This window comes from Calonectris borealis, chromosome 7 (genome assembly GCF_964195595.1).
Source record: "Calonectris borealis chromosome 7, bCalBor7.hap1.2, whole genome shotgun sequence".
Taxonomy (NCBI): domain Eukaryota; kingdom Metazoa; phylum Chordata; class Aves; order Procellariiformes; family Procellariidae; genus Calonectris; species Calonectris borealis.
In genome coordinates, this window is record NC_134318.1 from 2,578,589 (window position 1) to 2,853,562 (window position 274,974).

At 50.2% G+C, this 274,974-nt stretch overlaps 17 protein-coding genes and 1 non-coding gene across 54 annotated transcripts in view; 9 read left to right on the forward strand and 9 right to left on the reverse strand.

Moving 5' to 3' along the window:
* The first annotated feature begins 5,368 nt into the window (after positions 1–5,368).
* CWF19L1 (CWF19 like cell cycle control factor 1) lies at positions 5,369–21,231 on the forward strand. 5 transcript variants are annotated; one of them, XM_075154014.1, is made up of 14 exons: positions 5,369–5,482; positions 5,634–5,718; positions 6,324–6,402; positions 8,247–8,348; positions 9,137–9,351; positions 11,329–11,447; positions 12,144–12,228; positions 13,110–13,250; positions 15,556–15,667; positions 17,141–17,220; positions 18,135–18,344; positions 19,757–19,876; positions 20,810–20,907; positions 20,994–21,231. In XM_075154014.1, the coding sequence occupies exons 1-14, from the start codon at positions 5,460–5,462 to the stop codon at positions 21,136–21,138; spliced, it is 1,614 nt and encodes a 537-aa protein (XP_075010115.1). In that variant the 5' UTR covers positions 5,369–5,459; the 3' UTR covers positions 21,139–21,231. The 5 variants fall into 5 exon arrangements, with proteins under 5 accessions (XP_075010115.1, XP_075010118.1, XP_075010117.1 ...); XM_075154017.1 differs by lacking the exon at positions 18,135–18,344 and having other exon boundaries at positions 20,994–21,229; XM_075154015.1 differs by lacking the exon at positions 5,634–5,718 and having other exon boundaries at positions 5,464–5,482; positions 20,994–21,229.
* On the forward strand, positions 19,447–19,588 carry LOC142084655 (small nucleolar RNA SNORA12). Its single transcript, XR_012674407.1, has one exon. It is a non-coding gene; the product is annotated as a small nucleolar RNA SNORA12 (small nucleolar RNA).
* A 38-nt stretch (positions 21,232–21,269) lies between the features above and the next one.
* CHUK (component of inhibitor of nuclear factor kappa B kinase complex) lies at positions 21,270–52,694 on the forward strand. Of its 5 annotated transcripts, none has more exons than XM_075154008.1 (22): positions 21,270–21,408; positions 21,491–21,585; positions 23,804–24,052; positions 24,233–24,347; positions 27,291–27,360; positions 30,854–30,942; positions 31,638–31,727; positions 32,337–32,461; positions 34,037–34,144; positions 35,682–35,817; positions 36,866–37,060; positions 37,446–37,548; positions 38,348–38,471; positions 39,696–39,847; positions 40,837–40,898; positions 43,496–43,605; positions 45,734–45,783; positions 46,519–46,615; positions 47,444–47,591; positions 48,451–48,587; positions 50,109–50,208; positions 52,183–52,694. In XM_075154008.1, the coding sequence occupies exons 1-22, from the start codon at positions 21,352–21,354 to the stop codon at positions 52,207–52,209; spliced, it is 2,439 nt and encodes an 812-aa protein (XP_075010109.1). In that variant the 5' UTR covers positions 21,270–21,351; the 3' UTR covers positions 52,210–52,694. The 5 variants fall into 5 exon arrangements, with proteins under 5 accessions (XP_075010109.1, XP_075010112.1, XP_075010111.1 ...); XM_075154010.1 differs by having other exon boundaries at positions 21,368–21,382; XM_075154011.1 differs by lacking the exon at positions 23,804–24,052.
* Positions 52,695–52,742: 48 nt separating this feature from the next.
* Positions 52,743–74,456, forward strand: ERLIN1 (ER lipid raft associated 1). 7 transcript variants are annotated; one of them, XM_075154021.1, is made up of 12 exons: positions 52,743–52,807; positions 53,465–53,588; positions 54,865–54,946; positions 55,488–55,534; positions 61,371–61,432; positions 62,330–62,455; positions 63,636–63,709; positions 68,267–68,325; positions 69,325–69,416; positions 69,973–70,062; positions 70,380–70,459; positions 70,658–74,456. In XM_075154021.1, exons 2-12 carry the CDS (start codon positions 53,476–53,478, stop codon positions 70,874–70,876), a joined length of 1,044 nt encoding a protein of 347 aa, XP_075010122.1. In that variant the 5' UTR covers positions 52,743–52,807; positions 53,465–53,475; the 3' UTR covers positions 70,877–74,456. The 7 variants fall into 7 exon arrangements, 4 of the variants coding, with proteins under 4 accessions (XP_075010122.1, XP_075010121.1, XP_075010124.1 ...); XM_075154020.1 differs by lacking the exon at positions 52,743–52,807 and adding an exon at positions 52,881–52,931; XM_075154022.1 differs by lacking the exon at positions 52,743–52,807 and having other exon boundaries at positions 53,050–54,729.
* A 721-nt stretch (positions 74,457–75,177) lies between these two features.
* On the reverse strand, positions 75,178–89,393 carry ADAM8 (ADAM metallopeptidase domain 8). The gene is given in 23 exon segments (XM_075154024.1): positions 75,178–76,060; positions 76,302–76,358; positions 76,451–76,628; positions 76,734–76,848; positions 77,005–77,089; positions 77,195–77,272; positions 77,371–77,554; positions 77,669–77,768; positions 77,981–78,176; positions 78,935–79,024; positions 79,802–79,979; positions 80,208–80,356; positions 81,023–81,104; positions 81,194–81,363; positions 82,007–82,075; positions 82,179–82,244; positions 82,715–82,901; positions 84,647–84,723; positions 84,831–84,909; positions 85,182–85,258; positions 89,087–89,196; positions 89,314–89,363; positions 89,365–89,393. Coding segments are annotated over 23 exon segments (2,580 nt in total). The 3' UTR covers positions 75,178–75,886.
* A 4,561-nt stretch (positions 89,394–93,954) lies between these two features.
* TUBGCP2 (tubulin gamma complex component 2) lies at positions 93,955–128,272 on the reverse strand. 7 transcript variants are annotated; one of them, XM_075154025.1, is made up of 18 exons: positions 128,238–128,272; positions 126,976–127,146; positions 125,316–125,444; positions 124,830–125,006; positions 118,329–118,488; positions 116,806–117,013; positions 115,540–115,739; positions 113,556–113,745; positions 112,488–112,633; positions 111,637–111,817; positions 108,904–109,084; positions 108,054–108,226; positions 106,568–106,696; positions 105,032–105,152; positions 102,893–103,036; positions 102,175–102,303; positions 101,129–101,292; positions 93,955–94,465 (listed from the first exon to the last, which is right to left on the reverse strand). In XM_075154025.1, exons 2-18 carry the CDS (start codon positions 127,123–127,125, stop codon positions 94,360–94,362), a joined length of 2,688 nt encoding a protein of 895 aa, XP_075010126.1. In that variant the 5' UTR covers positions 127,126–127,146; positions 128,238–128,272; the 3' UTR covers positions 93,955–94,359. The 7 variants fall into 7 exon arrangements, with proteins under 7 accessions (XP_075010126.1, XP_075010130.1, XP_075010127.1 ...); XM_075154029.1 differs by lacking the exon at positions 128,238–128,272 and adding an exon at positions 127,885–128,229; XM_075154026.1 differs by lacking the exon at positions 128,238–128,272 and adding an exon at positions 127,747–128,229.
* A 119-nt stretch (positions 128,273–128,391) lies between these two features.
* ZNF511 (zinc finger protein 511) lies at positions 128,392–134,148 on the forward strand. The gene is made up of 7 exons (XM_075154033.1): positions 128,392–128,580; positions 128,807–128,880; positions 129,827–130,028; positions 130,181–130,305; positions 131,231–131,416; positions 132,884–132,971; positions 133,682–134,148. The coding sequence occupies exons 1-6, from the start codon at positions 128,392–128,394 to the stop codon at positions 132,951–132,953; spliced, it is 846 nt and encodes a 281-aa protein (XP_075010134.1). The 3' UTR covers positions 132,954–132,971; positions 133,682–134,148.
* A 5,250-nt stretch (positions 134,149–139,398) lies between these two features.
* PRAP1 (proline rich acidic protein 1) lies at positions 139,399–141,251 on the forward strand. The gene is made up of 4 exons (XM_075154035.1): positions 139,399–139,882; positions 140,165–140,237; positions 140,348–140,406; positions 140,866–141,251. The coding sequence occupies exons 1-4, from the start codon at positions 139,701–139,703 to the stop codon at positions 141,128–141,130; spliced, it is 579 nt and encodes a 192-aa protein (XP_075010136.1). The 5' UTR covers positions 139,399–139,700; the 3' UTR covers positions 141,131–141,251.
* A 402-nt stretch (positions 141,252–141,653) lies between these two features.
* On the reverse strand, positions 141,654–143,837 carry ECHS1 (enoyl-CoA hydratase, short chain 1). Its single transcript, XM_075154034.1, has 8 exons — positions 143,694–143,837; positions 142,925–143,122; positions 142,723–142,850; positions 142,535–142,634; positions 142,323–142,427; positions 142,118–142,237; positions 141,962–142,029; positions 141,654–141,869 (listed from the first exon to the last, which is right to left on the reverse strand). The coding sequence occupies exons 1-8, from the start codon at positions 143,812–143,814 to the stop codon at positions 141,804–141,806; spliced, it is 906 nt and encodes a 301-aa protein (XP_075010135.1). The 5' UTR covers positions 143,815–143,837; the 3' UTR covers positions 141,654–141,803.
* Positions 143,838–144,227: 390 nt separating this feature from the next.
* On the forward strand, positions 144,228–145,429 carry SPRN (shadow of prion protein). The gene is made up of 2 exons (XM_075154045.1): positions 144,228–144,264; positions 144,734–145,429. The coding sequence occupies exon 2, from the start codon at positions 144,752–144,754 to the stop codon at positions 145,160–145,162; it is 411 nt and encodes a 136-aa protein (XP_075010146.1). The 5' UTR covers positions 144,228–144,264; positions 144,734–144,751; the 3' UTR covers positions 145,163–145,429.
* A 2-nt stretch (positions 145,430–145,431) lies between these two features.
* Positions 145,432–148,657, reverse strand: MTG1 (mitochondrial ribosome associated GTPase 1). Of its 11 annotated transcripts, XM_075154043.1 has the most exons (11): positions 148,334–148,649; positions 148,185–148,249; positions 147,863–147,967; positions 147,700–147,780; positions 147,355–147,411; positions 147,060–147,150; positions 146,886–146,947; positions 146,550–146,646; positions 146,279–146,360; positions 146,024–146,136; positions 145,432–145,904 (listed from the first exon to the last, which is right to left on the reverse strand). In XM_075154043.1, the coding sequence occupies exons 1-11, from the start codon at positions 148,461–148,463 to the stop codon at positions 145,807–145,809; spliced, it is 981 nt and encodes a 326-aa protein (XP_075010144.1). In that variant the 5' UTR covers positions 148,464–148,649; the 3' UTR covers positions 145,432–145,806. The 11 variants fall into 11 exon arrangements, 8 of the variants coding, with proteins under 8 accessions (XP_075010144.1, XP_075010140.1, XP_075010141.1 ...); XM_075154039.1 differs by having other exon boundaries at positions 147,355–147,780; positions 147,863–147,965; positions 148,183–148,249; positions 148,334–148,651; XM_075154040.1 differs by having other exon boundaries at positions 147,863–148,249; positions 148,334–148,650.
* Positions 148,658–149,026: 369 nt separating this feature from the next.
* On the reverse strand, positions 149,027–152,004 carry PAOX (polyamine oxidase). The gene is made up of 7 exons (XM_075154047.1): positions 151,902–152,004; positions 151,004–151,496; positions 150,725–150,924; positions 150,236–150,491; positions 149,908–150,020; positions 149,667–149,824; positions 149,027–149,199 (listed from the first exon to the last, which is right to left on the reverse strand). Exons 2-7 carry the CDS (start codon positions 151,477–151,479, stop codon positions 149,059–149,061), a joined length of 1,344 nt encoding a protein of 447 aa, XP_075010148.1. The 5' UTR covers positions 151,480–151,496; positions 151,902–152,004; the 3' UTR covers positions 149,027–149,058.
* A 1,700-nt stretch (positions 152,005–153,704) lies between these two features.
* LOC142084560 (lysosomal acid lipase/cholesteryl ester hydrolase-like) lies at positions 153,705–160,647 on the reverse strand. Of its 4 annotated transcripts, XM_075155407.1 has the most exons (10): positions 160,543–160,572; positions 159,382–159,499; positions 158,563–158,761; positions 157,532–157,641; positions 156,686–156,824; positions 156,404–156,421; positions 155,922–156,018; positions 155,210–155,281; positions 154,068–154,133; positions 153,705–153,938 (listed from the first exon to the last, which is right to left on the reverse strand). In XM_075155407.1, the coding sequence occupies exons 1-10, from the start codon at positions 160,549–160,551 to the stop codon at positions 153,705–153,707; spliced, it is 1,062 nt and encodes a 353-aa protein (XP_075011508.1). In that variant the 5' UTR covers positions 160,552–160,572. The 4 variants fall into 4 exon arrangements, with proteins under 4 accessions (XP_075011508.1, XP_075011507.1, XP_075011510.1 ...); XM_075155406.1 differs by lacking the exon at positions 156,404–156,421 and having other exon boundaries at positions 155,922–156,068; positions 156,679–156,824; positions 160,543–160,647; XM_075155409.1 differs by lacking the exon at positions 156,404–156,421.
* Positions 160,648–167,853: 7,206 nt separating this feature from the next.
* Positions 167,854–174,903, reverse strand: LOC142084020 (lipase member M-like). The gene is made up of 9 exons (XM_075154048.1): positions 174,820–174,903; positions 174,112–174,277; positions 172,552–172,750; positions 172,184–172,293; positions 171,614–171,750; positions 171,028–171,171; positions 169,759–169,830; positions 168,827–168,892; positions 167,854–168,465 (listed from the first exon to the last, which is right to left on the reverse strand). The coding sequence occupies exons 1-9, from the start codon at positions 174,901–174,903 to the stop codon at positions 168,232–168,234; spliced, it is 1,212 nt and encodes a 403-aa protein (XP_075010149.1). The 3' UTR covers positions 167,854–168,231.
* Positions 174,904–193,748: 18,845 nt separating this feature from the next.
* On the forward strand, positions 193,749–198,053 carry LOC142084021 (lipase member M-like). Its single transcript, XM_075154049.1, has 9 exons — positions 193,749–193,772; positions 194,137–194,254; positions 194,701–194,899; positions 195,015–195,124; positions 195,445–195,581; positions 196,280–196,423; positions 196,903–196,974; positions 197,405–197,470; positions 197,652–198,053. Exons 1-9 carry the CDS (start codon positions 193,764–193,766, stop codon positions 197,883–197,885), a joined length of 1,089 nt encoding a protein of 362 aa, XP_075010150.1. The 5' UTR covers positions 193,749–193,763; the 3' UTR covers positions 197,886–198,053.
* Positions 198,054–201,396: 3,343 nt separating this feature from the next.
* Positions 201,397–207,330, reverse strand: LOC142084022 (lipase member M-like). The gene is made up of 9 exons (XM_075154050.1): positions 207,229–207,330; positions 206,375–206,492; positions 205,594–205,792; positions 205,369–205,478; positions 204,898–205,034; positions 204,439–204,585; positions 203,570–203,641; positions 202,221–202,286; positions 201,397–201,835 (listed from the first exon to the last, which is right to left on the reverse strand). The coding sequence occupies exons 1-9, from the start codon at positions 207,328–207,330 to the stop codon at positions 201,602–201,604; spliced, it is 1,185 nt and encodes a 394-aa protein (XP_075010151.1). The 3' UTR covers positions 201,397–201,601.
* Positions 207,331–216,424: 9,094 nt separating this feature from the next.
* LOC142084023 (lipase member K-like) lies at positions 216,425–223,323 on the reverse strand. Its single transcript, XM_075154051.1, has 9 exons — positions 223,219–223,323; positions 222,949–223,066; positions 221,502–221,700; positions 221,114–221,223; positions 220,826–220,962; positions 220,173–220,310; positions 219,983–220,054; positions 218,564–218,632; positions 216,425–217,431 (listed from the first exon to the last, which is right to left on the reverse strand). The coding sequence occupies exons 1-9, from the start codon at positions 223,321–223,323 to the stop codon at positions 217,198–217,200; spliced, it is 1,182 nt and encodes a 393-aa protein (XP_075010152.1). The 3' UTR covers positions 216,425–217,197.
* Positions 223,324–233,068: 9,745 nt separating this feature from the next.
* RNLS (renalase, FAD dependent amine oxidase) overlaps positions 233,069–274,974 on the forward strand; it is a 76,596-nt gene continuing 34,690 nt past the window's right edge. For 2 of the 4 annotated variants that reach the window (XR_012674209.1, XM_075154052.1), the window contains exons 1-4: positions 233,069–233,189; positions 233,283–233,388; positions 234,408–234,550; positions 235,770–235,928. Coding sequence is in view for 2 of the 4 variants with exons in the window: in XM_075154052.1 (XP_075010153.1) it covers positions 233,078–233,189; positions 233,283–233,388; positions 234,408–234,550; positions 235,770–235,928 (520 nt within the window). In the remaining 2 variants the exon portion in view is untranslated. Of the gene's footprint in view, positions 233,190–233,282; positions 233,389–234,407; positions 234,551–235,766; positions 235,929–274,974 lie in introns of those variants that run through there. The other 2 variants (XR_012674208.1, XM_075154053.1) reach the window with 2 other exon arrangements.

Here is a 274,974-nt window from a genome sequence, read left to right on the forward strand (position 1 = left end):
CTATGGGGTGGTCCACACTTTTGGAAAAATTTGGGAAGAAAGAGGTTTAATTAATACTCAAGGGAGGAATCTAATACATCAAGAATTAATAGTAAAAATTTTAAAGGCATTAAGAGAACCAAAGGAGATAGCAGTGGTACATGTGAGGGGATGCCAAAAGGGATTAGATTACCGAACCAGAGGAAATAACTTAGCAGATAAAGAGGCCCAGGAAGCAGCCCTGAGGACTAAAGTTGCTAAAATTAATGCAGTACAAACAAAGGAGGACACCAGCGAAGAAGGACAAGAGGAAAAAGAGAAGTAGTTTACTCCTGAAGAACAAAGAAAATTGGAGAAAATAGGAGCTAAATTAGAACAAGGAAAATGGACACTGCCCGATGGGCGAGAAATGTTGCCAAAGGCCTACGCCAGGCAAATATTGGAACGTTTGCATGCGCAAACACATTGGGGTACAAAGGCGTTCAGTGATCATTTCCTTAAACAATTTGGTTGTATTGGAATTTTTGAAATAGCAAAGCAAATTACACAAGGTTGCTTAACTTGCCAAAAGGTAAATAAGAAAGTGTTTTGACAAGCAGCCACGGGAGGGAGAAAAACAGCTTACAGACCTTTCGAGAAAGTACAAGTGGATTTCACTGAATTGCCTAAAGTAGGGAGAATAAAATACTTATTGGTAATAGTAGAGCATTTAACACAATGGGTAGAAGCTTACCCTGTAGCACGAGCTACGGCACAGATGGTGGTAAAAATTTTATTAGAACATTTGATACCTAGATATGGGATAATCCAGTACATTGATTCTGACCAGGGCACACATTTTACTTTTAAAATAATAAAACTATTATGTCAATCATTAGGTATTCAGTGGGAATACCACACTCCGTGGCACCCACAAAGCTCGGGGAAGGTAGAAAGAATGAATCAAACAATAAAACAATTAGCTAAATTGATGATTGAGACACAAATGCCCTGGACGAAATGCTTACCATTGGCACTTTTAAATATAAGAACTAAACGACATAGTGAGACTGGATTATCACCATATGAAATGTTATATGGCATGCCTTATTTTCAAGGAATGCCTCTGGGGAACAATGTAATTGAGGATCATAGTATCCAACAATATATAATTATCATTGGAAAAAGATTAAAAGAATTAAGAGAGATTGGGATGGTGGCCCAAACACCACCTTTGGGATTTGCAATTCATCAGTTAGAACCAGGAGATAAAGTTCTAATAAAAACATGGAAAGAAGGAAATCTATCTCCCCTCTGGGAAGGACCTTTTCTTGTTTTATTAACTACAGAAACAGCTGTGAGAACTGCCGAAAAAGGATGGACACGTGTCGCGAGTGAAAGGTCCAGCGAAGGAGTGGAGAGTCACATCTGAACCCGGAGAAACTAAGCTAACCGTCAGACGAACTTGAAGAGGCCTTAATCAAAGAGTATAAGCTAAGTTGCTGTGGGAATTTTATTGTGACTACTCCTGTAGAATTGGTGAACGGAGAGACTCCTGAATGGATACCCATTAGGGGAGACAATTTATTAATAACAGGGATCAGTTAAGCATTACCCCTTAGGGATAACAATAGGCTATCCACAGTATACACCAGATTTTTGGGACATAGCATACAAATTGGAAGAGGCCACCCCTTAAGATTAAAGAAGAGGGCAAGACCGGAGAGGGAACCGGTGTTGCGGCTTGAAAAGGTCTGCCAAGGGCTGCAACCCCTTCGGGCTGTGACCGCCGATCACTATGGCCCTTACCGGACCTCTTCTAGCTCTGCTACTTGGGGTGAGTTCTTTGACCCTGACTACGGCAAACAACTGCAGTCAGTGCGTGGTGACTACTAGAAGGGGACGGGTAAGTTCCCAGACCTTGGTGTATCACACTTTCTATGACTGCAAGGGCCAGAAAACAGGAATCTGCATTTATAACCAAACCCAGTATGCTCTATGCAGAGAAGGTAACAGGACCGTATGCTATGATCCAAAAGAACTCCCTTATCAATATTGGGTGGAAATGAAGACAAATTCGGGAAGACTAATGGGAACAAGTAAGGTTATAGCCAATTTGAGTACATCGGTGTCGGTAATTTTTGATGCATGCGATAGTATAGATGATGATTCATATACTAATTGTGGGAGCTTAGAGTGGAGACGATATTATAGTAATCAACCAAAATATTTATGTCCCAGAACTAAGGAGGCACCCTATTGCTATAACTGTGATACAGAATATCTTGCTAGAAGTTACGATTTTTGTGGAAAAACCGGGTGGGGTTGTGTCTGTTGGAGCACAGAATCTAGTTGGGGTTTACCCCAGAAGTGTAAAGGATCCAAATTGGAGGCAAAAATTGAAAAACAGACAGCCTTTTCTAATTGTACAGCCAGTTCCTGTAACTCCGTAAATATAACTCTTATAAATTTAGAAATGTGGAAACAGAAAAAAGTAACCAAAATTGGACTTATGATATATGGAACCGGAGAAGACCCAGGTACAGTTATTAATATTGAAATAAAAGAAAGGGCAAAGGAATCGGTGCAACATAGACTGTTATTTAACTCATTTTATCATGAAATGGAAACAGGAGTGAAATATGAAATTCCCACGGTTGCTAAAAATCTGTTTGTAAATCTTGCTGAAAACATTGCTACTTCATTGAATATAACTAATTGTTATGTTTGTGGTGGAACAAATCAAGGTGAACGATGGCCATGGGAAGCTATGGAGAGCAACATATGTGATCCCCAAGTTTGGAAAACAATGGGAAAGGGTAATAGGAAACAACAATGGGTACTCCAAACGAGCATAATTGGAAGGAGTTGTTGGCAAAATCTAAAAGAAAATGGAAGACAAGTGGGTAACCTGGAGTGTGAAGGAGGTTATTTAAGGAATGAAACCCAGAATAGCTGGGATAAGTGGGGAAGCCCACTGGAAATGAATAATCAATTTAAGAATTGGACCAATGGAACAAATATATCAAATGGTTGGCCAACTCCTGAAGGACATTATTGGATTTGTGGCAGACTAGCATATGCATATTTGCCAAAGAATTGGACAGGATCTTGTGTATTAGGGACTATAAGACCTAGTTTTTTCCTGTTACCCATAAATCGGGGAGAGCGATTATAGGAGTCCAAGTGTATACTGAAGCTAATGAGTTAAGGAAAAGACGCCATAAACGGAGCCTGCAAATTGGAGATTGGAAAAATAACGAATGGCCTCCTGAGAGAATCATTGCCTATTATGATCCAGCTACATGGGCAGAAGACGGATCCTGGGGCTACAGGACCCCAATATATATGCTTAATAGAATAATTAGGTTACAAGCTGTAGTAGAAATAATTGTAAATAAAACTGGAGATGCACTTGGATTAATTGCAAAACAAAACACCAAGATGAGAACTGCTTTGTATCAGAATCGTTTAGCTTTGGATTATTTGCTAGCACAAGACGGGGGTGTTTGTGGAAAATTTAATCTTAGTAATTGTTGTTTAGAAATTGATGATGAGGGAAAAGCTGTAAATGAGCTTGTAAAAGAAATGAAGAAAATTGCACGTCCCAGTTCAAACTTGGAATGGAATCAATCTAGAAGGATTATGGGGGGATTTTAGGGGTGGTGATTGGCTTACTAAAATTGGGATAGTTGTATTGGGGATATGTGGAGGATTGTTAATAATTCCATGTTTAATACCTTGTTTCACTAGACTAATACACTCAGTTATACAAGGAATGCAGATATCTGCAGTACCTATTAATCCAGAACCAGGGAAAGAGAAAACCCATTCCCTGATGATAATAAAAACAAAAGAAGATCTGAAATTGATACCAATTCGGCAAGTATTGACTCGACTGGAAACACCACCACGAATCGATACCATAAAAAAAGAAGATGAGGGATTGTGAAATGTGTTCACTTGATTCGTGTCAATATGGAACAATGCTAGGGCTGCATGGTGAAAGTGTGACCCTCTCTGTATATGTAATCTTTAACCATTCTGATTGTTCTTGTATAACCGCAGGCTAATGGTTGCCTTAAAAAGAAGATAGTTCAAGTCATCGGGTCTGTTCCAGAGGGACTGTCCTGATGGTGCCTTGGCGGGTGTGTCTGCGGGGCCTCTGCGTCCTGGTTGTGTGGGTGGAGGAGCCCAATCTTTGAAATTAAGTTTCAACTTTTGTTCTTGCCTCTTGCAAAAGCCACCTAAGGAACATTCTGGAATACCAGCTTAAACTGGTTTTGTTGCTAACTGCATAGTGATAAGCAAGAGGGCATGCACCGAAGAAGATACGCCATTCGTGGAATAGTTATGAATATGTATTAGCGGGGGGATATAAACTCAAGGCGGGAACTGTACAGTGTGCGTCTTGGTAGAGCAGAGACCCGGCGCACCCAGCGCTGTTTGCTTGCCTCTATTCATTTAATAAACTGTAAACTTAAATTGGAATCCTGTTTGGGACTAAGTCATTTATCACACACCACATCTCTGGGGAGGTTGTTCCAGTGAATGGTTGTTCTCACTGTAAAAAAGTTCTGCCAAGATGAAACCTCTCGTTTCTCATATCATCTTATATCATGTCCAATTCGTTGTCAGTCAGGACCCCCAGGTCCTTTTCTACAGAGCTACTTTCCAACCTGTCATCCCCCAGCATGTCCTGGTGCATGGGGGTAATTTTCCCCAGGACTTTGCACTTCCCTTGGTTGAACTTCATGAGGTTCCTCTCAGCCCAATTCTCCAGCCTGTCGAGGTCTCTCAGGATGGCAGCATGACCCTCTGGTGTCTCAGCCACTCCTCCCAGCTTTGCACCACCTGCCAGCTGGCTGATGGTGCACATGGTCACCTCACTGTAGAAGACAATCAGACTGGGGAAGTGTGATTTCCCCTTGGCAAACCCACGCAGACTCCTCCTGATCACCCTCCTGGCCTTCACGTGCCTGGAGATGGTTTCCAGGGTTGGTTGCTCCATCCCCTCCCCAGGGATGGCAGCGAGGCCCGTCTGGCCGGCAGCTCCCCGGATCCTCCTTCTGGCCTCCCTCTGGAAGAGAGGGGGGACATTTGCTTTTCTCCAGCCCTCGGGAGCCTCTCCCGTAGCTGGCAGGCAAGGGAGAGGGGCCCCGCACGGACGCCAGGCAACTCCGTCAGCCCTCCTGGGCGCCGGCTGCCGACAGGCACAGCCCTGACGCGCCCTCTCGCTCGCTCCCGCCCAGACACCGCCGCTCTCCCCGGAAGGGTCGGCGGGGCGCTTTGGGTGGCGCACCCGGAAGCCTCGGCGGAGCGCTTTGGGCGGCGCACCCGGAAGCGTCGGCGGAGCGCTTTGGGCGGCGCACCCGGAAGCGTCGGCGGAGCGCTTTGGGCGGCGCACCCGGAAGCGTCGGGGGAGCGCTTTGGGTGGCGCACCCGGAAGCGGCGAGGGGTTCGGGGCTCGGCGGCGCCCCTCCGGATCTAGCACCTCCGCGATGGCGGCTGCGCCGCTGCGCGTGTGAGTGCGGCGGGGCGGGACGGGACGGGACGGGACGGGGCGGGACGGGGCGGGCGGCGCGAGGCGGCCGCGGGGCAGGAGGCCGCTGAGGCGCGGCGGGCGGCGGGGCCTTGCTGTGCCGTGCCCGCCGCTGACGCGCCGTGTCCCGCAGGCTGGCGTGTGGCGACGTGGAGGGGCGGCTGGAGACGCTCTTCGGGCGGGTCCGGGCCATCCAGGGCAAGAGCGGCCGCTTCGACGTAAGGCTCCGGGGGGCTGGGGGGGACCGGGCGCGGGGTGTCCCGCTCCGCTCCCTGCGGGGCACCGGGAGAGGGTGAGCGGGGCTGTTCCGCGTGGGGGGCTCGTACCCGCCCTGTGGGTGAGCAGGGGCGTTGGGATGGCTCAGGTCAGGAGCCTGCCCGGGGTGACGCGGGAGAAGTTCCTGGGCGGGTTTCGTGTGGAAGGGATGCGCTGGGGGTGCTGGGGCAGGTGTTGCTGTCCGGAGCCGCCCGCGTCCCTCTGGGGCCGTGACCCTGCTCTTCCTGCTCGGTGTACAAAGGGGCCGGTGGAGGGGGCTTTGCACCCCCTCAGTCCTCCTCGTCCAGCACCAAAGTGTTGGGAGGAGCCATAATCTGTGGGCAGACAGCGCGGGAGAGCAACTGTCTCTTTGTCACGTTCAAACCCGTTAACGTTGCTATTACGTGTTTAATACTAGATGCAGATAAACATAGAGGAACCTCTTTACCATACCAAACAAAATGCTGTTGAAGTGATGCACGTCGCCGTGTTGTGACAATACAGCGTATCGGTGAAAAAGTTGTGTCTATGGTCAAATGGCAACTCTCGCTTTATCTGATGTTTTTAGATGCTTTTGTGTGTTGGGAATTTTTTTGGCTCTACTTCAGAGACAGAATGGGCAGAGTATCGCACAGGGGCCAAGAAAGGTAAGGAAGGCGTTGTCACTCTGGATGCTGGTGATTGCACTATTTTGCGACCCACTTCACTGTCTCATCGCAGTGTGCTTTTGAATTCAGAAGTCGCAGTTAAACGGTGTAATATTAAAACAGTTAAACTCAAGTAGGAAAACTCCACAGAGGAGGCAAAGATGGGTTTGTTTTAAAACAAAACTCATTTCTGTCACGCTCTCGGACTCGGGAGCACAAAGATGCACGTGTCCAAGTGGCCTGCCCACTCTGCGTTCAGGCCCGAGGAGAAGGGGGAAAGCAGAGGTGCTGGGGGGCTGAGCATCTCTGTTCTTCAGCCATGGAGATCAGAAGGCTTTCCGAAGGAGCAGGATTTGCCCGCTGCTCCTTGGTCCCCGCAGCCCTTGTGCTGAAGACTTTTTGCCAGCCATGGATATGACAAGTCCTATGTGGGCTTCTCTGCCTCTTTCCACACCCCTCTTGTAAAGGAGATGCTACCTCATGAGCACTTGTAGTGTTCCTCTTTCCTCTTCAGCTTGCCCCCTGGCGTGAGGCAAGCCAGAAAGGAGCTGGGACTCTTGCTTTCCAGTTCCTCTCTGCTGCTGCATCACTCCCCTGTTATCCCCCTCTTGTTTGTGCATCTGTGTGAGCCGTCTGGACAAAGACTGTCCTGTTTGCTGCTCGTAGCTGAGGACTTGCCGTGGCGAGGCATGCTGCCTTGTGTTCCTGTTGCTCTGAGACTGTAAGAATTGTTACTGGTTTAAACTTCGCTCCCCAAGGAAGCTCTCCTGGGCGCGCAGGGAGAAGATTGGGTGTTAACAGCAAAGTCTTCCCTGGACTGATGCATTTTTGCTCATCCTCACTTGAATTGTGTTTACCTTTTGAACTGTTGAAAAAATCTGTAGCTTATAACCTCACCTATACGCACATAGATACAAACAAGATTTGTGTTTCATTTTGGTTTTAAGCCATTCATAAGATTTTCAAACTCTGCTCTGCAATTGAGAGCGGTCTCCTGTATCTTCTGACTGTGGGAGCTGGGACTTCAAGCAACACTTAACAACAGCTGTAGCAGAGCTGCTGTATTGCTACTGCTCTCCCTTCTTAAACAGGAAACTATTGCTGTTTTTTGTTCAGTGAAAAACTTAGCACCTGCTGACCAGGTGAACTGTTGACCAGCTTACTGGTGTACTGGTCTGCCTGGAAATCTACAGGAGGTGTCTCTGACATGGGTCGTTGCTTTTTCTAACTTTTAATAGCTTGAAAAGACTTGACTTACGCTGTTTGGAGAAATAAATTTTTATTGATCACCTCGCCATAGAGAAATTAAAACTGGTACTTCCCATTGCTTTTTTTTAATTATATCCACCAGTTCTAGGCGAAGTCATGCAGCAAGTGCCTCTACCAAGTGAATCAAAGAGCTGATGAACTTGAGCTTTTCCCCTAAAACATCAATGGTTTGCAGTTTTTTGATACCATATGAATTTAGATCAGCTTAAACAATCACAAGTGTTCCTGTACTCTAGTATTTACTTAGCATTGCCCTAGGGAAGACCCATGTTTTTAGGGCTATGGATCATTTTGGACCTGATCTTCCTACGTAGGCAGTGGAGCGAGTTGTAGTTAAACCAGAGGTTATTCTCTGCTGGTGCTATATGCATCTGTGGAAACAGCAGGCTTGGGGACTTGTTTTGAGGGAAGGTTTTTTGTTCTGCGCTTATTGCTCCTCAGCACACTGCAAAGGAGTGGTGTTGGGGTCTGTAGGAATGGATGGGACCTGCTGCGACTCCTACTAAATGTGGATTGAACTTGTGCTAATGTATTTGAATTCAAGCAGACTGAATGCATGTGGTTTTCTTCCTCAGCTCCAATTCCAACCTACGTGCTTGGCGCTAATGACCAAGAGACCGTGAGCTTTTTTCCAGATGTCAGCGGCTGCGAATTAGCTGAGAACATCACTTATTTAGGTAAGGCTGCAGGTGGTTTTTGATAAGGGATGTGTGTTTGCCTGGTGGTGCCTTCATGAATGTTTTCTGATCATCCCACTTCAAAGCCATTCCTTTTTCTGGAAATTTTAAGGTGGCATTTCTTATTCTGGGGTTCAGACTGGAGTTGAACTCTATGTTGAAAGGCTGATACAGCTGCTGTGTAAAATGTGAAAGAGAACCCTGCTTTTTTTGTTGTTTTCTAACACTGACCTTGCTAACCAAAAGTAGTTGAAAGAGCCTCTTCTTTGAGAATATCTTATTCCCATAGAGTGCCCATCTGTGTATGGTGAAGGTTTCCTACCTGCAGTATGATTTTGCTATGCTCTGAGGCTGTACTGGAGTAGCAGAGGTAAGAAGTGTCGTCTTTAGAGGTAATGAAGCTGTAGCAAAGGTAAAAGGAAAAACCTGTTTCTTTCTAGAATGCCACCTGACAAAAAACGTAACAAGTAAAGGCACTTGCAATTGGCTTTTTTTACTCAGCCTTCATACCAAGCTTTTGATACGGCGTGATTTTTGGGAAGCAAGATAGCAGTGAGGAGAGAAGAATGGGGGTTATCTGAACAGCGTCTTCACTGTTGGCAGGGTTCAAGCCATTGTGCTAAAACACGTCTTTACCGCAGTTTATGGGCACAGAAAATGAGCTGTCTGTAAGGACAGTTTCGGTAGAAGTAAGGGAGGACTGCTGAATTTGGTCCTCTGTCTGTGATGCGACTAAGAGATTACTTGCAATGTCTACATCTCAAGTGCGTGCCGGTGTATTAATGCAGGCCGTCGAGGTCTTTACAGTGGTACTTCCGGACTGCAGATCGCGTACCTGAGTGGTACCGAGTCCCAGGATGAGCCAGCTCCTGCCTACAGTTTTAGCGCAAAGGATGTGGCAGAGTTAAAAACATCTTTGTTATCAACCCCAAGCTTCAAAGGTGTGGATATATTGCTGACGTCCCCCTGGCCCAGAGATGTGGGGACTTTTGCCAACAGTGCGGTAAGTGTTCTGTTTTCTGGTGGAACGGGTTTCCAGATGGATTTAACAAAGGATTGCCTTTCTGCTTGCTGTGGCAATTTGGGCTATTGGCTATTGGGCCATCTCCGAGTGCTTGAGAAAGCCAAGAGTAAAAAACTAACAGCGGATGTTCTGGCTCTTCAGAGAAGGACCAATGGGGAGGGGGATTTGTGAAACTTCAGGGTGTTTTATCTGTCCCTTCCTGAAAAATCAGACAATTCATCTGATCACAAATGTTGCTCTGAATTCAGTTGGTTGCAGTTGCTGTGGAACGATGCTGCTAAGTCTCTGATGTGGAATGCTGTGCTCTAAGCATCTTCAATACCACTTGACATTAAGTCATTCTTTCTCCCCCCTTCAAAACTTTTTAAGCGTTTTGGTGTTTATTTCCTTAAGTATCAGTCAGCTGTACTAAATGATCTGATTCTTCCTCTGTCTGGATTTTGAGGATGTTGTTTCGTTTGTGTCCAATTTTCTGTTGTTAATGGTCCTCAGCAGAAGTGACTTTCCAGTTGTAAGTTCAGGCGATCTGAAACCTTCCTGGAGAGCAAGGCCGCATACCGTGCAAAAGTACACTTTTTGCTTCCTCTCAGTATCTTCCGACATCCAAAAGGAGATATGATCCTCAGTCTGAAAGCATAAAGAACCCTCCCTCATCTCCCCCCTCAAACAAACCCAACCCCACTAGCCTAGGGAGTTGGAGAGAAACAAGTTGTAGGGATGTTCTGGCTTAAAAAGAAAACTCGGGTCTTGAAATTCTAATGGGGATTCTCTGTAGTGGTTCAGTGTATCATTCCGCACTTGTCTTCCCTCGGCATTAATTTTCTGAGAATGTACTGACTTGGATTAACAGACGAGTACATTAATAGTGATTATATTCAAATTGCATCTTGTTGGAGTGTGTACTTTATCACCTGAGGATTTCAGTAATAAGTCTTGGAGATTCCCTTGTGCGCTGAGACCCTGAAATCCCATCACTCAAATAATGCAGGAAGTTTGAGGAACGAACAATTAGGTCTCTTGCTCTTTGTCACCTGAAGTTTCTCTTTCAGCAAAAGTGGTGTGAGGTGCATGGATGAGAATTGACTCCCTGGAGAAGTCTGTGGGCTTCCTTTTCCCGAGATGCTTCGTAGCTCTGGGTATTTTCAGAGGGGCTGGAAGCAGCCAGCCCTCAGTGCAGACACTGCTGGGTTCCCCTCTCCCATGCCTCCTGCGAAGGCAGCAGGAGGGAGCACTGAAGGGAAAACTGCTTTTCTGAAGGTGGGTTAGTGCCTGTCCTGCTGCCGCAATGAAGGGCTGTGACAGATGCCTGCCAGGTCAGTCTCATTCCCCGTGCTCTTACGAAAGATAACAAGTTATGCGTAACAGACAGAGGCTGTTTCTGAACTTCTCTCTTCCTTTGTTGTTTTCCTTCCCTACTTCACTTCTCAGTCTAAGGCTAATGGAGAAAAGACAGCACAAAGAAGAGCCAAGGAAATGGTTTGAAGTCTGGTCTTTGGTTGTGTTTTGTTTTGCGCTGACTTCTCAGTGTTGGGAGTGGGATAAATTTTGCTTCCTAAGGAAACCTCAGAGCTTTCCTATTCGCTTGACTCATGCACTAAAGCTTTGGCACTCTGGGCATGTGGTCAAAACTTGTCTTAATGATTTTGACATCTGTTGGTGTTTGCCAAACTCACTCTGTGCTGCCCTGGCTTCACCAGACCAAGAGAAGGAAAGTATGACAAACTTGGATTGATGAAATGAGTGGATGCAAACCCTGAGTACACAGAATGGAATAAATGAGTTGGCTCTGGTTGGTGATAAGAGATCAAGCTCTTTTGACTTTTTTTTCCACTTCCAGGGAATGGCAACCACTACAGTCAGTCTCTACATTTCCAGCTTGCAGTTCTGTATAAAACTGTTTCTTTTCACTGCAATCTGACAGGGTTTTTTAAATAAAACCTGGTTTCTATTTTGTAGGGAGAAATAGATACCAAGAAATGTGGCTCCAAGTTAGTATCTGATCTAGCTGCAAGTCTCAAACCAAGGTACCACTTTGCTGCCCTGGAGAAGGCCTATTATGAAAGACTTCCTTACAGGTTTGTAAGACCATGTGAAATCTCATTTGTTTTCTAATAAGAGTTCAATTTTTAAAGAACTCAGGAGGACACCTTTAAAATAATTTTATGAAGTTGTCCAGTCCTAACACAGGGTCAAGATTGTTTCTCAGATACATCTTATTACCATAATGCCTTGAAAACTGTGCCATTGCTGACAACACTTGTCCGAGTACATTGCAGTGAATCTGATGCCAAGTTAGTTGCCATTAGTCGCATTTAAACAGTGTTCAGGCTAATTCAGGAGTGTATCTCTGAAAATGTATCGTGGAAAAGCTCTTGTGTGGTGACGAGACTGGTGTCTTCAGTCATAACTTTGTATAGAAAATGTGACTAGGTAGGGGTCAGAACAACCTACAAATAAAACTAAGGCTGTTGTGTTAATGTTGGGTAAGATTATTATCCTTTCCACAGGAAACACTTTAAAGGTTTAGCTGTTTTCAGACTAGTGAATTGTCCTCTCATCTCTGTATTTGGACTGCAATGAGATGTCATTTTGGTCTGTGCAGCTGTTTGCTGTTAGATCTCATGAGTGAGTCTTCCTCAAGCCTCCTTGTTCTCGGCCAAAGACTGTATGTGGCTGACATGCTGTCTGAGTAGCTTCATGGACACGTGGTTTTCCCACTGTCCTTTTCTACATTGTATATGCCAGTATAGTCATGTTTTGCTTCCTTACAGAAATCACACAGTGCTACAGGAGACCCCACAGCATGTGAGCAGGTTTATTGCACTTGCTGATGTTGGCAATACAAGCAAGAAAAAGGTACTGACACTCTTGAATCTTTCTTCTTTTCTCAAGTACAAGTAATAGGGCAGTAAGCCCAGCTCTGGCTAGCTAGAGGACAGTGTCGATCACTTAAAAGCTTGACTGAAGTGGAGGGATCTGTCTCACTTGAGCAATAGATACCATTTGCTCATTATGTCAGAAGAGTAAGGGCTGCAAGATGTGTTCTGAGGCACCGTTGTTCTTCTCTACCTGATCAAATGGCATGTAGCTGTGCAAACAGCTGCAGGCGGAAGTGATTAGAAAGCTGCCATTCCTTCCTCTTCCCTAGCTGCTTTACGTATTTTCTGTTCGCATGGCCTGCTTTAAGAAGGAAGCGAAATTCCAAAGGAGCCCTTACAGATCACTTGAAAATAACTAACTTCTGGGATGGGAAGGGGCTGTTTGGGTTTTTTTTGGTTTTTTTTTAACCTGTTTCTCTTCTCCCCTTAAGAAAGTTACAGAATATTGGTATAGAAGGACAGGTTGCTAGTGGTTAAGAAGGCATAGGAACCAAGCCTGGTAAGAAAAAAAAGGTCCAGGAGTTCTGGACAGATAGAAGGCCTGGAAAGAGACGAGGACCAAGGTCGTTTCTTTTTCGAGTAGGATACACTGCTGCTTTTCAAAAAGACCCTTCCTTAAAGTGAAAGGAGTGAGCCACTTGGAAGCACTCCATAAACTCTTGGTTGCACTGGGTGGGAGATTGGCACAGGGAGTGTGTTTTTTACGTCCTGCCTTAGCTTAAACACTGATTTGCTGAGTTTCTTGCAGTGCTAAGTTGTGTGTTACCATTTCAGGGTGGCGTAGTTCACAGCTGACCTCTTCAGAGTTGCAGTCATGGCAAAAACGTCTTGTATTTGAGCCGTCTGTTTTTGTTCTAGTATCTCTACGCCTTCAGCATTGTTCCGATGAGCTTGATGGACCCTGCGGAGCTGGTGAAACAGCCACAGGATGTCACTGAAAATCCATACCGAAAATCGCGGAAGGAGGCACAGAAGACAAAAGCACCCCTGTGTGCAGAGGTACCGCTGCCTTCTCCTTCATGTGTGCACTCTGGTTTCACTCTCTGTGTTCAGGGAGCTTAGAACAGTGTTTGGCTTTAGCCTTGGAGTATTTCTGTCCAAAACACTTCAGGGTTCTGTGTAAACTATTTCCATCAACCAAATTGTATAGATACAATGCATGGGAGTTTGTTACAGTTTGCCCCTTCTTAAGCCAACGGTATCCTGGGCTGCATCACCAGCAGCGTGGCCAGCAGGTCGAGGGAGGTGGTTCTGCCCCTCTGCTCCGCTCTGGTGAGACCCCCCCTGCAGTGCTGCGTCCAGCTCTGGGGTCCTCAGCACAGGACAGACATGGACCTGTTGGAGTGGGTCCAGAGGAGGGCCACGAAAATGATCAGGGGGATGGAACACCTCTTCTATGAGGAAAGGCCATGAGAGAGTTGGGGTTGTTCAGACTGGAAAAGAGAAGGCTCTGGGGAGACCTTATTGCGGCCTTTCAACACTGAAAGGGGGCTTATAAGAAAGATGGGGACAGACTTTATTAGCAGGGCCTGTTGTGATAGGGCAACGGGGAATGGTTTTAAACTAAAAAAGGGGAGATTCAGACTAGATATAAGGAAGAATTTTTTTACGATGAGGGTGGTGAAACACTGGCACAGGTTGCCCAGAGAGGTGGTGGATGCCCCATTCCTGGAAACATTCAAGGTCAGGTTGGACGGGGCTTTGAGCAACTTGATTTAGTTGAAGATGTCCCTGCTCATTGCGGTGGGGATTGGACAAGATAACCTTTAAAGTCTCTCCCAACCCATTCTGTGATTCTTCCTGCAGGTCTGCATGGTGATGCAGTAGTTAAATCTGCTTGCTTCTCAGGACTGTCCCCTATAGGCACCTCAGCATGCATGGTCTCATTCTTTCTAAGCTTGTAGACTACAAATTAGTCCACTGCAATTGGCTCCCAATTTTCTCCCTTAGCCTGCTGTTTACTCAGGTGCTACTTTTTTTGATGTTGCATTTCCGCTGTATCCCTTAATGCTGGTGAGCTAGGTGTTGGGTACTGGTTTTTTTTTCTCAAGTATCCTAAGTTACCAACTCCATGCTCTTTTAAATATTGATTGCTTGCCACCTGAGGGCAGAAGGGCTCCTTCCTGGGGCCCGAACACTGAGCTGTTGGTGTCAGAAGCTTTGAAATCCCCAACTTCGTAATTTGATCATCAGACAAGTGGATTGTCTTCATCGGCGCAGAGACTCAGATTTCTTCCTCTGCAGAGCACGTTTTGCCCTCTAAGCATCGTGGGATACTCCGCTAATGCGGGCATGTGAATAGCTATGCCTTATATCTTAATGTAATGTAGAGAAACCAAGTTGGGAAATCATTGGCCGGGGGGAAGAATACTCAGCCTGAAGTTAGGCTTGACTTGGGCCTTGCTGGAACAGTGTGTCAGGCAGGCAGTGCAAGCCCCGCTCTCCAGCCTCTCTCCTGGAGGACGCACACAGAGCGAAGGGCTGGCTCCTTCCAGCTGGCAGCGTGGGTGGGCACGAGGGTGGCAGACACCGCCTGATCCCTTTAGCTGTGACAACCTCTCCGCCCCCAGCTGAGATTTGCTGCTGCATTCAACCCCTGGCAGCAAGGCTTTAAATAGACCGAACAGTCAGTAATTTGATGGAAGCGAAAATTCTTGTACCTTTGAGCTTCGGTATCCAATTGAAGACAGGCATGAAAACTTGCCGATTTTACTGGGAAAAACGCTTCCACTGTACATGCCAGTTCTTCCAGCGTGGGTTGGATTTTAGACTGCAGTTGTGCTCCTGTGTGGGAGCCAAGCTAAGTTGGCATAAGCAGGCCTGCTCTTTGCCGTCCTCTTCCCAAGTGCTTTGCTCTGCAGCATTAAAGCCTCCTAATGGCATTTTGCCATACATGACAACTTAGTCAAATGGTTTCAGCCTCTCTGTGAGTCTGTTGAGAGGTTAACTCTCTAAGAAATAAAGACAGTCTTTTGGCACTGGCTGTCAAGTGAAAAAGAGATTTGAATAATCCATAAAATCAAGCAATTCTGAATGTTCAGCAGGAGGCTAAATAGGAGAACATAGCAATTTGGGGCAGTTCTCCCAGAATTTTTTCCCTGGCTGAGGCTGCGTATCTAGGCAGGCAAAGTCTGCTGCATTACTGGGAGAGCTCAGTTCATTCTGTTCCAGGATATTGACGCTTTTGCTGTCGATGCTTTTCGAAGGTGGTTACACACCTCTTCAGGAAAAAGCAAATTCTTGTACATACAGTCACTCTCTGTGACGCAGTTATAATGGGCTTTGGTTTTCATTTTTTAAACAGGAAGAACCAGCTTGTCAGTTTTTCTTTGATTTGGACAAGCATCAGGGAAAGAAACGTCCCTCAGATGGGAAAGAGAGAGGGAACTCCCAACCTAAGCAAGCCAAAAAACCCCGTAAGTATGCTTTTTTCCTGAGCTCTTCCCTTGAGGCATCGGACCATCCCACTCTTCATTTTTCTCAAGCTGTTGAGCTGTATATGTCAGCTTGCCAACGTGCTCTGTCTCTGTACTGGATGCTGTGGGAATACAGAGGAATGAAGTGTCCTCTATTTCCTACAAACCTGACAATGAATAGGTAAAAGAAAAGTCAAAAGTATAGTTTAAAAGTTAGTTGGATCTGTGGTGGTTGGGGTTGGGCTGATGCCATTTACACTCTGAACCAGACTGGCCTCCGAACGTGACAACAGGCAGTTTCACAAAAGCAGCGTGTTTCCATTCAGAGGGACTGCAAGAGACTGGATCACGGTGCTGATGAGTTCTTGAAACACCACTTCAATTGTTCTGTGCTGTGAGTTCACGAAGTATTAATGAACTGGGAAGGGAGGAAGCCCTTCTGTTACCTCTATTTCTGTGCTGTAAATCTCATTAGAGTTTGCCTGACTTGAAGACATTGAAATGAAATCTTTAAGGATCTGACTTCTCAGTGACTGTTATTGCAAGCATGTATCTTTAGAAATGTTGGTCTGGGTTACAAAGAAATGCAGTCTTAAAACGCAAATGTAGGTGTTGGCCTCCCCTTTGTTTCTGTGAAAGCTATTCCCACTGCTTTCAGTGGGTAAGAAGACATTCTTCAAAAATGCCTCTGGTAGATAAGTCTGGTTGCCTTTGTTAGGTGAGACTAAGTTGTTCAGTTTTTATGTATTAGATTTCCAAACCCTTTGCATAGTCCTTGCACATAACAGTTCTAAGGGCTAAATTACTTTATGCTAAGACGAGCGCAGTGTCAGTGCTCTACACATGCTTGCAGAGGCACAACTGGCTGTAATGCCAGTCAGTTTTGATGAAAGAATGTGTGTGGGTTTTCTTGTTTTCCCCCATCACTGCTGTAGGACATAACGTGCCATTGTGCATATTCACATAACTTCCAAAGTCTTCTGGAGTTTGATGTCATGAGAAGAGAGCCTTGTTACACTGTTTCGCTCAGAAATGAACCCCAGAATTGGACGTTCGGTTTCCTGCAGTTCTTGGGAGAGCCTAGTCATGTTTATTGCATTTGCAAAGCTCCTATGCAGTAATTTTACTTCATTTTGATTTGTTTCTGTAAATTTGCTGATGCTTTCTTATTAGTGAGCTGTAACCACTGAATTCCTGGAATTAGTGCTCTTCCATTAAATCAGAGCACTCGACGAGAATGGCAGTCAGCAAGGGTGAGGCTGCTGCCACCTCATCTCTTGCTGGAATTTACCAGAGGCACCAGTTCTCTGACCAGATCTGCTTCCAGGAGCTGTGTCCTTCTGACATCTTCAGCTCTTTATCAACTGGGAAGGATGGCTGGAAAACAACAGCTCTTCCAGATCTTGTTCCATTCCTTGTTAGAACAAATAAGCCTTGTGCTAACATGTGTTTCTCTTTCTTCTCCCAATAAAGCACAGCCCACGGGGCCCTGCTGGTTCTGCCTTGCCAGCCCAGAAGTTGAGAAGCACTTGGTTGTTAGTATTGGCACACATGTAAGTACCCATAGCACGTTCTTTGCTACGTGACGGCAGAATCGTGTTAAGACACGACAATATAAAATATCAATCTCCACTTCTAAATCTTAAAAAAAACAAACAAACTTTATTTGAAGCTGACTCTTGGTTTTGTTTTCAGTTTCTTTGCACTTCCCCTCAAAAGACATAAGTATATAGATAAAGTCTTTTAAAAAATGAAGCATGCCAGCTTGAATGTGAAGCATGAAGTGTGTGCCAGCACACTTTTTGCTATGCCAGCCCTCATGGTTTGCTTATGTTACCATCTGGCAGAACTTTTCCAGCGTGAACTCAGTGTAAACTGGGACCTGCTTTGGCAGCAGGATGCACTGTCTGGAGTTATGCCAGATCTCCTGGGATGATTTGTTCCAGTTTTGTTATATATAGATTAAACAGAAGATAAGATAGATTTAAAGTTGACATCTCGAAGTACATCTTGGAGATTAATTCAAACATTGGTATATTCACTTTGCTTAAAGTTATTGCTCCTGTATAGCATAATCCACTTCAAACTGCTACAGGGATATGTTTGTCCATGGGCTTATTTTAAAAGGTGTTAAAAATTTTCAAGTGGATTTTCTTGTCATAGTAAGAAATTCTAGCCACAGTGGTGAAGTTCACTCAGCTGCCTTCCAGCAGACAAGGCATTCTCTGGCATTCAAAAGATTTTTTTATTTTGTCCTTTAGCAGTCCCTCTCTCTTTCTCATTCCTCTAGTAATTAATAAATTGCTAATAAACAATCCCTAATAAGTAGAGGAGAAGACTTTCCTGTTCCTAAGGCAGAATCGCTAGGCTGGGGGATACTCAGAACACAGTCAGAGAGTAAATTTCCACAGCATGGTAAGTAAGTGTTGCTTGCACTGAGTAACTGGTGTGTGTTGTTTCACTCTAGTGCTATCTTGCCCTGGCCAAAGGTGGTTTATTACCTGATCACGTCTTGATTTTGCCTATTGGGCACTATCAGTCAGTGGTTGACTTATCTTCAGAGGTGGTGGAAGAAGTGACCAAGTACAAGTCTGCCCTGAAGGAATTTTTCAGAAGCAAGGGAAAGAGATATGTCCTATTTGAAAGAAACTATAGGAGTCAGCATCTGCAGTTACAGGTATGGTTTTAGTGTCACCCTGGGAGAACATGAGCCGGCAGTGTGCCCAGGTGGCCAAGAAGGCCAACGGCATCCTGGCCTGTATCAGAAATAGCGTGGCCAGCAGGAGCAGGGAGGTGATCGTGCCCCTGTACTCGGCACTGGTGAGGCCGCGCCTCGAATCCTGTGTTCAGTGTTGGGCCCCTCACTACAAGAAGGACATGGAGGTGCTGGAGCGTGTCCAGAGAAGGACAACGAAGCTGGTGAAGGGTCTGGAGCACAAGTCTGATGGGGAGCGGCTGAGGGAACTGGGGGTGTTTAGCCTGGAGAAGAGGAGGCTGAGGGGAGACCTCATCGCCCTCTACAACTACCTGAAAGGGGGTTGTAGCGAGGTGGGTGTTGGTCTCTTCTCCCAAGTAACAAGCGATAGGACGAGAGGAAATGGCCTCAAGTTGTGCCAGGGGAGGTTTAGGCTGGACATTAGGAGAAATTTCTTTACTGAAAGAGTGGTCAGGCCTTGGAACAGGCTGCCTGGGGAAGTGGTTGAGTCACCATCCCTAGACGTATTTAAAAGATGTGTAGATGAGGCCCTTAGGGACACGGTGCTGTTGGGTTGACGGTTGGACTCGATGATCTTAGAGGTCTTTTCCAACTTTAATGATTCTATGATTCTATGAATATAAATTTGCACTTATCTGCAAATGAATTGGAAGAGAAAGCTCACCCTCAAATTTCCCTCTTTATTCTGTGCCTTCCCAGAGTATGGACAGAAGTCATCCTACCCACAGATAGAGCCAGAGCAAAAATAAAACCAGTGTGCTGGTTCTGCCACATTTAATTCTTCCTGTTACAGCAGCACAGCGTTGGTTGTGTTGAGTGGGTGAGGAAAACTTTTCTCTGCATGGAACTGATTAAAAAGCCCACAAGGTTTTCAGATAAGTTGCAAGACCTTGCTCTGACTCTGATCGGCTCACACTGGCACACGAACTGTGGTGCTTGCATTTGTAACTGAAGTAGGCTGAAAATCTAAAGATACATGCAGAACTCTGGTCATTGCCTACCAGTACCAGCCCTTTGATTTGACTTTTTTTTTTTGTCCTTGTGTGTCAATCATTTAATGGTTTATTGTGGTGGTTTCTGTATTTGGCAGATCTGTAACTGTATCAGAGCGGCCTTGAACTACCACAGAGATCAGAAAGGAGAAGGCTGTGCTGAGAACTTTTTCAAGCTTTTAGTTTTCAGCTTTTTGTTCAGCTCCTACAGAAGAAAATCTCATAAGTTTAAGCCTGTACGGATAGGTGCTCACCTGTCTTGTTTGATGACGCTGAGCGTACTGAGGAGCATACCAGCTCCAGTGATGGATTGATTGCTTTCTGCAAGTGGTTTGTTTTGTCTTTTCTTCTTTTTATGGAAATGTTGTTCTCCCTCTCCAGGTGATTCCTGTCCCATTGGACCACTGTACTTCCGAAGACATTAAAGAGTCCTTTATTGTACAGGCACAGGAACAACAGATCGAATTATTAGAAATCCCAGAGCACTCAGATATCACGCAAGTATGAGACAAGGTTTCACCTTTAACTTTCCCTCTGTCCTGTCTAGGCTGCCGTTTCCCACTGAGGTCCCTTTGTGTGGTAGGGTTAAGCTGTTGGAGGCAGGCTGTTGTAGACTTGATTTGGAGATGTGCCGGGTGTATTCTGCTCCGGGTGAAGTTCCCGTGAAGAGCAGATGCGTTGCTTATCTGAAAATTATTCCAGCGATATGTAGGGCTCGCTGAATTCATTCCTTCTGATACCAAACACCAACCCTCTTTCAGTGCTGCTGCACATTAGGTAGTTTTAGGTTCCCTTGGATAAGAATTGGAAAGAAATCTTCCTGTTATATCAGAGAAACGAGTCAGTGGTGACATAGGGTTTTTCTTCCTTTGCGCTCAGTGGTCACGGGGAGACCTGATCTGCAGCAGGAGCCAGAAATAGCACGTCTGCATGCTTGTCTCCTTCTGAGGCACTGCAGCTATTGACACCCACGTTGGCAAGCTTAGAGGCTGATTTCTCCGCCGAGAAATGTGAATGTAGTCCCTTCACATGCTTTTCTCCCTCTAAAAATGCGCCCTATTAGTAGGGGATGACTTAGCTCAGGTTAAGAATGATCGGAACTGCCTGGCTCTGTCATTTAACAACTCTGCAGTGGTAACTGCAGAATTAAACCACAAAAAATATTGTAGTAGTGCCCCGAATGCATCGTCAACCGATGATCCCAGCGGAAAGCGATCCCTCGCTTCCTTGTCCCTTGGAAGTTGCGGTTTGACGTCAGCCGCTGATGCAGTTTGGCGTCTCCGGGTCGGTTGTTTTGCTGAGTTTCCTCTCTGAAGAAACGCCTCTCTGCTCTTTCCCAAAAACCGCGCTCCTCGCTGGTGGGCAGAGCTGGCGGGAGGCTGCGGGGGGCGGGGGTCCGCAGCAGGCCCCCCTCCCCGCCTCTCCGCCCCGCAGGTGGCGCAGCCGGGGACGCCCTACTTCTACGTGGAGCTGGACACGGGGGAGAAGCTCTTCCACCGCATCCGGGGCCGCTTCCCGCTGCACTTCGGCAGGTCGGTGCCTTCCCCCCTCCCTCCTCCGCGGCGCTGACGGCACGCCCGGCGCGTGACGTCGGCCGTGACGCCGGCTGTGCTTGCAGGGAGGTGCTGGCGAGCGAGGCGCTGCTGGCGCTGCCGCAGCGGGCCGACTGGCGGCGGTGCGCGGCGGAGCGGGCGGAGGAGGCGGCGCAGGCCCGCGCCTTCCGCCGCGACTTCCAGCCCTTCGACTTCGCCCTCCGGGCCTGACGGCGGCGCTGACGGCGGCGGCGGACGCGCGGCTATTGGCGGGCGGGCGGGCGCGCGCGGTGACGCGGCAATAAAGGCGGAGTGCCGGTGGCGCCGAGTGGCTGCGGCGCGATGGAGCGGGGCGGCCCCCCCGGGCCCGGCGGCGGCGCGGAGCGGGCCCCCGGCGGGGTGGCGCTGCGGGGGCAGCCGGCGGGCGGCTGCGGGCCCTGGGAGATGCGCGACCGCCTGGGCACCGGCGGCTTCGGTAACGTCTGCCTCTACCAGCACCAGGTGGGGCGGCGCGGGGCCGGGCGGCGGCGGGGAGGGCCGGGCCGGGCCGGGCCGGGGCGGCTGACGGCGCTGTGTCCCGCAGGACTCGGGCGCCCGGGTGGCGATCAAGTCCTGCCGGCTGGAGCTCAGCGTCAAGAACAAGGACCGCTGGTGCCACGAGATCGACATCATGAAGAAGTGAGTGCGGACGGGCCGGCACGGCGCAGCCCGGGCGGGGCCCAGCGGCCCTGAGCCGGCCGGGGTGAGGGACCGGGGCGTGGGGACAGCCAGCCCCTGAACCAGCCGGGGTGAGGGACCGGGGCGTGGGGACAGATGGCCTGAGCCGGCCGGGGTGAGGGACCGGGGCGTGGGGACAGCCAGCCCCTGAACCAGCCGGGGTGAGGGACCGGGGTGTGGGGGCAGATGGCCTGAGCCGGCCGGGGTGAGGGACCGGGGTGTGGGGACAGCCAGCCCCTGAACCAGCCGGGGTGAGGGACCGGGGTGTGGGGGCAGATGGCCTGAGCCGGCCGGGGTGAGGGACCGGGGTGTGGGGACAGCCAGCCCCTGAACCAGCCGGGGTGAGGGACTGGGGTGTGGGGGCAGATGGCCTGAGCCGGCTGGGGTGAGGGTCCGGGGTGTGGGGACAGCCAGGGCCTGAGCCGGCTGGGGTGAGGGACCGGGGCGTGGGGACAGCCAGGGCCTGAGCCGGCTGGGGTGAGGGACCGGGGTGTGGGGACAGCCAGGGCCTGAGCCGGCTGGGGTGAGGGACCGGGGCGTGGGGACAAACAAGGCCTGAACCAGCCGGGGTGAGGGACCGGGATGTGGGGACAGCCAGGGCCTGAGCCGGCTGCGGTGAGGGTCCGGGGTGTGAGGACAGACAAGGTCTGAACCAGCCAGGGTGAGGGACCGGGGTGTGGGGACAGCCAGGGCCTGAGCCGGCCGGGGTGAGGGTCCGGGGTGTGGGGACAGCCAGGGCCTGAGCCAGCCGGGGTGAGGGACTGGGGCATGGGGACAGACGGCCTGAGCCGGCTGGGGTGAGGCCCCGGGGCGTGGGGACAGACAAGGCCTGAACCAGCCGGGGTGAGGGACCGGGGCATGAGGACAGACGGCCTGAGCTGGCTGGGGTGAGGCACGGGGGCATGGGGACAGCCAACCCCTGAACCAGCCGGGGTGAGGGACCAGGGTGTGGGGACAGCCAGGGCCTGAGCCGGCCGGCGTGAGGCACCAGGGCATGGGGACAGCCAGCCCCTGAACCAGCCGGGGTGAGGGACCGGGGCCGGGGGAGAGACAGGGCCTGAGCCGGCTGGGGTGAGGGACGAGGGTGTGGGGACAGCTAGGCCTGAGCCGGCCGGCGTGAGGAACCAGGGCATGGGGACAGTCAGGGCCTCAGCCCCTGAGCCGGCTGGGGTGAGGGACTGGGGTGTGGGGATAGACATGGCCTCAGCCCCTGAACCAGCTGGGGTGAGGGTCTACCTGTCACCTGGCGGCTCTGCACTGGTTTGTCTGTCATCCCAAGATGTCCAAGAACTTCTGCTCTGGTGTACTAGCTGATGCCTTGGCTTGGGACTTAGTGACATCCAAACCCTCTGCACACTTGTGCTGCCTGGGCTGTTTGTCCATCCTCTAGCGATACCTAAATTCCTCCAGAGTCACACCACGCGGTGCGTTGAGTTTTAATGTGGTGACATGAGAACACCCGAATGTTCTCATATAGTGGTGCTTTCATCTTCGATTTAGGAACTGGGAGCTAGGAATTGCTTTTCTGTCACATTCCTGCATGTGCAGAATAATGTCTTCTAACACTTTCTCGTGAGAAACTACGTACTCTATGCAGCCCACCACCCCTCTCTCCAGCATGCCACTCTGAGGTACCTGTGAACCAGAGCTGGCCAGGTTGGTCCTCAGGGACATGAGCAGTAGTTCTGAGTGTCGGGGTCTCATACAGTTGTCCCCTCATCCTGAGAATTCCTCTTCCCTTTTGAGAGAGGTCCCGTAGCCTGAAATGCTCCATCCCACTGGTGGGAGCAGGGACGCCACTCAGTTTTGTTCTGAGTTGTCCTCACCGAGGCCTGCAGTGCCCCTGCTGCATAGAGCTTTACTGAACTCCTACTCTGCCCTCTTGTCACTCTCGCCTGCTCACTGTGTGCACTAACATTGGAGGAAACCATCTGCAGGCAACCTGAGTTTGTAAGTCAGGGCTTGATGATCGCTGTTCTTAATGTTTTCACCATACTCGTTTTTTGAATAGAAGCACTGAGCCACACAGCTACAGCTGCTTTTTGTGGTGACTTCCAAAGGCTTTGGAAGGTGTTCACAGAAGTAATTTGTCTTCACTTCCTTCTGGATGTGTCTTTCATTCCCAAGAGTAACATATATTAGAGACAGTCAGGAAGCAGCTGTTTGAATTCGGTTGCAGAAGTGAATCCTTCCCCGTGTATGTGGATTTCACCTGCCTGGTTCTACCTCTACAAGTGTTCAGAGATTCCTATGAAACCCTTGGGCCAGGGGAAACTGTCCTCACGTGCAGAAACAGAGACACATATATAACGACTTTGCCAGGAATGTGCAGGAATCCAGAACTTGAGCTCGGATCCCCATCATCAAAGTCCTGTTCCTTGACTTTGAGACGTCATTTCTGGTCATCGCTGGTTTGTGTATTTCCAAGGTATGGATTTATGCATTTGGATACTGGTAGGTACCAGTTGAAGAGTGTACTTCTCAGGAAGGATACATTTAGGGAACAGAAGTTGTGCCTGAAACGTAAAACATGGTTGGTTGACAATCTGTTGTCTCAATCTTCCAAAAAAGGAGTCAAGAGTTTTTATCCAGCTTTCTGTGTGCTTAGGTTGAACCATCCCAATGTAGTAAGAGCCTGTGAAGTTCCTGAGGAGATGAACTTTCTGGTTAATGACGTTCCTCTTCTGGCAATGGAATATTGTTCAGGGGGTGACCTCCGGAAGGTAATGTCTGCTTTTCTTTGCAATATGTAGCAAAATAAGTGGAATTAATGCAACTTCTGTAACTGTGGTTGTCTGTGAAACCATGCATGTTCTGTGGCGCTTTTCTTTTTAGGTACAGGTGTGGGGAAGTAAATGCAAAATGGAAAAAACCCACGCGTGGGAAATGAGGCTTGTGTTTTTTTGAAACCAGAGGACAGAGCAATCCAAGGGCAGATACTCTCTTATCCTGAAGCAGCGTGTCCTTTCATGGAACTGCTTTAGCATTAAATACAACTTCCTGTAGCCTAGATACTCGCACCCATCGTTTTTGGCTTTGCTGCAGTGTGTCTCTATCCGTTTGGAGTTGATCTGGTTTTGATTCACATGTATCCAGTGTTGCATGGCTCTCAGCACAGGGAAGGATCCTTTTGGTACTGACTTGGGCCTCCAGGGCTTCAGAGACTTTCCTGTGTCCTGCTGAACTGGGAACTGCCCTTCTGCAAAGCAGCGACACCCAAGAGTAGAGGAACCTTTCAGTAGTTCCCCAGGCAGTGGCTGCATGGCCTGATAGAGTTTATGCTCCCTTTCCATTGCAGCTGGATTCAGGAAGCAGGCATTTGTACAAGGGTGAAGAAGGAAATCCTTGTTGATTAAGGTTTGCTTAGAAATCACCTCATCTAAGTGATCAAGAAGCTAATTTTTCTGTTGTTTTTTTTTACTGGTGTTAAATAGCACTGGAGGAACGTGAGCAGATGTTGAATGCAGTAACCGCGTATCTGTGATAGCAGCTAGTGTAACGGTAACTTACTGAGCCTCATTTTATGTTTTCGAGTTGTTTAAAACAGTAGGGACAATTTTAAGAGACAAGGTTGGCAGTGAAAGGAAGTGGGTATATATGAAAATAGCATTTGGATTTTGCAAACACATGTAGCCAATCACATTTTTGGTAACGTTTGGGTGTTGTATTTTTGCAGTAAAAGTTTTGAGACTAATTGAAGGTAAATTGGAGACTCTGGCAAAGAAATTTGGGGTTACATTAGCTCTACTTGCAATGCAGTATTTGATCATTTAATTTCTAATGAATGCTTAGATGTTGCATAGATGCTGGGACAATTTAGGAAGTAACATGCTTCATTTCATTTGATCGCATGTAATACTTTGTTCCTTAAAGAAAAAAAAAAAAGATGCATGTTTTTTTATTTCTGATCCTGCTCTTCCTTAAATCTTTCTCTTACACTCGCTTGGCATCATTTGTGTTTTGCACAGCTATTAATTTCTCATTACACATCTGCAATCTTCCATGAAGCCTGGAAAAGCATCTGCTGCTGTCTACGAGCCATGCATATTTTTATGCTTATGCTCTTTCAGGATAGTGTTCTGGGCTCTGAGCTTGATTTCTAACTTTGCCCCTCTCCTCCTTTGTTGTTCAGCACATCTCCCCAGAACTTAAGGAGTGAGATGTTGAAGTTTGGCTTCTCCCCCATAGAGCTTTGACTACTGGTTGTGCCTGAAGTGTGGGAGGCGGGCAAAAACATGAGGATACATCATGGGAGGGGTGGCTGCAGTGCAGAGGTGTTCCTCAGTCATGTATAAAAGCCTTCAGTGTAGTGATCAAAAAATCAGATCACATGTTGATTGACTCAGGGCGTATGCGGGAAGTTGCTGCATCTACTTATTGACAGATCATTAAGACAGCGATTAGGAGTGCTTCTACCATACCTTTCACTAGAGGAGAAGAATTCAGGGCAAGGAAGAAGAGAGATGAAGCAGCACTTTAGAGCGGAGGCAGCGTTGAGAATTGAGGTCATGGTCCGTGCTGCGGCCGCTCCAGTGATCCACAGGCCAATGGTCTGCTTTTTAGCTCAAGATTAATGAGGTGGGCAACCTAGAAACCAGCGTGCTGAAGTGTCGAGCAGCTTCTTCTCATCATGGGAGGGCAGCCAGGAAGGAGACGGTGTCCCAGGGCAGAGCTAGCCAGCGATCGAGTGCTCTGAGCTGAAGAAGGAGACTTGGGTGGGGTGGGGCAGCCTGCGGCAATAGCACCGTTATTGGAGAACATGCCCTTTGCTGGTTTTAAGGTGCCTGACTGTGAGGTGGGTGGCTGGTACTGTGCCTGGGACCCTGCAAGGCTCAGGCAGCGTTATGGGAGTGGGGACTGACTACGGGTGACTGCGGAGGTGGCTGCACGGTGTTTGGCAGCCTCTTGCAGCGGGGGCTGATACCTGGGTGGCTTTTCCATAGCGCGGGGTATCACTTGGGTACAGCACACTGAGAAAACCAGGCTCTGTTAGAGTCCGTGGCCAGCTTGTTCAGATTGAAACAGCGATTGCTTTGGGCCTGCTGGGCTGTTTGGGAGCTGTAACTGACTGCAGTGATATTCTCTTCTGTGGCCTAACACTGAATTTAGGAGTTAACCTGTTTCACTTCTCATCCTTTTATCGGTGACCTGTCTTTGAATGCCAAGGGCTTAGATGCATCTCCATTCAGTTTGGTTTTTGTCACTCAGTTTATTTTCCTCACTGGAGAGTTGTTCTTCCAAGCAGCAGTCCTGCTTCAGGTATTTGGGGTGTTCCCAAATCCCATCAAGCCAAACTTCAGCAGATGAGGAACGAGTAGATTCCAGGAGCCTCAGGATCCCCGTTGCCTGCAGCCGTATGACCCTGCCTGCGTCTCTTGCCCGTTTTGGCTTTCATGCTTTTCTGATGGCTTTCATGCTTTTGTGGTATTATTCTAGCAGTCCAAATCTTCTTTTCAACCCCATCTCTGTGCAATGAATTTTCATTTTGTCTGAGTTGTTTTCTTTTTTTCCCCATACTTTTATTTCACAAAGCCGACCACCTTATTCAGCTAGAGTTATATTTGAGATGTGCTGTTTTCTGTGTCGTATCAGCAGGGGATGGAAAATATTGTTCTTGACTGTTAACTGTTGCATTGTGGGTTTAAACATCTTTTTCTTTACTGTAGTTGCTAAACAAACCGGAAAACTGCTGCGGACTTAAGGAAAGTCAAATACTTTCTCTGCTCAGCGACATTGGTACGTAGTCTAATGCCTTTCTCGTATTTTGTTTTTGGAGGTTTTTCTTATTATGTGTAATGGCATTTTGCTTTTTCAGCTGACCCTGAAACGGGGACTCTAACAAGAACAGCATGTTAAAACAAATCAGGTTTCTATCCCAGAGGAAGGACTTGGTGTCCTTGCGGATCAGAGAGACAAGAAGCTTGCAGTAATGACGTGTCTGTGGAATTGGATTGGAAAAACTGTCTAGTGGTCAGTTGTAGGTAACTACGACCTTAACGTTTTGTTTTGTTAAGGTCACGGTTTTCCATTCAAATCCGGTTTCTGTTCATGGCTCTGGAGATGCCAAACTGCATGTCACTTGAAGGAATGTAATTTTTACAAGCCAAAAAGCAAGAGCTAACGTGAGAAGTGCCAAAACTGCCTTGTGGCTTCTCTGTGTAGCATTTGCTTAGTAGGAGGGAAATTTTGTTTGTTCAGGGTGACAGTACAGAGGAGATGATAAACTAGAGTGGAGCTGAGAGCAAGGTAGGTAAGAGCATAGCAGAAGAGGAAGCCAACCATGCCGTGGCTAGGCCAGCAATCTTCTGGCTAATGATTTACTCCCAACTGAGGGCTAATTAGGTAGGCGATCCCAAAATAAGTGCGCCTAAATTGGTTGAGAAGCTTCTCATTTTGGAAGAACAATTCTGTTGGCCTGCATTAGAGTTGTGGCTAGCACAGGGATGGAGATCATTGTCTCCTTTACTCAGCACTGGGGAGGCCACATCTGAATACAGTTGTCCACATCTGACCCCAAGTTCCAGAAGGGTGTGGAGATCCTGGCAAGGCCCTGCAAAGGCTGCCCAGGGCCTGGAGCACCTGACCCACCAGGACATGGGTGTGTTGGGTCTGGCCGCAGGGAGGCTGAGGAGGGTCTGAGAGCAGCCTGTGACTACAGAAAGGTGATAGATGGGACCAAACTGTACTTGGTGAGCAGCGTGACGAGGGGCACCAGCCCTGTGTTGCACCATGGGAGGTTGAAGCGCGAGGTTGGAGAAGAAACCTTTCCAACCAGCGCTGCTGTTGTGCTGTGCATGGCCCTAGGGAGGGTCCCAAGGCAGCCTACGGGGAGGCAGAGTGATGACAAGATGAGAATTAGCCAGACATCAACTTGATCTGCGTTACAGAAGGTGTCTGATATCATATGGATTCTGCAGTTTGGAAAGGGAGCAGGCAAATCCACACAGGATGGGAGCAGCCCAAGGTGACAGCACTGCTCATAGAGAACAGTTTAATTTGATACCTTTGGGTGCCTGCTTTAAAGCCATTTCCCAAGGCTGTAGTAACCCATGGAAATCATTCTGTGACACAAATTTGATGGTCTCCAGAAGTGTTTCATCAGTTTTTCAAACTGTTGAGCCTTAGCTTGCTTGATACCACATTCTTGACCGCCGAGAGCACTGTAAGAAAATAAAAGATGAGACTTCAGACTGGCCTTCCTGTCCATCAGGAAGTGCCTGGCTTTTTGGACATGGGGAAGACAAGTCATCTGATTGAGGGTGGTGCCTACAGATGGTTTCTCTAGCAAGTAGGCTTTCCAGGAGAGCTCCTCAGTAGAGCTCCTTGGTTTTTTAGTTCTCTTACAGATAACCCATCTCTACTTGTAGGAATGGAGCTGGTTTTGGCATGAGAAAGCATTTTGGATGTATTGGCCTGGGCTTCTGTCCTTTCAGTGCTCAAAGGGCTTGCAGCTGAGTTCCCGAAACCAAGTGCAACTCTCCTTTCCTTCATCCTTGTTCCCCTTCCACCTGCAGAATGGGGTCTGTTGTCTTCATAAGTTGAATGTCTTTGCCATGTCTTTGACAAAGATTTGAAAATGCAGTGGAGAAGAAATGCAAGTTAGAAGCTGTTAAATGTGTAAATGAGTGGTAAATTAGTGAAGGTTGGGGACTTTCTCCCTGATGGGAGAAAGTGTTTGATCTGTGGACCAGGCATGTTGGTTGAATATTTCTCTTAAAATAATCCCGTAATGAATTTACAGTCACGGCTGGTTAGAAGTAGGCTTTACACGATGTGCAGTCGGAATATCTTCTGCATAGGAAAATTTGAAGTACCCCATGATGGAGATGAGAAAATACAATACCTGCCTTGGGCCTTTCACGGGGCCTTTTCTTTTATTTCCACTTGCACATCTCCAAGATTGAAAAATCATGACTTAATTAAAAAAGTAATCTTTTGCTGTTTTGTCTGTGGCTGTGTCCTGCGGCAGACACTTGCTTGATAACCTTTTATTTAGCAGCCAGTGTTGTTATTTGGGTGGACCAATAGTGAATTTTCCCCTTCTGGCAGGCAAAATTTCTCTTCTTTTTTGTTAGTGGCTCCACAGTCCCCTCAAGGCAGTTCAAGTGTGGACTGTTGCCACAAGGCAGAATCCTGCTCTTTGCCTTTTCTTGGGCGCGTGGTCCCATTCCCTCCCCTATTGCAGCCACTCCTGCACCCAGGTGAGAAGCAGATTCTGGAAACCAGCCTGGCTAAAACCTGATTATTTTTTTTCTTAGTAGTTTCCAGCTGGATCAGTCCCAGGATCAAGCTGATCACATAATGCCATAAATGCTTGTGCTGCCATGGAAATTGCATCTGGGAAAGGAAAGTTTGGGAACCTGTGTTCCTTCTGGGGACAGCCCCCGCGTCGATTAGCTTAAAGCAATCACAGAATTTCACGTTTAGCAGTGGGAGTGACAGAAGTGGTGCTACTTTGAGCACACCAGTCCCCCACCAGCAGAGGGGAAGCCTTGAGCCCCTAAGTTCAGTGTTGCTAATGCTGACCGGGGCATTTCTGGTGGCACCTCGGTCAGATGCTCCGCGCAGCCTTAACCGGAGGCTGCCCAGGAATTGGTTTTTACCTTCATCGCAGCTGGACAATCCCTTCCCTGATGGGGTGGTTTGCCTTGTGGTGTTTTGGCAGTGGTGGAAGTTTACTAGAAGCTCTATAAGCCACTATTTGGCAGTAGTTTTAGGTGGAAAGGAAACTCGACTTGTTTCATTTGCTTAATTAATTTCAGTGCTTTCTTTCATCAGCATCTTGCATAATGTGCTCATGTATATAAATAGGTCTTTCTGTTATCCTGTGTTAATTTACCAAGATCTTAGGCTAGAGGACATGCAGAGCTGTTTCAAGCTGCCTGCACATTTTGGAGACTTGTTTTGCCTGTCTGCGTGCTGTGGTTCATTTTGTAACTCTACAGTTTGAGAAGAATTCAGCTGCATCTTATAGGCGAGAGATGCGAACTGCGGTTACGGCATGAGGTCTGAACTCTGTAGCGACCTCCATTTCTGCAGAGCAGAGGAACAGAGCTAGTTCAGTCCTAGCATAAATGTGACGAATCTTTTAAGTCTATAGTTCTTAATGGTGCTTTAAAACGAAAGTTTATTGATGTCAACTCCCAAGTCAGGGATATTAGATTTTTATCAGATATATCTTTAATCAATGTGAGTTTATTTTCTATTAAATCAAACACGTGTCTTTCAGGGTCTGGTATCCAGTATTTGCATGAAAACAGAATTATACACAGAGATTTAAAGCCTGAAAATATTGTTCTTCAGGATGAAGGTGGGAAGGTAAATCAGGTGGCCTCTATCAGTGGTGTTCCCACTGTCATTTCTGGAAGTTGTCAGCAGCTTTGTCTCGCCTGAGAGAAGCAAAAGAGCAAGTAGTTTGTGGCATTGAACTGGGCTGAAAACTGCACTATGAATTTACTAAAAGTTCACATCTTCTCAAAGCCACAAATGCTATTTTGCTTATTCTTAAATCCTTGTCATTAAAAACAAACAACTTTTACTTCCATTCAAGAGCCCTGCCTGCAACAGAATATGAATGATGTGAGATTGTCGCATTTCCCTGTGTTTGTGGCTTTGAGGGCTGCAAGTAAAATCAAGTTAGTTCAGAGAGTCAGCTTAATGGATTTCTTAGTGAAAATTGTTTTCTCTGTTGTTACTCTTTAAACAAATAACTTTAAATTCCCAGATAAAAAGCTAGATACTCTGTTCGGCCAAGCTGTAACTGGCAAGCTGCCTTAAATAAAGTCGAGTCTGAGTTCAGATAGGTGGACGACGCCAGCTTACATGGTGGAACAGCAAACCTTAACACTGTGTCAGATGTCGAAGCTTTGCCATTGATTTTCTCCAAAATTTCCATTCTGGCTTTCCTCTTCTTGAGTGTATGCTGTGGATGTCACTGCACAGATTTAGGGTTGTTTGGTGGGGTTTTTTTCTCTGAATTTGCTCTTCTCATGAACTATTTAAACTGTCTACAGATTGTTCACAAAATAATAGATCTGGGATATGCAAAGGATCTGGATCAAGGAAGTTTATGCACTTCATTTGTTGGAACATTACAATACTTGGTAAGATTTTTTTTTTTCATGTATACAAGCAATGAGGTATGGCCACATGTTATAGAATCACAGAAGTGTGTCTCAGAAGGAACCTACAGAGGTCCCTTGTCCAGCCTCCTGCTCACAGCAGGACTGTCACCAGCACTAGGTCAGGGCAGTCGTGGCATGGCCCAGCCAAGCCCTGAAACCTCCAAAAATCGAGATCCCGCACCTTCCTGGGGACCTGTCCCAAGGGTGTTCCCTCTCCCGGGGAAGCAGTGTTTCCTCACGTCCAACCTGAACCCCCCAGATGGTGATCTGGGGCTGTTGCCCCTCATTGTATCACCTGTCGCTTCCAAGATGAGTTTGGTCCCGTCCATCCCTTCCTGTGCCACGGTCGGGGCTGCTCTCAGCCTCCCCACAGCCAGACCCAGCCAGCCCAGCTCCCTCCCATCTCCTTGTGGCTTGGGTGCTCCAGGCCCCGACCCACCGGTCGGCCTATGCAGGGCCGCATCAGGGTCCCCATGCCGCTCTGGAACAGGGGGCCACGCCTAGACGCAGCTTTGTCTCTGCAGAAATGCAAGAAAATAGATGACCTGAAATACGGCTTTCAAAGTGTCTTTTTATGATCCTTTTTAGGCTCCAGAACTCTTTGAGAATAAATCCTACTCAGTTACTGTTGATTACTGGAGCTTTGGAACGATGGTGTTTGAATGCATTGCAGGATTTAGACCTTTCTTGCATAACCTGCAGCCCTTTACCTGGTAAGACACTTATTCTGCAAGTGGTGATGCCAGGCAATAGGAATGACAGCTACTGCATGTGGTGAGGTGACAGCATGAACCAGAATGATAAATTTATTGTTCGTTAGGTGCTGAGGCTGGTGGTCTGCTAAGCTTTGCAGAAGCCATTGATACTTCAGTAGTATCGATGGCAGTTGGATTGGCTATTTATACATGTTTTAGTACGTGCTTATTACATTGTGTGGTAGCCTCTGGTTATAATAATTCCTTCACAAGTGAAATTTGAATCAAAAAATATAATTATGAACCGGTCTGTGTATCAGTGTCAGAAAAACGTCATGGAAAGGAGTGATACAGTCCTTTGTTCACCTAGGCTGTGAGGTTACTTATTTTTAGCAATAAATAACACACAGCAAGACAGAGCATGTTTTGTGTAGTAAACATATAGTTACGTGTTTGTAAGTAACTTTACAAAAGTGGTGACTGAAAGACTTTAACCTGCATATGGAGGTTTCTGCTTGCTCTTTGAGGGCTAGAAGAAGGGGCAGAAATATATATTTTTGGATTTCCACTTTTTACCTTGCAATACCAGGAGTGTATGTAAGCTTGGTTTTTAAAAGGGTGATTGTGCAACAGGAAAAAATACGAAACTTGCTTTTCTATTAGTGTTGAAATAGTAACAGAAGAAAAGATAAATTATGCAAGCGTTAACTTAAAAAATTATTACGTGTTAACAAAAAATAATTTTAACCAATATGTTGCAATGGTTTCCCTTTTAACTGCTAATTCTTGGGATTTTATTATTTTAATAGTTCAAGATCTGTTGCATTTTTTCCAACATGGAAAACTTGATTTCCTAATGTAAGTAGTAGAAAACTAATGAATGAACAAGATTAGAAACAGCTCTTCCCTATCCGTAAAAGAAGGAGGAGAACAGCGCAGGCCACGCGCATGTAGCTTCAGTTCCAGTTGGGGCTGACGGGGACAGAGAGCAGGCTGGCAGCCTCCAGGAGCAAGAAGCGTTCAGCTGCCTCACAGCTGACCGACTGTCGACTTGCCCTGGGAAATCCTGCTGCGCCGGGAGCAGCTGAGCTCTAGGCGAGGTTCAGGCCACTGCTGAAGTGAGCCGGGGTGAGGAAACTGAGGCAGAGTTGCTGCTGATGCTTTCCCTGGTACTGGATCCAAAAGCATGCTGCGTTTCTAACGCTTATCAGATGCTTCATTCGGATCAAGGTAAGAGCAGTGATTTTGCCAGATGACTCTTGCAAATCTTATCTGTCTCATTAAAGTGTGGAGGCTGATTTTGTTGTGCAAATCAGTGAATTGTTACCTGTTGGCCCTCTTGTTTGACACTGTCCAGACCTCCTTGCAAGCAGGTGCAAAAATGTTTCCAGAGACAGAGTTAATTGCAAGGGCTCCCCGCTTCCACTTGGAGATGTTCTGGGTGGATTGTTTGGAAATGTTGTCTTTGTCCTGAAAGAAGAGTTTGTTTTCTAAAGCTACTAGAGTGTGGCACTTTTTGCTGCTGCCATATTAAATTGGGCCCTTTACAAAAATAACATTGTCAGTATATCCACAAAGGATTTTATTTTCTAGGCATGAAAAAATCAAGAAGAAGGATCCAAAGCACATCTTTGCTTCTGAAGAGATGAATGGGGAGGTTCGCTTTAGCACCCATTTGCCACAGCCTCACAGCCTCTGTGGGTAAGTGTGTCCTTGTGGCTACACATGATAATTTTTGGCTTGCCTTCTAAACTAAGGGCTCCTCCTCCTTTATCCTAAGCACTGAGGGGTCCTCCTTCTTTCTCCTAAGGAGTGTTTCTAGCTCCTGACAAGCTACCATTTGCTGTTAAGGAATAGCCCGTGGCCACATGGCTCGTCTTTGATGCTTCGGGCTCTCCAGTGACAGTTCACCCTGCAGTGTGAACTCTGTGACTGCTTTCTACCCATTATCACAAGGCCACTGAGTTGCATCTACCTGATAACTTGGTGGTATTGAATCTCATAAACCAAGTACTCGAGTTAGCTGCTCCACGACAGCAGAAGCTTCTAGTGCTTGTGTTGGGAAAACTTCAGCAAGTCCAGCAGAGGCCACAAAGATGGTCGAAGCCTGTTGAATAGAGCATACAAGGAGAGGCCCATGAAGCTGGGCTTCTTCAGCCTGGCAAAGAGAAGGCAAAGGGAGATCTAATTTTGTCTTCTACTATCTTTTGGGGTATTACAAAGTAAATGGATCTAGGCTCTTCTCAGAGGGGCAAAGCAAAAGGACAAAAGGCAACAGCACAAGTTACAACAAGGGAAACGAAGTTTGGGCACAGGAAAAAGGTTTCCCCGTGCTAGTGATGCGTCCCTGGGACAGGGCCTCGAGCGGTGGGGGATCTCCATCGGTGGGGACTGCCCAGACTCACTTGGACACAGTCCCGAGCAGCCTGCTGTAGCTGCGACATTGGCCCTGCTGTGGGCTAGGGCTCAGACCGAAGACCTCCAGGAGGGCCTTCGACCTGAATTAATTGGTCTGTACCAAGTCAGAAATCAGACTCTGATCATTTGTCACTTACTTAGCACTTGTGTCTTTAGTTGTGCCCAGCAGTGCAATGCAACTCATTGGCACTGGCAGATTTCTAGGAAAAGTACTGGAGTTGAGAATGAAGTAAGTGGCAAGCCCCAGTGCTTTGGGCTTTTTGCATTATGTACTGTCTTTAAAGATGTTCTTGATAATAAACTTACCGGCTTCTTATGTGGATAAACATGGAGGAGAACCTTCCAGGCGGCTCTGCAGCTTGGGGATGGTTATTCTGCAGACAAGGCTTTGAAAACTATTCCATTTCATGTGTATCACAGTTAGGTTTTGGAGGAAAAAAAAGATAATTCTCCCCCTTATCCATTTTGACACAGCTTACTGATGTGTCAAGATACTTTTTAAGTCAATGAATAGGAGTCAGGAAGAGGGAGAAGTGTAATGCAAGTTATATTGGATGGGCGTGTGCTCCTGCTGAAGTCGGTGGAGACTTGTTACAGTGGGGATGCTCACTCTGTACGTGCTTTCCTCCCCTTCCAGGCTTTTCCTGCTGTCAGGATGAGCGACTGCAGCGAAATCGCTGTTCTTCACACATCTTCAACACACATATGGTCTCTAACCAAATAGCTGTAACCTTATTGCTGTTGTGAGACCCTAGTTTCCTAAGTGGATTGAATATTGTAGAATATTTACCTTCTCTTTCTTATGGCCCTTCTGTTTTAGTTTAATTGTAGAACTGATGGAAAATTGGTTGCAACTGATGCTGAATTGGGATCCACAACAGAGGGGTGGAGGTTTGGATCCTGAGACCAGTCGTCCAAAGTGTTTCCTGATAATGGATCACATACTGAATTTGAAGGTGAGTAAGGATTGTTACTGGGTTTAAAGGCCTACTGAAAGCATCTCAGAGGACAGAAAGTGTGTTCAGTGGAGCAAAGCTATAATCCTGGCATCGTCCAGCTGCAGGACCATGAGGAATGTTTTTGTTGGTGTCAGGAAGTGAGTGGATATACAGCCTGTCCAGTACATATCTGAAGGCAAAATACCACCAGCAATATTAATCTCTAGCTTTACACCTGGAGTAGAAGAATGACCCTATTTTACTGTCTTTATCTCAGAAAGGACTCACCAAGATCAAATAATGGTTTAGTATTTGCTAATAACAGCTTTCCTGAAATCCACTACTGATGCTGTGACCTCCAGGTCCGTATACTGTAGTAGTACCTGTAATAGAACAGAGATTACATTTGCCTGACTCTTCCCCTTGAAGTAATTATTGGAGCTTTGCTGGAGTAGGACTAGCTGAGGCAAGCATGTGTAGAAGCCAGAGGATAATTTTGTCTAATCCGGAAGGATTCCAAAGGAATTAAAGCCCGAAACATAAAATATTGTGCCCATAATTGGGACTTGCCAAAGTCTGTATATTATGGTGTGGTTTGGGTCCTACAGTCCCTGCCCAGATATAGGTATAAAACTATAGAGAGGGCCATGAGAGCGGTGAGAAGACAAGCACTGGTATGTAACAGCTTTTTTGTATGGAGGGATTAAAGGAAATGGGACTCCCTTTCTTGGGAGCAGTACTGGCCAGCTTCAGAAACAACAAGGCTCAGGATGGTCTTCATGCTAGCTTGTCACCATTCTTCTGATGTAATTAAGCTGCAGCATGGCTTGTAAAGGCTATTAGTGGGTTTGATTTTAATTTTCTCTGGCATTAAGTTAAAGTTACAGGTCCAGGCTTTGAGTTTCATTATGTGGGGCTTTACTGCTGAACTTGATTATTGTAGTCATTAAAACTCAAATGATGTTCTCAGTCTAACGTGTTAATTGCTACATACACCCTCCCGGGCCTTTGTGTCCTTTGTCTTTGATAGCCAGTGACTTGTAATCAACTCGTACTCTTTTTACAGATAGTACACATCCTAAATATGACCTCTGCCAAGATTGTTTCATTTCTCTTGCATCCTGAGGAAAGCCTTCATTCCCTTCAGATTCGAATTGAATTTGAAACTGGAATAAGTACTGGAAATCAGGAACTGCTGTTGGAAACAGGGATTTGCCTGGACCCTCGGAAACCTGCTTCCCAGTGTGTTATTGATGGCGTAGTAAGAATGATTTTGTTTGTTTAATGTCTTTTGCCTTCTCAGGGAATTTAAAATCTTAGGGAAGATAAGTTGCCTTAATCTTCTCCCACTGGAGACAGTTTGGTCTGTAAGTGTAGTAACTTTTAAGGTCTAGTATTATTTCCTTTATCAGGTAATGTAAGCAGATTCCTATAGTTATACTGCGTCTAAATGTTTAAATAAAGTAACTTGCTAGCAAAGGGTCCTGTGTTTCTGTGGGATCTATCAAAATCAGTTTTTTAAGGCACCTGATAAGGAGATTGTCTGCCTACAATAATTAGTTCATGATGTAACCAGGACCCTCTGGGTTAGTAGGAGCTATGTTTGGGATTTCTCTTGTTTATGTTCTCTTCTCTTTTCTCGCCAGAGAGGCTGGGATAGCTACATGGTCTATTTGTTTGATAAAAGCAAAACTGTCTATGATGGACCCTTTGCTTCTCGGAGTCTGTCTGACTGTGTAAATTACATTGGTAAGTATGCTGGAGGACAGCTGGGAACTGAAAGCACTGCTTCTCATGTAATGTGAAAGTAGATTTGCCTTACAAATCTTTGTGTGTTATCTTGAAAGGCATTCTCTAATTCAAAGAGGACCATTTAGGAACCTGGAGCAGCCTAGCAAAGTTTCATCTACAATGCTGTATCTCCACATTTTGTAGATGTAACAGTTCAGAGAATTTATTGCCCGGTCTTTGGGAACTCTTTTATAGAGCAACTTAAGAATTCATTTAAGGTTTTTGCCCTTGTATTAAATCCTGTGCACTGAAGAGCATCTACCCCACCTGTGGGAGAAAATGTACAAAAGATTTGAAGACATTTTCAGGTGAAACACACGTCAGGACAATGACCGGTATCAACTGATTAAATGGAGCAATTACATTTGCTTTGCTCGCTTGGGCAAGTGCTTTAGATAGAGTTTTTGGATAAAACCACCCACGGGTCCTGCCTTGTGCCAGTGTTTCATGCAGTGTGCCCCATGTCTGCTAGTGCCAATAGGCCAAGGTGCTCGAAGGAGTTGGTACTCTTATTAGCTGTGAGTTCAAACGTGAGCTGCTGCCTGGCCAGCTGCCTCCTTGTCAAATACCTGGGGAGCGGTAACGTGAAAAGCTTATACACGCTTAGGCAGCATCACGTAAAAATTGAGCAGATCTTATGTGGCTTGATTGCTTAGTTTAGGCACCTGAAGCAGGAATTAGGAATGTTGTAAGCACTGAAGTCCTTTTCTAGAGTTATCCTTCCATTTGTGTACAATTGTGTTTTTCTTGCATTCAGTACAGGATAGTAAAATCCAACTGCCAATTCCTCAGCTGCGCAAGGTATGGGCAGAAGCAGTTCACTACGTGATTGGACTAAAAGAAGATTATAGCAGGCTCTTCCAGGGTCAGAGAGCTGCCATGTAAGTTGTTACTCCTCATTCGGAAGATTCATTATTATGCAATACAGAGACTGTTTGCATGGAAATGTACATCTCGGGGAGTTTTGGTTACTCAAAAGTTTTACAGCCCTCTGCTGTTCTATACTTTTACATTATAAAACGTATTTGGGCTGGGAGCTTATTCCACTCCAGGATTCTACTGTGTAGTGCCTGACATTGATAATAACTGAAAAAACTTGAACCTTGAATGTAGTCACAGACTCACAGAATGGCAGAGGTTGGCAGGGACCTCTGGAGGTCATCCAGTCCAGCTCCCCTGCTAAAGCAGGGTACCTAGAGCTGGTTGCCCAGGACCATGTCCAGATGGCTTTTAAGTATCTCCACAACTTCTCTGGGCAGCCTGTGCCAATGCTCGGTCACCCTCACAGTAAAAAAGTATTTCCGGATATTCAGAGGGAACTTCCTGTGTTTCAGTTTTTTGCCCATTACCCCTGGTCCTGGTCACTGGGCACCACTGAAAAGAGCCTGGCTCTGGTCTCTGTGCACCCTCCCCTCAGGTATTTGTACATTTTGGTCCCCACTCAGCCTTCTTTTCTCCAGGCTGAACAGTCCCAGCTCTCTCAGCCTTTCCTCGTGGGAGAGACCCTTAATAATCTTCGTGGCTCTTCATTGGCCTCTCTCCAGTACATCCATGTCTCTGTTTTACTGGGGAGCCCAGAACTGGACCCAGGTGTGGCCCCACCAGCGCTGAATAGAGGGGAAGGATCACCTCCCTCGGCCTGCTGGCAACATTCTTCCTAATGCAGCCCAGGATAATCGTTTCACAAGTGGCAGAATGAGTGGAACTGTTTGTTATATTTGTAGGGTTTTGTCCTGTAATTGAATCACAGAATGGGCAGTGTCATGTATCTCAAGTGATAAAAAAGATGCCAGCATTCGCCTGGGGCAACATGCACTACAGGACCCTGTAAATGCTAAGAAATACTCCACACTGCAAAGACTCTTTAACTGAGCTTGACAAAAAACCTGGGAAATGAGGAAGGACTTTCTCTTTTGCTTGCTGAGGACCTGCAGCTTCTGAGGACGTGAGATGGAGTCTGTGACCCCACTGAGACTCCTTGTTCCAAGGATCTTGCAAAGCTTTTTGCTAGCTATGTATTTCTTTCAGGTAATGTGACAACACTGGCCACGTAAGTCCAGATACGCTTTTCAGCTAACATGTGCTGTTCTTCTTTAATTTGTTAGGCTCAGTCTTCTTCGATATAATGCCAACCTAATCAAAATGAAAAACAATATGGTGTCAGCATCTCAGCAACTGAAAGCAAAGCTGGAATTCTTTCATCAAAGCATTCGCCTCGACCTGGAGAGATACAGTGACCAGATGGCTTATGGCATATGTATGTATTGTGTAATACTTGCCTGGGTGTCTTGTCTGATCCTATAAAGGACTGTGGGTAAGAACTAGCTTAAAAGAAAATGAATGCAGGAGCTGCCATTGTGTTCCCCAGCATCCTTATGGGTATGTTTTAGCTGGCGCAGATGCAGGAGAAGAGTTTGGCAGGAGGTTAAAAAATAAAATGTTTCTGGAGACCTTCAGTGACAGTGAAACAGGTGGTCAGCTGTTCCCCACTGAGAACACCAAGCTAAGAAAATTGGAGTATTAATAGTACTGGTGATGTAAATGTTTGCTATTTATTCATTCAGAGTCTGATTCATTTGGAGTTGTCACTGGGCATAACATGGAGGATAGAGTCGCCGTGGAAGGTCCACTAACCATCCATGGCAGAACAAACAGGCATGGCGACTGTAGAAACACCGTTTTGAGCAGCGCTAAGGGAGTGATCTTGCTGTGCTTGATATCAGGAGGCAGCATGAGGCAGGATGAAAGATGAGGTGAAAAAGCACCAGCTACAGTTTTAATGTCACAGAAACATCTGGATCTTACAAATACTATTCAGGGGAGAATAGTAAGATTTATGCATAGTTTGGATATATGGCTAGAAACCGAAACTTGAGTCAAAAATTATGTCTGGACCGAAGGATGATGATGGAAAATGGAAAGACTCGGTGAACTGGTTTTGGACAGTCTGTGTTTAATCAAAAGTGGCAGTTGTTGAGCTTAATGGTGGAGTTTAAAGACTCAAACTCATTTTAGGCCAGTGATTGCAAACAGTGAAATCCTACCAAACAGTTTGTATGCGAGTTAAGGTCGAGCATGGAGTTAAGTTGCCACTTTGCTGTCTCTCTGTGATCTCTGGGGCATGACTCCTGCTTGGAGATTCAGCGTCATGCTCTCTGTGTTCAAATGCCACTGTTGTATGTAAAGTTCAGGTCATGCTTTATTTTTGTGTCTATATTTTTTTTATAAATTAACAACTCTCTTAAGCTTCAGAAAAGATGCTCAAAGCCTGGAAGGAGATGGAAGAGAAGGCCTCTCAGTGTGCACAGGTAGGGGATTAAAGAAGCTTCATTATCTCTCTGTGAAGGAGATCATGACAGGAACTTAAAGTTCATATGTGCCACTGCCCTGTCCCTTCAGTGTGTTTCATATCCTGCCTGCTGTGGGAGTGAGAATATCATTGCAGATGCATTAAAAAAGAAACAGTCCCCAGTCAACAGTTTGTTTTAATCTAGTGATTTGAACAAAACCAGCACAAATGTCCCTAGACTCAGTTGTCTGTATAGGAAAGTAGACTTTAGAGACACGTTATTTATTACCCAAAAGAAATTATGTTGCTATAGACAAGAGTCTTCCTGGATGCATTTATTGCACACAAAAATTTCCATTGCTGAAGCTGAAAATAATACCAATCACTTACTATGCAGTGATTTCAAAATTGCAGTACTTCATTTAGGAGTACAGACATAAATTTCTGGTATTCCGCAAGTAATATGCAAATTACTTTTTAATGAGAGTCATCCTTAAGAAATTTAGAGCAGAGCTAGAGCCACTTCTGACTCTGAATAGTCCTAATAGTTAACAGATGTTTTCACTTGTGGTTTATGGACAGTTGAGCTGACATAATGGCTTTCTGTTTCTCAGAGAGTTAGTTCTGCGAGAAAGGCTAGTTGAAATTTATCTACTGCTTAGAATTCTGATCTCTATCTTCTGGGAATGAGTGTTTTAATTTTACCTCCACTGAAAAAGATGAGGAGACAGAGGCTTTTTTGACAGAGAATAATTCTGCCTACAGTTCTGTCCAGACCTTTATAGGAAGGAATAAGCTTTTAGCTGTGAAAACTAGGGAAAGGGTTAGGATGATTATAGTTTATTATCAAAAGCTGTTTCTTTTTCTCTTCTACTGGATGTACTGAATAAAGCTTGGGAGCGGGGAGGCATTCAGAGGAGAGCATTCAGAAGTGGGGGTATTCAGAAGGAATGCAAGGAAAAATCAGCACATTTGTAATGTATTTCTCAGAGTAGAGGTCTTTAAAATATCTCAAAAAGTACTCTCTTTTTTGTGCTCCGTGACAGTAGCTAGCTGCAGGAGTGCCAAGAACGTTGCATGTTCTGCTGACCAGGACTGTCACGTGGTTTGCTGGACTGATGTCTCACATTTCTGCTCTCCCCTGCGGGGAGTTCTTGTATTGGCTCTCATGGTAATGCAGAGCACAGTGATTAATACATAAAAATCCCAGACACCATTAGAAACACAAACAATAAATTACATTGCCTATTTTTTTCTCTTATGAAGGAATAGACTGGGTAGTTCAGGATCTGGGATCCATTACCGATCCTCATTTGCGTCAAAAGGTTCTTGGAGTCTTGACTCTGCTTGCTTATATGATGGAGATCAGGGGAATTGGGGTTCCCACCTGAATTCACTCTGTTTAGCGCTCTAAATTTTGGGATCTTGTTGCTCCCTGTTAGGAAGATAAAAAGGAGGCTGTTTCTAGCAGAATAACTCAAAGTTGTCAGTGGCTGTTTCCAGAAAACCAGGAATCTCAAGAAATATTTACTTTGCAGACCATCAGAATTATGTTCTGTCTTCAAGCTGTGCAGTCCACATGCATAGTCACACCGTGTCCGTTTATCAGGAATGGAAAATGTTTTACTCTGTAATACACAGTGGTATCTCAGTCTATCTAGCGGGCAGCTTAAGTTCTGTGAATTCAGGAGAGACAGTTGTGCTGTGTGGTGAGTCATGGTGCTCCAGATAAAGACATTTCTTTTGATAACAGGGTTTACTTCACATTTTTCTCACAATCTGATTCTCCTTTGATTATGTGGCTTCTCACTACTTCTTGGTTTATTCTTTACCTGCAAGACCTACAGACATCCCTTTCGGGTCAAGGGGTCACATCCCACTTACATATAGCCTCATACCAGGTACTTCTGCAGCTTCAGCAAGGGGTGTGTTCTGGAAAGCACTCAATTTGAAGCTCCTGCAGCCCCAGGTCAGAAAGGAAAAGCTGAAATACCTCAAAATACTTTCTCAGGAAGGCAGATCAGTGCCCACAGCCCATGGCCCTAAGACCCATTACGGTGACCAGTGCTTTCTTAACCATGCTGGGGATCTCCAGTGCATGTCTGGCACCACATACCTCCTCCTCATGCTCAGAAGTTTTGTTGTTGGCTGCCTCACCTAACTTAACTGCGGGACTTGGCATAAGATTGGTATCTTTTATATTGCTTTGAGGAAGATGTGAAATACCGGAGAAATGTCAGACCAAAATGCATATGGGAGGGTAAAATGTGAGAGCACCTTCTGTCCATACTGTAGGAGTAGGAGAAAATATCTTCACTGCTGGAACGTGCGTAGAGCCAAAGAGTGTATGTGTGTGCATGGTGCATCTCAAAGAGATATGATTTATGAAGAAACTGATTTTTCTCATCCAGTGTGGTTGTCAGGGATTTGGATCTAGGTGGTATCATCCACTGAGAAGATAATAACGGTAACCTCAATTACTGTAGCAGCAGTCATGTCAAAGAGCTTTTTTCTCCTAAACTCTGCATGGAGTCAGCCCAAATAAGCATCCTGAGGATCTTTATATTTTATTGCTCTCCTCCTTCAGTTTGATTTGTAACTACATTTCCCCATTAGGCTGAAGATATTGGATATCTGGATGAGCAGATCATGGCTCTGCACACAGAGATTGTAGAGCTTCAGAAGAGTCCGTACGCAAGGCGCCAAGGAGAGGTCATGGAGAGCTTGTGAGTCCTTTGTTTATTATTTTTATTGCACATAAATGGATTTTGTGTATTTCAGTGTCTGAGGGTTTTTTTTTTTCCTCTGTTGGTGGTTCCATCAGGGCTTTTGAAACGCACTCCTTGCTTTTTGCAAACTGCGAGTACGGAGTAGTTTGCAATCGGTTTAAGATCATTTTGCTGCTAAAGGGGAAGATCCCACCACTTGTGGCTGTACATTCCTCATTCCTCTTGAAGTTCTAATGATCACTTGGCAGCATCATAAGGCAGAATAGGACACTGCTCTGTCTGAAAGCTAGCTGTGCAAGAAAGATTAGCATTCAGTCGCAGGAGTAAACTCATCTAACTTACCTAACTTACCCTGCAGCCGCACAATTACTAGACGTGGAGAAATATGGAAAACACGGCTGGGGAGGACAGGACACTTCTCTGTCACTGACTATGAAACTTCATCTTAGAAGAGGATGGGCCTAAGATATATCTTGGTCTCAACTGAAAAATGCAGAGGATTTATTTTTGCATTAAAGAACGGTGAATTTTATAGTGTTGAGTGAGAAAATTATGAAATTGTAAAATCCTGTTAAATATCTTAAATGTGTTTTCAAAGCAAGGATAATTAACAACTCGTGGATACTTGAACGTTTGAAAACTTTTTTAAAAGTATTAAAATATGAAAGAGCTAAGTGGTATTACTGATCTGAAGAAGATGTAGGAAGCAATTACTGTAGTTTGGGCTGTTGCTGGGAGCACAAGTGACAATTATAAAAGAGAAGGATGAAATAGCCACCAAGATTAAATAGCCACTAAATCTGTTGTTGGTAAGAGCTCTTCTGAATGACTCTGAGTATTCTGGGAAGAAACGTGCCTGTTCCTGGCATGTTCTCCCCCCTCCCTCTTTGCAGAGCTGGATCAATTAAGTTGCTTTTCATCCATGTGTACTTGCAGGAGCAGCAGAACTGATGCACAGGGAAGGAAGTGGTGGAAGGGAGAAACCACCTCTTGCAGCAGTAGCCCGCATTCAGAGCAGCTTAAACTGATCATGAATGTGCCCCATAAAACACTGTTTTTAAGCACTTTCACCACTGCAAACCCAAGGCTGTATCAGCTATTTGCAAGGTGCTTAAAGTGTGCCCTAAGCTGTCTATTCTAGTCTAAAGCTACTCCTCTTAATGAGGAGTGAAGTGGAGAACAGATTGGGGCTCCTGCTCTTTAGTTTTTGGGGCTGTAGCAAAGCATGCTGCAGAGCACTAGCTTAAGGTTTGATGTCCACAGCGACGAGACACACATTGATCCTGGGTGGTGTCTCAAATTTACCTGACAGTGCTGGATGCTAATGTTCTCTTTTTCCCAGTGCAGCAAGAGTAAAGAGCCCCTCTCCCCCATCCTTGGCTGATGCAGGAGTTTCAAGAAGGATAACTATCCAGCACACTAGAAATGCTGACTTACATAAGCAGAAGCAGCTTGCATGATCTCTTGAAACAGTATTGGGGTGATCTAAGGGCAGTTAAGGGGAAGAAGAGGCCTGCTGAGGGCCCAAAAACAGAGTTAGAACTGGCTAAACTGCTACTTGTTTTTGACAGACTTTTGATTTAGAACAGTGAAGATTTGTTCAAGGGTGGCTGCTTTTGAAATATTTGAAAGAAGTAACATTTATGTAATGGGAAGAAGAGAAACACTGTCCTCTTGTTTGTGATGCAGCTGTCTCTTTCCATTTGCAGAATATCACTGTAAAATTCAGACAAAAAATACAGAACAGGAACAAGAATTTCTCAGGCAGTTGTGCAGAAGTACCTATAGTTACAAAATGAAGTTTCATAATTAAGGATACCACGGAAGGAAAACACAGCTGAGCCATGTGAAAATTTGAAACTGAAAATAACCTCCAGTTGGTATGGTTGTCTGAGAAGAAAATGCGTAATCAGAGGAAAAGAGAGATAGCTTTTAGGGAGGAGTTGGTGTCCATCACAGAAAGACCATCCCTGTGTTTCAAATGTCATACTGGTATACTAGCTATAGAAGAAGGTGGCAGCTCCAATGTATCAGGTTCAGCAAGGCCTAACTTAATTGTAATTGCTTTTTTTCTTGAGTCACCTGCTTGTTGATACATGTATGAATCATTTTCTTCTTTTTAAAGGGAACAGAGAGCCATAGACCTATACAAGCAATTAAAAACAAGACCTCCAGGTATGGAAGGAGATGGTTCAAAGACTGTGTCACACTCATACCGCATGACTAATTTTTCTGAACTCAAACCCAGAAAATACTCTTTAGTAGGAGAAGGCAAATGGTTGTATTAAAGTTAACCAGACTCAAGGGCATGCCTTAAGCTGATTTCTTCTTTTTGCTGAGCCTAGAGCTCTCCCAAATTCCTGTGGCCCTGTTCCTCAGCCCTGAGTTTGTCTTTTGGTTTTCAGACTTGGAGCATCTGCCCTGAACACGTGTCTGCCTTCTGGCATTCTCTACCTTTTATCCTGCCCCATGCTTTACTCCCCCCATACATGGGAAGAACTGCTGTTCCTCTATCGTCGCTCCAACCCAAGGGCAGTCTCTTTTCTCCCTCTCCTCTTCTCTCTTAATTATGCTGGATGGAACCCCATGTTTGGGGATTATTATGTTCTGAACGTGGTAACTGCTGAGCGGAAAGATTTAGTTACTTGTGCACTTGGCAACTACCTGCAGTCCTTATTGAAGCCAGTATCTAGACAGCAAGAGTGGCTGGAATTGTATACGTTACTGCGGAGAGAAGATACCTTAAGGAAAAGCTGTGCCTAATGACAGATTTTAAGATGTTTCATTGTGTTTCAGTTTGTTTGGCTGCACTCCTTAAGTCAAATCTTTCCTTGACTCTGGGCGTTTGCGTCCGGAGTGGCTCCTCGCTGAAGAGCATTTTACTAATGTGGTGATTGATGGCCCTTCCAGATCATGCCTACAGTGACAGCACGGACATGGTGAAGATCATTGTGCAGACAGTACAGAGCCAAGACCGAGTTCTCAAGGAGCTCTTTGGCCATCTCAGGTACTTTATGCAGAAAAAAACCCAAATAAATGCAAATTGCAGCATTTGTAGCTTTGTAGCAGGAAAACCATGCAGATCAGAGCCCAAAAGCTCTATCCACAGGTATACATTTCTCATAGCAATATTAATTCTGCTCCTTTGTGTCTGTGTTGAATTTCCACTTACTTTTTTTAAAATGTATAGTTAATAGAGAAGGGGAGGAGAATGCAATGGCTTGTACTGTTAGCATTCAAGAGTTCACTTTAAAATCAAAAAATTCTGCCAGTGTTTAGGTTGGGATTAAAATCTTACGGAAAAAAAAAAAAAGAAATAGTGTAACAACTGAGAAGATACCACAGTTTATTAATTCTTCAACCAGATCAGAAAAAACGTCATTTCACAGATCTCAGTAGTCAGCGAAGTGTGATTTAGTTTTATTTTCATGTGTGGCTTATGCTTAGTAATCCCATAAAGAAAATTGTTAGCTATGGTATGGTCAGCCCACAGAGACCAACACAGACCAGAGAAGATTAATAAAATACCACGGTTAAGTTGCTGTGCTGTCCATTGTCATCAGGATCAATTTTTGCATTTCAGATAGGAAGAGCTTATATTGTGGGTATTAATAGTAGTGTCTGCCTGCTTTCTTGAGTCTTAACTGGACTTGGAAAAGTCCAGGGGTCCCTCCAGTCTCGCAGGTTTTGCACCTGCAGCTATCACAGTGCTGTGCTAAGAGAAAAGGGTGTTCTGACAGAATTTTTCTTGAATCCCAAGGTGAGGCTTTTGGTTTTGCCAAAACGTATTGCCACATAAGCTGGGAAGTAACTTTGTATTTGTTTTTTATTATAGCAAGCTCTTGGGCTGTAAGCAGAAGATCATTGACTTGCTTCCAAAGATTGAAGTGGCTCTAAACAACATCAAGGAAGCTGACAACTCAGTGATGCAGATGCAGGGTAAAAGACAAAGGGAGATATGGCATTTGCTGAAAATTGCTTGCGTAAGTAGCTTTTGGACTATTTGTTTGCTCTTCCTTTCCAGTGCAGGAGCCACAGGACATCAAATGAAACTCTGAAGAGACGAAAAAGGGATAACTTCCACACAATGATTGATTTTACTGTAGAGAAGGGACGTTTAAGATGCTAAAAGTTGACACAGGTTTAGAAAGGGAGTAGACAAATTCATGGAAGAGAAACCCAGTAGAGGAGTCCTTGGTCCCAGTAAGTCATCAAACTGCAAATTGCTGGTGGCTGGAGTACGGTAGATGTGGCACGCCGTGCCATGCGCCTTGTTTTTATGTTCCCTGAACATCTAGTGTTGGCCGCTCTTGGAGGGCATACACTGCGATTGGTGAACTTCAGCCTGATGTATTAAACCTATCATGATTTTAGTGCTGTAAAAGCGAAGTAGGTGCTTTCCTGGTTAGTTTAAGGTGTTTTAAGACTACACAACTTTTTCTGCATCAATTATAGTGACTGTACAGCTGAAGCGATCTCCTCATTTCCACATGCCTGCATTCAAGGTCAGCACAGGGAACATGTATGTCTTTCCCCTGTCAGGAGAGTTGCTGCTGTGCATGACTCGCGGTTTGGGACATGGCACCGCCTCCTAATTCTTCAGTGTAGAAGACAAGCCACGTACAACAGGGGTGACTTACGTGCAGAGGCTTTTGGTACCAGCTATTTGCAGAACTGCGGAGAGTTGTATCGGCTGACTTGCCAGCCACGGGCATGGCCTAGATTGTGTGTATATGTTACAAACAGTACTTAGGTTTAATCACAAGTCTTGCATACAAAGTAATTAAGCCTGTCTAAATTGTTCCTTTGTCCGCCACAGCAGATATATTTCTTTTTTTCTAGACTCAGAGCTCTTCTCGATCGCTGGTAAGCTCCAGCCTGGAAGGGACAGCCTCAACTCCAGCAGCCACGTGGCTCCCACAGAGCTCCTCAGGGAACGTAGCTCACCCTCTGTCATCTATGGCAACTCCCGAAGATGGGTAAGAGCTGTTGGGAAAGGAGGCCACTGCAGAAAAGTCAGCGTAGCCATTCTGTATGCAGACACTCTGAAACCCTGTCGTCTGCCACTGGAGTCTCCAGTGCTGAGGGGGCCTGAGGGGCATGACTTCACCGCATCCCATGTGGTGGTTTTTGGAAACGCTCGGCAGGGAGAGTTTTGGCATATTAGACTGTCTCTGAAGGCAACGTTGCTCAACTCCTGACTGGAATTCTAGTAACTGGCCATACCACAGCAAAATGCAGCAATGAGGTTTTGAGCCAAAATGCAGTTTCTTTTCATGCCCTGGTGCAAGTTTTCAAGTTCTGGTGCAAGTCTCAGATAAATCAGGCCATATTTAGTGCTTCTTACAGCTTCAGTGATTTTAAAAAGTCTTAATTCAAATGGAGGTCTGAAGTTGGGGTCAGTACTAAGCAAACCATCTGGTTCAGTATCTGGGGGCCTTTTATCCTTCCTAAAAATGTTTCATTAGCTCATATGTTACTAATGCTCTAAAAAATCAGGAATTAAGTTGAACTCTTTATTCAGAAACCTCCACTCTCTCGTCCTGAGCAAGTTCCACATACAACTCTCAGCTAAAGCTTGTGATCTCTAGCTAGCGCGATGCTATTCATTTCTTGCATGTCATGTTATTCTGTCTTGGCGTTGGATTTGGTTATTAAGGCCCCTCTCTCTCAGCCAGTGCTAGCTGAGTAAGAGAGTTGTCAGGAGCTGAGGGGGGGTTTCTCTTTGCTTCATTAGCAATTTTACTTCCAGTCAGCATAACAGAAGGGAAGACGCCCTTCAAAGACTGCTTAGCCCTCGATCCGCAGCAGTGCTGGTTTTGTGGGGGCTGGGGCAGGGGTTGCGAACATCGGCATCAAACCATTTGGCCGTCTCTTTCTTGTTGGGTGGTCAGGGAAATACCTGGGTTCTGAAGATACACATCTTCTAAGCAGGCTTTTGCTGGAAGTCAGTTGATTTTTCTGAAACCCTGAGCAACGTTTTCCGCTTCCTCTTTTCTGTCTGCTGCTGTGGGGAAATTTTCGCCTCTGAGTAATGTGGTGTGATCACCTTTTAATAGGTGCTTTCCTGAGCAAGGTGCCTTTTGGATCGCCTCAGAGCTCCTCTTTGAACCATGACTTCACTGTAGAAGGCACTGTACAAAGAATCAAGAGGTGTAAACCTCATGGGGAGCGGGCAGTGATTTCAGGCCCCTTGTACTCGGCTCTCTTTCTAGGTTCTGTTAAGGCTGAGTTTGAGTGTGGTTTGTGCAGTTCCTCTGTAGGGAAGGAGAGCAAATTCACGCTTCCAGGGTGGGGATCTGCAGGATGCCACCTCAAGGCATGTTTTTGTGCCCTACAAGGTAGCTCCTGCAATTGCAGAGAATTCCTATAAATCGGTTTTTTGGGTGGTTTGGTTTTTGGTTGGGTTCCCCCCCCGCCCCCCCACCAGTGCAGAGCCTTTTGATGTTGGTGTTACTTTGTGTTTTAAATCTGTCATCTTATGCCTTCCCTCCCTGCAGGGAAAATTTTGTCCATGTGATAGAAGAGAATCTGAATTACCTTGAACTCTTCAGCAGTATTTTGCAGGAGGCGAGGCAGGAGCAGAACAACAGCATGATGGTAAGTCTGTTGATGTATCTCTGAGAACCTGATTTTTAAGAGCCACAGCAGGGTCCTCTAGGGGTGTGGAGATCTCCTTAAATAGGGTCACTTGTGATGATGTGAATTGCTGTGGCTGGCATGTGGTGTCTGTCGTCCCTCCTGGACCCCGCTAACATGCCGGTCCCTAGGGAGGGTAGCACTTGGTGCTAGTGTCAGCCAAGTGGTCTGCGTGGCGGAGTGGGCTGCTCTGTGGGACCCCCTGGCTGGTAGCGCTTGCTCTGAATGCTGGTTGAATTCTCAACTGGAGAGTCCTGATTTGTGTCCCTGCACTGGAGTGGGCAGGGTTCTCCATTTCCAGAGCCCTTTCCTGATTGTTAACTGAAGCTCTCCTTATGGCAGAAGTGGGGCTTTAGAGTCCTAAGAAGGTTCTTTGCTCAAATTGGTATTTGAAATAGCAAGAAATGACAAAAGTAAATAACGATCATCCAGACATTTTGACGCAATCTGAAACGCTGTTCCTACTAATTGAGGCCAGTAAGTTACTGCTCAGAAGAGCCTGGTTACCAGAAGAATGAAGAGCACCACAGGATACCGGTCTTTTAGAAGAGGCTCTCAGCTGATTTTAGAGGCTGTATCATAGAAGCACCTGTATAAATATAATGAGAAAAGGGTAGTTAGGCATGTAGATTGACTGGTTTATAATGGAGAAGAGTCAATACGGCTTCTGTTAGCATGAGATTGTCTCACAAATTTATTGCAGTCCTGTAAAGAAGTCAAAGATCCACCGATATCCTGTAACCGGGATTTTCAGAAAGCTTCTTAAAGATCTCCTTAGGGTTAACTTCCATTCTCATGGGATAAAAAAGTTGAAGCTGTTTACCAATTGTAATTGCTGAAATAACAAGGAACAGAGGGGTTGGGGAAATGGAGGTTGTTGGGGAAACGGAGTTCTTATAATTCATAAATAATTTAATTCATAAACATTTTAATGTTCTAATGTTTATGAATAATAGTAAACAGTGAACTGAGAGTTTACTGGAGTTACCAAGTTATTTGGGATGGTGAAATGAAAACTTACTAGTGGGTGTTGTAGATGACACTGTAATAGCGAGGGATTGAGCAATATGAATGGGGAAATGAAATTAGCTACTGATTAAGGCATAAAGTCAGTGGGGAAAACAGCCTTAATTATGCATACCCTGGTCTTCATCCATTGGTTGATGAATGCTTTGTTTGTCTTTGTTCAGTTCTGGCAGGGTTAGTATCAGTTGTGTAAAACAATCTTCTCTCCTGTCTTGTCTCCTTGCTGTGGCTGGAGATGAGCGAGAAGCCGTATGACTGGCTTCTTACCTGTTTAATCGTCCGCGTCTCTGTCATCTCCTCTATCTCATTCCAAGCTGCAGCATCTGTCTCTGGCATGTTTTAGCCCAGAAAGATTATTCATTGTTGTGGAATCACTCTCGGCAGATCAGCACCTGTTTTGTTATGTTTGGTTTCTTTCCCCTTTTCCTTGCATCAGGGGACAGAAGTTAGGCAACGGGAAAGCAGCAGAAAATGGGATTTGTCCTTTTCAATTCACTTGGGAAAAAACAGAGGAAAAAAGAATGAATACCTATAAGAACCTTTTCTCTATTCTTGCATACATTTGACTTGAAGCCTTTCTTTCCCGTTCATTTGTGTTCTTGCACTACCAGTACATCCCGTGGTGCACCAGGAACCCCGTAGGTTTTGTGCAGGCACAAAACGTAATTTCCAAAGCAAGTACAGTCTGTGATGTGCCTGAGCACTGCAATAAGTATGGGGGATTTTGTATCGGGGGCAAACGGAGTTGTGAAATCGTGAGCTTACTTTCCAGCTGTTAGATCAACATGACTCTTTGAGAAGAGAGAGGTGCTGGATACTGAGCGTCCTTTGCTCACCTTTGCGTCGTTGGAAGTGTACGTTCAATAGCCGTTTCCTGCACTTCAGTTGTTTCCTTGCTTCTTCTTTCAGAGTTTTGATTGGAGCTGGCTGAAATAGCCGAAGGAGCCGACGTGCTGCTATCTGTAAAGTGCCTGCATGCTGAGAGGTGGCTTGGCAGCCTTCGATGTGACGAGCTGAGGGGACTGGTTGATCCATCACCTTGTGTTTTGCAAACGGCAGTGGAGTTGATTACAAAGGGGGTGGTCAGTAGCAGATACACCATTGGCAGTAACAAACAGCGCTTTACAGGCTGCTGCCTAGTTGGGCTTTCAACTAAACAAGTAACCTGCTGGTTGGAGACGCACCTGCAGCGCCCGCTGCCTTCACCTGTGGTGGCCACGCGTGGGGGCCGCCAGCCGTTCGTGTCTGGGGGAGCCGGCGCTGGGGGCCTGGCAAGAAAGGACGGAGAGCGAAGGGCAGCACCTGCCTCGGGGCCGGGCCCTGCTGCTGCCCCGGCCCTCCCGCCGCTTGTCACGTCTCCTCACGTGTGTAATATGAATGTATAGACTATATATATATATATATATATATTTTAAATAGAATTAACTGCAATAAATGCTGTGGAGAGGCTCGGTGCTCCCTCGCTGCGGGCCGGTGGGCCCCCGCGCCGTTGCCGGGTAACAAGGCGCCGGCCACGCGCGCCGTGACGCCATCGGTAAGCGCCGCGCGGCGCGCGCTCCCTCCCCGCCCCCTCCAGCCGGCCCCGCGCGGGTGGGGGCGGCGCGCGTGCGCGGCGGCGCGGGGGCGGTACCTCGGCCGCACGTGGGCTCGCGGCGGCGGTAGGTACGGGGCGCGCGGGGGGGGCGGGCCCTCAGCGCGGGGGGGCGGCGGGGCCCGGTGCAGGCCCCGGCCCGGCTGTGCGCGGCTCCCGGGGCGGGGCGGGGGCTCCCCACCGGCGGCCGTCACCGCCCATGAGGCGGCCTGAGGTGCGGGGGGGGGGGCGGCGGGCCCACCCGGGCCGGGGAGCAGCCTGCGGGCCACCGGCCCCGGTGCAGCGGGCGTGCCCGCGCCCTTCTCCTGGCGGCGGGGGTCTCGTCAGCCGAAGGTCGGCGTGCGCCTTTGGCGGCGGCGTTCCGCCCGCTGCGATTAGCATGAGGGGGTAACGGGGCGACGGCAGCCGCTGCAGAGCGAGGCCCGCTGGGCGCTTTGAGGATGTTCCCTGGCTTTTTGGTTCAAAAGCTGAGAAGGTTTTGTGGTCTCTGACGCCGTCGGCGAGGAGAGAGCGCGAAGATCTTCACGCAGACCGCGGATAAACGGTGCCTCATCGTCCAGGCGACTCGCTGCTCCGGTGGTAACGGTCTCTGTCCCGCAGGTGGTGCGAGGATGACCATGGCCCAGGCTGGAGCCGTAGCTGCAGCTGCCACGGGGCTCCTCGTCTTCTTCCTGTACTCCTCCATCCACAAGGTTGAGGAGGGGCACCTGGCTGTGTATTACAGGTACTGTTCCCTGCCAGCGCCCTGAGGGCTTCTGTAGCCTTCCCTAAGTTTCTCTTTCTCAGCTGGGATTCGTCCCTAGCCCCAGATCGCCTCGGGAGGTGATTGCTCTCTCCGGTGTTTCCCTCCAGGTTTTGCCCCGAAGTGGGCAGACCGCGTTGTTTCTGCTCTCTTGCACCAGAAACGATGTGGGCCTGGATAGCCTGGCTCTGTGCAGAACCGATCTGGTCTTTCTGAATCCTCGGCTGCTTTTCCTCCCTCTCCTTCCTCTCCTTTTGTGGGTCGCAATTTGGATTTCAAAGCTTAGAGGACCAAAGCTCTTGGTCCATCCAGTCTTTTCATGTCTGTTGATCTCCCTCTTACATCAAGGGCTGTCACCTCTGTCCAAGACTGTCGGCCAGCCAGAGTACCCCCTTCGTTGTTGCTTTGAAATGGGTCTTCTCCCTGGCTCTGGGCTGTTTCACCTGGGGCTCGTAGCTGCCCTGAGTAGCATCTGTGGAGCAACTCATTGTCAGTCCGTGGCAGTGAGTGGTCACAGTCACTAAATGTCACCTCTTGACTAGATTTTGCTTCAAATTTGAATAAAGGAACACAGAAACTCAGCACCAGCCTTTCTGCATTTTCTGCTATATCTCCTATATTTCTGTCCTGTGTTTTCTACCCCTTGCGCTCACCACCATGGGCCAGTTTCCTTTGCACTGCTCCTTCCTTCAATTACGAGTGTTTTGAACAGCATGGGCCCTTGCGGGATGCTGCAGGAGACCTTACTGCACTATGAGGATCGATCGCTTAGAGCTCTCCTCTGTCTCCTGTCTTTTAACCACCTGCCAGTCCCCACAAGAGGCTGCGGGTTTTCTTTATGATTTGGGTAAGGGACTGTGCCGAATGCCTTGTGGAAATCCAAACTGGCGGTATCGCATCAACTGCTGGATTTTTCCATGGTTACCAGTGAACTATTTAGAGAGAAAAATCTGTGTTCTTGAAGCTCTCTGCAATGTTGCAATGATGAAAGAATCTAGCAATATCTGCCTTCTCTAAAAGTTAATTGCTTACAGGACTGAAGCAAATGATTGTCAAGTTGCAGGAGGCAAGTATCATATGCAGTCAGCTCTTTTGAGGGGAATTGGTGGCAAATTTGGTGCAGGTGAGTAGTGTAATTTGCACTATCACAGCTGTGACCCCCGGCAGTCTGAATGTACTTGCTCGCTCTCAAAGCCAGCACTTACTATTTTCCAGTTGCTTGAGCCTTTTCCCCATTTTTGTCTCTCTCTCTCTGTAGGGGTGGTGCGTTGTTAACTAGTCCGAGTGGACCGGGCTACCACATCATGCTCCCATTCGTTACCACGTTCAAATCCGTGCAGGTTAGTATCTTCTCATCTTGGAAGAGGGTGAGTGGGAGCAGATGTCGGTAGGGATATTGCTGGATGGGGGCGACTTGGGCAACTGGTGTTTGCAGAGGGGCTCAGTAGTGTGGTAGTCAGAGCAGCAGCTCCTAGGAAGCCCCTGGTTCCTTCTGCCTTAGGTGCCAGACCCAGCTGTGCACTGGGACTTGTGCTTTTGGTGGAATCTCCACAACACGCGTGTGTGTTGCTTGGGACAGGAGATGTCTTGCTCTGGGAGGACAGCCTGTGTTTGTGGCCCTAATTGTTTCCCAGGAGAGCTGCAGGCCTTAGTGCTGCAGAAGGTGAGATTAGGGAAACGAGCACAGCTGCCTTTCTATCTCCCAAAAGGCAAGTGGAAAAGAAGTCTGTCTTCTGCCCACACCTGCAAAAGTCAAGAGGGAGGCAGGGGACACGTTTTTGGCTCCATGTTCCTGTGTAGTGGTTGTGAGAGTCTGTGCACAGCATGATCCTCCTGAAAAATGGAGAGATTTTGTGAGCACTGGTTGTCTTTTTATTTCAGACCACGTTGCAGACTGATGAAGTGAAAAATGTGCCTTGTGGGACAAGGTATGTTTTTCCTTTGTATTTCTTCTGGTGATGAGTAGATGCACTCTATCGTGTAGTTTGCAGCTAGTCTTTTACAGTGCTGTGACACAGAGGCTGAAAAGTAAAGGCACATACCCTAAAATTAGTCCCAAACATACATCACACTTGGAAATAATAGAGCAGGAGGTGTGGGAGGGAGTGCTCTTGCTTTCACTGGGATTGATGTTCTGAGGGTATTTGCATTTATAGTGATATTCTCTTGATTTTTCTTGGTTTCTTCCCTCCATTACTCTCATAGCCCGTTGCTTGTGCTTTGGTCTGCCCTCTGCTTTGTGGTATTTCTAGTCTGAATCTTGTGGCTAATACAAGCGTTGATCCCAGCAGTGGGCAAAAGTAAATGGTGAATGGGGATCCTCCTGATGGGAGATGGTTCATTTCCAAAACAGCTCAAGAAAATTAGTCTCCTGGAATTGTTTGGGCATTTTTGGAATTGATGTTTCATCTGGTGTAAAGAGAGAGTGAGAAAGAACAAAGAAGAATCCTATGCATGGGTGGCACCTGCCTGCTTCATAATTAAGCTGATCCTTTTGTCAGCACAGATCTGTATAGTTTAACAAGCAGAGCAGTAACAGAAGGAGAGAGCTAGTTGAGCTGGGTTGCAGGTCCTGTTGTGTTGGTTAATTCACAAGTTAAAGCGATGACTGAATTCTTCAGGATAAAAACAAAACTGGTGATTCTTCTTGTCTTTTAGCTTTAGGGTACTCAACAGTATTTCTGTTTGGGGAAAAAAAATGTCAGTAAGGCTTGAATGATGACACATAAAGACCATGTTGAAATTAAAAGTTAAACATTAGTGGCAACATTAAAGAGGCAGAGTCAATTTTGATCTGGTTTAGCCCTTATTGAAATGAGTTCTTGGAATTATTCCTATAGCAACTCATCAGACATCACTTGGGCGTAAATATTAACATAAAGTTCTCGTGGGCCCTAGCTGGTTTTGCTTTTAGATCTCAAACCTCTTTCAGGAGTGTTCAGTGCTGCAGCCAGGGCTTTGTCGTCAGGTGAAGAGTCTTTAGGTCAAGCGAAAAGTAATTGCAGGAAGGAGGAGTAAGACTCATTATGTTCTATATCCGTATCTTTTAAATGGCACAGTTAAAAATAAGTTATCAGAGCAGAGTTCCAGCGATGTGTTTAATGGCAACTTCTAGCTCATAACTAGCATAAATAGGAGTAATACTTCATCTGCAGAATGTAAAACAGCATCACATCTCTGGGCCAGGGGTAGTGTCCTGCAGGCCTTCTCAACAGACCAAGCAAAGCTTTCTGCTGAAGCTTAACCACATTAGACATGCTAACACAGTCAAAATTGAACTGTGCTGCTTTGACCCTGCTTTAGCAGGGAGGTTGGACAAGGTGACCTCCAGAGGTCCCTGCTAGCCTTGACCATTCTGTGCGTCTGTGATTTAGGAGCTAAATATTCTGTTTCATTCTGTATAGTTAGTTCATTAAGTGCCTGTTACGTTTCAGCATCACGGGATTCAGTTGTGCAATACAGGTGGTTGTGAAGTTACAGGTAATAAACGTGCTTTAAAACACTCAACAGCTGGTAAAGCAGTTCTTAGTTAATAATTGAATACACTTCAGACCAAAGGTCCCAGTAGCCCTGTCCATTTTTAAGGTGTTACTGCAGGAGCCTTTAAATTTGCTATATTTGGAATCAAAGTCTGCAGCTGCTCTGTGCCAAAGCTTTGAATCCACATTTCCGTAATAAAACGTTAGCTTATAAATAACAAATGGATCAAATCTGAAATTTCACTATCCCATTTCAAAGTTCTTTACAGGAGTAAATCCTAAACAGTTTAAATTTCTGTAATTGTATATTAAACCATCAGATTTTACAGGCTGGGTTTCTCTTCCACCATATTCATATTCCTGTTCCCTGTATCCTCATCTACATTAGGAAGCTTCTGAATGGCTGTGTGGGTGTCCCACCCCCAATTTCTGCCTTACCTGCCCCATTTATACTAGACAGCATTAAGTGAACACATTAAATACAGATTTTAAAATACTTTGGCACTAGATGACTCTTTTTCATAAAACAGCTGTTGCCCCAGAGACGAAAACCATTTCATTACAGCAGGTGGAATACGTACCTGCTCTAAGCTGGGAATTTCCTCTGGTGTTTGAGATTTCTGGCTTTCCTCAACAAGAAAATGTGTGCACAGTTCCTTGGGAAGTGCAGCAGGTTCCTCATGGCAGCTCTGCTGATCTCCAAAAACTGATGGAAAATCAGTTCAATAAACTAGTTTTAGGAAAGCAAAGTATTCCAAATGACTGACTTGAAAAATGAATCGAGAATTAATATACTCACAAGTATATTAATTGTGGAATACAATAAATGGGTTGAAAATGGTGTTGTGCAGATATTGCATGAGAGAATTAGGTAAGTAGCATTTTTCTTATAAACTTAACTGGAAAGAATCATGCTAAATATTCTACAGGTTTTTGCAATGCCAAGAAACAGTAAATAGTCAGGACGCTAAGCAGTAATATTGCTCAAACATGAGATGTTTATGTGCAAAGGTGTGAGAGTCGTCTTGTGCTCATGCTGCAGATCGTTGGCAGGAACACAAAGGAGCACTGGAGGAATGCTGTTCTGGGACAGATCCTTGTTTGTTAGCCAGTCATGTGGAAAAACGTGTCAGGAATATTGCAAGTGGATGTATTGCATTAATCCCTGTATCTCTAGACAGACCAGATCTGACCTTTAAGACCAATTTTTACATGCTCTGATTGCCTAACCTGGTCTGGTCTTGTTTGTGGTCAGCTCTAGCAATAAGCATTAAACCTTCGCCTTTTTTTACGGCCCCTTTTTTATGGCAATGTCCTTCAGTTTTACCCTTGTCTTCTAGCCTGGCATAAGCTAAAATCCTGAAGTGTATGAGGCTTTCTAAAGTCTACTGAAATGCCTGCTAGTGTGTGGTAGTCCCCTGTACATGTCACCTTGTCCTGTAAAGTTAGGCACTATTGCTGCCTAATTATGCTTAAACTTCTCCCAGGGGCACATAGTCTATGTGTTGCTCCTCTTCTCCAGACTTTCTATGGATTTCTTCTTGTTCCTCTGTCCCCGACCAAAGAGCCTGCTCAACTCCGTGCTGCTCTGCCTGACCAGCCGCATGAGCAGCTCTGCGGTGAGGACCTTGGGGGGTGCGAGTAGCCCTCGGGAGGGGCTGCAAATGCTGGCGTTAGAAAGGCTGCGGACACTGCAGTGGAGAGTTGCAAGTACTGGAGTCTCCCCGTGGGAGTCACCCTTGCCTCGCATCTGGCAAGAAGCAGGCTTTGGTCAAACGACGATGTTTTGAGAGTGGTAGTGGCATGTCAAAATGGAAAGGGCGCTGTCTGAGCCAGCGTTTAAGCCATAGGTGTCAAAGGGCAAGTAAAGCAGTTGTGGATGATGAGTGTTTGTACAGTTCGAGGTCAACAAGGTGTGTGAATCGCCCCAAACCAGTGCGTGATGCTCTGCCAGAGCAACTGTCCCAAAACTGCCCAGGGCAGTGTCTCCTGCACCCCAGGAGTGCACTAACATCTTCTGGACCAGGCTGTTTGAGAAGAGGTCTTATCTGAGATGCTCACTTTAAGATCAGAGTGTTACAGTTCAGTTTGGCTCCTGGGTTTACAGCAGCAAGGTCCAGAGGGCCATCCCCACTGCACGATGATGATGATGATGGCTCCAGCAGATGGGTGGATGTGTGGAAAATGCAGTGTAAGTGCTTTGTAGGCTTGGTTTAACCTTAAACCCTCAGTGGGGAAATAGGTAGTCAGCACATTTGCTCTCTGAGTGGCACCTGTTTCCTCAAAGCCATTGCCTGATATAATTCACTTATGCCCCACCCTGTTGACCCATGCTGGTTGAGATCCTTGGCAGGGTTGCTGTGGGTAGCGTTGGTTGAGTCAGAGGGGCAGCAGGCAGTCCTCTCTGATCTGAGGTTCCAGCCTTTCTTGCTTGTGAGGTGATGAGGGGCTGTGGACGAGTCCTGCGCAGGAGGCAGATTGTCTGAGGTGCTCTCTTTTTCCTTCAAACATCCCCATAAAATTGAAATGCCGAAAGGACCCCAACATAAGGATGTGCAGTGGAGGAGATTCTGGTGGAAGAAGCCCACACGCTCTGCTTCGGTTCCTCACCAGGATATCTAGAAGATACCCCAAGATGGTAGCTGGGTTTCCCTGTCCTGGTGGAGATGTCATAAGGTGACTGGAACAAATCAGGAGGATGAAAGCAGGTTCACAAGGTCATGAGGAATGCTGTTGGATGTCACTTGCAATGATAAATAGTCATTTTTTTGGATATGGTGGGACAGTTAGAGTGCAGAACAGATAAGATGGAGGAAAAACACATATACCATGCCATTATAACTGCTTGTGCAGCCTGACGTACCTATAAAGGATCCATAAGCCTATCTTGTTTAAAAATAATAGTAATGGATCTTAGAGAGCCAGCAAGAATGACCATGGCCTAAAGAGAAAGCTTGAGTGAAAAAGAGATTAATACTCTTAGTAGTAGTATCTCACTAGGAAATAAAGTCTCTCTTTAGCCACGAATATCTTTTCTGCTGGCTTGTCCCTTCCAGCAGGCAAGTTCAGTCCATCACCAATATTTTTAGCTCATAGCTTGCCGTGAAGCAGGCAGGCGCGCAGAGTGAACGCAGGCTGTGCCTGGGAGACCTTTTCTAAAAGAGCACAGACACGGGCAAGTTGAGGTGACTTTTCTGCAAATTTAGTTTTCAACTGCCAGAGATTGGGATCTGCAAAATAAGACACCGAGTTTGTCGTGGGGGATATGTTTGAGTTAAAACACCACAGAGACTAAGTTTGGAAATGTGTGAGGTCTGCTGCTGGGGATCAGCTGTCTCTAAACAGTTTCTGCTAAAGCTCGTTTGTGATTTGCCTTTGCCCTCAGGACAAAATTGCAAGAGTGCTTTAAAAATACTCTCTCTCGAGACTTACGAGCTGTTGAAAATTAAGGCTTTTTTCTTCACTGTGGAGTTTGTGCTTTTCCCTGGTGCCACAGGTACCCAGGGGTGGGCGTGACCTGCTGAAAGCCGCATCAGTAAGAGCAGAGGCTGGGATCAAGCCCTACCTCTGATTCCCTGTTTTCTCTGCTGGCCGGGCAGCACGTGATCCTTTGGGGAGAGGACTGCCTGCAGGCTTCTTCCGATGAGGTGTCTGGAGCTTCTTGACAGTGCACGTGCCTGGGCGCACGTGCGCGGTTGCGGTGTTACTGGAGAGCTGTTTGCAACATGACATTGATGCAGGGAACGTGAATTGAAGTCTGTTATGTGCTTTGTTTCTTCCTTTCTAACAGGGGCCTTGTCAGGTTCCTGCTGGAGTTAGTAAATGCATGAACTTAAACTAAGGGCTTTTCTATTTAAAATGTATTTGCTGCCTAGAAGAGCTGTGGTGCATCTGCAATTTGTGTCTGCTCTGCTGCTTGCAGGTGTCGTCTGCTGTCCTTGTTGCATTTCCTTTGTTGTGCTGGACTCCCCCTTTCTGATAATTGCGGCTACATTCCTGTTCAAAAACGTTTTCCTTTTGCTGGCTAAGTAGGAGATAACAAAGAGAAGCGAAAGTGCTTTGCAGACTTGCTGGAGCACGCTTTTGATTTATGCAGAGGGAGGGACCAGTGTGTACAAAGCTGGGGTTTGCTGCCATCTAATTGCAAAATGCTCAAGAAGTCAGAACTGTTCTGGGTAAGTTTAGTAGAATTTAGTAAAAGAGGGAAAAAGATGACTTTGCTTTAAATATGGACCACTGTTAACAGTTGCAGTAATAATTCATGAATTCTCTTTTTCACTGACAGTGGTGGTGTTATGATCTACATTGACCGAATAGAAGTTGTGAATAAATTGGCACCGTATGCAGGTATTTCCCGTCCTGTTTCAACAAGCAGCGCTGTGACTGTCTTCACTCCTCCTGTAGCTGCTCTATTTTGGTTTGCAAGACTTTCATTTTCTGTGTCTTGTTATCCTTATGGTTCCCAGTGCCGTAGCACTTAGTTTCATCCATGTGTCTGCAAGCTTTTCGAAGAGCCACAGATTTGCAAAGATGAAAATAAATTCTAGGATTGCTTCTCCCCTGTACGTTTAGAAATGTGACGGGTGCTCAAGCAGCCCTATTTCTTGCTGCTGAAGGGGAGACCACCTGTGAAACTAAATACATGGGACAAAGTCCCCAGGTGCTTGCCAGCTCAGCTTCTGGGAAAATTACAAAGGCAAAGCCTTCTTATTTCACCAGCTGCCGAACCAAAGACCCACACAGCTTTATTTTTCAGCAGCATAGCTTAATGCAAAATGCTGGTGTTACTGAGGCATTGAAGGGTGAATTCATGTTATAATTGTAGGAATGATAGCTGTTTTCACTTTATAGTAGTACCTGTTCCTACACATGTAGGTCCTGGACAGGCTTTACTGTTTCATTTGTTTATGCAGATCATAAAACAGGACCGTGCAGTATATCTTGCTGTAATTACTCTGCTCTTTGAAGTCGTGTAATCCCAGCAGCACTGGTGGAGGGGACCTCTGCAGGTCTCTCCTCTGACCTCCCTCCCACTCACAGCAGGCTTCTCACTCCCAGCTGGGCAGGGCAGCTGTGGCTTTGTCCAGCCAAGTCATGAAAACTCCCAAGGACGGAGATCCCCCACCCGCCTGTCCCAGGGCTGCACTGCTTTCCTAATACCCTGAGCTGTTGTTTTGCGATTGTGGCATTGCGGAAGGCAGTACGTGTCAGTGGTGACCTGTGATAATTCTCTTACTTCCTCAGTGTACGACATTGTGAGAAACTACACTGCAGACTACGATAAGACCCTGATCTTCAATAAAATTCATCATGAGCTGAATCAGTTCTGCAGTGCCCATACCCTGCAGGAGGTATACATTGAGCTGTTTGGTAAGTGGATGGCAGCTGGATGCACCCGCCAAGGGCTGTGCGATCTCCCTGTTCTGCTGTAGGATATGTTACAGCAGGCTTCTTTGAGCAAACAGCCTCTGTGCTGGAGTTGCAGTCTAGAATCCAGCTCCTTTTATATCCATATGTCACTTCCCATGTAAATTTACTCCTTAATGATTCAGACCTCTTTGTCTTTCCACATCTGCACGTGGGAATTTGATTTCAGTCCTTTTCCACATAGGACTGAATTCTGGACACACAAAGTAGCCACTCTGCTCCTGTGTGTGCAGGCATGCCCATTGCATTCACTATGGCGATGGTTTTGTCTTGTCTACTTCTACTTTTAGGCCCCTGTTCTGTTGCTGAATTGACTTTTTTACTTTAAAAGCTTCCTCCTGGCTGTTTTTAGCAAGTGAGAGCCGGAAGGGCTCTCAGTTCATTGCAATGCTCTGCTTTTTTCACAAGGGGGTAGCAGCGGTTCAGGAATTAGCAAATTTAATGTTCTGCTTCTTGGTACCTACCTGTGCCCCCAAAGACGTAACAACATCATGTTCCTTACTGAGTGGCAGAGCAGGGGAAAATGGGTTTATGGAAGATAAAAGGTTGTCAGACTTTCAATATTAAGAGACTGTCAGTCTTTGAATGCTGTACCCAGACTTGCCAAATATCCATAGTCAGAGAGGAGTTTCCTGGTAGTACGTGCAGCTTAATCCCTTCATAACTGGCCATTTCTGTGGAATGACCTTCCTGGAGCTCGGAAGTGACAAAATGCATTTTTTCACTAGCAAGTACTGGATCCTGCAGGTCCCTAGAGACTTAGGGCAGAGCTTGCTGCTGACAGCAGGGTTGGTGTGGCTCCGGCTAGGAAGGGGTAGACTTCTACCGCAGGCTCTGGGTGCTTTTTCTTGCTGAAATGCTGAAAGCCATTTGCTCTCAGCTCAGATACCGTGAGTTCATCAATAGCTGAACCTTTCTAGAGACACTAATGTGTGGCTCTCCTCCTGGGGACATTTTCCAGGAGGTATAGGAAGGGAAACAATGTACTGACTAATCTCAGAAAGCATCTCTATCTTACACCATAGAGATACCTGCTCTTCAAGGCCAGCTGACTCTCTGCCACACAAGCTGTAGGAGAAATGATAATAAGCTAAGTGGTCTCTCTCTTGTCCTCCAAACGCAGATCAGATAGATGAGAATCTGAAGTTGGCCCTGCAGAAAGATCTCAATGTCATGGCACCAGGTCTCACCATCCAGGTAGGTTCATTCCCTAACAAAGATTATTCTTTTTTCCACGTCTAATTTGCTCACTTTTCACTAGATTGATGAGGTTTCTTGCTTCGGTTTTCCGCATAACATGAGATAGTTGAGCTTTGAGTTGAGGTTTGTCGTTTGAAGACTGTCCATATGACAGTGACCGCTTCTAAATGCTAGTTTTATGTTAGGGGAAGACCTGCAGAATAGAGAAAACGACCTTTTAGGCCACAGACCTGCAGGTGTTGGATTTAATTTGCAAAGAGCAAGAAAATGTGTTTTTGGCACCCCCGCAGAGCTGGGCACTCCAGTGTGCCGGCACAGTTCCTACAGGTAATTGCGAAAGAAAAGAGATCTTCATCTTTTCTGCGCTTGTGCCAGAGATAAGGGAAAGATGTTGTATCTTAAGTGATTTTCTGCTTACACTTAATGTTAGAAAATCATGTTTAATCTTAGCTGGGCTATGGGACATAGTGGCTTTTTGGCACGTTGAAGCTCAGGGCAGCCAACTGGGAAAAATATACCTTAGGCTCGCAAGGGCTAAGATAGAAATCTCTGGAGATTTCCACTGTAGGGAAGAGTGAGACCAAATCTGTTTTGCCTTTCTTGTTGCCACGTTTACCTAGGCTGGCTGGCTGTGTGCAGGGAGGGAAAGCCTCCTGTTGACAGCACGTGAAATGGTATGATAAATGCTGTTCTGCTTTGCGAGTCATTTGTGCACAGGCTTGCCCTGTTTTGGTGAGGGTGAATCACAGGCAGTGTCTTATCACAAAGAAGTTGAGATGGCACCGCTCTTCCAAATATCCAAGTTAACTTGCACGGTAGATCGCAGAGAGATTTCCTACAAAAGTTCATCATCGATCAAAATTATCATCATAACGTAAAGGCCCTTTTTGATCTCAGGGTATGGAAGGGTGTAAGCAAAGCTCACAGCTCTTTGCTGGCAGATGTTAACTACAGAGCTACGTACGCTATCCCATCTCAATTTGGCATGCCCAATCTTCACTGTTGGTCAAAAGTTGAAGGATATCCTGCCTGCGTCAGCCCAGATTGAGCTCACCGGACCAGCAGTTTGAAGAGGTTCCATAGCTAGTGAGGAAAGTGGTTCATCTCTAATACTTAAGAGACAGTATGATACTGCCCTTGTATTCCTATTGTTCCCTTTCAAAACAGAGTTGCATCCTTGTCTCCAGTAAAATTGTGCCTCAGCTTACGACTGCCATGTTGCTGTGTCTCATGTCAGGAAATACCCTGCTCCTTCGGTGAAGAATTGAGCTTTCTTTAAACTCTCCACAGGCAGCTGTGTAGCCCAGATTAACCTAACTGTACCGAGAATTGAATTGTTTTGTGAGCTCTAAGGGAAAGAGTTCTGTATTTGGGCATAACGCTTTCCTCTTGAAGAGCATGTTTGCGCGCGTGAGTACTTCAGAGATCACTGACAATTCATTTTTGGAAGAAGTGACAGAGAAAACAACTCATTATTGAAAACATGCTGTTAGAGAGAATTAACAGCATTTATTTCTAGGTTTAAAACTAGTGTGTATGAAACCTTCACGAGTCCTCCAGGTTGCCTGATGCAAAACATTCTTTCCTAACTGGAATGGTGGCCACAGCCTGAAGAGGAGGCCAGTGGATGGTAATCAAAGCTGACTGCAGGAGATGCTCTGCTCCTTCTAGAAACAAGGAAGAATTGGTTGAGAGGTGAAGTCTGGTAGCAGTGTGAGCTGTAGCAGCTGTAAGGTGGCGAGTTCAAGGTCCTCAGAGGAGCGAGGTGAACAGGGGAATTACGGGCCTGGGCTTAAGGAAACAGAACTCAGTTTGTGCGAGATGTGCTTGGCAGGGTCTTGTGGGAGACTGCCATGGTCAGCAAAGGAGGCCAGGAGGCCCCACGTCATTGCCAAGGATGCCCCAAAGTGGGGAAAGTCAAGCAGGTGAGACAGGCCCGCATGGATGAGCAAGGAGCTCCTGACTGAGCTGAAAAGCAGAAAGGAAACTCACAAAAGGTGGAGTAGGATAGATGAGGAATAAAGTTCGTTGAACTGAGAGCACAGGGACAGAATTAGGAAAACCAAGGCTCGGCTAGACTTGGACCTAATGATGGCTGTGTAGGGCAACACAGGGGGCTTCTGAGGTGCATCCACAACAAAAGGAAGACCAAGGAAGCCATGGAGCAGGGGACATTGTGACCAAGGACGTGGAAACGGCTGAAGTACTCAACTCCTTGTTTGACTTCTTTCTGGCAAGGTCTGCCCTTGGGCCTCCCTGTTGCTTACCCTAGCAGCAGAGTCAGCAGAGGTGAAGCATTACCCACAGTAGAGGACAGCTGAGCAGATGGACACACAAAAGTCTGTGGAACCTGGTGGGATGGATCCCAGGGTGCTGAGCTGCTGGCTCGCACCATCGTGAAGCCACTCTCTTAGCTTTGAAAGATCGCAGTCATCAAGGGAAGTCCCTAATAACTGGAAACAGGCAAATGTCACACCCATATTTAAGGAGGAGGATCAACAGGAGAGAAGTACCATACCGTCAGCCTATTGCCGTTCTCTGCAACGTTTACATTGCCATCTCAGTGGCTTTCAACTCTTCAGTTTGTTGGTATCCCTTCTACTGGGTTCCCCACACTGGAATAAAAATTGCCTTTAGCCTGCTGCTGAGCTTTTGCCAGTGCAGCTCAGCATGTGGCTGGATGTCGTGGCCACTGGGAAAAGATGCTGTCATGTAGTCAGCTTGTCTTTTGATTCCTGCATGCTGTTTTTTGCAAAGCTGTTGCTCAGCCAGTTAGTCCCAGCATCTCCCAATGCCTTAACATTTGATTATTAACAATATTGACAGCGCGCAGCAGTGTTTCCATCAAGTAGATTTAAATAGCTTTCACCATTAAATAGATTGAGCCATTGGCTTGAAAAAGAAGCAGCTAGTGGAGATTTTCAAAGACCTGGCATCTTTCCTGATTACCGAGGAATCTTTGCCTGTGTTGGAAAAGCCATGCTTCTGGAAACAGATCTTAGTTTTGGTGCAGGGGGTATTATGGAGGTAGAAAGAATATCCCCCTGCGTACCCTGCAGTGGCTGGTGAGGTGAGCTTTCTGCATGTGGTGCTTTTCTAGGGACTTGGTAGGAGCTTAGAAAAATCCTTTCAGCGAAGGATGTTCTGGTCTGATGTCCCATAAATCTGCTGTCTTTGCTTGTTCAGAGAAGCAGCAGAGTTGGGGTTGTTCAGCCTGGAAAAGAAAAGGTTCCAGGGAGCTCTTATTGTGGCCTTTCAATAAAGAGGGCTTTTTAGCAAGGCCTGTAGTGACAGGACAAAGGACAATGGTTTTAAACGGAAAGAGGGTAGGTTTAGATTGGATATAAAGAAGAAAAGTTTTACGATAAGGGTGGCGAGACACTGGAACAAGTTGCCCAGAGAAATTCTGGATGCCCCATCACTGGAAGTGTTCAAGGTCAGGTTGGACAGGGCTGTGAGCTACCTGATCCAGTGGGAGATGTCCCTGCCCATGGCGAGAGGGGGTTGGACTGGATGATCTTTAACTTCCCTTCCAACCCAAACCATTCTGTGATTCCTGAGTGTCCTGCTTTGATGACAGGCTGGCTCCTTCTCTCCAGGCAGGGTGTGTTTGCCAGAACCTGTTACATCGAAACGGTTCCCTTTTCGCGCTGCATAAAAAGACTTGCCCGGATGTGTCCGTATCCCATTCCCTTCTGTGGAAGCCCCTCGGTTCTTTGCAAACTTACTGACCCCAGAGAGAAGCAGCCGGTTCAGCACTAAATCTACAGTGGAGATGGAGCAGAGGGTTGTGAAGCAATTGTACAGCCGTGGACTGTCAATCTGCATCTCCCAAAACTCAGTAATGAGCCACACAACATGCCAGCTGAGCAGCAGAAGCTCCTGGTCCTGCCTCTGGAGGTGTTTCCCTCGTATTTCAGAGAGAGTCCTCCGCAGAGCAGCTTAGCGGCTGTCTCTGGCAGGTACCTGAGTTGTGGTGTCGGCATCGCCATGCACATCACTGATGATCCGCAGTTGCAAACAAGAGCGGTTCCCAGCTGCCACCCATGCCCTGCTGCTCTCCCCTGTCTTCACCGCTATGTCTCTCATTGTGTTGTCGCTTTTGCAAGCTTTTCTCCTGGAAAACCCATTCCTGAGCTCATAGCCCTGCCTCTGTTTTGCCAGACTTTCTCCTGCTCCAAGGGTTTGTGAGCCCCTTTCTTGAGCAGTACTTCAGAAAGTGTTGTCCGGTGACGTTTGAAGAGTCTTTGGGGTGGAGAACTATGCTGTTTCTAACGATGGTGGTGGACCTCTTAGCAGTCTATTCTGCAGGCCTTACTTGATCACTTAGGTGCCATAAAAGGTGCAAAGAAATACAAATGTGAGGCACCTCTGTGAGAGTGGCTGTGCTCAGCTGTATGGTACAAGAGGATTGGGAACTATTATGTGTGGTCTTGGGTCAGTGTGGAGATGTCCAGAGCACTACAGCTGGTTTTGGAAAGACATTTCTTAGTTATGCAGCTCACATCAAAATGTTTAATTTAAAATGCACTTGCTTTTTTTTTTTTTTCATAGGCTGTGCGTGTCACAAAACCCAAAATCCCAGAAGCCATCCGAAGAAATTTTGAGCTAATGTGAGTAGCTGTACGTAAAATTGTATGCATTGGTTTTAAGGGTCCAGCAAAGGCATAATGCTATTAGAAAGCTCTTACTGGTGATGAGAAGGTGAGGGGTGGGCTCTAGTCAGTGTGTGCTTGGCTAGCTGCGCTTGTGCATTCTGTTTCTCCATTTCCATAGCTCTTTCACGTTGGAGCCTTTCAGCCCTTCGCAAAGATGGTTGTTAGCGTGTACTGAGAGCATATCAAGGCTGTGTTCCTACTCCTTTATGTAAGGGGACACTGATGTGCTATAGAGAACCTGTAGAAGAATTCAGGGCTCGGGGGTCTTGATGTCTCACCCATAAGCTACCCTCCAGCAAACTCACAGAATTGCAGACAGATTTTAGTCTGACGTACGCGTGGAGATCTCCTGTCCAAGCCCTTTCCCAAAGCAGGGCCAATGCCACAGCTGCAGCAGGTGACTGGGGGCTGTGTTCGGAGGAGTCGGGGCACCCCTGGGGATACCCCACCGCTCGGGCCCCTGTCCCAGCTCACACGGGGACGGGCTGTGTCCTTGGGGCCGGCCGGGGTTTCCCGTGCGGCAGCTTGTGCCGGTGCCTCTGGGGCTCTGGCTGTGCCCCTCCCAGCAGAGTCCGGCCCTGTCGCCTCCGGGACCCTTTGGGCAGGGGGAGATGCTGTTGGGTCCCCCTTCGCCTCCTCATCTCCGGCTGAGCAAGCCCAGCTCCCACAGCCTCTCCTCGTATGCCCTGGCCTGGACTCGCTCCTCGAGGCCTCAAACTGTATATAGCACCTAGATGTGGCCTCACCAGTGCCAGAGAGAGGGGGAATAACCCCTTCCTTTGGCCTCCTGGCTACACATGTGCTCGTATAGCTGAAGACAGAGCTAGTCCTCATGGCTGTGAGGACATGATGCCGGCAACTGGTCAGCTTCTTGTCTCCCTGGCCGCTCATGCCCTGGTTTGCAGAGCTGCTCCCCGTCTCTGCTTCCCTGTGATAACGTTTCTCACCCTGCAGGGAGGCTGAGAAGACCAAGCTGCTGATTGCAGCCCAGAAGCAGAAGGTAGTAGAGAAGGAGGCAGAGACAGACCGGAAGAAAGCGCTCATTGGTATGTCACCAGTTGGGAGTACTAGTGGACAGGGGCCAGGCTGAATTTCCATTCCTACGTCCCCCAGCAAGCAGGGGTAGGACGTTGTCTTGCATTGCTGACAGCTCCCTGAAGGAAGCAGAGCCAGGCTGCAACCAACAGTCGTTTAGAAAATATGAGTGTTCATGCTGCTGCATCCACGTCCCACCTCCCTCCCCGTAGCAGCAGAACAGCGAATACCTCTGTCCCACAGCGGGGCTCCTGCTACAGCAGGCCAAGAGGTAACAGCTCTGCCAGGAAAACTGCTTGGGCTTGAAGCTAAATGTCCCTGTGCTAGGGGGAATCGCGCTTGTAAAAGGGATGCCAGCCAGTGCGGCTCTAGAAACATCAGCACTGTGTTTTCTTTCTGTAACCATTGCTTGGAGTACAAACTGGCACAGTAGGATCCAAGCAGAAAGGGAGGCAGCAGAGAGCAAACTGCTTGTGTGGCAGATTCTCCGACCAGGTGCTGGGGTCAGGGTACTGATGCTCAAGCCCTGAGAAGCAAATGTCTGAGCTGAGCCTGTTGTGATTGCAGAGGCAGAGAAGGCTGCTCAGGTGGCCAGGATTCACTATCAACAGAAGATTATGGAGAAGGAAACAGAGAAGCGAATTTCTGAGATTGAAGGTAACTGTGGTGCTAGCATGCTGCTGGGGTCATCTTCCAGCTAAGGGTGGTGGCAGATAGAGGACCCTCAGAACTGAGCTGGTAGGCATCGCCATCCTGCGAAAGTAATAAAAGGTGCAAGGTTATGCGCGGGGGTCGTTCCTCCCCTTTGCGGGTACGTCTCCAAGAAGCCAGCAGTGCAGGTACACAGCCGGCCAGGCTGTGTCGCGGGCACGCCTGGCTCAGCTTGTCCCTATGGGACAAAGGCTCGGGTGCTCCGTGTGATGGGGCTGTTCACTTGCTAACCACTTCTTTTCCTGTCCGTCCTCTGTTGTTAGATGCTGCGTTCCTAGCAAGAGAGAAAGCAAAAGCTGATGCGGAGTACTACACTGCTCGGAAGCTGGCTGATTCCAACAAGGTGAGCACTTGAAAGCTGGTCAGAAGAGGACTTGCTTACTCTTTTCCTCTGCACAGGAGATTAGGTTCAGGTGGGCAGCACTGGAAAAAAAACTTGATTTAACAGGCCACATCCCAGGAAGCAGCTGCCTGAGATGAAATCTAATGACGCGGGGCCCAGAAGGTTGTCTCTTACAGTCTTTGGTTTCTCTCTTTGTAGCTGAAACTCACCCCCGAGTATCTGGAACTAATGAAATACCAAGCGATAGCTGCGAACAGCAAGCTGTATTTTGGTGACCGCATCCCCAACGTGTTTCTGGATTCCTGTGCCTTCCAGCCAGCCAATCTGAGGACTGTCCAGGAAACGAGCCTTCCTTCACAGGAGGCCCCGGAGACCTCTGGAGAAAGCCACCTCAGAACAAAGGAAAGCACTGGCTGACAGAGGTAGAAAGACACCTGGTATAGCTCAACAGCCAGCCCAGCTGTGAATGGGGATGTTGCCCTGTGCTGGTGGGGCGGATGCAGCGCATGCGTGGACATCTTGTGTATAGGTGGCAGTTGGGTTGATTTTCTTCTAGCAACACATTGCAAGTGCTCTGCCTCTTCCGTTTCTTCCCCTATTAAATTGGTGCTTCCAAATGAGGGATAATCCTGTACTAACATACCTATACTGGAATATTAAAAGACAGACACCAGGAAAGCCTTCCGCAGTAGGTGCAATTATTTAGCAAGCATTATTCTGGAGGTAGGAGACGTGGCTTTGAGTGCAATGTTGCTGCACACTGGTCATTCCCCAGTGCTCCTCACTGAGGGCGAGCGAAGAGGTTTCCTTCGTCCTGCCAATGAAGCTTCGCTTTGTGGACTCTGAGGCAGGTTTCTACTGGCACTACAACTCCTCAAGGACTCCAGTGGAGTGGGCTTCCTCGGCCAGCGGAGGCTGCGTGTTCCTGCTCAGGGCAAGGCCTGGCGAGGAGTGGTTTGGTGCGGAATAGGTTATTTGAATAGGAGCTGCATAGCCATAATCATCATCTTTCCTGTAGGCAGTGGCACTAGATAATGACTCGGAGCAAGCAATCTCTAATGGGCTTCTGTAACTCCCCCTCTCCAAGCAAGAGCCTCACACTGGCTGCCTGTGACTGACTGGAGTATGTTTCAGCTGGGTGGCTGGGTCTCACTTTGCACCCTAAACCAGATTTCAGAGTGCATGGAGCACCACCGAGCAGCTGGTTGGGAACAGAGCTCAGAAATCTTTGCTCAGACCCCAGCCTGCTGTAGGAGGGAGAATTTTCACCAGGGAAAGGGGGCTGAATTTCCACTGCTCTGCCTTGCTGGCGAAGTGAAGGGGAAGAGAAGAGTTGAAGGGACCCCCGCTCTGCAGCAGATCAGATGTTTGACACCTCCGCTGCAAAGCAGGTGAGGCATCACTGCTCCAAGAAGAAGTGGGACCTGCCTCGTATGTCCTTGAACAGCCGCGGTGGGGAGTCTGTTGCTGGTCCTCTCATCGCTGGCCAGGCTTCGCTGCGTTGCAGGGCTTTTGACTCACGAGCAGTGCTGGCAGGATGATCTTTTCTCCTGGTGTGCGTTGTAATATATCCAACCTCTGCTCCTCATGTGCCACTGCAGGGTGAGAGAAAGAGACGTGCTCGGGGGGGGAAATCTGCTCGTACGATCTGCTTTCCTCTTCTCCTTTGTCGTCCCCTTCGCCTGTGAAGATGTGCTTGTTTCTGGGACCTGTTTCTCATCATCTTCTGCGATGATCCCAGAAGACGATGGCTGGGGAAGCAGCTGGCAAGAGCTTGAGCTGGAATGCCGTTCCCCAGCTGGCAGCGCCGCAGCATTGCCTGCCTGTGAACCCACTACATGTTCAGAGACCGCCTCTCCTCTGCCAGCCTGGGATATCGGCACGTTCATCCTGCTTTCCTGACCCCTCGGGTGCAGCACTTGGACCTGGGGTGGTTCACCAGACGGGTCGGTTGGTGGTGACGCTCCGGGCACTCGGCCGGTTGGTGCCGATGAGCCGGTTGGTGCTGGCGTTGAGATCTCCTGTCCCTGGCACCATCTGCAGCCTCATGGCAAGGGGAGGAACATGCTTAGCTTTTGCCTTGGTGAAACATTCAACCCAAAAGAAAGGGCTTGAACTTCACCTCTGCTAATGATTTCCTCGAACGAGTTGCGTGGGCTTCAGGCTTTCCAGTGCTGCTTTCCTGTTCTGTGTGGCTTGACTCCGAGGATGGCAGTGTCTCTCCTCAAGGAAGTTCGGTAACATACGGTGCCTTACGCTGTCTCAGCTCCTGCCCTGGCTGCCTCTCCTCCATCTCTGGGGGGAGCCGGGATGCATTGAACCTGCCTCTCCTGCTGCCACTGCTGGCCAGCTTGGGTAGTACATGACTGTGGGACTTGGCAGCAGTTTCAGGTGGTCTTTCTTTCCTTCCTCTGTCTGCAAACTCCCAAGGCCCGGTTGGTGCTCTGTTCCAGGAAACCAGCTCCTCTTCAAACCCAGCCGTGGCAGGAGCCAGGGACCAGGACCCTGCCCCGGTGAGAGGCCAGCTGAAGGTGCTGAGCACCAGTCCCAGCTTCCAGCGAGGTCGTAGGTGAGCATGCTTCCTCCTGCTCTGAGGATGAGAGGAAGGGTACTGCTGTTGCCAGGAGAGGTTTCTCCAGTTTTCGCTCTACGCGCCCGGTGCACAGGGGTTGTGGCACGGCCATGTGCCTTGCAGATCCCAGCCTGGGGAGCACTAAGCTGAGCTTTTGCATGAGGGGGCTCATGTCTTCACCTGAAGGCTTGGGCAAACAGTGCCCTCCAGGCGAAGGGCAGCCTTTGAAGGGCACTGGTGGGCACAGAAGCAGGAGGGATGTCTGTATGTCATGCTGGAAGGCAGCTCAGCCAGCAGGCAGGGCAGAGCTGAAACCCCTGGCTTTTGGCAGGAGAGGAGCGGGCAGGCACAGCGTTAGCCCCGTTAGATGCTGCAGTGCCCTCCCCAGGGGAAGGGTGCCAGGGCAGAGAGGAGATGGCAGCGTATTTCATAGCTGTGATGCTTGAAATGCCTCCTGGAAGTACTGTTTGACTTGCAAGGTCCCATTTCTCCTGCGAGAAGGGCTTTGAGGAGCCAGTGGAGTCGCATTTCTTTGACCCTCTACCTCCTCAGTGTTGCTGGCTTGCAGCAGCCACTTTGGTTGAATTTTGAGACAAAGGCAGGCTTTTTGGAACAGAAGCACTCCTGGGGGAGATGAAGACTTGTCTCCATGTGGTACTCACTGGAGTTGGGCGCTACCCAGTGCTGGCATCAAATCCTGGGCGTCAGGCTGGGTGCACAGGGTAGGTTCTGCCAGCCTGGAGATGACAAGAAGCAAGGGCGCGAGGGGAACCACTACAAGCAATAACCGGGCAGCTCACAGCTCTCCTGCAGTGATCAGAGCGAGATCCCCATGCAGGGAGCAGGAAAGCCTCCCAGGCCGCTGCAGGAAGGGCTGCTTCCCTTTGGATCTGAGCCTTGCTGGGCCTCCCTGCAGTCATCCAGGTGGATGCATGGCTTTGCCATTAGTGGCTGTCACTGGCTAAATGTCATCCTGCCTTGGCTGGGTATGCTTCAGCCACCTCCTACCCACGTGGTCTGAGGGACACCTGGGGATGCTCCTGTGGTCTGAAGTCTTGCAGCAACGTGTGTGTGATGCTCAGTGCCTTCTGCAAAAGCCTCCTCCATCCCTCTCTGCTTCCCCAGCCACCGCTTCAGAAGCGTGAGTAGGTGTGCAAGAGGAGGGAATCACCATGGCTTTAACACCCTAGTCTGGGCTTTGCTTTTCTCTGAGCTGGGAGCTGCGGAGCAGGAACATGGGTGCAGCCAGGAACGGGGGTTTGAACTGTTTTTTCTCTCCGTTCAAAAGGCCTGTGTGCTCGTGTGACTAAAGGGGTCTGCCACTGGATCCGCACCTTCTTTAAGGAAACACGATACATATGTTCAAGTTTACATGCACAGTGTTAAGTTCTTTTGATAAAGCAGAATAAAACTATTTTGTTACCATTTCCTTGGTGGCTTTATGTGTCCTAGGGCAGGTGTCACTGTAGGCACGCGGAGCGGGGACACTCACCCCGCAGTAACGCTGCATCTAGTTGCATGTCCCCAGCTGCAGTGACTGCCACCCTAGGAGCCTCATGAGCAGCCGGGGCTCAAAGAAAAGCACAGGATGGTGCTGAGCAGCAGGGGCAGCACTTACAGTCCTGCTATCATCCTCCGAAGCTCGTGGTGGGAGCTGAGCTCTGCTGGCCCTTGGGCCCCACCTCAACTGCTTTGTTGCTCGTATGCGGCCAGTGCGGGAGCATTTCCCAAGTAGGCATGGCCGCTGTGTGTGAGCAGTGTCCCTCAGCACCAATGTTGCCCACAAGCACGAACGCTTGTCTTGGACCAGCGTGATGGGAGCCGAGCTGGTGGTGGGAGTCACGGTGGCCAGTCTTCGGTCACAGAGCGAGCCCGGGGCCTGTTTCGGCAGCTGGGGGGGTTCGGGGACTTGCTGCAGCATCCCGCAGCCCCTGTGACAACCTTGCTCTGCGCGGCTGGCAGGAAGTGCTGCCATTCGGCCCCTGTGGCTCTGGCACAGGATTTGGGAGCTCAGCTCAAGCCCTTCTCCCCACTGGCTCCACCCGTGCCAGATCCACCTGAGCCCCAGGCAGCTCCTTGCCCGCTGCCACCCTCCTGCCCCGCTGCCTGTGCTGCCCCCTCCTGCCGAGAGACGCCCCGTGACACCACTGCCTTCAGTCTTTATTGGTATAAAAGCCTTCAACCTAAATTATATCAAAAATGGGGAGGCCTGGTTTCATAATAGATGGCTCAAAATGGTCACAGAAGGGTCATAAGTTAATGGCTGCAGTAAAAAGGCTCCCAGGAAATTCCCTTTCAGAACAGTAACTCAAGTGATAACTTCAGAGATAAAAGCCCAGGTCCAAAGGTTTTGGACCTGCCAAAGCCCCTGGCGAGACCCCCCTGTGTGGCTGTCCCCAGCCGGGGTGGTGGCCCCAGGGCACGGTGCCCGTGGTGCAGCACTCCTCCTGCCCCGGCGAGCCCAGCAGGCGATGCCAGGAGCTCCTCGCCGTGGCCCCAGCAGGGAAGGGGCGGGAGGAGCAGGACACATTCAGGACGTCAGGAGAGAAGGCAGCAGCTCCCAGGGCACAGGAGAGCCTGGACCAACTCGGGGCTGGCCTCAAAACCAGAGCTGGCGGCGTCCCTGCTCCTGGTCTCACAAAGCCCCGGCTGACGGCTCTCCCTGGGCTAGCCATGAGGCTACGAAGTCTGTTAAGGCACAATTCAAATATCTGTAAACACTGGTGCCCTCCCAGGGGAGGGTCCGGCGAGCAATTCAAGTAAGGGTGGAAGCGAGATGGCGGCTCCCCAGCGGCGCCACCCAAGCGCCAGAGCCAGCACCTCCTCAGCCGCGGTGGCGGATGGAGCATCCTTGGTCACCTCCTGGCTGGGGGTGGCTTCAGGGCCACCTTCGGGGGGACACCCCGCTGAAAGATCGAGGGGGGCGTTGGCGGGGGGCGAGGGAGGGCTGGTCCTGGCGGCCCCTCGCCGTGGCACGGCGCCTTCTTCTTCAGTGCCGGGAGAGGCTTGCTGGGCGGCTTCGGCTTCGCCTGGCAGGAAGAGAGGAGAGACCCGAGTCCCTCGCCTGGGCGCCAAGGAGGGACCTGGAGGGGGACAGGGGGCAGAGGAAGGGCCCCTCCCCAAGTCGTCAGCCCCATGGATGCACCGCGCACGTCTGGGCTGGTCAAGCCAGGGGAGGCTGGAGGGGGGACGTCTAAGAGCAGCCTCCGGCTGCAGGAAGGACAGGCCACCCTGCCACGAGGCAGTGGCGGCTTTCGGAGGGGTGGTTACCTGCAGGGGCCGTCCCGGAGAGGCTGGAGATGTCCCCTGGGGGACTGGCGCCGGCGGCTGCAGGGTCAGCAAAATAGGGGGTGAGGGGCTGCCCTCCCACCCGCGCCAGGAAGGCAGCCCCGCGCCGGGGCTCTGTTCAGCTCCCTCACCTGCGGGGCCGGGTGGCAGGGCCCGAGGGGCCGGGCATCCCGCGGGGCCGCCGTGCTGCTGAGCAGGTTGGGGTGGCCGATGTCGTGGCGGGACAGCTGGCGGCGGGGGGGTCGCGTCCGGCTGCCCTCCTGGAAGAGCGGGTTGGCGAGGCCAGCAGCGGACCCGCTGGAGGTCCTCCTGCGGGGCACAGGGACAATGGGGGGGCTGCTCTGGGCACCCCCTGAGCTCAGCCTGTGCGGCCGTGGCTCAGCCCCACTGTGGGGCAGAGTGGGGGGGAATTACCCTTTCTGGAAGCGCCTCATCCCCCTGCCTCTGAGGAGCACAACGCCACTGCCGAGCAGGAGGCCAGAGAGCGCCAGCACGGCCAGCACAGCCGCCAAGACCACGCTGCTGCTCCCTGCGGAGACCCGGTTGGCGTCAGGAGGGGCACCCCGGTGCCGGGGATGCCCCGCGGGGATGGAGCGGCGCCCCGCGGCACCACGGCAGGGCACCGACCCCCTCCCCGGGCACACACATCGGGGCTGGTGCCAGCCACACACAGGGGATGCCGTACCTGCCACCATCCCCGAGATCTTCTGCTCGCAGTAGGGCGCTGCCCAGCCCGGCTCGCAGTGACACTCCCGCTTGTGGTTGCACACCTGAGATGAGGGAGGAAAGCATCAGGGTGGCGGGCATTCCGTAGGGGCCGGGACCGCTGCCGGGGCCCCGCAGCTGCCCTGGGAGAGGACAATCCCACAGCGTACCCCGTGGTTGTTGCACTTGGCTGAGCAGTTCTTGTTGCCGTAGACCAGGAGGTTCTGGCAGCGCCCGGCGTAGCAGACCTGGGGGCAGGCAGGGGGGCTCTGAGGCTGCCCCAGGTCCCCGTGGCTGGCGGTCACCCCCCTCTCTGCCACCCCAGCACGGCCACCAACGCGCTCACCATCTCCTCTCCGCACTTGGCGCCGGTGGGCACCAGCCTGAGCTTGGCCACCACCTCGTTGGCGTCGTTGCTGGCGATGACCGCCTTGCACTTGAAGCGGCCAAAGAAGAGGGAGTAGGAGCCGCCGCCGAGGACAGGGCTGACGTTGTCGCTCAGGCACAGCAGCGTGCCACACTTCACATCCCTGCGGGAGAAGCAGCCATGAGCACTAGCGGCAGGGGTGGCACGGGGCTGGGGAGCTTTGCTCAGCCCTGCGGTCACCGGACACGGACACCACCCCTCGTCCCCAGCTCCTTACTTGGGGCTGCAGGGCCGCTTCCCATACTCGGTGAGGCAGTGGAGGTGAAGGTGTTGCTCGCTGTTGTGCTTAAAGCAGACATCGGGAGCCACCTGGGCCTCTGCGGGACACACGGAAAGGGTCACACGGAGCCAGAGCACACAGCAAGCCAGCAGCACTGGCACCAGTGGCCACGCTTTAGGGTCAGCAGCCGTAGCACCCCAGCTAGGGATGCAGGAGGGGACCACAGCCGAGCAACGCCCCGGCCCGAGGAGCCCGGGCTCCAGGCTCATCACCCAGCACGTGGGGCAAGGACAGTGGGCGAGTGGCTACCTGCGCCCCAGAGCGTGCGGCACTGCTCGCCGTGTGAAGGGCAGGCCCCGTTGTAGCAGTAGCCGTTGCCGTTCTGGCAGGAGATGCCATTCTCCTGGAAGACATCCTCTGGGCACTCAGCGCTGAGGCCAGTGCAGTGCTCAGGAAGGTCGCAGTCGTTCTTGCTGGCCCGGCAGAGCGCACCGGCAGCCTTCACCTGCACAGAAAAGGGGTTGTTGGCGCTGCCTTGATGCTCTCGTGTCCCCAGATCCATGCAGGCACCACAGCCCAGCAGCAGCCTGGTCTTTGAAACATCTCCCGGCCCCCACAGATCCAGACACGGCAGCTTGTGCCGCTCTGGCACAAAGACATTTGCTATTGTCTGAGCTACTGCGCAGGACAGAGACACCATGAGGCCTCGGACTGGGTCTTCCCACAGTTAAGTCTCTCCCTGCGGACAACACCTTCTGCTTTGGTTTTAGTCTGGACCTGCCCGGGGTCCTCTCCTCGCCCTGCCTCTTCACATCAAGGCATTTCTGATGCCTGTGTGCAGGAACCAGTGCATGTAGCTCTTAACTCTTGGACAAATGGAGCAGAAGAGGCAGGTTGGTTTCCCGAATCAGGAACGGGCCATGCTGGTCGCTGCTGAACATTGCCCAGTTCTTCAGCTCCTGCACCTTACCTAACAGAGCCAGGGGACCTGGGCTCCAGGATGCCGGGAAACAGAGGCTGCTTCACCTTCCCAACCGCTTCCCACCCGCGGTGCTGATGTAGCGAGAGCATCGAACGGAAAGCGTGATTCCCCCTCAAACCGCTGAGTGTGTTTGGCTCTGGGCAGGCTCAGGACCTTCAGGCTCTCCAGTGGGCTATGGACACACCTTGCCTCTACTGGGAAGGTCTGGAGGAGCCCGGGGCAGGACTGCGCACTCGCCAGCTCCCTTCCCTGCCGAGCTGGCCCCCCCGCGGCGGCAGTACCTTGCAGTCCCGGCAGCAGTCCCCCCGGGCGCACTCGGCTCCCTCTCTCAGCTGGCAAGTGGTGGCATTGCAGCAGCGGTCGGAGCACTCCTGCGAGACGGGGAGGGGGGACTGAAACTCTCCCGAAAGCCCCCTGAAAGACCCTTTCTTTCCTTTCTGGGGGGGCCCAGTTGCCACATCACCAGGTGCCAATGGCAGCGTAGCCACCGTGGGCTGAACCATGGGGCAAAACCGCAGCATCGTCCCAGGTGGGAACCATTCTTGCCGCCTCTTTACCCCCATTAACAACCTCAAACCAAAGGACCAGAAGAGATTTTTTTTCAGCAGATGGGGCCTGACCTGTGCCCCTGCTCTCTGCTGGCACCTTTTGCACATCTCCAGGAAGGAGAAAACAGGAGGATCTCTGTGCTCTCTGCATTGGGGGAGCATCCCTTCGGGTCCCAGAGCAGGGATTTATCCCAGAGACATCGCCTGGCTGTTTGTCTCAAATCTCCCCTCTGCGATGCGGTGATGGGCTGCTAGGGATGAGGAAAAGCTGAGCACGGCTCTTGAAAGGACTACCATGCCATGATGTCCCTCTCCTTGGATGACCTCTTGGGAGGATATGCTGGGGGAATGTCCATCTTTCCTAGGCACGCTCCTGCTAAAATCACAACCAGCTACAAGAAGGGGGGGGCACACATCCAAGTTAACGAATATCCTCGGCGAGTTATTTTTTGGCAGAAGCATCAGGAACATAAGGAAGATGAATCTTGCAAAGCACGATGTCCAGGGAAGAAGCTTGCACAACCTTTTCCGAGTCTGAATGACAGGTCTCGGGTCCCTGCCACCCACCCTCCCTCCTGGGCTCTCAGAGAGCACCCCTACCTCCGGCGTGCCGCAGTCGCACTGCTCTCCCCGTTCCACAAACTGGTTCCCGCACACCGGCCCCCCGTACAGCTCATCCGCCCTGGGGACGTTCAGCAGGCAGCTGGTCCTGGGGTCCCCGAGGAACTGCCACATGTCCTGCTCGCTGCAGCGGCTGAAGAGCTTGGGGTAAACCAAGCTGAAGGGGCACAAAAACAGGCAGTCATGAGCGGAGATGAGAGCCCCAGGGCCCTCACAGCCACCAGCCCAGGGAGAACCTGGAGGGCCACCCACAGACCTTTGAAGTGCAGCTGCAAGTGTCCACCCAGACCTGACCACCTCACAGGCTTCACCCCATCAGGACAGTGCCGGAGGACACCTCGAGACGCTTGCTGCCCAGGGATATTCCCCTTTCTCCTTCACTCACCCAACACTTGCTGCCATGACACATCCTCCATCAGCTTTGGGGACAGGACAGCGGCAGCCAGCAACGTCTTCATCATGAGACATCCCCAGGTTGTGCCCCATCTCGTGAGCCATGGTGGACGCAGCACCGATAGGATTCATGCTGTGGTCCTGTGGGACAAGAAGTGCAGCGTGGTTCAAATGCTCTCCACAGCATCTCCAACCGCTCGGTGCCAGGTCTCGCTGCTGTCTGCAATTCGTTCCCTAATGCTGCCATGCTGAGGTAAAGGAAGACAAAAGCTGGACTTGGTCCCAGAAGAAGACCTCCAGACTGGGCTCTCAGGGGTGTGAGTGAGCTTAGGTATAGCGGCTATCCTGAAATGATGTTTTGTGGTGGTTCTGGACAGCCGCAGGTCCCATGGCCGACCATTCCCACTCCAGCAAAGGATGCCCTCCCTGGGGAGGGATGAGGAGCACAGCCAGGATGGCCGAGGAGCGATTGCAAACCAAATCCCAGCCACCTCACAGGTGGTGGGAGAAGCCCTGTGTCCACGGAGCTGCTCTGGGAGGCTCTTCAGGGCTCAGGTATATCAGAGCCCTCCGCAGGCACCCAGCTGGGTTTCCACAGCTACCTTTCCCCTGCGGCCCCGACACTTCTCTGGGGGTCAGTCGCTCAAGGGTCGGAGATGCCAGGAACCAGATCCAGCCCTAAGGCTGCAGAGGGGGAAAGCTGGAGACCAGTGGAGGTGAGACCCGCTCTGGAAAATACAATGCAGGGCGTGCAGACCGTGGGACCGCTGCTGCCCTCCTGACGCATGCCCAGGCAGCGGGACCCACCTGGTTAACACCGCCCGAGTCCCTGGTGCACATCACGAGCTTCTTGGCGAGCCCTACGGTCGTGCCGTGGAAGTCTATGCCCCTGTGGAATTGAGATGCCACCGTGGCCATGTGGCCCGGGCAGCAGTAGGGCTGCAAGGATGGCGAGGTGGTGGCCCCCCCCGTCCTTACGTGATCAGCTGGGCATTGTCATGCGGCTTCCTCCGCAGCAGCTCTGCCTCCCGCCAGTGGAGGAAGTTGTCCAGCGTCACCTCCGGGTTGGGACTGACCACGATTTTGTCCTTGTGGCTCCACACCTCCAAGCCGATCAAGGCCACCCGCAGACGAAGAGGCTGATAAAGCTGGGGTGGGAGCCCGGAAGGAGCTCTTGGATTTGAGCTGCACAAGTAGAGGGAAGGTCCCACCTCCCCTGGGAAACAGCAACCGAGCCCAGGACCCCACCTCACTGTGCAGTATCAGCTCTGACACCCCCTCAATAAATAACACAAGCTGGGGTGACCACGCAGACAGAGTTTATCCCGGGACCTCTGGGCTCCCTCTTGGTCAGTGAAGGCTGGGATGCTGCTCCCAAGCTGCCGACCAAAGAATGAGGCTGAAGCAAGGCAAGCGGAACCCCCCCCCTTGGTGCACTGCATCCACCATCCTCCCCTCGTTAGCACTCGCTCCAGCTTGAGCGGGACCGTGGGATGTGCTCCCGGGGGGTACAAGAAGAAATTTCTCCCCGCTTCCCTTACGAAAGAGCTGGGAGGCAGATGTCCCGGGCTCCTGAGGACCCAGGGCTGAGCTGCTTGTCACGTCCACTTTGCACGCATCGTTGGCCGAGGGCGTTAGCCACCCTCCGGCAGCCCACCTACAGGCTTGAGATCGACTCCAGCTCCATCACCCTACCCACGCCAATCTCTCCTCCGCCACGTTCATGCCCGTGCTGGCATTGCAGGGCACGTGTGGGAGCGGAGAGGGCAGATCCCAGACCCCTGGGCTCACCTTGTCAACATGGTTCACGATCTCCTTCATGCGGTTCTGTACTGTGCGCAAGTCCTTGTGTTTCCTGAACTACGGGAAGGACATAGAGAGATTTCCAGGCTGGGCTTCCACCTCCTCACTGCAGAGGATGACAGCAAAAACGCAGGCACCGGCTCGCCCCTGCCACGCTTACCTCCTCGTTGTCCGCAACCAGGACCAGCTCCACGTATCGAGGACCTTTGTGTAACGGAGCAGATTTCTGGAAGGGAAGAGGAAAGTGAGTGCAAAGAGGGGTTCAGCTCTGCAGCTTGCTGGTTGACCCTCCTGTGGGATGTGTTGGATCCTGGGGCATCTTCCAATGTTATTCAAGGCTAGTAGGTCTTCTAGCTCTGCTTTCTGATGTTACTTTGCTGGGTGTTTCAGACACCTTCCAACACACGAGGAAAAACCCAAGCCTGCTACTGGGATAAGGCAAGAGAGAGGCTCTGTGGGCATCACAGAGCTCATGGGGTGGGAGGATGCTCCTGCTAATAGTACAGGATCTGAGGACTTGTTCCCACCAGGAGCTAGGCCACTGGGAGCAATCCGTGTTTGGGTACCCAACCAACAATGCGTGGGAGAGGAGCATCTCCAAGAGATGTGGTCTGGCCCTACTCCTCTCCTGGACTTCACAGGACCTAGGCTCTTGCAAACTCAGCTACAGGAAGGAGAAGCAAAGCAATCCTTAACCCAGCGGGAGAGCTTCATGGCTGCAGGAATTTTCGGTTCGTGGTCATATTGCAGGGTGGCACCGAACTCTCGGCATGTGCCGCGCTTCCCCCGCAGGTGAGCTGCTCTGTACACTGCGTGCCGGCCGGCCGCGTCCTCCTCCAGCGGCTCCAGCAGGAAGGTGGTCTCATTCACTCGGAAAAACCCACTGCCAAGAGAGAGGGTGGGCGTCAGGTTGGGGAGATATCCGCCAAGACACGGACAGACCCTACGTGCACTCCCGCAAGTGCTTGCGATACAAAATAGAGCTGCCAAATCCCAGCTAGGAAACCACCCTACCCCTTCACGGGTCCCACAGGCAGCTTGGATGAGCTACAGGCCACTAGCAGGACATGACAGTCAGGTCCTTCTGGCCACGTGCATGAAGCCACACTCAGTGCAAAGCCCCAAGCAGCCCTTGGGCTGTGCATGAAGCCCTACATCGCTGTGCAGAGGTACGGGGTGCAGGAGCGCACAGAAACACGAGGGACTGGATGCATCTTCCCTGCAATCTCACCTGGCCCAAGAGCACATCGAGGAGGTGCTGCAGGACCGAGCTGACCTGGGGCACGCCGGGAGATGGGGAGCAATAGGAAACACGTCCACAGTATTTGCTTTCGGGGGGTGCAGAAGCACCAGTTGAACAAAGGGACTGTTAGGGAGGCTGGAAACTGGCTGCTGGGCTGGGAGGGAGCAAACCGTAGCACGGCATCCATGGCTGGTAGCAAGGGGAGGGAGTATCCTGCGCTTTGGGCAGCAGAAACGTCCCAGGGTTCGGCAAGGAGAACTGCCCAGCGCTGCCAGCAGGTCTGCTGAGCAGCTCTAGCCTTCTGGCTTTCTGTAAGGTGTCCCATGTGCCCTGTCCGTATCGTCCTTGTCTCCTGTCCTGCCCTTGCACATCTTTTTCTCCTACTGTACAAGGACATCAAGTGTCCCATGTATGCACAAGCTGTGTGAGGCAAAATCTCCGCAGACACAACCCCTGCTCTCAAAGTGAGGAGATGGCTGCCACGCAGCTCCAGTGGGTGTTTCTCCTGCAAATGGGTGTTTGCAGGTCCCTCGGTGCTCCAGGGACCACCCGTCCTCCTCACACATCCCCCTGCAAGGGACCCCTTCCTCTCTATCTTACTCTCTTGCAACGGCTGGCTCCCAGCTGATCTTAAAAGAAAGAGAACGGCAGAGTACAAATCTTCCACGGCACACGGAGCGACCTCGCACGGACCTGGTGGCTTGGGTTACTCTGCAAGGGGGAACGGCATTTCTGCCGTTAAATGCAGGTAGACCCAAGGCAGCATGAGCACCGGCACGGCCAGCAGCTGGCGAGTAGAGGGAGACAGAGCTGGCCTGGTGCACCGTACGCTTTCCTTTTTTTCGGAAAGGGACTCGGCCATCAGCTTGAGGAGCTCAGCATGGCCCGGAGGAGATGCAAGCCGGTGCGTCACCACCAGCGCACCTTTGTGCCAACCAGCTGCAGCGTCGCAGCAAGCTTGGTCCGGTCTGCTCTGGGAAGAGAGGATGGATCTGGGGCAAGCCGTGCCTTGCCGCCCAGGGAGGGCACTCCTGCCCAGACCTCCTGTTCTGCTCAGGTTTCCAGTCTCATCCCGTGCCATGAGTCACACCCCCACCCCCACCCCCCAAAAACGGCAAAATGCCACGCGCCTTTCCTGCTGGGCGCCGAGCCAGGGTGGTCAGCACTCCCACCGCCAGCAGGAAAAGGGATGTCGTCTTCTCTTCCTCGGGGGAAAGCTGAGCTCTCCCTCCATCGGCACGGCTCCGGCTGGCCAGGGCTTGGTCACACTGGCTCACCGTTACGTGGCACCGTGTCCGCCAGGAGCAGCGCCGTGGCGTGCTCCGAGGCCAGGCTCGATGCCGTCCTCCGGCCAGCCGCAGCGCCGGGGGAGTCGGAGGTCCTACCTGAGCCCGCCGCAGGTGCTGATGCTCGCTGCTGACTCGGCGTATCCTCGCACGTGGCCCTGATAAAAGCAGTGATCCTGCCGCCGAGAGAGAGGAGAGGTGTCAAGGGGGTCTGCACCAGCTGTCGGCACGGCGGGACCCCGCAGGAGGAGGAAAACTGCTCTCCCCGGAGTCAGCCCCCTACCTGAACGTCCGGCTTCTCCGTGATCTCCGTGCCGTTGGCCGAGTAGTGCGTCTCGGTGTAGTGCTGCCCCAGCAGCTCCCTGCGGGATGGGGAAGGGGTGTCAGCAGTGACCCTGGTTTTGGGGAGAGGACGGAAAGCTCTGGGGATGAGGCTGGTCAGGTTGGGTATGGTGGGCCCACGACCTGCCCGGGTGGGTTTGGCAAGGAGGGAAAAAATAAGATATTTTGCTAGCGAGGGCTGAGGGCTTAGATTGCGGGTGTGGAGACACCGGACCTTGGAGAAGTGAAGTTCACAGCAAGGGTGGGAATCGAGCCTCCCCCCGGCCGTCCCGCGGCGCCCACCCACACTCACTTGTTCTTCTCCAGCCGCAGGAGGTAGTCCCTGCCTTCGGCACGGATGCTGTAGAGGATGCGGTCTGGGTAGATCCTCTGCGTGAAAGATAGACAACAGCACAGACCCACCGTCACCAGGAGCAAGAGCTACAGGAGAGAAGGCCTGCCCAGAAAGGGGATGGGGTCTGCACGCGCCCCGCTGGAAGGCGGCTGAGGGACGGGGAGCCTGGCTGCTCACCCTGGAGGCATCCAGCAAAGACACGGGAAAGCAGAAGAGAAGAAAAAGCACGTGGGCAATAACGCAAATCCCCAGCACATCCTGAGATAAAGAACAGGTCACCAGCAACGAAACAGAGTCAGCAGAGTCTGGTTTCCCGTGTCTGACACACGGCTGCAGATGGCTGTGCCAGAAACTGAGGTTTCCTACTCATCAATCACAAAGCTCCTTTTTTGGGGACTGAGTTCAGCGCTTACTCACGGGCTGAACCACAAAGATCCCCGGTGCCCAACAGCTCTCATCAGCAGAGACTTCCTTACCTCTGACTGATCTAACACGCAACATCACCGTTAGATAAGAATCTTCTCTTGGTTCTTGTCTGCTACTGAGAGTCGATTTTAGCATCACCGTGTGCCAGATCCCCTGAGCATCACCCTAGCGCTGGTGGAAGGGACCTCAAGGCATCTCAAGTCCAACCTCCAGTCACTATGGCTGGGTCAGGGTGGCTGTGGCTCAGTCCAGCCGAGCCCTGAACCCCCAGGATGGAGATGTCCCTCCAGAAGAAGCGTTTCCCTCTGGGATAACTCGTGATCTCCATCTGCAGGGGTTGGGCCACAGACCTCCCAAGGTCCCGTCCCTCTGGGGCCACTGAGAGAGACGATGATCCCTTGCACGGTGCCCTGTATCAGGCTGCACCCTTGGCACCTGGGACCTCCTCAGCCACCACCGCAGCACAGAGACCTCTCCTCGAGGCACATCCTCAGCTCTTACGGGATCCCGGGTTGGAGAGCTGAGCAAAGGTAAAGCAAGCATCTCCTGCAGGGCCAGCATTCCTCCCGGATGAGGCGTGCGGCCTCTCCCTGGGGAGGATGACAGCACCTGCGGTCATACGACGGCTCAGCACTCCCGGGGGGATGATCTGCAACCCGGCGGGAGCTGGGGCTGAGCGGAAGGTCCTGCTGACTCAGCGCCAGCGGGGCCGGGTAAGAGGGTTTGCCCGTCACCCAGTCGCCCTCAATTCCACACGGTTTGCGTTTCCAATCTGAAGCGCCAGGCTGCCGGCCACGGAACATCCTCTCCGCATGCCGAGCAGGTTGCAACAAGCCTGCTGGGCGGCCCGGCGGCCCCGGCTGCAGGCGGGCACAACGCCGGCGTGCGGGCGCGCGCACGGGTCCCCGGCAAATTCTTCTCTTATGAACAGCGTCTCCCGCCTGACGTGGCCGTCCCGTCCTGTGTCCGCCGACAAAGTGATGCTTTGTTATTGTTGGCAGCGCTGAAGCCAGAAGAGGTCTTAAGAAACGGCAGGAAAGCACTTGGAAGGGGGTGGTGGGTCAGGGAGCGTCTCTTGGAGACAACCGCAGGGCAAGTTAAAAAAAAAAAAGAAGTCATGATAAAGCTTCTCTGAATCACCCCCTTCCTTATTAGCATGGGCTTTGCGAGGGCTCCAGATGGGAAGGCTTCGAAAGCGCAGGCAGCTCAGCCCTGCCCTGCTAACCCCGTGACCGTGCTGAGCCAGCAAAGCCGAGCCGTGGCCACAGCACACGGAGAGGAGGGATTTCTTCCAGCTGGTCTTATTAAGAGACCCAGAGAGCTTGCAGAGCATCGGGAAGTGATGCCGCCGTCCCACCTCCGCACAGGGTATTCCTTCCCTGGGTGGGAAGAGGCGAGGGTCTCGCTAGGACAGTAGGGATGGGGCTCATCGCACCATGCCATGTATCAGAGGAGCTGCAGCACGAGAGACGAGGAAGAGGAGGCGGGTCGCTGGACCACCACCGTCCCTTGCTCCTGCTCCATCCGGCCCCACCGCTCGCTCTGCAACGTCCTGCTGCTTCCTGCAGAGCCCCAGGCTGAGCCAGCAGGAGCTGGGCAAAGCTCCCAGGCAAAGGACTTGCCTCTTTGCATCAACGGGCGCTGGGACGCAGTGGGGGAGATGAGCAGGGATGTGCGAGCACAGATGCGCTGGGGGAGAAGCCAGCAGCTTGCAACACCGGGTCTTACATGGGCTGGAAGCCACGCTCCCGTTCCAATACAGCTCTTTGAAACGCTGGAGCATGGGGACGAGAGATGTCACTTCTGCAATCAAGAGCATGTAACTATAAATCTTTTTGAAGGCCCTTCTTGCGCTTTTTTCAGGTCCTTTTCCATGAAGGACCCAGGTTTGCCACATGCCCCTGCTAAGGGCGGGTGGGAGGAGAAGACCTCCCAGCTGTGGGGGCTGTGGGAAGGCTGGCATCCCGGGAGATCCTGTGCTGCAGGATCCAGGTCTCCACCCTGTCTGCAGGGCTGAACATTTTGATTTAAGCAAAGCCAGAGGGGAGCTGGTCTGCTTCAAACCTCACCTGGCAGATGCTCTGCTGGACCAACCCCATGTGTCCCAACTGCTTTGACCCAGGAACCAGCTCTTGGCCCATGCCCATCCCAGCCGGAGACTGCTAATGCAAAGCCACAGAAGGAGCTGGGGCGGAAAACGCCCATCCAGCTACCTGTGTCCACTTCAAAGAGGGCTTGGTGGTGGTCAAGCCTTGCTGAGAACTTCTTCCCCACCAAGGTTACTGGGAGAAACCCAACTTCTGTGGAAGAGGAGGAAAATGGCTTGAAAGGCAGAAGACCTCATACCCTCCACACAGCAGGTTTGGGAGGTCCGAGGACCGCCCAATCCAAGACTGAATCCAGGTGCCACTGGGAAGACACCACCCACGGCTCTCCCAAAGTATACAGCTCAAGGCAGATGTCTTCTCCCGTGCTGTGGAAAGCAGAGGGACCCTGAGATGGGTGAGCTCCCCTTTCTGGGGAGATCGGTGCAGAGCTGCCCGGCGCGGCCGGCACAGATGGCGTCTCTAAATAGCCTGGGGAATGTTTATCTCGTGGACAAGTTTAGGTTTCTAGAGCAGAGAAAACAGATGCTTTTGGGGAGTGTTTTTGAAGCTAGTTTATCAGAAAGGGTTTGAATCACAGATGAACGTGCTGTACGAAGGGTTTACTAGGAAATAAATGTCCCCAGCCCCTCCATCTCATCAGGTGCTAAAGAAGTCAGTGCTTTCCAGTCCTAGAAAATGAATCCACATATTTGGCTGAATTTCACTTTAAGGCAATGAGGAAAGCATCTTTGAGGTCAAGGCTACCATCCTATGGACGTCAACCCCGAGCGCTCAAAACTCCTGAGTCAAACCCCATTCCTTCCCCCAAATTACAACGTTTCCCAAGAAAAATAACACTGGCTTCCTTTCATGTGGGTTTCTGCAACTTTCTGATTCTTATTTCCCTGTCCCAAAGGACAAAAAAAACCCCACTTCAGCAAACACAGCAAGAAAAGTGCTTACAGCTCAATGAGGCTTTGCAAATCCCTCCTTAAGCAAAGACCAGATGTCATAAGATCACTGCAAGGCTGCAAAAGGTGGCACCGCTGGGTAACGTCTCCGAAGAAAGCACTGGACAAAGCAGCCCCCCCCTCCAAGAGTCCACCCTGCTATCTGCAGTCCCTATTTTGACCCAAAACAGTCCAGGAAAGCTGATCTGACCAACTGCTTCAGGATCTCCATCCTCTGGGATGGAAGCAATGCAAGGTCATTCTGGCACAGGGCTAAGGGGGTCCTTGGTCCAGTGGTGGGCCAAGGGTCTTTGCTGACTGCAACACCCCGCCCCGGACTCCCTGCAAGGCAGCGAGGGCGGCTGTGCCGAGCCAGTATTTGGGAGGCGACACTACTCACCGGTGGTGCAGAGAGGTCCCTCTTGCCCCGAGGTGCCGGCACTTTGCGCGGCGTCACCGTCTCATACTTCTCGACATGGGCGAGCTTCTCCTCCAGCCTGGCAGTGGCACCTGGGAAAAGTCAAAGGGCTTTGAGGCGGGATGCCCAGAAACAACCGAGACGGGGGATCATGGAAGCGGCCAACATGAAGATGCAGGGAAGAGCCAAAATAGCAAGTCCTGAAATACCTGCTGGGAACACAGCTCCCTGACGGGCTCCAGGGATGCTCCAGCACCCCCAGCCCCAGCGCCCACAGGGTGCTCAGCATCACCCATGGGCTAGCAGGCTGCAAGCCTACTGACACCCTGGTGCATAAATAAAGACGGAGGTTTTTCAGCTCCCCATTTTGATGCCACAGTTTGTGATTTGGAGTCTGGCAGCTGCCGGGGGTTACATTTTGGAGAAGGGCTCTTTTTTGATGTCAGAAGGGAGATGTTTCTGCAATAAACCCTTCACATTCTCCAGGAGCCCCAAACCGGGAGCTCACGCCGCAGTCGTGCCCGTGCTCCCGGGGTGAGACGGGGCCAGCGGAGCCCCTGGTGAGGCGGCGGCAGAGCGGGGCGCTCCGTCTGCGGGTGCCTGGCGGCCCTCGCCCACGGCGCCCGAACGGGAGCCAGGAGCCTCGTCACCACCCCCTCGGCCGGCTGAGTCACCAGTCCCCCCCGCCAGCACGCCGCAGGCTGGCGGTGACAAATTTCCCCTCGTTCGCAGGAGCCTCCTCACCGAGGTGCCTTTACGTAACGGCGGGCGCCCCATCTGCCCGGGGTGGCGGTGGGGGCACGGCGGGGCAGGGGGCGGAGGTCACCGAAAGTGTCCCTCTGCGACGGGGCCGTCTGCGAGCGGGGCCGGCCGAGGGAGGCGAGCCTGGTCCCCAAAGCCCCTTTCTCCATCCTTCGCCCTCGCGTGAGCCTGGGGCGGCGATGCCAGCGACGCCTGCCTAATCCCCCGGGGACCCCAGCCTGGCAGCCGAAGCAGCCGAACCCGTGCCGAGCTGTGACCCGTCCCAGAAAGCCACCCCACACCCAGCTCCCACCTTGCACAGCCCCTCCTCTGCCGCTTCCCACGCGTCCCCTTAATTCTCGCGGGGAAAAGCATCCCCCTCCACCTTCGCCCAGTTCCTCTAACCCTGCCCCACGGCAGAAGACCCCCGGGGAGCTGGGCATTTGCCCTGCGCCCCCCAAAACTTCACGCCCGTCCCGTCGGCGTGAGCACGGCTGCCTGCGGGCTGCCTGCCCTGCGGGGACCCACGCACGCCCGCCCCACGCTCACCGTGGACCAGCAGCAGCAGCAGCAGCAGCAGCAGCAGCAGCAGCAGCAGCAGGAGCCGGCGGAGCAGGACGAGCGCCGGGGCCATGGCTCGGAGGTGCCCGCGGTGCCCGGCCCCAAGCGCCGCCGCGCCGGCAGCCCCCGCCCGCCGTGACTCACCGCCACTCGCGGGACGGGACGGGGCGGGACGGGGCGGGGACGGGGCCGCCCCCGGCCGTGGGCTCCGTGCGGAGCGGGGCTGGGGGGGGGCGCGGGGCCGCGGGGAAGGTCCGGGGGGTATCGGGGGCTGTCTGTGGGGCATCGGGGGGTATCCGTGAGCCATTGTGGAGGGTCCATGGGGCATCGGGGAGGGTCCGTGGGGCATTGGGGAGAGTGCACGGGGCATCAGGGGTGTCCATGGGGCATTGGGAAGGGTTTGTGGGGTATCAGAGGGTGTGCATGTGGCACTGGGGGGTGGGGGGAGCGGGCCCGGGTGGCACTGGGGACTGTCTGTGTGGCTTTGGGGAGAGTCCAAGGGGCATCAGGGAGGGTCCACGGCCTCTAGGGGCATGTCCCAGGCACTGCAGGGGTCCGCAGGGCATTGAGGGGGTGACAGTAGGGCAGGGGGCACTGGGAAGCCCCACTGGACTCAGGTGGTGGAGGGACTGGGGTGCCACAGGAGGCAGTGGGAGTGTCCTGTGGGGCACTGGGGACTGTCTGTGGGGTACGGAGGGGGGTGTCCATGGGGCACGGGGGGAGGTGTCCACCTGGCTCTAAAGAGGGGCTGGAGGGGCCAGGGACATTGAGCAGTGTCCATCGGACATGAAGGGGGTGTCTGTCTTGCCCCACAGATACCCAGGGTGGTAGGTGTTGCAGGAGCTGAGGGTGGCTGGACTAGCAGAGGGCAGCGGTGGGACTAGGGAGGCATTGGGGGGTGTCGGTGGGACATTGAGATGATGGAGCACTGAGATGTTGGAGGAGCTGGGGCCACCATGAGGGGCTGAGCTGTCAGGGGGCCTGGGGGAACTGTGGGACATCAGGGCATATCAGTGGGGCACTTGGGACACTCCCTGATCCCAAAGCGTTGGAGGAGCTGGGACCACCGTGTGGGGCTGAGCTGGGAGGTGCACTGCACCCTGAGCTGTCCGCTCTGCCACGGAGCCGACTGCTGTCCCCCCCTTGTCCACAGAGCATCCCAGGTTGGAAGGGACCTCTGAAGATCATCTGGTCCGACCTGTTGTGGGGAAGGGAGCCTGGTTATCTCACACCCTGTCCAGACGCGTCTTGAAACCTTCCAGTGATGGGGACTCCGCCGCGTCCCGGGGAGGTTGCTCCAGCGAGTGATTGTTCTTAGGTTGAGATGAAACCTCCCCCGGTGCAACTTATTGCCCCTGGTCTTTTCCATGTGGCAACTTGTGAAGAGAGAACCCCCTCCTGCAAACTGATTTTTTATGCTTTCTTGGTGCTTCAGGCCAGGACCAGCCCGGAAACGCCATATTTAACTTTTGTATGTAACGAAAGAAGGGGGTCAGACACCAAATTCGGCTGTCGCAGAGCTCTGTCACTGGGGACAGGCTTCCTTCAAAATGGCACAGAAACTACCGCAGCCAAGCGCTGCTCCAGTGTCTTCCCTCTTTCTCCCCGCAGCTTTTCTGTAATTCCCTCCTAAATAGACAAGCTTGCTAAAAAAGAAAAAAATATTAAAGCACCGTGCTTTCACCCTCGACACTCCTATTCATGCCTGCTCATAACTATCTAAACGTCTTCAGCAGAGTTGTCCCCAGCACGATGGCAACCCTTGCAAGGTGTGCAGAGCTGAGCTGCTCTTGAAGGAGCTGCTGACCAACCCACGGACTACGAAGCACAGCAAATAACCCGGCTCGCCAGGGAGACGCAGAGCAGCCAAAATGCGACTCTGGGCAAGGAGGTACCCTGCTGCCGTGCCGTGGGACATTGGGGCTATTGGGTTCAGACACGGGACCTTTTCTTGCCCCTCTCCTGGCACCTCCTGGCTTCTGGTGGGGGGAGAAGACACCCACCCACCTCCCGCTCAGGGCTGGCAGCAGGGCGCACGGCCCGGGCCGCGGTCTGCTCTGAGAGGAGTGGGTATCGATCTGTGTGGAGACCCGTCCGAGCACCCCAAGCCTTCAAAGTAACTGCTCAGCCAGCCGGGCATCCGCACGCAGGCCACAATTTTGGGGTGACTGAAGTCGCCTGTCAAAGCCTTCTCACGCGAACAGCAGGAGCCAAAGGCTGGCACGAGGCTGCCCCTCCAGCACCGCCGCCTCCGCCGGGGGCAGGCACAGCGAGGCGGCCGCATCCAGCCAGCGAGCCCTCAGCACCTGGCGCAACAAGGAGGGGGGACCCAGCCCCAGGGTGCAGGTGACCCCCTGGGGGCTTTCTCGCCCGGGTGTGGACCTGCGGGTGGCGGGGAGCAGCACGGGGTCCCGCAGAGGCGGGGCAGCCGCGTCTCCCACAGAAGGGGCGTGCAAGAGGAGCGCACGTAACCGTCTGCGTGTGCGCACAGGCGGGTGTGAGCGGGACTTCTTGGGATTACTCAGACGGGTGCTTAGAAATTTGCTGTTGATTTTAAAAATTAACATTTCAGAAAGATCTATTACTTCTGCTGAGACTCAATGCTTGCTGGTTAATTATGTGTTACTAATCCATAAATGGCTTCAATCCTGATGTAATTTAAATTGCGCCAACAGAGTTTTTTCCTGCAACAGCCACCACGCTGCTCGCTGGTGTAAAAAACGTCCGTGACCAGCGGTGACACAGTCAGGTGCCAGGGCAGTCTCTCAAGCCTGAGATGTTGAGGCGAGCAGGTTCCTCCAGGGACCTGGGCCCCTCTGCCTCTCTACCCTGAGCTCGAGGGACAGGCTGTGAAGTCTGTAGGTCCACAGAAACTTAATGGAAATGGCAGGTCAACTTCTCCAAGCCTCCCCGGACTGAGAGGCCACCTTGGCGGGGGAACAGGAAACCTTCCCTTCCCCATGAACTGCGCAAGTCCTTTCCCTGAAGAGCCAGACGATGCCGGCGGAGGTCTCGGTCCTCAGCCTCAACCGTCAGATGAAGAAATTCAGTCCTCCAGCCCCAGGACTGGTGGTCTCCATCGCCCCCTTGGGTCTCTCTCCCTCTGCCAAGCTGGAGGACCAGCTTCAGGCCACCAGAGCAAAGAGAACCTGGCTCTTCCCTCCAACGCACTCTAGAAGGTTGTTGCAAAGGAGAAGGTGAGGGAGAGGAAGCGCAGGTCATTAACAGGGGCATTCAGCCCTGTATCCACAGCCCTCACACGTCTCCTCAGGTTCCCACACTTGCCACTGAGGCCGCTGGGTCTCGTGTCCTGGCTACCACTTGTTCCCGGGAGACACTTTTCTTCTCTTCCACCCTCTACCACACCTGCTCCCAAGCTGGCTCAAGCAATTTTTATGGCTGCACAACTCTGCAAGACACCCTGAAAGTCCTCTGCTGAGGACTCGGCTGATACGAGACGAACATCACGTACCTGCTCATCAGCTGCGAACCCCATCTCATCGGTCAGAGCAGCTGGTCAGCTTCATTCCAGCACCCCCCCCAATTAGGCTCTCCTCCCAAAATAATGCCGCATGGCAGCCGAGCCAGATCTCTGTGAGCCGACCAAAATTTAGTCACCTAAAAGACTAATTTGCACCCTGAATTCTGTTAACAGACAAAATAACCCTGATATTTTTTTTTTTTAATTTATTTTACAACACACAAATACATAATTTTACAACATAGTAAAAAAAAAAAAGGACTTAACAAAAGCCTCTCAGAAGAGAAAACCATAACACACATTTCAGGAGATTGAACATTCCCCCGTGTCTCTGGCACAACCCTTACGGTTCGTTTCCAGCTCGCACGGTGAACGTAGAGGGCTGAGCGCTCCTAGCTCGAAGCGAGTGAGTGTCCGGTTCCCTGCTGGTGCGGAAGGGGCGGCAGCTGGAAGGGGCAGCAGCAGCAGGGCTTCACTGGGCAGGGACGGCCAGGCGGGGAAGCAGGGGAGCTGCCTTCTGGCTGCGCTCGGCAGACATGTGCTCCAAGCGCTCTGTGTAGAACCCGTTGAAGTCCAACCTGAGAGACAAAAAACCCAGAAGTTTCGGCAGCCCGCTGGCTCAACGCCTCCCAAGAGCGGCACACAGCAAGCCCAACGCGCTGCCAAGGGCCCCCGAGAGCTCGGTGCTGCAAGTGCTGCAGCAGACGTGCTCATCGAGGCACTCACGGGCAGCAAGGGGATCCAAAACCACATAAACTCTTTTATAGGGTCGGACAAATTTTAGGACAAAGTTGGTTGAAATGAGGGGTGTGAAGCGAAGCAAAGCAAGTCTCGCTGCGGGAAGAAGCGGGGGACGCTTGCTTGTGCGGCACGGGGGTCTGCGCCGCAGCACGCACCTCTCAAGCGGCCGCACTCCCCGTGCCCACTCTGCCGAGCACAGCCTTGCTCTTACCCAACCGCGGCCCCTGCAGGAGAAACCTCTCCCAGGGCATCAGCTAAACGTGGCCACGCCGCAGCAAGCTCCGGACCTGCCATCCCCGCACGGGACTGCCCTGGGCTGGGCAGACCCAGCGGCTTGCTCAGAGCAAGACGGGGACGTCTGCACTGTGCCACAGGTATTGTCAGTGACGCCTCGTCTGGGCTCGTCCCTTGACTACAGGCTAAATTTCACCTGTTTCTTTACAGGTGTATAAAATACATCGGGAAGGACCGATTGCTAATAGCTTCTTCGCCAGAGCCAAGCTTGACCACAGAACCCTGGAGACATGTCACTCGGGGACAAGGCGCCAGGGGTGAGGGCTCCTCAGTCTCCGCACCTTCCCGGCCCTGCTTAATACCAGAGTTCACCACTATTGAACTCTGGTGTTAATTCCCATATGAAATCCACCATATTATCCACCATAACTACCATGAAATGCCGTTTCCATTACCACCACCTCCTTGCTAACACAAGTATGCTTCAAACAGATTCACAATTCAAGTAACTGGTTGGAAGATGCTCAGCCAAAATCACAAGTATTGCTGATTGTAAACGCCCCTCCAAAGCGGGCAACATCAGCAATATCATAATCCTGTCTCCTCGACAATCCAAAATGATTCCACAGAACCACCCAGCTCCACGCCTGCTGTGACCTTCCTTAGGCAGATCTCCGCACTACGAAGCCAACTAAGACATGCCCAGCTCTTAAAAACACGTGCCCTGGGAACACTAAGCAACAGTCGATATAAGCCTGTGAATCACACAAAAGTTACTCTCTTCATTTCTCAAATTAAGTTGCTCCAATACTAAATGAATGGGCACAATATTTGAGTTTCATGTTGCTTAACAACCTTACACAAATGGCAACAAATTGTTCCTTGACATTTTGTGGTGACTGCGGAAAACAGAGCCTCGACAGATGGAATTTATCTGTTGCTCTCTCCTGGTTGAAAAGCTTACATCTCTTTCATCCTGTAAGCGTTGTATAAAGGAAACCTCACACTGAAGTGGGCATATTTACCAAACTTTGATTCAAATATAAGGCCAGGACCCATTTACATCCTTGCTTTGAGGATCTGTTCCACTTCTAAAGTTGCTTTATTCCAAACTTCTTGAATTGCAGATTTTGATGTGCTTCCCTTTCAGCTATGTTTTTAGGGTTAAATGATCTTTGATGACTATCCCTCAAGAATTTGCATGGTGCTTCCTCAAACTCTGCTTACACTTCAGCTTCTTTTTTTGTGGCTGGAACTTTTATTCACCGGGGTTTGCATCACTTCATACGTCCAACCGGTGCTACTCTAAGCTCAGTCGTTGCTGTTTCCTCCCAACTGGTAAAGGAAGGATATGTGATGAATGCTAACAGCACTTGATGGGTAAGACTTCTAAATATTTGCAATTAAGTAATCTTTCTGACAAAGACCTCTAAGCTGTAATTCTTCTCCTTGTCGCTACTGGGATGTGAAAGAGTGACTCTGGAGATTTTCTGCAGTTGCCCACCCTCTGTCAGCACTGCCACTGATGGAGCCAAGGCACCTGAGCGGCACTTCAGCACGCTGAAGATCCGTGAGTTACGTGTGAGCTTCCCCGCTTTGAAGGATCTCCATCTTCTGTTGTTTGGTGCTACAAATACGATGGTTGTGCCTCAGTTACTCAGTACTGTAAACTGAATAAATATTAACCAGGATGAAATAAGTAAAAGCACAGTACCAGAATTATGAATAAAAGGGGTATTTTGTTATCTGTCTTACATGTTGACTATCACCCTTGAAAAGCAGTGATACAGAAGGGTTACCATTTATAAGACAAGACCGGTGTGTCTTATAAACTCTTCCGTCTCTCTGTCAAATATGTTATTTCAGATGGCAACCATCCCTGCTCCGGTTCTTGGGTTCCTGTTGCCATAGAGTCCAGGACTCGATCCAATAATCTCTACAAGACTGAATGAGAGCTAAATGTCACGTCTGGGCATTCATCGTGGGACTTCCTTAAAACCCTACCAGGCAGCCTGTAGAAATGGAAGGACGTGTTCTGTTGCATGGCCTGTTAACGCGCAGCGTTTCAGTTACGGAAATGGGGACATCTGGTTTGTCAGTAAAGGTCCAGCTATGTCCAACATCTTGGTGAAGACTCACGTGGTCCCAGACAGTCCAAACTGGGGGACTTGATAGTGATGACAGTCCTGATGGCATAAAGACCCAGCATTTCCTCTGCAGCCCTTGAACAGAACTGGGGCATGGAAATACCAGGGGCAAAGGACTCAGACCCTCTTCCGAACAGCGGGTTGCAGCTCAGGTCACCATTCTCAATACAAACTGTTAACGGAAGCATTTTGTGTTCTCACAACCCGCCTGAATCACCATACTTCTCCTTTCTCCTGAAGCAGGAAGTACTTCTTGTAAAAACCAATCTCTCCATATTTGGAAGAACTAGCTCCAGAGCTTCCACAGCTAACACTCGTGTGCACTTTGTGAAACACAAAGGCATCTGGTGGAGAATAGCTCCTGGCCGTGGCACCATGGACCCACAACTGAACAAGATACACAGCCAGTCTCCACGGTGCAGCACCAGCTTGTCCCACCGTCCTGGCAGAAACATAAAGTTGACACAAGGGCGCGAAGACAATGATAAAAAGGGTGAACTTCTGATGGTAAGTGTAGCAGCAGTGTTGGAAGGAGGACATCACCTGAGGCTACTGCCAGAAAAGGCGTTACTCCAACGTCTGGCATCACATGTGATAAAGTGTGATGGAAGGCCATAGGACTTCTCCTGTTGCGTGGTGTAAAGACTAGTTGAGGACTTGACATTGTTGATTTCTTGAGTAAGCTGAGAACACCTCCAGCCTTGGACTGAGCTGGGTGATCCCACCAATGGGAGGTTCTCCATAGGTTCTTTACAAGACTCAAGGACTGTGGGGTCATGATGCTCTTCTATTAAAAGAGCAGGCAACTCGGTCTTCAACACTGTGCTGGTCATGCCCTGTGCTACCTGCAATGATGTCCAAGCGGCTGGATCATGGAGTTAGTTGCCATTAAGATCTCCTGAATGGAGCATCATAAAAAAGCCCGTCTGTTAGAACTTGTACTGGTAACAATAAAAATGTAAGCGCTTGATAGAGAAGGAGGCAGGGCTGAAGCACGGAGGAGGAGTAAATGTTCTCGCCTGGATGACTCAACTGCTTGTGGTCTCAATCCCTGAATCTAACCTGACTCTGTAGGCTACTGTGACACCTAGGAGCGATGGCAGCGAGGGGAGCGTAAGAGCTTAACCCCTTTGGCCTGTCAGTTTTTCTACAGATGGATCCTGCCTGCAATCTACAACAGTCCAATGATGATAAAGAGTGATGACCAGGCAGATGAAGGTTGACATAAATGTCCATAAGGCCTTGATAAGCTGCACCATCATTTCCTAAAAGGATTTGCAGAGACTTAGCTGTCCTGGTTAGGCCTGAAAGGAACAGCAATCACTTGTACAGCTGGGGCCTCCACGCACAGCTACAAAAAATGTCTTTGAAGAGTTTCCAAGATGAGAAGAAGACCTCTGACTCTAGTCACTTCAGAGATGGAGTGAATCAGAGTTATTAGGACTGGGGAGAAGGGGTCCTCACCTACCGTCCCGTGTCAGGGACTGAGTATCAACCAAGAAGGGCAGTTCTGGTGATAGGAAGACAAGCTCCTACTCTGTCAGGGAATGGAAGCAGGAGAGCTGAGAGCAGCAAGCAGTCCTGTGGCACTGCATTTCCTTTCAAATGCCTGTGAGTATCCCCGTCCTCCTTAAATAAGGAATACAATCCGACAAGGAAGAAGACAAGACATGTAATTCTCTCCAGTTGTGGGAGCTGGTGGGCTAGACTCCACTCCTGGAAGAACCCACGGTAAGAGGGGTGACAGGTTTTAGCGTTCAACCTTGGTCTCAGCTGTGTGACCGCATCTCAGATAGCGCATCAGATGCTAACACAGGAGGCCAGGGGCTTTGTAGATGCATGGTAGTTGCTGATCAAGAAGTTCTCAGAAGTAAAGGACAACTGGAAGCCCAGCCTCCTGCTGGAATACTTCACAAAACAGTGTTTGCAAAGGTTGGTACCAGAAACCCTGGACAGCCCTGTCAGAGGCTGTTAGAAAAGGACAATGAAAGCTTCAAGAGACACAGCATGAGGAGAGGACAGCAACCTGCTTCAAAAAAAAACATTCCTGAAACCTTTTCTCTCCCTGTTTTCGGGTGTAGCACATCTCAACAGAGGTGTAAGGGTTATCAGCCAGCCATAAAAGACATCTGGTACAGAAGGGCAGCAAACAGAACTTAATGGTTGCAGGTTACTATGGTTTTCTTATGGTTTTCCTGAAGATTAAGTTAAAGGATGAGAATGACCAACAAAAAGTACAGTTCACAAAGACCAAACAAAGCAGAGGAGCAATAAGACTACACTTAAAGAAAACAAAACAAAACAGAGGACAAAGCACAATTGGGAGAGAGTTCAAAGTATGCTTTAGTCCTATGTGGTTAAAAAGAACTAAATAAGGATCTACTCTGTTCTGTACTAAATACCAAAGGGGTTGGGGCACGAATCCCTACAGCACCAAGGGAAGAAAGAAAATGTATGTGATTAACCAGTTATCAGGCACATTTATGAACAAAATTATTTATCACCGACCACTGATTCTAGCATATTTACCATTGAAAAGCATTACAACTTCAGATGAAAAACATTCTTAAAAGTAGGGAGTACTCCTTGGTAAACCAAGGGCTTTCCTCAGGAAAAGATGAAAGGAAACAATCAACATCTAAAAATGACCTTAATTTCTGGCTAGTCCTGTAAGAGCTGTTTACAATTGCTTACACATGAAAATAAGGCTACACACCGGCTTACAGACAGCAGGAAGAAACTAATGGATGTTTAGGATGGTTTTGTTTTCTGTGCCCTAGCCGACAGCAATGACAAAAAAGGTAAGCCTCAAGTGTTCTAGACTCACATGCACCGTAACAGTGCAAATGTGTCTATTAAGCTTACAGACCTAGAAGAAGCGCTTAAAAAAGTGTTGGTGTTGAAATATTTCATATTCATGAAAATCCTAGCCTCTTAAAATTATGCCTATATGCAATACATATCCTGCCTCTTCACTGGAAAAAATAAGTCACTGTAAAAATGAATTGATTTCCGTATGTGCCTAACAGTCTGCGAGCAGCGTTTCTGAAGCGTTACAGCCCATGCCAGGTGTGAGGCGGCTGGCGACCAGCAGCTCTTACGTGTGGCTTCCACCAAGGTGACTCTTCGAATTAAGAGACGCCGACTCCTGACCCTTGCTTGCCTTCTAATTCTGTGGTTATATGCATGTCTCAGCTGAACATTTCCAATCTGCAGGCTGCTAGGTTTCACGGGTGCTTAACTCTTGAAAAACATATTCCAGCCACCAACACTAAAAGCAGCAAACTCCACAGTTGCAGTTATTTCTGTTTTGCTCCCTAACGCGCTGGTAGCAGGATCAGAGTGAGAAGCATTCTGCTTGCACAGCACACGTGCTCAACTGGGGATAATGCTCCTAGAGAAATATCTGTGGTTCTTCGAAGCTAGAAGTACCAGGGCAGGTCACACCATGCTACACCAATCTATAACACAGATCTTGAAAAGCCCAGCAACACTAATATGTATGACTTTTATAGCAAAAACAGATGTTAATAATTCCAAAGAAGACCTTATGCATCTCATTTTATTGAAAAAGAAACACAGAGGTTATAAACCTAGCAACAAAACCTAGATCTCCTGATCTCTCTCTCTCTGCCTGCAGCGTATCTTGTGTACCTGACTTTTAGGTATTACTGGAGGAATTTTGATTTCTAAGAAGCTAGTAAGTATGGATAAGGCCACAATAAAGACATCTTAAGGGATGCTTATTTAAATAAATACAAGATATGAACTTAAAACAAAATAGCCACTTATGATCAATCCCTTGCATGGTTTTCTCATCTTGGAATACTTACGCTGTATTCAGGAATCAGCTTATTCACTGTCTACACAGTGAGATAATTCCCAAGAAAACTAACGCTTGCATTACATTTACAACATTAATAGACAAATTTCACATAATTCAAAGGAATGGGGTTTTTTTTTTAAAGCCTTGGGTTGAAATGCAAAGCAATATTGTTGTGATTTCAGTGTTTTCATTGGTGGGGCAGACATGCACAGTTATAAACAGCAATTATTCTTCCTGAGCTGAATGTGGGAACCACGGGAGGGGAAGTTACAGAGAGAAAAGTGGTGGCTCACCTGTAGATGATGTTGAGCATGCTATGCTCACAGTCATTGGTGCTGTAAACGCTCAGTTTGTCCAACAGGTCCAGCAGATGTGTTGAGAAATTGCTATCAAACTTGTTGATCGTTGCTTCGAAGCCAGATGTCAGGTGGAGGTTGTCGGCATGCTCTGCTAAAAGCTGTCAAGACACAGGCATAGTGGCCCCATGTGTTTGCTGATTCACACTTGGCAAAGAGATGCAATTATTCCCTCCCTATTTCCTAACCTGCTCAAAAATACTGGCATAAAACTTAACAGTCGCTCAGCCACTAAAATAAATCTTTCAAAACAGTTGCGAGGTCCTTGGTAGCTAAAAACCTTGCTACGCCTATCTGGGAGAACCCCAGAGTAGATCCCAGTAAAGTTATCCTCAAATATATGCTGTCATTATTTATTTTCAAGCAGGAGGAAAAGCCAGTAAGCAAAAAGTGAGTGTTGCCTAAGACAGGTTGTAACCTCTGGCGCACTCCGATTGCATTGCAGTGCGGTGGACCCTACAGGCTGTGTGCCAGAGAGGGGCTTTCAGCGGGACAGGAGGCAGCCTGCTAACCACAGAGGATGCCAAACAAATCACTTAGTACGCGTGCATCTAGATAGAGAAATATGGACAAGACAAATGCCCCAGATATGAAAGAGATGGACTGCAAAGAGTCACACCTGACAGTTTATTGGCTTATCCATCACAAAATGCTAGTTCTGGAAATAAGAAAGCTCTTGAGTTGCAGAAAGCCTGTATGCGGGTACCCACTGCACAGCTGAAAATACAACTAAGAACTTAAAAACAAGTGCAGGGACTGCTGTGGGAGACAGGGTCCAAAGCAGTACCAAATCATCCAAATGAGAATACCATCAGCACTCCACACTGCCCTCAAAAATGCCCACAATTCCGCAAAGATTCTGCTTTTGGGGCCGGAGGTGCTCTAGAAAGTAGGAAGGTCTACCTGCAAGAGGTAGCCACCCTGACTGCAACCCAGGCAGCATTCACAGAGGAAAGGGCCCAGGTGTCCATCCCACGTCCCACCTTGCTGGTCAGCTTCTTCTTCGCAGTCTCTTCAGCACGCTCCTCCTCTGTCGGTGGGCCCAGCATCGTGCCGTGCTCTAAGGTGAGCCGGTCCATCTCATTATCCAGCTTCATGCTCTGGGTGAACCTCTGGGAACAAGAGAGGGTTGGGGAAATGGTTAGATCCCATTTTTTTCAATTATGGCAAAGCTGATGCAGTTCTGCCAGCCCTGCAACTAGCTAACTCCCATGAAAGCTAACTCTGAGATTAAATGTACGATGTTAATACACAAAGCTCCCTAAACCCAAAGGAAGGTGGGGTTTTTTTAAAGCTATGGGCTCCCTGAGATGCTGGCTAGAGTGTGCTCACGAGATCAGTCTCCATGGGTCCAATCACCAGTCCTTGCCTGACCCTCAAAAGAGCATGCTAAAAACTACAGAGCCCTACAACTTACACCTCAAATTCTGCTGCAGGACTGGCCGAAGAGAGGTAATTTGGTTCATACAAACCTGATCCCAACGCTGAAAAAGAGGAGCATAGAGAATTCTGTGGAGGGAGAAACCACAGAAACCATTTGGGAGAAAGGATGAGGGTCTGAGCAGGCAAGCTCTAAAGCCTGCTGGCGGAAGGAACGGAGGCTCGTCCACGTGCGTCGAGGACAAGAGGGGTTGAGTTGAAAAAAGGGACTGTCATAGCTGGCTGGCACCGGCATGGTCAATACGGGGAGGTTGTACATACCTGCATGCAGTTTGTGAACATGACACAGACAGACATCAGCTTGGAGAAGATCTTCAGCAGCTCCGGATTGGTTAGCATGCAATCCTTCAAGCAGTTATCCAGGAAGCTTGTGTGGTGGCTCAGGACATCATCAATATTAGATGCCTGTGACAGGATAGTACAATAATGAAAAAACAAACCAGGACTGCTGTGCTGCACCGGACCAAAGCTCTGACCCAGCATCCTGCCTCTGACAGTGACCTCTCAGACATGCTCTGGGGCGTGTGGAGATTCTTGTCACGTACCTTCCAGCTTTGAGAAACAGCCTGAAATGGAGGCTGTATTTGCATTACTGCATTCAACAGCCCTTCACAGGCTTTTTACCTTTGATTTGTCACATCATCTTCTCAACCAAATTATGCTTTCTTTAATCATCCAAACCCTCCACTGGAAAGGAGGCTCAGGATGGAGTTACCTGCACTTCTTTTGCTTTTAAATCTGCCTGTCATGCCCACTCCCACCTTCACAATCTCAGTAAAGTCAGCTACAATAAGTGGAGAAGAGAAAAATAAATCAAAGAACCTTAAATGTCAGTAAGTTTACAAGGCTTAAAAAATACAGGTTTTTCAAAAACGTGTTTTAGGAGCACATTACGGAACTGGGACATGCAGTGCTGTAAGGATTCTGTAAGATTTTTGTCCAGCTCTGCTATTTCAACGGGGTCTTTCAGTCTTGAGTTTTAAATGATAGATTAAAAACCCCCTCTCACTCTGTACAATTATGGGATGTGCTGAAGCTGAGAACACAAGTCAAGCTTAGGAAAGAACCATACGACTAAAATTGCCAAGGTATCCGCACTGCTCCATCAGAATCAATGCCAACCCCCTGCCCCATAACCTTTTAAACAAGTAGTACAGAACAAGGATAAATGCCGCCCTCTAATGCAATGAAGATGCTAGTTGTGTTGATGAAGACAATGATATTGTGAAGATGAAAATACTAGTTATATTTTTAGGAAGAAAGCACCTTAACTTCAAGTGGAAATGCACAAGAGAGAAGTCTGACAAATAAAAAACCAGCATAAGGCACTACACGAGACCAGTGAGGATCATCCTTTTCCCTCCTAAAATGCAAATGAAAGGAAAAAACTGCCCCAATCTGTAGGCTACAGAGGTTAAAGAGCCAGTGCTGCACCCTCTGTTTGGAAATATATGATGCTTTTATTTAAATCAAGGAAGATTTTACTCAGTAGCTGGGGATATGTCATCCCTGGTGATCAGCTCTTTTAAAGGACTGCATAACAAAGTGGTTGCTGAAACAGCTTCTTTAGCTGGCAGTGTTGAGATGTTCGACTCACAGGTGCCCGTATCACAACAACGCCTAGAGCCAGACTTTTCCTGCCCCGGCATTGGTAGAGGGCATGCTCCATCTCCCAGAGATTTAAAAAGCCTTGAAGGACACTGATGAGGATGAGAGGCAGACATACATTTGGATTACGTCTCAAAGACTTTGCTAACTTGCCAAAAAACTTTCTCAGTTTCAAGTGATGACTTATACACATATTCACATCACGGGCATCTTTGAGTCGTTACTACTGCACTATTACTTGGAGAAGCCCTTTATGTACAGCACAACGGTAGGAATGCTCTACAAAACGCTGCAGCAGCCCTCAAGGTTTCAGAAACGAAGAAGCGTATGGTGAAGGCACGGACAGATCTCCTGTAAGTCAGCCAAGAAATCAACTGAAGATGTCTGGACCTGTTTATGATCTTTGCACCAAAGACAATGATGTTGTGAAGATTCTTCTTCCTTTTCCATAGTTTCTTTCTTCTTCCTTTTCCATAGTTTTCTTTCTTCTGTGCAAGGCGATGTTCAGCAGAACAGCAGCTTTACATAACAGGGTGCAGAGTATGAGCTGGGCATAGACAGGAGGGTGCACCAGAAGAAAAGGATATATGACTAATAAAGCAGAAAGGTGACGTAGAACAGCAGCTCTCTTTGCAGTGTGATAATAACAACAGTTCCCAGATACTTTAAGTGCCTCCAACAAAATGTTTAAGAGCCACCTGCAGTAACTGAAATTAGGCATTTTTTTTCCCCTATATTACATTTGTTAACTTAAGACTTCCGTTGCAAGTTCTCTCAAGCACACACACTCACCAATTTCAGGTTCTTCTCAAGAATGTGCCATGTTGGCTCCATCACTTCAAACATCATGTAATACTGGATATTCTGTACAAAATTCAGCATCCGCTGCCGCAGTGTGAAAGCACCAGCAAACCTAGGGGAGAAATCACACCCACGCAACTTAGAGCTAGCAAATGCCATGAAGAACTATCACCAGGCTTGCACAGTCAGGCAGAGCTAAATATTTCTGTCCTAGCAAATTCACTGCTGCAATGTGAGAGAGATTATAAAGTTAATGCAAACCATCTCTGATTATTTTCCACATATTCAAATGGCTTTCCCTCAATTGCTAGAGTCAGAGTTTTGAACCTGTTGTAGACTGGTCAATTACTCTGAATATTTGCTTATATTCAACTAAAATTTGAATACTAAATATTAAGCAATTTTACTAGTGAACTATCTAGTGAGACACGCCTTAGTTAGCAGGGCAAAATATAACAAGATAAATGGTTCACGTTTCTTTCCAGCCTTACTTGTTAAATGAGCACTTAAAAATATTCTATGCCTTGCATCGACATGTTCAGAGGATCCAAATATTTAATCAAATCACCTGCCACCTAGGGTACTTAATGCAATTTCACCTTAAAAATAAAATGGTGGGATTATATAGAGGTTCTTTCAATGTTAATTTATGCAGGCTCTGTGATAGCAAACTAAGAACTGACTTCAGCACACGGGGACAGGTCACCGGAGAGGTGGGGGATACCCACCCTAAGGGTTTTCCACGACGGCTGCCCTGTCCCCTGCTGATCACAGTTGTCCTCTGAGCTGGAAGTTGGACTAGAGATCCTCACAGGCCTCTTCCGCTAACACCTCTACGATTACTGGAGAACCAGAGCTACAGTCACGGTGGCTGAGGTCAGGTAACCTTGTGACAAGAAAGTGCCACTGGCAAGGCAGAAGGTACTACTTCGCAATGCGGGGACCTGCCTCGCTCTCCAAACAGGCACCTCCAGCACCTGGAGTGCAGATCCAAAGATGAAAATCTACCCTCACAGATGGAACAAGACAGAATGATTTCCCGGGAAAACACCCCACCAATTTTACCTTTTTCAATTTGTATCACACCAAAACCCCAAACATTAGCCAAGCTGTGTGAAGGTCACGAGCCCTTGCGAGTGGTCTGGCCAGAAGAGAAGGATGTTGCTTTTGAACAACTGGGGTCCTTGCTAATCTTGCTGATGCTAAAGTAGCGACCAAGACGATATGTGCACAGATGTCCTCTGCTGTAACTGTGTTCAGTGTAGAATGAGCTAGCCCTAAAGACCATCTCTTCTTTTTCAAAACTTCATGCCAACAAAGAGGAATGAGCCAAGTAGCACAAAGATTTTTGAGCAGACACTTCCTACTGAAACCTAAAATGTTGTATTTTGACATCTCTCAGCCTGTAAGAAATTTGTAAAGCTCTTTTTCAAATCAAAATGATCTGATCCATATCACGACATATCTAACTAGCAAGAAGGAAAATCAAACCTTCATATCTGATCCAGCAGAAAAAAAAGGCCATACCACTTAGCTGAATGCAGGGAGAATTGCTTGGCCGTCTTATTGCTGATCCAAACGTTGCACAACTGTCTTTCCACATGTTTGCAATAGAACATGTGCCTGAAGAGCATCTGGTATCTTGTTAGTGCTTTCCTGGAAAGAAAGGAGAAACGCATCCAGATTAAGCCCTGTTCTGATTGACAGACTAAGCTGTGAAGGCTGAGGCTGCTCAAAGGCAAAGAGACTTTACACAATATGTTCCTTACGCCTTCAGACACACACAGATCCGCACTGAAACAATTCGAACCAAAGAAAAAAAATCACATTTGTAACCATCCCGAAGAATTTCTCTCCAAGGAGTCCCTCCTCCGTACTTCCTGCCAGCGGGTACATCACCAGCTTCCTTCTTCAATTCCCTCGAGCTACCTGCAGAAAGGTCACTCACACAGATGCTGGGACGGAGGGCTGAAAGCCTGCAGTCGTGTACCCCCTGCACCAAAACTGCCATGATCACCAAAACAATTCACAAGGATTTTCCAAAAAGATGAAGAAGAAGCTGTAACCAAGCTACAGGCAGCATTACCCCACCAGCAATGCACTGCCAGAAGCAGATGGCGATGCTTATTTATAGCTTCAGGGACTGGATTCAGGTCTGCATTCAGACTCTTCAGTGTAGGTGTCTACAGAGCTCCAGTCGATACAGTTCGTGAAACCTTACCAAATAGTATTTTCACTTCCATAGCTACCATCAGAGCTAATACACCCAATTTGAAAGAAAGAGACATAATTTCAAAAGCATCACGCCATCAGAAAAGTCCCACTGTGTCAACTGATTCTTTAAAGGGGAAATTAAGGGACAAACTAATTGTTGGCATTTAACAATTCAACATCTGTTACCCTGTTCAAGTAACACTGCTTGTCCCATTTGCCCTGGCTTACAGCAGCACGTCTGCCAGTGTTTCTCCAGGGAAACTGGAGGCAAATCCCTGCAGAAAAATGAACCTCTCAGTCCCTCATAACTCAATTAAATGCAAAATAGCTTGCTAAAGCAATTCTAGCAACAGCCTGCATCCGTCTAGTTTGCAACCAGGGAAAGTGCATTTTTTTCCACTCTCCACGTTTGAGAAATGTTTGATTCTTGCATGGAAACCCTCTTGTGAGAGTTCATATTCTCAAGGGAGATACTTCAGAAAGCCATGGACAAATGAAAACTGGATGACCAGTCACAAGTAAAACCAGGGACCAGTCTGAGAAATGGTGTCTTCCCACCATTTGAAATGAAAGTTTTACTTTCCAAGCGTGCCTTAGACATGGTCTAGTAGGGCTCTACTGAAGAAACGATCCATATTCCATAGCAGGGCTCAACAACCCCAAAGCATTCCTTACTAGTCAGCAACTTATAATGTCACTTTAAAGATACAGGGTTTCCAGTATTTTGCTGTGTGGAAACGTGCTTCAACCCTATGCAAAAGCTTCTGCCCTTTTTTCTGTCAGTGGATTGATACCTTACCTGTTTATAATAAGGGACAGAGGCCACTTAACAATGTAGTCAAAGGAAAATGCTTCCAGACCGCTGAGAGTGAGCTCTGTGGGATCTGCACTGATAATGGCCTTCTCCTGTTTCGTTTCTATGGCCAATACCCTCAAGAGCTGTGTAATGAGGTCATGGGGCATCAAGTCAATCTATAAAGGAAGAGCAGGGAAAAAATGAAGCCACAGGATACTCACAACTACTGCACAGCAACAGACATGTGGCAGGAGTGCGAATTATCACAGTCGCTCTCAAGTCATCAGACCAACCTAGGAAGCAATAGTGAATGGTATGATCTGGAATGGAGCAGCAGAAACCGGAGCAGTGTCGCTCTAGTGTTTAACCATCAGCATACAACATACTGCTCCGCTGACCGCTCTCCCTTGCCCTCGGCCTCTCTAAGGTCTATTCAGACCTCACGCTCCCCAAGCCCAGCCTCTCCGCTGCTTCACATCTGTAAAATACGCAATCATTAATAGGCAGGACTTCTAATCAGGTATTTTCTTGTACTCCAAAGTCAACATCCAAGCTGAGAATAAGCATGAGAGACACACTACTGCTTCTACCTCATCCTGGGGTCACCCAAAAGCACCTTCTCCGTGTTCAGATGCCAGCAAGAAAACGCAGCCCCGTGTCCAGTGTGGGTGCTTTCAGTTGCTAATCTGGATGACAGAGGACTTAACCCAGAGAAGGTCTACCGAAGGACAACCATCAATTCTCTTTTCCTTCACTGTACATTAAGCAGGTTCTTACAGGCACACAGATCTTCCCAAATCATGGCAGGCCTTCTGCTCAAATTCAATTATCTGGTGCTTACATATATTCTCACCTTTAAATCATCCTTGAAAGGATCTGTGTTGGCTGTGCTCATTCGCAGGGCTAATTCAAGCAGAGCCTCTAGCCTCGTAGTTATGATGTCATCTACAGGCTTCTTAAGTTCCTCCTCTGTGAGATCCATGAAGTGAACAAAAAAGTCCCCTTGATCCATCAGGAAATAGTGTTTTATAGATCTGCTCAAGAAAATGAAGAGACAATTGATTATGTTTTTTAAAGCCCAAGTTAATCCATATTAAATCTAAAGGAACAAAAGCAATCAATTCAGCCAGCCTGCTGGGTTTGATCACAAAATGTTCCTCTTCATAGAGAACACACAGCCATAAATAACCAATTTGGAGACTAGTCTTTTATGCATGTCCCCTCCTCCCTACCACCTCAGTCAGGATGCTTTTGTGCAGTCAGATCAGGGCTGCTGTTGTTCTTTTTTCCCTTGAAAAATGCACCTTAGAAAAAAAAACGTGTGCGCTACATTGCTGAGCAAAGGCTCGTACTGCTATCCTGAGCAACACTCCAACCTCCACGGCGTGCGGATCCATCCAAGAGGCAGTTGCCAATTCAGAGCAGAATCTTGGACTCCTTTGAACGAACAAGTATCTGTGCTGATTTTTTAAGTACTCCAGGTACTTGCGTTGACTTCTGCTATAGTGGGATGCATAAACTTTAATTTTCACTTGGCATCAGAGAGAGTTAACTGCAGTGGGCCAGGAGCTTGGAAATAGCTCAGAGGAGAGTTTGAGGATTAACTTAGCGCCTGACCAAAGACCACACAATAACTGCAGTTTTCAGAGCAAAAATAGGACCAGCACAGCCTTAACACAATGTGGCTGCAGACTCCTGATCACTGTCAATTTGGGATGATGCTCAGCCCCTCTGTTTCCCTGACTATCATTACTCTCTTGAACCAAGAAAACTCCCCCAGTTACGATGAAGTTGTGACAGTGTCAGTGGTTAACTGAGGACACCACAGGTAGGGGAGCAAGACACTTATTGCTGACACACCCTAGAGTGCAAACCCAAATAAAAACCTGACCTGGCGACAATCCCACTTCAAGCAGGAGGTTGAACTAGAGATCTGCCGCGGTTGTTGGTCCCTTCCAACCAACATTTCTGGGATGGTGGAGAGAGAAAGTCAGTACGCCCACTTAACTGAGGAGACGTGGTTATCTGTCACAGGTTCCTGGGGTTTGACCACAACCACCCCACTTCAGCCTTCAAAGTGCACACCCGCGCTCAAGCTCAGTAGCTTCCTCCTCAACCAGCTGCCCCTGCACTTGCACCCCAGCAGATTACACACAGGAGAGCTGCTGAATGATCTAGCAGAGAGCCTGTTTCGAAGATGAGGCGGTCATAGACATCAACCCCAGCTGGAGAGGCTGAGCAGCACCTTCATCTGAAACTACATTGTGATGGACGGGCCCAACAGAGGACATGTCCACCAGAGCTTTGGAAGCCAGCGTCTTTTGTACAGTCCTATTAAGCAAAGAAGTCCTGGAGGGATGACAGTCATTAGAAAGGCTAGGAAGAATCTCCGTAATGACCGGCAGGTTTCAGACAGCTTTCATAACCTTTCAAGAAACAAGGCATAATCTCTGGTGGTTTTTACAGTGCAGGAAGGCACGTATCAGTTTCAAAGGAGTGAACCATGGATCTTCAGGTCTTCCCACAACCTCTCTCAGCTGGAGCCGTAGTGTTCCCAGGTCTGGAGCAGACACCTTTGTTGCAGCTACAACTTCTTCAGACCTAGCAAAAAGCAAGCCCAAAGTAATCCCACCTGGCCTGCTAGGCACATTCACTTCAGTCACCATTACTGCTCCAGCTTATGTCTCCCAATGGGCATCTTCTTATGCAAGTCCCTTGGCAGGTTGGTCCCATGAAGCTCAGACCACTTTCTTTCACACTGTGTCACTGGTTTGAAGCACAACCTCTGCTACCAGGTCTCAGCCCAATTACAAACTATCTTACAACCAGCTATGGACTGCAATCTCCTACCTATTTGTTGCTGTCTTGGTCTTCTGGACAGTTAAGATTTCTATTTTTACTGTTTTCTGAAGATAGTAATATACTAAAAGCTTGATTCACACAAGGAAGCTGGAGTTTGCATGCCAGAATGCACTTGCATTTGCTATCGGCTGAACATATTACGAGAATCAAAATGTAGGTTATTAAAATGAACAATGTTAAGAAAAACTCCGCACCGGAACTTTGGGTTAATACACTTACTCTATTCCAACTACCTATGTTTGCATGAACAATAACCATGGCATATATTTGGCGAGATGCTTAATATCACACTATTTCTTATTCACGCTAAACTCTTCTTGATCGTACCAGATGATATTAGGAAACCCCTTTCCCGGGTGGGAGTGACATGCAGCCGTGGGGCAAGTCATGAGAGAGGTGGGGGATGTTCATACGTGAGGGCGGGTTTTGGGACTGAGCTAGACAAAGCCACGGCTGCCCTGACCTAGTTTGGGCAACAGCCTTCCAAGGAAGTTGGACTAGAGACCCCCTGACATCCTTCCCACCCAACATTTCTATGATTTTACACTCTTCTTGTTTTTCCTTCAGGAAAAAAACCCAAATATTATTTTTTCAGGTCAACCTTTCTAATGGAAATAAAGAGAATACATTAATAATATCCCAAGAAAAGAGAGCTACCTTCAAACACTTACGTTCACTGTCAGAACCAATCAATTTAACATGCATTTAGTAAAATAAATCAAACCTTAGGTGAGCCACCAGCTCTTTCTCCTCCATTAGGAAATCCAGAAGAACTTTGCTAGCATAGTTATATGCTTTTTCTATTTGTTCCACATATGCTCGCTCTTTCAAAGTATAGATGACCTCTTTAGCCACAGGGCAGGTAACATCACGTCCACATTCTCGCACAACATTTAAATATTTCCCTAGGAGCAAAAAGAAAGAATGACCCATATTCATACCTACTGTACATCCAACAGGGAAACTTTCAGACCACTACCTTCAAGCAGAAGATACGCTGTGAAATGTTTACACTAAGTTCTACTGAAAGCTGGAAAGGATTTAGACGCTTTTCAAAAGATGATACAGAACTTTAAATTAGGCACCTAGTATCACGTTTAAGGAGAGATTTAGAAATGGTTTTGTTTCCCAGTGGTGGCAAAACATCTCTGCAGATAGCCAGAAACTTGGAAGATCTGGTGCTGCTCTTCAGAAGTAGCTTGTGGCGGGTTTTGTACTTATGGCAGAGAACAATGGCAGCTATCAGGCTGCATGCTTCATTTAGATACCCAAATTAAAACTCAGCATGTTCAAACCGCAGTTGTCTAGCTCCATCTAGCTAGCTGCTAGAAAACTGTACCCACGAAACAGAGCAGTAAGACAGACAGCTCCCCTTGCTGCTGGACTCCTTCCCACATGTTGTTTTATTTATGGGATTTGGGGTTCTTTTAAATCTGATTCTTCTATTTCTCTGGAAAGTTAGCTGGACAACCCCATAAACTGGCAAAGCACGATGCCATTTACTTTATCTTTACATAAAGAATGGTAATGCTTGTCTCAAGACTCCTCTTACATCAAAAGCATATCTTTACCTACCTGTGCTTAGTATTTTGTCAGCCATTTTCTGCAAGAATGAGGGAATCTGTTGCTGAACAACAGTATATCTTTGATCCCAATACTTGTCATTATAGTCTTCCTGAATCTTCTCCTTCTGCAGCTCATGTTCCTCCACCATGAACTCACTGAACAGTTAAAGCAGATGTTTAGAAGCAGGAAGTGGTACAATGAGGATTACTTTTTTTGACCTGTAAACTGGTAATATGATCTATCAGAGAGAAGGTTTCACGAAAATACATTCCAATCAAGAACTGAAATGAGTCTGTATTTGTAGTAAGAGAAGAAGCATTATGCAGAGTACTTCTGCTAACCTGCAATTAATTATGACAGAAAGAGAATTTTATAGGGTTCACAAACCAAGTTTAAACCTTATTTGGTTGTCAGTGTAGAGGTGAGGAAGCCGGCCTTTGTCTGACTTCTCACCATCAGGAAGGCATTAATTTTAGCTATTTTAACTTGAGTTTTGCCCCCCTTAGGATTCTGAAAATGTGGGAAACAAAAACGCTGCATAAACTATGAAACACAGTGAAATGCTTCAAATGATTCTACAAAAGCCAAGAAACTTCAGAGAGTGTTGTTAGCTCGTATGAGATTAGCATATTAGTGGACTACATTTAACATAGATTCACTGAGTTATCACGCTTGTGCCCCATGAGAAGAGGGCTCACCCCTGTTGTGAAGAGGATGAGGATGTGAGAGGAGAATACTTAAAGGGGAACAGGCATGGTAAGGTGGAATTTGAGCGGACTGCATATTTGAACAGTTGTGCTATTGATTTTTACACATAATTTCCTTGAATTTGGAAAAATAAAGCAAGTGAGAGTGTCTCTGACTGTATAACCACTGAATCAAATAAGAAATATAGTTAAACATGCTCCAGCAGCTCCCCTTCCTTGCAACGCTGCCTTGTCTACCTACTGCTGCCAGGTCCAGGCCCCTAGGCTACGCAGAGCAGAGGGATGGGTGCACTAAAAAAGTAGAAGTCAAAGACCTGAACGGTATTTCTTAGCTTTTGCATTTCCTTTTCATTCCTTAACTGTTCTTTACCTGTATGGATCATTAATGATGCCTCGATATATCCACTTTTCCAGAATTTCGAAGTAAGGCACACTGGCTGCCTTGGTTAAATACAGGCACAGCTCCTGGGCCTGGCTGTCCCCCGTGTAATTGAAAGTCTTGTCATGGAGTAAGCTCAGGGTTGATCCTCCCATACACTCACCTTTATCCACAGAAGTAGCTAAAATTCAAAAATATAGATATAAGACACAAAGCTGACACAGATTAATTGCACAAGCTATGTTGTTAAGCATAATGAAGTTGGCAGTCGATTAGCCGACCACCCTAAGTCACAGATCTCCATGTCAGCTGTAGACTCCTCCTGTGAAGATGCAAGGCCATTCCACCGCACAACCAAAAGCTCACATCCTGAAATGTCCTGAGATGAAAACCCAAATGATCCACAATCTAAAAAAGCAATAACCAAACCCAACCCTCCAGGGAAGGAGAACTGAACTCAGGTAGACACAAGGTACATGGTGGCTTAGAGTCCAAAAGCCTCCTACACCAAGTGGACCATGTATGGAGATCCACTTTCCAGGAGGTAGTGGAAGAAATGCACACTGCAGTGGCTTGCTGATCAGAAACCTCTGATCTCAAAAGCACTTCTGTTCTCAGCTGTAACACTGAGGTAGCTGTGTGTATAGCTCGAACATCAGGATTTAGGTAGGTTGATAGTGAAATCTGTACTTTGCCATCGCAAAAGGGACGTAGGGACAGAGGAATACAGTACTGCCATGAGTTTCGGATTGAAGTAAACCTTAATGCAGTTGGCTAACTGCTGTGTTCCAAAACACTGAAAATTTCAGGAAACGTGAATACCAAGCAGGATCATCCAATTCCAGATTGTAAATACAACAGATATTTACGTCCAGATAAATTCTCTGGGCTGAGCAGAGAGAAATATACAAGTATTCTCATGCCAAAGAGATAATTTTAACCAAAATTATTGAGGTAACTGCACCTGTGACCAACAACCTCACGCAACGGCACAGGCTGAGACCGACTGGCTGAGGAGCAGCACTGCAGAGAACAACCAGGGAGTCCTGGTGGACAACCAGCTGATCGTGGGTCAGCAGCGTGTCCTTGCAGTGATGAACGCCAACTGCACCAGGGCTGCACTGGCCAGCGATTATTCCCCTCTGCCCAGCACCGGTGAGGCCACACCTGGAACACTGCGTTCAGTTTGGGGTCCCCAGTATGAATGACAAAATGAAGAGTCCAGCAGAGGTTAATAAGGTGGTGGGGGACAGGTGCCCAAGGCATACAAGGAGAGCCTCAGGGAGCTGGGCTTGTGAGCTGAGAGAAGAGAAGATGAAGCTGGGGGTTGTCGAACATCATTCCTTCACTACCCAATGGATGGTTCTAGAGGAGATGGTATGAGACTCCTCTTGGAGGAGCACAGTGACAACATCAAAAGGGCGACAGTTACAAGAAGGGCAATTCCAGTTGGAGATACAGAAAGAAATGTTCACAAAAAGGGTGGTGAAGTCATGGGAAAGGGCCCAGAATGGTGGGGGGATCTCCACCGCTGGGGATTGTCCAGACTTGCCTGGACATGGGCCTGAGCAACCGGCTGTAGCTGTGAGCAAGGGGTTAGACTAGAAACTTCCACGGTTTCCTTCTGGTTGAATCGGTTTGTGGTTATACATCCACACACAGCTGGAGCGGCATTTGGAAAGAAGCCGAGTAGAGACAGCAGTGGTGGAAACAATTGATCCGAAGGGCATAGACTGTGAAGGTAAAAGGCATGGACTTGCCTCATGACAGCTCTGAAGGGTAGATTCAGCCCTAGAGCCCACTGCTCTCAAAAAAGAGCAGTGCTCTGACAAGTACAATTCCCCTTGGCTTTCTTCTTTAATATAATATAAAATTAAAATGACACATGCCCTGCCTGTGTTGCTACTCTGTACAGTTTTCCGAAGCCACTGTCATGCACCTGTCAAAACGTAATGACTGTATTTTTGAAACTTACCAAGCGAAGCAAGAATCTCCAGGGTCCTCATTGTTGGCTGGATATAAAACCAGAGTTTCTGCAGTGACAGAAGTCCCTGCCTCTGAAGGTGTTCCAGCTGGGTAATTAGTATCATGTATTCCTTGATTAGAGTCCGCATAGCAGCAGCCAGAGCGTGATTTACCTGTCCATACTCGAAGGAAGACTTCTCCTCTATAAACCTGTAAAAAGCAAAATGGAAACTCTTTCAGGCAAGACACCTTCTATCACTGTCAGGAATTTTATCTTCAGGACACTGTACAAGCACACGAGCAGATCGTGTGTTGGAAAGTGCACCAGGCTTCAGCTGGAGTTTCAGGTTCCACATTTGCTCTGTGTCCCCCTGCCTACTTCCCATCACCACATTTCCTAGTAAGGAAAGCTGTGGGAAGATGTTTCCTCTCAAATTGCAGGGGAACTAGAATTATTTGCAAAACTAATGTTAAAAGTGAGAGCCAGGATTTTCAAGGTGATTGTCTTTGCATAAGCAACAGGTTAAAGGACATGAAAAGATCTCAAAAGGAAGCAATGTGCACCCAGACATGTGGGGAAAGCACTGTTGCTAGCTTCTGACACCACATGCCACAGCAGGGATTATTCTGACCAGATTTAGACGGCTTCGTACGTGTTAGTGGAGACAGATGCTTCTAAACACAAGTCACATCATCTGGAAGGAGACATGTAAAAGAGATTGGATGAATCACATCCTAAAAATGCTTCTTTCTCTTTGCCAATCTTTTAGGGACTTTGAATCAAATGCAGACATCTACATAACAAGCATCTACTGTTAGTGAGGTGTACCTTATACTAAGAGCTTTTAACAATTAGTTAAGGTAGCTATGAGAAGCTAGGCAACAGTAGGTTCTCCTGCTCAGAAGCACACAAAGGTTGTTTCAGTCCCGGATGCCCAGAGGAGGGCAAAAAGCAGGAAACATGGAGAAATTCATAGCAGAGTGGGAAGAGACAAGCCACAAGACATCCTATTTGCACTTTGCCTGAATTTACCAAGACCAAGTTTGGACAAAACAAAGGTGAGGTGAATGAAGAAGTGAACTGGCAGCACAGAGGAGAAACCCAGCAAAAAGAAATGTAGCTAAAACCAATTCAAAGAAATTGTCATTCTTATTTTATATCCCCATAGGTTTAAATTAAGCTCGGAAGTTAACATCTGCACAATGACAGATTCTCCATTCTACAACCTGATGCTCAAAGGAGAACATCCTCCTCTGACAGAAGTCAGCTTGGTACCTGGTGACAGCAGAGTAACTTGCTGCTACAGGAAGAATCCTGGTCACCAGCTCTTTGATGGACAAGTCCAAGTTTGGATCAACTGAAAACGCTCGGTTCTGCCTGCCTACGAGAGGCTGTGCTGTGATGTATCTTCCATCCACACCAATCAGAACGTACAGCAAGTCCTCCACAATCATGGACTCTTGAGAGGCTAATGGCAAGGTACCTGTTTTCAAAGAGAAGACAAAAAAAGGACACCGTCAGAACATGCCATAGTACTACCTGATGGTCCATTCATATCGTTTCAATCTAGCACCTGAAGCTTGAAAGGAAGACATACTACCATTCAAAGAGAACAAAGGAAGATCACACAAAACTGAATCAAGATATAGAGAAATAAAACTGAGTTAGGGTCAACTCCAAAATCATCTACCTTGCTTTCCTGGAAAACAGAATCCTTTGCTCATTTATACCCGAAGCAAACCAAATAGACAGGGCTATACATCTGTGGCCAAGAGAACATCACCCACAGCTTGTGCTGCTGATCCTTCCACCCAAAAGGGCTCAGTTATACTGGACTCCACAACTCCCCCTACCTCCCCTCCGCTGAAATATTCAAATACCAACAAAACAGTTCAAATACAGACACAAAGAAAGGCCGGCCCAGCAAAAGTTGCAGGTGAACTGCAAACTGCAGGGTCTCTGAATGGTGCGGTCGACTACAAATCAGCTGCAAGAAGCACAAAGGACTCGACCCGAAATATAATCAAGCGCATCAGAAGATCAGGGAACAGCGTGGCTACCACCCTAACTACAGCAAAGCTTATCTCATGAAACAAGGCAACAACCCCCCTCCATTTGTAGGATTGTACGTGAGAGAACAAACGGTTCTGAGCTTGCCAGGAACATACCCTCACAGCACATCCCAAAAGGCGCCGGCAGAAATGCACTGTTTATTTAAAGGGCAAGCTATTTAAAGGGCACCTCCAAGAACGAGCCTACTGTTTTCATGTCCCCCTTAGACACAGCCCAAATCCACGGCAGGAAGGTTTCTTGTAGGAGCCTCCACAGTTCTGGGGAATGGAAACATGAGTCTCTAACTCAGCTGTTCCCTTCAAAAAAAAGCTCTTAAATCTAATTTATGAATAAGAAACTATACAAGCTCAGCCTAAAGCCAGAATACAATGGGGAGAGATTAGTCCCCTGCTGCTCTGGCGAGGAGAGAGACAGCAAATCAGGGAGGTTGTTATAGTCTTACTGGAGAGGATATTGAGCTGGGTGGATTGATGAATACTCCCTTGTCAGGTACGACTACAGACTTCTCCCCTGAGAATACAGATGTGATACTCCTACAGTAGGATTTTATGGAGGCTGTAACTCAAGAGAGAAAAAGGACTGGGAAACTCAAAACAGATCAGATCCCATGGATCAACAGTGGGGCTGGAATTCAGCACAGGAGAAACACTGTGAACAAAATAAGTTTGGGGTTTTTTTTGAACCCCGCTCTTCATCTGCATAAAAAGTTAATGCATATCACATACCTATAGGTACTGTTGTGTCTGTGCTTAAACTGGTGCCAATTAAGAAATCGCCAATAAGTACAGGTCTCTCATACACCCAGGATGGAAATACTGGAATGGGCTGACCAGAATTCTTCTTGTTCTGCTTATCTCGGAGGATTTTTCGTGTAAGCTCAAGAGGCTGTTGGAAAAAAGGAGAGAAAGAAGTCCGAGAAATTTTGAATTTTAAGCAGAAATTGATAACTGAGAACAGAAAGTAGAATAGCTAATGTTTCAGTAGCACGGTATAGGATTTGGTCTCAGTGCTGCAGAGGTGATTTTTTATACAGTTGGCACACATAGGGGAGCAGAATGGGGACATGCGCAACCACCAGGCAGCTTACTAGCTTGCAAAGCGCACCACGTGAAAGGCAGCAAACTCCTTCCAGAAGCAGTAAGATCTTATTCAAGGGGCACTTGCAGACAGGCTAACGAACACTTCTGAACTCGGTTTCCGCACAGTGCCCACTGAGTAACTGCGTGACAAACGCAATCCAGATAATCCACCCATAGATAGCTGGAAAATGATGGAGTTTTTTACTCTGAATAGGAGTCAGCAAAAGAGGTGAGCTCTTAAAGACCGAAAGACTTTCCGCCACCGGTTCTGGGTCTCTGACACTAAAATAAATGGAGTGCAAGATTAATGATCAGCTGGAGAGGTTTGTGAGATGTACAACCTACACAAACATTTAGAGCCCCAAGCGCACAAACACAGGGGACGTGTTTATGAATGCCGTTTCTTAAGCTCCACAGATGTGTATGTGAAACGGGATACGCACAGGGCCATTTTACCTTCCTCTCATAGGAGGTCTCAGAGGAGAGAGGAACTTGGGAAGGAAGCAAACGTACATGTGAGCTTTGCGTCTTAAAGAATGGTGCTCTTACATGTGAGAGGTAGTTGATGCACACCGTGGCTGGCCCTGGCTACTTTTCATATTCTCAGAGGTGCCCAGGTGCTGGGTCTTGAAATCCTTCAAACAAGCATCAGCTGTGGGACCACTCCTCCGAGCAGCACCAGTTCCGCATGTGTTTACTGCAGCCTCGCTGCTGGCGTAATGCTGGTACAACGTCCTCAGGTCAGCGAGGCAGCCCAAAGCAACGCTACATTCCTACTTGTACTGGATATGTGTGATCTGCTAGAGGGACCTCAATTTCCTCTGCTGCCCTTATAGAAACAGGACTCTTATAGGAGGAGAAGGATGAAGCGTCAAGTAAGCTGCCAGCAATTCAAAGGATGACTAAACTTCACATAAAATGGCAGATCTCGGTGTAGGACTGAGTCCTTCACATGGGTAAACAATTTGAACTCCTTCATAAATCTTAAACCCATACAGTGAGAAAATAATCCTCTGTGGAAGTAGTATACAGTAGTTTACTTGTCCATCACGATCCAGACACACAGACATGGGCTAAAAGATCAAAACATCATACGCACTTTCTGTATCATCTTGAGCTCCAGGTCATTAAAGGAAGACTTGGAACAGAAGATCTCCCCGTAGCACTGGCCCTATGCAACATGGCTGTATGAACAAGGTTCTCCTCAGGAGAAGGGCAGCCATCATTACATCTTCCCAAATGGCAGGGAGCGATGAGTCGGAAGAAAAGCTCCACAAACCATGGACCTCACCATCACAACATCTCCATGAACATGCATACTTATGAGAGAGCAGACTAAGAAAGTATCTAAGTCCAAAAGCTTCTGAGGCATTGCGCTAAGTATGGGAGACCATACAACCTAACAGAGCCAGGTAAGATCTCAACAGCGCGTGCGGATGGAAGACAGCACTATAAAATAGAGCTAGTTCAGTGGGATGGACTATATGAAAGTTACACCTTGGAAATTCAGAGACATGAAGTAATTCCTGTCTTCCAAATGCCAAAATGAAATCAGATCATAGACTCATAGAATGGTTTGGGTTGGAAGGGACCTTTGAAGATCATCCAGCCCAACTCCCCTGCCGTGGGCAGGGACATCTTTTACTGGATCAGGCTGCTTAAAGTCCCGTCCAACCTGACCTTGAACACTGCCAGGGATGGAGCATCCCATCTAAACCTACCCTCTTTCTGATTAAAACCATTGCCCTTTGTCTTGTCACTACAGGCCCTGGTAAAAGTCTTACTCCGCCTTTCTTATAAGCCCGTTTTATATATCGAAAGGCCGCAGTAAGGTCTCCTTGAAGTCTCTTCTCCAGGCTGAACAAACCTAACTCTCTCAGCCTCTCTCCATAGGAGAGGTGTTCCTCGGATCATTTTTGTGGCGGCCTCTGGACCCGCTCTAACAGGTCCACGTCCTTCTTGCACTGGGGACCCCAGAGCTGCATGCAGTACTCCAGGTGGGGTCTCATGAGGATGGAGTAGAGGGGGAGAATCACCTCCCTTGACCTGCTGGCCACACTTCTTGTGATGCAGCCCAGGATGCGCTTGGCTTTCTGGGCTGCAAGTGCACAGTGCCGGCTCATGTCCGATTTTTTTTTCACCAGTATCCCCAAGTCTTTCTCCACAGGGCTGTTCTCCATCCATTCAACCCCAGTCTGTACTGATAGTGGGGACTGCCCTGACCCAGGTGCAGGACCTTGCACTTGGCCTTGCTGAACTTCATGAGGTTCACGTGGGCCCACTCCTCCAGCCTATCAAGGTCCCTCTGGATGGCATCCCTTCCCTCCAGTGTATCCAGTGCACCACTCAGCTTGGTGCCATCCACAAACCTGCTGAGCGTGCACTCAATCGCACTAGTCGTTGATGAAGATACTAAATAGCATTGGTCCCAATATGGACCCTTGAGGGAGACCACTCGTTACTCGTTTCTATTTCGGCATTGAGCCATTGACTGTAACTCTTTGGATGCAGCCATCCAGCCAACTCCTTATCCATCAAGCAGCCTCCTTTCCTTCTTGGCCCTGGAAAATACCTATTGTAAAATTCCCTGCTTCCATACTATACAAGAATAAGCCCAATAGCTCCCAGTGCCCGAGGGAAGTCCCTGAAGTGAGATGAGCTCATGGCACTGTGAGGGAGCATGCCGGCACCTCTGTCCCTGTGAGCTCACAACCTATGGGCTGGGGCGTGCCTGGAGTAAGGGTGTGGGCTGGGGCATCTGTCCCTAATAAAAAGGCAGGGACTGAGGCCTATTCCTTACAGTCATCGTGAAAAGGAGCAGCCAGAACCGCTGAAACAAACGCAGAACCTTCTTCATCAAGGGACTGGTTCTTCTTCACTGGTGATTCTCTGGGATGACAAGAGGCAGGGAACTTCTCTTGGAGTTTAACCAGCTCTAGCGTGAATTTGTTAACTGGCAGAGTTCAAAAAAGTTGACACAGTTTTGGCTGCAAAGGACGTAGCTACCTGAAAGGGAACACATACGTTTTACCACCTCGATGATTCTTGGGCCAAAACTAATCCAAGCAGCAACTCCAATCACTGAAAGATCACTGGATGATCTCTCTGACAGTGCCAAGTAATCACAGGGCAGATGGCACAGCACATGTTTCACAGGCATGAATCACCTTCTCTCCGCAACTTAAAATTTAGATCGTTGTCATCACAGGCTTCAATGACAGCCTGAATAAAACTCTCAGGACTAAAAACGTGGCCCTCGGGTGTCAGCCTGGCACTTAAAAGCCCATGGGATAGGGTGGCAGTGTGCCACTGTCACGCTGATGAACCTGCATCTGGTATCTTAAGCAATGACAGTGCCCACATCCATCGAGAGAGAGAAAGAGCTCATCTTCGTGCTCAGTGAATGCCAACCGTGCCAAAGGGCTCCCTGCACTATAGCCCTGTGCCAGGGAAAATGGGCAGCAGTGGGCATGCACTGGACCTAGAGCACACGCCCAAGGAGGAGTGGTGGGGGCAGCTGGGCTTTGCTGGGTCTGGCCAACAGAAGGTCTAAGAGCAGCCTGCAACTACAGAAAGGACAAGTACCAAGATGACGGGTGAAGCCAAGCTTCCCTCAGCAGTGGGGGGAGGTTCAGGCGGCCATGGACACAAGCTGCCCCTTGGGATACTGAGATTGGGCAGGAAGAGACACTTCTTCCCGCAGAGGGGGAGCAGCCATGGGGGGTCAGCAGGGAGGTGGGGTATCTCCCTCCTGGGGGCCTGCAGGACTCAGATGGACAAAACGACAGCTGCCCTGACCCAGTGTGGTGACAGTCCTGCTGCGAGAGGGAGGCTGGACTGGACAACCCCAGCCGTTCCTCCCACCAGTGCCGCAACGAACCTGTGGAAACACTGGCAGCTATCCTCCACGCCCAGTGAATGAAGATGGTGCCACGAGGATCACAAATTGAGTTGCTCAAGTGAGACCCTCGCGTCCATTACTACATTGTGAAGGATCAGTCCAGGGCTTGTGCCAGTGCACAACCCGGCTTCTCGAAGAGAGATGGAGAAATAAATCAATTGCAATTATTACGACTACTTGACAGTCCTCTTGGGACGTGGCTCTAGCGGAAATTCTGGGTCAAGAGATTTCAGCTATGTGTGTTGATACAGCCCTACTGATGGCTCAATGGCCCCGAGCACCTGCCCGTAAGGGCCTTTTATCAGAGTTTCAGTTCTTTAAGTCTGAACAAAGCATAAATGGAACAGCAGGGAGACACAAATCTTTTTAGTTGGCTTGCACTGCCATTTCAATTCTTTTGGTTGTGAACGGCACATCCCAGAGACCACCACTTACTCTTCTTTCCTCTTTTAGCAAGTCTGCACGTAAATCCTATTAAAAAGATCAGTTATCTTACTGGAAATTCATCTTCCCTTCATGATCTAAATCAACCACTCAACTCAGATCATCTGTGAAGGATTTGGATGAGCCCAGCAAACTGCGCAGACACGTATTTCACAGTGTATGTGGAACAAGGCTGGTTTCATCACTGCCTGACAGGGGCAGGGGGTTGGACGCTCTCTGTTTAGGATTTGAACTCTCCATCACCACATGCATGTACAGCCCTCTTCAAGCTGAGAGACCCATTGGGTGTCCCAAAACACTGAACATGGAGGGTCCATTCCTCTAGCCATCGATGGCCTGAAGTGATCTGACCACCACAGCAAACCCCCCACTTGGTGGCAGATGCATCATCTACTGTCGTCATCTTCCCCAGGGACAGGAGGGTGTTCCCTGGAAGGTGTTAGCTCTGCTCAGCCACTGCCACAGAAAGATCTTCACAGACTGAAGAGTCACCGCACATCTGCTGAGGAGCCAGCACGGGCAACAAACCGCATACAGCCATAGCTAGAGAGCTCGAGAGCAAAGGTTTGTAGGATGCATCACGAATGTGAATGCTGCCACGTGGCCGAGACAGGGCCAGCAGTGCCGCAGAGCGAGCAGCTGTGAAGCACACACCACATCAATGCAGACAGACCCTGGGCGCTAACGAGACATAGATATGCCTCCACCGAGGGAGAGCGCAGGACTGCCACAACAGAGACTGCAGACGGAGAAGACCCCAGTGTGTGATTTCTGAGCAGGCCGGCACCCTCAGAAACAGTCACATGCAGAGCCTGGAGGCTGTCCCGTTAGATTTCATTGACCAGTCATCAGAAGGCAGAACAGAAACAAACCTCTGGGACGAAGGTAAGCTGCAAAACTTTAAATGGAAGCATTTGCACATATTTGCTCACTCACTACGGACCTTATCACTCTTTCACCTCTGACCAAATAACTGTCCATACACCGTTGCTCCTGTGCCTTCCGCAGCCAAAATGCCCTTATCTTGACCCACAAGCTTTTCGTTGTATTTTTCTCCCCCCTGTCCTGTTGAGCAGAGGGAGTGATAGAGTGGCTAGCCAAGGTCAACCCATCACAGTATAGTTATTTATACAAATGATTACAGGAAATAGAAGTTGGGATTTAAGTAATAATCGCCCTTTTGCACTTCCTACCTCTGGGCCTACTGATAATGAAACGCTTGCTTAACTGTTTTCTAAGCCTGTGTCTTGCAATGATATAGTTTACTTCTACAGCAGGTTTTTTTTCTTCCTTTTTGTCTTTGGGGATCACTTTGCAGCATTTATTTGAGGAGCTGAAATAGCTAAGTAGAGGGAATGGCTGTGTCCACTTGGGGAGCGATTATGTGAGGCACTGTACCCGCATTGTCTGAGAGAGCAGAACTCCTAGGAAGGATGGGGACACGCCACAGTGGCTGCTGAGCTCCTGAGCAAGCACTGCCACAGGCAGAAAAGCAAACATCAGCACAGCTTAAAGCAGTCATTTGAAATGGGAAAATGAAATTACATTAACCCCCGCCAGTTTGAACTGTGGGGGCCTAAACTTGACTTACCTTAACTGACTTACATAGAAAAAGGCCACTTTTATTAAGAACGGCACAAAGATTTAATATAATCTGACAAATAAATTTTGAGAGATAATTTAGATTATCTGCACAGATAGGAACATTTATAATTCCACTAGATGATAGAAGTTAAGAGCCCAGCTATACACATGAGCAGAAGGGAAAGATTTTGTACCCAAAGCTTGGGAGGAAACAGTACCTGCTGTACGCTGGAGTTGGCTGCGACACTGCCCAGCTGCTTGCGTAGCTCCTCGAGCTCCTGTAGCGATATCTTGGAAGTAGACGCGGGAATGGAAAAATTTGTGCTGCCACTGGTTGCTGCATTTGCTGCAAGTTCTGCCCTTTCTTTAGCATTTTGTTGCAAATACTGGAGTGTCTGTACATACACAAAAAAGAAAAGATTTTGTGAATGCTGGTCAGCACACACCAAAGCAAAAAACATACGACCATAAGACGGTTGTGCTGAATCAGACCACAGGTCTTTCTGTTTCCTGTGTCTTAGTGGTTTATATCAGGAGGAGTGTAATTCTCAGCAGTGCTTTAATAATTAAGTAAATGCTAGAACTGTTGATTTCAACGCATGTCGCTGAACACTGTCATCGGAAAGCGTGCTCTACTTAAAATCATTGCATTGTTACGACTGCTGAATACATATAACAGATCCAGTTCTAAGGGGGAAACAAACCTCTTTGTCTTCTGTGAGTTTTGACAGTAGATAAACTAAAGAATCTAGATGTCTTGTATTTTTAGACTTCAGCTCATCGTACTTCTTTAAAAAATCTTCAGGAGTTCGAGAAAACTCTGCTATTTTTACCTGTAAAACACCACATTAATATTAAATGTTTAATGTATATTATTATCACAGCATTCAAAAGAGGAGCACTGTGCAAAGACAGAGACAAGGTGCAGGCTGCTGCTGCTGCCAAAGTACTTCAGAGAATGGGTTTTGGACTGAATACTGCAGCATTGGTCTCCTACTAATAATTACGCTGGAGGAGAGTGGGGCTTCAGGTGATGGAGAAGGGACTGCAGGAGAGAAAAGATGAAGGTAAGCACAAGATCTGTAGTAGGGCTCGCTTTGCACATGCTTGTCTGAAGCAATATAATTATGTATCAGCAGGTTTATTAAGCAATTCCGGCACTGACGAAGCCACATCTGGACACTGGGTCCACTTTGGGGCCCCCACTAGCAAGAGAGACATCAACAAAGTGGACTGAGCCCAGCGCAGAGCCATGGAGGTGGTGGGGTGTACTGCCCATTGCCCGAAGGGGCAGAGCAAAAGCACCACAGGCACTGCCGCAAATTGCGAAACGGAAAATCCCAACTGGCCGTAGGGAAACGGTCCTTTCTAGAGAGAGAGGTGACCCTGGGACACGGCCAGAGAGACGGAGAAATCTCCTGGAGATCTTCAAAACGCAGCTAAGCAGTCCGCTGTAGCTGTGATGCTGGCCCTGCTGCGAGGAAGGGGTTGGACTGCAGGTCTCCACTGAGCCTCCTGCTTAAATCTATGAACTGCAGCTGCCACTTTGAGGCGTAAGACTGGAATTAGAGAAAACATGCAGTTCAGGCTACAAAGATCTGAACTTTCAGGCAGACTTAGCAATTTTCTAGCACTTACAGCTTGACTGATGGATTGCTTTTAAAAACGACAATGGAAACCAGTATTATAGCCACAGAAGTATGCCTGGTCATGAGAGTGTCGGGCTTTAATCCCTAATACCTGGGTGATATTCAGAAAAAAAGTCAGGTATTGTTCATATAATCACATTTCCTACAGTTACTGTTTTTCATTTGTTTTATTCCTCCAGAGGACAAGCCCTCTAATTAAAACTTGAAACCACCACCACAGGCACAAAATAAGCTCCTTCTTTGAACTTCCCCCCGCAGTTCTAACAACCCTTCTCACGTTCTTTCACCAATCTCTCCAAGATGCAAGGATTTTACCTTTTTCCTGATATAATCTTTTTACTGTATACCCTAAATCAAGATTCCAGATCAGACTACCCCATTTTTTTACCAACGCCAACATGATTTCACCGTTCTTCTCAGAAAAACTTGGGACAGCCATTACCCCTCCCAACACGTGTCCAGCTCTGCACCCACAAAAGTCAAGTTACCTCACAGAAGAGTAGAGTAAGGAAAAGGTAGTTCACATCACCGGCCAAGAGAAATCACGCTGAGGAAAGTTTATGTCGAATTTCTCCTTAGGGAGGACTGTGCTCTTAGAGCTGACGGACCCTCTGTCAACGATTGCAGAGGAAGCACGCCGCCTCAGGAGTACCGCCAGCCCCCCCGTAAGGTCTGAAACGCATCTCAGCTGTGATTACAGTACGTCGACGCTTACCTTCGCGCTGTGCGCAGAGACAGTCGTGGTAACGTAAGGCGTTCGATTCTTCTGGAGAAGATCGATGTAGACTTCAGCTCCTTCACCGCCGTGAACACGCAGCAGGCTGAGCAACTCGTTGACATCGTGGTGAATGCGGAACTCGCTCATACTCCCACCTGAGGCCACAACCTCCATGGGACGCAGAAACAAAGGCGGTTAAGTTATTATTTTACTGCTGCAAATGAAATACCCGCACAAACAACATTTCCTGACTACATTATGAGCCTGCAGGGTATCCTAAAATATTTGACTGGCATAAAGAAATACGTGTAAGGGGAGGAAGCAAGCAAAACAGAGATACTCGTTATTGTGCCTGATTTAACTACACTGGTACAAACCCCACCTTAAACGTAGGTGAGCCAGCAGAGGATTTTTCAATCTCAAAATCACACTGGCTGTGGAAAAGTTACTGAGTCGTCATAAGAAGTGCTGGTTTGTGTACTGACAGACTGCAGACACAGCTGAAATTGCTGGCTTCAGCAGCCCGCCCATGCTGCTGCTTCTGAAGGTATTCAAAAGCAGTTTTTCCAAGTTTAGGGGTCTTTATATTCTACTGCCCATTTTATTAACAGACAAGCACCAAATTCTGCAACGTTACTTAAATGACGGCCACAGAAGTAAGAGTCTGGTTGAGGCATCTTGCAAGTAGAGAGTTTAATGTGACACCCTGTACAGATGCAGAATATCAAGCATTGTCAAAATCATTGAATCATTGAGGCTGGAACGCACCTCTGCAAGCCTCGGTCCGACCCTCCACCCAAAACTGAGTCAAATTAGAGCAGGCTGCGCAGGGCCTTGCCCAGTCCAAGCTTAAATATCTCCAGAGATCCGGATTCCCCCACCGCTCTGATCCTGACGCGGAAACACCTCTTCCTAATATCCAGCTGGGATTTCCTCTGCTCGGAGGGGCACAGCCAGAGCCCCAGGGGCACCGGCACAAGCTGCCGCGCGGGAAACCCCGGCCGGCCCCGAGGACACAGCCCGTCCCCGCGCGAGCGGGGCGTCCCTGGGACGGGCCCCGAGCGGTGGGGGATCCCCCTCCCCGGGGATGCCCCGACTCGCCCGGGCACGGCCCCCAGCGACCTGCTGCAGCTGAGGCGTTGGGAGCAGGGTCGGGCCGGAGACCCGGCGGGTCCCTCCGCTGCCCGCCTGGGGGGACCGCGCCTTCCCCGACGCCCGCGGCGGCTTCGGGCAGCGCCTCAGCCCCGGCCCGTCCCTACCTGCCCGCCCGGAAGTGCCCGCCGCCGGCGCCCCGTTGCGCGCCCCGCGCATGCGCACTCCCCCAGGCAGGCGCCCGGCGGCGCGCCCCGCGCATGCGCACTCCCCCCACGCAGCCGCCCGGCTGCGCGCCGCGCGCATGCGCACTGCCGCGCGATGCTGCCGCTGCCGCCCGGGCTGCGCCGCCGCCTGCGGGAGGGGCCGCCTCCGCCGCCCCCGCCGCCCCCGCCGCCCCCGCCCCGCGCCCCGCCGCCCCCCGCGCCGCCCGCCCCGCCGCCCGCCCCGCCGCCCTTCACCTTCGCTCCCCGCCGCCTCCGCCTCGGCCCCCACCACCCGCTCCTCGAGGTGAGGGGCTGCCCTCCCGCCGGCGGCCGGCCCGGGCCTCCCCGCGCCGGGCGAGCGCCTCGGGGTCTGGGCCTCCGGGCTCGGCCTGTGTGGACAGCAACGGCCGTGCTCCCTCAGAGCTCCGCCCCGGGCCTCTCCCGGTGCGCCGCGGCCTGTCTCCGTGGAGAAGAAGGGTTTGCTCTGTGGAGGCAGGCCTGCCCACGGCCTCTCTCTGCTCCTCTCCTAGGATGGGGACGTCCACAGGCACCTCTACCTCCAGGGTGTCCTCACCAGCCTCGCGGAGGTGGCGGAGAGACCCAAGTAAGTGAGGCAGGGCCCGCGGGCCGCCCCGGCATGGTGGTGGCTGCAGGTGTGCCTCTTGGTGGACACGTCCCGCTCCGTGTCACGGCGGCGTGCGGCACCGTTGGTGCGAACCCTGCCCGCTCGCGCTGCACGGGTGCGAGGCTGGGACGGGTGCCGTTCCTCTTGTCCGTGGACTTCAGAGGCCGAGGAGGAGAAATAAGTTAAAAGGGAGACGCGTTGCAAAGCAGTTTGAAAAGGAAAATGAGGTGATAAGGTTTGCAAACCTCAACATCCTGCTGAAAAGGTCAAAAATCAGTATTTTGTGCTGCAGTCAGCTGTCTGCCTAACTACTGACTTGTGCTTGCTGGATGTGACGTCAATTCACTGAGAGTTCCCCGTGAGCAGATAAGGCATCTATAATAGCTCTGAGAATTGGGATTGTAGCTAAACAAGAGGATTTAAGTGGCAGGTTATTATGTACCCAGTCAAAACAGTGGGAGAGCTGTGCGGTACAAACAGCCCCAATTAGGAAGGCTAAGCCTGGGGGAGAATCTTCATCTTGCTTTAAAACCTGCTCTTGTATATAAAATTGAGGAAGTACTTTGAAGATTGTGTGAGGTTATCCTACAGACGCCTGTTAAACAGTGTTGGCACAAAGTTTTAATCCACAGCTGCAACTTTTAAGGTCGAACAGCTTATTTCTCACATTGCTGCTTGGTGTTATTCTTAATTGAAGCGCCACTTCAGAGGACGATAACATATACCATGCTCAAGCTGTAACGGCAAATAAGACTTTCCATCTGCCAATACCATCGTAATCTTCATTCCAATTGCACCTTTCATTTAATTTAAGTATTATTCACAAAAAATGCCACAAGTAAATAAAGTCATCTAGAGGAATACAGGAAGCTTAAATTAAGGCTCTAATTCAATTTATGTCATGGATCTCCTAATTTCCCCGCAGGGTGTCTGAATTCAGTTGCCACATCTCTGGGTGCTGCCAAGTCTTTGATACGCTGGAGGGCTACGAGCACCACTACAACACGCTGCACAGGAATGTCTGCTCCTTCTGCAAGCGCTCCTTTCCATCGGGGCATCTCTTGGATATTCACATCTCGGAGTGGCACGACTCGCTCTTCCAGATAATGGCGGAGAAGCAAAACATGGTGAGTCGACGTGCCCAGCCCTTTGCTGGTGGTTGGTGTGCACGGCGTGGGCTGGCATCCTTGGAGAGTGACCGTTCGGGGAGGGCACCCATGTCCCCAGCTGATACCGCTTGCCTTTTCCAATGATGTCTTTTTTTTCCCCTGCCTTTCAGTACAAGTGTTTGGTAGAAGGCTGTGCGGAGAAGTTCAAGAGCAGCAAGGAGAGAAAGGATCACTTGGTCACCGTTCACCTTTATCCTGCTGATTTTCGGTTTGATAGACCAAAGAAAGTGAAAAGGTAACTGCAAGAATTGCAATAGCGCAACTGGTTTTCCCCTGTAGAGGTGGTGGTGTGCTTCTCTGCTGTTTCACTCCCTTTCCAGAGGAAGCAAGTTTATATCCTAAGAGGCTCAGAAATGACGTTTTCTGCTGCTTGTAAAAACAGGCAAACTTGCAAGTCTTTCTCTGGCAAAGTGGTACTTTATCTTAATGTTGAAGCACGGCTCATGTCTCCCCCCGTGTGGCTCTAGGCTCTGCTCCCTTCGTGCCATCTCAAGTGTAAACGCAAAGCCCAGCATCTCTCTGCGTCGCTTTGTGCACGTTTCCTGCTTTGCTCTCCAACCCTTTGCAATATTCCCTTTCCCCAAAAGCACACGTAGAGCAGAGGGAGGCTTTGCGAGTTTGGCGAACGGCTTCCTCAGCTGGCCACTCATTTCAAGCACTGCTTTCACCACAGGGATGAATACAAGGACTGATGTTTAACACCTTCCTCAGAGACCCGGGTGATGGGATGGAGAGAAAATTTCTTGCCTGGCAGGGTGGTGTGGCCCTGGGATGGATGTCCAGAGGGACAGGGGACTGGGTCTGTGGAGTCTTTCAAAGCTTGCTTAGGCGGCCTGGTGTGAACCCTGTGAACCTTCTAGTCCAACCCTCTGAGCCCGTTGAATGAGTTACGCTTTATGGGCTGAAGAAAAGAACTTGGGGTCAAAGCTATAATGCAGCAACCCTGAATACCTAAGTAGAAACTCATACAAGCCTATCACGCAGCTCTCCAGCAGCCTTTTGGCTGCTCCTGGTGGTTTGCGCAGCCAAATCTCTGTGCCTCCGTGCAGTAACTCACCAAGTTGGACTTGACCTGTTGCGTCATGAAATATCTTTCATTTCCTTTGCTCTGTGCTTAAGCGGCAGCTGCTGAGAAAGGATGTAAAATGTTCTCTCTGCAGCGGCCCCAAGCACGCGAGCTCTCCCACAAAGCAGAGTGCCAGCGTGCCGATGGATGTGAGCGTGGAGACGTCGGAGCAATTCCAAGTGGACCCCATGGAAACAGGGCCCAGTGAGAACATGGAGATCCCTCAGCCTGCAGCCAGCCCCGGCCCCTCAGTGCCAGAGAAACGATTCTATAAATCCAGGTCTGTACTGTTGGCCTCCACGGGCAAAAATTTCTGGGGCTGGGACCGTATCATCTTAATTGCATTTTGCAGTGCCTAGGGCAGCACGGCTCAGGGTGTTTTTGTGTTGAAGATAAAAGAGGTAGGATTTCCATGTAGGTTTTTAAAAGAGGAAAGCGTAAGGAAGGACAGAGCGCGCGTACGCTGTGAAAGCCGTGTCAATAAGTTTCTTTTAGTCTGCTCGCCCGTGATCTCTTCCCAGGGTATTGCAGAGTGGCGTGGGTCTGAAGGTAAGAAACTGTCCTAAAACACTCGAACAAGTTTCGTTCCTACTTTGTAAGACTTTCCCATCCTAGCTGACTCGGGGCTGAGCTGGTGCGTTTCACTGTCAGTGCTGCCATGCAGTCGCAGGACAAGGCACAAATAAAGCAGGTGAACATCCTGCTCTGAATCTTAGGTTTTGCAAGGCCAGAGCAGCATTGCTGGTGTTTCTGTTGTTTTTTTTTTTTTTAAAAGTAAAATCTTTACAAAAAGTTGAAACTGAATTGCCTAATGCTGGCTTCACTTCGGAAATCCCCCTCGTCATGTCCTGTAAGACCTGTATGAGATACAAGGTAGCCATCAAAAGGTCACCACCGTCTTCCCAGCACCCGGATCGGTGTCATTTTATTCATCATTTTAATTGTCTCGCAGCACAAAGGTTAATACGCTTTTGCCTGAACTATTCCAGTTCGCAAAGGGATTCTTGTGTTTTGAGTTTGCCGCATCTGTGACACGCTGGCCGTCAGTCTGGAGGCAGCACGATGAGCCCACGACCGCGCTGGAGCGCCGCGTGGGGAAACCTGCTTCTGTCCTCAGCTCCCTCTCGCTTTCACTGGCGTCAGCGTTTTGCTCTGCCTCTGTAAGATGAGGTCTCACCTCGCGGTGCTGATTCAGGGCTTTCTAGGGAGTTTTGGAATCTGAAAGCGCTTGCAACGCAGTACAGCCACTTGGGTCTGCTTTTGTATGTCATGGTTTGCCTGACAAAATCCTGTCCCTAAGCAGCTGACATTTTAAACTTCACTGCTTTGACCAGCTAACAGCTTATAAACCAGAAAGAAACCGTCCCTTGAATTCGATGTGATGCTGCAGGTCAAAAGGAAAATTTGTTGTTGAAAAGCCGCACTTTTACGGCTGCTTCTGCTCTCCTGCTCTTCGCAATCAGGTGCTTCGACAACAAACCACTGCAACTGCCCAATGACACGTTACATTTTGTCGCACCTCACACCTGGTTGTAAAGAGAGGAGAGGCCTCCAGAGCATAAATGAAATGTGCAGAATAAATGGGAAAGCAGACCAGTGTTTCAATGATGATTTAGATGTCCTGCTCCTCCGACACCTCGCTCTTCCCACTCTGGGAGCTTGAAGTGCTACGCAAGGCATAGAGCGTGCCGGTGATCCTGCGAGAGGTGGGCTGTTAATGAGTATTACAGCGTGTCTCCCTTTCCAGGATCCCATCCACAATTTGCTTTGGACAAGGTGCCACCCGAGGATTTAAAGGACCAAGGAAGAAAGTCTGAAGGTCAGATCTGTGCAAGGTGAGAAGGCGCCGGCCGCTGCCGCCCGACAGACGTTAGCGATGGCACCGTGGCCGAGCAGGGATGTTTGCAGTTGTGCGCCAGGGTCCCGCTCCGTACAGGGAAGGCAGAAGAACGAAAACAGGGATTGTGGGGCAGCAGTTTGGGATACATCGATTCCTTGGGAGGGGCTTTGCTACAGTCCCTTCGTGTCTCTGTACCACCTCCCTTTGCCAGCATTTCAGAGCGGACTCATGCTTAGGTTTACCCTTCCTGAGACACAACACTCTCTTTTCTGATCCCCTCTGAAATCAAACTACAAATAAATTCGTCTGCCTCCGTGCTGTGAGTTTTTCCATCTCATCAGTGCCAGGACCGCTCTGGGCAGCAGTGACTTTCTAGATAGACGGTTGCATCTTGCCTGAGCTTGGAAATGGTAAATGCTGTTCTGAAACTCCAGGCAGCTGTGGGGATCGCACAGGCTTTGTGAAAAACTTGCAAGGAATCGCTGCCAAAAATGCAGCAGGGATAGCACCGAGCAAAATACACCGTGTTCCCTCTTCCCGCAGGAAGCCCTGCATCCCCCCAGCCTCCTCAGCTGGCCTGGGGGCAGGGTGTCACGCTTCCCTGCCAGCCTTGCTTGCGCAGGGGAGAATCAAAGGAAAATCCAGAGGTGTAGATTACAACAATTAATTTAATTCTTTTCATTTCATTCTTTCATCATCTCACAGTGCTTTTTAAAAGCTCCCAGCGAGGACAGCCCTTGGGACAGCATGCAGACGTGGGGCGGGTTGAACTCCGCATCAGTTGCTCACAGAAAGTCTCAGACTGCGGTGGAGCACTGCGACGTGGAGGTGAGAGGAGATCAGCTGCTGGAGCTGAGACTACACAGGATTGGTTTTTTGATATTTTTGCCTTTTGGGGGAAAAAATAGATTCAAGAAATTTCAAGATGAAATCTGCTGACTGTAGGGAAGCCGGAACCACTGACAAAAAGAAAACGGAAAAAAAAGGCTTGGTCCCTAATTCTGGCCTTCTCCATCTGGCTGAAGTCTGCTCCGCTCCCCGGCGCTTGCTCTGAAACGAAAGGTTTGCCTGGGCCGGGAAAAGCATTCTGGTGCCTTGCAGCTCATTTCCACAGGGAGCTAAAATAAAGTGACTTCCAACTAGGTGAATAAATAAAAGGATTTTTTACAAAATTGCTTCGTAGAGAATTTGAATGCTGTTTTGAAGCCCAGGCAGAGTCAGAGGTGCAGAATGAACCCCCCTTTGCTCCAAATACCCCCAAAATCAGGTTGAGATGGAGGTGGTTTTTCCCCTGCATCTTTCCCTTACTTTTTAGTCTCATCCTGCCAGGAGAAAAGATGATTGATTGGAAACGCAGAGCCAGGCTCAGCGTGCTGCCGCCAGGTCTTGGCGTCCTGTTGAACTGTGACGCTTACAAAATTGTCCATAAAGGGAAAAAAAGGGGTTGCTGGAACGGCATTTATCCAAGAAGCTTAGGATCTATAATTGCTTTTTTTCCCTCCCTCCTCTCCGGGAGGAAGAAAGGATAAAAAGGGCTTTGAAAAATCCTTGCAACTAGGAGCAGCGAGTGATGCTTACAGATACGTAGGAGATTTCCTTGCAAGTTTTAAAATGCTTTGCTCTGTTCAAAACTCAGCTGGCTTGTCCATCGCTAATCCGTGCTCCTCGGACTCCAGAGAGAGCTGTCTCCGGCAGGCAAACCCTCCAGCCGGGATCGCTGCCGGAGGAGAGCAGGCAGCCCCGGGAGAGACTGTCGGGCAGCGCTGGGCACAGCGGGCGCTGGGGAGGGTCTGCTGCCAGGCCAGGGGGGCAGGAGGAGGCGCGGAGGGAGGGAGCCAGGGATGGAGGCATGAGGGAGGGAAGGAGGGAGCGGAGGATGGAGGGGTGATGGAGGGAGGGAGCAAAGGATGGAGGAATGAGGGAGGGATGGAGCGAAGGATGGAGGGAGGGAGCGAGGGATGGAGGGATGATGCAGGGAGCGAAGGATGGAGGGATGATGCAGGGAGCGAAGGATGGAGGGAGGGAGCAAAGGATGGAGGGATGATGGAGGGAGGGAGTGAAGGAGGAAGGGAGGGAGGACGGAGAGAAGTCCAAGTGGGGAAGGGGAGAGAGGGGAGCAGTCGGCCAGGGCATGGAGCCACCCATGGAGCTGCCCCGTACCCATACCCCTGTGCACACACCCAGTAACTGCAGTCCCGTGCACACACACCCCACGCACCCCTCCACACCCCTGCACGCACACACACTCCACGCACAGCTCCGCACCTCCCTCTGTGCACAGCCCTCACCCCAGCAGGCTGCTGGTCCCCCGGAGACCAGGGAAGACCAGGCTCTGTCACCACCTTCGTGGTGCTCCTGCCCCTTGTCTGCCCAGGGACATCTATCAGCAGGCGCCAGCAATGACCAAAAATCACTTTCCAACACTGGAAGCCCCTAATGAGGCTTTTTTTTCCCCCCACTGGAATAACTGGAAATTTGAAGCAGGCACCGTGTCGCTGGAGATACCTGCAGGCTTTAGCACGTGGTGGTACAAAGATCATGCAGAAGCAGCCCGATCTGCTCTCCTTACGTGTTTAGGTCCTAAGTTTCCACCTGGAAATTCCTTCCTTCCTTTTTCCCAGACTCCAGGTCTCCGAGTGTCTGCCTTTGCTATTAAAAAATAAATAAAAATTGCAATTACAGTCTCAGGGCTCATGACTAGCTCCCTTCTGGGTTACCAACTTTTCCCAGAGTCCACGGGCAAGTCTTTCCCAGCTGGCTAGTGGCTTTCAAAAATCCTTATTTCAAGCCAAAACTTGAAAATTTCCCTTTTTTTTTTTTTTATCTTGTGGGATTTGTCGTAAGCAAAATTTTCCAGCCCCTTGCTTGTTTGTGCAGGCAGCAGCAGGTGGAGTTACCCAGCAGTGGCCATCAGGAGGAGAGACACGGGTCGGACGTACACGTATGCGCCCACCGGCCGGGAACCGCGTGCAAGCAAACGCAAGCGCAGAGAGGGACTCAGGTAGCACGCGTGCACACACACCCGCATGATCCACACGCGTGTACAGGCATGCACAGCAGGTGCACGCACACACAGCATGTGCATGCGCTTGCAGGCAAGCACATACACGTGCACACGAGCATGATACATGTGTATGGCGTATACCTGCACACGCGCGTGTGCAAACATGGGGCACGCAACACAGGCACAGCAAACGCATAGAAAAGCACGGTACACGAGTGTGTGTGCACGCACACAGCCCACGGGTGTGTGTACGTACAGCGAATGCGCACAGGGTGTGCATGCACGTATGGAGGTGCAATGCAGACGGCACATGCCTGCACACGCGTGGGGCACACGTACGGCGTGCACGCATACATGCGGATGCATGCAACAAAGCGTGCGCTGGCAGGCACAGAGAAGGACGCAGAGAGATCGCACGCGCCGACGCAGAGATCAGCTGCACGCGTACGCAGAGAGCGCCCAAGCACGGCCGCCCTGCACCCTTCCCCAGGCAATCAACGCTCTCCCCTCTTCGAGCGCAGAGCACCCACCGCCCTGCGGCCGAGCAAAGCTGACAGGGATGAAGCGTGGAAGCCGGGCTGGCCTCCAGTTTATTTTACTTAAGCATGAACAAGAATACCAAAGTCTCCAGTAAAACTCCACCCCCTCGTCACGTTACAGTGTATAATGTGAATTAACATATAGTATAAAATCGATATAGCTAGGAAAGGGAATTTTTATAAGACGTTCAGCGTGTCCCCAGCTCCTCCCGTGTGCAGGTCTGTAAGCACAGCACGGCCCAGGTCCTCCAGCACCCGGATGGCAGAGCTGCCGGCCTTCACCTGGCCCTGTCTGAAAAGAGGTCCCCTAGGTGAAGTGGGTCCCCGAGGTGAAATGGGGTGTAACCCATCACGGCAGGGTTGGGGCGGTGGGGCAGAGGCTTTGGACGCACACACACCTCCAAAGCTTATCTCCTAGGAGAAAAAAATGCGTTGGCAAATGGTTTGGGGACTGAAAGCCGGTCCTGTTCAATATCTTTATCCACGATCTGGACGAGGGGATCGAGTGCTCCCTCAGTCAGTTTGCAGATGACACCAAGCTGGGCGGGAGTGTTGATCTGCTGGAGGGTGGGAAGGCTCTGCAGAGGGACCTGGACAGGCTGGATCGATGGGCCAAGGCCAATGTATGAGGTTCAACAAGGCCAAGTGCCGGGTCCTGCACTTCGGCCACAACAACCCCAGGCAACGCTACAGGCTTGGGGAAGAGTGGCTGGAAAGTGCCCGGAGGAAAAGGACCTGGGGGTGCTGATTGACAGCCGGCTGAACATGAGCCGGCAGTGTGCCCAGGTGGCCAAGAAGGCCAACGGCATCCTGGCCTGTATCAGAAATAGTGTGGCCAGCAGGAGCAGGGAGGTGACCGTGCCCCTGTACTGGGCACTGGTGAGGCCGCACCTCGAATCCTGTGTTCAGTTTTGGGCCCCTCACTACAAGAAGGACATGGAGGTGCTGGAGCATGTCCAGAGGAGGGCAACGAATCTGGTGAAGGGCCTGGAGCACAAGTCTGATGGGGAGCGGCTGAGGGAACTGGGGGTGTTCAGCCTGGAGAAGAGGAGGCTGAGGGGAGACCTCATCGCGCTCTACAACTGCCTGAAAGGAGGTTGTAGCCAGGTGGGGGTTGGTCTCTTCTGCCAGGTAACAAGCGATAGGACGAGAGGAAATGGCCTCAAGTTGCGCCAAGGGAGGTTTAGCTTGGACATGAGGAGAAATTTCTTTACTGAAAGAGTGGTCAGGCCTTGGAACAGGCTGCCCAGGGAAGTGGTGGAGTCACCATCCCTGGAGGTATTTAAAAGACGTGTAGATGAGGCGCTTATGGACATGGTGTAGTGGGCATGGTGTGTTGGGTTGACGGTTGGATTCGATGATCTTAGAGGTCTTTTCCAACCTTAATGATTCTATGATGATTCTATGAAAATCACACATTTTCCTCCTATTGTAGAAGAGATGAAGGCACCCGTGTGATGGAGATGGGTCCCATCATGCTGGACATGGTGGACAAGCAAGGGGAAGGGTTGCAGCCGACCTGGGGGAGCGCTCAACGCCATGACAAGACCAAGGCATCGGCACCTGAACCAGCAGGGAAGCCAAAAGAGGTCCTCCCTGCAGCACTCCCCACAGAGCAAGAGGGAGCAGCTCCATGCCAGAGGCCACCACCTTGCTGGGACATCTCCCAGGACTCCACATCCTCACGGAAGCTGCCGGGGCTTTTGGGGTGCAGAGATTGTCTGCTGGCAAGAGGACACAGACCTGCCCGCCCATTTTGAGGTTGCAAGGGTTTTCCAAGCTTTGCAATGCAAGCGGGAGAGCTTCCAGCCTCAGGAGTATGGTCTAACATCACCGAGCTGCCGGGAAGCCATGGGAGAGGTTCGATCAGCCTGGGGCGTTGGAGAAGTCCCAAAGCTGGCAGGGGAGCAGGCAGCGGAGCGGGGCAGCCATGGCGCTGGATGAGACTCCTCTCCTTTTGCTGGGTTTCTTGAAGCTGATCTCGTTTGGCTTCGTCACTGCTGAGCAAACGCCTGTGCCCTGGCAGCCTCCTGGGAGATACCTGCCCGTACCGGCAGGCAGGAGGCATTGCTTGCCTCTTCAACCCCTTGCCTGGACCACCTCCTCCATCCCTCCCCAGGATGCTTTGGGGCAATCGCATCTCCTTGGAGAGGGCTTCAGCCCAGGCGCGTCGCTGCAGCCGCCGCGGTTTGATTTCAGAGGGCAAATCCAGCTCTTCAGCCTCCGATGAGTTCGAAAAGCTTCTGCTTTTCTATGGATCACGGTCAGGTTGGACGGGGCTTTGAGCTACCGGATCTAGCGGAAGATGTCCCTGCCCGTGGTGCGGGGGTTGGACCGCACGATGTCGGAAGGTCCCTTCCAACCCAAAGCACCCCATGAAGGAAGGCTGCCTGGAGCCCATCCTCCTCCCTTCTGACATCCGCTGCTTGCACGGGCTCGCTTGTGCTCCAGGACGCCCGATTTACGTAACGCAGCAGGACTCTGGGGACGTCGGTCCCCGCGTCGGCCACTGCTTGCAGAGTGCATTTAGTCACGGGTCATTTAGTCGGAGATCAGAAACGTGGCTCTTTGCTTTATTGGCAAATAGGGGGATGCAGGAGCTGTGGCGATTGCAGGCGCCCCAGTGCATGGGGGATGCACGTCCCTGGCTGCATGGGGAATGCAAACAGGAGGGCGCATGGGGGATGCACATGCTCTGGTGGACGAGGTGGAAGGGGGGAGCATGTGCCCCAGTGCATGGGGGGATGCACACGCCCTGGTGCATGAGGCGGAGGGGGGGGCATGCGCCCCAGTGCATGGGGGGATGCATGTCCCTGGGTGCATGGGGGATGCACACGCCCTGGTGCATGAGGCGGAGGGGGGGGCATGCGCCCCAGTGCATGGGGGGATGCATGTCCCTGGGTGCATGGGGGATGCACATGCCCTGGCGCGTGAGGCGGAGGGGGGAGCATGTGCCCCAGTGCATGGGGGGATGCATGTCCCTGGGTGCATGGGGGATGCACATGCCCTGGTGCATGAGGTGGGGGGGGGCATGCGCCCCAGTGCATGGGGGGATGCATGTCCCTGGGTGCATGGAGGATGCACACGCCCTGGTGCATGAGGCAGAAGGGGGGCATGCGCACCAGTGCATGGGGGATGCACGAGCCCCAGGGCATAAGGATTGCACGTGCCTGGGGGGAACATGCACCCCGGTGCATGGGGGGGGTTAATCCCATGTCCCGTTTCCCCCGAGCGCCACCGGCAGCAGGACCCGGCACCACGCAGGACGCGTGGGCCGGGCAGCCCCGGGGAGCAGCCGCGCCCGCAGCGGGGCAAAGTGCAGGGCAAGGGCCGGGCAGACCCACGGAAGGCAGCCATGGAGCGGTAGGTCCCTGCCCGGCCCCAGCGGGCAGCCCCGGAGGGCACGGGGGGGCTGGCAGCGTGGGCAGGGGTGGGCGCTGGGGGTCAGGAAGGAGCTGTGGGTGCAGGGTGCGGGCAGGCTCTGCGAGCACGGGTGGGCACTGTGAGTGCAGGGCACAGGCAGGCGCTGGGTGCAGGGCACAGGCACTCTGGGCGCAGGCAGGTGCAGGCAGGCGCGCTGGGCGCAGGCAGGCACCAGCCAACACAGCTACTGCCAACGTTGCTCCCCTGCCATCCCTCTGCCAGCCCCACGGCCGTGCGGCTCTGCAGCATCACCGTCCTGCTGGGCCTCCTCCTGCCAGCACCCGGGGGCACCCAGGTGAGCCCCCACCCTCTGCCTGCCCTCCCGCTGCCCCGTGTGACGAGCGGGCACAGGGAGACCCACGCGTGACCTGTGCCACCCCTCGGTGCCTCCCTCTCTCCCTGCAGGCTCCGAGCAACACCGGGCTGAAGGACCTGGCCATGGAGCAGGATTTGGCCAAGGAAATGTAAGAGGCAGCCGGGCTCCTTCGGGCGCCCGCATCTGGCTTGTAAAAACCAGCAAAGCAACACCCCAAAACGTAAAGCATTTCAGGGGGGCAATCAATTTCCCGCTTTGCTTTGCGCCCCCCCAAAAATTAAGGGGCTCCCAGGCTCCGTCTTACCCCAAAATCACCCAAACTCTCCCAGCATCGAGCCCTGGCTGGTTTCCCTTTGCTGGCGGCGGTGGGGAGCTGCGGGTGCAGTGGTGCTGATGTCCTGGACCCATCCAGCCCGTTTCACGGGATAAACGGCTAAATTGGCCCGTTTGCTCCCGAAGATCCTAGTTGCAGCCTCCTGGGGGGGGGGGGAAGGGTCTTGCCAGGGTCCCTGCACCCTGATGGGGTGGGATTCCCCTGGGGCAGGGGGATATTTATTACCCTGATGCACTGCGACCTTTCCTCGCTGATTTTGCTCCCCTCTTCCAGCATCCTGGGCATAAAAGCCGTGGAGCCGCCGGAGGAGGGCGAGATCTCCGAAGAGGTGGAACCAGGTATAAAGGTCTTCTCTAGCAGTGCCTGGGCTCGATGGGGTCCCCGCCAAGCCCAGGCGGGACCGGAGGAGGACCGCGACCACCTCCACCACCCCCAGGATGATGCCAGGGAGGACGATGCCCGCGGGCCACCCCGGATGCTGTCCCTGGAGGTGCAGAGCGGCCCGGAGGAAGACCGCGACCATCTCCACCATAGCTGAGTGGAGACGTGTCCGGGCTGCGAAATGAGGGGTGGGAGCCGCCCCTGGGGCTTCCCGAGGGGACTCGTCCCTTCCTACCCACCCTTCAGCCCCCCCAATAAACCCATTCCCCCCCGCTTCACGTCCTGGTGGGCTCCTCATTGCTGCCAGAAACCTATCGCTAAGTCCAGGGCCCCCAAATCTGGGGGGGTCCCCCTCCTTGGGCTCACCCCGAGACCCCAGGCAGGGTGGGGATGATGTCTTGGGGCAGGGGACTCAGCCCATCACCCTGGCCTCAGTTCAGCCCAGGCGGGGCTGAGGCCGGGCAAACTCAGCGCATCGGTGTTGCGCCCAAGCAGGTGCCGCAGGCCGTCCCCTCCCCAGGGGACACTCGGACCTATTGCTCCACGGGGCTCTTGCCCACCTCGGCGTCGGACAGCAGTCTGATGGAGTGGGGGGGGGTCTCGGTGAACCCCAACATTTCCCAGCTCGGGAGGGACCCCACAGCGAGGACGCCCCATCTCCTGGCAGCACCAGGAAAACCTTTTAATAGCCATGGCAGAGGTGGTCCCCGCTGCTGGTTGTCTCACCCCAGGCAAGTATCGCTCGCCACCGGGCCCCGGACCCCCTCTGCGGGGTGACGCAGGGGGCTGATGGGCAGCAGGCGGCCGCGGGGACCTGCTGCACCCCGGGCTTAGCTGTCGGTGAAGTTCGCCTTGCGCTTCTCCACGAACGCCGTCATCCCCTCCTTGCGGTCACCCTGCGAGGAGAGGAGAGGTGAGGCTTGGGGGGGGGCCTGTGGCACCCCGCTATCCCCCCCCCCCCGCAATGGGGCCGACCCCCCCTACTCACGGTGGCGAAGGTGGCGTAAAAAAGCCGCTTCTCCGTCCTGGTCCCCTCTGCCAGCGTCGTCTCGAAGGCTGAGAGCAAGGGAGAAGTTGGGGAGACCCCGCTGCCTGGCCCCGCAGCCCCCCCGGCGAGGTTCTGGGTTGGCCCCCCAGCGCCTACCAGCGTTGACCGACTCCTTTGCCATGGCGGCCACCAGCTTGGAGTTGCTGGCGATCTTCTCAGCGCAGGCGATGGCCGCGTCCAGCAGCTTCTCCACGGGGAAGACCTTGCTGACCAGACCTGGGATGGACGGTGGGAGGTGGGGGGGTGGGAGGACGGCTCCCCGCCGGACCCCCACGGTGCTGGGGCTGGCTCGCGCCCCTACCTGCCTCCTTCGCCTCCGCCGCCGAAATCCGGTCCCCAGTGAGGACCATCTCCATCGCCAGCGACTTCCCCACCGCCCTGGTCAACCTCTGCGTCCCTCCGGCGCCTGGAGCCATTTGGGGAAGGGAAAGGTCCAGAGAGGGATACCTGGGTGTCCCCGCTGTCCCCGCTCCGGCCGGGCAGGACCCCCCTTGGCGGGTGCCCCCCGCTCACCTGGGATGGTCCCCAGCAGGATTTCGGGTTGCCCAAACTGCGCCTTCTCCCCGGCGTAGATGATGTCACACATCATGGCCAGCTCGCACCCGCCGCCCAGCTGGGACAGGGGAGGAAGAGGAGGGTCAGGGGGTGCCGGGGCTGAACCGGGGGGCGCGGGGAGAGGTGTGGTGGGGGGGACGACTCACGGCATAGCCGTTGACGGCGGCGATGATGGGTTTGCGGACGGTGGAGACCTTGTCCCAGCCGGCGAGGAAGCCGCTGCTGTAGCACTCCTGGAAGGTTTTATTCTGCATCTCCTTGATGTCCGCGCCAGCTGCAAAGGGGAAACGGGGTGGGAGGCCGAACCCCCGCCAAAAATCCGGGGTGGGGAGAGGCACCCTGCCCTACCTGCGAAGGCTTTCTGGCTGCCGGTGAGGACGATGGCCCCCACCTGCGGGTCGCTCTCCAGGGCCTCCAGCGCCCGCCGCAGCTCCTCCATCAGCCCCTCGCAGAGGGCGTTGAGCGCCTGCGGCCGGTTCAGCTGGATCAGGCCCACGCTCTGCCGCGCCCCCGTCTTCTGCACCGCCAGGTACTGGAACGGGGCCCCTGCCCGCCGCCCCCCCCCCGACACCGCCCCGTTAGGCAACCGGCTGCCTGCAACCGGGTGAGACCCCCCTGCCCGCCCGCCGGTGAGGCCCGATCCTGCCGCGGCGCCGCGCTATTTTAAGGCGACCTTCAGGGTGGCGGGAGAGTGCCAGCGGTCACCAGTGGGACGTCGGGGGCGCGGGACCGCGGCTCGCGGGGAATTCCCGGTGCGACCCTGACCCGGGCAGGTGCAGCCCAGTGACCACCCTGTGCCGGGCCGGCGCGCAGTGCCGGGACCCGGTGCGCAGTCCAGCCACCCGGTGCACGGTCCTGGCACCCGGTGCTGGGCCCTGGAGCCCGGTCCGGGGACCCTGTGCACGGTGCTGAGGCCCGGTGCCCGGTGCCGAGCCCCGGCGCAGGGCGCCGGGCCTGTGCACGGTGCTGGGACCCTGGTACGCGGTGCCACAGCCCATACATGGTGCAGGGACCCGGTGCCCGGTGCTGGCGCCCCCGTGCCCGGAGGCGGGCCCGGGCACGGCGCCTGTTCCCCGCCGCCGGGCGCCCCCCGAGCCCGCCCCGGTGCCCCGCTCACCGGCGCTGCAGGCGCGCGCCCCGAGGAGGGGGCGGGGCGGCGGCGGGAGGAGCGCGCGGCGGCGCGCGGCGGCGGCGGCGGCGGCGGCGGGGCGGAGGAGCGCGCGCAGCGAGGCGGCCATGGCGGAGCGCGGCGGAAGGGCACCGCCCCGCCCCGCTGCCGGCGGACGCCCCGCCCTTTCCATGCGCCCATTGGCCGAGGCGGCCCCGCCCCGCAGAGCGCCTTCCCCATTGGCCGAGGCGGCGCCGCCGCGTCCCCCCCCCGACGCTGTGCCGGGCGGGGCGGGGCCGGGCCGCTCCCGTGGGCCCCCCCGGTGCCGTGGGCGGAGGCCTCGGGGAAGCGGTGCCGGGCCCCGCACCCCGGGGCCCGGCCGCGGCCGTCCCGCCCTCGCCCCCGCGCGGCGGGACACGAGTGGGGCCGGGTGGGGCCGGGATTAGGGGGGATTAGAGGCGCCGTGGGGCGGGACCGCCGGGGGGGGGGGGGCTCGTGGAGTGGGGGTGGGGGAGCGCGGCGGCGGGAGCGCGGCCGGGGAGGAGCGGAGCGGAGCGAGCCAGCGGCAGCCCCGGGCCCGGTGAGCCCCGCGGGTGGGGGCAGCGTGCGCGGTGCCGGGTGGGGTGTGCGCGCGTGGGGGGGTGTGAATGTGCCCCGCGGCCGTGCGCGTGCACGCGTGCGTGCTGCCGCGGGGGGGAGGGGCGCGCAAGTGCGTCTGTGGGCCTTGCACGGGGCTGCGCGGGCAGCCACGCGTGGGTGTGCACACGCGCGTGTGAGCTGTGCACGGGTGGGCTTGCAACCCGGGCTCGCAGCTTGTGCACGCGCGTGCGAGCGGGTGTGTGCGAGTGCGCGCGGCTGCGTGCGCAAGCGCGCGCCTCACCCACGCGGGGGGAGGGGGGAGGCGGAGCGGGCGTTTATGCAACCCGTGGGCTGCCGCGTGAGTGACGCACGGGCGCGCGCAGCGCGGGCGCGCAGACGCAGCTCACGCGTGGGGCCCGTGTGCGCGCCCGCGGGCCGTGGCTGAGCGCCCGGGCTCTCCCTGTGCCCAGGTGCGGCGGAGCGGCGGGATGCGGCGGGGCGCGGCGGCGTGCTGGGCGCTGCTGCTGCTGGCCGCCGCCTTCTGCGACACGGCGGCCGGCAAGGGCGGGCGCGGCGGGGCCCGGGGGGCCGCCCGTGGCGGGGCCCGCGGGGCCGCCCGCGGCCGGGTGAAGTCGCCGGTGCCCCGTTACGGCTCGGCCGGGGCGGCCCTGCGCGTGGCGGGCGCGGCGGCGGCGGGAGCGGCGGCCGGCGTGGCGGCGGGGGCGGAGCTGCGGCGGGCCCGGCTGGCCGGCGAGCTGGAAGCGGGCGACGGCGTCGAGTACCGCGATGGCAACTGGACCTCCGCCGCCAGCGCCTGGACCCGCGCCGCGCCCGCCCGCGACCCGCCGGGCTGGGCCGTGCCCTGGCTCTGCTCCCTGGCCGCCGTCCTCCGCCGCTGACGGTCTGGCGGGGCCTGACCGTGCCCAGCGCAGCGGCCGACACCAGCGGGACCAGCCGCCCCCCCGGGACTGAGCCCGCCCCCCGGGCTGGCCGCGGCACCCAGCCTCACCCCGCCGCCAGCGGGGCAGGACCCCGCGGGAAGCCCCTCCACCACCTCCCCGTGCCAAACCCCGCCGGCCCGGGCACCCCTTCGCGCCGCTCCTCTGTACGTGGGTCTCGCAGCGCGTGGAGGCGGCGGCGGCGGCAATAAAGCTGGGCGGAAAGCAGGTCTGGCTGGATGCGGGGCGAGGGGCTGGGGTCGGGGACCTGGGGACAGCCACCGCCCCGGCACCCTGCCCACGGAGGTTTTATTTCGGGATGGAGGTCCCACAGAGGGCCAAGACCACAGTGAGGAAACGGCTCCACAGGGGATTTATGCCGGCCGGAGGCAGCAGCCGCGCTCCCCACCGAGAGCGTCGCCCCGCAGGGTGACACCACGGGGCAGCCACCACGGTGCAGCCTCATCCTGGGGTGCGAAACCGGGGGCTGCCCTGGCAGAGCTGCTTTAATCGCTGCTGTTAAAGGTGTCCCCAGCGCCGTGGGGCACCGGGGCGTCCCCAGCCCGTGCGGCTGCAGGCAGTGCCTCTCCCCCACGGGACAGGTCTCAGTCCAGCGTCACCCTGCCCAGGCGTCCCGCCCGGAAATCCCGCAGGAACTCGTAGGCAGCGGCCGGGTAGTTGAGCATCGTCACGTTGACGTTCCCTGGAGACGAGGGCGGTGGGTGCGGAAGGAGGCGTCAGCGGAGCCTGGAGCCACCCCAGGATCCCCAAAAGCCTGGCCCCTGTACCCCAGGCGGCAGAGATCCCCCCTGGAGCGCTCACCCGTGCCCGTCAGCACCTTCACCTTCTGCGTCCTGCCCTGGGCGAGGGCCACGCGCCTCAGCACGGGCTCGATGTCGTCGCAGGCCTGGGCCAGCCCGTAGCGCTGCACGTACCTGCCGAAGGAGGCGGCTCAGACCCCGCCGCCATCACTTCTCCCCCCTGCAATTCCCCGGGGACGGTTTCTCCACCACCCCCTTGGGACCACAGGCAGCGGATGCAGCCCAGGGGGTCCCTCCAGTTCCCCCGCCGGCTCACCCGAACTGCTGCTGCTTGTTCAGGGCATACAGGAGGTAGTCGGCCATGATGTCCTCCCCTACCAGGTGGTCACGGATGGCTCCTGGAAAAGAGGGTCAAGCCCCAGCTCCCCCCAGCCCTGCTCCCAGCCCCGGCCACCCTTCCCGCTGTCCACGTGCCACCGTGGGCACCCAGGCAGCGCGCGCCAGCCCCAGCCTCAGGTACCAGGCCCAGCCGGAGCTCGAAGCCACGTCTGGGGAGCGCCCCTGGCCGCAGCCTCCACCTCACCCACCGCACAGCGCCAGCTTCATGCCCGTCTCCACGTCCCCCAGCTTCGGGGGCAGCACGCCAGGCGTGTCCACCAGGTACATCAGGGGCTTCTCGCAGACCTGGGGCGGGGGAAGGCAGGGCAGTTAGGACACACAGCTCGGTAATTAGCACCACGGACTCCGACACGGCTAACGAGCGAGGCGTTGAGCCGTTTCATTAAGATCTCGCTGGAAAGGGGACCCGAGCAACCCTCTGAGATCAGCTCTGCGTGCCTTGAGGTTTCCCAGAGCTGCTGCGAGGGGACGCAGGGAGGCAGAGGCCAGCACCCACCCAGCCGGCTGCGCCGCGGGGACAGTACCTGGATTCTGGTCAGCACTGCTTTGGTGATGCCCGGCTCGCCACCGACCGCGGTGGCTTTCCCTTCGGGGAAAGGAGAGACGTGGTCAGAGAAGCAAGGGATGCTCTGCCCCGCCGCCCGCTCCACGGCTGCGCCAGAGGCTCCTCCCCGAGCCCAGGCACCACGGAGAAATACCCTTTTTGAGGTGCAGCCTCCGCAGGGAGTTGATGAGCGACGACTTGCCCACGTTGGGCACGCCGATCACCAGGATGCTGTACTCGGTGCTCTGGAAGCGAGGGGGACGCGGGCAGGGAGCGGCCGGTTATCGGCCACCCAACCCTGGAGCGACGGGCGGCCGCAACAGCGAAACAGCCCGGCCCTTCGCCGGCGCTTCTGGCACGCACGCGAGCAGCCTCATCCCTCCAGCTGGAGAGGGAGGTGACCTGCAGACAGCCACCCCGACTCCCTGCGCGTGCCCTGGCAGTCTCACCTCGGCCCTGTGGTAGCGCGGGCTGTCGCCCACCAGCCTGGCAACCAGGGGAACGATCTGCAGAGAAGGACGGAGAAGGGCTGTGACTGCGGCTCTGCACCCGGGCTGGCGGCAGCCACTCGCTCGGAGGACACTGCCAGGAGGAGATGCAAAATGGGGGCCAAGCAGAGGACAGGGCGCCTTGGGTAAGGAATTTCTTGGAAACAAAGATTGCTCTGGACCAGCCAGCGTCACCTCCTCACAGTGGGGCACCAAGGCCTCTCCGTGGGGCTGGGAGATCGCGCACAGCCCTTGGCTGCTGGGCAGCAAGGAGCAGGGCTGGGCAGGGGGCTGCTGGCCCGTTACCTTCTTGACGTTGCTATCACGCTGGCAGTCAGTGAAGACAACGTGCGAGCATCCCTGCTGCTTCAGGCGCTCCAAGACTCTCTGAAGGTGACAAGCAGAGGCATCGCTTGCACCTGCCTGCGGTGATCTGTGGGCCCCCAGCCAGCTCTGCCCTGGTGCTCACCGGCTGCCGGCAGGGATCAGCCAGGTCCGTCTTGTTCAGCACCAGGATGTGTGGACGGATGCCCAGCGCCTCCTGCAGCATGGGGTTACGGCCCGAGAGCGGGATGTGAGCGCCGCTAAGGAAAGTGACTGCGTGCTGGCGTGGGAGCAGGTACTGGGGGGACCAGCTGGGAGGAGGGAGGGAGCCGAGGGGCTGGTGCGGAGCTGGAGAGGGGTACGGGACTGGGCGAAGGGGCGGCCTGGAGGGAGACGGGGCAGCTGGGGCACACGGGGGCGGCGGGGGGGGACACCCGGGGGGGATGAAGAGCCGTGCCGGAGGATATCCGAGCGTCGTGCACCTCGATGAGGCAGTCGGCGCGCCGCAGGGAGGCCCGCATCTGCCGCAGGCCTGCAACACAGCGCTGGGTGAGAGGCGGAAGCGGGGGGGGGTAGGGGGGGGGGGGAGTCAGCCCGCCCCGCTCCCACCCCTCACCTTTCGCCATGTGTCCCGGGAACCAGGAGGCCACATCGCGGCCGCCGAAATCGAAGCGCTCCCGGAACCCGCCAGGCACCGGCCCGGGACCGGCCAGGGCCGCCCGCAGCGCTCCCACCCGCCCTCTCATAGCGGCGGCACCGCTTCTTCTGCGTCACATCCGGCGCGACGCGCGGGGAGGAAAAAGGTGTGGCCACGTCGAGTGGGCGGAGCGACGCCGGGTGGGCGGGGCCTTCCCCTCAGCGGCCGTTACTCCCGTCTCCGCCTCAGCGCCATGGCGGAGCGGCGGCCTGCGGGGGGCCCGACGGTGGGTCCTGGCGGCACGGGGGGTGCCGGGCCCCGCGGGGGGCAAGGAGTGCCCCCCGCGGGGCCCGGCACCCCCCGTGCCCCGGGGCCTGGCTCCCAACCCGCTCCCCAGCCGCCCGCGGGGCCCGGCACCCCCCGTGCCCCGGGGCCTGGCCCCCAACCCGCCCCCCAGCCGCCCCCAGCCCCTCAGCCCAGCCCGGAGCCAGGCCCGGCGCAGGCCCCGCTGGACGACACCCGCTTCATGATCGCCAGCACCAACTGGTACTAAGGCCGCAGCTCCTTTTCCCCGCCGGACCCGAGCCGAGGAGCCTCATCCATCCCCCCGGGAGAGAGAGAGAAGCCTCCGCGTCCCTCCACCGGGGAGGTTTCTCAATAAAGACCAGCAGCGACCTGCGAAGCGCGTGTTTTATTTTCCCGCCTCAGAGCCGAGGAGCGGGGCTGGGTGCCTCGAAGAGCTGGTTGAGGCGCTCGGCCTCTCGCCAGCCCGACAGCAGGGCCCCGTGGGTGGTGGAGTAGAAGGTGCGGTGGGTGGCCTCGCCGGCGAAGAGGAGCTGCAGAGGCTGCGGTGAGGCGGGAGGTGAGCGCTGGGGGTCTGCTGCCTCCCCCAGCCCGGCGGGGACACCGGGTTGTACTAAAGCAGCCTCATCTCCCTGCCCTTTGGCACCCCGCGGACGCATGACCCGCTCTGCAGCCACGTAGAGACCAAGGAGCGGGCACCTTCCCTTCCTTAGAGACCCACCCCATGCCGTGAGGATGCTGGAAAGTGGTTGGAAGGAGCTGCATGTCCCCAGATTTTATGGAAATGGTGTTCCCCCACCCCCATGGGGTTCAGTGGGAAGAGCCAAGGGGGTCTCGTTGGTGACCTAAGCATCGGTGACCCCTGAATGGTGCGGGAGTGGGGAATGCCACCTCCCTGTGCTCCTCAAGGCCTGGCGCATCTTGTTCCCACCCCTGTCCCATCATCCCCACACCCAGGGGGTCCTGCTCCCCCCACGGCCGCTGCATCCCCCAGGCCAAAAGCAATTACCCTGGGGTCCTCGGGGTCCTCGGGCAGGGGCTGAGCCAGCACGTCGATGTCGTCCCCCGAGCTGCCGACGGCCACGTAGCTGTAGGAGCCCCGGGTGTAGGGAGCGCTGTGCCACCGGGACCTCAGCACGCTCCTGGGAGCGGGCAGGCGCGGGTTCCCTGCGGGCACGGATTTTGGGCGGGATCCAGAAATCCAGGTGCACGTTTTCCCCAGGGGGGTTGAGGTGAGGAGGCGGCGGTACCTGTCAGCGTGCGGAGCACGCGCGTCATGGTGCCAAGAACCTCCGCATCGCTCAGCGTCTCCATGTACTCCGACTCCTTCCCCGCGATGAAGCCGCAGAGGACGTGCCCGTGCCTGGGGAGGAAAGATGGGGCCGAGAGCTGCCTGCCGCCCTCCCACTGCTCACCAGGAACCGTGCCCTCCCTGCCCCGGCAGCACCACTGCGTCACGGGCCACCCAGAGAAGGTCTTGAAGCTCCAGACAGGACCAAGATGCTCCTTCACGTTGCCTGGAAGATGCCCAACCGCCCCGGCCATGATGCCCCTTTGCTGACGCTCCCGGCCACGTACTGCTCCGGCGGTTGGAGGACCACGAATCCGATGAGCTTCTTGAACCAGTTGTTCTCCAAGTCGGCGCTAGGCTCCTCGAGGGGCGACTCGTCCTCCCACACCACTTCGAGGAGCTGCTGCTGGGGTTCCCAGAAAGGCTGCTCGAACTCCAGAAAGATCTTGTTGTTGGTGCCAAAACCCAGGCGGCGAATGGCTTCTGCTTTCCGCTCCGGCAGGGGAGGCTGGAAGAAGTCCTGGTGGTGTTCCTTGAGGAAACCTGCGGGCAGAAGATCGGGCAGCTCTGTTTGCCGGGCTCCTAAATGGGGTCTGAGATATTCTCCTCCTCCCCAAACCCCTTCCCAGCCTCCCCTCTCCCATCGGGAACCCCGGTGGGAGAGGGGAGGCTGGGAAGGGGTTTGGGCAGGTCCCTGCCCTCCATCTGCCCATCTCCCACCATGCCAACTGGTCGGAGGGGACAGGCAGGACAAGGAAAGGTGTTGGTGTCCTCACCCAGCGGGACAGTGACGATGACGTGGTCGGCGAGGAAGGCGTCTCCGTCCTCGCACTCCACCCGGACGGGGAAATCCCTGGCCTCGTCCCCTTCCTCGCGGAAGGACCCTCTCCACCGGATGGTCCTCACCGCCTTGTTGAGCAGGACGGTGCCCTCCGGCAGAGCCGAGAGCATGCGATCGGGCAAGCCGCTGTAGCCGCTGCGGGAGGAGGCGCCGCTGGGGACGGCGTGCCCCCCAAAACGCTCTTCCGCGTCCCCCTCCAGAGCCCCGCGCTTACCCCGGGAAGGTGCAGTCCAGGCCGGGCAGGGAGACGTACTCCCCGAAGGGCTCCAGGGCCACCAGGTCCATGCTGTGGGTCCCGCTGATGCAACACTCCAGCTTGAAGCAGGTGGCGAGGACGGCCAGCCGGAGCCGACGGGCGTCCTCCTCGCCCCCCGCCAAAGCGGGGACTCTCCGGGCGATCTCCGCCCGCAGGTACTGTCCCACGCTGGCCGCTGGTGGCTCCTCGGCCCCCCGAAAAGCGCGGGCAGAGGCCAGGAGGGTGTCGAAGAGGTCGTGGGCTTCGCTCACCGCCTGCGGGCTCAGCGCCCTCCCCGAGCTGCCGTAGGTGACGGAGGGTGGCGGGGGGTGGCCCCCCGCCTCCGCCTGCTGGTTCTCCTCCCGGGCAGCCTCCGGGCCCAGCAGGCCGTAGCGGGTGGCCAGGCGGAAGACGGGGTTCCCCGGTGAGGGGCCGTGGATCCAGTGTGCCCCCATCTCCGCCAGCCCCGACGCTGCGGGGAGGGGAGGCCGGGGGTCACCCCAAGGCGTACGTGTGGCAGGAGTCCCCGGGGAACCCCATGTGCCCCCCCAAAGCCGGAGCCAGCCCCAGACCCTCTCCCCTGCCCCACTCCCCCTGTGCCACCCGTGACCGACTCTGCTTTGGTCCCGCTGCACCCACGGGACCGGACACCCCCAGCCTCGTGTCCATCCCACTCAGGACTGGCCCCACGGGGTAGGGAGGGTGTTCAGGTGCAGCTCCCCCATCCCTGCTCCTGCCCCGGTACACCCGCCCCCCGCCCCCACCGGACCCGTCCCCGTCCCCCGGTGCCGCCCCCCCCCGGTGCCGCCCCCCCCCGGTGCCGCCCCCCCTGCCCAGCCCCATCCCGCGGTGCCGCCCCCCCGGGCCTCCCCCGTACCGAAGGGGCGGGTGCGGACGCGGCCCCCGGCGCGGGCCGCTGCCTCCAGCAGGCGGAGGGAGCCGTGGCCGCGGAGCCGCTGCGCCGCCCCCAACCCCGCCAGGCCCGCGCCCACCGCCACCACCCGCCGCCCGCCGCCGCCGCCGCCGCCCTCCATGGCGCCCGCCACGGCCCCGCCCCCTCCGCCCCGCCCCGCCTCGCCAGGCCCCGCCTCTCCGCCCCGCCCCGCCAGGCCCCGCCCCCCGCGCCTGGAGAAGCCGCGGGGGGGTCTTTTCTCATGGGGCTTCATTGGGGGGACCAAAAACCAGCGGGGGGGGCGGGAGGAGGCTGGGGGGGGGCGAGGGGACCCTTCCTGGGGTGGGGGGCACCCCCGGGACCGCCTCAGCACCCTCCTCCTCTCCCCGTCCCGCACCGGCAGGACGGAGGAGCCGCTGGCCGCTCCGCTGGGCCCGTGGGCGGCTGGCCTGGCCCCACGCATCCCGGCGGCACCGGGGAGAGCTGCCGGCGCCGCAGCGGTCCCGCAGGCAGGCGGCTGCCCTCGAGGGCCAGCCCCAGAGCTCCCGCTTGCCGGTGATTTCCGAGCCGTTGTGGCCACGAATAAAAGCTCCCTGTCCCCGAGGCTGCCTGGTGGTTCTTTGCCGGCGACGGTTCCTGCCCTGGTGCTGCCTGGGGGATGCCCCTGCCTCCTGCCCACCCAGCTGGGACCCTCGGGCAGCACCGGCCATGCCACCCTGCCAAGGGGCAAGCCCGGCCGGCTGTGGCTGGGGTCACCCCACCACCGCCGGGCAAGCCGCGTTCATCCCTGCCGGATAATATTTACGCGCAAGGAAGAGCCGGGGTGTCAGAGCTGCGGTGCAGGCTCCTGAAATCCCCTTTGAGCGTTTATTTTGGAGAGATTTTCCCCTTCTCTGGTTTTCCAGCAAGCAGCAGGGTGAGACCACACAGGGACCGCCACAGGACACCAGCCTGGTGGCAGCTTTGTTGGGGGGACAGTGGCCCTGTGACCTGGCCCCGGGGCATTTGGGGCCACCGGCTTCCAGGGACGGAGGACGGGCATTGCCAGCGTGTCGGCGCTGAGCCGTGCAGCCGTCCCCGGGGACCTCCGGCTGCTCAGCCCCGGGACCAAACGGTGCGGGCAAGTGCCCGGCTTGGCCCAGCTGAGCCCTGAACTGCCCCCAGACGGAGACCCTCCACCCCCCTGGGGACCTGGCTGGGGAAGAAGCGTTCCCCACATCCAACCTGAACCCACCTGGGCTGCGATCCGGGGCCGGGGCCCCTCGCTGCATCGCCTGTTGCTGCTGAGAAGGGCTTGGCCTCATCCACCCCCTCCATCCCTGCCTGTGCTGCGATCGGGGGCTGCTCTCAGACACCCCCACCTCCCCACAGCCAGACCCAACAAGCCCAGCTCCCTCCCAGCTCCTCATGGGTTGGGTGCTCTAATCCCTGACCCGCTGGGCAGCCACTGTGGGGTCACGGCAGGGTCCCCACGTCCCCCTTGCACAGCCCAGGAGAGCTCCACCATCACCCCGGGGCCCTTCCAGCAGGGCTGCCTGGCCGGTGGCTCCTGCCGCGGTTGACCCCGGCGCTGCCCTGCCTGCACGGTGCCACTGGTCCTTGAGGAGCTCTCAAGCAAGGAGGAGAACAAACCCCGACGACTGAGGGATGCACGGGAAGCACCATCACCACAAGCGTGTCAGGCCAGCAGGAAGGAGAGGACAGCAGGGGATGTCCCACCGCCTCGTCGGGCTGTCCCAGCCGAGGGAGAGGGGCAGGCCGCCGGCATCTCCCTGGGGAGCCGCCGCTCTACCGGGACCCCTCCATCAGCTCCAGGATGCTGCTGTAGAGGCGCCCAGGGGCGTCCAAGCCCCAGATGAAGTCCCAGTGGTTCCAGTCAGGGATGTGGCCATAGGTGACGAGATGGGTGATGCGGGGCAGCAGCAGGAGGACATCCCTGTGGTCAGCTGCCCAGTCCTCGCCCCCCGACCACACCGCAGTGGGCACGGGCATCTCCTCCACCCGGTAGAAGGGAGGTGTCTCCTGGAGGGACACAGGGGGCTCTGAGCAACCGCCGTTGTGGTCAACCCCTGGAAGCCAGCCCATCCCCGCACCACCCAGGACAGTCCCCTGGCATCTCCAGCCGCCAGCGCTGCCGCTGCAGCCTCCTACCTGGTGATACACGGCTGGGTTTTTGCTGCCGTAGTCGAAGGCTTTGAATTCTCCTGATTTCATCACCTGGGAGGAGAGGATAGATCTGTGGTGGGAGGCCAGCGAGCACTGCTGCGTGGGTCCAGCATCTCCCGGCCTCCTCGAGAGACCGCATCACGAGAGGGTGCTCGCGTGGGACATTGCAGGAGGAGGTGGCATCCCTACAAAGCCAGACTTTCCACCTTTTTTAACAGGGTGATGCTTTTACCTCCAGCTCCACGCCTGTCCCTAGCTATGGGTTGACAAACCAAGGTGTTGCATGCGTCTCCTTGGCTGCCCTGGTGCCTCGGAAAACCTGCTCATCACCAGCTGTGTGCGCAGGGTGCTGCTGGAGGACTTCACGCTGGCGAGTTTTCCCTCAACAACCTGATCATCCTTACTTTCTCATGACACTTCGGGCTCAGACTAGAGAGACATCAGTGACCCTAGTTATTATAAGAGTTGCTTCTTAGTTATTATAAGAGTGCTAGGGGCGAAAGCTCAGATACAATAGTTGCATTGATTAAAAAGACCTTTTTTGCCTTCCCTGTTACCTATAATTTGGCTGTGCAAGGAGGCACCAGGGTGGGGGTCTCCAGCCTGACCCTTTTTCCAGCAGGGCCAACGCCGCAGCTGCAGCAGGTTGCTCACACGGGCAGAGTCCAGCCCCAGCACCTCCAGGACCCCTTTGGGCAGGGGGAGGTACCACTGGATCACCCTTCGCCTCCTCGTCTCCGGCTGAGCAAGCCCAGCTCCCCCAGCCTCTCCTGGTACACCCTGGCTGCCACCCACCATCACCATGACGTCCCCGGGCTTGTTCTGCTTTGGGGATCCCTGGGGGCCCTAAACTGGTCCCAGCATCCAGCTGTGGCCTCCCCATCCCTTCCCTTGTCCTGCCTGGCACAGCCCAGGGCGCACACCCCAGTGTCCCCTGGTCCCCAGAAGGACCAGGGCAGCTCAGCCTGCATCCAGCACCTCTTCTGTATGCCTAATTTCTTGCCTTTACTTTCTCAGGAGCTGCTAATGTCCAAGATCCCGGACTTCTGACGTCTGCCCTGGACACACCAGGCTCTCAGTGAAGGGACCATCCCAGGGGTGAAGTATCTGCTTTTCAGGGAACCTACCTGGGCCCAGTGTATCATGTTTTTGACAGACGTCCCATCTGGATAGTGGGATGTGTACACATCCAGCCGCGTCTGCAAGGGAACATATTCAAGCTATCATTCCTTTCCAACGGGTAGGAGCGAGGACGGCAGTTGCCAGGTGATGCATTTCCCAAAACAGCCACTGCTGAGTCACGCTGCCTGGAGAGTTGGGTCAGGTTCAGGAACATAACTTTCATTAAAAATCCATTGCTCTGAGACGGGTCCAGGAGGAGAACGGTGATGAAGGATGAGATACCCCTAGCTCCTGGAGATACCTCATCTGGGCTCAGGGACTCTGCGCAAGACCTTAGTGACTACCCGTGGTCACCCAGATGCTGCTTCAGCAGACTGGTTGTAGGGTGGGTAGGAGCGGGGGCTGCACCCCAGGGGTGCTGGTGGGAGGTACAGCTGGTCTCGGAGACAGGCAGCCCTAACGCAGAGATGCTGTCAGGTGCCACCTGGCCACTGACATTCACCCAGCAGAGCCTGGGGACTTTCCCTATCTGGGGAGGAGAAGCAGCGAGAGAGGGATCTGGCAGAGGGACACGCGGTGCCCTTGCAGCATCTGCTTGCCCGTGAGTGCTGGGGGTGAGGAGGGAGGGGGCAGGCAGCAGGCAGGGGGGTCGGCAGAGCCAAGCGGTGCACCCCGGGGCTCCGGCTCCCTCGCCCCCACACAAGGCAGCGCACCCACCATGTTGAGGTTCTTCTCGTTGTAGCCGCCCAGCAGAAAGAAGAGGTTGGCACAGGGCTTGTGCAGCAGCGGGTGCCCGCACAGCTGGGGGAGAAACCTCCACAGCTTCCTCATCCGCAGCGAGGCGTCCGTTCTGCCGAGCAGAAGCTGCAGAAGCAAAGGGCAAGGTTGATTTCTTGCATTTCCCTCCCTGCAGCCTAGCCCTCGGACTGCTTCCCCCGAGCCGCCGCCGGCCGCTGTCCCCGTCAGCTGTCCCACCAGCCGGGCGGTGAGGGGCTGTGTGGCACAGGGTGCCCGCAGGAGTCAAAGCCGCTTCTCTTTTGCCCTCCTGCCTCGCCGAGATGTGTACAGCTCATCGCGGGAGGCGATGCTGATTGAACGCGCACCAGGGAAATCAATATTCGGGACTCTCCTCTTTCCCCCCCACCTCCCCCAAGAGTTGGATTCGTTTTTCACTGTCATTTAAATCAACACAGTAAAACTGCTCTTTTCCAGGAGGTCTGGCTGGGAATTCAACAAGTGCCCCATAGAAAGACCGGTTTCAGCACCTGAAGATCCTACAGATGGAAGGCAGGCATGCACTCAACAGCGCGACCATGCAGGAGTGCACCTGCACCCACATCGTGTCTGTGCTTATAAATCAGCGGGAATTAACTGTTTTCTGCCGCATCGGATAGCCCCGGGGACTGCGTCTGGGCACAATCCCTTTTCTAGCACCGGTGTGTTCAGGGGAGGAGAGCATGGAGTAATCCCCTACCTGAAACATCTTGAATTGCTTGTCCAGAAGGAAGGACATTTTCATGATGGGACTTTTGGCGTGCTTGATTGTCACTACTGGAGCCAGGGCAAAAAACATTTTGATTTTCTGAGCCAGTTCTGGCATGGATGAAAACGCAATGAATGCTGAGAAAACAGAAAAACAACCTAAGACTTGGTCGATCTTTCTTCAGGTGCTTAATCCGAGGGTTCGCTTGGACGCGCTGCCCGGATCTGTTTAGCTGGCATTATCTCCAATTAGAAATCTGGGATCTCTTGCCACCTTTCTGCTTAACATTAGTGCTAGAGATGTCCAAAAGGAGACAGCGCCTTTATTCCTATGGTTAGAAGTGGCTGATGAGGCGCTTCAACGACTACCACTGATGGGAAGTCCTGCCCCGTTCACCGGGCGAAGGGAACACTACTTCCATCAACCACTGCTAAAGGGTATCGTCGTCACAGAGGTTACCTCATACCCCTGATGGCCTAGCTGGTGAAAAGAAGCAGCATGAGTTTCATCGGAAAGCAGAAGCTGTGACCTCCACACAAAACGCCTTTGGTTTTGGTGTGGAACACTGCAATTCGGTTTTCTAGGTTGAATTATAGTTGCAGCAAGGAGCTTACTGGGGTCACCAGGAGCTTTCTTACTCCTCTCGGAGCACGCTGGTCCTCCCAGGTGTCTTGTATGGAAAGCATGGCTGCCGTGGGACTTCCTGCTGTAGGAGACCTTCTACCTAGCCTGCCTGCTCGGCAGCCCGCAAAGGTGGGACCTCTCTGCTTTCTGCTTGCAAACACCAAAATGAACATTTTCAAGGCGGTCCAGGTAACGCGATGTGCAACCCCTTCTAACGCACCGATCGTGCAGCCCTGGGAGTAGCCAACGTAATAGATCTGCTTCTGCCCACTCTTCCGCAGAACAAAGTCGATCATGGCTGGGAGGTCATACATTGCCATTTCATGAAAGCTGCAACACAGGAGTAGCGTGTTGGTTATAAGGTAACACCAGGAGAGCAAATCTACCCGTGAATTTTGACGGCCTGCATTGCTCGTATACTGACGGGCTTAACATCTGCGCCTGATTTTCCAGGAGAAAATTCCTATGAGCTAGGAGAGCCCTGTGCTGGGTGAAGCCGCACAGGGTCCGAAGGCATCCCTCCTGCCATGGGCTCATCCTTCCCCGAAAGGGCTTAGTCCTCCCATAACCATGGTTAGCGGTAAAGAAACTGTGCATTCCGGTGCAATACACAGCAGCTCTGCAGACCCAGAGCTGGCTCTCCTCAGGATTACGGCACCAGCTCTGCTCCTAGAGATGCTCTTTCCCGGAAGGGAATGGGGCACCAGTTCCTGCCCATATGCCTTTTAGTGTGATATGGTGAAACGCAGACCTACTTCATTAGGTTTTTCTTACTGGAAGCATGTTTATGAGCTTGGGAAATCCCGGACTGCTCTGAAGATCAGCTCTGGAGAGGCAGTAACAGCTTAAAAAGCCGTTCTTGGGGACAAGGTTTCTGTGGATGACGTCTAGGAGGAAGGGAGGTGGCAATGACGCTTGTGGACGCCTTGCTGGGGGGCTTGGCCGGGGAGGACCCCGCAGAGGCCCCAAGACAGGGCTGATGTCTCCGCAGGACGGGCGTCCCCACGCAGGCGGCAGTGCCCTGCGCTCTCGGCAGGGCCAGGCAGCTGCAGGGAGGTGTTGGCACCACGTCAGCAAGCAGGTCTGCACAGGTACCTCCATCCTCCCCGGGCACGTCACCGGGAGGTCTGGGGGAGGCCATACCCGGGGATTAGGTGCTCCGACTTGCCTGCTTGGAGGCACCCACCTCTGCGTAGAGGTTAGCGACGGACAGAGAAGTTTGCCGTGCTTTTGTAATCCGCTCCAGCCCACCTGAAATCCCAGAATTCAACCTGGTCAGCTGAAAGGTGCTGGTGTCTCCGGGACCATCTTGTTCCCCGGCTGTTTCCCAGCCAGACGTCATAGCCGGAGTCTGCTAGTATGAAGCCAAGGCTGTTGTTAGCCAGATTTTCCACCCAGTGGCTGCCTTCTCCAAGTAATCCATGCTGGAGAAACACAACCGGCTTGGGCCCTGGGTGTGAAAGAAACAGCGCATTTCATTGAACCAGAATTTCTCTACTTACTCACCCCAAATTCAGGCCAATAAAGCCTTTCTTGCACTGCCAGGGGACATACAATGTGCATTTTAATGACGTCTCCTGGTGAAGAAATCCTTGCCGTAGCTGTCTCGTGGTGGTCGCCCTCATTGTCTCAGGCTGGAGAACTGTGGACGTCCCTCCTAAGCCTTTCAGACCCCGGGTGCTCATCCCCACAAGCTCAGTACCGTGGCCACTCATGACAACCACGTGAAAGCTCAGATGTACAGGCTCATCCCTGAGATAGTTCAAACCCCAAAGTCACAAATTTATGGGGAAAAAATAAAATGAGGAGCGCTCTTAAGGTCCGCCTGCACCCTCTGAGCCTTAAAACCAAGGCTTTGCTGGATATGAAAGGTGGTTGCCGTGCTGCACGCACGCTTTCTTACGCCGGCTGCTAAAGCCTTGACTGTAAATTGGGGAAGTATTGTGGATTTGGTATTTTTGCTTTAACAAGAAATACTCCCCTGGCCTGGTAAGGTTCATCCCTTCACCTGCTTGTTATGTTAAGGGTTGTTTTTTTTATTGTTGGCTTCCTTGTGAAATAGAGCCGTACCTCTGTTCCTAGGATTTTCTCTCCCGCGAGGAATTCTGTTCAGCCTGACGTAATAGCCGTCACGAGTCAGGACTTCATACTCCTCACCAGGGTACCCTCTGTGGCAGATCATTTGGCTCTGGGGAAAGAAAAACCCGGGTGGAAAGCTTTCCGTAGCTGAGGTGCTGGTTTGACTTGGAGAGCTCATCCCTCGTCTGCTGGGAGCCTGTGCAAATCCGGGACACCGCGGCAGCTGGGACATTGCTTTGCCCGGGGTGTCTCCGGGTCAGCCGAGGACATTTTTGAGAGGGGATGCTCTGCCCGAATCCCACGCCCGCCCCAGCGAGTGCCCGAGGGAAGCGGAGACGCGCAGCCGTGGGCTGGCGCCTGCGAGCAGGAGGGGAGCCGGCGGCAGCGGGGCTCCGCGGCAGCGTGCAGCAGCACGTGCGCTTGAAATCTTTCCAAAAACGAAGTTTAAAGCCAAAAGGATTTACTGACAGCTGCCGTGTCGGCAGGACGTGTCGTGTCACGCTCTGAGCTGATGCGCGGGGCAGACAAGGTGGCAGGGCATATCGAACCTGCCGAGCTGGGCTGACTGGAAGGGCAGTAGGACAAGCCCCGTAGGATTTGTCGCAGGGTTCCCGAGGCTCTGCCTGAGCTTTATTTGTGCGGAAAACTCCACAGATTGGGAATTTCGGTCTGGTGAAATCCAGCTGTGATCCTGCCTGCGCGTGTATGCCCGCCCTGTCACGGTGGGCGGGGGAGATTGATTTCAGCGATGTTGTTGCCCACGTCTCGGGTCCGTCCAAACCCACCTTCAGAGACTTTCAGGTCTCGCCTGGACACGGGCCGGAGCGACTTGCTGCAGCTGAAGGAGAGGAGCCGTGCACAGCTTTCTACCCTCCAGGAAGATGTCTGATCAAATCCAGACTGGGGTTACCCCCTTCGCTAACTGACCTGCTGATAATTGCACTTAATACTGCCGGGAGGAGGAGGACTCCTCCAGGAAGCGGGGCTCGTTAGTGGTGGTATGGAGGCAACGTCGTATCAAACCCCTCAACAACACCAGCGCGCGGGGTGACCCGAGCCCTCTCCGCATACATACCCTCCGTCCCGCTCTCCCCCAGCTAAATGTCCGCAAACTTTCAGACAGAGTGGAAATTCAAAGTTCTCCCGACTTACAACATTCATGAAAGTCTCGGGATTTATCGCCGCCTTCTGCTCAATGGCATCTTTTGAGTTGGCGGGTGCTTGCGTCAAAAACAGGACTGCAATAAACAGCCACATCTTGTGTCTGTGTAAAATATTATTATTGTTATTGTTATCGTTATCGTTATTGTTATTGTTATTGTTATTAAACATTGTTATGAATGTTTCTACTCGGTTATGATGGGTTAAGTTCCTTATGTATCTGAAGACTCTATATCCCGGTCTGGGCTGGGGAAGCGGAGGGGGTTCCCAATTCCAGCTTCCATTACAATCCACACAAGGCTCTTCATATTCCTCCGTACAGACTGGGTCTGGTACTAGGTAAGACCCATTTTTATATTTTTAATGGTAAAAAGAAAAGAAACAGCTTTATAACGCAAAAACTAAAGTGATAGAAAATACCATCGGACCAATTGTCGCACAGAGGGAATTAATCCGAAGTAAGAGTTTATGCTACGGAAGGAACACATTTAGCTTGGCTGGGCTATGACTATGGCTATGCTTTTGCTGTTTCTCTATTACTTAGCTTTTGCACCCAGGAGTCACAATTAACACAAGGATCCTATGAACTGAAACTGGTAGAGCCTCATAGGAAGACTATTTATTAAATAAGTGTAGCCTGAAAAAAACAGAAACCTTTTTGATCACCTTAGAGACTTCTGTCCCGAGCAGAGATCTATCTTTAATATACACAGTTAATATTATATATGATTTCTAATGCTTTGCCAGGCTCTTAAAAGTTAGAGCTTAGCTTCAACCCAGTAGCATGAGTTGCAAATCTTCTCACCAGCCATCTGGTTACTCTCTACCTCCCTTCTTCCTCCTCCCAATGGGTCTCCCACACCGTGAGACATATCTGCCCTCTGAAATATTCCCAGTAACCCTCTCCATGGTATTACCAAGGAAAAAAGCAATCGATGCTTTATCAACCTTCAGATAGCTCCAATGCAAATCTGAATTACGCAGAAGAAAATACGTTACCAGGCAGAGGAGCCCACTGTCGTATCCGATCAGGCTGGCGGCGTGAATGGTGGTGGCTCTATCATCACCACTGTTGAAAAGAGCACATTGTGTCAGAGCCCTGCTGTGTTGGCACCACACCGGACCACATCACGTGTCCTCCAATTAAGCGATGTGCGCGCTTGTCATATCTTTGATAACTTCCTCTGCTTGGCCATGTGGTCATGACTTTCGTGCTTGCAAAGGATTACGTTTCCAAAAGCAGCCGGAGTGGCACGGCAAGGAATTTCAGCTATGGAGTTGCACCTTTAGCTTGGGATGGCCGCAGCAAAAAAATACCAAAAGGTTTTCTTTGTAAAGGGTCATTTCCTAGCTCCCAGGGAGCCTTGGGAATGCCTCTTAGAAGAGCTTCTGGAGCAACAAAAGGACTTGGGCTCCACCAGCTTCACAAGGCCTCAGGAGCGTGCCGACCTCTCCATGGACAGGTCTCCGTGGACAGTCAGGCTTCGCCGGCTGCCTGGGTGGGAGACACTCGGTGATTACACCACTCTTCAAAAGTGACAGTGGCCCAGGCAACCTCCCCATAGCCCTTACGCCCAAGCGATATTGTATTTGCAACTGGCAGTTTGCAAAACCTCTGCAACGTTTTCTGGAAAAGCACCAAGCTTAGCACCTTGCCAATGGATGGCAGAGCGGAGGAGAGCTTGTGCAACGCCTCCGTTTGGCTGAAGCGACAGATATTGCACAGAATAAAGGTGCTTATTGTCCACCTCCAGCCCGTTACCTTACAGCCTATGCCTTTCTGTAGCTGCTTGGTAGCCACCTAAAAGACCGAGCCTTCGATTGGCTACCAGGTGCTCTGCTTGAGTATACGTTTCCTGGTCATGGATTGGGTTGACTTTTAATGTTCATAGCAGCCATAGCCTATGAGCAGCGTGCGAGTTATGAAACACAGCCCAAAACACGCATGTCTTACTCCATCCGCCAGACTGTAATCTTCTATCAGTGCCGCAACCGCTGACACAAAGGGACTGTGTGTGTGGGCGCTATCTTCCTGACAGCGGGTGTGGCCAGAGCCTTCACTGTTTCATTACCTTACTTCTGTCCCTGTGTTTACTTTGGGCTGTTGAAAATGTCTTCCCACTCCCACGAGCGCAAAAATCCCACTGCATACGATGGACTTTACAGGTTGTGTAGAGGGCAATTCCAGTGCGCGTTCCAAGAGGAGTTAAAAAATCACCCTACGGATGGAGAAACCCCTACCCAGCTTGTGTTTTTCTACTCTACCGTCAGGTTTCCTTCAACAGCATCAAGGCAGACCTCACCTTTTACTTGTATCGTCGGCTACTTCATCCCCTGTCAAGTCTACTGCCTTCTACCTCCACTGGGTACCAGTTATCTAGCGGAGGTACTAAGTACTAGTACTAGGTTGGAAAGGCAGCAGAGACTTCACCAGCATCCTCAGGCCATCGGAGCAGCCTACCAGCGCTGAGGCTAGCGTGTGATTTAGCACCAGTACTATCATAACTGTGGGAGGAAGGAGAGAAGTTGCCAAAGAACAGCGAGCTTTTCACCGAGAAACTCTTGTGTAGCTTAGTCAACGGAAGAAATGAAGACCTTTGAGTTATTTGAAGTTAGGAGACCTGAGGTGGGTGTTTTGACACATAGGTGCAAGTTTAGGTGGAAAGAGCAATGCCATCACGATACTGCTGTGATTGTACACTTAACAGAATTGTAAATAGTCACTAGTATTAACCTATGGTGTCAGGACCCCATAATACATGGTAGGGTGCACAACCAAATATTAGATAGACTATCACGGGCATCTTAAAATGAAGCTGTATAACCACACTCATGGGATGTTTTTACAGTATTATTGTGGGAACCAATGTAAGAAAACTCAAGACTCTTTAGAAACAGAAAGGTATTTTATTTAACTTTCTAATCAAGTAGACTGTACCAATCAGCACTCTCATACGCACATTTTCAGAGGGGCCAAAATGCGTGTATCCAGGTGGTCTGGCCAAGGTCATCTGAGTGTGACAAGGAAGGCAAGGTTGCCAGCTACCTAGTCCTCCATACGCCTTCTGGGTTCGAGGCCCAAAGGCCAACTCTTTCTTGCCTTTAAGGTCCTTTAGGAGTCAAAAGTTACTATGGTGTGATGTTTTGCTTCTGCATCTTGTTAACTTCACGCTTCATAAAGATTAGGCAACGTTGCCGCTGGGTGTCTTTCACTTTTTTGTTTGAGGTATCATAGGACTGTAACCCATCCTGCTGTTGGGATACCAGAAAGAGAAACAGCCCATGAAATGTGCTGTATCCTCGCTGCTGTCCTTCTGTTAACAGGTGCAGCTCTTCTGCTGATGAGTCACCTTCTCTGTGGTGCATCACGGTGCAAGCAACACATTCCTCAGCCCTTACCAGTTTGATTGGTGTTAATCATGTCCATGGCTATCAGTGCATACCATTCCTCTAACTCCTGCTCTGGTGTTTCTCCTGGTGCTTTCACGCATGTACAAGCCTCCAGACTGTATGCCCAGGATGCTGGTTGGTACCTTCTATCCGTTGCCTCTTGCCAAGCACAAGGGTAAGCCAGTCACAAGCAGGGAGATGCTTAACGAGTTGTCATCTGGTCTTGGCGTCCTGAACTGGGAAAGAGAGTATCATTCTGATTTTAGCAATAAAAGAACATCAACTGTTGTGTAATTCCTGCCAGATAAGCATGCTTCCCTCGCAGTAACCTTGGAGAACCTTGCTCAAGTAAAGAACCCGATAAGGAAAGCAGTGCTTATCTGGTTGTACCTCTCCTAGTTTAAAGTCCCTCAGCGAGGCTGGGATATCTCCAGCATCTCTGATTACACGTTTAGTAGGGGTTTTACTCATGCTAGAGTTGCATAGTGAAGCTTGATGAAACAACGAATTCTTTTCACAACACCTTGCTAGAATTGTTCATGCGATTGTTTTATTCACAGTAGTGAAGCTGAATCAACAAAAGCATAAATGTTCCTAAATGTTGATTGCAAAATAACTGAGATGTGGTCACCAGTGGTTTGTCTCAGCTAATTCTTCCCCCGTTTCTTTGTTCAGAAGAGCCCATAACAACCCTGAACTTCTTGTACTTCTTCTCTGATCTCTCTTCATTGTACAATTGGCTTTAAAGAGTATTTTAAAGCTAAAGGAGTTTGGTTTGTTCATGAACAGACCTGGGCCAACCTCAGCAAACTTTCTCAGTAAAGAAATACTAACATTTTTCAAATTTGGTGTCATAGTGCTCTTGGGCTTTTTTCCAATGTATTGGAGAAAAGCTGGTTGGGCTCAGCTTAGCCAAAGCCCTGGTCAGGGCTATCAGAGACCTTCAGGGAGCAGTAACATGTCCCACACAACATAGTCCAGGGTCAGGAATGGAGACCAACACAGGCTTGTGAAGAGCGCTGGGGGCAGTTATACCCGATCATGATTTTGGCTAACCGTAACTTTCCATGGCCGCCTACCATTCCCATCTGCCTAAAGTACCAATATATATATGAAAATACAAGTCTCAAAGACCAGTTACTGGGTCTTTCTTCCAAGCATTCATCTAGCAATCCCAAAAGGAAATTTGGAAATAACATAGGAAATAACACAGAAATTGCTCATAGTTCCTGAAATAAGAAAGCGACATCTCCTCAACTGAATAAAACTGAATCTACTCAGCAATGCCGGTGACTGCTGCAAACTGTTGTCAGGCTTGCCTGTTAAGGGTCAAAAAACCACGGAAAAGCTGTACACGTTCTGACATAACTCGATGAAACCTTACCCTAGATTAACCCTGGTACAAATCAGTTTCTAAGTAGCAGCGTAGGCCAGTGCGTGGCTTAAAGCAGACACCAAAGCAATCCTAGGGTTACTTACAAAAGTGCAACTCCACGTGCCTGTGCCTAACCCTCAGGAGGGACGGACGCTGCAGTAGTCGTGCTCACCACCTCTCCAGTGTGGACACAGCCTGCTGTGTCATATGCTCCACAGGTCATGCGTGTGCTGCCTTTTTTAGCATTGACCGTGGTGATGATAGAAAATTATAGGTCAGCAAACATGGTGCAACTGCTGTATTTTGAACGGGATGTGACACGGTTTTAAGCCCTTCTGGCCTTGTGTGCCGTATGCAAGCAGATCGAGAATTGCTTTGCATGAGCACATCTGGAAGAAAATTAAGTGGCTGAATGACCAACACCCTCCTCACATGTAGACGTATGGCTGAGGTTGGTTTGCTCGTGCACGGAGAATAAAAAGGAAGCACTGCTGTGCCATGAATACATTCATCGGGGTGGTGAAGGCCTCGTGCTACGTTATGAAGTCTAAGGGCAAGAGACTGAGTTGATCTGGACCCCGACATCATGGGCTGATGTCCCAGCCTGACCTTGGACCTGTGGCATCACCGTGGACCTGCCTGATGAGTTTTGACTTGCCTGACAGACTTGAGACATGCAAGGATTCCAGTCCCGGCAAGATCAACACAGCTTGCCGTGTAACTCAATCCGTTTATTGCCTTATATCAAGACAATCCCGCATGACAGAACATCGCAATATTTATGCTAGAAGCACCTTGATTATTTACTGTTCTGGTTGCTTCCAAAATGCACTGCTTCAACCGTTGTCGATCCTTTAACAGGAGATGGGAAGCAAGTACCAGTGCCATAGGGAGCAGAGTGCTTCCAGACCCGATTTAGAGAGAACTTCACTAAAACCCTCTGTCATGGGAGACTGCCAACGAATGAAGATAATGCAATACGCACATTGCATCAGATAATTATAGAAGTGGCAGAAACATTATAACCTGACCAGAAGAGAAGAGACTAAACCCTGCAATTTTTATATATTTTCAGAAGTAAAAATAATAGTACTTTTTAACTAAACAAGTTCTTGCAAACTTTTCAGAAGTCTGTTGGGGAAACGGCTTGCCAAGCTTTGGGTGTTTATTTGCAAAGACAGAAGAGTCTTCTTGCATTTGCATTGATATCCATGGCATGAACACAGTGCAGTCCTGTAAGAATGCTGCAGTAAATAACGAATCACAGAGAAAAAGATGTCATTACAAATATACTACGTGAGTTAGCTAATCGCTGTCACTCCAGATAGATCATATCTAACCTATAGCCTAATTCTTACACTCTGAGATTACCACACCCCGTCCTGTTTTCTTCTGTGGTCAATTCTAGCTGTAGGGTTGGAAAGTGAAACACCTTTACAGCCGGTCTCCTTTGATGATAAGTCAGAGAGAGCCCACGGCAGCTCTCCTACTAGGACGTGCACCAACAGCCCCGTCCCACCATCTCCAGACACTTGGATGAAAGTGTGCTGCTAAGACCCACGGTTTGCCTCTGGAGAGCAGCGGTGCTGGGCTCGATACCCCTCCTCGCCCTCCGACCTGCCCTCTGCGACCCACCTCTTCCCTGCAGGGCACAGGGTGGGGGATGCCAGTTGCATCGTGGGCAGTGGGCATCTGCCGGCGTCACAAGCCACTGAGAGTTATCCCTGCGCAGGGGGAGTGTTGGACAAGCAGCTCTCCCTCGCCCGCACATGGCAAGACGTCTGTGCTGAAAACCCCCATGCTCCTCTGGAGGTTTAAGGCAGTACACCACACAGAGCCCAGCGAACCCTTTCTTACTTTATTATTACTGTTATTATTATTATTATTATTTGTACATCTTTGTGGAAAGAGGGCCTTATCCTTTGCCCTGCTTGCTCCTAGGCATATTTTAAGAATACAGTTACACAAACAGGCAAAGTCACAATTCCTCCTCCACAATTAATAAATATATTATTAAGAAGTGAAATCCAGAAGCTGAAAACAGAGTTAGACTCATTACTGGCTTCCAGCAGACTCTTCTTCTCTCTCCAACATAAGGAAAACAAAAGCATTTCCTGAGAGTCAGCAAAAGGTGACCTTTCCAGCTGGGTTTGTGCTGTGTTTGTTATTGCTTAAAATCATACCAAATGGTGTTTCCTGGGAGAACTTATTGAAAACCCTTTTGTGTACGAGCAAGGCTGGTGTTATCCCAATCAATATGAATTTTAGAAAGATGTTCCCTGCATTAGCAAAATGGACAGTTCTCATGGAAAAAAAAACCATGAGCTCTTTTCACTGTCACCAGGCAGAACGTTTCTAGATCCTTCCGACTGTAAAGTAAAGAAATGAATGTCAGGATGTTGGGATTCTTGACGTGGAAGAGCCACCAGAAGGTGGATAAAGCTACACCGGCAGGATTCATCGCTTGACCCACCACGTGGTCCCATCCGAGTACACGTACTCGCGGGAAACACCAGCATCCAGGAGGGAGCTGAGCTGCTGTCCAGGTGTTTGCAGCTGGGAACCCAAGCGTAGGGAGGCCAGGACCCACAATGGCGGCCAGGAGCCAAATTCCACTGAAATTGCTTGTTGCTGGAAACCCACGTGAGTGAGGCACCCGGGCGACTCAGGGTCAAAGGGCCATGCCCAACTTCTGCAAGGACCTCAACCTATTTAACCTAAATCCTACGTGCTTTTCCGATCATTGGATTGGCTTGTTTTCCTCACTTGCCAGAGTAATATCAATCCAAACCAAGCGTCGCAGTTTAATGAGCCTCTTCCCCCTCTTTTTTTCTTCACTTTTTTTTTTTTTTCCCAGATAAAAGAAGACCCAGAAGTCAAACGAGAAACCAACAATTACTGCCACTGCTCCGACTCTAGGCGCTCTTCTCCATCAGTTCAAGAATTTCTTTGTACACCTGTTCGTACGCTTGCATGCCCCAAAGGAAATCAAAGTGGACGAATTCGGGAATGTACTTTTTGTATGCCACATTGGTTATACGAGGCAGTGTGATGTTTACGTCTTCGGGGGCTGAGATCCAGTCCTTGCCACCATACCATGCAGCAAGCGGGGCTTTCATATTTTCCAGCTCATAGAAGGGAGGTGTGGTCTGGAAGACAAATAGTGTGGCTTGAGGAAGGAAAGCCTGGGAGGTCACGGGCAAGTCAAAAATTCAAAGTATTCCTGATCGCTGCTTGGAATTTCTCCCCTATCCCGAGAGACGGTACAGAAACTATCACCAGAGATCCTGACTATGCCTTGGGCTCCTGCGCTTTTCACCAGAGGGTCAAAAAGTCATCACTGAACAACATCACAGACCTCTTTTTTGTAAGAAAGGTACAAACCTGTTTGACCATATAAGGTAAATTCCATAAATCTCATAAAATTCAGTCTCAGCCACTGCAATATTTTCATCATAATATTCTTTTTTTCTCTTTTAAAACTGACAAATGAGAACGGATTTCTCTTACCTGGTTGTAATGAAGCATGTTGTCACTGCCGTAATCATAATATTTGAATTCCCCGGTTTGATAGAGCTGGAAAAGGAGGAGAGCTGTGTTTATTATCCATGCATTAGAGGGGACCATAAGAAAGATAAAAGAGGTGACCGGGGAACCGCACTGCTCCCTCCTGCCACCAAGGCTCGGGCATGCTATTTGTTACGTGCGATATTGTCTTTTGGGAGGAGAGCTCAACCCCCAGGAAGATCTCAGCACAGCCTGCAAGATCGCCTGGCATTGCTCACATCTTTCATCCCTCCTCTCTTGCGTGGGGATACTCTGCAGCTTATCCGTTGCCCTGCTTGCTCCTAGGCATATTTTAAGAATATAGTTACACAAACAGGCAAATTCACAATTCCTCCCCTAATCAATATATTATTAAGAAGAATCCCGAGCTGCAGAACGTAGATGTCTGGAGGCTGAGGTCCCAGAAACCCACGGTGCACCTAGCGTACAATCAAGAGCTAGCCTCAAAGAAGACACAAATCAGACCTTTGGGCAAGTTTCCTTTGTCTGTCGTGGTCAATGTCTACAGCAGAAGGAGATGAGTCTGTGCGTGTTTTCAATGATTAGTTGTTGTATGATTAGTTGTCTCTACCGACCTTCAGCTCTTAGCCTTTACTCCAGCATCTCCTGTGCTGGTTTATTATCAGGTTTTGTTTTCATTTCCATCTCCTACCAACTCCAAAGACTCTTGGTCATCTTTTGTTGAAAGTCATGGCCAAAAGAACTGCATCTGCACCCGTGTTTCAGGTCAATTTTCCCCTTTCTCTCTAATATAGCTCTGCAGGGAAAGCAATGGAGGATTATACCCAAGCATTGAGAAGAGGTCCTCGGCAGCTGAGAAAAGAGAACACGGGCCCTGGTTGCATGCCGACTTATTCTGCAGCAGGAAATATTACCTGGCGCCAATGTAACATGTTTTTTAGGGATGTTGAATCAGGGTAACGGGACAGGTAGACATCTATGCGGCTCTGCAAGAAACCGTTGGAGACACTTATTCTCTGCGTGGAGGAAATCTCATTAGAAATAAAACTGATCCTGTTCAGTAGCCACACAAGTCTTGCACTCACACAGGCTAGCTGGAGCTTGCATTTGTACAAACTGCTTCGTCTTAGCTCTGTGAAGGCACAGCTCGGCCACGTGCCGTGCGAACACACATCGGATACAGCAGCATGAAGGGTGCTGTGGAGCTGCCTTCAGTAAGCCGAGCAATTCCCATGGGATGCTGGGTCATGTTATGAGTCTATGTGGTTTTCAAACCAAAATGAAACTCCATATCTGTTGCTCAGGATCCTTTTGCAAAGACAACGTGCAACTCATCACAGTAGCTCTACATGTTTCTGATGTGTTTCCTCCTTGGAATATTAAGAAATTACACCAACGCTTTCCTTGAGAAACAGTGGCCCAGCTCTGACTCCATCCATGATCAAGCTATTATTGCTTGGTTCTCTACATAGACCTGTCTCCAATTTTACTCATATGAGCGGTTTGTGGCAGGATCTGGACCTTGAAATCTTGGCTGGCCCTGAGGAAAAAGCCCTTCCCCATGCGAGCAGGGCATCCCTGGGACCACCCAGCTTGCCTGGACATGTCCCGAGGCAACCTACTCTAGTTGTAGTGTTGGCCCTGGTGGGAGCAGGGTCGGGCCAGAGACCCCCACCCTGGTGCCTCCAGCCTGAATTTTTTGTATGGCTCTGTATTCAGTGCAGTGGAGCACAGGGAAAGGCTCTGATCTGGGGATAAATATGTTCTAAGGCACTGTAGACTGAAGGGTCTGCTCCTAGGCATGGATTGAAAGGGAGTTCATTCCGTAAGAGCCCGTTTTGTTCTTAAAACACATGTGAAATTACAAAACACTTAGTGAAAGAGAAACCCTGGGAGCCCCCGGAGCACCAAATGAATTTCTACGCTTTCCCCTTCGACATCATCCCCGCTGGGGAGACAGCGTGCCTGGTGGACGCGTGACCTTGTGTGCACTCTGGGCTTCCCTCTGGTGCTAATGCAAGAGCATGGCCAATGCAAGGGCCAGATTGCAAAGTGCCGACGCGATGACCAGATTTTTCGACGAATCGAAGATGCGAAAGGCCAGGTGAAGGCAGCTAGTTGACAACTTGGGCTCAAACAATAAGAAACTGGATCACTTAAAAGGTAAGCTGGAGCATACATACCACATTTAAGCTGTTGGTAAACCCACCAGGCAGGTAAAGGACCAAAGAGCAAAAGCTTTTAAAGATGGGGTAGCTGCACAGACTGGAAATCACTTGCAGCAAGATCTCGCCCTTATCGAAGACCACCGTGTGTCCTAAAATGAGCTGTGAAAGTCAAAGGCATTGATCAGTGTGGTTCATGCTCCTCTTTTGCCTCCAGACGCTCCCCAACTCTCTGCTCACCCCTGAAAGTTGCTGTCTTCCTTGCCACAGCTTTGCTGTGCTTTGTAATTTTGGCTTTTCAGAAATGGCCATGACCCTGGAAGAGCCCTGATCTTCCTAGAAGAGGTTTCTCCTAGGAGGGTGGACCCAAAAACAACATCTAGAAATAGCTCTTCTCTGATTCGGGCTGGACAGGAGGATGCTTCACACTGCTTAACACCCCACAGGCTCAAGAGTGAGGGCGCAAATGTACCTGCTCAATGCAAAGGGCACACGGGGGACAGGGAAATGGAAGTGATGTACAAGCGCTGCACGTCTCAGGTGATGAGACCTTCCCGTTCCCTCCTTCCCCTTCACACCAGACGAGCGTGTGGCGAGGACGTACCTTAACCAGCCCCTCAGGAAGGTCAAACACCCTTACCAAGGGTGACTTCATATTTGAGTTTGTGGTGATAGGAGCCAAGGCAAAAAACATCTTGATTTTGCGATCCAGCTCGGGAATGGACGAAAACGCAATGAAACCTGTGGGAGGGAGAAGGAAGCAAACCCTGCCCTCTTATTTCTGAAGGAGTTGTTGACTCCCAGGCGTGTGCACCCATTGGAAGGACCCTCGGAGGTGGCTCTAGCAGGTTGGTGACTTGACCTGAGGCCTTTGCTGCTGATGCATTTCAGCTCCCAGTTTGACTGCTCAGCCCAGCTGCAGCTCTGCAAGCCCTTCTTGGGGCTGTGGCTGTAGTGGGATGCGCCAAAAGCCATCGCTGGAACTGCTTTTGGGCTGGAATTGCTCAAAACTGTTCTGTTAAAGCAAACAGGGATTTTTACCTGCTCTTTTCCCTTCGTTGTTTGGACGTGCCGGGACGTTACCCTCCCCGTCCAGGCTCTCAGGAGAACACCCCCAAACCAGGGGTGCACGGCTAACGTAACTCTGACAGTGGTCTGGTCTCCTCCTAAGTACCTGTGGTGGTGCCTTGAGAGTAAGCCACGTAGTATAACTGCTCCTGTCCTGTTTTCTGCAGAATATAGTTGATCGTCGCTGGAAGGTCATACATGGCCATCTCATGAAAGCTGCAACGGAGACGGGCACATGACAAAATTGCTGTTGCTGACCTTGGGAACGACAGGCAGGACACGGCAAGTAGTGGCATGACTATTTGGGGAGCGGGCGAGGGCTCTGGCAGGTATGGGCACCCCAATAGCATCTTGGCAGTGTCGGTTTATGTCCACTGGCAGACGGTGCGACTGTCAGCGGCGCTGCTCCTCCAGCCTACGGACACTGCTGAGGGCACCAGGTACCTACCCACCCTTCAGTTGCACAGAAAATACCTGTAAGCTGAGTATTGCTGGTGGTGAAACTCAAACTCTTTGTGCTTTCGCGACCAGCTGTTGCCCCGGCTGTTTCCAATCCAGACGTCGTAGCCAGCGTCGGCGAGGATGAAGCCCAGGCTGCTGTTGGGCAAGTTGGTAACCCAGTTGCTTCCCTCCAACACCAGGCCATGCTGCAGGAGGACAGCAGGCTTTGGAGCTGAAGAAAGAAGAGGAGGATCATTTTCTCTGACCACTAGCAAAATTGACCGTTCATAGCCAGGTATCGCTTTTGGCAGCAACCCCCTGGGGAAGTGACTCCAGTGCAGGGAGATGGTCCTCAGCCTCTTTGGAGAGCTGTTTTTGAAGTAGTCTCTTCTGTCATCCCAGGACAGAGAAAATCCATATAGTGAAGCTGAAAAATAAGGTTGGACTCCACACTGAATGGAGCTCAGTAAATCATGCTCCCAGGAAGAAAGAAACCAAGCCCCATGTCTGCCTGGACACTGACCGTGCCCTTCGCATGGAGACCACCCTCCTCACGGTGCCTTTTGTTTGGCTCAGGTACTCTGGTTCTGACCAGGAGACACTGAAAACCCGGCAGAGTCTGAGTACCCCCCACGGCACGGCGACACCATGCTGCCCCGTTGCAAGAGACAGGGGTACTGGAGGGGTCCAGAGCATCTCCTCCACCCGCTTCTGCCCACTTTAAGCCATATGGGCAAGTCTCAACTCCCCAGAACAAACTTAAGATCTTTTTTACAAAGGACCAGGAAGCCTGAAGTGCTGTAGGAAGAGTGGAAGAGAGATTATGGAAAGGTTTAATTTGGAAAGGACCTCTGGAGGTCTTTGCCCCAATCCCCTGCTCAAAGCAGGTCCAACTTCACAGCCACAACAGGGTCATCCCAAGGTTATTCAACTTCATATGGTAGGGTGACCACAGGTTGCAGCATAAAAAAGTTGAAATAAAAGTGACTTTCCTTTCTCTTTTTTTTCCTTTGTCTCCTCTTTTTTCTGTTGGTTTTTAGACCCTCCATACAAGACTCACATTTCCACCCTGGACAGCTGAGGACAAAGTGTCCTGAATGGAAATCTGGCTTTTTACACTTATTTGCCATGTTCATACGCCAGTCCAATCCTCCTGCTTCCCAGGAGAGGGACACCCTGCCAAGAATGGGGCATCATCCCCTCCACTTTGAAAGAGCTGTTCAAGTGAAGAACAGAAAAGAGCCGAAATGGTGAGATGGCATTGGATTGGACACATGGGGTTTTTTTCTGACAAATGGCTGGCTTTTTGCTGCTCCGCTGGCTGGCTTTGAGCTGGGGTAAAACCTGGGGCAAGATTTCTCTGTCCCATTCATTCTCCTTATCTTTTCCTTCCTCTTTGGAGCAGATCTTCTCAGAACGAGAAGATTGGCGTGATGGGCACCTGCATTTCTTCTGCTCCCAAGGCTAATCCTACAGGGAAAGTTGTCTCCTTGAGGAGCCAGCCCATGACGAGGTAGCCCTGACCATGGCCTACTCGAGCCCAGCAAAGCTCTCAGGATCCCTGGACCAGGCAGATCTTCTTGTGGCACTTACGGGGGCAGAACATGCTGGAGCTCTGTGCCTCTGCTTCGTGGGAGGTGCTCATGCTTGCTGGGTTGTCTCTGCCATGAGGAATCCTCTGTATGGTGAGGTAATAGCCATCTTCTGTCACCACTTCATGCTCCTCGTAGGGGTACCCGTGGTAGCGGACAATTTCACCCTGTGGGAAGGGAAGCACAGCATGGGATGGGTCCCCAGGGAGGTGGGGGTCTCCATCCCATAGGGTGTCAGGGCTTGGCTGGGCAAAGCCAACAGTGGCCTCCCTGAGCTGGTGGTGGTGTCTCCTGCTGTCAGCAGGAGGGTGGAGTAGGGACCTCCAAATGTCCCTTCCACCAACGCTGTGATGATGTCATGACTTCAGTTAAAATTTTTGGCAGGTGTGTTTCCCTCACTCCCTGAGCAGGTCTGGTAAAGAAAAACCCATTGTTGCTTTTCATGTTGCAATCGACGTTTGTGAAGAGCAGGGCAGCAATGACAGCGAAGCTCCAAGCCTGAGACAGCTGAGTTGACCAAACCTGAGTAGACTTGGACTGAACTCCCCCATATACGTTTGCCACAAACCTCCATGCACAGGGAGACAAAAACTCTAATAAAACCCTGGTACCAACCACACGCGGAGACCACGCGTCCTGCCCAGACCGTGGCGGCATAGGTAGCTTGCATGCCCAAGCAGGAAAGGAAGGGAGAGAAGTCAGGACTTACAACATCCATGGACACCTCGGGGCTTGCATCTGACTTTTCACTGATGCACATTAAACAAGCAATGGTTACGAACAGCCACATCATGGTGCTCTGCAAAACATTATCAACAGGATGAGCGTGAGAGACATCGATGGTATTGACACAGAAGCCAGGGATTGCACGCGCTTCACTTGGCATGCACTGCACTTGTGGTAGTATATCAATCTGATCACTCCACAGGTAAAATAATTTTAAATTTTAAATCCTCTAACTGGTTCTAAAAATGGCTCATTTTGCTTATCTTGAACAATGCCAGAGTCCAAACTCCACCACATTTTGATCACACATTCTCCATCAGATCCTTGTATTCAGAAAAATGCACATGTATGTACACAGCTATACGAGCCTAGGCAAATCTGGTTTTCGAGGGGGTGATTATAGACTATTCGTTTAAAATGATGGCTCGGGTAGTCGGAAGAATAGATTATTTGGTTAAACTGATAGCTGAACTAATCAGGAGTAAACCACCCAATTTTAATTGCAGGATCATGGAGGTTTTGTTCTTAATAAGAAATCAAATAATGCAATTTGGTTGGGCTCTCCTTATGGCTGAAAAAGATGCCGGAACACGCTTGAGTTGTTTTTGCAAACCTGCGTGAAATACTGTCCCAGGAGACCCGCTGTTCTTCCTGGGAAGGGTTTTGAAGTATCCGTTTTGGCATGTTCCTACCACAAACCATCTTACTATCATTTTATTTGTTGGAGACAACAAATTTGTAACAGAAATACCGCCTCAGCTCTTGTGTGACGTGCTTAAATTGTTAAATTGCATGGAGCCCATAGCAAGGAGCCCTGCCAAATCCCCGCTGAATGCATGCGCCTGTGCTGGGCTGCACGGGAAGCAGCGACCACGGCCAGATGCCAGCGCCAGGTATCTTGCATCCACCCCATTGCTTCCCTGCAGAATATCTTCCTGGGGACAGAAGGGAGAACTGCGAGCAAGTTTGTCGCTTCCCAGCTAACCCTCACCGTCGCCTCTCTCTTCTGCTGGAGGAACTGGCTTCCCGTGCTGCAGGAGGTGGTTTTGCAGCTGAGGAGAAGGCCACCTGCTCCCTCTGCTGTCCCTGGAGCAGATATGTGGAGGATCACACAGGCACCGCCGCTCTGCTGGAGGGGACACCCCTTGTCCACCCTCCTGCTCACAGCGGGGTATCGCCAGCATGAGGTCGGGGTGCCTGTGGCTTGGCTCGGCACAGCCCTGACCACCCGCCCCACCCCACGGGGAGCTAGGCTGGCCCCATGCACCCCACTCTGCCCCACGCACCCCGCAGCACCCTGAGCACCAACACCAGCCCCATGCAACGCTGCCAGCCGCACGCTGCACCGTGGGGAGCAGCCATGGTGACACTCCCCCCTCCCATGGCTGCTCCCCACGCCGGGGGAAGAAGGGTTCCCCACCTCCACCCTGAACCCCCTGGGCTGCGATTCGGGGCTGAGACCCCTCGTTGCATCGCTGCCGACACGCCTGCTGTGCAGCGGGGCTCTCCTTCCCAGGGGAAGGCGGTTAAGGGATCGTTCCCGGGATGCTCCTGAGGAGCACGCGGGTCTCTGGGACACACGGGTAGAGGTGGGAGGCACAGCAAGGACAGCGGCCATGCACACTCAACACAGCCCTTCTGCACCTCCCCCAGGAGACTCTGGCCTCGCTACTTTTAAGACAGCCTTTCAGAAAAGCAAGGAGTGACGGAAAGCATTTTTGTGGCGTAACGTCAGGAGAATAGCATGCAAATTCAAGGGAAGAGCCTTGCCCGGGATGGCCCTTTCCTCCCAACAGCCAACCTGCAAAAATATTTCCTTTATGAAGGGTCCCTCAGCTCAGCAGACCTTGAGAGCTCCCAGAGACCTCCGAGAGGTGCAGCAGGGCGAAACCTCTTCCACCAGCAGCATGGTCCTGACCCCCGAGCACTCCCACTGCACCTCCCACAAGAAGAAACGACTTTTCTTCACACCCAGGACTCCTGGGGAAGCCCCCCTGCGGGGCTCCATCCGTGGGGCTCTTCAACCATCTACAGCTCTCTCCTGCTGTCCCCAGAGATGGTCCCTCGCTGGCAGCCTGTTCAAAGGCAGAAGCACCCGAGGAGGAAGGATTACCTGTCGTGGTCCAGGCGCTGCAGCACAAGAGGTGTGGGTACCTTTCTTCCTGATGTCCGCCAAGCAGGAGGTCCCCGCCGCCCGAGCATGCCGCTCTCGCCCACCACGCATCGGGCTATTATTCCCTCTGCTCCACGCATTCGGGAACGTCACAGGTTGCCACTCCCTCTAATCTTTCCTTCTGAGAACATGTAATTTACCTGAGGGCTGGAGGCTGCTCTGAAGGGAGACGCCCTTCCTACCCTGGCTCGCTTGGGAATATTTTCATGGCACTACAGAAAAGTTGAGAGCTGTAACAAATTGATTATTTCCACTCAGTGTGGCACAGCATCATCTGATGTCGCCTGTGACCTCTGTGGACTGGAGGATGTACAGCCTCTGGACCACTCTTCACCTGCACTGGGGCTGGCTTTGGTGCATGGGGTTGGCACTGGTGCAAGGGGCTGGTGTTGGTGCATGAGGCTGGTGTGGTGCACGGGTCTGGTGTTGGTGCAAGGGGCTGGCGTTGGTGCACGGGGCTGGTGTTGGTGCATGGGTCTGGTGTTGGTGCATGAGGCTGGTGTGGTGCACGGGTCTGGTGTTGGTGCACGGGTCTGGTGTCGGTGCAAGGGGCTGGCGTTGGTGCACGGGTCTGGTGTTGGTGCACGGGGCTGGCGTTGGTGCATGGGGCTGGTGTTGGTGCATGGGTCTGGTGTTGGTGCAAGGAGCTGGCATTGGTGCACGGGTCTGGTGTTGGTGCAAGGGGCTGGTGTTGGTGCACGGGGCTGGCGTTGGTGCACGGGGCTGGTGTTGGTGCATGGGTCTGGTGTTGGTGCAAGGAGCTGGCATTGGTGCACGGGTCTGCTGTTGGTGCAAGGGGCTGGCAGTGTTGCATGGGGCTGGTGTTGGTGCTCAGGGTGCTGCAGGGTGCATGGGGCACAGTGGGGTGCATGGGGCCAGCCTAGCTCACCCCAGCAAGCTCCTGTGGGAAACCCATCCAGCTCTTGTTGGCTCTTCTTGCTGCCCCCTGGTGTGTAATGAGCCATTGCCTGGAAATGCAAAACCTCCCAGTCCCCATAATGATTGCTGGGGGGTGCTCTTTAAAAAATGTAAAAGAAATCCATCCCCAGGGAGGGAAGAAGCTGAGGATGAAGCTACCTTTTGCTCTCATCAGCCATGGGGTGCAGTTTTGGTGGGAGGATGTGTCTTTTCTTACTGAGCACAAAGGACGCCCACCTGGACCACAGCGACGGGTGGCTTTCTCAGCTGGGTGTCCGTGCCCACCTGATTTTCAGTTACCTCCATCTGGTCAATTATGTCTGTGTGCAGACATAGGCTTATCACAGCCCTCGTCAGGCATTTTTTGCCCATCCTGCACTTCTCCCCCAGACTTCACCTCCTCCCAGCTGGCAATGCCTTTGGCCAGCAGCTGCCTGGTGGCTGAGGAGCTCCCTGCAAGGAGGGCGAGGGGTGTCGCAGGCTGTGGGTGTCGTTTTTGGCAGCGCTGCCTTCGAGGCCGCCTCTCCACTCCTTGCCAATGTGCCCACGCGCTGGCACGCTGCAGCGACCCAGGGCTGGCTTTGCACGCTGCGGGCTCCTGTCACCTCTCCCGGTATCGATACCTGCCAGGTCTGGCCAAGCGGCGTTTGCTGAAATGCAAGCATGCATTCTTTGGAAAGCCTAAATAATTCCACCTCTATTTAAAGCTGTAATGGCTGATCTTTACTAAAGACTAGCTGGAGGCAGTGCCAGAAGCCCTCCCAGCCTGGCTCACCCTGGATGAGTGGTGACTCAGACCAGAGTCTGATTTTTCCCCTGCAGGGAGAGGAGGAAGGGTGGAAAAACAGGATTAAATATGCCCAGACAAGAAATCACTCCCCCTTCCTCCCAGTATATATTAACTTGCCCTCCTTTTGGGGACAGGACATCAGAGAGGCTCCCGGTGGAGCTATGGCCGCTCCTGGTCCTTGCATCAAGTCTGGGGCCACGTTACTTCCCCTATTACTTAAGTCTGATGGAGTGAGAGCAAAAGGTAGCTTCTTCCCTCCCCGGGGACGGATTTGTTTTTCATTTTTTAAAGAGCACCTCCAGCAGTCGTTATGGGGACCGGGAGGTTTTGCATTTCAGCAAGGTGTTCCCAGAGATTTCCAGCATGCAGACCATGACACGGCTCTTGCTGTGGGATGGAGACTTTCCAGAGAGGATCCAGCACATCTGCTGAGGCTTTGTGCACCACAGGGATGCAGATGTGCCCCCCCCATCCCCTCACCCCTCCTCGCACCAGTCCCAGCCAGTATCTCGCTATTGCCGGTGCTGCGGCCCCAGGATCACTCCCCACCTCTCCTGCAGCACTGTTAACGTCCAGCCGGGAGCCCCCCAGGATGACCCCAATTCAGGGTGAATTCCTACACAAACTATGAAGGCGTGAGGGAGTCAGGAGAAACAACCGCAGTCAGATCTCGAAGCATCAGCATTTTCTGGCTGGCAGGCTTATCTGCCATCCGCCGACGGGAGACCAGTGCGTGCTGCAGCCTGCAGCTGGTGGGACACCTGGGCTGCGCTGGCACCCCCAGCCAGGCAGGGGGTTGCAAAAGGGGTTTACGTGGGGCAGCTGCAAGCTCAGCCCAGCACCCGGCCCTGAGCGGGGCAGGGCTGTGCCAAGTATCAGCTAAGGGGGGAGATGGTGTAGGGGGCTTGTCAGGCTCAGCACCGCAGCACAATTCAGGCTTCCAGGCTTGAAAGTGAAGGTCATTACTGGAGAAACAATGTATTTCTCTTATCTGTCTAAAAGCAATTAAAAAAATCCATCTACAAAATTGGGATAAAAAATAAGAATTCTGAGCTTAAAAGCCAAGCTTATTCCATAGGTTTTAAAAGTTATTTTATTTTCGTCTTCTAACAACAAACACCCACTGAAGGGGAGAGAGAGAGGAGGGGATTACTCGAAAGCAACCGCAAGGTGAGCCATTGGATTGCTTTCTCATGGGTGCTGCTGTTCGTACCGGATCCCGATGGGACTGGTGTGAACACGGTGTGAGTCACGGGAGTGAACGTCCACCACGTACGGGTTTTATCTGCCCATAGTGCCGGGGGATGCAGTTTCTGACCGGCTGTGAACCAGTGAACCAGAGCACTTGGTGTTCAAGGAAACATCTGAAGATGTTGCTGGCTACCAGCCTGCATGACAGCGCGGGAGAACGAGGGAGCTTTGGACTTGCTTGAGTTTTGAAATGGAGTTTTCAGAGGTTTTAACGTTTGTACATTTTGAATTTTCTTAGATTTCTCAAATTTTTGAAAGTTTTCGTTGCCTTTTGAAACTGGGTTTGGAACGCAATTATTTGAAAGATACATGACCTTCGGGGACACACAGAGACAGAGGAGGAACCTGCGCAAGCAGTCTTGCCAAGGTCAGAGAGACCAAGTCCTCATAACAAAACCTGCATTAGGACCAGCACTGAGAAGAAACAAACGGTGAGTTATGGTCAGTGGCGATTCCCTCCCGTGCGGAACGGAAGCACCCGTTTGCAGACCAGACCCTCTTTTCAGGGAAGTTTGCTGCCTCCCTGGGACCCGAATTAGGGATGTCACCACACGACTGAAGAGCCTAGGACAACCTTCAGACTACTATCCATTCCTGCTCTTCATTCAATGCTGGTGGGAACATTTACACTGCTCCGGGGAGCACGGAGGGCTCAGGAGCATCTCTGAAATGCTTGCACGCCAACACACGCAGTATGAGAAACAAACAGGATGAACTGGAAGCGTTGGTCAGTTCCCAGAGCTTTGGTCAGCCCTGAAGTGGTCAGGCAGCTGGACTAGATGATCATTGTAGGTCCCTTCCAACTGAAATATTCTGTTCTGTTTATATCAGTCTAACAGCAACCTTTACAAAGCCTCCTGCTCCTGGAGGGTCTTCCCGTGGAGGTATCAGCACTTCTGGGAAGACCCTGGGGTGAGTGCACAGCCTCGGGGGGCCACGGTCACTGCATCCCGGTGACTCTGCCCTCCCCTCTCCGCAGTCCCCCGTCCCCTCGGTGCCATGGCTCTGCCTCCGAGGAGATCACCTGCCCAAAGCCGCTTTAATCTCATGTACTCTTTCCTAAATTTCTCGGTGCTACCTGCTCTTCAGCTAGCTGCTGTCTGGTCATGTAAGCACTGATGCTTGGACTGATTGTCGTCCATGGGACAGTGCTCTCTGAAGGAAAGGGAAAGCCTGGGCAGCAGAGGGTGCTGTGAAAGTGCTGGCGAGGGAGATGATCTCCTGCCCGAACCCTCACGGAAAGTGTAGCATTTTGGTATATTTTAAAAAAGCCAAACGGTTATCCATCTCTCCTTGGGCATGAGGTGCCAGCTCATGAGGTGGTGCTAAAGCCTGGCCATGGCCACCCAGGGCAGGAGCTCTGCGGGGATGGAGCCCTCCCTGGCCAGGTCCAGCCCTCTCACCATCCGTGTTATGAACCGTAACGCCACTGGCCACGTTTCTGCTGCTTCGGCTGGCTGAGACCTGTGTTTCCGTTGCATTCGTTGCAATGCATAAGTCATGCTGTTATTTCAGGCCCTCAACAACCTGCTGCAGCTGTGAAGTTGGCCCTGATGGGGGCCGAGGTTGGAGCACAGATGCCCAGAGGCTGCTGCCGGCCAGCATCCCTGGACCACGATGCCCTGGTTGATGCTGCCTTTCTTCGCTCTGCAGTTGTGGAGGAGCAGGAGGGGGAGAAATAAGCCCCACCATAAGTCCTCCATGTTTTTCAGCTGGTTATGAAGCTTATTGGTGTTCCTTCTCATGCAGAGCAGGTGAAATGTTTCTTCTCGTGTGTGTATCTATGCGGTTGAGTTTAATTTAGCAAAATACTTGAGCTCAGGCTTTTCTGGTTTGTCAGTAGCAGAGTGTAAAGGTCTGTTACTGAAAAAAAAAGCCCAACCCAAAAACCCCAGGGCACCTCTGTCTCTGGTTTGCTTTCCTCCTTTGTCACCAGGGGGAGAAGCAAGGTTTCATGCAGTCTGCGCTGAGCGCCGCATTTTACTGCTTATCATTTTACTGCTCGCATGACTAACCCCCTCCCTCCACTCTCTCTGAAGCTATTTTGCAAACCACCGCAGGTCAGCAGCAGGGTGGAAAGACGGCGTTGTCTTCAAGAGAGTCCTCTGGAGGCTGGGCCGTGGGTGGTAGAGCGGTCCCTTCGCAGGCTCCTGGGCAGCGGGGTGTGTGGTCGCGGTGTGCTGCGTTGGCCAAGGGGCATCTTGGATGGATGCATCTTCCCAGGCTCCATCCCTTCGCACCTGAGCGTCCTCAGGTCCCTCCGCATCTCTCAGCTCCTGCTTGGTGCGGGAAAACACATCCTGGCTCCAGCTATGATTTTCTTGATTATTGGTTGTGCACATGCTGGTTGTGCTGAAGGCACCGGACACCATTTAAAGTGTGCCAACAGAGACACAGTGATGGCTGAGCAGATAGCGTAGAAGCAGCCTCCTCGGATGTTCTGCGAGCCCCTTGGTGAGGTTTGGGAGCCCACCCTTACAGGGATGGGCAGAGCCATAGGGAGGTGACACCCATCACACATATGCTGGGTGCTCTCAGGGAATATGCAGTAGCTTCTCACCCCCAAATAGCAAAGCAAAGGTCTCTGGGTGCTCACAAGCCGAAGGACGTGCCAAGCGGGACTTGTGCTGACGTGTGGCTGCCCTGGCAGAGAGGAAGAGCCGAGGGCTTGATTCTGTGAGCGGTTTTCTGGATCTGCCAGGCAGCCGCTGAAATGCAGCTGAGCCTGTTCAGCGTGTGGATACCTGCCTTTGAGCCGGGGGATCCCCCACCGCTCGGGGCCCCGTCCCAGGGACACCCCGCTTGCACGGGGACGGGCTGCGTCCTTGGGGCCGGCCGGGGTTTCCCGTGTGGCAGCTTGTGCCGGTGCCTCTGGGGCTCTCGCTGTGCCCCTCCCAGCAGAGTCCGGTCCTGGTGCCTTTGGGACCCCTTTGGGCAGGGGGAGATGCCATTGGGTTCCCCTTCACCTCCTCATCTCCATCTGAGCAAGCCCAGCTCCCGCAGCTTCTCCTTGCATGCCCTGGCCCCCACTCACCATCACCACTCTGTCCCCAGGCTGGCTCCAGTTTGGGGGTGTCTCACTAGTCCCTGGGAACCCAAAACTGGATACAGCACCGTGATTTGGCCTCCCCAGTGCCAAGCAGAGGGAATAACCCCCTCCCGGGGCTTGCATCCACGCATGCATCTCCTTTGTCTTGAGGGGAGCCGGAGGGCCAGGCAAGGAGTCATCCTCCCCATGGAGCCGAGCCTGTCTGGGAGGAGAGGTCAAGGAGGTGGGGCAGGGGCTGAAGAAATAGGGGGGGCTGGTGTAGGGAGAGCCGTGGGCTCACAGCTTGTGCAGAGAGGCACAGAGGGGAGCAGGCATTTCTGGAGAGGGTGTGAAAGGAAGGACTTCTGAAGGACCAAGGAAGACTCAGTGGGCTTTGCTGCAAGCCACTGAGGTAGATGAAGGTGAGGCTGGAGGCCAGAAGCTGCCTGTGAGGACACAGGGAGCACGGGCAGAGCTGGCTCTAACTCCTTTCTACCTGCTGCCCTTGGTGGGGAGTGTCTCTGCTCACATCCTGGTGGGAGCTGGCTCTGCTAAACCTGGGGGCTTTATGGGGAGAAGGTCTGTGCCTGCAGAGCTCTGGGCATCTGAGGGCTCCTTTCCGAGGGTTATGGGAGTCTCCTGTGTCTGAGCCTGCTCTGGTGACAGGATGGTATGTGAGGGCTGCAGAGACCCACAGCTTGAAGGTTGTGAGCTGGGCTTCAGAGGAGCAGGTTTTGGGGAGCAACCCAACAGCCATTGCAGGCTCCAGGGTGGTGGGAAGGAGAGGGTAAGGTTTTGAGGTGTAGCTGGATCAGTATTGGATGCCCAAGCCGTCGTGGTGGGGAAGCCAAGGGAGAGGACTCTCATGTCACCGCTGCTGGTGGAGACTGTCGCTGATGCTGGAAGTGGTGGGGGAAAGGCAGCTCTGGGTTGGGACAAGGCTGGGAGCCAGGCTTGACGGGGTGCCTTTGTCTTTAAACAGCTCTTTCCAGCCCTTCTTTATGCAGTGGGCAAGGTAATCGCCAAGCCTGGTCTCTTCTCTCATTGCTTCCGACGTCTGCCTTGGAGGGAGCCATGCAACTGTTGGCTCCTCAGATGCAGTCTTCTCTCACACCCCGGCCACGTCCCCACGTCTCTGAGCGATTCATGGTGGCCTGAGTCCAGCCCATGTGTGCTGGGGGTAAGCTTGTGTCAGCCCAGCTCGGCAGCTTGCCTACCCTGTGACATCTTTCCTGCTTTTTCAGCTGAAAACAGCGTGCGGTGTCATCCACGGCCACCTCCTCACAATCTGTTGGGTGGCACGCAGGTGGACACCAGTCTCAATGAACACGTCCCTAAATAAAAGGACGTTGAATGCACTTTTGCCGCAGGGCTCGCAAGCTCCTGGAAGAGCAAGCCATGACCTGCTGGCTTGACAAGGAGCCAAGCTGCTGCGGTCGTGTGCCAGAAGCCTTGAGGTCCCCCACAGGGAAGCAGTGGAGGGCTGTGAAGCCCTCTGGGGACACAGGTGTCACGAGAGAGTCGGTCTCAGCACGTTCTCAGCTGTGCCGTGGCCATGAGCTGAGCTGCCCAGAGCTGCACAGGAGCTGGGGACAGCTTTCCAGTGCCTGGAGGTCCCGGTGAGTTCAGGTATCCCAGGATTTCGGATGCTGGGGAAGCCGGCACTCCCACTCCAGACCAAGGTGGCCCTGCTGTGGTTCCTGGAGTCTGTCTTACCCCTTGCCCTCTTCCCTCCAAGGCGAATTTTCTCACTTCTGCTCTTTCCACCAGAAAAGCAAGGGCTCTCCACCGAGTCTGCACACAGGGACCGGGGCAGAGGAGGAAACAGCTCCTTCAGGAAGGACAGACGCATCACCTGCTATTTGATAACAACTTCTGCTCTACGGGAAACAGCTCCAGGGTTCCCCAAGGCTTTTCCTGATGGCCAGGTTGCTAAGGGGCACCTGGTCCCTGCAGGTGGGAGTTACCAGTTATGCCTCACCAGCATCTCACCCAGACACTTAACTGTTGATGCGTTGTAGATGTCAAGCTGACATGATCTTCTCTTTCTTGGGTGCCACTTTTTGTTCCTGGAAAAAAAGAAGGTGCAGCCTTTAGACCTGGTGGTCAGCATCTTGCTGGGACAGATGACTTGTAATGGTCCCTCATTGGACCAGCGGGTTACTGAAAGGGGCGTCTCTGTCCTGCACAGGCTCCTGGAGTAACCTGAAGGTTGAGCTTTGGACCAAAACACGGCCAAATCACCAGCTCTAGCTGTAGGAAGGCTGTGGTATGGGTGATGTGCTGGAGGGGAGCATGTCCCAGAGGTCTCAGCATTGCTGCTGGGACTCTGTGTTGAGACAAGCTCTTGCAAAGCTTCCTCATAGTCAGCATGGGATCTGGGCCATGGGCAGAAGGCATGGGATTCAGGAGTGATGCCATCAGAGATGCCAAATGTGGGTCTCAGCAGGCACAGACACCTGAATGCAGCTACTGGGCAGATGTGGCTGCCCTGTAGGTTTTGGGGAGCCATAAGGAACAGTCACCGCTCTTGATCCACCTAAAACACCACGGACGCCTACCCCTCATCGGAGGATTTGCAGAGCCCCACGCAGACACTCCCAGCGTTAGTCATGTTGCATATTTGTTGGGAGCAATGCCTGCAACTTACGGAGCAAGGAAGAGACAAAACTTAATGTTTTCTCTGCACCAAGTACTTTACACTACAAAAGCACAATTGGGGCCTTACAGGAGGCCTTGTAACCTCAGAAGATCTCCAGAGAAGAGGCTGCCACATGTGAGGATGATGTCTGGATAGGGAACGGCTGGTCTAGAGGACAGCTGGACATTTCTGCCGAGCAGGAGCTTGGGGAGCTCAGGCACATTGACCCTTGCTTAACTTCTGCGATGGCTGCCTTCAGACATGTGCCCTCCTTCGTAGCTTCAACAGCCTCTGTTGCACTTGAGCTGCCACAGGACTCTGCTTCGTGGAGCTGGGTGGTTCAGCAGAGTGGTTCTGGCTGTCCCCACCTTGCAAAACTCCTGATCAACTCCTCTGTGGGGGTTAGTCCCACCAAAGGCTGGGAGACTTCCTCATCTGACTAGTCCTCTGGTCCAACAGTGTGTGTGTGTCTATCAACAGTTGGGGCATCTCTCCTGCTGTGCTTCTGCTCTTTAGCCTTCCTCAGACAGGCATGTAGTTTAGGTTGGACAGACCCTTGGCGGTCTCTCGTCTCTAGCAAGTCTGAAGGCAGGGTGATTTTCCAACTAGATCAGGCTGCTTAGGGCTTTGTCCTGTTCAGTTTTGAGCATCTCCAGGGATGGACATCCCACCAACGCTCTGGGCACCTGTTCCAGTGCTTAATTACGTCTATTGAGAATTATTTTCCCCCTAAAATCTGCCTGTATTGCTGGACCTTTCACCAGCTGTTGCTCTTGTTCTGCAGGGCACTGGACAAGAGGTATTTTATTATGTGGCCTTTTTTGGGACAACACTTTAGGAGTGTTAATACAGGAAATACCATTCCTGTAATGCTGTAGGGCCAGGTAGAAGTCATTAGAGTACAAAAGCATCTTGCCCCAAATGGGAAGCTGTTGCAAAATCTTCCTCTTTTTGGCATCTAGTAACATCTTGCAAGTCTTCTGCTCTAGCAATTGCATGTTGGTGGCCTTTTCTGCCACTTCGTAACTTTTACTTGTGTTTATGTTCTTCTTGGGTACCTGTGGTTGAAGCTTTCAGTGCAAGGTACAACATCTTGCATAAAAGGAACCTTGGACCTTTTTCTTGGTCAAGCTGATGATTAAATGCCTACTTTGTTCTATGGCACTTCTCAGCATGGTTTTCACTCTCTTTTCTTGTAGGAACGCTCACCTTTGCCTTGTCAGGTCCATGCCTGACACTGCCTGGAAGGTCACTTAGGGCAGGGCATTCCTAGCCTGGTATGTTGCCACCTCTATGTAGCTGTTTTCAAGGCAGGAGAGGCTGCAAACATGGTCATCCAGACCACGTAGGAGTGCAAGTGAGCAGCAAGGTCATCGGCAGAGATGTTTGTAGGTGCTTGAGTCAGTGAAAGTGTTCCTGCAAGTCTTCGACACTTCTTATGCTTCCTTTGGGTTTCATTGCATTTTCTTCAATACCCCAGGTGACTCAAAAAAACCCCAAACTGGTTTTGCACTGTGTCCTCTCCACATTCTTCAAAACACTAAACGTCCTCTGCTGAACATGCTGTATCCACCAGAAGCAGTGGAGAGACATGCTCTGGTTTGCACAAGCTACTGTAAAAGAGTTTGGAAAAAGGCTACGGGACAAGTTTGCAGGTAAATAAATTCCGCCTTTTGGATTGCTTGGACTGTGCTATCAGCACCGTGAGCCCTGAATTTGAGTACTGACATTTGTGCTTAAAGAAATGCAGTGTGAGCGGTTACAGCCTTGCACCGAGTTACCGAACCAGCCCGCTTCCTCCAGGACCTCGGCTGGGTGTGGGGAACGGCACCCAAAGGCCCTGTAATTAAATGAAGCTCTTGCAAAGTGCCACATCCTGCTCTTTCATGTGAGCATTTAAATTTAGGAAAACAAGCAAACAATAATTTTGTTTGTGGAAACCACAATAAGCGTGGGGCCATCCAAGCCAGAGGTATTTTGCACTGACAGAGGAAATATTCTGCTCACCGGTGATACCACTCCAAAACTCACGAGCACTTTGTGACCCATTCTGTCTTCTGCTGGGCTGATTCCCCACCTGGATGCTCATTCCTTGAGCATCTTCAACCGGGGGGACACTGTCCTTCAGGGCAATGGATAAGCTTGGTCCATGGAAGACAGGGCAGGACATCTCTATGGCCTACAGTCACCACCCCAGAGCAGTTTGGTGCAAGAGCAAAACCTACTTGTTTTGGTAGCACTGAACAAACATATCAGTCGGTAAGATGGAGATCCTCCCGCTGCATGGGAACGGGCAGCTCTGTTTCTCAGGGAGGATGGTGGCGTTTGTGCTGGCACCCTAATTCAAGAAGAAGTAAGCATGGAGGGGATGCTGCCGCTGCGTGCATGAGACACCTACATCCTCTTCAGCCAGGGCAGCTCCTCGTCTCTTGTGCACCTGGCTGCAGGAAGAGCAAGCTGCTCAGGCAAACCTGCCTTAGACCAACATATAGGCAGCCATCGGCACCTATCACCTTGTGTCTTGCCGCAGGAGTCCAATTTGCTTTCCAAAGCGATGTTCTTGAATACAAGTGATGAAGAAGTGATCTTCCCGATACAAACTCTGCCATTAAGGCTCGTGAGTCAGCACCCAAGGAAGACAGCTGGAGCTGGCGTGAAATGGGTCTTGGTTGGTTTGGTCCTGGAAGTGATGCAGCCTGAGTTGAGTATGGAATGGTTGTGCTGTGAAATGAGTGGGTTCCAATTCAGTCCTGGTCTGGTCTTTCTTCTAACCCAGATGACCTGTTGCAACTTTGGACTTGAAGCTGCCTGCAAAGAGCCTGACTTGCTCTGAGGTTGTCCTGCGGAGACCTGATGCTGGCAAAACACATCTGTTGCTTGTTCAAAGTAAGGCACCAATTAGGAGTCCCATCAGATTTGCGGTTCCTGGGACTTGCATAACCCACAGGCAGGAGGAACCCTTCTTACTTAATGTCTTTGCTGCCATGAAAGTCACATCCAAAAGCAGTTCAAAACCAAGGGCACATCAGCACGGCCAGGGCAGACACATCTCCAGAGGTGGCTGACAGTAAATGCCCAGGGAGGGTATGAGCAGGGCTGTGGCATGGGGAGAGGACTTTCAAAACAATGTTTATGGCCAATACTTCAGACCTTATTATTTATCTTACATGCAGGGACCATAGTCAAAGGCAATACACTGGGGCGTGTGAACTGTGAGCCTGCTGTCCCAGGGCTCCACCGGCCCCGGCCTGGCAGCAGGTGCCACTGTGCTTTGGTCTGTGCATCAATACCCATGTCCCACCAGGAGAAGTGGGGGTCCCAGGTTCTCAGCAAGTTCTCGAGGGTCCATGGGGTGATGCAAGGAAGGGAGAATCTGGGCTATGACCTTGTGCAGCTCCCATGCTGACTGTCCTGTTTTCCCCAGCTGGCAGAAAGTGGAGAGGTCCAATATCTCAACTAGGAGAGATATGGGAGAAGTACACCCAGGTGGGACCCCAGTCTCTCATTCTTAGTAAGCACTGCACAGGAGCTGTGAAACACAGTGTAGACCAGAAACCGTTAATGCATTAATTGCTGGCTCAGGGATGGTTGTCCCAAATGCCAGGCTGGTTATGCTTGTTTTTCTCCACCTGTTTTTTTCCTGGATGCAGTCTCATGGGTCCACCTTGGCTAGACAGAGGCATGGCTGCTGGCGACAGTCCCACTGTGAGCAGGAGGCTGGGGTGCAGACCCCAGAGATCCCTTCCCACCACCATTGCTCTCCAGGCAGGAGGAGAGGTGATGGGGCTTCATGTGGTTGAAGGGGCCTGTGGACGCAGAGCCATCGTGGAGGGCTGATTGTCACACCTACCCACGTGAGATTTGCTTTGCACCCTTTGGATTTCCACTCTTGGGCTCTCCACACTGATAAAAGTCAGCCTGTCAGTGTCGTGTGAACCTGGTATTTCTTTCTCCTTTCCTGGGTGAGCTCTGCCTCTTCCCTTTCAATCCAGGCATGGTTGCGCCACCTCCTCTAGGCACCGTGGTTGTCCCTGTGCCTGCTGCTGGCACGCAGAGCTGACACGCGTTGCCAACGGGTACCTACACCGGGAAAGCCAAGCGTGAGCAGCCGGTGACCTGTCTGGCAACCCCAGAGCACGTTGCCCTTCGTATTACAGACGAGGCAGCTGGAATCCCTCTGCAGAGGTATGCCAAAAATGCAACTCCCAATTGCAGGGTGCCACAAGGCCTGGGTGTTCCCGGTGAAGGGAACGTTGCCCAACAGCTCGTTATCTGCCTTCAAGATGTGGCGCTTTGCTGCTGAGCTCCCTGGGTTTCGGGATACCACGTCTGAATCATCGGGCTGGAGAGGAAGAGCGGGCGGTGTGATTGGAGAGGGACTGGGCTTTTAGATGTTGACGGACAAGTCCCAGCCTCTCCGTGTCTCTTTATAAGGTGAGAGGACGGGTTCGCTCAGTGCCGCCGACCCTCCCGACTGCACGGACGCGCCTGGAGCAGCAGGTCAGGTTGATGTGCAATGCGTGCTCTCCTTCTAGCCCAGGCTGTTGCTGAAAGAAAGGATCCCAACCGAGTCAAGAGGCTTCATTATCCCTCCAGTTGTTCATTTTATGCGTGGAGAACTTGGGCGTTTTGGTCACCATTGCAGTTAAAGTGTCCTCTGAAAGGTCTGCTTTGCAGTTCTGCATCTGAGCTCCTCATTTTTTGCAAGCGTGAGCTCCGGTGCTTCCCAGTGAGCTGAGGGATCACTGTGAGTCCTCCTGGCTGTGGTTAGACATTCTTCTGGGTCTCCATCCATTTTGGCTGTGTGGAGGGGACGGGGTGTCCCTGCACCCCTAGCTTTGGCTTGGTTGGATTACCCGGGGCTGATGTGTGGGGAATGGCACCTCTGAGGAGGAGTAGGGACCATCTCTGCTCTCCTCCGTCCTGTTTGCCTGTGCCCAGGGACTCACAGCTGAGCAGCGGTTTGCTACTAGAGATAGCGGTTCTGGGTTTGGATCGTGGGACACGTTGCAGCCTCTCTTCTGAGGAAGGCACTGTTGGGCTCTTCTCAAGTTTGTTGATGTGCTCTGGTGCATGCTTTGGCTTGGTGCTGGAGGCAAGTGGTGGGAAGACCCACAGCTGAGTTGAGTGGTCCAAAACACCCAGGGTCTGAGCCCAGGTGTGCCATCAGGTGGTGCAGAAGCTCTGAAGCGTGGCAGCATGCGGCTGCGCCAGCTGGAGATGGGCAGTCGGGGGCTGGAGGAGATGGCCCCGCTGTGGCTGAGCTCTGTGGAGGCAAGGCTTCCTGGGCAGCGTGGGCAGGTCCCCTGCGAGGCAGGAGCAGGGAGGGAATGCTCCACCGCAGGCTGGCTCTGAACCACACTGGATACCTGGGGATGGACACAACTCCGATGACTTGCATGACCCCAAGGCTTGGGTGCAGGAGGTGGGGACCGTCATTTTGGTTGGTCCTACTGTGTTTTTACATCAAAGCCCAGGAGCCTCTTAGTGCGTGTTGAATGCCACAGGTATGCGCAGTGACTACTCCTTCCTCCTTTGCCACAAAGGCTTTAATCTCTTGGGATACCAGAAGGAGTTGCTTCTGTAAGTGGCTGAATGCTTGTCAGCGCTCTCACTGACATCTGTGGGCTTTGCGGCACAGCTTGTCACAGGTCACGGCTACCGTGGTGTGCCACCATGATACCTGGATGACACTGGCGTGGGCAGCAGAGCCTTCAGCTACGGTGGTGACCTCCAAGACATATGGGAAATCTTGGTGCCGCTGCTCAGGAGCTGGGCGAGGGGGCGTTGGGTGGAGGAAATCCTCCTCAAAAAATGTGCAGGGTGGTGAGCCACAGAAACCACCGGCCTGTGGGCTGTTGCCAATCATGGGGCAGTGGAAGGTCCTCTTGCATATGATGATGTGCAGGGCTGGCTGCAGATGTAGGGGTGGTGGACCGTGGGGGCAGAAGTCGGCAGGGATGGAGACCTCTCTGCCCAGGGAATGGGGAAAGGCCACTTCGGCTGGGTCCAGCCCAGCCACGGCTTTTTGAAGGGGACTTCTGCAGACCTCCGGTCCAACTTCCTACTCAGAGCAGGACCATCCCCAGTGTTAGTTCAGGTCAGCCCTGGTTTTGTCCAGCAAAGCCTTGAAAGCTGAGGTGTAGACCCAAGGGAAAGAAGCTGTTTCCTAAGTGACATGCTCATCAAGAAAATGTAATTGGTATGAAAACTCAGGGTGGGTTTTGCAACAGGAAAACAGCTCTGGGAAGCATATTGTTATATTTGGCGTGGGGAGGGCCCCTCTGGCATCTCCTAATTCCTGTGCAGGCTTGGCTTCTTGGTCCCTTGTAATCCCCACTGCTTGCTGAAGTGGCTATTTCAGTAATTTGGTCTGTCTCTGATGTCCCCAGGCATGGCCTGCAACGTCTTGCCTGCGTCTGCATGCAATTGAGCCTGGTGAGAGGTGGCCACTGTAACGCCTTCCTTCCTCCTGCCCTTCCTACCTCCCTTCCACGTGAGGTTTGGAGGGGCTACAGACTAAAAGCACCTTAAAATGGTAATTTGCACCAACGGATCCAGCCTGCAGTTGTGACCACTGGTGTTCGGCAGCTGGACGGGACAAGTGCCAGTAGGGGAGACTGGGTTTAGCAATGCTGTTTGTCTACAGGATCACGGGGCAATCCGACCGCTCCTTCCTTCGACCATCAGAGCAGTTTAATCCCAGAATGTCCTCACTTGCACGGGGAGATGTAGGCACCAAGGTGTTGGTGGTGGACTTGAACACAGAGCAAGACTTGAGTTGACACTTTGTTTTAATGTGTGACAGTGAGTTTTTTCCGTTGCCCACACGGTGCTGTGCGGTGGGTAGCTGTTCCCGTTTTCCTGAGCAGCCCAGGAAGACCTTTCCACGCTGGAAGGATGCTGGGAAAATGCACCCAGACACCTCCTCTGGGAGGCAGAGAGTCTTTTCTAGCTCCTGCAACAGAGTCACCAGGGAAATGGACTTCGCTGGACCTGTCCTGAAGTCCGGATCCCCTTGGGCTGGGGTGCTGGGGTCAGCAGAGCAACCAGGAGCACATGGCAATGAGCTATAAACCATCCAAGGCAGGGATGGAGCAAGGGAGCTCCTGCAGAATAGAGCTCCAACACGACTCCTCCTGCTTGGGGGAGGATGCTTTCCCTGAAAGCATCCCTGATGCTTTTCCCAGAGAAGGGGTGGCTGGAGGCTGCTTGTCCCACACTGCAGTTGCAGCTGGAGCAGGGCCAGGTGGGAAAGGTCAGCAAGATATGCTTGGGATGGGTTCCTAACTGCACAGGGGATTGGGAAGCGTTAGGAGGTGGATTTTGGTGGGAGATAATGCTGATGTATTAAGACACCACTCTAAATAACACAAAACTTAAGCCGGTGGCCCTCCACCCGCAGGGTGTAGATGTGGCTCTCAGGTGGACAATGGGCTCTCAGAGCCTGGTCACATCCCTGCAGAGCAGCGACCCCAACCTGGAGAGGGGACGCGCTTGTGCCAGGTGATGAGCGGCAGCACCGGCGGGCTTTAACACTCAAGGCGGGGACCAAAAAGCAGCTCTGTGGGGCCAAATCAGAGGTCTGGGTAGCCTCTGGTAGTGCCTGGAGGAGGAGTGCTGAGGAAGGACAAAAGGACAGGACAGCAGCCACAGACGTTGCTTTCCCTGAGCCCCTGCCAGCCCCCGCTGTGCCCGGTTCAGAGCCCCCCCAGGCCAGATGTGGCCTCTTTCCATTTCATCCCCTGCATCCCCTGGGGACCCCCAGCCCTCGCCACCTGTGTGCCCTGGGTGCTGCTGCTCGGCTGGCTTCAGCCAGAGCTGCAGGATGCTGCTGAGTGCCCAGTGCCAGGCAGAGGGTCCCATATGGGGCTGCAGCTGGCATGGTTTGGGCTCAAAGCGCCCAAAGCCTGTTGCAGCATCAGGCACTGCCAGCAGTGCCAGAGCTTCACAGCGTTTGCTCGTGCCTCCGATGCACCCACCACCCTGCTCACGCCAACCCCGTTACCTCCCAGGCGCTGCAGAGAGGCGAGATGTGGCTGCTGCTGGTGGCCCTGTGCCTGGCCCAGGGGCTGGGCGATGCCATCCCACGCGCCGGAGTGAGCCACGTCAACCCCGAGCAGTTCATGAACATTGTAAGTGCCAGGGGGTCAAACCCACGCCCTGCGGGACCCGGGCTTCCCCAGGTGGTGTGCCCAAAGTCCTCCCCGAGGGACCAGTCAGGCACATCCCTATCCCTTACCCTGGCATCTGCATCTGGGGTCAGCTGGGGGGCTTGGGGCACCAAGACTTTCCCATATTTGCATGGATGTCACTCACTTCATGCCCTGAGCTTGAGGTTGGCCTCTCCCTGGTCTTCCTCTAACGTAGATGGACCTTCAGGTCTCGTGTGTGCAGGCAGAGGTGACACCGGAGAGGGCGGGCGGTGGGAGTGGGTGTCGTTGGGTCAGGTGTGGGGTGACAGACACCAGTGGGTCACTCTCTCCTGTGTCCCTGCAGAGCCAGAAGATCCGTTTCCATGGGTATCCCAGCGAGGAGTACGACGTGCTGACGGAGGATGGCTACTTCCTCAGCCTCAACCGGATTCCCAACGGCAAGGGGGACGGTGGGCACTCAGGTGGGCTCGGTTTCACCGGGGGTGAAGCAGCCGTGACCCTGCTCAGAGATGAGGCAGGGAGCAAGGGGAAGCCAGTGTCAACACCCGTGCCTTCAGACACAGCTGGAAGAGGGATGAGCAGCTTTTGCCCAGCTGCCTTGAGCTGTCCCTGGGGATGCAGGAGCTCAGCATCGTGTTTCACTGCATTTGGGATAGGGCAGCGTGACCCAGCGAGCCCCAGCGGCTCCTTCCCCTTACCCTGGTCCAAGATTTCCAGATAGCTCAGGGCCAGGGGTGGCAAAAAGTCCTTCAAACAAAAAAAGCACCAGCAGAGCCGGGGAAATCATGGGAGAAAGGAATATTTAATGTGCAGTCTGCAGAAAATAGTACTGAGACACACAGGGCCGTTTTATTTCCATATGGGAAGGGGTTTTCTTGTGTGAAGTACCCAATTTCTCCTCTTCCAGGATCCAGGTCACCTGTGTTGATAGTGCACGGGTTCAGTTTAGACGGTGGCAACTGGGTGGACAACCTCCCCAACAGCAGCCTGGGCTTCATCCTGGCAGACGCGGGGTACGACGTCTGGATCGGAAACAGCCGGGGCAACAGCTGGTCCTGCCGGCACCTGAACCTTTCTGTCGACCAAGAGGAGTTTTGGGATTTCAGGTGAGGAGGCCACCAAGGATGGGGCTGGGATGCTGGGCTGCCAGCGCCAAACACCTGATGTCCATGGGAGGTTGGGAGATGAGCATCTCCTCCAGCTTCTCCCCTTGCTCCCCAGCTTCCATGAGATGGCCATGTACGACCTCCCTGCCATGGTGGGCTTCATCCTAAGGCAAACCGGGCAGGAGAAACTGTTCTACGTCGGCCACGCTCAGGGCAGCGCTCTGGGTGAGTGAGGAGGAGGAGCGGGCGGTGGGCGGGAGCGGGATGGCGGGATGCCACGGGAGAGGGGCATCAATATCTGTCCCAAACTGGAGACTGCCGGGGACAGGGCTGTGTTTGCCTGTGGGGCCACTTTCCCCACCTGCCTTCTTGCTCCCTCTACATGGGAGAGGATTGCCCACGTCTTGCCCATCCTGGGTTGTGCTCACCTCCAGGAGCCTTTCATTTTCTTCAGACCCAGCGTCTCAAACAGGAGGTCTGGGATGAGCGTTGCCGCTGTTGGGGTTATCTCACCCCAACCGTTGCGATCTCTCCCTGCTTTTCAGGTTTCATAGCGTTTTCGAGCATGCCACAGCTGGCTGAGAAAATCAAACTCTTCTTTGCGCTGGCTCCTCTCTATACCTTTCATCACGTCAAAGGCCCCGTGTTAAAGATAGCGTTCTTACCAGACGCGGTGCTGAAGGTACGTGAGGTGTTCGTTTGTTATTACTACCGAAACCAGGAGCTTTCGGCGACTCGTGTCCCCACTCACTGAGCCCATGCCTGTGGCAGACGTTGGAGACATGTGTGGGGAGATGAGTGATCCCAAGATCCCAAACAGCAGGGTTGTCCCTCTCCATTGAGGGACCCAGTTGAGCACAACCAGATTTCACCGTTTAAAGTATCCATCATTCCTGTTTATGTTTTTGCTTATTGACCTCACAACACCCCAGCCCATAACCCAGGAGGTGCTCAGAGCAGCCCCACACCACCTCCCTTCCACCCTTTGCTCCAGCGGCTGGAGAAGGGCTGGAAGGGGAGCTGGCACTCTCCCTGGATGTGCCTCCACCTGAGGAGCATCTGTCAATGGAGGTGGCAGATGAGTGGTATGAGTCTGGGCATCCTGGGCTGAGCTTTGGGAGCTGGTACCTTTGAGATGATGCACCAGGATGATGGGGATGATAGCATGGCGTGGAAAGGATGGTGATGGTTTCATGCTGCTCTGAGAGTTGGGTGCGACCACGGGTCAACCTCCTCAAGAGGTTGGCTAGTCCAAACGTGTCAACAGCCATATTGAGGAGTTGCCTGTCAGTGCTGTCTGGAGACAAGCAGCACGTTTCTCATGGAGAGGGGACGTGTGTTGCAGGACCTGTCATGACCTGTTTCCTTGCGCTCTTGCAGGCAATATTTGGAACAAAACAGCTGACTCTGGTGGGGAGGAAGGAGAGAGCCACCCTCGCAAAGACATGCAGCAACCTGCTAACAGCTGAAGTCTGTGAAAATGAGATCTTCCTTATTGGCGGGTACAACAGGAACTTGAACATGGTGGGTGCATCAGCCTCTCTAGGTCACAGCCATCTCCAGTTTTCCTAGACACCTGGAGATAGCTAATGAAATATAAAAATGAGTATAAAAAAAACCAAAATAAGGTGTGAAAAGCACTGTTCAAGGCAGCTGTTATTCTTTCAGTGGTGTTGGGGTGTTAAACCTAATGGAGGCTTCGGTAGGAAAGAATCATATGTAGACTTGTCCGCAAGGGAAAGGTAACCCCTGCCTCATTTTCTGCTAACCTGCAACAAGTTTACAGAAAAAAAAACCCCAAAAATTGACTGGACCAGTTGTATTTCCATTTTAAAGCAGTGGTTAACTGGTTTACCTTTAAAAGCTACTCCTAGCTCTGAACAGAATAAAGCTGCTGGAGAATATAAAGTTTATATTGCAGTTATAAGACAGAATGATTTTTTTGCCTAGACAGATTTTCATCATTTCCAACTCACTTAGAAAATACTTTCTTTTTCCCGTAGAGCCGACTGGATGTATACCTAGCTCATTTTCCAGACTATACATCAGTGAAAACTCTTCTCCACTGGGGACAGGTAGAGATTCTGATTTTATAATGATTGCAGCCAATGCTTTTTGTTTTAATCTGTGAACATGATATTTTACAACACTGGTTCACTCACCCTGGAGGCAGGTAAGGAGGTAGAATCAGACAAAGCCAATAAAAGTTATTTTGAAGTTGCTACACCAAGGTGTCGCAGAAGCCACAGCTGCTAGCTACTGCTTCTGGCTGGCCAGGGCAGAGCCACCCAGATGCCCACCTCCGTGCCGGGCAAGGACCCCACGTAGGTGTTTTTTGGATTCCCTCTTTGCTCTGGCCCACGGGATGGGCACCAGCAAGTACCAGCCGGGCAGGGCTGTGCTGGGCAGGGAGCGCTCGCCGGGGCCCTGCTGCTGCCCTTTGCTCGCCGTGGGGCTGGTCCAGGGCATTACCGCAGGGGTGAACCCTTTGCCTCTGCCTTTCAGACGGCCAAAACCGGGGAGTTCAAGCAGTTTGACTACGGGGAGAAGAACCAAGAGAAGTACAACCAGGTAAATGGGCACTCGTGGAGGAGGAGCGGAGGACGAGGCTGGCTAGGGCCAGGATGGGGGTAGCCTCCTCCGGTGGCCAAGGTGGCCCAAGTCCCCTGGGATGCCAGGGGCAGCACACCCCATTCCTTACTGCTATTAGTGTCAGACCCTGCGAATAACCAGAGTGCTTCCCCCCTCCCAGGCCACCCCCCCCTTGTACAGGATAGAAGCCATGACGGTGCCGACCGCCCTGTGGAGCGGCGGGGAGGACTGGCTGAATCCCCCTCTGGAGACCCAGCGCTTGCTCCCCCGCATCACCAACCTCGTTCGTCACGAGCACTTCCCCGAGTGGAACCACTTTGACCACCACTGGGGTCGGGACGCCCCGCAGCGCATGTACGGGCAGATGGTCGCTCTGATGGAGCAAAACCCATGAACGGTCCACGTGCTGCCCCGGGACGGAGGAGCCACCCGTTCCCACATGCCTAGGGGCACAGGTTTTGTGTGAGGGCTGCCACTCTGCTCTTCCCTTCTTAAAAATGTCTCCTATTACCCTGTTCCACACTGATTTAATGCCTTAAATGTAACGGTGTCATTTCTGCCTGCCCTCTGTGACTGGAGATTGCAATAAACTCTTGCATCACAGCCAAACTCCAACCCTTTGCTTGGTGGGCCTCACCGGGGTTGTGTTTGCACCCATTGCCTGGGCAAGGTCTGCAGGAGGCCCTGTTTGGTTTGGGGGTTCTTTTAGCTTCTGCTGGCTGAGGGCATTGCAAGCACAAAATTTTACTCCAGAAATTGAGTGTGCGCTTTGAGTTGTGGGTTTAGGTGAAGGAGGGGTGGAAAGTGACCTTGTCCTTGAGCCCTGGAGAAGCTGGAGGGGGTGAGCACTGACTGCAGGAGAGAAACGTTCCTCCCAGTAGAATGAAACCAGAGAGGTCCATGCACACCACACACCACAGGCCGATCAGCCTGACCTTGGTGCCGGGGAAGATCATGGAGCAGTTTGTTTTGAGGGCGCTCACGAGCCATGTCCGGGACAACCAGGGGATCAGGCCCAGCCAGCACAGGTTCATGGAAGGCAGGTCCTGCTTGACCAACCTGATCTCCTTCTAGGACCAGGTGACCCGCCTCGTGGATGAGGGAAAGGCAGTGGATGTGATCTGCCTGGACTTCAGTAAAGCCTTTGACACTGTCTCCCACAGCATTCTCCTAGAGAAGCTGGCGGCTCATGGCCTAGACAGGTCCACTCTTCGCTGGGTAAAAAACTGGCTGGACGGCCGAGCCCAGAGAGTTGTGGTCAACGGAGTTAAATCCAGTTGGCGGCCAGTCACGAGCGGTGTTCCCCAGGGCTCAGTGCTGGGGCCGGTCCTGTTCAATATCTTTATCAATGATCTGGACGAGGGGATCGAGTGCTCCCTCAGTCAGTCTGCAGGTGACACCAAGTTGGGCGGGAGTGTTGATCTGCTGGAGGGTGGGAAGGCTCTGCAGAGGGACCTGGACAGGCTGGATCGATGGGCCGAGGCCAACTGTATGAGATTCAACAAGGCCAAGTGCCGGGTCCTGCACTTCGGCCACAACAACCCCAGGCAACGCTACAGGCTTGGGGCAGAGTGGCTGGAAAGCTGCCCAGAGGAAAAGGACCTGGGGGTGCTGACTGACAGGCGGCTGAACATGAGCCGGCAGTGTGCCCAGGTGGCCAAGAAGGCCAACGGCATCCTGGCCTGTATCAGGAATAGTGTGGCCAGCAGGAGCAGGGAGGTGATCGTGCCCCTGTACTCGGCACTGGTGAGGCCGCACCTCGAATCCTGTGTTCAGTGTTGGGCCCCTCACTACAAGAAGGACATGGAGGTGCTGGAGCGTGTCCAGAGGAGGGCAACGAAGCTGGTGAAGGGCCTGGAGCACAAGTCTGATGGGGAGCGGCTGAGGGAACTGGGGGTGTTCAGCCTGGAGAAGAGGAGGTTGAGGGGAGACCTCATCGCGCTCTACAACTACCTGAAGGGAGGTTGTAGCGAGGTGGGGGTTGGTCTCTTCTCCCAAGTAACAAGTGATGAGATGAGAGGAAATGGCCTCAAGTTGTGCCAAGGGAGGTTTAAAGACGTGTAGATGAGGTGCTTAGGGACATGGTGTAGTGGGCATGGTGGTGTTGGGTTGACGGTTGGACTCGATGATCTTAGAGGTCTTTTCCAACCTTAATGATTCTATGATTCTATGATTCTATGACTCTATGACCTGTGAGGTGGTGAAAGGGAAACATCTAGGCCTTGGCGTTAGGCTAGGTCTTTCCTGGGAGATAACCCACCCACAACAGTGTCCCACGTCACTTCCTGGGGTACACCTTATGGCGAAAACCCAGCTGTGTTTTCTAGCAAGTTGAATTTAACATGGCCCACAGTGTTACCTAAGAATAACGCTCCGTTCTTAGCGTGTATATTTGAAAAATACCTACCTACCTATCTCTTCTTTCTATCCATCTGTCTATCCACCTAGCGATCCCTCTACCTACCTATTTATTCTATCCATCCATCCATCCATCCATCCATCCATCCGCTTACTTATCTATTCTATCCATCCATCTATTTGTCTCTCTGTCTGTCTGTCTGTCTGTCTCTCTTTCTGCCTATCCATCCATCCATACCTCCAAGAGGTGTGTGATGCTCACCTGTGAAGTCTCTCCAAGTTTAAGATGCGTGGGAAGAGCACTATAAACAAAAGGCAGGGGTCGAAAAGGGAATTTCTTGGGGCTCAGGGCAAGGGATCCCCCCGCAAAGCACTGATGATTTTGGTGAGACATTCCCAAACTGCCCACCCATCCCCTCGACACTGCACGCCGGATGCCCACGCAGAGACGGGACAAGAGGTGGGAAAACGTGGCCTGAGCCCATGCTGTAGGTAAATAGCCCCGAGATGCTGCGTGACCCCGTCCCATGCAACCATGGGGACCAAGTGGCTTTGCTGAGATAGCAAGCAGCACAGGGGCACTGGCTTTCGGGGGGATGGAGGGGGGGTGTTGCCAGCCTCCTCCTGCCCTCTTGCTCTGCTGTCCCATCTCCTTGGGACCCTTTAGCCCCAGGAGCGGGGCGCGCTGTGGCAGGGACAGCTGCGGGGTCGCAGCGAGGGTCCGTCATTTCGGAGCCTCTGCTTGAGCCTCCTGCATTAAGGCCACAGGAGCCAAGCTGGTGGTGGGGAGCAGGTGGAAGAATACTCCCAATTCGAGGTATTTCCCAGGGAAGAAGTGTTTGCCCCAGGTACGTTCCCACGTGGTCTGACTGGTCTCCATCTGACTAACCAGGCTGAAAACAAAGGTACAGGATGAAACGTCAAGCTTGCGGGACCTGTGGGCTGAGCTGCCCATATGTTCTTATGGGACGCTGCTTTCAGGGGCTGCTCCTGGGAGAGGAAAGGTTCGTTTTATGAGCACCGTACTCTGCCCCCGCTTTCTTTGCCCCTCCTTCCTCCCCTGCCAATGGTGATGGATGGATTCGCTGGGAGGGAAACCAAACTGCACGTGGCCACAACCAGCCACTGGCCCTGGACAGGGTGCTCTGCAGAGCCTCCTCATGATTGGACTCGATGATCTTAGAGGTCTTTTCCAACCTTAATGGTTCTATGATTCTATGATCACGCGTGACCACGCCGCTGCAAGGATGTGGTTGTCACCAGCGAGGGAAGAGCAAAGCTGCATGTGTTGGCATGACGCAGGTTGGAAGAGCCCTGCCTGCCCCTTGCAATGTCCCACGCTAGATGTGAGACGGGTCTGCGGGAGGGGGCTTATGGTGCCCAGAGCTGGGATCCCCCTAAGTCCTGCACGGCTGCCCTGCAGCACCACCTCGGTGATGCCCCCCAAGGGAAGAGTCAGACTGGGCTGCAGCATGGGAGTTTATTACTTAAACGGTTCTGAAAAACAAGGGAAAGAAATGTTACTGCGCACCAGGAAGAAGCTCGGAGGGGAAAACACCAGGGCACTCTGTGGTCACAGAAGGCAGAGAGAAATCACAAGACTGTGTTAGCTCACTAGATGGGTGTGAAGTAGGGTGACAGGAGATGTTCCTAGGGAGGAGAGAGCAGGGTGACAATCCTGGTACAAAAGCCAGTCATCCACAGGGCGTGGGAACGGGTGGCTCCTCCATCCCGGGGCAGCGCGTGGACCGTTCATGGATCTTGCTCCATCAGAGCGATGATCTGCCTGTACATGCGCTGAGGGGCGTCCAGGCCCCAGATGTGATCCCAGTGGGTCCAGTCGGGGAAGTGCTCGTGATGAACGAGGTTGGTGATGCGTCGGAGCAAGCGCTGGGTCTCTGCAGTAGAGGTAACCCAGTCCTCCCCACCGCTCCACAGGGCGGTCGGCACCGTCATGTCTTCTATTCTGTAAAAGGGCGGCGAAGTCTGGGGAGAAAAATAATCAGGTTATTCGCAGGAAGGTGAAGTAGAAAGGTGTCAGCTGGATTTTAGCCATCAGAGCTGCTGAAAGTCCCAGAGTATTCGCCTCCTGGGACATACATTTAGGAAACATGAGCAAATGTGACGTGGGGCAAATGCGTCCCACCAGGGGCGGACAAAAACCCAAAAGGTTGGGTCGGCACCAGCTGGCCAAAATGGGACCGAATGGTTGAGTGTTCATGGAGGCCCCAGACACCGAGGGAATTACAAGACGCGTGGGTGCAGGATGCACAGGGTGCCTTCGTCCTGGTCTCGGCCAATCTCATCCTCTTCTCTTAGCACAACCAAGTCATCCCTTCATCCTCGCAAGCAAGAGGTACCCCTTGCTTACCTGGTTGTACTTCTCCTGGTTCTTCTCCCCATAGTCAAACTGCTTGAACTCCCCGGTTTTGGCCGTCTGAAAGGCAGAGGCAAAGGGTTCATCCCATACGGTTAACCCCTTAGAGCAGCCCCACCACGGGGAAAGTGCGGCGGCAGGGTCTCTGCCCCAGCGCAACCTTCGTGTCTGGGCTGGTGTTTGCAGCTGCCCATCCCTCGGGACCCACAGCAGGGCGGCAAAGCGGTGGGGCAGCTGGCCTCGGCAGGGGGTTGGGCAAAGCAGATGGAGGGTGCTCAGGGGGTGGTCACTTGGGGTGTCTTTGAGCACATCTTGTTTCTACCATGGCGGGAGGGAGAAGGACTCATCCACTGTCCTGCAGTACTCGGTGGACAACCTCAACTGCTTACAATGAGTGCAAGTCACCTGGTTGTGTGGGGAGTTTCTCTTGGGCAATGTTTGGAAAACAAATGTTAGGTCTTCTGAGAGCTGCCAGCACCGTGCAGCTTTTCAGCCAGCCCTGGGGCAGCGTGACCGTGGCTGCCAGCCAAGGAGGTGATGAACCATGCTTGAACGCTTCGTAACCAGCAAGAAATGCAAGGTCCATCCACTCTCCCAGTCTCAAGATACTCACCGCGACTACTCAGACTATGCTTGAATTACAGTTAAATTAATGATCTTACTCTCTGAAGGAAGGGACAATTCAATGAGGATTTATTCGTGTGGACCTGGTGTAATTTTTGTCAGTCCAGGACTGTCCTCCTGGTTTCCTCCCCCGTTAGCCACCTGTATTTCCGAATTAGAGTCTTGCTGTCTTGCTCTTTCCCCAGCTGTTTATGCTAAAATATCTTCATCTTGGGGGAAGAAGCGTATGGATGTTGGACAAATTCAGCTGAAAATACTGGCTTTTTCCATCACTCGTGGCTCACTTTGTGATTGGCAATGGACTGTCATGTGCTCTTGCAGCAGTGGTCTCAGCTTTTTCCATCACCGCTTCCTTAGGCCATCCCTGGGGGGGATCCGTAGGTGTTCACGGAGCTGGGAGCTGGCTTGGCAGGGCAGGGGTTGCACCAGGGAACCAGCACGGCTCGTACATCCCCCAAGACTGGGGTTTCGGTGCTCAGGGAGTCCCTTTCAAGGGTGGGTTGTTTACAACAGGCAGAGGCTGAGCAAGCCCACGCATGGGGAGGCTGATGGCAGGGACCCGCGTGGCCTCCGAGGAAACACAGGGAGAGGGGATGCTTCGCCAGTCCTGCCACGACGTCTCTCCACAGGGTGAATGGAGCAACGTGGCAGACCATCAGCCCAGCCAGCCCAGGAATGACCGCTGGGTTACCAGGTGCGACGAACAGGAGAATCCCTACCTGGGCCCAGTGGAGGTAGTTTTTAGTGGATGTGTAGTCCGGGAAATGCGATAAGTACACGTCTGTTCGGCTCTGCCAGCAAAAGAAAGTCCTACTGCAAACAATACTCAGGCAGGAGTTAACATTTGTTTGAGGCTAAAGTCGACAGCACTTGGCTGTCCTCCAGTCTGCTGTTCATTCGCTTTGCCTAAGCTGCCCCAAAGCAGGATGCTGCGAACCTTACCTGGGGAAACCACTGAGGAACAGCTTCAACATGACCTCTGTGCCTTGAGTGCCCACCCAGCCTCCTGACTTCTCGGTCACAGACACTGATACCTCAGGCACCTCAGTGCCATTGGCAGCAGAAATCCCACTTTCATCTTTAGGTCAAGCTGACGTCAACAGCAATACAAGGACCTTGCCATGTCAGAGCTTTGGTGTTGGTATCTAGCCTGGCCTTCCACCGATGTCCGCTTCAAGACAATGCAAGTGAACAACTCAGCGTGCTCTCGTGCCTATACAGACGTGCGCTGTGTGTCCAGGCAGGTTGTACAAAGCTAAAACACCACGCTGGACTCAACAGCATCTCAAAATGAGTCTTTCATTTTCAATATTATGACCCGAGAGCGAGATAGCTCTTCATAATTAGTTTGCGCGAGCTTTCAGATTGGATTTCTTTCTCATCATTTGCTTGAGCTACCAACAGAAATAACGGGGACCCAAAACCCCCACCATTTTAAATCTCTTGACTCATCATTTTCATCCTCAGTGCCCCTGTCCCGTGACAGTATCATTGCTAAGTAACCCAGCCCCTAATGAGATGTGGCACCTACGATGATATTACGACATTTCTTGTTTGGTCGGCCAAAACCACACAGAAAAGTGCCTACCGTGTTCAGGTTCTTCTGGTTAAATCCTCCAATGAGGAAAAGCCCGTCTGCGCAGTGCCTGTCGAGCAGCCAGCAGCTGCACGCCCTGGCCAGCGCCGCTCTCGGCTCCCGTGCCAGCAGAGCTGCTTCTTTCCTCCCGAAAATCACCTGCCACGGGGCACGGACACGCTGGTCGGTCCCTGCCTGGCACTGATGCCGCTGGGGCAGCCAGCCTGGCATCTCAGGAGGATCGGTGGGTTCTCCTGTCCCCCGGAGGGGGGAGATCTGGGCATATTAACCCCCCGCCATGGGATGCCTCCCCATCTCCCCATCGATCCCAGCGGCACTGACCCAGCTGGGCGGTGGGAGCTCGGGGGGAGGTTTGCCCCAGTGGTACAAGCAACTCTGCTTCCTGATTTCGGCTATCAATTATTAACTGTGTAACTAATTGGGACAAGAAAACCAGAACACACCACTTACCTTAATCATTGCCTCCGGAAAATATAAAATACTTGCTACCGGACCTTTAGCCGAACGAAAAGTGTAGAGAGGACCCACCACGAAGAACATTTTGATTTTCTCAGCCAGCTGTGGCATGCTTGAAAACGCTATCAAACCTGAAAAAAAACCCCACAGGAGACCACAGAGGTCCTACAAGCAACTGCCACATGGACCCAAGCGCATCAATCCCCTCCTCGCATCCCAGATCCCGTTTGAGACGCAGGGTCTGAACAAAATGAAAGGCTCCTGGAGGTGAGCACAGGCTGGGCAAGACGTGGGCAATCCTCTCCCATGTAGAGGGAGCAAGAAGGCAGGTGGGGAAAGTGGCCCCACAGGCCAACACAGCCCTGTCCCCAGCAGTCTCCAGTTTGGGACAGATATTGATGCCCCTCTCCCGTGGCATCCCGCCATCCCGCTCCCGCCCACCGCCCGCTCCTCCTCCTCACTCACCCAGAGCGCTGCCCTGAGCGTGGCCGACGTAGAACAGTTTCTCCTGCCCGGTTTGCCTTAGGATGAAGCCCACCATGGCAGGGAGGTCGTACATGGCCATCTCATGGAAGCTGGGGAGCAAGGGGAGAAGCTGGAGGAGATGCTCATCTCCCAACCTCCCATGGACATCAGGTGTTTGGCGCTGGCAGCCCAGCATCCCAGCCCCATCCTTGGTGGCCTCCTCACCTGAAATCCCAAAACTCCTCTTGGTCGACAGAAAGGTTCAGGTGCCGGCGGGACCAGCTGTTGCCCCGGCTGTTTCCGATCCAGACGTCGTACCCCGCGTCTGCCAGGATGAAGCCCAGGCTGTTGTTGGGGAAATTGGAAACCCAATTGCTGCCATCTAAAATGAAACCATGCTGGAGCAACACAGGTAACCTGGATCCTGGAAATTACAGGGAAAAAAAAAAGTTGTTTGATGGGAGTACCTGGGAATGGGAAAGGAGCTGCCTCCATCTCCAGCCCATGGGAGTGTGATATTTTCATATCACAAATCGAAAGTCTTCTGCAGGGGAGAAAGTAGCTTCCCCTGCAGTTTTTTCTCTCTGCTAGTGCTTTTTCTCCTCCAGTGTGAAATATTTTTGCCACCCCTGGCCCTGAGCTGTCAGGAAACCTTGACTGAGGGCAAGTGGGGGGAAGGAGCCACCATGGCCCTCCTTCTCCGGGTGCTGGGGCTCACTGAGTCATGCTGCCCCGTCCCGGACACAGCAAAACACAGTGCGGAGCTCCTGCATCCCCAGGTCCAGCTCAAGGCTGCTCCCTCCCCACCAGTGCCCAGAGAAAAGCGCGATTGCCTCCCAGGAGGACCCACATCTCTTCCTGTCCCCACTCCTCGCAGTGCAGACTCCAGTCACACCCCTCTTTCTGAAAAGACAGTCCTCATTTTGCCTAGATGATCCTCGTTTTGCCTTCCCTGCTCAGGAGAAGAGGACCTGCCAAGCGTCACCTCGGGCTGATGAGTTCCCACCTCTGCTTCCAGCCTCCTCTCTGCCACCAGGAATCCGGTTCACGGTCAGGAAGTAGCCATCATCCGTCAGGACTTGGTGCTCCTCGCTGCGATATCCGTGGAAACGGATTATCTGGCCCTGCAAGGAGAGAAACCAGGGGGGAAAAAGGTGGCTGGGTTTGACTTGACTCCCGGCAGACCTTGTCCCAAGCACGACGTACATCAGAGGGTAAGTTGGCCCTGGAGAAGGCAGAGCTCAACCAGCAATGTTGTGTTTCTTGGCTGTGCCGAATGAGGCAATCCTCAAAAATTCAATATATTACTAGAGCTCAGCTGGGAAGGAAGCTCCCCAGTGTGGGGTCTTGTCCTTTTGCTTGATGCAGCGAGGAAAAGCCAGGGTGAGAAAGACACAGACTCCTGGGGAAGGTGCTGCTGGGGTCTGGAGGGACTGTGGGGAGCAAGTAATGGGTGGAGATGCTGCATGCAAGGAAGATGCTCGGGCTCTTGCCTTGCCCCCTCAAAAGTCCTTTCCACCTGTGGAGTGGCAAGAGGTGGGACACGCTATCTGACCACCTCCAGGTGGTCCTCAAGAGCTTCTCATTGTGGAAGAGCCGCTCTGAGAGGCACGGAGGGTGCCTGGAGCCCTGGGGACACCCCAGAGGTTCCCCTTACAGGTGGGGGCAAGGGGGTGACAGGAGTGACAAAGGAGCAATGCAGTGACCAGCTGGCCAACAACCCAGCGCAGCCCGGGTGGATGTGCCCAGACCCCCCACGGGTCCAGACACCAGGGTAAGGGATGGGGAGAGCCCGACTGGTCCCTCGGGGAGGACTTTGGGCACACCGCCTGGGGAAGCCTGGACCCCCCCAGCACTTACGATGTTCATGAACTGCTCGGGGTTGACGCGGCTCGCTCCCATGCACAGGAGGGCGTCACCCAGCCCCTGGGCCAGGCACAGGGCCACCAGCAGCAGCCACATCTCGCCTCTCTGCAGCACCTGGGGGGGTAATGGGGTTGGCGTGAGCAGGGTGGTGGGTGCGAGCAAACGCCGTGCAGCTCCGGCACTGCTGGCAGCACCGCCAATGCCTGATGCTGCAATGTGGCATGGGCATTTCCATCCCAAACTGTGCCAGCTGCAGCCCCATACGGGACCTCTGCCTGGTACCGGGTGCTCAACAGCATCCTTCTGCTCCAGCTGAACCAGCCGAGCAGGAGCACCCAGTGGCATGCGAGTGGCGAGAGCTGAGGGTCCCCAGGGGATGCAGGGCATCAGCGAGGGAAAGAGGCAGGGGAGAAAATGGAAAGAGGCCACATCTGGCCTGGGGGGCTCTGCGCTGGGCACAGCTGGCAAAGGTCAAAGTAGTAGGAGATGGTACTCACCAAAGCCTCCTCGCTGTGCTGAGTAAAGTTCAAAACCTGGTGATTTTCTGCTGATAAAATGTGCAAGAGGAGCTCAGAGGGGTTGAGCCCTTCCTCACCTCCTAAATATCTCCTTAGCTAGCCCCCTCCAGTCACGTGGTTTCTTGCCAAGCTTTTCTTGCTCATCCCGTTTAGCTTCTTAGTGTTGCAATGCAAAAAACAGAAAGAGAAGAAAAGTAAATTCCAGCAACTCTGTTTACCCTGGAAGCTTAACTCATTAACGGCTCTCTGCAACCAATATCATCTCTTTTTTGGCCTATATTTGTGCAGCATTAAGCAGGGCAAGAATTCATAGCGCCACAGCTTAGTTTCAGACTCTGGGGACAGCTGAGAAGGTTGCTTGCGCGAAGGCAGCCTGTACACATCCAGCGTGGCTAACGTGGACCAGAGCTACCTGGCTGCTGAGCCTCACAGCATCTGCAGAGGAGTGCCTGCAGAAGGCGTTTCTCCTTCTTTGAGTACGTGTGTGGGCACGTGCACAGAAATAGATCCAAAAGCATGTGCAAATTTGCCACAAATTCAGTAACGAAAAATGGAGAAAGAAGCTTCAGAAACAGAAGAACCAGCCAAATGGTGTTTAATAATTAGGTGGAAACAGGGGACCTTGAGCAATGTCACTCGCCAGAAGCAGTGCTGAGACATGCTTCCAGATCCCACCACAAGCGGTAGAAGAGGATCTCGTTTTCTTGATTCTACCTTGCCAACGGGACTATTCAGAGGTAAGTTCTGCAACTGCCAAAGCCATTAATCTGTCGGCTTGTAGCAGCAGCAGAGTAGCCCAGCACCAGGTACGGATGAGTCCTCTGTATGTGCCTTTCACTTGCCGAGCGGTGCAAGCAAAGGTTTGAGAGCTCCACCTCTTATGCCGGGGGTGGGAATGGCAGAGCATTGCAATTTGGATAGGTGAAGCTGACACCAAGGTGACGACCTGGGTCAACAGGGAGTCCCTCTCGCTATCGCCCAGTGACCAGAACCGAGCTATTTCTACCTTGTCAGTAACTCCAGGACTCGGGAGGAAAACCTCGGCGTGAAAACCTGACTAAAGAGGTGGATAATCAGAAACAGCAACTCCGGGAGATGAAAGGCTTCCAAGGAACAGATACCAGCGTCTCCCCACCTCTCTGATAAGTGCCCAGCTAGCAGAGACACTCCTCAGTGCCCGCATCGGGTATGGTGAGCATATTCGTGCTCAGCCTAACAGCTTGCTGGTCCCATCTATTTATTACACGTGCTCGCCAGGAGGTAAAAGAGTTGTTTGCCTGTAGAGTTGTGCATGATTCTGCCTACGAGTCTCTGCACGTGGTAAAAGATGCCCACAGTGATCCAAAGAGCAGAAGGTTTCAGGACCTCCAATCCAAAGAAAATAAGAATGCTGACAGCCTGGGTGGATTAAGACTCAGCGAGATTAATTTGCAACCTCTGCACCCCTCGCCTTTTAAGAGAGAGAAAAATCTGTTTAAAGGATAAAGCATTGCTCTCTACCCAAACTGACGTCAGCCAAGCAGCGTGTGGGACCAGAAAGCTGGTCTCAAAGCACTGGTTGCCATAAGGCATCTGGTGGTGCCACCACCACCACCACCAGCCAGCCGCATCGTGGATCTCTGCTTCATTTAGAGGGCGCAGCTCAGTGTTTGCAAAGGTATGGCAACCCTGCCCTGTGCCTGAAGAGTAAAAGGAGAAGAATTCACCTCAGGGAGCATCAGCCAAAGTCAATCTGTCACTTGATTGCCTTATAAAAGGTTGATAAGAGTAAGAAATTGGTATGCAGGATCGGAGGCTGTTGCTGAGGCTAATGAGGACGAATCACATATATACTTAAGACTGCACCTTCAAATCACACACTTCAGGTTCCTCTTTCAAGTGAAATGAAGTCAGGCTCATGTTATTTCATCCACAAAATGATGAAAACTTGGAGAAAGTCCTAACCACCACTTTATATTGCTTCCCAAACCGGGATCTTTCACGAAGAATGAATTTGCTGCACCAAACTAGAGAAGCTCAGGAGCCAAGGACCAGCAGGTCCAGCTGGCACCAGCGCCACATCAAACCCAGCTAGAAACTTGCTGAGTTCCACCCAAAAAAACAGCCTGGAGATTTTTTGCCCCCCTGTTCCTACAGAGCCTGCAGCGGGACTTGCCTTTTGAGACAGGAGCTGGGATTTCCAGCCCAAACCTCAAAATGGCCAATTTCTACTCACGTGCTCATGGGCTCATGCTGGGCTTTCGCCCGTACTGTGGTTTGACCTCTTTAATTATTTAGAATTTTAAAAATAGGCTGATGGTGTATTTCTTCCCACCCAGGTCCTAATCACCAAACGCACGCACAGCCGTCAGAAACAGCGGGCAGCTCGTGATCCGGGTGAAGAGGTAAAAATACCAAGGAATATATTGGCCTTACCACGGATTACTATAGATTCATGTTGTGAGTTACTAGTTAGGGGGCAGATTGAGGGGATTGAGGAGTTCTTAACCTGTGCACTAGCAGACCTGCTCAACAGACCCTCCAGGCTGATTAATTTACTGCTGAAACGAGCAAAACCCAATCCATCATTAATACAGAGGAGACACAATCAATACCGATGGCAATTTCCCTCCAATCCTCACCGCGCTTGACAACACGAACGTTTTTGCTTTGGGAAAACATCTCCGCAGTGGTCGTGGTTTTGCGGGACGCGCAGGGGAGTATATATCCCTTGGGTGCCACTGAAGCTACCTCCATCTCAAGGGAAGCTCTTCACTGTCACTTGACATGGATTGTGAAGGACATCTCATTTGCCTGAACAAAGATTCCACTCACCTTTTAACTGGTGTGATTTTAAAGTGATTTACTTTCAGGCTCTTGTCTTCAGATGGACCTGTCTTCAGACCACCTGAAGTTTCACCCAGTTTCACCCAGTTTTCACTCTGAGGGCTCCTCGGGTGAACGCTCCCAAGTATGGTTCATTTCTTTTTCTTGCCCAAACTGTTTCCAGGGAAAGTTTATTGCATCTATATGCAACAAAATACAGCACGGAAAAGCTGCCTCAATCAATATGCTTTAAATGAACTGGCAACCAGGACCGAAGTAAGGGAAAAACATTGTCCATAAAGTCAGAGATTTCCGGGCCACCCCCAAAAGGCTAGTTTTCCAGGCCACGAGAAATTTGGGGGGATATACGAATCATAGCAGCAATGGGATGGATTACCAGTTTCCCCCCTTCTCATTTCTCTCCTTCCTCCAGCTGTTGTCTGGTTCTTCCCAACATGTCTTGTCAATACTGGGACATCATTTTCCAGGCACAATATTTTTTCCCCAACTTCTTTGGTGTTTCTAAATAAGAAAGTGGAAATGCAAATGTATTTAAAAGCTGCAAATATCTGCTTTCTCAAGTGCATGTTCTGTCTGTGGTAAAAAATGAGTAAATAAAAAAATAGCCAGCCATCACTTCTGTCCATAGCTGTTAAAAAGAAAAAAAAAATCAGAAATGAAATCCTAGAGCCTGGAACAACCCCTGGTGAAGGAGCAGAAAGCTGGGAACTGGTGAGAAGACGTAAGGCAAGACATGAGTGGAGGAGAAGTACGAGGAAATACTAACTGTGAAATTCATGTTGTGCCTGGCATGATCCCCTTGTCTGAACTGTGATACGCCCGTCGTTCTCCAGGGGTAGAAATAAACCCAAAAGGATGAAGTTTGACCTCTCAGAACACAATTTTCTTTCTCCCCTGGCGCTCTTCAGATTTCAACCCTGCCTTTTGTCTTCTGGCTGTTTCATTCCCGATACTGATACAATTCCAGTGCAAAAAAGGTGGAGTGGGCACAAGAGCGCCTTTGCTCCTCTTTGATTCCTGGTTTGGGTATGCCATGACCTTTGGCTAAAGCGCATGTTTAGCATGAGGAATTTTGCTTATGAAAATACGTGCCTCTGTCACCTTTTGCTTGAAACCACTGAATTATACTTTATTGATATAAAACAGCGATTGAACCAAGTTTGGTAGTCAATGCGAGAGCGGTTTAACAGGATTCGATGGCAAGGTACCTTGATTATTTACTGCAGGGAGGACAGGGTCAGACGGAACTGCCAGGGAGACCTCCCGTTGAGTCATGACGCTCAGAAAGGACCCCTCTGCGTTCTACCCTCCTTCTCAGAGAGGAGTCCAGGTGCGGCTGGATCCAATCCTAGTCCCAGACGTGGTCAACGGCTTATGTCTAAAGGATTATATATGTGCGAAATCAATCCTTTATATCACTTAGCTGAGATTTCAAAGTTCAGCATGCTACTAGTCACTCACCCAGGATCTGTTGCGGCAAGGGATCTCTCAACCTCGAGGGGTAACCCTGAGAGGCGTCACTACTCCAAGGGAGATCCCAGCGTGCAGCCCGCTGCCGTGCAGGAGAGCTCAACAGGCCCCGGGCTGGCCACTCTTTATAGAGAAGGATGATTGACTTATCGTCATATTTGCATGCCAGCAAGACGTTTGGGCCACTGCTCCAGACAGCCGATGGCTGCTGTGTTGCCATCCATCCCCAAAGTCCAGCACAAGCTGGATGCGGCCATCACAACCCCCACTGGTGGTTACTGCTTATGCGAAAGCGGGGAGCACACCACCACACTTGGCTGGTAAACCCACCGGCGCTTGAACAACATCAGCTGGCTTGTGTAAGATTCCACAGCCCTTGTGTGGGTCTTGGATGGGAGCTGGTGGCTCCTAGGAAGAGAAGGACAGGAAGGGGTGGTATTGCTTCTGCTCCCGGCAGAGATGCCAAGAGGACAACCCGGGCAGGGTCTGGGGATGTGACATGGTGTTTAACATGGAAGCAGACCACTACTTTCCCAAACCTTCACCGGAGGCATTGCAGGCTGGAACCAGTGGCAGCCCTTGTGGGTTAAGACCAAGATGGGTGTCCTTTGGTGATCGGGTTAGCGGGACCTGTCCTCCAGGATGACTGGTGGGGAAGAAGGTGACAAAGACCAACGCAAGCACCCAAGATCACCGGGTACCTCCAGGGACTGGAAAGCTGCCCCCGGCATCCATCCAACTTCTCCATGCTGGGCAGAGAGAAGGGGACACCTGTGGGGCCAGGAGGATCGGGCCAGGACCACCCGACCACCCCACCAGCTGCTGTTGACAAGAGACCGGTGCTGAGACTGTCCCTCTCGTGGCACCTGTGGCTCTCTCCCGCTGCCTTCAGAGCCCTTCACAACCCTCCGCTGAAGTCCTGGGGACCTCAGGATTTCGGCTGGTCCATCAGCTCACCTCCTCCTCAAGCCAGCCAGTTGAGACTTGCTCTTCCAGGAGCCCGTAAGCCCTGTGGCAAAAGCAAGGGTGACATCCTTTTATTTAGGGACGTGTTCAGCTGTCAACCAAGAGACAATCTGCTGACTCAGCAGGTGGTGCAGGCTGGCGTGCAGCCTTGTCAGCTTCAATTACCCTTTCCCACCAAAACAGCACGCAATAAAAGAGGTCTTCTCCTCCTGCAGAATGGTGACGGCCTCACAGCAGTGCTGGTGTGCATCGAGGACCCGGCTGCCATCCCAGTGGTCCCAGCACGGGGCACCGTGTTTCCCAGCTCCCCGGGTGTCCACCAAGCACACCCCACCGGGAGGAGGTGCAGGGGTGCCACGGCAGCAGGTCACCGGGAGCCGTGTCCGGGCGAGTCGGGGCGTCCCTGGCTCCTGGCCGAGGGGCCGTGCCCAGGGTCTCCAGTCCCCCCGGCAGAGCTGCTGCCCCGCGGAAGGATTTGGGGGTTGGTTTTTTATTTATTCATACACAACTCCTGGGTCCAGCCACGCGCCACGTGTCTCATCTGCAAACGTCTCCCGCTGCTGGCAGCCGATTGATTTTCATTTCAGCGAGGATTTGCGTCACGGCTGTGGTTCAGGGTTTTGAAAGAGAAAGAAAATGTTTAAGTGCAACAAAGGAGACAAAGCAATCAGGGAAAAGCCCTTTTGTACCTATGGCAGAACACCACAGGAAGCTGCATTTTTTTGCTTTGGGCAAATCGTTTCTGCATAACTGGAAAGAGAATTAAAATAAAAAAGATGTGTTCAAACAGGATTAACTTACGCAAGAAGTTGTACTACAGAAAGATGCTTAGAGGATTTCTTAAAGATAGAAAAGTAAACAGTTGCCTAATCTGATAATCTGATCGTCCAATAAAATTTAAAAGTCATTTTTTTAGAAGAGACTAAAGTATTTACTGGAAACAGACTGTCTCGAACAAACTGAAAAACCTGATTAGGTAAAGAGAATTACCTCAAAAGACAATTTTACAGAAAGCTGCTTGGAATGAGGCAGAAGCAGAAGCAACGTATTTAGGAAGAAAACGGGGTAAAAAAGAATTAAATTGTGAATCATTTACTGCAACCAACGTGGCTTCGTGATATACCAGGAAACTGTAATGAATGCAAGCTTCTCTTCATAAATAACTTTCATTAAATTTTCCTTTCTGCTTGCTGACTTTGATCTTCAGAGAAGAAAGGCTTAGGACAGGACCTATGAGGAAAGCAGCAGAGGAACAAATACAGAGCATCTCCACGGTGCCAGGGCCATTGCGTGCTCTTGTGTTTTTCACTGGGAGTCACTCCGTGAAGCTTCTTGCCAAAGGATGCTGCAGGTGCCAAAAGTTTACACGGATTGAGAAAGCCACTGGGCCAAGACTTGCAATATCCATCACGGAGCGTTCCATGGTATGACGGCTGGCTTGGGAGGATGGGATATTGTTTGCCGGAAAAGTCCCGGCCGACTTGCTCTGCTCTGCTGGAGGCAGGGTACGGGGCAAGATGAGCGTTTCAGCTGGCACCGGTAGCATCCGACACCGGTCAGCAAGGCCAGCACCAGGATGTCCAGCAACAGGGAGGAATCAGTCATTCACTTCTACCAAGCAAATTCTAGTAACGAATTCTGTTATCAAAAAACAACCCACAACAGCATTTGGAAAGACTGTTCTTCACCCAAAATTATTTTCTGTGTTCCCCCCCTACCTCTCTCATCAATCTACTTTGCCTTTCCTGGCTACTTCTAGGTAATGCAGATCTTCCAGGAATTTTTGAAGGAAGCATGACAGACTGAAAATTTGGCAGTACCCCAGTGCATGACTTCGAATAATTTCACCTTGAAATGTTGTTTTGTCTCACAACTAGATTCTTCCTCCCTGAAACAAGCTGATTCTTCTGATGGTCACATCATTAATATGTTTATCAAGTTTTTCTGATAAGCCTCAGAATTTTGGCTGGCAGAAACAAGGCTGTTGTTATAAAATAACTGTTCTTCTTTCAGGCTAAGAAAAAGTCATCAACACATCACGGCATCTCTGAGATCACAACTTTCTCTGTAAATGCTGTGGTGCAAGAAATGCAGCACGCTGCAGCACGTGGGGCTTCCCACTTGGATTCCCACCCATTCCGTTGGTCTACGGACGCATATCGAACTGAAGAAAGAAGTGAGACCCCCCCCCGACCACTCAGGGTAAGTGAAATGGCCAGATCTGCAAGTGCAACCAAAAATAATACAGCTCGCATCCATTCCAACAGGGACTGGCTGCAGCAAAAGTCAGAAAGAAATTTTCAAGTCCCCCTAAACGGGAACAACCACCTTCCTCAAGGAGCTTTCCACACCATGACAGACCCTCTTCTCTCTCTTGTTCAGGGGAAATGCTTGCAAAGACCTGCAATCCATCACAAGAGACGCTGTACTGGGGGTGAGCAGCTAGGTTGAAGGATGATGTCCTTCTGCATTGAAGGCTTAAAAACATTTCCTACAGTACAGGAAAAATAGCTATTTTTAAACAACAGCTAGTCAACGTGATAGCGGCAGCTAGAGAGCATCCTGGTGCTGCATGGGATGAGCAGGCTTCTTTCTCATGGCAGAAAGCAGATGGGCCTGTTTAAGACAAGGAATAACTCCCTACCCTGTTTTGTTTTGGTCCACATGTCTCGGTTAGTCTAAAATATTGCTAAAAATGGGAAAAAAAAAAGTCATTACCATGTTTAACATTGAAATTCAGGCCCACTCTTTTTCTGTTTCTAACTAAAGGTCAGTGTACTGAGTTGGGTTTTAGAGAGGCTCTGCAATTTTCTTTCATGTGAACTCAGGTATAACAGTTCAGCCTCTATTTTCCATGTATGTAGGGAGCCTGGGATGTAGAAACATCTTCTCACACGCTTGCCCATGCAAAGAAAAGCTGCTGTAGTTTTGTTCAGAGCAAATGCTCAGAACCTGGCAACATTGAACACAGTTTGTCCCAAACCTGTAAAGACACGAATACGTAGAAGTCTTATTTCTTAAAGTAGCCAGGCTTCATCTCATTTCTTTGTGAAGTACTGATACTGGTAATAATATTCAGCCAAACGCAGACTGAACCCTCTGTGGTTGGCAGCTACCTGCACGCCTGCTCTGCTGCATAAATGATGCACTACCAGGGGTGATTTCTGCAGCGCTGCTTGGTCACGCGTGTACATACTGGATTTGAAGAAAGCACTTTAGTCAGAAAATACGCCACACAAAATGAGTAACTCAATCTTATTACCGAAACATCTCAGATAAACCCTGAGACGTAGGCACTTCGTACATTCCCTAAGCCCCTTTTTTATTTTGCACATTGTTTTGCAATGTTTTGCACATTGCGTATCAGAATCACATCCTGGACTGTCTTTCTTGTAATTACTTTGCAGGATTTATTTCTTTCTCGATGCTTCCCTTTTGGCTTCTCAGTTGTTGAAAGAAAAAAAAAACCACCCCCATTAAAAATGTGATTAATTACAATTTTTATTGAATTTCAAAACCACTAGTACTGCATTGCCTCTAAGGAGATGTATTACCGCTGTGGTTTTTCTCCACAGACCTGTTAGATCTCTTTCTGAACCACGTTGGTAGTTTTAAAGGTCCAGGGGTAACAGTGCCAGCTCTGAGAGGGCAACAGTGAATTTTGTGTCTCTGATGAAGCCAGGAATCCACTGAGTTACAAGGGGGTCCAGACCCCCAGGTCTAAGGGGGATTGCAGGCACTATAAAGCTAACTACATGGGAAAGGCTACACAGGATCCATCGTGTCTCAGAGAATAGATCGCTGTGATATTGGTCTTAATGAAACGTCTGGAAACCCAGTTTCCTCATCTGTGTTTCCTGTACTTTGCAAATAAGCATGGCTGATGAAGGAAAGAAAAAGAAAAAAAGAAAAAAAAGAAAAAAGAAAGAAAAAAGAGGGAAAAGAAAGAGGAAAAAAAAAGAAAAAAGGGAGGAAAAAAGGAAGAAGAAAGGAAGTGAAGTGCCAGTCAGGAATAGCATAAAGGCTCCTCTCCCCACCCTGTCACCTCTCTAGTTAAAAGCAGAACATTTTAATGAACTACATTCAGGTGGTCCAAATAGTGACAAATTTCAAAATCCTTTAAAGATAGCATTAATCTTACACGACACATCAGCAAAACATGTATCAAATCAAAACAGCAGCTTTACGGATGCCTCTTCATCATGTCAACAATTTCCTGGTACAAAACCTCGGTTGCATCGAGCCCCAGTACGAAATCCAGGTGGTTCCACTGGGGAATCACCCTGTGGTAGACCAGGTTCCTGACCTGGGGGAGCAGGAGGGCAACGTCCCGGGGATCAGCCAGGCAGTCCACTTCACCAGTCCAGATGGCCGTCGGCACTTTCATGTCCTTCACGTTGTAGAGCGGCGGACCCATCTGAAGAGACAGAAAACCAAGGATTCACAAAGGAGAGGCATTGCTGCAATGCAATAAAATACGCACCGCCCAAGAGCAATTGCTATTCTTTGGGAATTAAGGAAAAAAAAACCTGGAAAGGTTTTCTTCTAGAAAGAAGAGAAATTTTGTTAAAAGGTGTGGTACAACCTTATATGCTACAATTTAATGAGTAAATTAAATTAGTGAATTTAATTCAAATTAATTAGCAAATTAGTTCTGGCCTGTTAAAAATTCTGGTTCTGATGCTACAGACAATTCGATCAATTTTGATAAGCAGGCAAAATTTTAGCTGCCCTGATCTAACGCTGGTGGATCATCCTGCTTCAAGCAGGAGGTCGGACTGGAGACCTCTAGAGGTCCCTTCCAACCAGCTCTGCTGTGGTTTGTGGTTACACTTCATGCAAGGACTAGCCTTTCCTTCAGCCTCGTAACAGCAGGAAAATGTTTGGAAGCAAGTTCTTGAAAATAAGACACATCTGGAAGGTTGCTTTAGCTCAACAGCACGAGGACTTGCCATCAGGTGGCTTGTCAGCATCATATCTCCTTACCTGCAGTGTAATTATTCCAGTTAAGAAGCATGCCACTTTCTGAACAATTTGATTTTTCTTGCTTAAGGAAGAAAGCAGCTTTTTTTCTGTCTCTGGTACTCGCCATAGAACAAGAATTGCCTGAGCTCCCAAGGGATGCAGAGTTAACTGCTCACCATTCACCTTGTGACTTTAGGTCCGGGTGGCAGAAGGGCTTAGCACCTTGCTTTCCATCATGGCTAGACAATTTACAACCAGCACGGAGACTTCAGTTTTATAGGTTTCAGATAGTAACTGGTCACACAGTCATTATTGTTGCTTTTCTATGGCAGATTATGGACCCTAACAAAAACGCTGCATAAGTGGAAAGCATCTAATACTTTATTCCATTTAGAAGGTATTTGTAAAATAGAGCTTAGAATAGAAAATACTGTTCCAAGCAGAGGTCTTGCTGACTTGCTACTTGTGTGCCCAATTTGTGAAGAGAGGACAATAAATTCAGAGGAATCGCACCAGGCACGAACGGGAACAGAACGTGTAAGTGAAGGGGAAGACCATGCCCTTGGCCGTTTGAAGCAGCTTACCTGTCTATAGCGAAGACTGTTATACATGCTCCCCCCGTCATAAGCTCTCAGTGCACCGCTTTGAACTCCCTGCAGCAAATTCAGACAGGCAATGGTCTAAATGAAATCATAGTTCTGTGGGGGTGCAAATTTTTTTTTTAAAAGAGTTTAAAAGAGGAAACTCAAAAGTTGGTTTCCATCATTGAACTGGCAAGACTTTTCAAGTGTATCTCACATGTCTGCCATAGGCCCAGTACCATTAATTATTGTCATTAATTTGGATAAATTAATAGAGATTATGTTTATACGGTTTGTGGTTAACACGGGGATGGGAGGAAATGAAAAAGTTCTAGAAAATGGGATTAGAACTCAAAATGTTCCTTGTAGACCGAAGAATTGTCCTGAAATGATACGATCAAAGATGTGTTGTTTGGAAGGAGTCTCTGAACATCTCTTGTCTAACTGGAGCAGGACTATCAGCAATACAAGGTCAGGGTGGCCATGGCTTGACCCTGCCAGGACCTGAACCCCTCCAGCATGGAGACCCCCCATCTCCCTGGGCTCCTGTCCCAGGGGAAGAAAGATTCCCCACCTCCAACCTGATCCCCCCGGGCTGTGATTGGTGCTCATTGCCCCTAGTTTTGCTCTTTGTCACTCACTACTCATCAGAGAAGCTGAAGTCCAATAAAAAATCTTATAAAAAATTATTCATCGAAAAGAAAAACTGGTGGACATATACAGAATGAGGACTAACACCGCTGAGCAACAGCACTTCAGAAAAAGGAGCGTGTGTTCTTGCTACAAACAACACAAAGTTATTTTGGGGTCTGCGAGCAGGAGTGCCACACTAGGAAGAAGCTGTGCTGAAGATGCATGAATTGGTGAGGGTCCAGGAGAGATCAAGAAGCGGCCACCTGAATCCACGATCTACAAAGAAATGTGCAAACAGCCTGGTACATTTAGCCTAGGGAAGAGAGAATGAGGGCAGCATAGCAGACTTGCAGTGTCAGAGGGGCTCTGGTATTGACTGTTCTCCATGCCCACAATGGGAAGAAGGAGAAATAATCAGCTTAATTGCTAATAAGCTTAATCGGATGCTGTCCAGGAAAATTTCTTCCACAGTCTGACTGCTAAGGGCACTCATGCCGCAGGGCAAGACTGGAGCTAGACTGAAATAAGACCCCTGAAATGTGCCTGCTGTGGATGGCAGGGTCCTCAGCTCCAAATCTTTCTCTTTGCAGGTCCACTCCTTTGGGGCCACTCTACTTGACGATGTACAGGCAGCTCGAGAAGCTGCTGAGCATTTTATGAAGGGGTGGAAACAAAACCAACAAAGATATCACGATGTGTTGCAGCAACCAACACAAGAGACTGACCACAAAGGACCATTAAAATACTCCATACTCTGTTTTGCATAGGAAAGTAGCTGGGAAGGTTTACCTGCAACCAGTGGATTACATTTTGGACTGAAGTCCCCGCTGGGGAGTGTGCCGCGTACACGTCTACTCGGCTCTGAAAAGAAACGAGCGCATTTCACAACGGGTTTCACCTGGCTCCACGAAACAGGGCAGCCAAGGCTTTGTCCTTCAGAAGGACGCCGAGGGCCCTCCGCAGATTTATTCCTACACACCATATTTACGTTCTTCCAGTTAAATCCAAAGAGCATAGACAAGACGCTCTTGCAGGTCTTTGAGCAGGCACAGAATTTGGAAAGGACCAGCTCGCCCAAGGCAGTGTGCGGTAGGAACTCTTTGGTGCCAAACATCTCCTGTAAAATTGCAAATGTACTCATAAAATACAAAGGCTGGTCATGCTTTTCCTCAAAGCACCACCACCTCAGAGCTTCTATTTTACCCCCATATTGACGTATGAGGTGCCCACGAGTGGACCCTTCCTTGCACCCCGTTAAATGCTTCTGTTCCACGTTTTCTACGTGCGTGGCCCCTTACATTCACTGTATTCTTGCGTTAAATGGCAGAGCTTAATTCACAGTCGCCGCATTGGTTTTATTCGCCAACGTTTTGACACCTGCTGTGTGCGTGTCTGCCCATTCCACGAGCTCTCTTGGCTCTAATTCTGCCAGAACGTTTTGGGGAGTAAATTCAGGACAGGATAGAAAGACTCTGGACCGAGATGTGTGATTCCCTTCGTTCTGAAAACAGATGGAGCACGGAGTTCCTCTCTCTGTAAATGATTTGAAATACGCTGTGTCGGTAATTTCACAATCTCTATGAAAAACTGCATTCATTTTGCCTATGCAGAATATAGTCTGGACCAACGTACCTTAAGCCCATAAGCAGAAAAGAATGCGAGCTTTTTAAGTGGACTTCGAAGAAATATAACTGTGGTCACAGGCGCTAAAGCAAAGTACATCTTGATTTTCTGAGCCAGCTGAGGCATAGTGGAAAAGGCTATAAAAGCTGCAAAGAAAACCAAAGAAGAAGAAAACAGCTCACTCTTTCAAGACTTTCATGTATACAGTTTAACTTCGGGAAGAACTGTTTTACAAATCCCAAAGATAACGTAGACACCCTATACTATCATCAAGATCAGTCGAAAGGACCCACTTACCTATAGTGGTGCCTTGCGAATGACCGATATAATATAACTGCTTCTGTCCCGTTTTCTGCTCAATAAAGTTTATAATTGCTGGGAGGTCATATTTAGCCATTTCATCAAAGCTGCAGAAGGCAGAGTAGTCATCTTAACGAGCGGTGTAGCATCTACATCTGAACAACCATCACCCACAAACCACAAAACCAGCGGGGAGGGCAGGACAACCCCACAAACTTCTTCATCCTACTGAGTGTGTCCTTGGGTAAGCACGTGGGGTTTTCACCTAAAATAAGTGGATGTGCTTCAGCTCAGCCTGGTTCATTCCTCCCCGAGCTAGGGCGGCATCACCTTTTGAAGACGAAAGAAGTCAGTTGTTTCTGAGATCCTCAAACTACCCATTTACCTGAAAGCCCAGAATTCCTCCCGTTTGGGAGACAGGACCAGATGTCGTTTGGACCAAGCGTTCCCTCTGCTGTTGCCTATCCAAACGTCGTAGCCAGCATCTGCGAGAATGAAGCCCAGGCTGTTGTTGGCCAAATTGGTAACCCATATGCTGCCTTCTCCAAATAAACCATGTTGCAGAAATGCGATGGGCCTTGGACCTGGAAGACAGGCATCATGATGACTTTTTTTTTTAATGCTGTCCGTCATCATTTGAGACAGTTTAGGGGCTCTTTTGCTTGTTAATGATGGCAGCCAAAGTGGACGGAGGTTTATGTCAGTGTTAGGTAGGTCTCTTCCCCTTGATTTCGGTAAAACAGTTTTGCTATGTGGCAGATGCGCTTGGTGCACCATGTCTCAGAAGACTTTGCCTTTTATCCCCAACACACCTTGCTACCTCCTCTGCAGATGACCTGTCATTAAGAAAATTAACACCTAGAGTTGAGGGACAGTATAAAAAAACCCAGAGTCTTCCCATGCTCCTTATTTTCTCCAACCCCCGAACAATGCTGGAAGGTCTTCCCCACCTCCAGCCATGTCCCACCAAGATGTGCTCGTGCGTTCTTTGCTGGAGTGACAAATTTCACCAGGAGGCAGAATAAGTTTTTCCATTTGGCCTACCGTTACTTCGGCCACGCTGTCAGGGCTGGGAGGGAAAGGTTTGAACACCCAGAGATGGGGAAGAGAATTGAACCCTTGCCTCCCGCACCCTGTGGCAGGTCCCTCATTATCATAAATATGAATAATACGTCATGCGATATTACTATTTCAGAGACACCTCACATGCTTTTGTCTCCAAGGACACTGTCCACCGGGTATTTTCAGAGACACAAGCAGAGCCGTACCTACACTCTGCATCTCAGCAGGCTTTCAGCAGAGAGGCTTTGCTGGGAGCATCAGCGAAACTTGGGCTGCCCAGGGAGCTCTGTAGGCAAACATGGAGGTGCCTGGAGATGTGATAGGATAAGATGCCCCTTTTCGTGGATCTAGAGCCTCCTAGTTGTCACTCCTCACAGGACAAGAGGGTCCCCTGGAAGCTCCTCAAGGACTGTCAAACCGGTCTGCTGATCTACCACATGGCTGCAGGACCACTTATTAGAAGCCAGGCTCCCAGAGAAAATCCAAGGTGTGCGTGAGGCACCCGGGGGTAGGACGGATGGGCTGCTTCTCGTTGCTAGGACTGCAGCCTGCCAGGTGCATGGGGCATCACCCACGCTCTCCACGCAGGGTGAGAAAACATCACTGCAAGGAATCAGCCTTCCCTACAAATTCTTATTGATCAAAAGAGAGGCTACAGATACCAAGCCATGGGGAACCTTGAAAACCCTCTTGCACAAGCCCTGGTATACCAGTCGGAAGACACCAGCATAAGGTGTGGGTTTCCTGTATGACACGGATATCAATTTTACCTTGGCGTCCAGCATTTCCTCTCCCGTAAGGAATTCTGTTTAGCTGAAGGATATAGCCATCTTCTGTCACCACATCATACTCCTCACTGGGGTATCCCCAGAAGGAGACCATTTCACTCTGCAAGAAGAAAAAGGCAAAGAACAATGTTGTCAATCCTCCATGATGCTTGCCTTCAAGGTAATCCGTAAACATAGTATTTAACTATCAATATTTTATACTGGCTGTTTCCCAGAAACTTACTGCCTCTGCTCCAATGCCATCATACTTACGATGTTCATCCGTGCTTCTGGATTCTTAGAACATGGAAAATTAAAGAGGCATTGCCCGGATACCATCCCATGGACCACGGACGTCAGAGCTAGAGCCAGCCACATCCTCTCTTTGCCTAGAACAACAAACCCGCGGTGTCAGTGCCGTCAGAAGCAGGGGAGCCCCAAACCAGATCCGCGCTTACCAGGTTTTGATTTCATACCACTTAGATGCTCGCTTGATGTCCAGAGAGAAACACCGCTCACCGATCAAAGCCCAGGAGCACAGCAGCACGCGGGGAAGAACAGCCTGTGCTTTCACTGTAAGCTAACAACGGGTGATTTCCAGCAGGATTTTCTCCCTTTCCAGAAGGCAGAGATGTGGGCAGGAAAACACTCCAGGTAGGACTCTGACTTAGTCTGGTGGCCTGGATGACCACTTAAAGTGTTAATGCATGTGCAGTGATCAGGAAACACATCTCAGCTGGGATATTTTCAGGGAGGTGGAACAGACCTTCAGGAATTCCAGTAAGGGGCAAGGCAGCAATCCTTGTAATGCTCTACAGACCACTGGAAATCGCAAGTGTGTTAAAATATAACATCACATGTGTGATCTTTTTTTGTGTTATTTTTGTCTAGTATATCTTCTCCTGTCCGAAAGACACCAGAAAACACCTTTGAACCCCAGCCTGTAGTGCAATTAACTGCTGGAGCTCAAGGGCAACTTGGTGCTTTCTGCAGGAATTGCAGGACTGCAAGGCAAGGCACGTCAAACAGAAAATCACTGAGCATTTAATTATGGCTTTAAAAACAATCCATTACAGTACTGTGGGCTCCCATTTTAAACGGTAAATGCCAGTGGTCACCACATGGTCCCCCCAGCAGACTGACAGCTGTGCAAACACTGTCTCCCGCATCACCTTCAGTAAGTAGCTACAGGTTTCTCATCTCAGCAAGACACACGAGGCAGAGAAATGTGAAGTCCTCCACGTGGGAGGAAAAAAAAACCCCATGCCACAGTACCAGGTGGGTAGACTGGGTAAAAAGAAACACACCGGACAAAAATCAGCTTGAGGAGAAGGAGGTGGGAATTGCCGGGGACGAGAGGATTACCAAGGCTGCACCCGGGCAGTGACGAAGGCTGCAGCGGCTGGAGCGCAGGCAGCAGGTCCAGGCAAGGGGCTATTGCCTCTGCTGGGCACTGGGGAGACACAGCTGCATACTGGGATTTTTCGGGGCTGCCCAGTACAAGATCCATGTAACAAACTGGAGCGAGTCCCGACCAGGGCTACTGCATTGGTGGGATGGAGGCCAGGAGAGGCTGTGGGAGCTGGGCTTGCTCAGCTGGAGATGAGGAGGCGAAGGGGGACCCAACGGCACCTCCCCAAAGGGGTCCCGGCGGCGACGGGGCCAGACTCTGCTCGGAGGGGCACAGCGAGAGCCCCAGAGGCACCGGCACAAGCTGCAGATCCCAAGCCAGACTTTCTCTTACCAATACACAAAGGATGAAGGGCGTTACTTGTCGAATCAGTTATGACACGGCGCAAGCCTCTTCTCCCCGTCTCTTCCAGCTGCGTTACAGGAAAGGGTACGGCCGAGAGGGAGAGCTTTGTAACCTTGCCGTGCTGTTTGCATCACCCGTTAAGACAACTCTCCAAGTCTACCCAGGAGGCAGAGGGAGGATAGCAGGTTGATTTTGATCAATCGAGTAAGAGCCAACACTGCATTCACTCCCTAAATAGAAATAAAATAATGAAAAGAAAATCTCTAACCACTTGCCCTTCTCCTTGATCATAGTGAAAAAGAGAAGAATTTATTACATTTAGTTCAGAGAAGGACGTTTATAAGTGCAAATCTGTGTCTGAATTGTATCACCTTACTTGGGAGCAGATCTAGGTGCCGTTTAATGATACTGGGTTTAACACATTTTAAAAAAATACTTGGTGCCCTGGAGAGTGCACCTGCCGCAAGAGGTGGTGAAGGCAAATGGGAACAGCAGGAGGTTTTACACAAAGTTATGGGCAACAGGTCCATAAACAGATACTGAAAGGCCTGGGCAAGGTTGTTCCCTCCAACAACAGCTGTAGGTGTTAGTGACCACAAGGTGATGGACCACCGGGCAGAGAAGACTAGGCTGGACCAACCTCTAGACCTGACCCAGCAAATCAGATTTTGGTCCCCTGTTCTCAGACAAAGACAGGCAGTTGGGTTGGAATTGTTTTCCTTCAGTCGGAGCCATAAACACCATCCACATCCGCACTTAGAAAGAGACCCAGCTCTAGCCATGTTTTTCCCACACTCACCATTATAAAAGCAAAGGCTACCAGCCCAGCCGAGGGGTGGCACAGCTCCTGCAGAAGGAGACGGGGAGATGTCAGCCCCTCGGATGGGTAGACAGTACAGGGAAGCGATGCCTGGCGTGCAGAGGGGATGGAGACGGGGCAGACGGCGGCAGCAGAGGACTGGTCGTCACCTCTCGCTGGTGCACGGCGCAGCGCTTCTTCATCTCTCTGAAGACAACCCTATTTGAAGTGTCTGGAGGGTGGGGTAGCAAGAACAAAGACTAAACGTAAACACACTGAGATATTAAATATATAAATCGTTAGGCAATACCAATACCATAGTTTAGAAAGTACAGTTGCCCAGAATTTGTTTGTGCAGGCCGGTTAAATACTGTTTAGGCAGAGTCAAATATCTATGGACGTTTAAAGGTGATTTCTGTCGATAAAGTGATTTAATTGATAACTCTGAAGAAAGTTTCCAGCTTCACGTTTCAATGGCCATTTTATTTATTTATTTATTACAAGATAAATAATTAAGTTGTTGCAAGGGAAGATTGAAGTCTAAAATGGATTTCCAATGGCAGATCTTGTGTTTTAGAAATGATGATGTGCCAGACAGAGCTCTACAACCCTTTGTTATAGGCTATTATAGGGACAGAGCTCTTAAGTGTGAGCTGGAGATTAAATCCCAGGCAACAGTCTAAAAATATCTGTACTGGGTCTGGCTGGGATGGAGTTAACTTTCTTCATAGCACAGGGATGGGACACAGCCAACTGGCCAAAGCAATACTCCATACCATACAATGTCATGCTCAGCAATAAAAACTGGGAGGGGGGATGTTGTCTTCCAAGGTCGCTCAGAGACTGGCTGGGCATTGGTCTGCTCCTGGGAGGTGGAGAGTGATTGCCTTTGCATCACTTGTTTTTATTCTCTTTCCTTCACTTACTAAACTGTCTTTCTCTTGACCCAGTTTTCTCGCTTTTGCTCTTCCTATTCCCTCCACCTGTCCCACTTGGGGGTGGGGGGTAGAGCGAGCGAGCAGCTGTGTGGGTGCTTAGCTGTTGGCTGGGGTCAACCCACCACAACATCCTTGTTCTTCACACCCTTACAGGAAAGTACAAAGAATGCCTAAGCACCCTATCCTACACACACCCTACGGGCAGGGATAGTTATCCTTCCCTGTCACCCGAGTCAGGGCTGTGGCTGTTTTCTGCCCTGCCTTCCTGGAATTGTTTTGCTTTGGAAATCACAGTGCAGGCTCAATAGGGAAAGATGTCTTCTGGCTGTCAACCTGCAGCGGACCTGAGATGTGTCCGACGCATGCACCTAGATTTGGCAATTGGTCCCACTCTTTAAACATAGCCATAGTAGAACGTTGGTTCATTATTTAGAGATCTGGAGGTTAAGAGTGTCTTGCTTTTAGGGTACAGAAGCCACACTTCACTGAGTAAGACACCTTTGACTTTCATCTTCTGAGAAAACAGATAACGGAAGTCTATAGTCCAGGGAAAGGGCAGGGCAACTCTGGTCACACTCATCTGGAGGCACTGTCCTCCCTGAAAGGTGCAAGACTAAGATTGCACTCATAGTCATAAGAGTCCCATAGCACTTGAAGAGTGAGACATTATCACAGGTCTTGCAAGATGCTCAGGCCTCTCAAAGGTCATATGCAGCTCTTGCTGAAGCATCATCGCTGTAGAGGCTGAAGGGGATCAAGGAGAGGCCCTTGAGCTTCATTACATAGTCATGACACCAAGGAAATGTTGGTGGGAAAGGACCTCTAGAGGTCTTTAGCCACTGTTCCACTAGAAGCAAGACTATTCCCAGTACTGGATCAGATTGGCCCTGGCTTTGAGCAGTCAAGTTTTGGAAATCACCCAGGATGGAGATCCCCCACCTCTGTGGTGACTGTCCCAGGGCTGCTCCCCAGAGAAAGAAGCATTTCCACATGTCTAGCATCAACATCCGAAGGTGCAATAACATTTTCCCTTATCATGTCATCTGCCACTACAGAGAGGTGTTTGGCTCTGTTACCTTTTGCCCTCCAAGGAGTCATAGGCTGCTCTCAGCCTGCTCTCAGCCTCCCCATGGCCAGACCCAATAAACTCAGCTCCGTCCTCCTCTTGTTTTAGGGTCGCTGCCAGTTTGTCAGCCTCTACGGGGCCTCACCGGTGTCTCCACATCCCTCGCAACCAGGCAGACCAAAACTGGGACCTAGCATCCAGACGTGGCCTCCCTTGCACCGAACAGCAGGGGTGATACCTAACTGAGACCAGGCGGCCACCCGTCTGCTCCAGACTGCGGTTCTCCGACTTTGAAGTGAGAGCACATTGTTGGCCCCTGTTCAGTTTGGCGTCCGCCACCCCTCCCAGGTCCTTTCCAGTAAGGCTGCTACACCACAGCTCCTAATTAGAGCGTTACCGTGCCCTGCCCTCATCCAGGGCTGCCTGCCACCGGCACATACTTCAGGTGGGTGTTTGGCCCCAAAGCAGAAACATGTCTGACATCCGAGAGTTCTCACCCAACTCATGCAGCCCTTCCTTGCAACACTCTTGCTTTCTTTGCTAGCAGTCCACGTGGCATGTTCTCCAGTGAGCACAGAGCTTTTCCCATTGCAATGTTCTGTTCTTCTTTAGGTGCTTTCGCTACCCGTTGCGCTCAAGATTAATTATCATATTTTCTATAAAATTATTGCCAAAGATTCTGTCTTAATTCTTGATATTTCTCTTTCAGCCTCAATTCTTTGACTGTTTTAATACTCTTCTATGACTACCTTCCTACCTGCTTTTACCAGCCCATAGTTTAGCAAGAAAACGCACATTTAAGAAACTCTACTGAAGTCTCTTGCAAATTAAGCAGCAGTGAGAATCCAGGTAACATCCAGAACAATAAACCATTCCCAGGCACATTTAACATACAGACCATTTGGTCATAGGCCAAACATTCATGAGGTTTGAGAAATCTCCTTTTCATGAATAAACAAGGAAATTGTGGTGACAACCACTGCCCAGCCCACTGGCAGACGTACAACCGTGCAGCCCAGCAGGCCTTTTAGAAGACAGCAGCTACAACTGAATTCCATTCAGGACCTCCCACGCCCCTGAGCAAGGCTGAATGCAAAACCAGAGATGCCCCGAGCCCTAGGACCACAGTGGGACTTCAGCTTTGACACGTCTACGTCCTAGGCACCTGATGCCCAGAGAGAATGGCCAGCTCTGAACTGCTGCCTGCGCCATCAGCACGGTGCACGGAGAGGGGGTGTTGGAGGGGATCCACAGCAGGGAGGGTGCAGAGCAAGATGCCAACTGGTAGTCTCCGTAGGAGGTGCTGAGGAGGGGGGCATAACCTCCCGACGCTTCTTCCCAGGGCAACGGTGCCAAGAAGAGAAAACCTCCCACCAAATCTGAATTCACAGCTTTAAACTCTTACATGCTGGAAAGTCAGTTATACGGTCAATCTCTTTTTTTTTAAAAAAAAAAAACGAGGAAGCCTCAGACTGAACACCCGTTCTCCTCCAGGACTGCCCCACAACTCATATGGGAAGGGGAAGCAGGGGCTCCAACTTCTCTCCAAGAAGTGCCTGTTAAGCAACATCTGCCTCGAGGCCGACTCGGAGCCCCCTTGAAGATGAGTATCATCGACACCCTCAGCAGGTAAGCCCTGCCCTTAGGTGCAATGAGCCCCACATAAGGGACTTTACATCAGTCTGTTGCTAAACACCTATGCCAAAGTGTCAGGTTGGGGTGTCCCCCATACCACAGTGATCCTATCAGCAGTTCTCTGGAACTTCTTCTCTCACCTACGCAGCCAGGTAAGGATGGTAATCCAAATACTTCCCCCGGTCGCCCACTCTCAAGGCTGGCAGGATGGGAACTTGTTTTCCTGAATTGTGGCTACCGGACAAACTGCTGGCAGCGCGTTAAAGGCGAGAGGGGCACCTCTGCAATGATGACAACAGGCAGGGTGAAAATCCTTCAGCTCCTGCCTGTAGGCTCTGAGAAGAAGCACTATCAGACCAATGAAGATGTCCTTAGAAACTGCTGGTCGTCACCTCCTGGCAGATGTCTTCTGTAACCATGGCCCAGAAAATCTCATCTCGCAGGCAGAGGCGGTGCACGCATGCCACCACCCCTCAGCACCATCTACTCCAGTCTCAGCATCTCAGGATCCCGCTTTCCTAACATCAAGCCATAGCTTCTTGCAAAATACAAGCTACTGCCATGCATCGTTACACAAAAACTCTGGGTGTTGGAGAAAGCCCATCAACGCTTTCTGGAAGCTGTCACACCCTCAAGCAATTCCCGCTGGTGGGCAGGTTTTGATTACGCTAGAAGCTGTTCAGTAGGGTGGATCAGACCCAGTTCCAGAGCATTCCTGGATGACTGGTGATGGGATGAAGTCAATCCCATGGCAGAGATGGCTTATCACAGAATCACAGACTGGTCGAGGTTGGAAGGGACCTCTGGATGTCCAACCCCCCCTGCTCACGCAGGGCCACCTAAAGTCGGTTGCCCAGGACCATGTCCAGATGGCTTCTGAATATCTCCAAGGATGGAGACTCCATCCTGGGCAACCTGTGCCAGTGCTTCATCACTCTCACAGTAAACAAGTGTCTCCTAATGTTCAGAGGGAACCTCTGGTGTTTCATTTTTGCCCATTGCCTCTGGTCCTGTCACTGGGCACCAGTGAGAAGAGCCTGGCTCTGTTCTCTATGCACCCTCCCCGCAGGTATTTATGAGGTTCCCCCTGTGAGCCTTCTCTTCTCCCGGCTGAACAGTCCCACCTCTCTCAGCCTTTCCTCATAGGAGAGGTGGTCTGGTGCCCTAATCATCTTTAGTGGTCCTTCGCTGGAGTCTCTCCAGTTGGACTTTCTCTTGTACTGGGAAGCCCAGAACTGGTTCCAGCACTGCAGGTCTGGTCTCACCAGTGTTGAGTAGGGGGGAAGGGTCACCTCCCTCGACCTGATGCCAACACTCCTCCTAGTGCAGCCCAGGACATCATTCGCCTTCTTTGCAGAAGGACACATTGCTGGCTCATGTTCAACTTGGTGTCCACCAGAACCCCCAGGTCCTGCTTTCCAGTTGGGTGGCCCTCAGCGTGTACTGGTGCATGGGGCTGTTCCTCCCCAGGTGTAGGACTTTGTACTTCCCCTTGTTGAACTTCATGATGTTCCTGTCCTTTTTTCCAGCCTTTCGAGGTCCCTCTGGATGCCAGCATGACCCTCTGGCATATCAGCCACTCCTCCCACTTTGGGTGTCATCTGCAGACTTGCTGGGGGTACGCTCTGCCCCACCATTCAGAGCATTAATGAAGATGTTAAACAGGACTAGACCCAGTATTGACCCCTGGGGCACACTGCTGGTCAATGACTTCCAACTAGACTTTGCACTGCTGATCACCATCCTCTGGGCCCACCCATGCAGCCAGTTTTCAGCCCACCTCACTGCCTGCTCATCCAGCCCCTACATCAACAGCTTCTCTGTGGGGATCTTATGGGACACAGTGTCAAAGGCCCTAGTGATGTCCAGGTAGACAATATCCACTGCTCTCGCCTCATCTACCAGTCATGTCATCGCAGAAGTTTATGGTCTAGCATCGTTACTCAACGTTCTACGCTACTCAGAACTCAACACATGCCAGGTTAAGACTCGCTGGGGGCAGAGGTCTTTTGGCAAGACATGGGTTCTTCAAGTACACATTTCGCTGCCCATAACTGAGCGTCCAAGTTGGCTTTTCACAATCAGCAGTGTCTGATCTGTCAGTTTAACAGCTCCATTTACTCCTTGCAGCTCCCTGCTTGACCCCTTTCTCTCGGCAAGGTGGAGCACGGCCTTTCACAGGCTTCTTTCTCCCTGCTGGCTTTAGCTCTTGCCATCCGACCACTCTTGAGAAGAGGAGCTCAGCAGCTATCAGTCCTTCCGTGTAACGGGTTGTCCCGCCATAAAGCTTGGAGATGTCCCTTAGACCTTGCACCAGTCACTTCTTTGGACTCATCCCAAGAGGCTGCTGTCACCATGGTCAATACTCTGTGCTGGCCTTTCTCTCTGCACGGGGGTCCCCGTCCTGTCGTGCCCACCTCCACCTCCGCCCCCCGGCACTTGTGCCCCTCACCGGGAAGATGAGGTCGGGGCTGGGGCTGAAAGAGGAGCAAGGGCCCACCAGGAGCCTCCTGCATTTTGGGGAGGAGGAGGAGCAGCAAGGGCAGCGCGGGGTGAGACGGGCAGAGGCCACCGAGGTGGCCGGGCGCTGGGGCAAACCCTGTCCCAGGAGGCACCTGTGGGTGTGCGGGGCGGGGGTGCGTGAGCACGGGCGTGCATGCGGGGGTGCATGTGAGAGCGTGGGGGTGCATGCAGGTGTGCATGTGCGAGCACGGGCGTGCATGCGGGGGTGCATGTGTGAGCGCAGGCGTGCATGTGGGGGTGCATATGGGAGCGCGGGGATGCATGTGAGGGTGCATGTGTGAGCACGGGCATGCATGCAGGGGTGCATGTGGGAGCATGGGGGTGCATGCAGGGTGCATGTGGGAGCACGGGGGTGCATGCAGAGGTGCATGTGGGAGCACAGGGGCGCATATGGGGGTGCATGTGCGAGCATGGGCATGCATGTGGGGGTGCATGTGCGAGCACAAGGGTGCATGTGGGGGTGCATGTGCAAGCATGGGCGTGCATGCGGGGGTGCATGTGGGAGCACAGGGGTGCATGCAGGGGTGCATGTGCAAGCACAGGGTGTGCATGCGGAGGTGCATGTGCGAGCACAAGGGTGCATGTGGGGGTGCATGTGCGAGCACGGGCGTGCATGCGGGGGTGCATGTGCGAGCGCAAGGGTGCATGCCGGGGTGCATGTGCAAGCACAGGCTTGCATGCGGGGGTGTGTATATGCACATATGTGCGCGTGCAGGGGTGTGTGCGCATGTGCATGTGTGTGTGCCGGGGGTGCGTGTGTGCACACAGGTGGCTGTGCGGGGGGGGGTGTGCGTGCACGCAGGGGGGTGCGTGTGTAGGGGTGTGTGCGCAAGGGTGTGTGCGCACGTGTATGCGCAGGAATGTGTGTGCGTGCACGCAGGGGGGTGCGTGCCTGCATGTGTGTGCAGCGGTGTGTATGTGTGTATGTGTGTGTGCAGGGGGGTGTGTGTGCACACGGATGTGTGCGGCGGGGGTGTGCACGGGTGTGTGTGTATAGGTGTGTGCACACGGGTGTGCGTGTATGGGTGTGTGTGCACGGGGGTGCGTGCGGGGGATGTGTGTGCGTGTGCGTGGGCACAGGTCTGTGTGCAGGGGGTGTGCATGGGCGTGCGTGCGGGGGGATGTGTGTGCACGGGTGCGCGTGCTCGGGTGCAGGTGTGTGTGTGCGTGTGCACGGGTGCGTGTCCAGGGGTGTGTGCGTGCACGGGTGCGTTTGCGGCGGGTGTGCGCGCCCGTTGCGTGTGCAGGGCCGCCTGCCTGCCGGCGCGTGCGCGTGCACGCGTGCCTAGGTACACGCCTCCCGCGCGTCTCCGCACCGCCCGTGGGCGGGGCGGGGCGGGGCGCGTTCCCCTCGGGGGGCGTGGCGTGGCGGGAATGCCCGCCCCGGGGCGTGGCGGGGCGTGGCGTGGCGGGTCATGGCGCGGGTGCTGGTGGTGGGCGCGGGGCTGACGGGCGGTGCCTGCGCGGCGCTGCTGCGGGGGGCGGCGCTGGGCCGCGTCGCCGTCTGGGACAAGGCGCGGGGCGCAGGTGGGCCCGGCACGCGGCGGGAGGGGTGGGGGGACACGCGTGGCGTGGCGTGGCGTGGCGTGGCGTGGCGGTCTCTGACTGGCTGTCGCGCAGGGGGCCGCATGAGCACGAGCCGCAGCGCGCGGGACGCCGCCTGCACCGCCGACCTCGGCGCGCAGTACGTCACCCTCGAGACGGAGCGCGCGGGGCCGCGCGGCAGGTGAGCCCCGCCCCGCCCCGCCCCGCCCCGCCCCGCCCCGCGCGCGGCCGGCCTGAGGGGAGGCGGGCGCGGCGGCCCGGGCGAGGGGCGGCGGGGCCGGTCGCCGGGCTTTGGCCGCAGCCCTCCCTCTCGGTCCGCCTTCCCGCCCATCTCTGCCGCGCCGGGTGGAAAGCGGGGTGGGGGGCGGAGCAGGTGGCGGTACGCGGGGGTGGGGCGGGTTTGGCGGCGAAGAGCCCTGCCCACGAGTGCGGCGGCTCGGCGGTTTTCACCCGTGGTGCAAATCTGCCCACCGTAGGAAACGCGGGCGGGTGCGTCCCCGCTGCTTAAACCCACAGGGGTCTTTGCTTTCGCGAGGTAACGCGCCTCAGAGTCGCCTGGAGGCTCCGCGGGTGACGGGGCAGCTGGGTACGGAAGAAAAAGCGTGGGGTGTCGTGTCTGCCCCGAGGACCAGCGGTGCCTGGCTGTGGGGACGGGGGAGGATCGCCTCGGTGGGGCCTGCTTGGGCTTGCTGGGTACACGGGACGGTTCGCCGTGGGCTGGGGAAGGGGACGGTGATGTAACGGTGGTGTAAAAATGCGAGATTTGGCTGGAAATCAGGGAAAAGGCAGGTGTGTTTCAGGCACCTGCGTCCAGCTGCTCGAATGTTCCTGCGCTGCATGGTGGCGATGCAGTTCGTACTGATGTTTGGAGTTTTAAGTAACTGTCGTATATGCCCCTGCCACAGTTGGTCCCGAAACCTTCAGGTCAAACCGCTAACAGTTTCTGTTACAGGCACGGTGGGCAGCCTTGGTCTCACGTAAAAGGCCAGCCCCCAATAAAATAACAAGGTAGTTTGTCGTTTTATAGCTATGGTTCCTGTTTGTGCATAGCCTGGCTTGAGACACAGGTTGTATGAGGTCGTTAAAAACTGTTCCCTAGATTTGAAAGTTAGGCCGGTCTTTAATTGTGAAAAATGATGACAGCTGCCGTTGGTTTTCATGCAGTGCATTTTCATCTCTGTGTCGTTTTCTTCCTTTAAGCTTCTATGAGGAACTTCTGTCTCACGGCATCTTGAAACCGCTGACTGCACCCATTGAAGGAATGGTAGGGAAAGAAGGCTCGTGCAATTACATGGCACCCCAGGGCATCTCCTCGGTTGTCAAGTATTATTTAAAACAGTCAGGTAATTTTTTAGATGCCTTTGTATGAAATGACAGGTTTTAATGTTTGTGTTTTGATGGCATTCTTGAACTGTCTTTCAAATTTAAATCTCCAATGAGAATGTTCAAGTGCCTTGTTTGTTTATGTATGTCTTGAAGTTGCTTAGATGGATAAACATGTCTGCGAGCTCTATAAATTTCCAAGTCCTGCAAGCACTTCACTGACTTCAGCTGCACTGCTGGCATATAAAAATCTCTATACAACTATAACGTCTGTAGGATCAAGGGCTAAGCTTATATTTACACCGTTGGCTTTAGCATATGGAAGTGGGACCTAACACAATTAGGACAGAGATAATTTAGTGGGAGTGAGATCATGGCTGAGAAGAGATTTGAGTTGCAACTTGAATGAAGTGAGTGTTTGGGTGTTTTTTCATGAGTGTGTACTTAAGTTAACTGTGCTGTTTAACCGAGCAACTGGGAACATAGTGGTGAGCTACATCCTCTGTGTTTCGTAGAAATAAGCGCTTCTGCGGTATGTGAGCCTACTGTGTTGAAAGTTCATTAGAAAAGGCTGAAGCAGAAAATCATCTGCTAGTTTAAACTGTGTAACTACTGCGTTAGGTGTAATGTGGCGGAACCACTTGTACAGTTTAGTGACTAATTTAACTCTGGTTTGAAAAATGTTAGCTTTATGAGCAGTCAAGCTTTGCTCCTTTCATGTGATTGTTTTTGTCTTTTTGTAATTAGCTGGTTTTTTAGACCCTAATCTTGCAAATAATTAACTACGTTCCTGTCTTCTGATGTATGAGAGATGGTGACAGGGGCAATGCTCTCTTTTTCAGCTCCTGGGGGTGTGCTTTGATTGCTTACTGTGTGTCACCTCCTGTGCTCTTTGGATTTCACTCTGAATTGGTTCAGCTCACTAAAGCCACAGTAAACTAACCTGACAGAGAGAGCAGCTGGTACTTTTCCATCTATTTACTGAGCTGAATCATGTCAGAGAGGAGTCAGGTGAATACCAGCCCTAGCACAGGGGAGCGATCTTTTCAGCTGATGAGGATCCCCTCTTTTAATGTCATATCCTGGCTGTTAAATTGATTCAACCTAATTTGTGAAACTTCCCCCTAAGACTGTGTGCTTTGCTGTTTGCAAGTCATCCAGTCACTAAGCGAAACTACTCTGCATTTTCTCTGTGGAATTCACTGTTACATGTATTTAACTACTTCTTTTTCCAAGCAGGTGCAGATGTTTCCTATGAACAGCATGTAACTCGCATCTCTCTCCGAGATGGGAAATGGGAAGTCTCCAGGAAAATGGGACCGCCGGAACTGTTTGATATAGTTATTCTCACTATGCCTGTTCCACAAATTCTTCAGCTGCAAGGTGACATTGTAAACAGTAAGTTCATACCTCAAAATCGCAGGTATCTAGCCTAAAATGGCAATTGAGCACCTCGTATAGCAAAGAAACACTCAACAGTCTGAGCTGTCTGTTAATTTCTGCCAGAATAGGGTGAATCTGAAAATGATAGGAGGTGGATAATTTCGAGGCCGTATGCGTGGCGCATGAGCAGTAATTCCTTGATAGCAAAAATATCTAAGCAGATGAGTCAGTTTTTAATCTGATCTTTAATTTTTTGCTGACTTCTAAAACAGGACTTGCCTTTCTGTAACTTGAAAATAGTTACTGAATTGGACAAGAGCCTCAGCGGGTCCCCAGGTGGTGGTTTCCTTGTCGCTATCTCTTTGTCGACCTGTCATGCTGATTTTCAGTGCTGCCCTTGGTATGTCTGCAGTAGGGACGACCCAGAGAATAAGACCTGAATAACAACTGCGCTGTGGGGAAAATCCCTAGGGCATTTCAGTGAGCCTAAAATCACATGAAAAGCAGGGGAGGAAAAAGTCCAGATCAGAACTCTTTGGTTTCTAGTTTGTAAGATGAAAGCCTCTCACACCCTCCAGCTTGTTTGCTGTTTCTGGCTGCCCCCTGGGGGTTGTATTCCCCAAACATGAGTAAATCTCAGCTATCCTTTGGTGATTTATTGGGGCGAATGTGTTAACAGTGCCATGGAGGCTTAGAAAGAGCAGCTTGGTGCTGAGAAAGAAGTGTAAGTTCAGGTCTGGCCAGGTTTGCTCCCTTAGGTGCATTGTCTCAAGTGTGAGGCTTCCAGGGCTGGCTTTTCTCTGAAGTCAGGCTGATGAATCCTGCTCGCCCATGCTAGTCAGTGTCCGTCCGCAGCGGGCTCCCAGCAGCGTTGTTTCTGGGAGGGCTGGTTAGCTGAGGTGCTGCCGAGCCTGTGAGCAGATCTGGTGTATTTGCCGTGAGACTTGATCCTTGCGGAACAGCCACCGTGAGGATTTACAGGGCAGAGATCTTGGTGCAGCTCTACAGGAGATGGCTCTGAGGGCTGATGCTGAGCAGAAGCCAGGAAGCCCAGCCAGGCCTGTGCTGCCTGGCAGAGCCATCTGAAGTGCGCCGGGCTGTGGATTTATCACCTCAGCTGCAGTCTCGTACCAAAGACATGCTACGCCTGGCTAATAACCTCTCTTTGAACTCAGCATGCCGGCAGCAGCGCAGGGGCATCCATGTGGTTTGAGCCAGTTCTGGTCAGACGGGGCTTGTTGCCTCTCTGCTGCCAGCTGCTGAAGTAGACACTTTAAAATTTGTGGGTTTTCTGCTCTCTGGTTTGTAGAAAAACCACCAGTGCTTGAAAGATGAAGAGCTGACTTTAATGCTTGGCTCCTTGTGCTCTGCTGTGTCTTGGATTTTAATGTGTTTAAATATGTGAATGTGATTTGGAAGCTGTCTGTTAAAAGCTGTCAGAGCAATAGATGGAGGTGGTTAGAGTGAGCTGCCAGGCTCTGTCTGAAGTTGCTTCATGGTAACCAGGACCTGTATGAGGGAAAAGAAGAGGACAGGGGTGGGGAAAGAGGGTAGATGGCAGCAGGACGTTGAACTGCAGCACGGTGTCTTATGGTAGCAAAGGGAAAAGTGATGTCTGATCACAGTAAAGAAGAGAAGTATTTTCATTACAATCTCTTATTTTAAGCTTTGTGCCTAAAGAGATAAATATCCTGTAAGAACAGGACTTCTCTGCTATTCGTCGTTTTATAAGCTCTCTCCTTTCCCCTGTCCCTTTACCATGGAAAGGAGTGGTATCCCACGGAATTTTCTTGGTTAGTGAGTGTGCTCTTTCACTTCATACTCTGAATCATATGAGCAGGGTAAGTGTATAGAGATCCTTTTCAGAATTACATATTTTCCTTTTAATAGCCACATGTGTACTGTTCCGCTATATAAAGATACAATAAACTAATGCTAAAAACATCGACTGGTCACTAACTGAGGCATGGCTTTGCAAGCATTAGAAGGTAGGAGGAGAGTGATGTATAACAACTACGATGGATTGGGCCGTTTCCCTGTCTGCAAGGAGAGACATCATCTTGATTTTTTTGTTAGGCTTATTACGACAACGTGACATGGAATATTGCTCGGAGATGTTTGCAGTCATGGCTGACTCTCAAGCTACTTCAGTTCGGTTAGCTCAGCTCACAGCAGATGGGAAACCTCAACAGCCCAAACTGTACAAGCACGTGGGGACGGGTGTAACGAGGTGGCTGTTTGATTGCTCAGTGGTGTCGTTACTGGGGTAAATGAGTGTGGGTCTGGCCCATCCTGTCCTTTCTAACGGTGGTTGATAGTGAATGTCCTGGGAACAGAAGAAAAGTAGAGGTAACGTGTAGTACTGTTTTCTCAGAGTCTTCCCAAGGTTCCTCTAGCCTGCATCTCAAGGCCTTCCTCAATCAGAGTTGATGTCTTTGCACATTGTTTTTCTTGGGGTAGTTAAATCCTTTCGTGTCCAAAAAGTGGGCAGGTCCCCTTCAGAAGATGTAGTTAAGGTGAACAGTTCATTTCACTTGCTCTTGGAGTGCTGGAACTGTCAGATGCTTTCAACAACATCCTTTTCTTAATCTGCTGTGTAACTGCGGGATTAACTTTTATCTGAGGGAATCGAGAGGTTTTGTCTTCTCCTCCCCTTCTCCCCATTTCTCTTCCTCTCTCTGCCTGTACCCTGTGTGAGACCAGCTTCCGGATTTCCAGCCAGTTGTTAATTCTCCATCTCGGGCAACAGGGCTGACTCCACATACCCTGGAGTTCCTTAGCATTGGAGCTATTGGCTTTTTTACTACTGTTTCTTTAGGCTAAGAAGTGAGGGGAAAAGAGGTGAGGATAATGTAAGCCAGGTGTTTCAGAGCCTGAAGAGGGCGTACGTGTCAGATCCTTTTTGACTTGCAGAGGGTCAGGGTACATCACTGTATCTCTAAATCTCAACCTTGTATTGATTGCATGTCAAAAAGCTGAGTTTTGCTGACAGAGGACGGGGGTTTTCTGGATCCACCTCTCTTAGGATTTAAGATGCAATTTCATGTTAAGCTTAAGGTAGTTAACTGTGGACAGCTGCTGAAAGGAATAGTCCTCCTCTCCCCTCCACGCTGACGCTGTCCTGCTTTTGCCTCCTCTGTCGGCACTAGTGAGTGGGTACCACGCTGGGAGTCAGATCTGCTCCCTGTTTTGACCCAAAATTGACTCTGATGGTGCAAATGAATATGTTAGTTTTCACTTGGCTATGCAAGCTGATCTGACTTGTTGAGCGACTGCCTGGTCGCTAGTGTTAGCCTGCACATATGCTGAGGCTGCTTCCTTACCTGTAAAGCAGTTTAGTCATCTGTATGCTCTGGTCTTCCAAATCCAGAGACAAAATTTGGTGGTTCTAATGGAAAACGTGTTTGTGCATTCCCGGTATTCAAACTAACAATTCCAGCTGCTCCTGGAAGGGGAGGTTCCTGCTCCTTGTTGCAGACTTCCCCCTCGCTGTCACTCAGGGTGGGAGGAATCATTTTGCTGCTGTGCTCAGGCTGCAGCTGAAATGAGGGATGTGCAGCGCTGGAGGAAGGGGAGGGCTTTCTCCTTCTGGCAACAGCAGCCTGTGTGGCCAGATGAAAGGTCCTGTGTAACTATTCTGAGGCTGCAGGCAAGGGGCTTAAAGTGAAGCGGGGCAGGATTTAGGAGTACAGCTACCTTAATTGCTGTTCTTGAAAGCCTTTATTATATAGAAGACAGACACTGAAGCTAAATGAAAGACGTGGCTTGGCACCTTGTGGTAATGTTAATCTCGGTCTCTGTTGTGATTTGTGATGAGCAGTGTCAATGGAGCGAGCTTTGGCCGTTTCCCCAACTGCCCTGTTTTTGACTGTAACTAGCCTTTACTGCCCGCCCTCCTTTGCATCAGTGTATCGTCCCTACTTCGACAGCTTCTTAATTAGAGGCAGCTAGTTTAAAGATCTTCCATATCCTATAACCTCCATAATTTTCCTCCCCTTTTCCTATCTGAGGTTGCTTTCTGAGATGCCTTTTCACGTCAGTTTTGCTGCACACTGGAGACTGAACTGCTAACTGTGGACCTGTGCCAGGTTCTGTATTAGCCACAGGTATAATTGGATCTATCAGTTCAAAGCCAAATGAAGTTTTAAATGGATTTTGATGAGGGATTGTTAGCGTTAATGTATAGATAAAGGCTGTAAAATAAGTGAAGGTGCAAAGGAACAGCTATGTGAAGTAGGTGGTGTTTTGATCCGTTAGTAAGGATTGGAATTAGCCTTTGATATTTGTGCGTAAAAGAACCTGAGTTGGAGAGTTCAAATGACTAGCCAGAAGTGGTAATCCACCCCTTGCAGGAATTCGCCATTTTCCTGTTCGAGCCTCGCGATTGACTCTGTCACATTGGTACTTTCCCCTTGCTGTCTGAAAATTGTATTTTTAAGCAGTGGTCCCGTAGGTGATTGCTGTAAACACGCAGTATGTTTCTTTAATAACAAAACAGTTTGGACACCTATGCCCGTGTTTTCAGAGATGTATCCTGAAATTTAGGCTCCTGTATTTGTAGTTAGGTGCTTCAACAAAAGTATCCTGCGCTGTGTGTTGCGAGTTCTTCTGCACTGCAGCGCTGGTGTGTGTGCCTACACTGGACCACGCGAACGGCCAGCACCTGGCCATCGAGTTATCTTCATGTAGGTGCCTTTGGGTCCAGGGGCTGTTCTGCTCTTCAACTTGTAAATGTAAATGTTATCTCCATGTCTTTAGGACATCTTTATTTAGACACCTTTGATACCCTGTTGCAGAAAGCAAATGAGATCAGGCTTATCAATTTGAAACAGACCAAAGTTTTATCTTCAGTGAGATGGCTTACTGGTTCTTGGGTTTGTGTTCCGGCTTTAAGAATGAAGACTGCTGATAGGGGAAATCACAGCCTACTTGAGGGAGGTCTTCTTTCGCCTCCCAAGTTTTTTGAAAATCGTTTTCATTTATTTACATGATATTCAGAGATTTAAGATTTTGAAATAATGACTCTCCCAAATTTTATGTTCAGTGGCAAAGTTTCCATTTTAATACGTAAAGCTCTGCAGACTAAAGCTTTTGTTAGGCTGATTTATTAGTTTTTGTCTTTTTCCTGTTCTTTAACCTCTTAGATGAGCCTGAACATTATGTCATTGTGAAGCCGTATGCATTTAGGAGGAGACAGAATTAAGCAGCCTTTGGCAACCTAGAATTATCATTTTAAACGGACTGTGTGAGAAACGACTGTTCCAGAATTACTTCTCTTATGAGTGTAAAGCCAAAACTTAGATTAAAGGAGAAGTTAGTATGTATACATACCTTTTTTATTTATATATATTAAAAAATATATATGTGTATATATATGTCTGTATTTACATCTATAAAGTATTTTGTTCTGTTTACTTGTATTCTTTTGTTCGGTTTGTTTGTATTCTTTGAATTTTGCCAGCATTTATCGATTCTTAACTGAAAAGGGGCAGGGAAGGAAGTGGCTTGCCTGTGGCCAATCTTTCTAGATTTATTCATCTTTATTCATCTTCATTTTCAACCTTTATTCATTCCTACAGCTATCATGCCCAAATAGACTTACCGGTTGCATATTTAGCAACAGCAGAGACAGAAGTAGTAATAATGCTGCTGGAAGTCATAAGCTTTGAAATCTCTTAAACTGGTAAAATTGTTGAATTGGTAATCTGTGAAACAGGCATTCTTAGGGCTCTTTGGTACTGGTATCTGATGAAATTACTCTTCACCAGTTTGATTTGGTTGGTTTCCATTCAGAAATTGTGTGTCCTGTGTTTACTTGAAGTTACAGTAGAATGACCGAACAAAATTAATTGAAAGAGAAAAAAAAAAATCTTTTTGCAATGTCTTCATTTTTCCCCTGCTTTCCTTTCTTTACATAACATGCGGTATGTGCAGAGTTAGTAACTTTCTAAGCTTTTAAAATAGCTGAGTACTAGTATTGGGTTGAGGCAGAAGGGGAAAAGGGTTAGCTCCTTGCAGCATGTTTGGAACAACAATAGGTGGCAGCAATCAAATGATGTTTGGGATATTCAGCTTGAATAACTAAATTAAATTTAGTGCGCTTATTTGTATTTGGGCTTTATATGTTTTTGTTGTAAATATTGTGGTTATGCAGAAGGTAAAAGGAAAATGAATAAATGTTTCTGAGTTTTGTAATGTAAATTCAGTGTCAGAAAAGGAATAAATTTGCTTAAAAGCAGGATCTTTGCAAATGAAAGGACTAGGTTTTGCAAATGTTCATTATCTAATAGTATTTCAAACATGGTGGGCTATTATATTGGCTGCTGATGTTAGAAAAATCCTAGATTTATATGGATTCCATATGATCACTACGCAATATAGTCCTTTTCTGTGCGTTTTTAAATCAGATTGACAAACTTTTTTATCGGTTCTGTTTTCAGTAAGACATTTGGCAACATGGCAATTAAAGATTGCAACGATTTGCAGTAGTTTTTATCTGTGTGTTCAGAATGTTTTCATTAAGTTGCTTTACTTGGAATTTAAAATTACAGTTCCGCATGTTTAATCTGCTAATAAAACAGAATGGCTTGGCTTTTGTTTCAAGCCTGACCTATTTTTTTTTTTTTTCCATCTGTGTGAATGTCCCACATGTTTTAAATAATACAAGCTGATGAGAAGGTACAAGTAAAATAGGACTGTATTTACGTAGGGAGGCTTTATAATGTGAATTAGGAAAGCACAACTCTGATAATTTTTCATGAGTCCCAGGTTCTTGCTGAGTGAATGTGTTTATTTTTGGATAGCATGATGATAAATTCTGAATTTTGTAGTTCCAGTTCCAAGCAATCTCAGCAGGGCTTATCCAGGCTTTGAGTTTGCTCTCATTACCTAACATATCTAAAATGTCTAGTCTAAACATGTACACTGATTCGTTAGTTACTTATCAGACCTTAGGAGCTGAGGTCACACCATGCAAATATTTGTGCTTTCTGGAAATACAAGTAGTTATTAGTTTTGCACGAGACTAGCTGTTGATATTAATGTGGTCCTTTAAAAACCTGTCACTCATTTGACATTGAAGCATCCTAGTGCTGACTGAGGCTGTGACAGTGGAAGGATCTGTGTTGGTAAAATTGGGCAAGACACTGATAGAAGTGCGAGAGGGCGTTGTCTGGATTACCAGTGCTGCAGCTGAAACACGGGGCATCTTGCTCTGTGGTGAAACCCTCTGTCCTTGCCCATGGGAGAACTGTTGGCACGATGCAGCCGGACGGAATACAGCTCTCCTTAGCTGCAACCTCGCAGTTCCGATGAGCTGTTCTCTGTTTCGCTTCTGGCTGTGAATTTCACCTGTGATTCAGGGAATGGCACCCTGTCCCTACCTCCCACTGCTGCTGGCGGCTCCACCTCTTCTTTTCCACTGCAGCGTTTTGTACCCTCCTGTGAGTTGAGCTGACTCGCCAGTCCAGCAAGGAGAGGGAGAAAAATGTATATGTAAGTATGGGGTTGTTTTTGCTCGGTCAGGGAGTTGGATTAGCTCATGGAATGGTCTGACAAGCATGAGAAGGCGGGCAGAGAGGAGGGGGTGGGAGCAGAGGAGGGTCCAAGGAGGAGCAGTGCACGCTTGTCTGTTCAGCTGCCACTGAAACCACTACGTCAGCCTTTAAAGCAGGCGAAGTGGTTACGTGTTCTCTGCCTTCTGCAGCTCAGCTATAGCCTCCCTTCTTAGGGAGTACTTTTTTTTTTAAAAAAAAAAAAGGCTACTGGAGCTGGAATTGCACATCAGGGGGAAAAAAAAAAATCAAAGTAGGCCGTGTGTATTCTTAAGTGTGTGTTTTACTTAGCCTATTTTTAGGTGTTTCTTTAGAGTGCTTATAGTGGACTTGTTCTGCAGTTATTAATTGAACACACTGAAAGCCTATCAAAAGTCAAATAGGCTACCACACCGATTCCAGTGACCCTCTTTGTCTGAAAATGTGAGGATTAAACCCGCTGTGTGTGAGCATGAGAGGTTTGAAAAGGAGAATGAAACGGAATATAGGTTAGATAAAGGACTACTTTGCATTTTATTGTTGACAGTCCACACTGCCTGCCTTTGGTAGAAAGCTGAAACTTTGATTTGACAGATCTCAGAGTAAAAGAGAAGAGAAAAGCAAGATACAATGCTGGAAGAGGAAAGTATGCTGCCTTTTGTCTTCAGACTTGGAGGGAGTGGGGCAGCTGCTTCCCACTCCAGGGGAACCCACATTAGATCCTTTGGCCAGACCAGGATGACACCTCTTAAACAGAAACCCTGCAGAGGGGGTCTCGCTCCCTCACAGCATCTCTTTTTAGCGGCTGGTAACGTTGCAGAAACATTTCTTCCAGCAGTCCCTATTACTTGTTCTACCCTACCTCCAGCGAGTCAGCTGTATCAGCACAACTGTCTGTGGGACCACAATAACGCAGTCCCCCCCGCCCCCTTCCCCCCAAAAGGCGGGGGAGTTATTTTTAGCAGGATCAGTGGTGTGATCTTCAGTTCACCATGTGGCCCACAGACTTACAGGCACGTTATGCACTTTCAGCAAGGATAGGAGAGCAGCACAGGAGCTGTGCAAGTGATTGAACTGTATGAGCAAAGAAATGCTCATGAATCTGTGGTTTGAATTCTAAGCTTAGGTTTCCTGTGTAGTCCCAGGAGAGATTCAGAGCACCTGCACATTAAACTGGCAGCAGATTGTGCTGATTTAGCTAAACCGGTTTTTAAAAAAGTTACTTCTGACACGTAAGGCAGTGCTGCTTTTGTGTGTTGACACATTTAATTCAGCCTAATCTGGCTATCTGTAATTACTGTAACCTGGACATGCTTCTCTTCCTGTCCCGACTGCCTATGCTGGTTGGCAGAGTGCTTTAATACCAGGGGACATGATCACAGAACTTTATTTAATGCTTGTTTAGCCTCTTTATGCCATTCCAGTAGTGTATCTCAAAATAGAGAATGGGACCCCAGGAATATCGGATCGGCTAAACATGAGCCCATGTGCATACACACACGTTAGTTTTTTTTCTAAATGGTAAAGGTGATGGTATTTGAACACAGGACATGCTTGGAACAGAACAAATAAATGCTCTAAAACTTGTTTATCTCAACAATAAACACAGATCCCTCTCAGTTTTTCCCAACAGCAGACAGTCTTTGGTACTGTCCAGGGATTGTGTTTAGATAGAGAAGTCTTTCCAAAGCTGCTCTTTGCCATGATCCTAAAGAGAAAAAAAAAAGTTCCCTGCCAAAAAAATGTGACCAAACTGAGCAATTCTGAAACTTCTTTATTTGTGTCTCATGGGACATGTGTTTAATGAGCTGATGGTTTCTGTGTTGTAAGAAGCTTGGATGTGCTACTAAGAACTTATTCTTCAGTAAGTCTAGTTAAGGCTTTTATGTCAGACTTGAATTTTTAAATCCTAAATCTAAAATGGTTTTGATGGTAGATTTTGGGAAACAATGATAATGTATATCTCACCTCTCCCTTTAAGTAAAATCCTTTTTTGTTTGAAGTTTTGCTCTTGTTTTTCTTTTTTTAGGGGGTGGGGGAAATGCATTTAGAAAAGCTCTCCCTCCTTTCCTGTTACCACACCTGCTCAGCATACTTGGGAGAGAAATGTGCAAAGGTGACCATAGGCTGACTTTGACTTTATAGCCTTCATTTTGATGTGAAATCTACAACTCAAACTATTGCTTTTATAGAGTTGAAAACCTTTGAAGAGTCTGGTGCAGGTTTGCAAGCAGTCTTAACATTTAATTGCTTGCTTTGGGATTTTTTTTTTTTTAATTAGTGCTGCAATCAAATAGGTAGACAGAAGTCTTCACTGGAACACATTTTTTTAATGCTATGTGCATTTTAATATATTCTCATAGCTTAGGCAGTGCCTCTAGACTGGATGGGTTTTCATGGATTTCTAGGGGTTTTTTAATAGTTGCTGGCCACTCACACCACTGTAATTGAGACCGTTCTTTATAAAGATTGTCTTTACCTCCCACAGATATGTCTGCAAACTTTTAAGTTATTTTTGCAGTCCACATCTGGATTAGAGCAGGAAAAAAATAGTATTAATTTTAAACTTAATGAGATTTTGGCTCCATTGAGTCAAACAAAATTTGCATTGAGCTTGCAGTCAGCTTTTCACACTTGGCATCATAATTTCCAAGAATGTACGGTACGCTTTTGTATTAAAAAAACCCTCCGGAATAACTTACCCTCAGACCCTTTGTGGAAACTAAGTTCTGTTCCTTTTCCTGTGCCATCAGGTGAGATGATGTAGATGGTAGAGATTTCTATTTTGTAGAAGCCTTGCAATGCACATTGTCAGCCTTAAAGGTGTCAGACGGGTCAGCTCACTTATGTGGCTGAAAACTAACATTAAGGGAAAAATCCTAGAACTGAAAACGTTTGCATTCATGTCGGCAGGTTGGTCTGGTTTAGTCTGTGGCCGTGTGAGCTCTAGAGCTGAGCAAACCTGAGAGATGTGAACCCCCCCTCTATTTAGAAATTTGCAGTTGGGTCGGTTGAAGCTGACTGTGAAACTTAGGATACAGGCATGTTTCCTCTGTCTCCTCTCTTTCTGCCTGTTCTCTGTTCCTTACCAGGTTAAAACCTGGGTCCGTTCCTTAATCCTCTTCCCTGCGTGGCCAGCAGGCAGCCGTGTCAACCCAACTGAAATCAGGTTGGGGGGTGGAGTAGCAGAAAAGACCAGGCAGCACTGGCAGTGGCTTGTGTTGTCAGAGAGGCTGAGAACAGTGGCCTTTCTCTTCTATAATTTCCATCCAGAATATTATCTTATCCTGTTAGTATTTTAGCTGTAAGGTGGTTTGGGTTTACCTGCGTTGCCTTAGAAGCCTGCATTTACTGTTGGTTGCCTTGCTCTTCCTTAGGATTTGAATTCCCTGCTAAATCCACCTTCACAGAGACGCTCAAAGCACTCCGTGGATCTCCTGTGACTCTATTCTTTAAAAAAAAAAAAAAAAAAAGCCCTTATAAACTGTTCAGTGACTAGTGTAGTTCTCACATCATTTCAAGACAGAATCTGGCTTTGTAACCCAGTGTTTCAGAAGTTACTGATAATACTGCTTTCTTCAGGTTTACTGTTATTTCCAGTATTTTGTGACATGAGTTGTCTTTAAGAGTGGGTTAACGTTGGTGGTACGTTTGACAGAACGAGCTCTGTTCCAAGACTTGTAATCCTAAGACCCGCTCTGCTGTTCTGACCCACACGAGTTTCCCGGGAGCTAGCAGATGACCGTGGGTGCTCACCTGACTTCTGCCAGATCAGATGGCCGGGAGCGGAGGTTGAAGTCTGTGCGAATGAGCGTGCTGTGTCAAATAGCGTGCCTGGAGGTAAGGTCTTCCGTTTGTCACGTACCTTAGTAGTTTGTTTGAAAACCGTAAACATTGTCTGAGCTTTACAATAAAAGTCACATGTGAGACTTCCCAAAGATCCTTGGGTCTTGAGTTAATTTATCTGAATTTCTGTTTTCTTTAGCAGCTGTTCCAGTATCTGCCCAATCAGTTCTCCATCTCGTGATGTTTTGAGGGGTTGAGAACTCTTTCACATGTGGTTTGCAGAACAACTTTAAGTACTGCTTCACTTTTTTTTTATTTTTTAAATTCATATCATTTGTAATGGCTGGACTACCTAATAAAAGTATAGCAGTTGAATGTAGTAAACTTCAAACATCTCCTGTTTGCCCCAAAGGTGTTTTGGGCTTTGCTTTTGCACCTTATTTTATTGACTGAGTACTGAAATTTTGATCTTTGAAATGATGAGTTATCTCACTCCAGATGAGAAGTCCTCACATATGCAAAACTTGATGGAAAGAAGATATAAAACAGTAGTTGGTAGCTTATTAGCAGTTGTCAGGTGGGTGGTTGGAAGTGTTTGGATATCACTGATCAGGATTACCTGTTAGGGTGATCAGGGTGGGCTTGAATGTTGGTTATGTTTCAGGAAGCACCATGTGCGTAGTTGTTTTCCCATTCCACTGCTGTCCAACAGGGTAAGCAGGCAGTCTCACAGTCCCAAAGCTTACTTAATTTAAGAAATAGAATAGGCTAGGTGAGAAGTGAAGGTGTGATTGGTCGACTTTATTGACGTACTTGATGAAGCACTCTATGTTATAGCAATGGACTCAGTTGCTACAAATTATTAAAAATATAAAGAACGTATTGCCTTATTTAAAGGGATTAAAGTTATCCTTTCACTTGATTTATTAAAAAAAAAAAAGGGACATGCAAATAAGGCTTTCCAGAATCAGCGTGTTGCACCAGTAACCTCCAAGTCTATTCCCAAAAGTAATGCTTTAAAAATACAGCTGGACTGAACCAAGTTTCTAAGCTTGGTAACCCTCTCGCTGGCGGCTTTAAAGCTTGTTTTCCAGGCTGCGTGGGCCCTGCTCTCCCTTCGTAAGGAGCAAGGCAGGGGAGGTTGATTGGCTGATTGGTGCTCCTCTGTAAAGACAGGTATGAGAGGGTAAGTGTATACCTTTACATAAAGAAGGATTTATTGATCTCTTCTCGTTGGATTTATACGTTAGGGAGAACAGGGTAGCTGCCTGTGGAAATTTAGGAAAGTAGATTTTATTAAATGACCTATGTGCAGACAGCAAGTGGTGTAAGTGTCTTGCAGACTGTTAAGTGACTGCAGAACAAGAAAGTGGTGTACGACTTTGTAAAACATAAAAGAAATAGATTTGCTGGCTGTTTGCATATCCGTTTCTCACTGGCATAGTTGGAAGTGTATTTTGGAACATTGATCGAAAACCCTTTCACCTATTCTGAATTAAGGCTTGCTTGTTGCAAAAGTAAGCTTGAAACCAACATGCGCGTTTTATAATGTGTATTATTCTCAAAGACAGCTTAGAAGCAGGCAAAAAAATTAACTTTGAAATGACCACTTGTTTTCAAGTAGCTGAACTACTTTTAGAATTTATGCCCAACTCGATTGAAAAGGTTGGTCACTTCCATAAGATAGAATTGTCTAAGCAAGAGCTTAATTTCTACTTTGAAGGAGATGACATGTAATTCCTGCTGAAACAAGGAAAGTTGCCTCAAATTTGGGTTTTGAATATTTTAATTTATTTGCAAAGGATCATTGGAAGAATTAAATACTGACTGAATTGAAGTTCCTAGGGCCTCAGTGTCCTTTCCCTTACTTTCATTTCAGCTCATGTGATTTACCAAGTTAATCCTTGCTTAAACTTCAGAAATACCAATTTCTGGTAACTTTCAATATTTTGTATGTCAATATTCCTGTGCATTTACAGGAGGTTATCATCTCTTTGTGGTATGATGTGGAATCTTAAACTTTTAAAAGTATCTCAGGTTTGAGAGAAAGTGAGAATTTGTCTCCTCCTGGGTATAAAAATTGACGTTTCTTCATCTCTATATTGTTAGAACCTTATAGGGTGCTAGCACTTCCCAAACATTTTCATAAGGCATCCCATAATAGATACCTTTAGATGTCAGTGTAAGTCTGTTTTCATCATGCTTGTGCTGCAGGACCCTGGCAAGGTTAGCATCTGTAAGGTTGAAAAAAGGTAGACTAATAAATTACGTAACGGATGCTGTCAAAATGCTTCCAGGAAGGCATTCTAGTCTTAATTTGTGTACTGCCTAAAATACTGTGAAAGGTCGTAATTTTGGCAAGCAGAAGAGGTTGCACTTTTTACTTCAATTCCTCAAAGTTTTTGCCCCTTCGTTCTTTAGAAGTATGTGTGGTTTTTCTGGCTCTCTCCTCTCTGCTGATAACAGTCACAATGCCATGTTTTCTGCTTCAGATACTGTGGAAGAAGTAGAAACACCATCAGATATTTGGAAAATAAATGTAACACATTGGTTCTTTTTTTAAACCCTTAGGAGGTGGTAAAATGCTGTAGTAATCCCATGGGGAAGAAGTCTGACAGTTCTTACGAACAGCTTTAGTTTGAGGTTCGTTAGGGAAAATGGTTAGCTTTCCCGCCTTGTAGGTGCTCAAAAACGCAGTAGCCTGGGGTTTTGGAACCAATCTAAGCAGGATTTTTGAGTAGCTTGTTGGCCTGAACTGGGGTTTATATCGATACCAGTTTTAAGAGTTTTGGCCTTGATTTTTTTTTTTTTTTTTTAAGCCCTCATAAATCTTCTGGCAGTGAAACCATGCTGCTGATATGTGTGTTTATGGGCAATGAGATGTATACTTGCTTAGTTTCTTTTAAATTAATGTTTGTTCTTTTCTGTCCTGTTGCCTTTAGCCATAAATATTATCTCCCTAGTTGTTTTTTTTTATGTCACCCTGGCAGCACTTGTATTTTGCTGTAAAGTCAAATGTCAAGATACTAGGTATTGTAACAGTTTGTTGGGTTTAAGGTTCAATGTTCAGTGAGTACCTGCATTTTCTTTTTTAATGGGATTTGCAAGACAGATAAGTCTGGGCAGCATTTTATGAGATCAGTATTTCTGCGCTTTTTTTTTTGTCTTTGTCAGATTTAGCTATTAGAGTCAATAGTCACCATTGATAGTTGAAAAAGGCATAAATAATTTTCCAAGAAACGGTTTGTTGTAGCAGGAGGAGGGGAGAGTTTGGCTTTTGAATACAGCATTTGGTATGATGTACTAACGGCAAGGAATTTTTTTTTTTCTTCCTATTCCATCTGGTATTTTTTTCATCCTCTGGTAGGTTGCAGCTGATCTGTCAATAACTTTCAAGGGACCAGTTTTTTTTTTTCCACTGTGTTACATTTTGAGCATTAATATTTTATAGCAGTGGCTTACCTTCTTACAAGTAAAAAAAGAGACTGGGGAACCAGGTTTCTAAGTTGTATACTTGATTGTATGTCTAAAATTGTGTGCATGATATGCACGCTCTAATTTATGAAAGTTGGATAAATTGTGGCAGAGAGGGGCCATTTGCAATCAGGTACAACTTTCTTAATTTATCTGTGCTTTCAGAACACGTGCTATGCATACTTGGTTGCATGTCTAAATCCTTTGGAAAGTCTGAGATGAGAGACAGGATGCAAAATGAAAGAATGTGTGATAAAACAAAAGAAATAAAACACATAAGGCATCCAGAACATGTGATACGGTTGAAGCCACATGAAAACGTCCTGATTGTGGGTGAAGCGTTACAATATATGCAGCTTTAATTTTTTTTTTAGCGATTTCATGCTCTTTTCTGTTAGTGATTATATTTTAGGTGTATCTGAATACCAGGCGAGGAAGTTGCTTTAAAAAATAAGCAAAAAACCCTATTATGAGTGGAACAGTAGTCTCACAGCAAGTGTTGTCCGAACATGGACCTGCGAACTCTGTAGTGTGAATGTGGTTTGTATGCCAGTGCTGTTTTCAGCTTTGAGGAAAGCTTACGTTCTCTTTATCAGTATTTCAACCTGTGCGAAGGGAGGTTAATGCTTACCACACAGATAAACACTGAGGGTAGGATAGGAAGGTTCGATTAGGACTCGATTTTGAGACAAGAAAGCCTGTCTGGTGCTTTTCCGCTCTCTAGCTCTGCAAACAAGCTCAATTATAGATGGTAAAGAACATGGAGATGTACCATAACGTTTAGTAAAATATACAGCGTTTGCTAAATATGTTTGTATTGATCTACAAAAGTACTTTCCCCTATATAATGCTGTGACTGTTGTCAGATTCTCTGAGGTGTTTTCCACTATCCTTCTCACATATTTGAAAAATCTGACTTTTTAGGCTTGCTGATTTGCTTTCCCAATATTAATTTTTCCATTGTTACAGAACTGCAGCATTTAGGAAGTGTTGCTTTCGTTGTTGCCCCTTTTAATAAGGACAACCTTAATAGCAGGTGAGATACAAAAGGATAGGAGAAAAATACCGTGATGGTAACACAGTCAGCTTTATGTGTCTGCACATTACCTAATACTAGCCAAGGAAAGAAAACTGTTCATTGAGACATCATTGCATAACTCGGAACTGGAAATTAAATAGATTCATATTACACTGAGAGGAGTTGTGGCACTTCCCCTTTGGTATGTTTTAGATCACTAAAAGAAGTCATGATACAAGAGAGAAATGAGGTAGTTTATCTTTGTTCACCACGTTCTGTGTTGGTCTTCCTTTGTCACCAAACCACGTATTTTAAAAGAAAATAAGGAAGGAAAAAGAAGAACAAGATTTCAGTAAAAGAAACTATTACCATGGCATGTCAGAGGCATATTTTACAAAATGTTACAATGAATTAACAAAAAGGCTTGTTTGGTTTCATAGCTTTTCTGAAGAGTGCTACACAGTGCCTCATTACAGTTTTTAACTGGTAGGTCACTCTACAGAACTTTCTAACCAACTCTAGATTAAGTCTGTTATTAATTCAGTTATCTTTACTAGCACAGTGGATTGATGCTTTTTTCTCCCCATCGTCATGAGGCATGTGCTCTGAAAATTATTGAAGTATTAGACAGACACTAAAACATCAGAAATCTATCACAGGTACCAGTTAACACCTATTCACAACTGTTTCAAGTGAGAAAATGAGAGGAAACCAAATCATATAGTTTTTGTTAAAATGAGGTGTCTTATGCATTCGCCCTGCAGAACAACTAGAGAAGTTATTCTGTTATTTATCAGTTTCTCTGCCAACCTTAATGTACGTGTGTTTGCAGGCTCTCACTCCTGCATTGAGGTCTACCCCAGCACTTCCTTCAGCGTGCAGCAAAAGGGGAGAGATGAAAATTTCTTCTAAGAGCATATGGTTTTATTTATACTATACCTTCATAGACAGGGCTTACTTGTGTACTACACTCCCACTCATTCACTCTGCAAGCAAGCAGAAACTTCCGATATGTGCACTCACATTTTTGAGAAAAACAAAAAAAAGCGCATGGAAGTAGATGGAGCTTTATTTTATCAAACTGAGGATAAACATTACTTCACTAAGATAAAGAAAATTAACTTTTATATAGCAGAAAAAACATACACTTCTTAACTGAAAGTATGCTTCTTTGCATGATAGCAGGCAATTTCTGAATGTAGAATAATGCTGTATTTCCATCAGGAAATTCACTGATGATTGACGATATGGGAATGCTTGGAGAAGAAGGGAGAGTGACAGAAACTAGTCCAAACACAGATATTGTGGTGTGTGCATGAACAGAAAAATCTGTCCTTAAATGAACATATTGCTTGCTTGTTTTTTCTGCTACATGATGTTTAACTTAAAAATGCTAATAAACTACAGCCTCTTGGGCTGATGACATCTAAGTGATTAATAGCATCTCTTGGTACTGTTAAAACAAGCTTTTTCTTAAAAACTGGTGATTTAAAAACTATTTGATGTTCATGTTCCCCTTTCAGCCTTCTTTAACATTTACGTCTGTGACAGATAGGATATAAAAAGGGAAGTACAAATATTTCAAATATAGATGTTAGTCTTAAACCTGCTGGCATTTTTTTATGGTGACTGTTACAGTGTTGGATCATAGTGGTAGCGCTTTCCTTCTCAGAGTGTTCTTTCTATTTTAATTTATAAATATAAGTATTTGCAGATTCATTAAATGCAAGTAAAAAATGGAATGCTCTCAGCTATGACCATCTCGCTCTTTTTTTTTTTTTTTTTGGACAAATTTCTATTTTTCCATTGACTGCTTCTCCATGCTTACAGGAAAACTAGAGTCTTATCCTGGTCTCATCAGCTCATGCGGAACAGGGTCATGATTTACTGTCTCTGTAAAGCTGGGGACTTTCTGTGGTACGTCCCCATGAAAACAAATGGAACTACGGTCACATTCCAGACAGCAGATTTTTGCCACTTCCTGTGCAATATGGACTCTATTTCTAAATGAAGACAAAAGCCTTTATTCTGCTGAGTCACGCTCCAGAACATAGACAGCTACAGAAAAGTTGGTACGCTTTGTTTCTAGTTCCAGTTTTGACTTTGAAGTTCTCCCCTGTACTTGCTTCTCTCTTTTTTCTTTTTTATTTTTTTGTTATGCTAGAGTTGCAATATGATTTAGCATGCACGTTCCTGCACATATTTTCCCTGAGCTCTGTTATTCTAGTTCTCCCTTTCAGTTGCAGCCATCCTATTGACTCTCACCAGTCTGCAGGTTTTGTCTACTTCACATAAAGCTGCCTTATGAAAGAGGGAAGTGGAAGACAATGCTCAGCTTTCATGAGTCCAAAGCATGCCATCTCCCAAGGTGATGAGTAATAATAAATTGTTATTTTTGAGGTGCCTAATTCACTGTTTGATTGCTTTGAAATGCAGCTGACAACTCGTCGAAACATATTTGAGGGATGCAGGTTTACAGCCAGTAGGGTGTTACGGTAATACAGGATATGATCCATGAAAAAGGCTGTATAACATAGATGTTATAATATCCCTGGAGCCATCATGAGCAAATACCATTTGAATCTTTTGCAATACTGCTAAAAATTGTGGTATTGCCTAGCATTAAAGCCAGTGAAAATGACAGTAGATTAGCAAAGTGTGTAAATGTGGTGTGAAAAGGGATGGAACTGAAAGAAGGGGAAAAGGAAGGGCCCTGTGGGTGTCATCTTGCTTTTGCACCAAATAACAGTGGGATAGGAGGACCTGCCATCTGTTAGAAGCTGCAGAGTCCAAACTTTGGTTTTAGAGAGCATAGTGCTGACTGATGCTAGCAACAGGATCACAGGCTTATGTGAAATTTATGTGATGCTGTGATCAGTTAAATCCTTCTCCCTTACAGAGTCACCGGGCTGCTGGTAGTGTGGAGAAAGTGCGCCTGCTGAATCGCTCGAAAGGGGGGGAGGGAAGGAGGGGAAGGAAACCCATAGTGAAATAAAACCCTAGATTAAGTTTTACGCTCAGATGCTTAATCCAATGTCTGCATGAAGTAGAGCAGATTGCAAATTATTCCCAGGGGAGATTTTAATGGGGTCTTGAAGGCTTTATCAATTCCTTTTTGAAACTTCTGGCACCTCACCTTTTGTTACAATCACTGCTTGCAGCTTTATAGTATATGTTTAGCTCTAGGAAAATCTATACTTTCAGAGTTTCTCCCCCCCCCCTTAACATTATTAGTGGGTTTTGATAAGAATTATTGCTAGCTTTCCACAATACTGGTGGGCTAAGCTGATTGAAGCTCTTTGAATCAAACGACAGGGGTATTTTGGAGTGCAATAAAGAATTGAGATGCGTGTTCCTGTGAGAAGGTATTTTGAGCCTCTTCCTTATCTTTTTATCACTTCACACTTTATAGTATGTCCTTCACTGAAAGTGCACTGCAAGGTTTGGTACAAGTTTAGCTGCAATTTAGGTATATGTATTTGTTTTACTCAAAAATTAATTTTAAATTGAGTTGCCTTAATTGTACAGGGAATGTTTGAGATCAAGTTGGTAGGAGACAACACTGACTGAGTAACTATGAATTCCTGGCTTTAGGTAATTATCTTGGGAGAACTTTGGTAAATGGAAAAAAAATACGAAATTCAGGAACTGTCCACACAAAAGAGAGTCCCAACAGAAAGAGAAAGAGGAAATAAAATGTGGAGTGCCTGAACTCAGGAATAGAAGGAAGAAGTGAGAAGCAGTCAGCAGAAGAAATGCTGGTTATTAAAATTAATGGGAAACTTGAGCATCTGAAAAAACCCAAAAGGATTTACCATTTCGTGCTGGGTATTTACATGAATATGCAGTAATGCTTGCCTTCTCAGAACCATGATAAAGCAGGGGTAAGAGAATCCTGGAAAAGTATATAGAGAAACTAAATTTACTTTTGAAATGGTACTGTCACAAATTGATCACCAGCAAAGAAAGAGGATACTGGATCCAACAGTTTGTTCAACTCATCCTGCTCAAAGTTGATAGCAGAATTTCCATTGACTCTTTTATCATGACTAGGTTTTGCCTGGGTTGCATTCTTCAACCATATTGAGTATTGAAGGGTGCAATTGCCTTTTTATCCAAGAAAGCCAAAAAATGAAGGAAATTAGTTTTGCAGAGCTACTGAGAATAGTAAGGGGATAAATAAATCCAGCTGAAGGTGGGGACGAAGATATGTTGATTTTTCCTAGGAAAAAAGTGGCGAAATTATAGTCCAGAGACTGTGTCCTCCCAGTCAGATTCAGATGTGATTGAGGCTTTCGGTGCCGTTTACAGGATTCATACACCTCTCACTGTGGAAAGTATGTCTGAAATCCCCAGGCTGCCTTGAAGAACTTGGTTGTGTTTGTTACAGGCAGAACCCTAGCAAAATTAAAACCAAACCTGAATGTTGCCTGTGTAACACCCTGCCTATGGCGCACAGCTGTATTTCGGTCAAATAATTTGAAAGAAAAGGTAGTGGATGCCTGTGTAGTAAAAGGATGTTAGCAAAGAGGAATATTATGCATGCATTAGTCTTGCAGGAGAGAAAGATAATTACTATCAACCATCATCTTTTTTTTTTTTTTCCCAAACTGTTACTTGATTAACATAATCAAGTTACAGTCAGAGCAATTGCTCTCAATTAGTACTTAGTTTGCCAATTATAGCTTCTATTTCAGGCTTGATAAAGGCAGGCAAGGTTAGTGAGCCTGAAAGTATGTCTGCTTTTTCTATGCTGTATCTGCTGAACTAATAGAGGGTATGACTTCTCTCAACAGCATGTGCGAAACTTATACCCTTAAATGATCAAAGGCACAGCGACACAGTTATTTAAGATACCTTCATGTGTAAGAAGATTTAGCACTTTTATTTCTTGGCACGGTTTTAAATCTTCCCTAAAAAGACACTTCAGAGTAAATAAAAAAGCTAATTCAGTAGCCCTGACAAAACTGGTACAAAAGATGACACAGCTGTGAATGGATTTTGAAAAATCCCTTAAAAAAGAAAAGGTACACACCACAATTCTGAATATTTACTAGAACGAGCAAGTCTCTTCTATCTTTTTCCATATGAAAACTCCTGATATGTCAGCTGCTGATGATTGGCTTTTTCGTTTTTCACATTGGTGAGGGAAGAATTCCCCATCCACTTCATAACCTCAGCCTCTGTCCTCAAGCCCTCCTAGATTTCCAGTGCAGCCTTACCCCAGGGAAGACTGACTAAAACCTCTCCAGCAGGATGTCCTCCTTCGTGCCTTTATGGAATGCCGTGGTTGACTGAGGCTTCCCAGGCTCATGACGCTACCCTGGGGACTCATCCAGATCTTGCTGGCTTTCTTGGGCACCACTCTTGGTCAGGTCTAAAGTAGAGCCCTGCAAGATTGAGCCGTCTACATTTCCTCCAGGAGTAGTCTACCATTGGGTGGTTGTGGTTGTTAAAGCACCCTCCTTTCCAGGATGATTTTGATGCTGTCAGTGCTGAGCAACCATGACTTGATGCTCTGGGATTTTCATCTGCTCTTCTGTCTGCTCCTGGCGATGTTGGAAGCACCCAGTGTGGCACTTGGCAGGTCTTGCCACCATGGCGTGACACTTGTTCTGCCGATCTTCATCTCTGCCACTGCTGCCTTGGCACCAAGAGATGGGGTTCCCATGAACTCGTGAGTTGTCTCTTGCAAAGCGGAGTAATGAGAAGATGCATCTTAGGTTTCCATCAAGATACAGAGAGATGACGCTGTTCTTCCTTCAGCCCGGCCTTGGCATTTTCAGTCACAGGACTTGTTTTTTCTCTCCGTGCAGTACCCACTTCACCTTACTTTCAGTAAAGCTTTTTGTGTCCTCTGGTAGCTTTTACACCCCCACCAGGGGAAGACAAATAATAATTCCAAGGCTAGAAAGTTTAATCAACTTTTGCTACTAACACTTTGTTGCTCAGTGTCAAAATTACGGTTCACGTTTCTGTCTCTGCTGAATGTGCGTCTCCTAAATGCTAGCTTGTAGCAAAACTACTCTCTATTTCCAGTTATTAAGCGGTCTCCAGCACCAGTCTTTCAACTTGACCATGGTGCTTTTGTCTCTGTGCTACAACTCTTATGTGCCTCACTCAACCAGCCACGCTTCTGACTGTACATAACCCGTGACTTCCAGAAGTGATATTCTTTGTCTCAGTTATTATTTGCTTTCATAGAATGGGATTGGCAGAAGCTTATGGGATTTAATCAGAATTTTAAAATACCTCATTTGACTGGGTTGCCACTTTCTACAGAGGAAACTTTTGTTGTTGTTCTGTAAATAGTTGTTTTTCCAACACGGACCTGGAACCGAGATCTTTCTGTCAAATAGGCTTGAAGTAAAATTCTGCAAAATCTGAGGGACTAAGATTTTTTTGCTATTACAATACCTCCTGCTTAGTGAAATGCCTGTGCCAAGATACTGCCAGTAGCACTTATCTGTCCTCAACAGCAAACAAAAAGTGGAGGCGGGGGAGTGAAATAAAAAAATATATATTGTTCAGTCAAGATAGATTAATAGTGTTACACACAAGCCACGCTTCCTTGTTGGTTATATCAGTTCTTTGTATTTTTGTACGATCTAAAAATGTCTTTCCTTGCTTTTTTTCCGTTTGGGGAAATCGGAGTGAGTGTTCCCTTTCTGTGGGAACAGTTGGTACCAAAAATGCTTCATTTTGGTATGTAAAAATGTGCATTTCAGGGTGGTGCAAACACTGCTTTCTGTAGCCTGACTAAGTTTTAGCACTTTATGAGAATTTTTTTCAAAGGTGGTGATATTTTATGCTGCAGAGAACAGTGATCTCTAAGGAAGCATTAAATCAAATGGCTCACGGAGGTTTAGAGTGCCTGAAAGACTTTGCTGAATTTTGCACAGTGGCTGCTGTAACAAGTACCTTTAGGAAATGAAAGGTTTTGCTCTTCCCTTATCATGTCTACTGTCTGCATATAAAATGAAGCTGTGCGTACAGGTGTCTGCAGGATGAGTCCTGGACGGTTTACCAGATGTTTCTGCTTAAATAGGAGCTGCGTTTCTGAAAGGGGCAGTGCTCTTGAAGGCCGTTGTGCTGACTAACAGCTTTTACTGCTCTCAGCTTCGTAATTTTCATAGTTTGTTGAGGAAATGAACTGCAAAGCCTCCAGACCGCTTCCTTAGACTCTGTTGTACCAGGACATTCTGTTTCTATCAACACATGAAACAAAATCTAAGCATCGCATGAGTCAGTGATGGATTTGTGTATGGACATCAGCATTGCCAGAATTTAGGAAAGGAAAATGCAGGTAGGTTGGTGGGCAGGGCACACTGAATATTCTTCGGCTTTGTCACATTGGTTTCATCAACACTGCAGTAACATGAAGAGATGTGGCTATGGTTTTACTCTTCAGGAGAAATCTGAAATCTTTTCTCATCTTAAAATGTTGTCCAGCATGATTACACTCATCTGTCACCTTTTGCACATAAAAGTACGGCAGGGGTTGGGGGCAGGGAGAACCTCCAGTAAATGTAAACCTATATTGATCTATAGGGCCTGACAGCTCCAGCAGCCGTTGTAGGAGACGTTTAATGGTTGGGAAGAATCCCGCGTTCATGACAACAGAAGCCCCACTCCTGTAGCACAAGCTGTGCTGCTGGTGCTGAGAGACTCCTGGGAGTGGGGTAAAACATGACCGTGAGTAGCCAAAGGCTCTCGGAGAATGTCAGTAACGCAGCACAAAGCCTAGCTGGAAGTGTGCTCCCTACATTTTAACTGTCACCCGAGCTGGCTGCTGTCTCACTTTTAAGAGTCTGTGGTACATCACAGAACAACTCCAGAAAAGTGGGTTGGATCCTCTTGCCCAAAGGGACGGTACGTTTCAGCTCTCTGGGTTGCTACCCTGTAAGAAGTTTGTTTTCTGGTGTGTCCGAGTGGCAGAGAAAGAAGTCATGCCCGTGTGGAAGAGTGAAGCATTGATTCCCCTCTATGGAGCCAGACTTTGTTCTGCATCCCAGGCACTTGCCGGGCTTTCACGTCTCTCATCCCCAGTGCCATGCCTTGCTTCTGGGTGCTGTCTGAAAGTCCTTTCACTGTATCCTACTTCTGCTTCATGGGAAGTATGATGGGAGAATTGGCAGGAAGGTGGGGGAAGTTCAGAGAAATAAGCGTGATGGGAAGATGGGAATATGGGATATGGAGCAGTGAGGGAACATGGACATAGAACAAGGAGACCATGGGAGGGGACCACAAAGAGAGGGACCAAAGCTCTGAGTTAGGCGGCCTTAGGCAGCAATATCTCATCTAGAGCACAAAGGTGAAGCTGGCCTCCTTGATGATGTATCCCAGCCTGTGGCTCATCCTGGTGCATCCTGAGATGCTACAAAAAGCAGTGAAAATGACAGCTAATATCCACTTATTGTGAGCCTGTGTTAATTATTGCCCAAGTCAGAAAGGCAATAGCAGAAGGGATGTGCACTTTTGGAAACGGGAGCCCTGGGAATGTAAGAAAATAAGGGAAATTAAATTCAGCATCTTTAATGCAGAAGGCTTCAAAGTATAGATGCAAGATGAGGCACTGGCGGAAGAAGTTAGTTTGGACTTGTGTTGACCTCCAGGATGCATATAGATATGGGCTCTGATTTCGCAAACAATTCAGCACTTTCTCGGGATGCTTTCTAATAATGTAGGAAGTAAACCGGCACTGCACAGATGTGGTAAACGTGTTTTCGTAATAAATGGTTATGTGTAACCTGACCAGCCCTAAATTTTAAATTTTTTTACAAATGCACGCTAATTAGTCGTTCATTACCAGTTGAGGCTTACACTGGATTGTACTTCAGAAACTGTCAACATGGTTTATAGCATGTATCTTCTCTTTACTGATGTCTGATGGTTGTGATCGTTTGTGAGATGTGCTTTGGTTGCAGTGCACCTAAAACATCTTCTCATAAAAACTAAAGAATTAGTTGTAAATCTTCCACTCTGAACAGAGGACAAAACTGCCAGGTAGGAAGCTTTTCATGGGGCCAGTCATTAAATTGGAGTTTTAATACTCTGAATACTGTAGAGAGAATATTTTACTAGAATGCTTGTAGTGGAATGGAAACCTGCTGAGTCCTCATCAATAACTTTTTTTTTTTTTTTTTTAAAGTAGGAACCCTGGTATTTCAGACACGTCTAATTAGACCTCATATCTCTGGTTCTATTTTTGGGAGGCGGTTGGCTAGCTGACAGTAAGTGGGCATAATTATCATGCCAGCTCACCGTTGGCAATGATTTGGATGTCAGCAGTTTCACTTACTGAGGCTACAAATCGTGAGTCATCAATTGTATTAGAATTAGAAATCTTGTGCAAAATTTGAAGGTATTTGCTAGATGATTTGTAACTTCCTCTAAGTGTTTTTAGAATGATGAAGAGAATGTTGCATGTTCTTCACATGCACAAGCAGAAGAGGGGATTACGCATTCTGGAAGCTAGAGCAAAAACAAATTTCTAGTTCTTTTTTTTCTTTTTTTTTCTGGTTTATTCTTGTTTCAGGTGTCATTTGCATGTACTTGTGTCCAGGCAGTAGTACGTTGGGGTTTAGTGTCTGGATCAGAGGGCTGATGTGACAGCTGACATGCAGCACAGGGACGGAGAAATGCTTCAGCAGTCTTCGTTTGTGAGCATGGGAGCAGACGCCTCTGGTGTCTCTCAACCTTTTCAGACATTCCTTGAGCCTTGGTAAGAGTTGTGCAGTTCCGCAATCTAGATGGAAAGCTGCCCGCTGAGGTTTGCTGTTCAGGCTGTTGGAAACCACAGTGACGGAGCGTTAGGAATGACGCCTGCAAGATGGAGCGTACCGTCCATTTCAGAGAGAACCTCAGTTTCACTTATCAATCCGCTTTTGCGCGAAGGGATTTGATCCAGCTTAGCAGACTCCTGTAAACCGTTTCTCTGACAGCGCCTAAGCCCTGATGACTGTATGTGCGAAGACTGGGAGAAAGTGGTTAAGCCTGGTTGGTTTGCACTAGCTTCAGGGATGCTTTAGGTTTGCAGTTTTAAAAGAGTATATATATTGAATGTGTGTGTCTGTGGAGGTGTGTATATACATGTGGTGTGTATATACAGACATTATGTGTGTGTATGTATACACACATACACAAATGCACATAACGCTTTGTGTGTGATATTCTTTAAAAACATAAGGTTCACGGGTTTTTGCTGAATTTCTCAAGGCTGCCTAGGTGTGCATGTGATGCTTGAGAATTGCATGTTATCACAGTTTTACAATTTTGAATGGAAACATCTGGAATATCAATAGTTTCTCATAGGAAGACTGTCCCTGAAGTGATTCCTCACTAATCGTGGTACGTAGCATCCTTTCTCCTTTTTCCTTGCCTATTAAGCTAGAAGGTAACAAAGAGAAGTGCAGGTTTGTGGCAGCCAAATTAAAGCAAGTCAGGACTCTGACTACCCAATAAACCAAAATTTCTTCTGCAAAGTTTTCTGTTATTTTAATTTGCATGGTGTTATTTTTCGTAATTAATGGGGAATAGCAAGGGGAAATCCTGTATACTCTTTGATAAATTGAGTTCTGCCAATCTCAAAACATGGAGCGCGCTAGAAGTGATTTTCTTTAAAAAAATTTTTATTTCATGTTTTTATGTGGGAACTAATACACCTTTTTTTTGCAACTGGGGCTTGGAATGTCTTTAGCCCTCAAATGAGATGAGCTGTTTTGGCTACGGTGTTTGAGTTTTTCTGTTCAGCAGATCAGATAGATACTAATTGGCTATTGCTTATCACTTGCAGACCATTTTAAATGAAGTCCTGCCTTAAGATCCACCCTTATTACAATGAGCAACGCTAGTGACTTTTGCTGGGTAGCACAAGAACGATGAGAGGGGAGAATCTGGCTCAGTGTTTTGAAGGTGAGGTCTACCTGTGGCTTTAGTTTTCACTGGGGCTTTGTTTTCATTCTTTTAATCAAGTTGGTAAGACGCAGCTGTAGGCTAAACCAGCTGTGATTATAGCAAGCTTCAACTGAGGTAATTTTGAACAAACTGCCTGAAATTTGGAGTGAATCCAGTATGACTGGATAAACAATACAGTGATCAGATCACGTCAGGATGGAGGTTTCATTTTAGAAGCAGCTAACCACAGTGCATAGATCAGCATCAGATTTATTCATGCAGCCTTTAAATACGGGCCTGTTCGGGCAAGTAATGAGAACTTTGAACTGTGTTACTGTTCCCTCCATCATGTGTACGCAACTTGATGTTCACTTGAAAATGGTCTGTGAGGTGTGTGATCTTTCGGACGAAATGTTGCCAGCTGGCGCGCTCGGTCTGATGGTGGCAAAGCTGAGGTGCAGCAATGTTATCTGTGAGTGCAGTCTTTAAACTTAATTTTCAGCTGATGATAGTACCATCGGTTACGTGCAAAGAACTGTTTAGGGAAGCCCGTGGTGTTTCAGGTAGCCTGAATCACCTTCCCAGTTGTCAGGTTTTGTGCTTTTGTAGTCTTGTTCGCAGTCGGTTTGAAAACTGTGTCTTAAGTTCCTCCCCTTTAAAGTAAAAGGAGTTCTGTAGGTGCTTATGTTTGTGGTATTGGTTAATATGAATGCAGGAAATATTTGAGACTTTTTCCCCCGTGACATCCTTCATGTGAATATACAATTTACAAACCAGGGGGCAAATTGACTCTCTTCTCAAATTTAAGCCCAGTGCAAGTTTTTATGAAAACCTTAAAATCAGGTCTTTAATGTAATTTACAGCTCTTTAAATGCTTTTAGATAGCGTTTGTGTTTCCTAACAACTAGGAGAAGGTAACCTGCTTTAGTTTGGAGAGCTGTTGCATTAGAACTCCAGGCAGGTATCCCCTGTGGTGCGGAAATAAGGGGGCGCGTGAAAACACTGGCGTGCCGGGACCACGCAAACCCATTAACCAGAGGAGGCATACTCCGACCGGCTTGTAAGGGAGCGGTGAGGTCGTGGCCTCCAGACGGCAGGGCGGCCGGCGGTTTGTCTGGCGGACGTCCCGGGGCTGCTGGGGGCTGGGGCTTGTTCAGGCGGAGCTCGGCAGGCCCGCGGGCTGAGATGGCGCTGGGAGGGCACCGGCGCGGCAGCCGGCGCTGGCAGGGCCCTGCCAGAACAAGTAGGCACGCTAGGTTTACGGCTGGCTCAGTCCTGCTCCGAGGGATGTCGCCAGCTAGGAGTTAAGCAATCAAGCAGGCTCAGGGGCACTTTTAGGCTCAGGTACTGATTAGGTCCCTCGGAAGCGATAATCCCTGTAACTTCAGCTGGTGAAATGAAGGAAGCCACGCAGAGTCTTAAGAGGTTCCTCTGCTGCCACAGGTAACTCTGTATCTTACAGAGGCATCACTGGGTGTTTCTCCAAGTTTTATAAAATTCAGCAGTTATTTTGTTTTCTACGGGGATTTAATAACTTTGATTTGGAAGCTGGTAACGGTATCGGTTTAAAATTAGTGAGCTGTCTTCGTAACCTTGTTCATTAGAGGTACTCGGTTCAATTAGGAGCATGTTCCCCCTGTTGCGGAGTTAGTACCGAGGATTTTTTTGGCCTTTTCCATCTCGGCGACGCTGATCATCCAGAGAAAGTGCTGCTGTAGCTGGGTCCGTCCCCAAGTCACAGAGCTGGGAGCGCGCTCCCAGAGGAGGCACGAAGGTGTGCACCGGGGGAAGCCGAATTAGCTTCCCCTTTTCCCCGTTTGCTTCTGTCGTGGAGGCCCAGGTGAAGCGACGTATTGTGTCTTGGTGGTCCTTTTCCTTCGCAAGTGTAGGGGAAAGAGTTTTGTTAGGCTTCCTCCTCCACCGAAAGATTCGGCCGCCTGCCTATAGGGAGGGCTTCTAGGAGCTACACAAGAGATGCAGCTACACGAGGTGGGGTGCGGCCACCGGCAAGATTGTGCTGCGGAGGTTTTTCTGAAATATCCCAGAAACGTGAAGTCTGTGAGACAGAGGGACAAAATGAGCCCTGACTCAGCGACCAGCTGAGTTTCCCCTGGGAGGCTGTTCCACATTTTAGCGTAGCCTGAGGGTGGAATTCCCCCTCCAGGGCCTTTCCCAAATCCTACAACCTGACAACAGAAAAATTCCCTTTCCAGTCCAGGCTTGCAGGAAGCTGGGGACAGCAGGACCACCCCTGCATTCTGCACGGGGCTAGGCCCTCCCCGGCTGAGCTGAGTCCCGGGTTTCGGAGGTGCAAATAACCACGGTTCTCTCCTGGGCTGACGACACTGCGTGGTTTTCATGTTGACATGCTCCCCACATGCAGCACTGGAGGAAATGTGGTAGGGGCGATGCTGACATTTTTACTTCCTTTCCTTACTTAACGAACTGGATTTATTTTAAACAGGGTTTTAGGGTGGTTAAACAGCTACATTTGCACTTCTCTGTTTTGAGGAGTTACTAGTTTTTTCAAAACTGTGGAATTTCTAATTTAACGTGAACAGAGCAGGGACCGTGGAAATTTGCTAAGTGCATTGCGACCTAACCACAAAGCAGTCAGGCTGTTTCTGTTTCTCTTGTGCTAACTGAAGTGAGAGAAAATAATTATGTAGAATTTAAACTACAGTAGAGTAATTATTTTCATTTTCTTTTTCTGAGACACAGATATGTGTTTCGGGGAGTCATTTGCATAATTTTTGTTTTTAGTTTCTCTTAGTTATGGTGGAGGAAGTTTGTAGTTTATGGGAATCCCAGGTTGAGTGAGTAAAGGGTGGGAATTGTGGTCTGGTTACAGAGCTGCATGGGGCTTAAATCTGTCGTGCAGAAAAAGACATGGGACATCATAAACTTCAACTTGGGTTATTATTGCAGTCCGCTAAGCCATTGGTCTGGAGACTCAACAGTAATAAACTCATAATGTGTGTTTTTGGTTTGTTAAAAATGTATGTGACTTTTTGAACTTTTAAATAACATGCACACACGCTAGACAAGTCTTTGCTGTAATATCACAATCTGACCTCATTGAGCTATTTATTGTTTGTCTGGCTGTGAATATGCTCTTTATGTGTGTATAGTTCTTTCATGTTAATTTTAAAGGAGCTCCCACTCATAAGCTCATGAAGTACAGACATTAAAAGAATGACTGTCTGTCCAGAACACTGCAGTACTGCCTTCCAGAAAAACTTGAAGTAATTATACATACAACTCTTGTGGAATGAAAATTGGCCACTTGATATTTAATAAACAGAGATCTGCTTATCATATAAAAAGTAGGAGACTGCTGATTTCGGAGCAGTACTGAGTTTTTTCATTTCTACTCAAAAGATAAGTTGCCCAAGATTTTTTTTCATACAGTTTTTATCTAGGCTGTGAAATATACTATTAAAATGTTCTTTAGTATTTCTTTTCTGGAGCCCCATTGGATAAGCATGAGCAAATATTTAATTTTGTCTGTTTTTACAAATGACTTCGATTGTTTCACCGTTCCTGCAGTTTTCCACTGAGCTAACTTTGTATCAGTTGAATTTCTTTATTATTACAGACATTCTTTCCAAAGAAATATGCAAGGTAAGAGCACCTTTTGTCTGTTGATCACATGGAGGATTGGAGAGAGACTAGGGCACTCCTGAAAAAATGCATTCTTGGGCCAGGTAGATTTATCATTATTTGTTACAAAAATCTACCCAAGCTTTTGGCAGACCTGGCCCCCGCTCTGCCAAGTGTGAAGTGTGTTGAAATCGCGAGCAGCACAGCAGTGTCGGGCAGGTAGAAGAGCCGCTTGGCCACCTCCACTCTGGCAAATCCACAAAGAATTAAAAGTGATCAGAAGCAAGCTGGAGCCGGTTAAATGCTGAACATGGAGACCATGCTCAGACATGTTTATTTTTCAGTTTTGTCCCCCTTTTACACACCAGAATTTGTCAGCAGGACAGACAGACCTGTTATGTTCCTAAATAGGATGTCACTAAACCCCGCATGAATAAATATGTATTTCACTCCCAGGCTTTGGGGGGAAACGGGTGAACGGAAAATGAAAATCGAGTGGCTGGCTGAGGAGCAGGCCATCTCTACTCATTCCAAACAAGCAGAATTACTGCATTTTCTCAGTAAATCTTAATTGTTTGATCCTTGTTATGTGCCTCTTGCTGTGTCATCTGATGAATGCCATGAATTAAATATAGTACATTCATTTAAACCACCCACAAATAGTCTTTCCTCCCTATCTCGTCCCAGCCGGCTTTAAAAATAAGCGCTGTGTGCTTTTATTTACCACATCCTGCACCGCATGACACTTCCAAGGATGGAACCAAGGAGAGCACATAGCAGTGCCGTTCCATGATTGAAAATTACATTACAAATCAGAAAGCTCAGAGGGACCACTATGACCAGATAGAACAGGCCCCTGCAGGCCGTAAGACTGTTTTAATTGGGGCCGATCTAGAAAGAAACGTCCAGTCTTGGCAAAAACACTTTCAGTGATGGATGATCCAAACGATGCTTGGTATGTTTTAGTGGGGTTTGCTATGGCTTGTGATTTTTCAGCTTTTGGGAAGAGCAAGAGGTCTTCCATTCCTTTCCTTGGATTGATTTATTTCTCCCTTTATATCATGCCTTGAAATGAGTCTAGATTTAGCTAGCCATTAGATCTTATTAGACTTGTGTCCGCCAAAGTGAAAAGTCCTCTATCAGATGTTTGTTTCCCATACTTACGCAATCCCAGTGGGATTAAATTATTCTTTGGCCTTCTCTTTGTGGGCTGGATAGAGCACAGTCCACGAGCTTTTCATTAGCAGACGTGGTTTTCAATCCTGTGTCTTCATATATTCCTAAACAGGGCTCCTTGCACGTGCTAGCACTGCGTTTCTTCCGCTGCATGAACCTGAACGTCAAGGCATTCTTTATACGACTGGTTTTCTTATCACAAAACATCTGGTGTCCTAATATTTTTTTGGGAAGACCAAATCCAAAAGGAAGTTGGCAACGGGGACATTTGCTGATGCCCAGGTGGCATTTGCAAAAATTGAGGGGAGACTGTGCCTGCATTGTACCCTGAAAAAACCCGCAAAACCCACTTAACAACTGCCCGTGTCCAGGGACACCATCTATTCGGACAACCTTCAGCATCCTCCTCAAAGCAGTCTGCTTGCACAGCTGACAGCGTTAGTTAAACCTGGAGGCAAAAGCCCCTTTTTCTCAGTTCTCCCCTGCAGTTTTGCAGCGGCAGGGAGGATGTGGCCAGAATCACTGGCGTGGTGATGCAGCGATCTTCCCACAGTTTCCCTAGGGACAGACAAGTTCTTTTGCAATTAACATAATTGACTGGGAAAGAATTCTGTTTGCCTCAGGATAAGGAACTGTGGGATTAAACCTAGACACATGGTGCACATGCCGAAATGAAGGCTGTAGTAAGATGGGAGGCACTGTGCTCTGGGAACATTCCTGCTTGGGATAGGCACGCTGAATGCGTTTTACACGCGGACTCGGAATTTCTTTGATAGAAGGATTCTAAGGTTATTTTTGCGTTTATCAGACTCTATCCATCTTGATCCATTTCACCAGCCTATCATGAATTCCTGTCATAAAGCATTATTTTTCTAAAAGCCTCGGTTTTTCTAACGAGCAGGTGATTCTCTGATTCACTTTGGATAAAACTTGGGCTCTGAAGCCGTTGGCAAATTTTCCCGTGACTTCAGTGAGGCCAGGATTTCACCCTTTATGAAAATCTAATAAGACAGAAATATTGTTGACATGGGAGCGTAATTCTTTGTGATCTACGCAGCAGATTTGAGACAAAGTTGAATTAAATCTCAGACCTGAAAGTCTGGTTTAAAGGTCCTTTTTCATTTCCCAGACAACAGCGATTCCTTGGCCTGTTGTGGGAGACGTATGCACATTCGTGGTTTCAAACCGCTGCTGGTGACATTAGCTACTGTTTCATCTCTCTCGTTTCTGTCGAGCGCTCCGTGGGCTGTGCAGCGGGATATACGAGTGATCTCATTCAGATGACTTTATCGACAGTGCCATTTGAAATGGTGGGCTGAAATAAAAGCACTTAATGCAGAGGTCAGCGAGTGCCTGATGTTCTTTGCAGAATCCATTTGTTGTGTAAGCAGCTCTACTGTTGTGGCGCCTACTTTAATTAAGGCTCTGACAGTATTTCCATAATAAACCATATTTTAAAAGGGTTTATTACCCAACTGCAAAATCTGCTGCAGGCTGAGACTTGGACTAGGAAAGCTTCAACCGTAAAGTGTTTTCTTAACTTAAAAAGCTATTTTTTTAAAGTATGGCTGCAAAAAAATCTTTCTTCAATCATATAGGTAAAGTCTTTATTTATAAAAAAAAGAGTCTTCAGTCTTATAAACAATACTTATGTAAATGGCTGGTATTGACTGTGTTGCTTAGGGTATTTTTGACCATGAAATATCCATTATGGTCATTCTATAATTTGATGTAATTTGAATACTGAAGTATCTTTTATTGTTTGTGCGATGGTATAAAAAGCCTCATTTAGGACTGGGACCTTATGTGCTAGACCGATTTCAAACACCAGAAGAGAGAGTTCCTGTACTTTAATACCCTTCCTGTAAATCACAACAGAACAAGGGTAGGAAGGGGCATGTGTTAATGCCAAGCAAATGAGCATGGAGGTAAATTGCAAATTTTACACTTGTTTAGGATACACTTGCTCTGCTTTGTTTTTAGCCAAAGGCGTAAGTAGGAAATTTAGAATAACATGTTTTAATGAGGCAGGTGCATTATGTATGAACTAACAGAGCAGACCATCTGTTAAGGTCCAGGACATGATTTTTTGAAAGAATTGCTTCTAGATAACCGGACAGGTTTTCTTTATTTTGTTGTGTTGTTTGATTTTTTGGTTTTTTTCTGACTTCTAGTTAGTCAGGTGAGAAAATATCGGATCAGTTTCCTGCAGAAGGGACTGAGCTGTAATTGATTTTTCCCTTCAATAACTGGTTGTTCAGAGATTCTTGTAGGACAAGAACTTGTGCCGGTAGGTTTTCAGCAGGATGCTCTGAACTATAACAAGGTTTTCCTGGGGTTTTTATTCCTCCAAAAGAAGTTTCCTAATTTGGGGTGTCTGTTTAAGTTGAAAAGCACTGCTGTTATTTACTATTAATGTGATAACATTTAGCTGCTTATTCTGGATTATATTTAAAGATGCACGAGTTGATCCAGGGAAGAGACATGATACTCTGCGAAGCCTGGACCACTCACTTTAATGGGTTTCTGTTGCCTTTGTGACAAGTCCAAGTTCCACAGAATGAAGGAATTTGTCGAAAATAAGTCGTTTCCGATCCTAGTGTTTGAGAGTGAACCTTCTGAACAGTAGCCTGAAGATGCAGTGGCAGTTTTATTCAGCTTGAAGTGTGTTAATTGAAGACCTTTTGAATCTTTGTTCCTTACTAGATATGAATTAACAATGATGCAACACATAATAAAAGGGCAGAGTTAAACGTTGCCCAGGAAATGATCAGTATCACCTTTTCCAACGAAGTGATGCTTATTGCCACGGTTACTTTGCAACCTAGATGTTTTTTCAGTAAACACTTCAGCCCAGATAGACTTCCCATGGGCATTGATGGGATTTTTGCTGTGAATCAAGACATTTGGTCCCAAATTTGTAGTGCTTGATCCAGAAATGGGTCTTTTTTTAAATGTAATTCTATTCCACAGAAGATTTTTTTTTTTTTAAACTGCCAACATAATTCTACTATTATTCTTTACATTTTTTTTCCTGTCATGAGTTTGTTATGGGGGGCGGCTGCAAGAGTTTTTTCTCTGGCAGTTTTTGGCAGAGAGCTTTGGTTATATCATACAGCTCTTCAGAAATAGAAATACTGTTTTTGCAACTATCATCATAGTTTTTTTCATGTGGGTACAGCGGTATCAGTTTTATTCTGCAACATATGGTGGGTTTGGTTTTGGTTTGTTTTTTTTTAAATCTAGAGTTAAAGAGTCACCTTAAATTCTAAGCTTTTTTGACCATGTCTGAAAAATCAGTTTTATACTTTCTATAATTAGTGAGAGAAGTTTTAAATATGGAAAAAAGAAAAAATCAATAACTCAGAAGGCAAACAGAGAGAGCCCTACACTTACTTTCACAGCCTGGCCCGGGGGCTGGAGGTGCTGAAGTCTGCTGCTTACACAGCAACATAACGCTTCGCACAGCAAAGGCCTCTAATACCTCTCTGCGTGACCCCTCACGCCCAAGGATGGAAGGTGGTTGGTGCCGCTTCGTGTCTGCGCGGCGGCTTTGGCTGACGTTCGGCGCTCTCGCAGCAGATGGCAGTGCTACCGGCGCTTTGTGCGCCGCTGGGCGCTGGCGGAGGGACGGGTCCCGCATCCTGCTTCCTCAGCTCCAACGCCTGGCTGCTTGCGGGCTCCCGTCTTCACCTCAGCCACCCCTCCAAGTCGCAAGCGGTAAGGCAGAAGGGCTGTGTGAATCAGTCCCGGGGAGGAGGAGAGAAAGGCGCTCTCTGGGGTACACGGCTGCAGTAACGCCGGGGGGCCATGTTGAAGGAAGTGGCAGTGCCACAACAGGTTGAGGTCGATTGCTCTTCACCCCCTCTCTTCGCAGCCTGAGGCTTGTTCCTGACACGTTTTCTTACCGAGCAGGCCACCTGGGATACACTCGAGTGTTTTTTTGTGTTTTTTTTTAAATTAAAGGTATTTTCTCCCCTCTTTCCCCACCCCCTCTTCTTACGAAGTTTGTATAAAACTTAAGATTTCTTTTTAACTAAGGCTCTGCTGCCAAAATGGGAAGTTTCCTTGGCCTACCCATTCCTTAAGAATTATTCACTAATGCCAGACAGTTACTCTCTTGAAACGAGAGGCTGTTTGGTAGCTGTTCTTGACAGCTGTTTTGTTAAATAATAGCAGCTATTTTATCTGTATGGCCTTGTGTCTAGTCGGTGATTGAGTACTGCGTTTCCTCTGCCGGACTGCGTACAGTACGAAGAACCAAAATCCCTGAGAGGCATATAATAGAGTCACTTTTCTATCGCAGATACGAGGTCCCTTGTTTTATGTGGGGAAGTCATGTTTTGATCTTGACTTAATGAGTCATACGGGCTGATGCAGTAGGGAGAGAGGGAGCATCACCCATTCCTTCAGAGCTCCTGTCCAAAGGTGCGGTTGAAAAGGCCAGTGCAGCAAACTCCCCTGTGCTCCTCATCTGAATTCCCTTTCCTTACGAGAGCACAGCCTATACGCTCCCAGTGCGTACATCAACCAAGCCTTTGGAAGGAACTTCAAATGCTTGCCCTCCCATAATTCATTCCCTGCTTTGATGAGGAGCGGGTTATGCCTAGGTGAGTAAGCACGAAATTGTTTCAAACTCATCGAAATCTGTGGATTGATATCAGAGGGCAGAATTTGCACAGGTCTCATGAATTGCTTAAAGTTTGAAAGGATCGAGCAGACCATTCGATCAGTGTCTATTCGCTGGTATGTCACAGGCCACCACCTTCCGTCCACATACCTTCTGTATTCAGCCCAGTAACCTAGATGACAATAAAGCATACTTAGGTTTCCCGCTGGCACTTCAGTAGAGAGATTCATTTTGGGTTTGCAGAAACCATCAAAGATGAAGCACCTGTTAGTTAACCAACTGTGCTTTTGAAAACTTTTCTTTCTAGTTGTTGGCTTTTCAAGTGTTTTTCTGGGGCCGGCTGCAGATCCTCCTAGTGACGGGAATTCTCCTCCTAGAGAAGTGCTGAGCTTCTTTAATTATCCCACCTCTCAGACATCTTTTTCTTCCAGATCCTTTTTAAGATCAAAATTGGACACGGCATTTCAGTATGCATCTGATAAGCGTTGTACACAAATTTAAGCTCTCCTCCTACTTGCTACTCTAGCTTCCTGCATGGTGATACAGATCATGCATGACTGCCCACTCAGACAGACTTTGTGCCATTAGCAAATTTCATTGCCATTAATTTTTCAGCAATTAAATTGTTTGTATACTTTTAAGCTTCTTACCAGTCTCTGCAGAGACCCGCTAGAAATACCCACTGACAGCTGCTCCTCAAGACCTGTCAGCCCACCAGTTCCTAACCATTTAGCATGTGCTTAATCGTTACAGTATGATGCTCTCTTTTAAGCTTTATGCCGTACAGGGCTAAGTTTTATACCTTACAAAGATTCGTGTGTTGCCTGTATGTCCTTACTTTAATCCAAATGGGCAGCCTCTCTGAAGAGAGGTTAGATTTGCTCAGGAAGACCTATTTTGAAGTCATGTTGCCTTAATTCTGTCATTTTTATTGAGTGAGCTCCCCATCAGATTTCACTCACTATGCTTGGGGACTGATGTCAGCTTTTTTCCCCTACCTGAGTCACTTCTGTTTGTCCTTTTGGCACAATATTCAAACCCTTCCACATCTCTGTGATTACCCTGGAATTCCAGGATATGTTAAAAATCTACATCAAAGAGGCCACAGGGAGAGCAGCCAGTTGTTTTAGTACTATTGAGTGGAAACTATCTATTATTTGTTGCTGGTCAAGTCTTTATAAATAGTAACAGCTTTCTCAGTACTGTATTTCTGTATTTGAAGATGCTTTGTCATCCTCCTTATGTGATACAAGTCCTCCTCCTTTTGTTCTATATTTGGACAATAATACAAATGAACATTTCTGCATTCATTGTATTTTAGTGTATTTTACCATTGCATCTACTGGTGGGCCTGAATCATTATTCAGGTTTGTTTGTTTATTGTCTTAGCCTTTCGGTTTGTTTTCTGAAAATGTACAATGAACTCAAAGCTTGTTTAGGACTGGTAGTGGTGCTGTGCATTCAATTATAGAACATCATTTTTTAAGGTACTTTATGATAGACAGATCTGTTCTGGCATGGTTGTGCAGTTCAGAAGAGTAAATCACAACTCACATAGCATATTTGGGAGAAGAAAAGCAGCTCCCTAGATTATTCTTTTCAGCAGTTACAGAGGAAATCTTTGAAAGAGTTTTTTAAGTTCTGACAATGTCTCCTAGAACCTGAGGTATTCCCTGTTAGGGAATGGGTGGGTGGGTGGAAATTTTAATTTATATTTGGTAACCAAATGCTAAGTTACAGAGTAATCTTTTAAAAAATTTTAAAATCTTTTAAGAAAACTTAAACTGGTAACTGTCTTAGCTTCAGTAAAGTGTTGGTAACTCCAGACTGCAGGTTTCCTGTAAAGTTTACATCAGTAAGCAGAGACATTTAATTTGTTAAGACAGTCATCGGTTTTAACCCCAAACTGTAAAGATGACAATGACAGCTGCTTACTAACGTCTGGTTGATAGGAGACGTCCAGTATAAAGCCCCATAAACTTATTTCCCATTTGAGCTCTAAAATGTGGAGCAACGCACGCAAAAGCTGTCTGTAGAACATACCTGGGGAAGCAGAGCAATCTCGACAGACGCACTGGTGTTAGCAGTAGCAGCATGGGCTGCTGTGGTCCACTGAGGGCATGATGTCTAGTTTTCTGCAGTTGCAGGCAACCCTGCATTAAATGTTGAGTCCACTGTGGTCAACTGAACTTGCCTGAGTTATGTGAGACATTTTAAAAGCAAGGATTATGGTTTTTTTAGACTAAGTGAACTGCAGAAGCAAAATAAATTCCGATCATCTTTTTTCTTAAGGAATCAGTGACACGTGTGAACCTCACTTAAATGTCTCCATTTGGATGGACTCCTGTTGGTAGCAATCTCAGCAGCGTCCAACACACTAGATTTATTCCACCAGCACATCCTTTGTGTCCCTTATTTCAACATTAAATATTTGTTTAAATTTTAGTATGAAAACATCAGGAACTAAAGAGCCTGCCTATTTATGTGGCTAAGGTCTGCACCTGAAGGAAATGCACAGACCCTCAAACTGGCATGTGCTGCAAAACACTGGGCAGTTGAAGGAGAAAACAGAAAAATGATTTTAGCATAAGCACTATCTCCAAAACCCACATTACCCGTAGCGAAGGTACCAGAATATGGTCAAGGCTTTCAGACATTTAGCACCAGCCAAGGCATCTTTAATTCTTGAACTGCATAATCGAAAATAAAGTACCCTGCCAATTCAGTAAAAGGATTCATCCCATTGTCCCTTCTAAATTTAGGGAGACAGAACATCTGCCATGGAAATGCACAAAAGTGTGTGTTAATCTCGGTTGTGAGCCTTCATTCTGGTCTGCCTCTCTCTTCAGGACTTCAGTTCTATGTTTTCCTTATTTAGTTCACATTTCTCTTGATTCATCCTTCACTTTCTTTTTGAAAAGTGATTTACCTTAAACTTTTTTGTTT

Coding starts and splice junctions, on each gene's coding strand:
- CWF19L1 (XM_075154014.1), top strand. CDS start 5,460: ATGGCGGCTGCGCCGCTGCGCGT. Junction 11,448..12,143: donor TATGAAAGACTTCCTTACAG/GTTTGTAAGACC, acceptor GCTTCCTTACAG/AAATCACACAGTGCTACAGG. Junction 19,877..20,809: donor AGCACTCAGATATCACGCAA/GTATGAGACAAG, acceptor TCCGCCCCGCAG/GTGGCGCAGCCGGGGACGCC.
- CHUK (XM_075154008.1), top strand. CDS start 21,352: ATGCGCGACCGCCTGGGCACCGGCGGCTTCGGTAACGTCTGCCTCTAC. Junction 39,848..40,836: donor CCAGATGGCTTATGGCATAT/GTATGTATTGTG, acceptor AACTCTCTTAAG/CTTCAGAAAAGATGCTCAAA. Junction 46,616..47,443: donor GAGCTCTTTGGCCATCTCAG/GTACTTTATGCA, acceptor TTTTTATTATAG/CAAGCTCTTGGGCTGTAAGC.
- ERLIN1 (XM_075154021.1), top strand. CDS start 53,476: ATGACCATGGCCCAGGCTGGAGCCGTAGCTGCAGCTGCCACGGGGCTC. Junction 63,710..68,266: donor CACCAGGTCTCACCATCCAG/GTAGGTTCATTC, acceptor TTTTTTTCATAG/GCTGTGCGTGTCACAAAACC. Junction 70,063..70,379: donor GCGAATTTCTGAGATTGAAG/GTAACTGTGGTG, acceptor CTCTGTTGTTAG/ATGCTGCGTTCCTAGCAAGA.
- TUBGCP2 (XM_075154025.1), bottom strand. CDS start 127,125: ATGAGCGAGTTCCGCATTCACCACGATGTCAACGAGTTGCTCAGCCTG. Junction 118,489..124,829: donor CCAACTCCAGCGTACAGCAG/GTACTGTTTCCT, acceptor TTTTTCCAACAG/CCTCTTGAGCTTACACGAAA. Junction 106,697..108,053: donor CTGTCCCTTATTATAAACAG/GTAAGGTATCAA, acceptor CTTTCTTTCCAG/GAAAGCACTAACAAGATACC.
- ZNF511 (XM_075154033.1), top strand. CDS start 128,392: ATGCTGCCGCTGCCGCCCGGGCTGCGCCGCCGCCTGCGGGAGGGGCCG. Junction 128,881..129,826: donor GAGGTGGCGGAGAGACCCAA/GTAAGTGAGGCA, acceptor ATTTCCCCGCAG/GGTGTCTGAATTCAGTTGCC. Junction 131,417..132,883: donor AAACGATTCTATAAATCCAG/GTCTGTACTGTT, acceptor CTCCCTTTCCAG/GATCCCATCCACAATTTGCT.
- PRAP1 (XM_075154035.1), top strand. CDS start 139,701: ATGCACCCCGGTGCATGGGGGGGGTTAATCCCATGTCCCGTTTCCCCC. Junction 140,238..140,347: donor CAGCACCCGGGGGCACCCAG/GTGAGCCCCCAC, acceptor CTCTCCCTGCAG/GCTCCGAGCAACACCGGGCT. Junction 140,407..140,865: donor CAGGATTTGGCCAAGGAAAT/GTAAGAGGCAGC, acceptor CCCCTCTTCCAG/CATCCTGGGCATAAAAGCCG.
- ECHS1 (XM_075154034.1), bottom strand. CDS start 143,814: ATGGCCGCCTCGCTGCGCGCGCTCCTCCGCCCCGCCGCCGCCGCCGCC. Junction 143,123..143,693: donor GGCGCGCGCCTGCAGCGCCG/GTGAGCGGGGCA, acceptor GGCGGCGGGCAG/GGGCCCCGTTCCAGTACCTG. Junction 142,428..142,534: donor CCTGCTGGGGACCATCCCAG/GTGAGCGGGGGG, acceptor AAATGGCTCCAG/GCGCCGGAGGGACGCAGAGG.
- SPRN (XM_075154045.1), top strand. CDS start 144,752: ATGCGGCGGGGCGCGGCGGCGTGCTGGGCGCTGCTGCTGCTGGCCGCC.
- MTG1 (XM_075154036.1), bottom strand. CDS start 148,369: ATGTGGCCTCCTGGTTCCCGGGACACATGGCGAAAG. Junction 147,781..147,862: donor CTGATCCCTGCCGGCAGCCG/GTGAGCACCAGG, acceptor TGTCACCTTCAG/AGAGTCTTGGAGCGCCTGAA. Junction 146,647..146,885: donor CAGTGCTGACCAGAATCCAG/GTACTGTCCCCG, acceptor CCCCCGCCCCAG/GTCTGCGAGAAGCCCCTGAT.
- PAOX (XM_075154047.1), bottom strand. CDS start 151,479: ATGGGGGCACACTGGATCCACGGCCCCTCACCGGGGAACCCCGTCTTC. Junction 149,825..149,907: donor CGTGCTCCGCACGCTGACAG/GTACCGCCGCCT, acceptor CCGTGCCCGCAG/GGAACCCGCGCCTGCCCGCT. Junction 149,200..149,666: donor AGGACCCCGAGGACCCCAGG/GTAATTGCTTTT, acceptor GCCTCACCGCAG/CCTCTGCAGCTCCTCTTCGC.
- LOC142084560 (XM_075155406.1), bottom strand. CDS start 160,647: ATGTGGCTGTTTATTGCAGTCCTGTTTTTGACGCAAGCACCCGCCAAC. Junction 159,500..160,542: donor CCGAGACTTTCATGAATGTT/GTAAGTCGGGAG, acceptor TTCTTTCCCCAG/AGCCAAATGATCTGCCACAG. Junction 154,134..155,209: donor ACATGATACACTGGGCCCAG/GTAGGTTCCCTG, acceptor CTCTCCTCCCAG/GTGATGAAATCAGGAGAATT.
- LOC142084020 (XM_075154048.1), bottom strand. CDS start 174,903: ATGATGTGGCTGTTCGTAACCATTGCTTGTTTAATGTGCATCAGTGAA. Junction 172,294..172,551: donor CAGCAATACTCAGCTTACAG/GTATTTTCTGTG, acceptor TCTCCGTTGCAG/CTTTCATGAGATGGCCATGT. Junction 171,751..172,183: donor CTCTCAAGGCACCACCACAG/GTACTTAGGAGG, acceptor TCCCTCCCACAG/GTTTCATTGCGTTTTCGTCC.
- LOC142084021 (XM_075154049.1), top strand. Junction 194,255..194,700: donor GGGGGACGGTGGGCACTCAG/GTGGGCTCGGTT, acceptor CTCCTCTTCCAG/GATCCAGGTCACCTGTGTTG. Junction 196,975..197,404: donor CTCTTCTCCACTGGGGACAG/GTAGAGATTCTG, acceptor TCTGCCTTTCAG/ACGGCCAAAACCGGGGAGTT.
- LOC142084022 (XM_075154050.1), bottom strand. CDS start 207,330: ATGTGGCTGCTGCTGGTGGCCCTGTGCCTGGCCCAGGGGCTGGGTGAC. Junction 205,793..206,374: donor AGAGGAGGCTGGAAGCAGAG/GTGGGAACTCAT, acceptor TGTAATTTCCAG/GATCCAGGTTACCTGTGTTG. Junction 202,287..203,569: donor ACTACCTCCACTGGGCCCAG/GTAGGGATTCTC, acceptor TCTGCCTTTCAG/ACGGCCAAAACCGGGGAGTT.
- LOC142084023 (XM_075154051.1), bottom strand. CDS start 223,323: ATGTGGCTGGCTCTAGCTCTGACGTCCGTGGTCCATGGGATGGTATCC. Junction 223,067..223,218: donor CAGAAGCACGGATGAACATC/GTAAGTATGATG, acceptor TTCTTCTTGCAG/AGTGAAATGGTCTCCTTCTG. Junction 217,432..218,563: donor ACAGTCTTCGCTATAGACAG/GTAAGCTGCTTC, acceptor CTGTCTCTTCAG/ATGGGTCCGCCGCTCTACAA.